General features: G+C 38.5%; 4 protein-coding genes and 1 long non-coding RNA gene across 10 annotated transcripts; 3 read left to right on the top strand and 2 right to left on the bottom strand.

Moving 5' to 3' along the window:
• Nucleotides 1-33,226: 33,226 nt before the first annotated feature.
• On the top strand, nucleotides 33,227-36,608 carry TSPYL1 (TSPY like 1). The gene has a single exon (XM_058735031.1). The coding sequence runs from the start codon at nucleotides 33,328-33,330 to the stop codon at nucleotides 34,663-34,665; it is 1,338 nt and encodes a 445-aa protein (XP_058591014.1). The 5' UTR covers nucleotides 33,227-33,327; the 3' UTR covers nucleotides 34,666-36,608.
• Nucleotides 36,609-39,819: 3,211 nt separating this feature from the next.
• Nucleotides 39,820-53,087, bottom strand: LOC131514732 (uncharacterized). Of its 4 annotated transcripts, XR_009263247.1 has the most exons (5): nucleotides 51,624-51,918; nucleotides 49,664-49,793; nucleotides 48,356-48,516; nucleotides 43,618-43,737; nucleotides 39,820-40,520 (listed from the first exon to the last, which is right to left on the bottom strand). It is a non-coding gene; the product is annotated as an uncharacterized LOC131514732 (long non-coding RNA). The 4 variants fall into 4 exon arrangements; XR_009263249.1 differs by lacking the exons at nucleotides 43,618-43,737; nucleotides 51,624-51,918 and adding an exon at nucleotides 52,976-53,087; XR_009263246.1 differs by lacking the exon at nucleotides 43,618-43,737 and having other exon boundaries at nucleotides 51,624-51,912.
• A 76-nt stretch (nucleotides 53,088-53,163) lies between these two features.
• Nucleotides 53,164-57,273, top strand: TSPYL4 (TSPY like 4). Its single transcript, XM_058735032.1, has one exon. It carries the CDS (start codon nucleotides 53,266-53,268, stop codon nucleotides 54,517-54,519), a length of 1,254 nt encoding a protein of 417 aa, XP_058591015.1. The 5' UTR covers nucleotides 53,164-53,265; the 3' UTR covers nucleotides 54,520-57,273.
• Nucleotides 57,274-64,053: 6,780 nt separating this feature from the next.
• On the bottom strand, nucleotides 64,054-203,894 carry NT5DC1 (5'-nucleotidase domain containing 1). Of its 2 annotated transcripts, none has more exons than XM_058735030.1 (12): nucleotides 203,656-203,894; nucleotides 198,136-198,227; nucleotides 196,666-196,737; nucleotides 195,428-195,534; nucleotides 189,903-189,982; nucleotides 187,889-187,973; nucleotides 90,955-91,129; nucleotides 89,103-89,200; nucleotides 79,153-79,271; nucleotides 77,907-78,059; nucleotides 68,600-68,768; nucleotides 64,054-64,896 (listed from the first exon to the last, which is right to left on the bottom strand). In XM_058735030.1, the coding sequence occupies exons 1-12, from the start codon at nucleotides 203,746-203,748 to the stop codon at nucleotides 64,781-64,783; spliced, it is 1,359 nt and encodes a 452-aa protein (XP_058591013.1). In that variant the 5' UTR covers nucleotides 203,749-203,894; the 3' UTR covers nucleotides 64,054-64,780. The 2 variants fall into 2 exon arrangements, with proteins under 2 accessions (XP_058591013.1, XP_058591012.1); XM_058735029.1 differs by having other exon boundaries at nucleotides 187,889-187,970.
• Nucleotides 142,638-186,791, top strand: COL10A1 (collagen type X alpha 1 chain). 2 transcript variants are annotated; one of them, XM_058735026.1, is made up of 3 exons: nucleotides 142,638-142,960; nucleotides 179,432-179,600; nucleotides 183,883-186,791. In XM_058735026.1, exons 2-3 carry the CDS (start codon nucleotides 179,447-179,449, stop codon nucleotides 185,751-185,753), a joined length of 2,025 nt encoding a protein of 674 aa, XP_058591009.1. In that variant the 5' UTR covers nucleotides 142,638-142,960; nucleotides 179,432-179,446; the 3' UTR covers nucleotides 185,754-186,791. The 2 variants fall into 2 exon arrangements, with proteins under 2 accessions (XP_058591009.1, XP_058591010.1); XM_058735027.1 differs by lacking the exon at nucleotides 142,638-142,960 and adding an exon at nucleotides 178,837-178,906.
• Nucleotides 203,895-239,710: the final 35,816 nt, after the last annotated feature.

Raw genomic sequence — 239,710 nt, 5'->3', positions numbered from 1 at the left:
ACCAGAGACCATCTTTCTGGGATAGCTGTTGTTTCAGGTCATTTAGCACCATGTTCCATTGCATTGCTGTGGTTAAGATTATCTCATGACTTGAAGGAATAATGAGTCATCAAAAAGTATTTTTAAAAAATTCTGCTTATCTAGTAGAGTTTGGATCATTAATTAAAAGCTATGAAAAACAAATTTCCTAAAGTCCAGTTCCAGGAGAGGGTCAGGCTATCTATCCATTTATTGTTAGACACAGATATCTGAAAAAGAAGCATAATTTTGAAATTATTATTTTAATAAAAAGGATAACATTTTCTATCAGAACATTCTTTATTACTGCTACTTTTCCACAAGACATACAGTATATTCTACATACTACAGAGCATTTAGACAAATGGTTAAATCACTAAATTGTGGAACCACTGATTTTATTTTATTATTATTATTATTATTATTATTTTAAATACAATTTATTGTCAAGTTAGCTAACATATAGTGTATACAGTGCTCTTGACTTTGGGAGTAGATTCCCATGATTTATCGCTTACAAAAACACCCAGTGTTCATCCCAACAAGTGCCCTCCTAAATGCTCATCACCAATTTTCCCCTCTCCACCCGCCCCCATCCACCCTCGTTTGTTCTCTGTATTTAAGAGTCTCTTATGGTTTACCTCCCTCTCTGTTTGAAACTATTTTTTCCTCCTTCCCTTCTCCCATGGTCTTCTGCTAAGTTTCTCAATTTCCACATATGAGTGAAAACATATGATATCTGTCCTTCTCTGACTGACTTATTTCACTTAGCATAATACCTTCCAGCTCCATCCACATTGCTGCAAATGGCCAGATTTCATTCTTTCTTATTGCCAAGTAGTATTCCATTGTATACATAAACCACATCTTGTTTATCCATTCATCAGTTGATGGACATTTGGGCTCTTTTCATAATTTGGCTATTGTTGATAGTGTTGCTATAAACACTGGGGTACATGTGCCCCTATGAATCAGCACTCCTGTATCCTTTAGATAAATTCCTAGTAGTGCTATTGCTGGGTTGCAGGGTAATTTTAAGTTTTTGAGGAACCTCCACACTGTTTTCCAGAATGGCTGCACCAGTTTGTATTCCCACTGACAGTGCAAGAGGGTTCCCATTTCTCCATATCCTCACCAGCATCTGTTGTTTCCTGAGTTAATTTTAGCCACTCTGAGCAGTGAGGTGGTACCTCACTGCGGTTTTGATTTGTATTTCCCTGATGATGAGCAATGTTGAGCATCTTTTCATGTGTTTTTTGGCCATTTGGATGTCTTCTTTGGAAAAGTGTCTATTCATGCCTTCTGCCCATTTCTTCACTGGATTATTTGTTTTTTGGGTGTTGAGTTTGGTAAGGTCTTTATAGATTTTGGATACTAACCCTTTATGCAATATGTCATTTGCAAATATCTTCTCCCATTCTGTCGGTTGCCTTTTAGTTTTGTTGACTGTTTCCTTTGCAGTGCAGGAGTTTTATCTTGATGAGGTCCCAATAGTTCATTTTTGCTTTTAATTCCCTTGCCTTCAGAGACATGTTAAGTAAGAAGTTGCTGCAGCTGAGGTCAAATAGATTGTTGTCTTGTTTTCTCCTCTAGGGTTTTGATGGTTTTCTGTCTCACATTTAGGACAGACAGCATATTCTACATACTACAGAGCATTTAGGCAAACGGTTAAATTACTAAATTGTGAAACCACTGATTTCAAATCACATAGATTATTATTAGTTAATTATCAGTCAAAGATGCAGCCCCAAAGGGCCAACTTCTAACACATAGGCCAGGGCCATCTTGCTTATGCATGCATGGTGGACACTGCAGGAGTGGTGACCTCAACACCAGAGCTCCCCTCCCCCCCCCCCCGCCCCAAGTTCCAGGAAGCTCACAGCCCTTGGTCCTAAGCCATGGAGACGTCTTGCCCAGAGGGCCTGAACTGTCTGGGGACCAAAAACTGCTTGATGACCCCCCCCAAGACTGGAAAGGTAGCAGCAACCATCTGGAGCACAGGGCTGTCCTCAGTATCTCGTGTTACAGAGAGAAATAGATGACCTTAAAGAGCAACTTGTGGCCATGCAGTCCCTGACTGACAAGTTCCAGACCCTTTGAAGCTGAGCCCAGCATCTTTGTACAAGAGGAGCAGCTAGTATCTTGGAAGCCAGAGATCCAGGGAGCTGTGGACAAGCTGGTTCCTTCCTGTTTGACCTCAGCCAGGGCTTCTTCTCCATTCTTTTGCACCCTCCCCACCCCAGTTCACAGCAATTTCAAAATAAAATACCTCTCATGTTAAAAACAAAAAACAGAAAAACTCTAGTTATGAATCAGAGGCCAATTCTATGTAACATTTAGGATTAGTTGGAAAGTCTTTATAGAAAGATTCATAAAACTCAGCCATGAACTCAACCATGAGCCAGAACAAGAACCTAACTCAAAAGCAGGTTTTGGTCTTCCTGTCTTCCATTTGCCCTTCTGTTTTGTTTTGTTTTGTTTTTTAGCCTCAGTCTGAGCTCCTTTCAGAATAAATTTCTGAGATTTATAATATTAAGAAATTTACTGGGATAAACTTCAAGCATTGATTCTCTACCTCAGATGCAAATTTAGTTCATTTGGGAATTTTGGGATGAAATGGAGTGACTCCAGACCCACTAAAGGGGAATCAGAGTATTTGATGGAAGATAGTGGGGAGCTGTAGGGATCTGTAATTTTTAAAGCACCAGATATAATTGATGTGAAACAGCATTATGAGCCATAGCTTTGGAAGCCATCAATTGTCTAATTTTATGCAGTATAACACAGTGCTGCTGTGGGTTATATCTCCAGAGCACGGGTTCTGGAGATAAACAGTCTGGGCTCAATTCCTAAGTCTGCCTTTTACTAGCTTTGTGAGCATGAGTAAATTACTTAATTTCTGTACTTGATTTATTCAACATCCAATGTTTATTTGTTGAGTGCCAGGCCCTGTTCTAAAAGTATACCAGTGGAAATTCCTACCCTGGGGACATTATTTACCATCTAGAACAAAGAGACTTACAGAACAATAACAATGTAATATTTTAAAAATATATATATTTGAAGATTATAAGATAATAGGGGGAAAAAGCAGGGTAGGGGTATTGAGAGTATGTGTGTGTTGGATCTTCCACACTCACAGAGTTGTTGTGAAGGTGGAACAGATTTTACATGTAAGGTGGTTAGGACAGTGCCTGGCACATAATGTTCAGTAAGTACTATGGACTATTCCCTTATTTTACCAATGAGGAAACTGATACTCAGAGAAGTGGAGGAATCTGTCCAAGTAAGTAAGACAGGAGGTGAATCAGGCCCCATGCTACCCATGCCTCACCCACCTCAACTCACCCCTACAGGCATTTCAGTCTGGGGCTAGAAGACAGATGCTAAAACAATGGGGCCAGAGCCTACCTTTTTTTTTTTTTCTTTAAATGTTTATTTATCTTTGAGAGAGAGACAAAGACAGAACTGGAGCAGGGGAGGGGCAGAGAGAGAGGGAGACACAGAATCCGAAGCACAGAGCCTACCTCTTGACACAGATTCCTGTTCCTGAATGTGGCTCTTGCTGGTGCCATACATCAGAAGCAAATATTGCAAAATGTTACTTTTATTTGGCAGGGGTAAGACAGGGATAAGACAAAAGGCTAAAGGAACACACCTTGTGTGTAACTCTAGCCAATTCCTTAAGTGTCTTTATACTATAATAGTCATATAAGGGGTATCTACTGGTCTCCATGTACATCACGAATAGGTAAACAATGGCTAAGGAAAAAGCTAAAAGGAAACTATAAAATGCATTTTTATACAATATAATAATTAAAAACTTCTCTTAGGGGCGCCTGGGTGGGTTGGTTGGTTGGGCAGCTGACTTTGACTCAGGCCATGATCTCACAGCTCGTGAGTTCAAGACCGTGTTGGGCCCTGTGCTGACAGCTCAGAGCCTGGATCCTGCTTCAGATTCTGTGCTTCCCTCTCTCTCTCTGCCCCTCCCCGGCTCACGCTCTGTCTCTGTCTCTGTCTCTCAAAAATAAACATTAAAAAAAAATTTTGTTTAATTTCCTTTAGAAATGGTACTATCTTGTGATTTAAAAAAATCTGGTAATTTCTCCCAATATATTTAGGCCAAAGCATTATTTTAAAGCATTCCTGGAGTCTGATGGAACTTAGAAAGCTTACAAGCAGATAAGTCAGGAAAACAATAATTAAAGCCAATTTTTGGTAAAAATGTGTTATTGGAATAACTTATCTGAGCTAAAGTCCTATGAAATGTCCAAATAATTCCTCTAACCCTTTCTTAGAATGACTAATATTTGTTTGAGTTACAAAATAACTATGAAGATTAAAACCCGTATGAGTGACTAAGCTCAAACTTGTTCCCATGACCCTCGTGTCTAAAAAAAAAAAGAGAGAGAGAGAGAAAGGAAAAACTGAATTCAAATTTAATTAAAAATTAAATCTGAGGTTGAGTAAAGGAAGGAGCAATCACTTTAAATACGTTGCAATCCATACTAGAACCTAATTGAAAAATGTAATTTGCTCTGTTAAGAGTCTTGCCTTGTGATAATACAGCAAAATCTTTTATCCTTATTGTGAGAGCAGATGGACCGGAAAGGAGAAAGACAAAACAGTAAACCTTGATTTAGGATAAGAGATTAAATTGACATAAAAAAAAATGGAAAAAGGAAATCATTAAGGCAGTGGCTAAGAGCCTTGAAAGAAAAGATAAGTACAGTGTAAACTGATGTAAACAGCAGAGAAAATTGCTCTGTGAATAAGAGGGTTTAATTTTATGTATAATTCATTTCTTTAAAAATTTTCTCTCTGAGTTTATTTATTTATTTTGAGAGAGATGGGGAGAGAGAGAATCCCAAGCAGGCTCCACATTGTCAGCGCAGAGCCTGATGTGGGGCTCAAACTCACAAACCGTGAGATCATGACCTGAGCCGAACTCAAAAGCCAGACATTTAACTAACTGAGCCACTCAGGAGCCCCAAGGATAGTGAGCTCTAAATCTCTTATAATAGTCAAAATAGTAAGCACACTAAATGACTAGAGGACTAACATGTTTGTGACCTTAACGCTAAAAGAGTTAAAAATCTCTACTTTATAAGAAAGCAATGACTAAATCATTTGATTAAAAACACCCAACTCTGGGGCGCCTGGGTGGCGCAGTCGGTTAAGCGTCCGACTTCAGCCAGGTCACGATCTCGCGGTCCGTGAGTTCGAGCCCCGCGTCGGGCTCTGGGCTGATGGCTCGGAGCCTGGAGCCTGTTTCCGATTCTGTGTCTCCCTCTCTCTCTGCCCCTCCCCTGTTCATGCTCTGTCTCTCTCTGTCCCAAAAATAAATTAAAAACGTTGAAAAAAAAAATTAAAAAAAAAAAAAACAAACCCAACTCTAATAGTTCTCAAAATTTACAATGTCCCTTATATGCATGACTATTGGGGTATTTTCATATTTGAGCTAAGCAAAGGTGAATGTGTTCATATATAGTATATCTATTACCTGAAGCCACACAGAATGGCAAATGTAGGATTCACATGACAGATGATGAATAGGTACCGGACCTTTATTTTACAGTGTGTGTACTCCAAATGACATGTATAATGACTAAGTATGTAAAAAGTTATTTTCTGGGCCATTCCTTAAAAAAGAGAGTTATGTGTGTGGAGGTTGGGGAGTAGGGAATAAATATTTATGGATATATCCATATATATGGTGATATATACATCTAAACAATAGATGTATATGTCATGTAATACAATAGATGATTCTAATTTTACTTAATTTAATCTTAATATCTTAATAATCTTAATTATGAGATAATATGAATAAGCTCAATTTACCAATGAGTGTTCTAAACAAAATGAAAAGTTTTAGTAAAAGCGATATTCAGATATTTTAATTACCTATCAGTTTCTTATTTTGTTCTCCTGATATATAAAGTATTAATCATAGGAGCTACTATTTATTATCTACTATGTTCATAATTTACATATATTTTTCATTTTCAAAACAACCCCACAGAGGGGCACCTGGGTGGCTCAGTTGGTTAAGCATCTGACTCTTGATTTCAGCTCAGGTCACGATCTCTCAGTTCTTGCATTTGAGCCATGCCTCGGGCTCTGCAGTGACAGTGCGGAGCCTACTTAGGATTCTCTCCCTGTCTCTCTCTCTCTCTCTCTCTCAAAATAAATGGAAAGAAAACCCCAGAGAAAGATAGACACACACACACACACACACACACACACACACACACACACAAGGAGGGACAGATCAAGTTCTATGTGACTTTATACATTTACAAGATTTATAAATGGCTTAAAGGATTTAAGCCACAGGGTGCCTGGTGTAGAGTGTACTTAAAAAAAAAAGAAAAAAAGACTTAAGCCAAGCTTTGAAACAAAAACAAGGGCCTTGTATAGAAAAAAATATTTCTTCTCAAGTAGGCTCCACACCCAAAGTGGGGAAACACCAACTGAAATAGCCAGGCACTCCAAGAAAAAATATTTTTAATAAAAGATCAGTTGGAGTGAAGGTAACAAACAAATGGAAACCAAGATTCCTACTGCTGTTTAACTTGGTACTACCTAAAGAAAAATTATTCATAATTTTTACTTCGTAAAAAAAAATTTCTCCATTAGTGTAGGTATGCTTTATCATCTAGTTCATGTTCATCTAGTACATGAAGGAAAGTATTTTTTTCCAGAGTAACAGTTTTCAATTAAATGCATTCAACATTCTTTACTAAGATATTCTTTTGAGGTTACTGAAATCCATCATTTACAACATAGGAACAGGCAGGCAGGGCTATATTCAATACCTCTGCTTGATTAGAAACTGAGGCTCACTGTGGCTCTGTCAAATGCTAAAATCAACTTGTCACAAATTCAAGTAAAGTAGCAATGAATCCAAGCTCAAACAGTAGAGTTAATGAATGACTAAAGTGGTCAGGTTCAGATTCTGGTTCATTCATTCAGCAAGCCTGGAATCCAGTGGGTCAGGCACTGTGTTGAAGACAGAAAGATAAAGCCCACAGATGCTACCCTTAGGATTCACTTCCCAGTGGGTGAGAAAGATCCATCAGCAACCCAACATAAGAAAGAGTCCTAAATGCTATATTTTACCTCTATGCAAAGTGTTGCCAAAAAAAAAAAAAAAAAAAAAAAAAAAGCAGACGTTAGTCTGCTCAGGCTGCCATAACAAAATACCATAGAGAAGTCCAAGATAAAGATGTTAGCAGGTTGGGTCCTGGTGAGAACTCTTTTCCTGATTTGCAGATGGCTACCAGATTCTTGCTGTGTCCTCACATGGCAGAGAGAGCAAGCTCTCTGGTGTCTCTTCTTATAAGGGCACTAATCACATCATGAGGGTCCCACCCATGATGAACTCATTTTACTCTACCTCCCAAAGGCCCCATCTCCAAATACTACCACATTGGGAGTTAGGGCTTTAACATATGGATTTTAGGAAATGCAAAATTTAGTGCATAGTGGGAGGGAATGTTAACTCTGCAGAGAGTTGTAGAGGAGGGTGTTGCAGAAGAAGTGACTCCTGAGCTTGGTCTCAAAGCAGGCATGGGAGGTTACCAGCAGAGGAGCAGGAAGGGCACACCATGCAGAAAGGACAGCAGAAATAAAACACAGGAGAAGGAACAAATTGTGATCATTTCAGCATGAATAGAGTAAAAAATACCTCTAAGGAAAGGAAAGAATAAGGCAGAAAAACTAAGTTGGGACCAGATTATAGAAAGTTCTTGAGTCTGATACTGAGAAGCTTAAAATTTCTTTACACGGGGCTGTGGAAAGCTGCTGAAATTGTATGTGTATGTATGTGTGTGTATGTGTGTGTGTGTTATAATAAAAATTAATGAAAGAAATTTTTAATGTTTATTTATTTTTGAGAGACAGAGAGAGATACAGCATGAGTGTGGGGGGTGGGGCAGAGAGAGAGGGAGACACAGAATCCGAAGCAGGTTCCAGGCTCTGAGCTGTCAGCACAGAGCCCAATGCAGGGCTCCAACTCACGGACTGCAAGATCATGACCTGAGCCGAAGTCAGACGCTTAACCGACTGAGCCACCCATGCGCCTCTATACTAGAAATGAATTTTGAGAAGTTTTTTATGTTGAAACAATTTCAAACCTACATAATAGTTGCAAGAATAGTACAAAAATTCCTATATTCTCTTTACCCAGATTTACCAATTGTTACTATTTTGCCACATTTGCTTTATTATCCTCTACCTATAGCATGTGTATTATTTACATACACAGATACAAATGGACAGATATGGATATGCATATGTATACACACATGCACATTTTTAAAAAGTTATTTTTCAATGTTTTTAAATTTATTTTTGAGACAGAGAGAGACAGATCATGAACAGGGGAGGGGCAGAGAGAGGGAGACACAGATTCCAAAGCGGGCTCCAGGCTCTGAGCTTCAGCACAGAGCCCGACGTGGGGCTTGAACTCACGGAGTCAGAGATCATGACCTGAGCTGAAGTCGGATGTTCAACCGACTGAGCCACCCAGGTGCCCCACACACGTGCACATTTTAATACACATTTTATTTTCTCTGAACTAGTTGAGAGTAGGTTCACACATTAAGTCCTTTTTTTTTTCTTTCTTCCTTCCCTTCCTTCCTTCCTTCCTTCTTTCCTTCCTTCTTTCCTTCCTTCCTTCCTTCCTTCCTTCCTCCTTCCTTCCTTCCTTCGCTTTCTTTTTGAGAGAGACAGAGAGACAGAGAACAAGTGGGGAGGAGGGGCAGAGAGAGAGACACACACAGAATCCGAAGCAGGCTCCAGGCTCTGGGCTGTCAGCACAGAGGCAGATGCAGGGCTCAAACCCGTGAACCGTAAGATCATGACCTGAGCCAAAGTCAGACGCTTAACCACTGAGCCACCTAGGCGCCCCACATTCCTTTACCCTTTAATAATTCAGTGTGTATTTTTCAGGAATAAAGACATTCTCTTTTATTACCATGTTACAGGCATCAAATTCAGGAAACACTGATATAATATTTTTATTACAATTTTATCAACTTTGTAACAATGACCTTCATATTATGACAGCTTTTCTTGTGTGTGTGTAGGACGAAATCCAGGATTGTGTATTGCATTTCATTCTTTTGCACTATAGTCTCTTTTAATCTGAAATGTTCCCCAGCCTTTATTTTTCATAACACCGATATTTTTAAAATACAGTGAGAATTTTTAAAACAAATAGTATGTTAAAAAATACATTACTCTTATTCTTACTTTTAAAGTTTATTTATTTATTTTGAGAGACAGCATGCATGAGCAGGGCAGGAATAGAGAGAGGGAGATAGAGAATCCCAAGCAGGTTCCCCGCTGTCAGCATAGAGCCCAATGTGGGGCTCGATGTGGGACTAGATCCACAAACTATGAAATCATGACCTGAGATGAAATCAAGAGTCAGAGGCTTAACCGACTGAGCCACCCAGGTGCCCCCCAAAATACATTACTATTGAAAAATGACTAAGGTCAGCAAGAAAGAGATTGATGGATAAGAAAGGGCATAGAATATAAGGGAAAGAGAGTCCAGACTGAACCAGCTGAAATGATGAAACCCTCACAGGATAGGAGAGAAGGGCACTCATGTAGCAGACTTGAACAGCATTTAGGACAGATTATCTGTGAAATGTAAAGGAAGTGAAAATTTGATTCTAACTTGGGAAATTTAATGGATGGTGATAAGGATTATAATATAATAGATTTTGATTTTTGTTTGGTTTTAGGTTGAAGGAGGATAACCAGTTGTTTTTTAATGCTGAGCAGATCTGTAATGTTGGAAACAAGACACAGAGCTTAGGTGAAATGTCTAAAATGTCTAAAATAGGGAAGGATTACCTAAAGAAGACAAACCTAAACAACCCACCTTCTGCTTATCTTTCTACTCCCCAACTGAGCCCTGAGCACAGCAGATATTTAATAAGGATTGGAGACCCACAACCATCTCTTAGAAGCCTAAGGAAAATACCTAGGAATAAATCTAACCAAAGAGGTGAAAAATATATACACTGAAAACTATAGAAAACTTATGAAAGAAATTGATACCAAAAAAAATGGAAAAAGATTCCATGCTCCTGGATAGGAAGAACAAATATTGTTAAAATGTCAATACTACCCAAAGCAATCTACATATTCAATGCAATGCCTATCAAAGTAACAACAGCATTCTTCACAGAGCTAGAACAAATAATCTTAAAATTTGTATGGAACCAGAAAAGACCCCGAATAGCCAGAGCAATCTTGAAAAACAAAACCAAAGCAGGAGGCATCACAATCCCAGACTTTAAGCTATACTACAAAGCTGATATCATCAAGACAGTATGGTACTGGCACAAGAACAGACACTCAGGTTAATGGAACAGAATAGAGAACCCTGAAATGAACCCACAAACGTATGGACAACTAATCTTTGACAAAGCAGGAAAGAATATCCAATGGAATAAAGACAGTCTCTTCAGCAAGTGGTGCTGGGAAAACTGGACAGCAACATGCAGAAGAATAAACCTGGACCACTTTCTTACACCATACACAAAAATAAACTCAAAATGGATGAAAGACCTCAATGTAAGACAGGAAGCCATCAAAATCCTCGAGGAGAAAGCAGGCAAATACCTCTTTGATCTTGCCCGCAGAAACTTCTCACTCAACACATCTCCGGAGGCAAGGAAAACAAAAGCAAAAATGAACTATTGGGACCTCACCAAAATAAAAAGTTTCTGCACAGCGAAGGAAACAATCAGCAAAACTAAAAGGCAACTGACAGAATGGGAGAAGATATTTGCAAATGACATATCAGATAAAGGTTTAATATCCAAAATCTATAAAGAACTTATCAAACTCAACACCCCCAAAACAAATAATCCAGTGAAGAAATGGGCAAAAGACATGAATAGTCACTTCTCCAAAGAAAACATCCAGGTGGCCAACCGACACATGAAAAAATGCTCAACATCATTCATCCTCAGGGAAATACAAATCAAAACCACAATGAGATACCACCTTACACCTGTCAGAATGGCTAACATTAACAACTCGGGCAACAACAGATGTTGGCAAGGATGCGGAGAAAGAGGATCTCTTTTGCATTGCTGGTGGGAATGCCAGCTGGTGCAGCCACTCTGGAAAACAGTATGGAGGTTCCTCAAAAAACTAAAAATGGAACTACCCTATGACCCAGCAATTGCACTACTAGGCATTTATCCACAGGATACAGGTGTGCTGTTTCAAAGGGACACATGTACCCCATGTTTATAGCAGCACTATCAGCAATAGCCAAAGTATGGAAAGAGCCCAGATGTCCATCGATGGATGAATGGATAAAGAAAATGTGGTATATATATATACAATGGAGTATTACTTGGCAATCAAAAAGAATGAAATCTTGCCATTTGCAACTACCATAGATGGAACTAGAGGGTATTACGCTAAGTGAAATTAGCCAGTCAGAGAAAGACAAAAATCACATGAGTCACTCATATGAGGACTTTAACAGACAAAACAGATGAACATAAGGGAAAGGAAACAAAAATAATATAAAAACAGGAAGGGGGACAAAACAGAAGAGACTCATACATATGGAGAACAAACGGAGGGTTGCTGGACAGGTTGTGGGGGGGAGGATGGGCTAAATGGGTAAGGGGCACTAAGGAATCTACTCCTGAAATTATTGTTTCACTATATGCTAATTTTGATGTAAATTTTAAAAAATAAAAAATAAAATAAAAAAAATAGATACCAAAAATAACCACCTCATTTGGATCAAATGATATAGCATCATCTGCTTAGGGAACCTTGGCAAATCTGCTTCTCCAACGTCATTTATTCCATTTTCTTTTGGCAATTTAAGCCATAAATTCTCCCAAAGACGTTATATTTCCATTATTTAATGTTATGATCAAATAACAATTATTTACCAAAAAAAAAAAAAAAAAAAAGGAAGCCTAAGGAAAAGACAAGGGGTGGCCAAGTTTCCTTCCAGCAAAGGAGGGCTGGGAAGAATCTGGGGATTTCCCTGCAGCGCCTGGCTAGCTCAGTCAGTGCAACATGCAATTCTTGATCTCTGGGGTTGTGAGTTTCAGCCCCACGTTGGGTGTGGGGATTACTTAAAAATAAAATCTTAAAAAAAGAAAAAAAGAATTGAGGAGCCCCTGGGTCAGCAAACCGGGACATCTCCTCCTCTGCTGCTGATAATCAGTCAAACAGGAATTAACAGGGTGTCAGAAGCACACAGTGCTTTGTACCAGGTCCACAATCCCTCATCCAGAATTTCGAAACCCAAAAAACTTTGAAAACTATTTTTGTATCTCATCTGGCAGCAAAACCTGACCTGAATTGATCTGAGGCTCTTGATGGTGTTTCTTTATTTCACTTACTGTGCATATTCATACATTTCTCTGCATGACTATTAATGTGTTTGATAACAAGTGCTGTCTCAAAACTCATTGGGGATAATACTTAATATGCACCCTAACTATCTCCTTTCTAAAATCCCCAAAATTCTGAATTTTAAACTCATGGGACTGTAGAGATTTCAGATAAGGAAATATGGAAGTATATTTGAAAAATTGGGTAACTATTACCTTCACAACCTAGACTGACACCTTTAAATGAACATTTCACTCATGAAAAGTGTCCCTAGGCTTTGGCATCTTACATGTGGAACTAAAGAGAAGGCCTTCATTTGGCCTGTTCTGACTCATTGTCCATTTCAGCATCTTTGGCTCTTTGATTCATTCTGTCCCTCAGCATCCATTACAGACCTGGCTCACCACTGAATCCAAAGCCCTCACTCTTCTTTTGGATATGGCTTTTGCTATTTGATCTCTGACCCTCCTGAACCATAACTTCCTCTATGAATAGAGCTTACCATGGGGCGCCTGGGTGGTTCAATCAGTTAAGTGTCCGACTTCAGCTCAGGTCATGATCTCACATCTGTGAGTTCGAGCCTCATGCTGGGCTATGTGCGGACAGCTCAGAGCCTGGAACCTACTTAGGATTCTGTGTCTCCCACTCTCTCTGCCCCTCTCCCACTCACACTCTGTCTCTCTCTCTCAAAAATAAATAAAGCATTAAAAAAAAAAAAAAGAATAGAGCTTACCAGTCCCCTTTCCCCTGACAGTCCTTCCCTACCCTCACTGTGCTGTGCCCTATGGGACTCATCTCTTGCACCTGTGCCCTGCTGACCTGCCCCATATCCTGGGAGGCAGGGAAGTAGGCAAAAAAGGAAATCAGACCAGCCAGCCATTCAACCATCCAGTTGGCCATTGGTTAGCTAATCAGTTATTCATTCATTCACAAAATCTATATTGAAAATCCTAAGTACCTGAAGTATAGCAATTAACAGACATATTTGATGTCATCATTGAGTTTACAGTCTAGCAAGGGAAACAGGTAATAAATAATTAACTACAACTGTAGTAAGTGATACAAATGGAGATGCAGAGTGAAGTGAGAATGTTCAAGGGGATGGGAGAGAAGGGGCCTAATCTAGTACAGAGGTTCAAAGAATGAATGTGGAAGCCATAACTGTGGCTAGCAAGGAAAGAGAGAGAGAGCCTGGGGCGAGGTAAAAGAACTTTGATCAATTCACCATTAAGGGGTTTTAAGTAAGGATGTGACCTTGAGTGCATGAGGAACTGAATAAAATGGTTCTTCTCATGACCCCAAGTAGGACTGCACCTCCCGGTTCCTGAAGCACTGGGTTACATCGCCTGGTTCCACATGGGTGAGGCAGTGGCTTCCAAGAAGGACTGGCCATCTCCAAGGAGGAAGAGGTACAAGACTCCCTCTCCATGTGGGTCCTCAGGACTGCTTTTCACCTTCAAGGGTGAAGCCTATCCCAGAAAAGGTTGCCTGCTCTCTCTCTCTTTATGTTCCCCCATACATCCGCTCTAAAACCATTCAACCTGACTACCTCAGTAGTAGAACCATCATTCCACAATGAAAGAATGCTCTCTTAGCACCTTGCTCCATATTTTGTGTTTGAATAGTATATAAAAATCACAGTTGGAATGATTTCACCTTTAAGTTTGTTGTCCATAAATGCTATTTAAACTCTTAAGGAAAGATGGCCATGAAGTTTGCATTAAGAGTCATTAACACCCACCCCCTCCCTAGGTGGCTCAGTTGGTTAAGCATCTGACTCTTCATTTCGGCTTGGGTCATGATCTCACGGTTCGTAGTGAATTTGAGCCCCGAGTCTGGCTCTGCACTGACAGTGTGGAGCCTGCTTGGAATTCTCTCTCTCTCCCTATCTCTCTCTGCCCTTACCTGACTTGTGCTGTCTCTCTCTCTCTCTCAAAATAAATAAATAAACTTAAAAAAAAAGAATCATAATCGTATGTTATCATGATTCTTCACTTAAATAGAGCAGAATTTACTCTGGCTTACTTCCATACTCCAAGACTTTTATGCTGCCTGCTGGCATTAGGAACACTGCTGGAATTCATTCTTGAACAGAACTTTTCCTGAACTGAAACTCTACACTAAAAAGCAGTGAAGAAAACTTGTTACCATTCATTTATTTTGGACTTAGATTCAAAGGGTAGGAGGAATGGGGGAAGGACAATAGTTCTTTGACACCAGTTAGAAGAAGGCCAAAAAATCCCTCATTAGACTTGATAGCCTGAGGCAGAATAGGAAAGCAATTATGCAAAGTATATCTTTAGCAGGAGGGGAAAGATAAGATAAATATATGTCATGAAGCATATTAAGCCCTTGCCAACTATTATACATAGTCTCTCTGAATTCTAAAATTTCCCAGGTCTTCACTACTCTGAAATTTTATCAAGAGTGGCAAAATTATATATTCAGAAGTTAAATGAATGTGTACATTTGAAGTTGGGCTTTTTTCTTTTTGTTTTCATATCTGTATGAAAATAATATTCAAATATGGAAGGAAATGAGTATTAAATACTAAGCACTGTTTAGTGTGCCAAAAATAGTAACAGCCACCTAAAATGTACTACTTGAAACTTACTATTCAAATATGACTCTATTATTTCCAATTGTTCGTCTAATTGTGACTTCGGATCCCAAAAGATTACAGCAACCTCTGAAAGTACAAATTTAGTAGTTTAGTGTCTGAATAAAGTCTCTTTCTGGAAGGCGTGAAGGTCTGTCTTTTCTTTATTCTCCAAATACTATACACATCTTCCTAACAAAAATTTACAATTTTTTTTTCTGGACTAAGATTTGTGAGTAACTGCCAAATTTAAAAAATAGTTTGAACAAAAGCATATTATTAGCAGACTGGCAGTTTATTAAAATTCCACAACTGTATTTCCATCTAATGTTCCACATTATCCTTGCCTACAGCCAACCATCACCAAAACTAGCAACCTCAGAAAACAGACAAGTGTGTTCAGTAACTTTCTTTTAGACCATACTAATTTTACTGGGTCAACTTCAGTTCACAATATACTGTGGAATTAGCCATTTCAACATTAATAACTAAAAGATGTGCACTGAAAGATTATCTTGGCCCTCTTATGTTAGAAAAAAAAAAGTTGTGACTAGTTTGTTCAAGTTTTGAAATCCTATTTGGTACAAGTTGAGTGACAGGAACCTCCCTCATCTCCCTCTCTGTCTCTATAACTCTATCTAGTCTGTATCTCTCTGGATCTATATATTTTGTATGATGTCCTCTGTGCTTAGAATGCCTGACTCATTTAGGAGAAAGAAAGCAACCCGCCCATATTCTAAAGTAGCTTAAACACATTCTGCCAGGGCTGCTGCCTTAGCTAAAAGACTAAATACAACCCTGGAGAAAAGCCCCAAGTAAAAATGATAACATCCCCCAGACGATTAAAGCAGTTTAGAATTTTGTGTTTATTTCTTCTTCCTAAAAAATCTTGATGGCCAACCAGTTAGACATCAAAAATCCTTCCAGAACTTGGGTTACTACACATTTATAACTATACTCAGAACTCTGTGTTTACCCACCTCTCCACTACCCACAAACGTGGCACACATTTCTTCTGCTTTTTTCTTTTTTTTCTTTTTCACTCTGTTTGCCATTAAAGCCAGGAATTCAAAAATGAGGAAGTTCTGAAGGGCAGACTCTACAAAACTGACTAACTAGGCTTATATTCTTAAAACTTTTGGCCCAGGATTGCCTAATATATTCTAGTTATAATAGTTGTAAGATTTATGAGTTCAAATTCTATGAAACTCAAAATCAGGAATGATTTTTTTTTTCTTTCCTTTTCTAAGGAATGGGAATTTACCTTTCAGGATGAGGGAATTTACCTACATTTTTAGTTTACCATGCCTTTGGGGCATTTTGTTTCCTAATAGCTTTCTAAACTCATACATAACTTGGTTTTCAACAATATTTTAATGTTTATTTATTTTTGACAGAGAGAGAAAGAGAGCATGCGAGCTCAAGTCGGGGCGGGGCGGGGGGGGGGGAACAGAGAGAGAGAGGGAGACACAGAATCCGAAGCAGGCTCCAGGCTCTGAGCTGTCAGTACAGAGCCTGATGCAGGGCACAAACCCATGAACCGGGAGATCATGACCTGAGCCACGGGGGAGGGGTGGGGGAGGATTAACCTACTGAGCCACCCAGGCACTCCAATTATAGATAACTTTTAATTGACTCAAATTATTTTTAAAACCACTAGAGAGAGAAACTGCTGTTCCTCCATACTCAGTCCTCTCTTCTTCCTCTTGAATTTTAGGTGAGCACAAAACAGCATTAGCTAGAGACTAATTTCTCTCTGCCTCCCTTGCAAACCAAGTTTTACCATTGGCATGTGAGTGAATATGACTGTGGAATTTTCAGGTCAAATTAAAAAACTATTTGCCTTTACTTCCTCTTTCCCCATATATTTGTTACTCAATAATACTTGATAATTATTACCTACTCTATGAAAATTGATACCATCCTGGGAAGAGAAAAGCTAGTAAAAACTGTCCTCATGTTTAACTTGTTTCTAAACTAAGAAGAAGTAAATTCACAAATAAATAAAGTAAAACAAAACAAGTAATCATAATAGATAAACAAACAATGGTAAGGGTTCAAAAGAGAAAGGAGACTTGTGTTTACACTGGGCCCACCCACAGAATACAGGAAAATCTCCCTATCTCAAAGTCAGCTGATTAGCAATCTTAATTTTTTCTTGAATATTATATTCACAGATTCCAAAGATTAGTATGTGGATATCTTTGGGATGCCATTATTCTGCCTATCACATATAATCTCATTTAATCCTTGTAACAGATTTATGATTTTGGTACTAGTGTTACTCTATAGATAAGGAATGAAGGAATAGAAAGATTAAGTGATTTACTCATGATTATTACCAAGCCAGTAAGTGGCAGATCAGAAACGAGAACTCAAATATTTTTTACTCCAGGGCCCAAACTCTGACAAAGTGACCAAAAATCCAGTCACTTTAAAGTGACCAATAATTCAGTGTTAAAATCTGTCAGTCCCAAGGGCATCTGCCTGGCTCAGTTGGTTAAGCATACAACTTTGGCTCAGGTCATGATCTCATGGTTCAAGAATTCAAGCCCCACATGGAGTGCTCTGTGGTCAGCACAGAGCCTGCTTTGGATCCTCTGCCCTCCTCTCTCTCTGCCCCTCCCCTGCTTGTGTGCTCTCTCTCCTTTTCTCAACAATAAATAAACATTAAAAACAAATAAACAAAAACAACAAACCACCAAAAACCTGTCAATCCCAGGTTACTGACCAGTTTTAAAGCTGAATTTCCCAAGCCAGGAAAACCCCTCTGAGTCAGGCAAACCAGGATGGTTAATCACCACATCTGCACATTTAACCCAAGTCCCTATTACAATAGTTTAGTGAGAATTTTATATTAAAAGTCTGGTAATCATAGATGACAACTAAATTCTAGAGGGCTCCATCGTCGTGGGAGATGGTGCTTTATGAGGCACAGAGATGGCAAAGAAACTCTGCCTCTTCCTCCAGGTTAACTTTTCCCTGGTTTTGAAAGAGGACTTCAACTACCACTTTGACCTCAATATGTTCTTTCTAATTGATTAAGTTCTTCTTTCCAGTTTATATTTCACTCAAGCAAAAGACCCTGCAGGCAAAGAATCCCCAGTGGGAATTGAAACTATCCCCTCAACCAACAGGGACTTCCCTGAGCCAGCAAGACCCCGTCCAAGACAACGATGCCCTGATTTTTACTGCCCACCTGAATGTACCCACCAATCTTTGTCCCATTTCCCTTATGTAAACTTGGAATTTTACATTGGAAACTTTTGGCATTTTGAAGACAGTCTTTGAGAGGCTAGTCCATTGGCCTCACTGAAACAAATTCCTTTCTTGTGTCACCACCACTTGTTTCTCTGCCTTTGGATTGTGTCAGCAGTGAGTGGCCAAACCTGGTCTGTTTGGGACCCCTGGAGCCAGGTGCTCTTCTATGCCTACAACCCAGCTGTAGTTTGATAAAAAGATACATTTGCTGAAGATGGTCCAGATAATTTACTCTAAGAAGATTCACAAGTAGAACTTTGAAAGGAGATGGGAAAACACACTTGAGGTGGAAATGCAGTCTTGCTGTATATGTAACAAAACAAAAAAAATCCTAAAAATATTACCTATTAAAGGTCCTATGGCTCACAGTAATTAATTATTTATAATTCACTAAAATTAGTGTCTTTGAACTTTTTTTAATGTTTTCTCTATTTTTGAGAGAGAGACAGACAGACACAGGGCACGCATGGGGAGTGGCAGAGAGAAAGGGAGACGCAGAATCTGAAGCAGGCTCCGAGCTGTCAGTATAGAGCTGACAGGGGGCTCAAACTCACAAACCATGAGATTGTGATCTGAGCCAAAGTTGGCCGCTTACCCGACTGAACTACCCAGATGCCTCTACCAAAATTATTGTCTTAAATTGAGTTCCCAGAGAAACTGACCCTGGGACAGGGATTGGAGTGCACTTTATTTAGGGGGTGATTCCAAGAGGTATTTGTAGGGACCGGGAAAGAGAAGGAAGGGAGGAAGATAGTGGATGATGATGATGAGCAGGTTACTGATAAGGACAGCTGGATTGCTGATAATGGACAAGGTTACTGATAATGGACAGATCCAATTGGGGCCTTTGAGAAGATGGTATAGGACATACATCAGGGTTGTTCTCCACTGCAAAGGTGAGGAAGTTGGGATGCTTATCTTCCAGCTCCCTAGCATTCTAGCCAGGAAGTAGAAAACCTTCAGCATGAACTGAAGCAGTGAATGCCAAGGGGATATGGGCAGAGCCCAAACAGTTCTAATTCATCTATTCAAATCATTTCCTGAGTCTTAACCACTTCTCACAATTTCTGCAGTGACAACCCTAGTCCGAGCCACCACTGCGGCAGCTTCCTCATTGGTTTCCTTGCCTCCACTCTTCCTCCCCACCCAAACCCCTACAAAATAGCCCAAATGCCTTTTCCAAAGCATAAATCCAATTATGTCACCCCCACCCTAGCAAAAACTCAGACCAGCTAGAATCTAGCTTCCTCATAGCCTCCAAAGCCTCACATGGTCTGACTCCCCCATCTCTCTGATCTTACCTCCTAAGTAAAGCTTGTTCACTACTCAGCTATCTACTCTTCTTTTTGTTGATGAGACTTGTCTCAGTCTTTGCTCTTTGGTTCCTCTGTTTACAATGCTTTTCCCAGTGGATCACCTTCCCACAATTCAGGTGTAACTCAAATATCACCTCCACACAAAGGCCCTTTCTTATTTATTACCTTAGGCCCTGTCATTCTTTTCACTGACTTTCTTAGAGCAATTATTGGTCCCTCAAAATATCGTTTTATATGTTTTCAAATTTATTGTCTCTCTCTGAACACTAGAATGTAAACTCCTAAAGGGCAGTGATGTGTATGTCTTGTTCAAAGCTATATTCCCAGTACCTAGGAATTTCAGAAATATTTTTTACTAAAAAAAAAAAAAAAAAAAGTTTCCAAGATGGATGAGATTGAATGGAAAAGCTTATCTGTCTTAAATACTGTAAATGTAACTTCAATATACCATGTTTATTATTGGTTTACAACAGCCATGAAGAAATGGTTTGCTAAGCAAAAGCAAAATTCATGAGATTATGAAAAATTTTTTCATCAGTGGAGTCCCAATTAAGGAAGTTCTACTTTCAACGAGGTTTCAAAGGATAATGTTCCAGCTATTTTTAGAATGGAAATAAAATGACAACTTGCAATTTTCTTTTTCCCCTTAAGTAAATGTATTTATAGCTTTTGGATTAAAATTATTCTCTTCCAGGACTTAGCCATTGTGTTAAAAAATAGCTAAAACTAACAGTATCAAAAACCACATTAACCAACTTCCAGGAAGTAAATCATTGCTCTCTGAAAACCTAGACAGCTCTACTTTATCTAAATCTTTAAATTAAGGCTGTTATTTTTTATTTGCTATATTGTGGTTCCTGCTTTTCTGTCCTATTGTTGACTAATTTGGATATTGTATCACATCTCATCTTATAAAGACCCAATTAATAACTTGGAATGAAGTCGGCAAACTTTAAAAATAGAAAAAAATAAACGCACACCATCAGAGTTCAATAGGACACTGATAACAGAACACAATACTCTACAGTCTCAAAGTCCTTCAAATACAGCCCAACCCACATTCCAGCCTTCTTCCTTCCGTTCCCTTCCCCCTGCTCCCCACCAGCTACCCCATTTTGTCTACACTTGTTACACAAGCAGGCTTCCTCCTTCCTGTCTGCCTTTGCCTGGGTTGTTCCCCAGCATGTCTCCCATCTTGCCCACATCCTCTACACTCACACCTTTCTTCCCAGCTCAAGTCTCCTTCTTTTAGGAAGCTCTTTCCAAACTCAGACACTTGCTGGGTCTTTATTCCTATGCTCAGTGTTCAGATTATACTTGGTAAAATATGCCTAACATTCCTATTTTCAAGCTGCAGTGTAATGATTTATGTCCAAATCATCATCCATCCTGCTGGGCAATCTCTGAAGGCAAGAATGGCATCTATCCTGGAATCCTCAACTCTTACCATACTCACTACAGGTAATGCCCTCTCAGTGGTTGATGAATATTCTACTCATTTCAACATACCTCAGGGTTCTAAGAGGGTATGTTCTGCATGTTATTTTGCTCTGCAGTGATAATTGGTAATGGAGATGGGGGTGAGGGAGGGATTGGAGGAGGGACTTGTTATGTCCATGTCTCCTCTTTTTCCCTCTGTTCTCCCTTCTGGAGTCAAGATGGGACAGCGGCTAGATGAAGAGACTGGACTGAGGTTCTGACATCTTATGTGTCATTTTATGTGACACCTTTGACCCCAGGACTCAGGTATCATCTTGCAGGGTTTTTCTCAGACTTATCTCTTTTTACAAATTCCTCTCTCATCTACTCTCCCTTTCAAGAGCCATTGTACCCTCAAGCTTTCTAAGTTCCCTAATAGGGCTTTCCCATTTTCCTTGACTCTTCTATACATACATCTAGACCCCAAAATTACTTAAATATATGAATATAGGATCCTTTCTATTTTAAAAGCATGTTATCTCCAATGAAATTCTAATAAGTAAACTATTTTTAACATAAAAGCTAGCTGTTTTTTACTAATTCCAGCAACCCTGCATCTAAGCTTTACATATAAAATAACTTTTTATAAAAAGTATACATATTTATTAACTATTCACTAATACTAACTTGCATATTATGACCTTTAAATTTTTTTTAGTGTTTATTTTTGAGAGAGAGAGAGAGACAGAGCGTGAGTAGGGGAGGGCAGAGAAAGAGGGAGACACAGAATCTGAAGTAGGCTCCAGGCACCAAGGTGTCCACACAGAGCCTGATGCAGGGCTCAAACTCGTGAACCATGAGATCATGAGCTGAGCTGAAGTCAGATGTTCAGCTGACTGAGCCACCCAGGCGCCCCTTATGACCTTTAATTTTAAGTGTCAACTTGACTCTGGTGTCCAGATTAAACATTCTGGGTATGTCTGAGAAGGGTGTTTCCAGAAGAGATTAGCATTTGAATGATGAACTCAATAGGTTGCCTCCCCCAGGTAGGTAGGCCTCATCCAATCCACAATCAGCAGACAAAGAAGGAATTCACCCCTTTTTCCTGCCTCACTGAATGAACTGGGACATCTCACATTTTCTCCAGCTTGGGGACTGGGATTTACACTATCTGCTCCGTGGGTCTCAGGCCTTCAGATTCAGACTAAAGTACACCACTGGCTTTCCCAGGTCTCTAGTTTGTAGATAGTAGATCATGGGACTTCTCAGCTTCCATAATCACATGAAGCAATTCATCAAAATAAATCTCCATATGCATATCTACATCTATATCTACCTCCTATTAATTGTTTCCCTGAAGAACACTAACACAGATTTTAAAAATATACTTTCATAACAGAAATAGAAATAAATCCCCAAGGTCAATTGAGCTAGAAGCTCAATTTTTAAAGCAATACTCCACAATACAGAACTTCACCTCAATAAATTAAGTTTGACTGCGTTTCAGCTGTTTTAAATAATTCTCTAACCTAATATTGGGCTTACCACAGAGACTTCAGGGGAAAAAAAAAAAAAGTCTTAATCACCTTGAACTCAATATCACATTTTGAGCAAATGTTTTTGCTTCAACTTTTGAATACCAATCCAAAATTTTTCAAAGCAAATGTGTTAGTTTGTATTGTTTTCTTCTTTTGAGTGAATACTAAACTCTGTATTTGACCAAGTAAAGTCCAATTGTTTCATCATTGTATGAGAGGGTTTTCTTTAATGTTTGTTTAAAAAAATATTTTAAATTCAAAGTGTAAAAGTCAGGGGCGTCTGGGTGGCTCAGTTGGTGAGTGTCCAACTCTAGATCTTGGCTCAGATCATTATCTCATGGCTGGTGGGTCTCTCTCTCTCTCTCTCTCTCTGCCCCTCCCTTGCTCCTGTTCTCTCAAAATAAATTAATAAACTTAAAAAGAAATATTTTTTTAAAGAGACAGGTGGAGCACAAGCGGGGGAGGGGCAGAGAAAGAGGGAGACACAGAATCTGAAGCAGGCTCTAGGCTCTGAGCTGTCAGCACAGAGCCCCACACAGGCCTCAAACTCGTGAACTGCGAGATCATAACCTGACCTGAAGTTAGAAGCTTAACTGACTGAGCCACCCAGGCACCCCTAAAAAAATTTTTCTTAAAGTGTAAAATTCATTTTAATGTAAACAGCTCTCTAAAATTGTAGTCAACAAAAAGTTAAAGCCTTCTTCCTCTTCCCCATCTCCAATACCCTGGAGACCAGTTTTGCTGGGCACACATATTTATCCCAGTAAATAGGGGACTTCCTTCAACCCCACTTCTCCTTACAAACTTTTTTCCTTCAACTCAACATCTCCCTGAATATATCCCCTAGTCAGTCTCCCTTTCTGAACTGCCAATTATGAAAGAACTTGCTTATGCTATTTATACTTTCTTCATTTCTCATTCATTCTTCAACTCTGGAACCATCTCTCCTTCTACTCTTCTGAAACTGCTCTCACTAAAGACACCATGCCCACACAGCTACCCAATTCAGGAACTTTTCTTCCCAGTCTTCGTCTCATTTGACATGGCTGCATCCCCTGAACCCTAGGGTCATGAAGTCCATTCCTCCCTTGCCTTCTGGGACAACACTCTTCTGGTTCTTCCATTGTTACAGGTGGGTGGGAGAGACGCTGGTCCTTCCTTCACAGAGTCGAAGAATGAAATCTCAGGAACAGCAGAGAGTGAGCAAAGTGACAGAGTTTATTGAGTGAAAGTACAAAGCTCCCCAGAGTGAGAGGGGTCCCAACTGGGTTGCCACCAAGGATTTCTGTTCCTGACCTTCTACTGGGAACTTATCAGGAACTGAATAATAGTTTATGAGACTCTATTTATGGCGCCTAGAATGGGCAGGTTCTGGAATGGGTTTACCCTTTTTTTTCCCAAAACCCATCTGCAGCAATAGCTTCACACCTGCATTTGCAGCTGGGGGGGGGGGGGGAGGGGGTTGTTGGGTGGACTCCTCAAGGAGTAGGATGGCCAAGGACCTCTTCATGAGCCTTGAATTGAAGCCTAGGGGGTGGCCAGGTGGAGCCATCATAGGCACAATCAGCCTCCCCAAAGGTCCTTTACCTATCCCTGCCTACTGTTAACTCTTTCCCTAATCACTATCACTAATGGCTACTTTTCAATTCCTCTGTTTGTCCCACTTCACCTGTCTCTCTCATGTCAGTGTTCCACAGATTTCTACTCTTGGGTCTCCTTTCTTCTCTTCTGTCTTTCTGGGTACTCATCCACTATGATAGCTTCAACTATCACCTACACCTTAATGACTTCCAAATCTATCTGTAGACCCTTGTGTCAATGAGACTAATGCCATCGTGGACAAATTTGCCATGATGACTATTCTGTTACTGGAAACCTTCTTGAGCACACTCCCCTCTCCCTTCTTTTGTTCGGTCACACCCTTAATTATACTGTCACAGCAGAACATTCCTGATCTGCCCTGGAGATATGACTATTCTAAACTGTTCTCCTCTTGAGTAGTCCCTCAATCTGTACTCCCAGGCTCCAGGGCTATAAAAGCAGGTCTCAAGGGAGGTGGGATTGTGGAGATCTTCTCGTCTTGTAGCAGCCCAAGACATGCTTCTATCCATATGTCCCTTTAACAAACCACATCCTGTCAAGCTGGACTTGTCAGCTTTTTTCTTTGGTCTTCTGGTTCCTTTGGCCTTTGGAGGTTATTTGCATATATCTTTTACAGAACAACCCTACTCTTCTCCTGATCTACAAAGGCCCAAATTTATTTTCCAATATTTCTAATGGGCTGCCCCAGATTCACAATGAAACTCTCCTTGGGACGCCTGGGTGGCTCAGTAGGTTGAGCATCTGACTCTTGATCCGAGGGTCATCATGGAGCCCTGTGTCAGGCTCCACGCTGAGGGTGAAGTCTGCTTAAGATTCTCTCTCTCTCTTCTCTCTGTCCCAAAAATAAATAAAAAATGTTGAAAAAAAAAATTTAAAAAAAATAGGGGCGCCTGGGTGGCGCAGTCGGTTAAGCGTCCGACTTCAGCCAGGTCACGATCTCGCGGTCCGTGAGTTCGAGCCCCGCGTCGGGCTCTGGGCCGATGGCTCAGAGCCTGGAGCCTGTTTCCGATTCTGTGTCTCCCTCTCTCTCTGCCCCTCCCCCGTTCATGCTCTGTCTCTCTCTGTCCCAAAAATAAATTAAAAATGTTGAAAAAAAAATTAAAAAAAAAAAGATTCTCTCTCTCTCTTTCTACCTCTGCCTCTCTCCCCTGCTCATTGTTCTCTTTCTCCCTCTCTTAAAAAAAAAAAAAAAAAATTAAGAAAAAACAAAAAGAAACTCTCCTTGCCTATAATTGAACTTATGATCTCTTCCCTCCCATAACCAGACTGTAACCTGATCTTTTTCCTATATTCCATAGCTCACTCACATTTCCACCCATCCCTGTTGGCCAGACTGAAACAAATCAATCTTCCTCAACTCTTCTCCAATATTCATAACTAGTATTTCAATAAATACTTCTCTGAAACATTCTGTTCTGTCAATACCACATTTCTAAAGATACTTTCATCAACCTTTGCTTGAATTATTACAACACTCAAAACTAATTTCCTAGTCTTTATTCATACAACCTTCAAGCCATTTTTCATATTGCAATCAATTAATGTCATTTTCTGACACATCCATGTCAGTCCCATTTTAATACCTCCAATATCCTCTAATATAGGATTTTAAAATGCATATATAATTACATATTAAACACCTAAAATAATAACTCTTTCACACACATAAGGCCCTTAGACATCAGATTCGATTTTATCTAACCATCACCGCCCACTAATTGTTCTTTTAGCCATTCCTCAAGCTGTCTGGGCTCCTGCTTGCCATCTGGGTCTTTGCTCAGGGTGTTTCATCAGCATTTAATCAGCAATTTCACTGGGGTTGAACTGTGAAAATTTTCTCTCTTCCGGAGAGAAGTAAGCAGTTAAGATGATCCTTCTGTTTTTTAAATCAGGGAAGTTTCCAATATGGGTAGATGATATGTTAAATGGGAAGGATGCAGATTTCCTCTCTCTTCTTAGGATGAGTTAGAAACAAATATTTCCAAATTGGACTTAATGTATTTCATGATAACAAACTTTTTATTTTCAAAATTTCCTCCTGAGTATAGAACAGTAAAATCTAGTGAAATATTTATTGGCTAGAGCTCTTTTATCCTTGAGTTCATTCATCACCAACTGAAATCTCTGAACCCCAAGTGTAAGAATCTGGAAATGCTGTTAAGTTAGAAATATTAGCAGTAGTAGGAGGTATTTTTTCTTAAATCTGTCTCACATTTAATAAATGCTTCCACTGAGGGCACTTGTCTCCTAAAAGCCATAAGTTCTGTTTAGATTAATATACTGAAGTTCCCACGGCTGTATAAGTTAGCCTTCAATGTGGAATCATTCAATCAATGTAGCCAATGTTGCATAAGAATCCTTTGGGTGCTACTGAATACACAAACCCTGGAAAAAGAAGTTATCAGGAGTCCTTGAGTTCCCTGGTTACTGTCAAAGATTTCAAGAAATCAAAAGGCAACATGGCATAGTAGAGAGAGCTTTGAAGTTAGGCAAATTGGGTTTATATCCACACTCCATTAATTACTAGCTATGTAACTTTCAGCAAGTCACTTGACCTCTCTGAGATTCCCTCATCTGTATAATAAGGTGAATTCTACCTATGTCATAGAGGGGATGAGAAAATTTCTATTAATGGCCAAATGAATGAATCATGGTCTCTTTCCAAATCAACTTTTCACATTTTAAAAACAGACATGCATAGAATAGCTTGCTTCCAAACCAAAGGAAATTGTAATATAGTATTAGAGCCAAGGAAGTCACAAATCAGAGTTCTCAGCCTAACAGATGAAGTGTTATAACAATCAAATATCAAGTTAGATACTATAATATGAATTTTTCACATTGAATTAATTTTTATGTGGAAAGTGGTAAATGACTTAGATGAAACCTGTTTTAAAACAAGAGGGCTGGTTTTTGTTTTTGTTTTTATCATGAGAGTCTGACTATTGTAAAAATGTTTTTGACCTTGGGACTGTACCAAAAACAAAATTACTAATATTTTTGTAAGATTACATATGAATTCCAGAGTTCTAATGAATAGGGCAACACAAATTCATGGGAACAATATTTAAAGGATTTAACTATTTATCTAAACTTCATACTATCTATAAAATGCACAGAAATATTTTCCCTTGGATGAGATTTCTTAACCTTAGGATTTTGAGATGCTTCCAAATATAAAATTAAATGGACATTAAGTGGCTTGATTGTCCACTTTTGGTATTGTACTAAACAATCACTATGACTCACAGTGATGTAAAAGTCTATGAAATTACTTTCATTAATTGTTTCACATTTGTTATTTTCATTTATAAATTTTTTCACTTTACTAAAAGTACAGTAGGGGTTTGTCCCACCAAGCATACATTTTATTGGTTATTTAAATGACTAACATAGGGGTGCCTGGATGGCTCAGTTGGTTAAGCGTCAGACTTTGGCTCAGGTCATGATCTCATGGTCGTGGGTTCAAGCCCTGTGTCAGGCTCTGTGCTGGCAGCTCAGACAGCACAGAACCTGGAGCCTGCTTTGGATTCTGTGTGTCTCTCTCTCCCCTCCCCTGCTCATGATCTGTCTCTCTCTGTCTCTGAAAAATAAACGTTAAAAAAAAAATTGTTTTAAATGACTAACCTAATTACACAAGTTACTTAACTAATGCTTCCTGCATTCGATTTAGCTTCATTCTTCTCTCTGAAGTAATGGCTCACTTTTGTAAATAATTTTAATCAATAAGTTTTATAGTGAAGTAACATAATATTTAGATTGTCTTTTTGATATCACATGAGCCAGCAGATAAATACTTCTAGTGAAAATACTAACTCCCATTGTAAATGCACACAATTTTTGCTCCAAAAAATGCTAACTGAATACATGAATTTTAATAATCGATTTTCTTTTACCCTTAAGACCTTTATAAAATATAGGCCTGCAATCTCTCTGGTATGGCATTTTAGTTCTAACAAGCCTCCAAGATTCTGTATGTCTCATATGTTAGTGTTGTCTAATAGAACTTTCTGCCATGCATGGTCCAATAGAGTGGCTACTAGCCAGATGTTGCTACTGAGCTCTTACAATGTGGTTAGTTCATTAGACTGATGAACTGAATTTTTAATTTTAATTAATTTAAATTCAAATAGCCATATGTGGCTGTAATGGACAGTGCAGGTCTAGAATGTATGTTGAAATAGCTGGAACAGTAAACAAGTGTGATCACTATACCCTCATCCCGACTTCTTTTTCATGTTGTTCCATTATTACATATAGTAGGACACAAAACAAGTGTCGTTTCCTGGATGAAGCTTTTATTGACCACTCTAATACACACGGATGTCTTTCTTGTCTGAATCCTAAACACAACTGCTTTATAAATGGATTTAGTGCCTGACTGTAACTTGCACAATAGTTTAATTTTCATATATGTAAGTTTTAGTATAAAACATTACAAATAATACTATCAGCTTTTATTCATTGACAGCTAACAGTGCTAAACATTTTACACATATCTTATTTCATCTTCATAAGAGGCTGGTATAGTGTGTATTATAGTCTCTAACATATGAGGAAACTGGCTCAGAGAGTAGAAGCGACTTGTCTGGGTTAAACAGCTAGTGAGTGGCCTAGGTGGAACTTGAAACCAGGTCCATGACTCTAGTCTACAGAGGTAGAGACCTTGTTGGGAGTAGGCGGGGTCATATGAGATATTTAGGCTTGATTTGATTATTGGAAGCCATCATAACAAATCTAAGCCCCATATGAGAAAACTACTTTGCCACAATTACAGCTTAATAGGAGTAAAAATTTCAATTCAATTTAAATTACAAGAGTATTTCATTTATAGTGAAAGAAAATTCCAAAGACATGTCATTTTCTTAAAGACCAGTTGCTCCCTCTAGTGAAAAATCAATGGTAATTCCATAACCACTAAGTAACAGATTCTAAGTAGATGTACCTTCCTTTGGCATGCCTTAGAAATCTGTGCAGGTGGATTTTGGTTATTAAAAAGAATGTTATTGACTTCCATTAGGTAGGGTCAGGAATGCTATATACCTACAGTCCTCAACAATAAAAAAATTGTCCCACTTCAGAGAGGGAAAACTACCTATATTTACTTATGTAAGCCTTCAGTTTAACATCATTTTACATGCAAAAACAAAATATGTTTGCACTATTTTACTGTGCAATGGATTTTCCAGGAAGTAAACTATGGCATTTCATCTAACTCAAGACATTATAAATTATAAAACACAGTATTACTTAAATATCATGAAGAAAAGACAGAAAAAAACTACTGCTGCTAAAATTATGACACAATGCAGTTATACATAATTTTTACTTTATCTTTAAAAAGCTCTTTTTTTTAAGTTTTATTTATTTAAGTGATCTCCACACCCAATGTGGGGCTTGAAGTCATGACCCTGAGATCAAGACTCAGTTGCTCTACCAACTGAGCCAGCCAGGAGCACCTAAAAGCTCTTTTAGACTTATTTAGACATAATCAAACATCACACTTGGATATATATATATATATATATATATATATATATATATATATATATAAAAGAAAAAACAAAAACAAAATAAATTGTTCAGATATTTCTAAAATGTCTTCATATTCAGAAAGCTTTCTGCAACAGTTTTTGACTCAGAATTGTCAGTATCCGTGTTTTTCCAAACAATATTATTCTCTCTTCTCTCAACTATGTTGATGATGCTATATTTCTTAAAGGAGTGCTCAACTCTTGTATCTAGGATTTTCTTTAAAGCCACAGACACCAGTTATTAGGTTTTGATGTTGGCACTTTTTTGAGCCTTCCAAAGATACTGATGGAAAGTTTTCAAACAACAACCAGTGGCTGTAACCCTTCTTCAGATGGTTTTGAAAGTTGTCCAAAATGAAATCAGTAACAACAACCAAGTTCTCACGTGCTCAGGCAATGACAGTTAACATGTCATGAATGACACCTGGCTCACAGTGCTTATGACCCATTCTGATTACAGAAATGTGAAAATATATTTCTTACAATGGAAGAAATGTGAAGCCAGGGCAATCAAGGAGAACTCACACAGCTCATAAAACATTTGTAGGAATTCAGAGCAGGAAGATTAATGAGTCCATGTACAGGAAAGTTGCCCTTAGGAGAAGGGAGGGGAAATGTAGCAGTTTTTATGCATGACCTTGGTTAAGTTAGTTAACCTCTCAGAATTATTGTTTCCTCTTTTATAAAATTTGACAATTTAATGCACGTAAAATGCCTGGCACATTCTAAAGCAAGATAGGTTTGTGATGGGGTCTTAGAGAATGAACAGTATCTGCCTAAAAAGAGAATATTTCAGTTAGCAAGATAACTCTGTCATGTAAAAGAGATACATAGTCCTTTTGAGACTGTAGATTCAAAAAGATAAGGAAAAACTTCCACAAGTAATAGCCACAAGTAATATTATTAATATATTAAGTACAATTTTCTGTAGCAAATAGTAAGCATGAAGCACATGAGGCTTGATGCAGACTGAAATCATAGAGTTCCTTCTTCTGTGTAAAGATTCTTTCTAAAAAACAAAAGTGGCACAAAATACATAAATCTGCTTTTCCCTCTTAATCCTTGTTTCTCACTAGACCTTCTCTTATTCAAAAGTGATCATAACCTGGACTCTCCATCTTCTATAATGATCATCACAATCATTTCTGTACTGTGACTTTCAGACAAGTAAAAGAAATTTAAGTTTTTCCTCATTTTCTGTATATTTTCAATCAAATATCCCATACTATGGCTTTTCCAGATGTACTAACCGTAAGAGAAGGAAAGGTTCCTCCACAGTGTCTCAACACTATCTGGAGAAATTACACTCACTAGAATCCTTATTACATTACATGCACCATCTCTGATTGGAGGCTTTCCTAACATTATCAGAGCACTAATTAAATACACTTGCAGAAATCATAACAGTGCCTTTGACAAATAAAGCACATCTAGTACTGGTGAAAGCCTGGCAATAGTCTTCTGCTTAAAAACAGAAGTTTTCACTTAGTATAAGTTTTCACTTTAGGGGGTGCCAGCATGGCTCAGTCGGTTAAGCATCTTGACTTTTGATTTCAGCTCAGGTTATGATCTCACAGTAGTGAAATGGAGCCCCATGTAGGGCTCTTCTGGACAACGTGGAGCCTGCTTAGGGTTCTCTCTCTGTCTCTTTGTCCCTCTCCCCCGCTCGTGCACTCACTCTCTCACAAAAATAAATAGATGAACATTAAAAAAAAAATTTCCACTTAGGCTGGAGAAACTGTATTCTGTCCATTGGTTCCTCTATTCAACATTCTAGTAGTGTAACACTGTGCAAGGCAGTGTGCTAGGCACTAGGTAAACAGTAGTAAACAAAACTCTGACTGTCCTTGGAGTTCACAGTCTTCTCAAATATCTTCTGTGGTAGGTTTTAGCTTTAATTTTCTTTCTGGGTGTTGCCTAATTCTGGTCTCAATAACCAAAAAGAGGCTCAGGATATGATACATCACAGCTGTTGGGCAGGAGGCAGGACCTCAGAGGAAGCGATGGGCAAGGTTGAAGGAGCTGCTGCTAGGAAAAACAGGACACACACAGAGATGCAACCAAACCTCAATCCAAGGAGTATTCATTTCATATTGCTTTAGTAACAAATTACCACAGAGTTAATAGCTGAAAACCACACAAATTAATTTTTGCATAGTTCTGGAGGTGAGACATCATCAAGATATTGGCAGAGCTGCATTCCTTTGAAGGCTCTACAGGAGAATCTATTTCCTTACCTTTCCAGCTTCTGGACGCTGCCTTTATTCCTTGGATCCTGGTTCCTTCTGCCATCTTCAAAGCCAGCAGCAGAGCATCTTCACATCTCTTTCTTTTTTTCTCACTTCTGATTTGATTGTCACATATTCTCAGACTGATACTCCTAACTCCTTTTTATGAGGACTCTTGTAATTCCATGGCACCCACCTGGATAATTCAGTGTAATCATCCCATCTGCAGATCCTCAACCTAATCATATCTGCAAAGTCCTTTTTGCCACATAAGATAACATACCCATAGGTTCTGAAGATTAGGAAGTAAACATCTTTGGGGGCTATTATTAGGCAAAGCAACAAGGAAAAAATGTTTGCCTTCTTTACACCTTGAGTTAACTAACTGCACACAGGCATTCTGCAAGTTTGTTTTCTACTTCAAGACCATCTTGATTATCCATTTTAATGAGCTTTTCTTTATAAAAATGTTGGTGGGTAGTCCCCCACTGGTATTTCTCTGAAGCCTTGTAGCTCTCTAACACATTTTCCTCACAAGTCAACAAACTAAAAACTAGAGACACTGACATCCCTCTTAAATCAAGTCTATGAACTGACTGCCATGAATACATACTTCATTAGGGCCTTTTGCGGAACTAAATTCGTTAACAGATTAATAGTTTATGGGGCTGAAAACAGCTTTTCTAATTTTCTGCAGTGAGGGGTCATGGAGCAAGAGACAGCTAATTGACCCTGGCTTAATTCCTGCAGACATTATGTATCACAGACTCTTCTTTGATGCATATTATAAATTTAGAACTACCAAGGAATACTATGCATCACTTTGGTGGTAAAACGCTGAGTAGTTTTCTCCCACTAATGTTAGAGGTTGGAGTTGATACTTTCATGTCATTTCTACTGGAGAAAAGAGAAACAAATTGCTATTCATCTCAGTTTAAAAATAAAAAGATTTTTGTTTCTGCCCACTATGGGGTAACAGTGAAGAGATCTATCTTCCTGTCTAAAAAATACATATGCAGACGCGGTAAAACGTCATGTTTTCAGACAACAGTGTAGTGCTGTGATCGCTACCAGTACCCCAGCTTACATGCTGCAGGCAGTTTCCAGATGCCTGGAGTGCCCTCACTGCCTTCAGTCTCTGAGTCCGAAATACATTTATGCACATAAGTCAAATTACTGCTTCACCCTCCTAAATCCATACAAGTAAAACTAAAGGCAACAAGCTGGGACCGCAAGCAGGGGCGGAGCAAGCAGCCAGTTCTCGCGTTCTGGCGAGATCCACGGCCCTGACGTCACCCTCGCAGAGGCTCTCGCGGGACTTCAGGGTGGGTGGTGCGAGCCGCCGGCTTAGGAGGGGGCGTTGTCTGTGAGCAAAACAGCCGTTAATCTGTTGTTGGTCAGGCTGCTGCTAACATGAGCGGCCAGGATGGAGCTGAGACGTCCCCTTTTCCGCAAACCCGCAGTCTCACGACTCTCGGCCTTACCCCAGGAGACCCCGACCCACACCAGTGCCTGAAGCTCCGTGAGGCAACCGAGGCGTCACAGGTGATGGCGGAGCCGGGTGAGGGAAGCTTGGAGACTGTCGCGCTCCCACCGCCTCAGCTTCCAGAGGAAGCCTTCCACGCCTCCGCGGGCTGTGGCCAAACTCCCCAGATCCGAGGCGGTGGGGATCGAGGTTTCGTAGAGACCGAAGCCGGTCGGGCGGAGGCCCCGCCTCTAACGGAAGGCCTGGAAGCTGGGTCTGTGTCCGTGGCAACGGACCACAGCTTGAAAAATGGCTGTCGGAGTGGAGAGCCGGGCGGCCCAGGTGGGGAGAAGCCCCCAGGAACCTGTGTTGCAGAGAGGTCGGGGTCTGAGGTGTTGGAAGAGGTGAAGGCCAGTGAAGTGGAGACAGAAAAGTGCACCGTTTTCTCGGTAGCAGTGGATGAAGCGGTGGAGAAGAAGGGAGTGAAGGAAGAGGACACGGTGGAGAAGGAAGGAGTGAAGGAGGAGGAGGTGGTGGAGCAGAAGATGGAGATAGAGAAGCAAGTAGGGGAAGAAATAGAAATGATGGAGGAAAATAGAGTGGTAGAGGAGGTGAAGGAGGAAGCGGGGCTCCGACCCTTGAATATGGATCTTCGCATGAACCCCCTGGAAGCCATCCAGCTGGAACTGGACACTGTGAATGCTCAGGCTGACAGAGCCTTTCAACAACTGGAGCAGAAATTTGGGCGCATGCGTCGTCACTACCTGGAGAGGAGGAACTACATCATTCAGAATATCCCGGGCTTCTGGGTGACTGCCTTTCGGAACCACCCCCAGTTGTCCCCCATGATTAGGGGCCAAGATGCCGAGATGTTAAGATACATAACCAATTTGGAGGTGAAGGAGCTCAGACACCCCAGAACTGGCTGCAAGTTCAAGTTCTTCTTTCGAAGAAACCCCTACTTCAGAAACAAGCTTATTGTCAAAGAATATGAGGTCAGAGCCTCTGGCCGAGTGGTGTCTCTTTCCACTCCAATCATATGGCGCCGGGGCCATGAACCCCAGTCCTTCATTCGCAGGAACCAAGATGTCGTCTGCAATTTCTTCACCTGGTTTTCAGACCATAGCCTTCCAGAGTCTGACAAGATTGCTGAAATTATCAAAGAGGACTTGTGGCCCAATCCACTGCAGTATTACCTGTTGCGTGAAGGAGTCCGTAGAGCCAGACGTCGCCCAATAAGAGAGCCTGTAGAGATCCCCAGGCCCTTTGGATTCCAGTCTGGTTAATCTCTGCCTTTGGAATTACTGCACAAGGTCCCTACTACCCCTTGCTGGACTTGTGCTTGGACAACAAGAAATGGGTATGCCTTCTACCTTTTTTTTTTTTTTTCTTTTTTCCCCCTGACATTTTTACAACCTCTTCCTCTGGACAGTTTTCTCAACCTCGAGATTGAGACTTTCAAGACTTGCTCCTCCATTTCCACATGGCCTTCATGCTATTCTGCATTACTGTCACATGCTGCATGGTCATGATTCACATCACTCCTAAGCCAAGCAAATGATGCTGTAAATTGCACTGCCTTTATCTGCACTGCATGGACCCTGTTTGTTCCTAGGGCTTTTTGACTCTTTCCACCTGGAATTCTAACTTTGCCTAGGAGCCCATTCTACCCATTTTGCTCTGCAGTATAGGCAGACAATCGTGGGGCGTTAATGATATCAAGAGAGCAGCAGTGGGCCAGTTGGTCTGATTTATGTGACTCTGTGGCTCTTCTTGTACCTCTAGTCACCTACTGCTTACTACTGGCTATGCCCACCCACCTTGGGCTACTACCTACTGGATGAATACCTTGCAGATCACTGTCAGCCCCACTGTGGTCTCCTTTCTTTTAAACAAGAATCCCTAGAGCTGGTGATGGACCCAGATTTCTTGCCAGCACACAAGACCCTTCCATTCCTTTCCCAAAAGACATCCTTGATTCCTCACCCCCTCTCTCCTCTCCCTTCATGATCCAGAACCCGACTGTCAGGCAAGTAGTTAAGGTGACAAGTTAAGACTTTATTCTTATGGCAAGAGTAAGGATGGTGTCCATTCCAAGTACCAGGCTTTCTCAGCCTCAACTAGTAAATTCACACAAAACCTAGGTATACCTCTTTGTGCCTCTTCTCCTTGCCCTGAACATGGTTAAGTGCCAGGGTGGTAGTACACTTTCTCCCTATCTGCCTCTTGTCTCTTAAAGAAAAAAAAAAATGATAGCTCAAAAGTAGGCCTTCTGGTTTAATTTAGCTTTAGCTCTTCATGATTTCCAGGGACAGGTTGTCCTGTAAAAGACTGCTAGAGCTCTTATTTCCCTCTGCATTCTTCCCCATCCTCCACTCCCTTTAGCGACACCTAGAGGGTTTAAAAGGAGATGGATGTAGATGAAATGAAGTGATACCTAGTTCATAGTCATGGAAGAACTAGAGCTTTTGATGGGTGCTCTAAGCGGGGGAAACAGCAGACGACCACAAGTGAAAATGAGCAAGATAAAAATTGGGCCTAAGATTAAGACTGGCTTGGCAGAGCCTTCAAGGAAAAGGTTCTTTTTCTATCAGTGGTAATGGAAGGAGGAATACTTTTTCTCAGGATTTCCATGGGAGAATTGAGTGTTAAATGTGTTGCTTAGAGAAGAATACTTTAAAGAAACAAAGCAACTTTGGGTGCTTTCTGTTCTTTTCATTTTGTTGTTTCATTTTCTGTTGTTTTCATTTACGTGGAAGATTCGTACTGTGGTTTTTTTGTCACTAGTGTTTAGTAAAATAACATTTTCTGTTTCTGCTTAATGGGAAAACTGAGCTGTACAGGCTTTCTTTTTGCTTTCAATTGGGAACATTTGGAAAAATAACAATTTTATTTTCCTGTAATATATAGAGACTTAACTGAATATGAGTTTCAACTTCTTGTTTCTGTTAAAAATGTATTCTTAGAAATATAATTTGAGTAACTTGGTTTTGTCAGATTCTGAAGACTGGAAATTGTTGTCTTCATGGAAAAATAACCTACAAAAAATGTTTGACTTGATTGTCTTTCTTGGTAACTTACCCTGGTAACAACTTGGTAAATGATGTGTCTCTTTTCCTAAATATCATAAATACTTGTGAGATTGCTCTTTCAAACTGGAAATGTACCATTGGGATATTTGTCTTTCTGTATATGCATCATGGTAAAATAAAAGCATGTTACTGTGCTAGATTTCTTTTTTTTCCACCCTGCCCATAAACGAGTGAAGAAATTGTTCAAAATAATAACAGATTATGGAATTATTAAAATTCTAAAAATGGATACAACAGACATTATCCCAGAAGTAAGAAACTAGGGCACACTGCTCTGTACCTTGCAAGGTTGGGAGGGTTGTTGCTGTTGTTTTGCTTTAGTTCACAATTGCAAGTGCTTACTCATGATGTCACTTTTTTCCATATAGCTTGTGCAGCACCACCACTCCCTTCACTTCCTTAAAGCTTCCATTTCTATATCTGTCAATGATATTCTCGTGTCATTCGGGTTCTTTTTATTTGCTTGTGCATTTAATAAGCAAACAGAGTTTCTGTCATAAGTGATAAACCCTTCTCATACTTTCTCAGCTGTAAAAACTTGTTCTTTTCTTCAAACCTCCCCACCTTCTATTTGTGTCAAAAATTTCAAGGCCTGATAACTCTTCTGCCTTAACAGTTCTTCTGTTCCCTTTAGGGTAGATGAAATATTTCAAGTACTTGGTGTACTTACAGGGACTTACTGTTCTAGAAAATAACACATAATTTGTTAACAGTGAATTCCACAAATATTTATCAAGGCATTCTGTCAGGCCTTCAGAAGGTAACAAAAAGAAGATAAAGTCATTCCCTTTATTGTTAAAAATTGGGGGAAGGGGAGCCTAGGTGGCTCAGTTAGTTAAGCATCTGACTTTGGCTCAGGTCATGATCTTATGGTTCATGAGTTCAAGCCCTGCTTTGGGCTCTGTGCTGACAGCTCAGGGCCCGGAGCCTGCTTTGGATTCTGTGTCTCCCTCTTTCTCTGCTCTTCCCCCCGCTCATGCTCTGTCCCTCTCCTTCAAAAATAAATAAACATTAAAAAAAATAATAAAGTAGTCCCCTTGGGTTGCCTGGGTGGCTCAGATGGTTACGTGTCTGACTCTTGATTTCACCTCAGGTCTTTATCTCAGGGTTGTGAGTTCAAGCCCTGCATTATGCTCTGCTGGATGTGAAGCCTACTTAAAAAAAAAAAAAAAAAAAAAAAAAAAAAAAAATTAATAAAGAATAAAGTAGTCCCTTAACAAAAAAGAAAAAAAAAAGTAAACCCTTAACATTTGCGACCTATAGCTTCATATTCTTCTAGAATAAAATGTTTTGTATTTTTGGTTTACAGATGTACATGAAGCTCAGAAAATAAAATTCAGTCATCAGCTATACCATTTTGTGTATGTTAACATAGGCTCTAAATTTTAACAATTGGCCAGGCAACAGAAAAAAAAATCTGAATATAGCATTGTACCAAGTCAATTCAATGCTCACCACTTGAAGCATATTTTATTTTTGAAAATTAGTGTAGCCTTGCAGTACAATCTTGCAGCAATTATTATTTTGTATTGGCTATTACATTAAGGGCTATATGGGATAGTAAAGTGAAGGTTGTCCTTGCAATTGAGGAAATTAAGTCTCATTGAGGAGGGAGTATCTTTTCTTGAATGTTTCCTCTTCAGCAAATTCACATACTCAAACTAGTCATGTGCACAAGAAAACTCAGGATTAACGTGGCAAAGAGAAGGTGTCAGAGATGATCAGGATTGTCCCTTCAGGACCAACTTTCCCTCCCTCAGTGTTAAATATTTAATTGAAGTCCTAGACTATGGATGTGACAGATAATATTTATGCATTCACTATATATATGGGAGCTATTTCATTTGTGAGCAGTACTTTCTCCATGTTTGCTTGAAGTGCTTTGTTTTAGCTCTGAAGGGCCACTTTAATCCATTTCCTCTGACCTCAGGGGTTCTCAAGACTTACAGAAGAGTTTCTGTCAGGCCACATTAGGAAAAAATGTCTACTTTTTGGCTTCACTTTTTCAGGATTTATAGTTAATGTCATTTTTTTTGAGACCAGGTCAGGAAGAGATTTCTTCTTCTATTAAAATAAAATTCTATTAAAATAAAAAGGGCCACTTAGGTAGGCTGCTAATTTTTTTAATAAATCCACAGATGTCTTACTAGTGGCCAAAATAAATACCTTCTCTGAGTCTTGGTTTCCTTGTCCATCATGCAGGGATGATAATACCTATATTATAAGCTAGTATTCTCCCAGGATGTATTTGGAGAATGTCAATATAAGGTTGTAGAGAGGATAACAGCATACATTTGGGAGTTTACTATTTGCCAGGCACTGTGCTAAAAGATTCCAAGCATTAACATAGTTAATACAGGTTAGAGTGTGAAAATGCCAAGCACAATGCCTGGCATATAATATGTGGTAAATATTAATTCCCATTTACCTTCCTCTCCATTTTAACTTCACATTTAATTTACATCCAGACAACTATCTAGCCTAATATTTCTCAAAGTTGACTGTCCATTATAAATGGCTGGGGAGCTTGGTAAAAAATTCCAGGCTCTACCCCCAAACCAGTTAAATTAGACACTAAGGTACAGACATATTTGAGAATCATGGATAACCTTTCCTTGGACTCAAGGGAGGGAATACCCACTCCCTTCCCAGTTTTGTTAAATTTATTCAGAAATATATTGCCTTATAACATTCAGGTATTATAAAGGACTGGGCATATAGTAGGGTCTCAGCACCTCTGCTCCATATTTTGACCCCTGGAGTCTTGCAGGATGTAATTAGCCTGATTCCACAAATGAATTAAGTACTTGAAGGTCATCATCCTATCCCTCCCCTCAACACCCTCCCCTCCCCCACCAACCTGGCTATATACATATTCCTTCAATGTTCCTTATCCATTGTGAATGCAAATAAACAAGATTCATTATGCTTATATTTTTCCTAAAGTCAGGTGCTCCAAACTGAACACTGTAACGTCCAAATAACAGAATAGAAAGAACAGAATGGGATTTTTTTTTTTTTTTTAAGAGAGAGAGCACATGATTAGGGGAAAGGGGCAGAGAGAGAATCTCAAGCAGGATCCATGCTCCGTGAGGAGCCTGATGCAGGGCTTGATCTCATGACCATGAGATCATGACCTGAGTGGAAATCAAGAGTCAGATGCTCAACCGACTGAGCCACCCAGGTGCCCTGAATAGGATTATTACTGCTTATATTCTGCATAGTATATTTCTTTGAATGGATCTTAAGAGAACATTAGCTTTTGGGGCAGCAATATTACCCTTTCACTCCTAATAAGATTAAAATTTACCAAACCCTTAAATTTTAAAGTATTCCTGTGCTGCTGAATTAGGTTTTTTCATGTTACACTTTATTTTTTATTTTATTTTTTTTTAAGTTTATTTATTTTGAGAATGAGAGAAAGCGCAAGCAGGGGAAGGGCAGAGAAAGAGGAAAGAACAAGAATCCCAAGCTCCACGCTATCAGCACAGAGCCTGACGCACCAAACCCATGAACCACGAGAACATGACCTGAGCTGAATTCGGACGCCTAACTGACTGAGCCACCCAGGCACCCCATTCATGTTACGCTTTATTGAAGTTTGTTTCCAACAGTTTACATGTATCTATATTAATTTTTATTCTATTAAATTAGTCTAATTCTTTTAACCTATTTGCATTTGGAGGATCATTAATTATTTCTAATGAGTAATTTTACCCCCTAATTTCACGTCATTTACAAATCTGGTCTGTAGCCAGGTCACTGTTGAAGTTCTCCCAGAAAGCTTCCTTTCAGAGTGAGGCAGTATCTTTAGGATCTTTGTACAAACTATGGATCTACCTACTCCCTTCTCCCCCTCCCCCCCCCCCCCCCCCCACCGCCCACCACACATACATTTTAACTTTCTCCTAGGGCATCAGCAAGCACACTTGGTACCTCTTCAGAAATCAGGTAATTAATTAGCCCCCTCCATGCTTAGGGATGAGAAAGTGTGCCATTCCTCCCAGATGCAGTCCTAATAACTGATACACTTTGTCTTTCAAATTCCCCTGTCAAAAAAGGAAACAACTTCTTAGTAATCTTTTTACTTTCACTCTTTTTTTTTTTAATGGCAGTATTACTATTTTGATATTACTGTTTCAACTGTGGGTTTGAAACTTTTCAAATCAAAAAGCTGGAGAAATATTTAAAATGTTGTACAGCTTATTTTCATCAGTTGTCAAAAATAGAAAAAATATATTACAAAAGTACACAAATAAAAGTAAAATTGATAATCTTGATCAATTTCCATCAAGGTAATAATAATACTCATATTTAAAGATTGTTTTCTAATTGGAGACTATAGGAGGCAAGTAGGAAGCACATATTATTGTGAAGAGTTACCAGTGATGTTGGGTTACTTCCTACAGCTCTGGATAGACCCAATTAGGATGCTGCCCCAAAATAACCACTTAACCTAGAAACTTAAAACTTATTTTGAGATTCATGAACTCCTCTACAAAATTCTAGAAATATGAGCCTTCTTATTCAGGGCTTGATTTCAGCACACATTTCTTGAGGTCCACTAATAGAGTAAAGGTTTGCATTGCAGAATCAGCCACGGCAACTGGATGCATGATTCCATACATGTAAGCCTTTGAATGTGTGACAGTAACTTCATTTCCAAGTCTTCATGTCTTTAAGATTCAACCTCTGATTCTAGAATTCATGGCAGTTTAGTATTGGGAAATGAGTGTGTTCTCCATTTGCTTTCTAGTCAGCATACATATCCAGCTTGAATCCATTTGCGTTTTCTTGACCATATTAATAGTGGCTAACATTGAGTGACAGATATTTAATCTTTACCACCTCACTATTGTTTTTGCCTTAGCCCTCTCTCTTTGCTCATTTAAGTCACCAAAGATGTTACCTAAAAGTAGTTTTCTTCTGTTTTTGGAATTTGTCATTGTTTTCTTTATTAAAGTATAATTTACATACAGCACAAGAATGTTCATAGCAGTTTTATAACAGCTCAAAACTAGACACAAACCAATGTCCATCACAAGTGAATGAATAAATTATGGTGTATTCATACAATGGAACATGACTCAGCAACAAGAAGGAACAAACTACTGATCATGCAACAATTTCAGAATCATTGGTCAATGAAAGATGTTAGACAAGAGAGTGCATACTATGTAATTCCATATATGTGAAGTTGGATAGCATGGAAAACTTATCTATGGTGGTAGAAATCCAAAGAGTGGTTGCCTCAGGGTTAGTAATGAGAAAGAAACATGAGCCAACTGTTGGGTGATAGTAATGCTGGATTCGGCTGATGATAACACAGATGTATCTATTTGTCAAAACTTGTCAAGTTGTACAATCAAGATCCATGCATTTTAGTGTAAGTTATAACCTCATTAAATAACAGACTTAAAATTATTGTCATCAATTCAAAAAATGGAATTCTATTTGCCCATTTCTGCTATTTTTACTTTTCTTCAGTGCTTAAATACAAGTTGTTGACTCTACTTGTATGACTTTGTTTGCAAGTTCTTTTTTTTTTTTTTTCAACGTTTTTTATTTATTTTTGGGACAGAGAGAGACAGAGCATGAACGGGGGAGGGGCAGAGAGAGAGGGAGACACAGAATCGGAAACAGGCTCCAGGCTCCGAGCCATCAGCCCAGAGCCTGACGCGGGGCTCGAACTCACGGACCGCGAGATCGTGACCTGGCTGAAGTCGGACGCTTAACCGACTGCGCCATCCAGGCGCCCCCCTTGTTTGCAAGTTCTTATTGCTGTATAATTTCATTTCTAATCCCAATTTTAGGATTACTTTTTTTTTTTTTTTTTTTTTTTTTTGGTTACTTTACACCTTCAATTCTGGGCAAAAGTTGATCTCTCTAGAGATTTCCTTAACATACAAACTAAGAGGTTGTCATCCTCTAGTCACTGAAGAAGTTGAATCTGCTCATATTGACCTGTAAGTAGTACTCATATACTTATTCAATAATAATCTCCGTTTTTCCCTTTTCATTTCTGCAAATTTAGATGTCTACAAGATGATTCTCTGACCTTCTTTACTTGGACCCTTCTCTCTGACTCCAGCTTCAACTTACCAGTCTCTATTACCCTAACACAGCAGATTGTGAAGGGTGGCCCCCAGAAAAGCAGCGTGAGACTCACCTGAATCTTGTTAGAAATGCAAATACAAGAACCCCACTCCTTCTTTATAGACTCAAACTCTGGAAGTAGAGTCTAGCAACTGTAGTTTAACTAGCAATCCAGGTAATTCTGATGCATACTAATGTTTGGGAATCATTGCCCTAAACCCCATTGCTGTTCTTGCTTTATCTCTTAGTTTCCTGAATTCAGTTCTCATTATAAAAACAAAACAAGGGGGGCGTGGGTGGTTCAGTTGGTTCCACGACTGACTCTGGCTCAGGTCATGGTCTCGCAGTTTGAGTTTGAGCCCCGTGTTGGACTCTGTGCTGCCAATTCAGAGCCTGAAGCCTGCTTCAAATTCTGTCTCTCCTTCTCTCTCTGCCCTCTCCCTCTCACACACTCTCTCTTGCTTTCAAAAAATAAACAAACATTAAAAAAGTTTAAAAACAAAACAAGATATTTACCTATATTCTTAATGACATTTGAGTTCTCTACCCTACGGAGTCACAATTTGAGCCTCAGGTATCTAATTCTGCTCCAAGTACACACCTCTGTCTTCAAAGTCTTCTCAGCAGATTGTTAGAAATATCAGAAATTTCCATGTATGCTCTCATTTTACATGTGTAATCCTACAGTTTTTGTATCACTATCCCCATATGATAGGGAAATAGAAGCTTAGCAAATTTAAGTGTATTAATTTAGATATAAGTAACACAGGTTGTATTCAGTTAGGATTCCTTATTTCAAGCTAGGGCACATCTCACCATATTGCAGCAACCTGTAATTTTAGCATAAATACATTTAAATCCTAATTAAGTATAAATAGGTTAGCTTTAATATTCCCAATCTATTCATGAATGGCTTTCAAAAGGGATGCATTTATTTACCTTTATATATCTGTTCATTTATCTTTGTATATGTTAAATAATACAGGTTTTCTAAGCTCCATCAGATTATAACTGTTTCCTGTATTTAAAAATACAATTCTTGATACTTACTGTCTGAATTAAACTGCTTGGTTTTACTTTCCTTCAGAAGAACAGAGTTAGCCAAAGTAGTTCAAACGTTTTAATATCTTTCTGGAACTTGTTGAGATGTAGACAGAACTGTCATTATCACTATGAAACGCAAAGAATGTGTATTTATTGAGGTTTGAGTCAATTGGGTGATTACTTATAACAGCACTTCATACTTAATTGTTATCCTCTTAACCAAGCTCTAACTTCTCTTAGCACAATAAGGAGTTGTGTTTAGAGGAGTCTAGTACATGGTAGTCTAGGTGCTTGTTGTAATCAATCATTTTAAGTAATGGTCAAACTTCTTCAAGTTTACTCTGAGGTCAATTTTGATGAATTCTCTCCAATTAGCTATTAAAAGCATAGATTTCATGTAACTAATTTTTAAAAATTATTTTATAAAGTCTTTAAAATAATATTATGTGAAAAAAAATGTGGTGAAGCATCTTATTTTAGTGCCAGCAAAACATTTTTTTCCTATGAACTGGAAATACCATATATCTAAAATCATTTAGAAGTAACTGGAACAAAGGCACCTGGCTGGCTGAGTCAGAAGAGCATGTGATTCTTGATCTCAGGGTTGTGAGTTCGAGCCCCACAGTGGGTGTACAGATTACTCAAAAATAAAATCTTTTAAAAAAAGTAACTGGAACATAGTGGTCAAGTATTATTACTATGTCCCATTGTTTTGTATCTTTTTCATGTTATTCAAATTGTATCCTACACGGTCCAATTCAACTCTCCTTTCTTTCACTTACTGCTCCATTATTTATGGATGTCTTTCATCTTTGAACTTCTATACACTTACAGTTTTATAACAGAATTTGACATTGATTTTATGTTGTCTGCACTACAGTCTATTTCATGTAGGTAAATCTTAGCATAAAAATAATAAAAATTATCAAGTCAGCTTTTATTTACTGAAAGCCATTGGGATGAACACTTTGCAAATATTTCATCTTCCTAACAGTTCTGTAACTTAAGTTTTATTATATTCATTCCATATTTGAGGAGCTTATGGCTCAGAGAAGACAAGTGACCTGCTCAAACTGAACTGCCTGTATGTGGCACAACTGAGACATGAAGCCAGAACTGTCCGATTCCAATGTATGCTCTTTACCCAGTATACTACAGAAATATAGTTTCCCAGTTCTCTACAGAAATAGGGTCAATAGGAAGAGATTTATATGAGGAAATGGCTCATGTGATTAGGGAGGTCTACTGAGCAGTGTCACAATCTGCCACATGCAAGCTGGAAACCCAGGAAAGCTGAGTGATGTAGTATAATTCCAGTCTGAGTCCTAAGGCCTAAGAACCAAGTGAGCTGATGGTGTAAAGACCAGTCAAAGGCAGTAGAAGACTCATGTCCTAGCTCAAGTACTCAGGGAGGAAGCAAAAGAGGCAAATTCCTCCTTTTCTCTACCTTTTTGTTCTATCTAGGCCCTCAACGGACTGGATGATGCCCACCCATGTTGGGAAGGGCAATCTACTTTCTTGAGTCCACCAATTCAAATGCTAATTCCACAAACACCCTCACAGACACATTCAGAAATAATATTTAGTCTGGGCACCCCCTGGCCCAGTCAAATCGACACATAAAATTACCTATCACACTCAGCATACAAAGGTATGAGGTCATTCAGGTCACAGACTTTGTCTCTGATTTCTCTAATGATTGAGGAAAGCAACACTATATAATCTTGTTTTTTGGCTAAATATTATCATGGGAGGCATCATAACTAAATGAGCTTGTCTGAGAAAATTTTAATTTTGTAACAGTGATAGCTTAAGTATAATAAAGATTATGATTCAATTCTAATAGTATACACAGCATAAAACATACGTTGAAAATTCATGCCACAGTTGTTTTATGAATGTATGGTATATAAAATTATGATAAATATTCTCTTCAGAGCAGTTTAAATTTTTTTTTTCCAGGGCAGTTTTAACTTTAACCTAAAAGGCTGACAAACTAGTCAGATTATCATTAAAATTTTTTTTTTAACGTTTTTTTTTTTTTTTATTTTTGGGACAGAGAGAGACAGAGCACGAACTGGGGAGGGGCAGAGAGAGAGGGAGACACAGAATCGGAAGCAGGCTCCAGGCTCTGAGCCATCAGCCCAGAGCCCAACGTGGGGCTCGAACTCACGGAGCATGAGATCGTGACCTGAGCTGAAGTCGGACGCTTAACCAACTGAGCCACCCAGGCGCCCCCAGATTATCATTTTAAAGACTACTTTCTCCCTCTAGTGACCAGGAATGAGAATACCATGTCGTATTCACAGGCATTTAAAAAACTGATTATTAATGTATATGTGTACTTCCCCCTATGGTGTCTGGGAAATTTGCCAGCTATTTTGATTATTACAATGGATGCAGGTGAGATTGGTATTCATTAGGGACAATAGGGATGCTAGATCCTGCAGTGTGGAGAACAGTGCCCCATATAAAGTAATTATCCAGTGTTAAACATATAGATGAAAAATATATTAATTATTATTTAAGCCTAGAGCCTAGTACCATTTTACATATGAAGACATTTTGCACTGTTTTATTTTTATTTATTTATTGTTATTTTTTAAGTAAACTCTATCCCCCACATGGGGCTTGAACTCAAGACCCTGAGATCAAGAGTTGCATATTCTACTAGCTGAGCCAGCCAGGCACACCCCTCACCTCCCTGCACTGTGTTAAACACTGCATTTTTTGAAAGCAACTTATTTCATCTACTCTTAAACACTGCTTGTAAGATACATCGTTATCTAACACTAAGAATGAAAACAATTGCCAGTTAAACTCTGACACAAAGCTTTCTAATGCTTATAATTTTTATTTTATCCACAATCAACAGAGTGAAAAGGCAACCTATAGAATGGGAGAAAATATTTGCAAACCATGTATCTGAAAAGGTTAATCTCCAAAATATATAAGGAACTAGTGATTCTATAGGTATAGCCACCTAACTACTTCATCATGTCATTTAGTACAGGCATGCCCAACCATTTATAAATTAAAATAGATATTTTAAGAATTATTTCCCTTTTGTTTTTCCTTGATATTACAACCAAGATGTTATATTAATTTTAAAAAAATTGGGGTTCCTGGCTGGCCCAGTCAGAAGAGTATGTGACTGACTGTTGATCTAGGGGGTCATGAGTTTGAGTCCCACGTTGGGTGTAGAGATGACTTAAACTAAAAAAATAAATTTAAATGATGGTACACTATTTGTGAATTTCAAGAAAGAAAAAAGGAGTTATAAAATATTCATTATAAGGAATGTTTTTCTTCTAATTTTTTTTAAAGTTTATTCACTTTTGAGAGATAGAGACAGGGTATGAGTGGTGGAGGGGCAAAGAGGGAGACACAGAATCCGAAGCAGGCTCCAGGCTCTGAGCTGTCAGCATAGAGCCTGATGCGGGGCTCAAACTCATGAACCATGAGATCATGAGCTGAGCCAAAGTTGGATGCTCAACCAACTGAGCCACCCAGGCACCCCAGAATGTTTTCTATTCTTCTAGAAAGTTTCCTACAAGCTCAATTTGGTTGCCCCTGTCTCAATAATTCTGCTGTTCCCATGGCTGGGTTCATGGGTCCCATACCTGGTGTAATGCTCTGCTGTGCCATCTTCAAAGTCTCAATAAATTTTGAACAAGGAGCCCCACATTTGTACTTTGCACCAGGCTTGCATATGACATAGTGGTCTTGACCGCAACCAACAGAAATAATCATCTCTGGCTTTGAAGTAACACATCTTTACATTTTCAAAGTGCTTTCACATCTGTTATCTTTTTTGATCTTCACAATTAAGCAGTTAGAAAAGGAGAGAAAGTGGTAGAGAAGATACACCTTGAAGTCAGAATAGGCTTCAGCACAAATCTAGACTCTGCAGTAATCTTAAACTAGTGATATAATTTCTCTCATCTTCCCCTTCCTTTTCTGTAAAATAGCAGTACCACCTGTCATATGAAAGTTGATGTGATAATTATGTAAAATAACATAAAGCACATGGTAGACACTGAATAAGTTTTTCTCCTTTTAGCTCTTCTCTGTCCCCCAACTCCCAATTTGCAAAATACAAAAATTGAAACTAAGAAGTTTAAATGATCTGTTAAACGTGTTAATCTGGGTCCTCTGAAGAGCAGAGGTCAAGCTGGGATTAAATGTGCAAAGATATTACTAGGGGAAATGACTGTGAGTGAAATGGGGAGGGGCCCAGAAAAAAGATGGAAGAAACTTTTGACCAGGAAGCAAGTCTGACTGAATGAAAAGAAGAGCAAGAGAAAGTTGGGTGAAGTGGTCTAGACTCCTGTCATCCAGGGAAGATTCACGAGGCCATTGAGGAGTCCTTGAGTCAGCCCGGGTCAGTGGTCAGCTGAGTCCCGCAGTTTTTAGGAATGGTTTTACCTTATGTATTCTAGCCACACTCAGTCTTGGCTGGAGCAGCTCATAGGAGGTATGGCCTGAATGCAAGCAAAGCAGGCTACAGATTTCAGGGTACAGCATTCAGGCCCTTGGACGTTATTCTTCCTGTATTTGGAGGGCTGTAAGGTGCATCTTCATGGCCACCACATTAATCTCCACACTGAGATGGTGCCAGAGCCAGAGGCAATTTGCCAATTAATATATGTCTTACCACGAGTGAGTTAACTTTCTGTGATTCCTGTGTCCTTGTTTATGAAGTTAAATGTATTAAAATGCCTAATGCAACCTTGACTCTTACCTGCAAGAAATTCAATTAGCTCGGCATCTTCTTTGAATGTGAAGTTAGTTGTTCTTCAGCCATTGTTTTCCCAAAAAGTAGGACGGCTTTCTGTTGGAATTGGCAAGTCTACCTGGCTCTGGACACATGGAGTCTGTCTGCTAAGGATGCCTTCGTCCTGTCTGAGGAAGAGAAACATTTCCATAGAATGCCTCTGTTGCTGCTCAACTCAACTCTGGGCTTTGGAGCCCAGGAGAGGTGACCCATTCAGTCAGAGAGCCATAACTCCTTCCATACATTAAGGGTCATTTAGGGGAAATTGTTTGAAAATCAAGTATCTTTTGGCCGTAATGGTCCATGAAATAATTATTTTTTTATTTTTAATTTTTCCATGAAATAAGTTTTAAAGACAAGAAGGAAAAAACACATGGAGATGGGGGTGAGGGTGGAGGAAAGAAAGCAACTTATAAGGAACGTTCACCTATGTAGAGTGTTGACCCACTACTCTGAGAAGTGAATAAAGATGGGTTGGGTGATCTTATTATTCCCATTTTTTTTTAAAGTAGGCTCTACAACCAACGTGAGGCTTGAGCTCACTACCCCGAGACCAAGAGTTACGTGCTCCTCTGGCTGAGCCAGCCAGGTGCCCCTTATTCTTCCCATTTACGAAATGTGGAAATGAGATTTTAAAAAGTCAAACCACTTGCCCAAATTTCCATTGCTCGTTAAGGCAGAGCTGGAACTCCAGCCCATATCTTTTGCCCTCCTCTAGTAAGACTAGGTCTACACAATACCAATAAAAAAAACAAATGAACACAGGGAATGTTACATTTGATGGATGGAGAACTGCTGACGTAGGGCACTGAATCGTGAATTCCTGTTTCTCCTTTTATTTTTATTTTTTATTTTTTTTAATAATTTTTTTTTAACGTTTATTTATTTTTGAGACAGGGAGAGACAGCATGAACGGGGGAGGGTCAGAGAGAGAGGGAGACACAGAATCTGCAACAGGCTCTGAGCTGTCAGCACAGAGCCTGATGCAGGGCTCGAACTCACGGACCGCGAGATCATGACCTGAGCCGAAGTCGGATGCTTAACCGACTGAGCCACCCAGGGGCCCCCCTGTTTCTCCTTTTAGTAACTGGGTGCTTCCCCAACAATTGTTAGTATTTTTCTGGATGGGCAGAGGGGAATAGGAAGATAAGATTTAACACTAAATTGAGATGGTCATATGGTCTTATTTCTAAGAAAGTACCTTTGCATTTTATACATTGTGTAGAACTGCAGGACGATATAATGAATGAGTGCACGGTTCTTGAGTCAGATTACCTGGTTTCAGCTTGTGGCTCTATATTGCTGCTGTATGACCTTGGATAAGCAACTCAGTTTCTCTTTGCTTGAGTTCCTTCTGAGGTAATGTAAAATGGAGGTCATAATATTATTACCTCACAGGGTTGTTCTGAGGATTAAAAGAGATAGCACATTTAGAAGACACTAAATAAATGTAGGCCAAAATGAATATAGAACCAGAAACCATGTCGCTCTGAAAAAAGAAAAAAACTTGCTGTTCAAGAGCAATAACAGTTGATGTTTCCTAAGTTTTCCAGTGTTTACTATATACTTTAGTAAAGTCATTCCTGTTTGACTATATTAATTTATTTTTTAACTTTTGTTAAAGTCCGTGTCCTGTGGCAAATGTACCTTCTAGTTTTTCACGACATTTTCTACAAATGCTTTTTCATACAATCATGTTACTGATATATCTTTTTCTCTGTAGTGAGGTTTATTGCCAATTGCCATTAGGACAGTCTCTGTTGTGTACCAAAAAATCCTATATTCTAATATGCAAATCAAATGATTCCTATTTATAATACATATATCTACTCAACTCAAAATGAAATGCTAGCAGAGTCATATTATTCACTTTGGTAAAACCTTTTAAAATTTACATTTAAATCAAATCATCACAGGGGCGCCTGGGTGGCTCAGTCGGTTAAGCATCCGACTTCAGCTCAGGTCACGATCTCACGCTCTGTGAGTTCGAGCCCCGCGTTGGGCTCTGGGCTGATGGCTCAGAGCCTGGAGCCTGCTTCCGATTCTGTGTCTCCCTCTCTCTCTGCTCCTCCCCCGTTCATGCTCTGTCTCTCTGTGTCTCAAAAATAAAAAAAAAACGTTAAAAAAATTTTAAATAAAAAAAAATAAAAATAAAAAAAATAAATCAAATCATCACATTTCATTAAAATGTTCAATGAGATAGTCACTGTAGATGCCAAGGATGAAGCCACTATACAGCCATCCTTGTCCAGCTGGGATGAGGAGACTGATCTGCATAAAGCAACCAAGAGAGTCAAAGACAGAAGGTAAGTACTAAATTGGGTGGCAAAGGTCACAGAGCTATAGGACTGTCAGAATGATAAGGGAAGGTTATGCGTAGGAGATAGGAGGAGGCAATTTGCCAATTAATATATGTCTTACCACGAGTGAGTTAACTTTCTGTGATTCCTGTGTCCTTGTTTATGAAATTAAATGCATTAAAATGCCTAATGCAATCTTCCTGAGATAGGCTTGAATGGAGTTTCAAGAATGGGCAGGCTATTATTAGTGGAAAATGATCGCAATGACAAGAACAATCAAAGCTATGGACAGGGACGTTTCAAGTAGTGGAGGTAAAAATCTTTCTAAAAATTTGGTATATACAACAAGAGAAAAAAGTTCACAGGTAGTAGCCTCAGGTAATTTTATAATTTTCTGTTGCAAATAGCAAATTCTTTCTTCTATGGCAAAGGAACTTTCATTCAGCATTTGCTCTTCTCTGCTTCTTGGCTCAGGTTATAATCCTAAAGAATTAATCCTCCCACAGTACAAAGACTCTTTAAGAAAGGAAACAAGGCAGAATAGTGTCAAAGAGTGACTCAAAGTCACAAAGTCACTTAATGACAGCACATTGCTTACTAATTGATTTCACCCCACAGAGGCAAAATAGGATTTATTAAAAGAGGAAAAAAAAGGAGAGAAAAATCATTGTAGTCTGAGAAGAGTGAATCTTGTTTGCACAATTTTTGTGGGATATCTGATTAGTTGACAGCAGTCAATTTGGACAGTCTGTCCTTGAGTAGGCTGACTAGGGGTACAAAAATATCTTAATTGTTTAAGAATTCTCTTGCAAACCTTTGTGAGCTAAACTATGAAGCTGCAGGGCAAGCTGTTTCCCTTTAATGTCAGTGTCTTTTCCATCAACACCTCATTCTTAGTTGTACTGGGTCTGCACTACTTCCCTCCAGTCTCCTACCTGCTGCTGCTTGTTTCTAAATCCGTTTCCCCACATGCTTCCTTTTCACTGGATCCTCTTCTGAGTCCTAATTTCAAAGTGATCATAATCTGGGGGTTCTGTAGTGGAGTTTCTATTACAAAGAATTATAATCAGGGGCGCCTGGGTGGCTCGGTCGGTTAAGCGTCCGACTTCCGCTCAGGTCATGATCTCCTGGTCCGTGAGTTCGAGCCCCGCGTCGGGCTCTGTGCTGACAGCTCAGAGCCTGGAGCCTGTTTCAGATTCTGTGTCTCCCTCTCTCTCTGCCCCTTCCCTGTTCACGCGCTCTCTCTGTCTCAAAAATAAATAAACGTTAAAAAAATAAAAAAAAAAGAATTATAATCATTTTTTTAATATGAATTTAAGATGTTAAACAAAACTATGCAAAATTTAAGTTTTCCTTCACTCTTGCATTTTTCTAAGGACTAACACCAGTGTTTTCATACTCCAACAAACAAAACAACACATAGCACAGTATCCACATCACTAGCAGATGAATTGTATGAGTTGACTTGAATAGACAAATTTTAAGTAAATACTTTAACATTAACATTTTAAATGTTACTTGAAATATTTTAATTTGGATAAGTAATAGTTTCAGTGCCTGCAAACAGTTGATTATTGCTTCTGCCCTGCAGTAAATTATAACAGAGGCATATTTTGGCAAGTATTTGCTGGCTTCATGCCCACATGCATTATAAAGCAGGAACTCCTTTTAGATTAGGATTACAGCCTAAGGATAAGCAACATATATTATGTACAATTGTGGAAATTAAAATCTCCTGAGATCACATCTTTTTCAGAAATGCTTAACGGCTAAATTTGCATGCTCACGCGATGTCATTTCTAAGTAAGGAAAATACATTTGCTACTTATATTAGTTAAAAGGGATGAGGAAATATTGTCCAATCACTTCATAGGTATTGGCCAAAGTACATAAACAAATTGAAATAATCATTTTGTCTTGTTAGGATGAGAGAAACTTCCCTTACAATTGCTCCTAATTTTTTAAATCATCGCTTAACAGAGCAACACTTTTCTTAAAAATCAAACTCTGCTCATATTAATTCTTTGATAATAGTCACGAATCTGTACATTAAAAAAGGCAGGCAGGCGCCTCGTTAGCGCAGTAGGTAGCACTCAGTCTCATAAAAAAGGCACGCAGGTGAATTGCTGACTCCTCCTTACCATCCACGAACGGCCCTCTGAGCTGATGAACTTGGACCATAACCTTTCTTACCTTTTAAGTAAATATTTTAAGAGAAAAATTAATAGCATAGGTGTCTTAGAAATACATACAGAGCCTTAGAAATGCACACTGACACAGTTCTCACATGTTCGAGTTTGGTCTGCACCCAATCACGTAAATCAAATCTTTTCCAGAGAGACGAAATTCATCTATTTTATAACACAAAGACAAAGGCATACCCTTGACTGACGTAATCATTAGGTTCAGCGAATTCTCGCGCGACGTGAAGATGCTGCCGCCGTGACGTCACCAGTTGCCATAGCAGCATCCTCCAGAGTGGAAAAGAGGGGTGGTGCGACAAGCGGATTGGGGCGGAGCGCGGCTTCTGCAGAGGACAAGGGACGCTCTGCTCCTGCGGATCTGACTTCTACCAAAATGAGCACCCTGGATGAGGGCAGCAACCCTCCTGTCGCTAAAGACTGCGGCGTAGCTACTGCCGACGATGCCCCAGGACATCCGGACCTAAACCAGTGCCGGGGCGAGGAAACCGAGGCGACCCAGGTGATGGCGGACACAGGTGAGGAGGGCAACTCGGAGACCGCCGCGGAGGCAGGCGCCCCCGAGAGCCCCGCGAGCTGTGCCCCCGTGTTCCGCGTTCGAGTTTTTGGGAGCCGCAGCCGTGTAGCGACCAAATCGGGCCAGAAAGAGGGTCTCCCTCCGACGGAAGGCTTGGCAGCAGCCTCTGCTTCAGCCTCCCCCGCGGTAGCAACCGACAATAGCCAGGAAAATGGCTGTCAGCGTAGAGAGCCGCGGGGCCCTGCTGGGGAGAAAGCTCTAGAAGCCTGTGGCGCAGGGGGGTTGGGGTCTCAGATGATGCCTGGGGCGAAGGCCAAGGAAATGACGACAAAAAAGTGCGCCGTTTCAGCGGCAACGGAAAAGGAGGGAGTAGCGGAGGAGGTGGTGGAGGAAAAGAAGGTGATGCAGAAGGAAAAAAAGGTGGTAGGAGGAGTGAAAGAGGAGTCACGGGCCAAGGCCCCGAAGATCAATAACTGCATGGATTCCCTGGAGGCCATCGATCAGGAGCTGTCAAATGTAAATGCCCAGGCTGACAGGGCCTTCCTTCAGCTGGAGCGCAAGTTTGGCCGGATGCGAAGGCTCCATATGCAGCGCAGAAGTTTCATTATCCAAAATATCCCAGGTTTCTGGGTCACTGCCTTTCGGAACCACCCCCAGCTGTCACCTATGATCAGTGGCCAAGATGAAGACATGATGAGGTACATGATCAATTTGGAGGTGGAGGAGCTTAAACACCCCAGAGCAGGCTGCAAATTCAAGTTCATCTTTCAGAGCAACCCCTATTTCCGAAATGAGGGGCTCGTCAAAGAATATGAGCGCAGATCCTCTGGCCGGGTGGTGTCTCTTTCCACTCCAATCCGCTGGCACAGGGGCCAAGACCCCCAGTCACATATCCACAGGAATCGGGAAGGAAACACTATCCCCAGTTTCTTCAACTGGTTCTCAGATCACAGCCTTCTAGAATTCGACAGGATTGCTGAGATTATCAAAGCAGAACTGTGGCCCAATCCCCTACAGTACTACCTGATGGGCGAAGGGCCTCGCCGAGGAATTCGAGACCCAGCAAGGCAGCCCGTGGAGAGCCCCAGGTCCTTCAGGTTCCAGTCTGGCTAAGCGCTGCCCTTGTGAGAAGCTCCTGCACAAGTCTCCCACCACCTCCCCTTGAACCTTTGCTTAGCCAACAGCATGCAGTCTTCTATCTGCTTTCTCTTCACACTGAACTATTTTGTCCTTTGGTTCTCCTAAATCTTCAACAGTCATTTGCAAGATTGACTCTTACATGTTTGTGTCCCTCTTCCTCTGGACCTTCATGCTCTTCTGTATCCTGTTACATGTTCAAGTGCATGGCGTTGCACTGCTTCTGTGCCAAGCACATGATGCTGTAGATAGGCACTGCCTTCCTTTGCATGCCTTGGGTCCTGTCTATGACCATGGTCTTCTCCTAGTTTTTTAAGTGGTTCTCCACCACAAAGAAGCTTGCAGTACCTTTGCAAATAACTAGCTGGACTTCATACTTTATGCTGACTGTCCTCCTGATAACCATGTATTCTATGGCAAATTCTTTGAGTTTCACCGCTGCAAGATGAAACTACTCTAGATGATGCCAACCATCAACACAAACTGGACATTTCTAGCTACCACTAACTGGTTCCCAGCTGCCTTCCTGGGCCTGTGCTATCCACCCTGCTGGCTATCTGGCAGAATAAGGGGGCTAGTGGGTGGCTACAAGGCATGAGTGAGGTAACAGATGAGAGGTTTTCAGTGTTATTGCATCTTCTTTTCACTCTGCTTTGTGACCAGGTACTGGTGAGTATGAGGGTTGGTGCTATGGCCCACACAAACCTGTTCTCACCCTTCTGGATGAGCTTTGCATAGGCACCATTGCCTGCCTCCTCAGCAACTGACCGTGGACTTAAGCTCCCAGGCAGCACACAGGGAACTCTGCCTCAATCCCCTTGTGCCATCAAATGGTTACCTATAAACCTAATTGGCTGTGGGGCAGGTTGCACAGTCATATGTGATAGTGCCCAAAGCAAGGCTGGAAGGGGTTCACTTCCAGCAGTTAGCCTTTCTGAGCTGGAGTCAACAAACCACCCTTAATCAGATAGTTTTGTTAGGTATCCCCTTCTCTAACTCCTGCACTCATTCTGAGCATGATAAAGTTGCCAGGGTGGGGGCACCGAGGGAAAGGTGTTCCTGGTGTGTGTGGCCTGTTCTGCATCTTTTTGTCTCTTTCCACCCCCACCCCCTTGTTCTCTCCCCCACTTCCCTCTCCTCTGAAGCAGACAGGAAACAAAACTGGCAAAGCGGGCTTTTTGTTTAATTTTCTCTACCCTTGATGGTGTCCAAAGAGAGAAAGGTACTGTACAATAGACTCCACATGTCTTCTTGTGTTCTTCTGCCCTCAAGCCTCCACCCTACTTCCTTTAGTAAGGTCTAAAAGTTTCAAAGGGAGACCTGTAGGTTATTTAGTTATGAGCAGTGTTCTTTTGGGCCAATTTGACAACCCCACCTTTTCCCTGTCCACTTACCAAAATCTGTGTGTTTCTTGAGTTTAGTTAGAGAAGCAGGGAGGAAAGACAGAAGGGCCTCACAGTGATGGATTCAAGGCAGATGCAGAGAAGGTTGTGATGTAAAGCGGCCAAACTTAGTTTCACTCCACTTTCCTAAACATGGAAATTTTGGTGGGAGTGGCCTTGACCACTTAGAAATAACCCCAAGGCAGCATTTTGAGGGTCACCTCTATTCTCTGTACTATTTTATTACTGCTCGCATGGCCCAGGGGCCTCCATCCTGTTGTCTGGCCTTCTTGGCTTTCAGGCTTCAGTTTCCCTATTTCCTTCCCTGCTTCTCTCCCAACAGATGAGGGAGCAGGCTGCAGTGTACATTGTGGGAGATGCCAAAGTTCCTCCCTGGGGATGTGTGGAGTTTGTTTGGATTTCCAGGACAGGTTCCAGTAGGTGGGACAGCAGTGTATCAGGGCTGTTACTTGGGTGGTATATGGCAATGGTAAGGACTACCTGCTTTCTCCTTTTTGAAGGCCTTGCCCTAAGTTCCATGAGTGCTTGGGAGGTCTGGGTACAGCAGTGGGGAGGGTGCTCTAGGCTGCGGGAAGTGAGAGCCCAGAAACCAAAATGAACCAAGTAGTCTCGGAACGGCACAGGAAGGATGAACCCTGCAGCTTTGGGAATGGAGGGAGAGGCCCCCGAAGCTTTTCCTAGGAGAGGTGGGAGAATCAAAGTGGTTGATGTTTAAAAAGGATACTTAGAGGAGTTTTCCCTAACTCCCTTGAATTCACCAGTAGATTTTTGTCTAAAATGCAAAAATGCAAGTCTGGATGTTTTCTCTCTGTTATTATAGGAGTGATCTTTTCTGTATAGAAGATTAATGGTATATGCTCATTATTTCACTGTGTTTGAGTAAAATCCTATTAATTCCTTTCTCTATTTTTGCTTGCTGGCGAAATTGACATTTACAGGCCTGCTTTTTGCTTATAATTGAGAATATGTGCAAAAATATCAAACTTGTTTCCTGTGCAGTATGAAACCTGTGAATATTCGTTAATATATCAGCTTGTTCTGGTCTGTCTTCATATATAGCTCTATTCTTAGAAATATAATTTGAATGTGATCCTTGAAATTTTGCAAATTGTTGCTGTGTCTTGTGAAAATAATTTCAAAAAGAAAACCAATTCTTTTGTCTTGATATTTCTTGCCCTAATAGTAATGTTGTACTTGAATTTTATGTTCCTAACCAGTGTAAGTATTTGTAGAATTGCTCTGTCAAAGTAAACAAGGATCGTTAAGTACTTTATTAGTCTTCTTCTGTGTGCTCAAAGGAAAAATAAAAGTCTGTCACTCTGCTGTATTTCTTATTTTCACCAAAAAAATAACAATAAAGTTCTGTGTGTCTAGGCTAATGAAAGGTTGGGAAATGATTAAAGTTATCAAGTTGTCACCATAAGCATTGTCCTGAAGCTTTATAAAAAAAAAAGCCACAGAATTTCTAAGATTTTTTTTACTAGGAAAATGGTAAATAAGAAGCCTAACTAACTGGATGCTCATGGACTTAATTTTTCCTTGTTCAAGCAGTGTGGTTTTGGAGGGTAATTGAAGCACCACTGAATTTTCAGTGGAAAGCTTTTTTTTTTTTTTTTTTTTTTTTTTGCTTTTTAAGTTTTTAATTCCAGTTAACATACAGTGTTATATTAGTTTCAGGTATGCACTATATTGTATATGTATGTGATTGAACAACTCCATATATCACCCAGTGCTGATCACAAGTGCAGTACTTAATTTCCATCATTTATTTAACCCATCCTCCCACCCACCATTGGTAATCATCACTTGTTCTCTATAAGAGTCTGTTTCTTGATTTGTCTCTTTTTTTTTACCCCCTTTGCTTGTTTTATTCCTTAAATTTCACATATGAGTGAAATAATGGTATTTGTCTTTCTCTGACTCAATTTCACTTACTGTAAAACTATTTTTTTTAATTTTTTTTTTAATGTTTTATTTATTCTTGAAAGAGAGAGAGAGAGACAGCATGAGTGAGGGAGGGGCAGAGAGAGAGAGGGACACAGAATCCAAAGCAGACTCCAGGCTCTGAGCTGTCAACACAGAGCCCGATGTGGGGCTCAAACTCACGAGCCGTCAGATCATGACCTGAGCCGAAGTTAGATGCTCAACCAACTGAGCCGCCCTGGTGTCCCATGGAAAGCTATTCTTAATACACCATTCTTATTTGCTATATTTATGTTAACCGATTCTTAGTGAGCTTAAGATAGACTTTGGAAAAATTAATCATTGTGTATTCTGTTAGGTGCTTCTTAATTTCTTTGCTACTACAGTGTGGTGCTTTAAAAAGAAAGAATAACAAAATTGTTACTGACATATAGTGTCTAGAAACAAATGATCTCAGACATCCCAATCTCAATTACCAGTAATGTTTCGCTGTTCAGCAGCTATTACATGAAGGTTTGGGAAATAAATACTTCTGCATTCTCTGGAGTTGAGAGGGCTATGGATATTGCAAGGTTTGTGAAAATGAATGACCAAATATTTTTAGCCATCTAAACAAAAATTTGACATAAATGGCCCAGAATTACTACTAAATAGACTTGCTAATTCTTGGTGCAATTCATACTTGGAAGTTTTACTTGATATAGTTTTTCTAGGCCTGGAGGAGTTTTAAGTTTTAGAGAGCTAACTCTATATCCATCTTAAACCTAAATTTTCCTTTAGTGTGTTCATTTTATCTTTAATTCAGTGATTGATTTTTTTTCTGCATTGTCAATCACCTCTTTTCAAGCATTATCTCTTTTATCCTGTTCTGGACATAGTTGGAAAATAGTATTTTTGTTGCTCTTGGTTTATTATCAGCTTTAACCAGTAGTATTCCTCTTGCCAGTAGGTTGGTGCCACTCATTTGTTAGATTATCATGATTTCTGTTCTGTTTAATAAAATTAGACTCAATTAGACATTATGTAGGTTTCACTTACCAGGTAACTGGTTTGCTCCTATATCACTGCTCCATTTCTTTTCACTGCCTTTTCTTTCTCAGTTCTAAACCCAAATTGTCCCTTATGCAGACCTCCACATCAGTTGAGAGGTTTTCTTGTCCTCTCTTCACCGAAGAAGTATCATTTGGTCTGCTCAGGCCATATTGCCCTGATCGTAAGGTCATACTTCATAATTTCCCTGCACCCCACATAACAGAATCTCCTTGGGCATTCTTGTCCATTTCTGGGTATTCAGCTTAGACCAGACAATAACAAAAGGCTTCTCTAACTTTCCTTACTCAGGGTCCCTTCACATTACTCCTGTTGCTACCGCTTCTTTATCTCTAGTTTCTGTAATCAGTTTTAAATAAAAACAAACAAAAATTACCTGGATTCTTATTGAATTCCCTGCTCCACAGAGTCACAGTTTGAGGCTTGGATACCGGATTTGCATCAGATACACCTCCTCTGGTTTGACAATCTCAAGAAATCTGAGTTCTGTCAGGTACATACATTTGTGTTCTCATGTTACTTTCATAATCCTGACACAAGTTTTACTATCTTTAGAGTAAAGAAAAGTTGAAGTAACAACAACAAAATGAAGTAAGTGTGCCTAAAATGCAAGTCATACAGACGTATTTTTTATTTCTAGCCTAGAGTATCTTTCACTGTTACCACAGCCATCTAAATTTGGCATAAAACAAAACAAAACCTGATTTACATGAATAATCAGGACTTGTTAAACGTTATTCTTAATCCATTCGTGAATGGTCCTTTGAAAAGGGGTACTTTATTCAGATTAAAACCCTACTGAAATTTACATATGCAATCTTGGTGATTGCTGCAAAAATGAATGAAATTAGGTTTGTTGCCTTCCTTAAAGGGAGTAAATGCACCAGAAGGATTTTAAATATTATACTTCTGGAATTTAGTTGCTAGGAACTCTAAAGAAATGTTACATTTTTATTAAATTTAGAGAATGAGTATTTTTTAATTGATCCAACACGGTGATTGGTTTTAACAGGAATTTTGTAATTTATTTCTTCTTTAATTTTTAAGATTTTGTTTTTAATTTTAAAAACATGGGCTCACATGGCCCCAAGATCAAGAATCTCATGCTCTACCCACTGGGCCAGCCAGGCGCCCCATTCTTCTCTTTATTAAACTTTATTAAGCCTTTTTTTAAACCAAGAAAGTGCCAAGGCCAAACTACCAAGAAAGTAAAATAAAGTGTTTTTTTATTTAAGACTCTGGGAACAGGTGCATGGTAAAAGAACCTATCAAGCAGACTATGTGATATAATTGCCATTCCAAGTAATGACCCAGCTTCTCTCAGTAGGCATAGAGATCTCATGTCCCGTTAAGTTTACTTGGAGCAGTTTTCATGATTCCTTTTCCATTTTGGTTTCCTCAGCACCAGAGGGAAATTTGTTAAGTATTCAAAGTGAACATTTGAACTTGAATATAAAGAAAGGGTAGACCCGCTTACTGATGACTTTAGTGTATGTGGCTTCCAAGAAGAGTAGACTTCATTATACATTTTAGGACTCCTGTGATTCTTGGTTCTCTACTCTCCCAGGTAAGTTCTATGTTATAGATCTTTGCTTTTGTTTGTTTTGTTTTGAAAGTGAACATGAGCAGGGGAATGGCGGAGGAAGAGTGAAAGAGAATCTTAAGTAAGCTTCATACCCAGTGTGGAGCCTGATGCTGGACTCGATCTCACGACCTTGAGATCAGGGCCTGAGCTGAAATCTAGAGTCAGATGCTTCACTGACTGGGCCAGCTGGTACCCCACAGATCTTGTTTTAATATTTTTTACTAGCTTATGTTACTTTAGGCCAGAGTCTGTGTTCTTCATTTCTAATCCCAGCATGGTGTGACTGTGAAATTGAAGTGTGATTTTAGACTAAGAATTTGTCCCAATCTACATCTAATGTTGGAAGACTTTTGTCAGTCAACTAAAGGCATGAATTTTGGGGTGAAAGTTGGGCTCATGTACAGACTGTTCCTTAGTAACAAAATTTTTGAGCAAGTATGTTAATTTAACCTCTGTCAATTTCAATGTCCTTATCTATAAAATTTTAATAATTATACACCTTGTATGGTTGCTGTAAGGAATAAATAACGAAGATGAAGTAACCTGCTGAAGAGTTAGCACTCATTACCATTATTTTTTTTTTTAACCATTATTTCTGAGGATGACTCTAGAGACCAACAAGAGACACCTTTTTGCATTCACCCTATGGACTAGACCAGGCCCAAGGATTTTCAAGGGCAGCACAGGGGGTGAGTTAACTCTTGAAAATATCCCAGTCTTTAACTAATCTGGAAGTCAATTCTTACGATAACCTTGTTCTCAAGAGCCTGAGAAGAGGTAAGGGAATGTCATTGTAACATTTAAGGAGAAGCTATCTATCCATGTGATTCTAACGTAGAGTCAAGGTTATTATTTCCAAAGAGATAGTCTGACATTCCATTTTATGGTTATATAAAATAACCATATAGATTTGATTTTCATTCAAGCCAGTTCAATTGTGTGTATACATGTGTTTATACATGTATGTATGTATATATATGTATGTATTTGCTTTAAATACATACATTTAAAGTTGTTGGATATGAAAACTGGTGGGGAAATAATACCTGATTACAAGTTAAAAAAACTCAGAAGTACAATTGGTCCTTGAACAATGGGGATTAGGGCCCCCTCCCCCATGCATGGTCAAAAATCCATGTGTAATGTTTGATTCCCCCCAAACTTCACTACTAATAGCCTACTGTTAACTGGAAGCCTTACTGATAACATTAACACATATTTTATATATGTGTTATACACTATATTTTTATAATAAAGCAAGCTAGGAAAAGTTAAAATCATAAGGAAAATACATTTACAGTACTGTATCAAGAAAAATTTGCTGTAAGTGGACCTATACAGTTCAGACCCATGTATTTCAAGAGTCAACTTTAGTTAATTTTAGATTGCAATTCACTGTTTAGTTGAAGTCTCTGTTACCTCAGTATTTCACACGCCAAATTCTGACAAACTGTGACCACTGTGTCATTCAGATCTTTCTTCTGCTGATGAGGTCAACAGTTGCCAGGAAAGAAAATCTCCAATCCCTTGCATTTATTCATAGTCATTAAAAAAATTTTTTTTTAAGTATACTTATTTATTTTGAGAGAGAGAGAGAGAGAGAGAGAGAGAATGAATGAATGAAAGAGTGTGTGAGCCAGGGAGGGACAGGGAGAGAGAATCCCAAGCAGGCTTTGTACTGTAGCATGGAGCCTGACGCTGGACTCAAACTCATGAACCAGGAGATCATGACCTGAGCCGAAATCAAGAGTTGGACACTTAACTGACTGAGCCACACAGGCACCCCTGTAATTATCTTTTTAGATGAATAATGTTGGCCTGTATGCTAACATTAAACTTAAGTCCTCTGCCCATTTACACAACTTTCTTGCTTTCTTCATTTGACTTTATTAAAAATATACAGCTTTTCTTCTCTCATATCTTCAACTTTTATAGTGCCATTTTTTACTATTTTTACTTTTCTTACCTATTAGAAACACTGGCATTATTTATTTATTTATTTAAAAAAATTTTTTTAATCTTTATTTATTTTTGAGAGAGAGAAAAGAGCAAGTGGGGGAGGAACAGAGAGAGAGGGAGACACAGAATCCGAAGCAGGCTCCAGGCTCTGAGCTGTCAGCACAGAGCCCGACTGTGGGCTCGAACTCACAAACTGTAAGGTCATGACCTGAACTGAAGTCGGACGCTTAACCGACTGAGCCCCTAGATGCCCCAACACTAGCACTAGCATTGTTTTTGGAAACAATGAAATAAAAAATCTGAAAGTAATTATAGTCCAAGAGAAAGACAACACTCATAAGAAGCACTGACTCTGCTAGAAAGGTAAAAGGAAACTTGGAAATAAACTCTAATCTCTTTTGACAAGATGAAAGAAACTAAGGTCAGATTAGGTGGTAATTTGTTCTGATTCCTTAGGTAAGTCCTGGTAAAAGTAGAATGACAACTTCTGATTTGAGTCAATTTTTTTTCACTCCATAAATGGCCAAAAAAGTGCAATTAACTTATTTTGGGGTTTTCATTTTTCACATTAACACTAGCAGTTTATAAGCATTTAAAGATACATTATATTTTGCTCTTGACAAAATAAATCCACATAAGGAAAAATAGCTTTATTTTTAAAGAAATTAAATATCTATTTGTATACATGAGACAGCTCTCATTTAGCCCTAAGCTGATTGTGTGTGTTTATTATTGTCCTCCAATAAGATTTTGGAAGCCAATTTCAAATACATTACCATATACTTATTAGTTGATATCAAACAGAGCTACTGACATTGAGGAAAAAATTTCAGTAACTGTTTATCTACCCTGAGATACTCATTCCCACAATACATTTGGAATTATTTGAGCACTTAAAAATTTAACGAAATTATTTCTTTTCATTGCATGCATCAATATGCTAAGTTCTTTGCTACAACATAGGTAAAATAATGATAGTGACCAGTGTGTTTTCTGATACTGTCCATGATAGACAGAATGAAATTACAGCATAAAGAGTAGCCAGGAATTTATTGTAAACATCTGGCTCCAAATACTTTGCCCCAAGTAACTACTATAATAGGACTATACAAAGCACATAGAACACAGTAATCCTAAATTGCAGTATAACTATAAAACCTCTTAAAGTGTTTTTCTCAACCTTTTTTTTTTCATTACCACACTCCACCCTGAGAAAAATTAAATTTAACCAAATTAAATTTAATTAATAAATTTAGCTTTGTATTTCTCCCTCGTGAGAGAAATTAATACCAAAGAATAAAATTTTATTGGGTAGGGTTCAGCTTTGGAGGGCCACTATACATTGCATTATCTAATTTTTTTTTCATCCCAAGAACCAATTTTTGTCTCTTTGAGAATATATGTCTTAAAGTGAATGAAAATTCTATAGGTTTTAACATTATTAGGGGGAAAAAAAACTTTATGAGTAACACTGGAGGTTGAATTAGTTGGCTTCTTATCTCATTTCTGTCCCATACTAGCTGTGTGGTCTCAGAAGAAATCTGCTTTACCTCCTTGTTTTGGAAAACATAAGAATAGCATGAAACCTGATAGCTTGGAAAAATCATTTATTCTCACTGGACTCAGCGTTCTTAGCTATAGATGGAAGAAACAGATATAGTTCAGTTGTTCCCAATTCTGGCTACCTTTTCCTGGGGCAAGTAAAAGACATCAGTGCTCATCTCTATTCCCAGACCAATTAAACCAATCTGGAGGTTATGGTCTAGCTAGTGATTTTTGAACTTTAGTATATGAATCACACTAATATTAAACACAGGTTGCTGGGATACATTCCCAGAGTTTGATTCTGCAGGTCTGGGGTGGGGCCTGCAAATCTGTATTTCTATCAAATTCTCAGGTGATGCTATGTTAGTGGTTTGGGGACAACACTTTGAGAACCATTGGTCTAGGCACATATGTAAATATGTGTATGTATATGTGTATGTACAAGTGTGTGTGTGTGTGTGTGTATTTATACACACACACACACACACACACACGCCCAGGTGAATCGTAATCTCAGAATTACTAGTATAGAAAATATTAATAAGGTTCCTTTCCATTCTAAGACACTGAGATTTTAACATAATGAGAGTTGTTGGGCATCAAGATGATCTATACAGAAAGGAGACTTATGGAAAAGCATCTAATTCTTGGTTAGTTATCATTAGGAATTTGTTCCTAGAAAGCATTTTACAGTATTTTTCAAAAATTAACATTTTTTACAGTATATTTGCTGCATATATGGTTCTTCACTTCATTTTTCAGTAAAGACAGTTTATTTGGCTGTCAGTGTCTCATTATTTGATAAGATCGATGGAGGGTTTGGATAGTAGCCAGCTGTTTTTGAATTGCTTGAAGAGAACCTTGAAAATTTGTAGTCCAGGGGTAATTCTGGGGAAAAAAACAGTATTATTATTATTCTGCAGATCTTAAAAGGCTGTTCATAAACATAAACAAATCAAAACTCATTTTTTAGCTTCATGATTTTAATTTCTTCTGTCACTTGGATAGGTTGCAGCTAACATATAGATATCTTTCTTTATAAAATTTAAGTCAAAATACATTTAGATGTATTATAAATCATCCTCAGAGATCTAACTATATATAACATTCTCTGTACAAAAGTTAGCACATAAAACAGGAATGCTCATCTGATTTTTTATTCTGAAATTTAAAACTCTCTCAGGCCCTACTCAGAGCATCATGTAACAGGTAAGTGGGAACTAATAATCTTCATGGCCCTTAGTAATAAGAGAATTACTAAGAGTAATCTTTGAATGCTTAGATAAATAAGGATTGTAATGCACACAATGTGGCAACTTTCGCCACATAAGCATTACACACACAGCCAGAAGGGAAACTGGGAGAGAAAACATAAAATGCACATTTTATTGATGGTGAGACATTGTGACATCTACATAGAAGTTTCTCAAAAGCTAGACTTCAGATATCTTCTTCCCCAATTTCTTCCAAGGAAACATAACTAGAAATATTACAAGTGAAATATTATGACATATGCCATGTTACAATACTCATTCCATGGGCACATACTAGGCGATAATCCTTATTTTACAAATTTCACAAGTAAAACATCATTTGGAAGTACTATTCTGAAAATGACACTAGCATAAAAATCATACTTCACATTAAGTGCCATTGAGAATCATCAAGGCCCAAGTAGTTAATAACCCTTATGAGGAAAAAACTAATGCTAGAGATTGGGAAGAAGGAACACTGCCTAGCTTTGTTTGGCTGTTGTTAAGTCCTTCTTAATATTTTCTCCTGAGGAAAGTTAGAAGACAGGCCCTGTACCAAGTTTTTTCCCGGGGTGCTGTGGAAGAAAGCTCTTGGAAAATGAAAAAGCAGATGCACTAATGTTACTGCTTCTTTAAGGAGAAGTTATTACCGTAGAAGACAGAGAAGGGGTTATTTTCCAATTCTTTGGAGAACTATTTAAATCCTAGAATAATGAAGATTCACTTTTTTTTTTTTTTTTTTTTTTTTTTACTTTCTTACTATTTCATAACCATATCCCATTGAACCAGTTTCCATCCAGGTACTATATACTAATTCATTGGCTTCCAGTATCACATTACTTCATTCTCTCACTATAAATTTGAATCACTTTGAAATAAAATAAACATCTTGCTTTACTGTTTCTCACGTCTATCCTGTGAGGGAAGAAATGCAGCCTGGTATTATCCCCAATTTAAAAAAGAAGAAGCTAAGGTTCAAAAACAAACAAACAAACAAACAAACAAAAAACTGAAGCAGACTTCACTTTTAAACTAGAGGTAGGACAACAAGGAAAGATGGATAGAATATAAACATCCAGGGGCGCCTGGGTGGCGCAGTCGGTTAAGCGTCCGACTTCAGCCAGGTCACGATCTCGCGGTCCGTGAGTTCGAGCCCCGCGTCAGGCTCTGGGCCGATGGCTCGGAGCCTGGAGCCTGTTTCCGATTCTGTGTCTCCCTCTCTCTCTGCCCCTCCCCCGTTCATGCTCTGTCTCTCTCTCTGTCCCAAAAATAAAAATTTAAAAAAAAAAAAAAATGTAAATAAAAAAAAAAAGAATATAAACATCCATATAAACTGGACAGTCAACTAAGACCTGAGGACCCATTTCCTGGGAAGGTGTAACAAGCAGAGAGTGAGCTGACATTTTTTCCTTTAGGTCCCTGAATTCCTGCTGGGGGCAAGTGCAGTTGCTAGCAGTGGAAAAACTCGTAGAGCTTTTGGCAGTCTTGAAGGGCTGCAGTCAGAAACCGAAGGGCTAGGAATATACTGTGAAGGAATGGAAACCGGGGGGCTAGGAATCTGCTGTGAAGGAATGGCTGGAGAACTGGAGTCTACTGGTTTGCTCCTCAGGCCCATTGGCAAATTCTGAGGGCAACTCAAGGAAACTAATAAGCAAGCATAAGCATATACCTCTGCAAAGCAGAGTGGATTTTTCAGCAGTTTCTCAGTTTTAAGAAAACAGGGAAGGATTAAGTTCTGCCCTCAGAGAGAAGAAGGACCCTGGTGAATATCTCATACTTCAGATATATATTTCTGAAAACAGAATTTACTATTATGAAGTAATTCTCTTTTGTGTTAATAATGGATTTTTCCCTTAAGGTCTACTTTGTTTCACATTAATATATCTAACTCTTGATTATGATTAACACGGTATTATCTGTCACCATCTTCTGATATTCAAACTGTGTCCTCATATTTCAGAGATGTCTTTTATGAACAGTTCATAGTTGGTTTTGTTATTTCATTCAGGCCTTTAACCGGAGAATTTTGCCATCCATACTTAATACCATTACTTAGCTTTAAACTCATCATCTTAGTGAATACTCTCCATTTGTATTGTTTCTTTTTCATACTCTCTTTTCTTCCTATTTTTGTTTTCCCTTAGATTTTAAGTTATTTTACATAATTAGCTCAGTATATATCTCATTACAGTTTCTTTGGTAGTTATCTTAGAGATTACACATACATTTTGTATGTTACCAATACCTAATATACTCTTATGCCTTACCATATAATACAAGGACGTTAGAACATTTTAATTCCAGCTGTCCCATGCCCATGTCCAACATGCCATTGACAGCATGTTTTAAAATTCTTTCTTTAAATGTCTTAGGACTTTTTTTTTAAATTGTTCCAATAGTAAGTGTTCATTTAATTGATTCACATATCTGTCCCTTTGTTGCTGTATATTCCTTCTTGCATCTTCAGTCTTCTAACAGGGGTCAGGCTGGCTATTTTTCATTATGTGCTGAACCTTATAATGATGCTTTTAGAAAAAATTTGAGTCCTAGAATGATGTTACCTTCCTCAAAAGAGAATATTCTCAATCCAGTTTTAGGGACTTAGCTGATCTAACACTGAGCTTCAGTTATCTTTTTTTTTTTTTAATGTTTTTTTAATGTTTATTATTGAGAGATAGAGAGACACAGAGTGTGAGCAGGGGGGGACAGAGAGAGAGGAAGACACAGAATCTGAAGCAGGCTCCAGGCTCTGAGCTGTCAACACAGAGCCCGACGCGGGGCTTGAACCCACGAACTGTGAGATCGTGACCTGAGCTGAAGTCGGACGCTTAACTGACTGAGCCACCCAGGTGCCCCTGAGCTTCAGTTATCTTTAAGGTAAATTCAGGGTCTCCATGCAGATTAAGAGAGCCTATCAGGCCCACCTCTCCTCTTGTAGACCCTACCTTCTACTTCCTGTCCCTGAAGGCTGGCTCATTAGCTTCAGCTAATGAAAGGCCCACTCACGTTCTCTGGTGCCGTCTCTAGAATTAGCCAACAGTGAGGGAAAGGGGGCTCCCAAAGTCAGGTTCATCTTACTTGGCCTTTAGCATCCTGTCCTGGCAATTTTTCCTTTTATCCTATGACTCCAAGCAGACTTAAAAAAAAAAAGATCCAGCTTTTATGGGTGGCCCCAGGAGATAGGCAGGTCCTAATTCCCTAGGTTGCCATAACTAGGTGTATCCCAAGAAAAATAAATACCATGGGAAAATTTTCTTCTTTTGAAGGCAAGAAATCTAGTACTTACAGTCATTAATATCTAGTAACAGCTAAAGCTTTATAAGTATTTTCCTGCTTACCTGCTATTGCTTCAATACTTGGAATTGCAATAGTGCTGTAAGTACTGATTCTCTTACAAGACCATGTATAAAATAATGAGTCTTCCGTATTTTCCAGTCCTGAAACTGAATCAATAAAAAAAGAGCCCCATTTTTTAGATAACGTATTTAGAGGCTTTGCCTTTGGTCCCTGAAACAAGAGAACAGAACAATGAAAAAAATAATTAATTTTCAATGTCATAAGTTGTTCCTCCATTGAGTAAATCAAAATAAAAAACTCTAGGAATTTCAGTTGTTTACCTTTAACTAAACTGTATACTACCTAAAAAGGGAAACCAAGCTTAGAAGTTCTTGCCTCCCCTGGTACAAGTATCTTCCTCTGGTTTTGTTTGGGAACCCTTTTTCTCATCCTTTGGGATCTGACCTGGATGCCACCCAGGACATTTTCCTTGACCTCCCACCCTCAGGTTAGTTTAGGTCTTCCATTTTCCTTAGTTTATCCCTAATATACGACTTCTCATGCTACCTTTATTTATCATACTATTTACTTTTCACCTTTGACAGATAATGAAGTACCTAAGGTTAGGAACTTCCTTATGTATTAGTGTTACTTTAAGGCTTGGTGTCTGGGTCAGAGCAGGGACGTAACAATTGTAGACTAAATAAAAGATTATTAAAAAAATACTCCTCAGTGTTTTATGGATAAAGTTAAAACTGTAAAAAATCCCACTGTATCCATATAATCTGGAATATAAAATCTCATCATTTTCTGATGAAAATTTCATTTTGGAACACCACAGAGTCTTAAATCATGCCTCTAGATTCATAATTCTTTGTGCTGTAACTCATTTGATGAAGATGAGAATGTTTTCAAATGATGATGTTTAGAAAGCAGTCAGCAAGAACCTATTTGGATTTCACCAAAGATATTTAAAAGCAGTATAGAGTATGAATATCCTTGATTCTGTATATACATTTAAGGTGTATTTGAATTTCCCAATGTTTATTAAGCAATTCATAAAGTAGTAAGATTCATTATTTAGTTCACTATCTTTTCCAAAATAATGAATCTGAAAAGAGATGATTCGCATCACGTATACTGTATGTAGATAATAGTTCTGCAAACACAGAGTGGTAAAATGTAGGCTGTTCCCTATTCCTATGAAAACAGGAAAACAGATTTATCTACCCTTTCTGGCTTAATGTAATATTGGTGCTGTTATGGTCTAAATGTCTGTGCCTCCCCAAAATTCAGATGTTGAAGTCTTAACCCCCAAGGTGATGGTATTAGGAGGTGAGGCCTTTGGGAGGTTGCTTAGCTCATGAGGGTGGAGCCCTCATGAATGGGATTAAAGCTCTTACAAAACAAGCTATCTTCCCTCTTCTGGCATGTGAGGGTACAGTGAAAAGATGATGGTCTATGAGGAAGTAGATCTTCACCAGATACCAAATTGGCTAGCACCATCATCTTGAGCTTAACAACCTCCAGAACTATGAGAAATAAATGTTTGTTGTGTATAAGCCAGGAAAAAAAATGTATATATATATATATATATATATATATATATACACAATATGTATTAATATTATATATATATAATACACACAAATATATATACACACACACACACATATATATACAACTAATCAAAAGAATCATTCCATTCTTGAACATATCAACAAGGAGCACTCCTATTTTTGTTTGAGCTTTAGATCTTGTAGGTATCATCCTTTACTGGTAAGTGTTCTCATCAAGTTTCTAGCCTCTTCTCTTTTCTCTAGTCTCCCTTGGACATTTATCTATATCCCAATTTTCTTCACTAGTCCCGACCTATCTCCCAAGCCAGTTTGATCTCCTCCAAATACTTCAAGGAAATAAGATATAACATGAAATCAGTCATATCTTTCTCCTCACAAAACCAGCTCTTTCTCTTGACTTGCATTTTTATATGGATAAAATCCATTATTTCCAGTTGCCTGTGTTTGAAAAGAAGCTATGTTTCGAGTCCCAACCCCTTCCAGAAGCACCAGGCTTATCACCTGTCCCACCACCCAAGTCCGCCCTTACACAGCTACATGAAAGCTTCAATCCTGTTAGCCTCCACCTGCAAAACTGTTTTTCTGGCTGACACATCTACACAATTTGCTATTTTATGGACAAGACCGTGCATTGTAGCCTGTACAATTGCCATACATTCACTCATTATTTCCTGAGCCAAGAATATGTTACTATTTCCATCAGTTGAAAATATACTGATGCTTTAATGTCTACCTCAAATTCTACATTCTTTATGGAGTTTTCTGTAATCTTCCTCAATGAAGTATGGATCCTTCGTTGTCTGAAACTCTTTTATAACTTGTATTCCCTCCAGACAGTTATGTTTTATTTGCATACTCAAGCTTCCCTTCTCCTCTATCCTTGGACTGTAATACACTCTGTAAAAAGGAACTGTGTGTAACTTAACCACAAGTTTCTGGATATTCTTAACAAAGAGGCTTGTGTAAATTAAAAACTCAGTGTATGTATGTGCTGAACAAGAGAATGGTGTTAGACTTTAATAATGAGTGATCTTACTAAGATCTTATTAAGAGCTAATCCAATAAGCTCTTATGTTTGACACTTGTGATAAAAATTTTGAGTACTGCTCTGAAGTACGTGTAGTATATGTAAACACATACACAGAACTACCAATTACAGTGAGGTGATTTAATTAAGGATGTACCTATATAGGGAAGAGTGTTATACATATGTAAACTAAGTTACATTGGATTTCTCTCTCCATACTTCCATGAATTAGAAATGATTCATTTATAGTCTCGAAAATGAAAAACAGTGTATGAATAATCATGTCAGGTCACCGATCACAATGGAAAAGTAAGAAGTTTTAAAGAAGGACAAAAAGTCATGAATATAACCAGTTTCCTCTAACTCCTAACTTATTTTTATTGACAAGACTAACTGCAAAAGAGCCCCTTGGGGCGGGCGGGGGGTGGGGGGGTGGGGAGGGGAACCTAACCAGCTTAAGGTATCTCATAGAAAGGAATTTGAAAGAATGTAACTCCAAACTCATTGTATCTTTTATGAGACTAAAAGGGAAAATTTTTTCAAAGCAGTGATATTCAAATATTTACTATCACTATACATAAAACTCAAAAATACTCAAATCGCCAAGATTAAATAACATTTGCATTACATGGCAAATAGGCTTTAGGTATACCACATTTATGGAAAAGGAATGATATTTCTTTATTATGAAATATCATTCATCTTAAGTGAGAATTGGCTTAAAAAAATAGTCTGTTGGTTTTAATCTAAAAACTAACCCAAACACAGCAATCTAGAAGGGTAAATTTTTTTCTCCATGATTAACTCCCTAAATTTATTATTATTTTGTCTAGTAAATAGTTAAAAAACAACTTGGTCTAATTTTCTTATTTGGTATTTATTTTGGGGGGAAGGTTTTTTTAGAAGAGAATGAGGACACAATTATTATTCATTGTTTTCAATGTATCTGGAACATAAAGCCAATAAACTGATACAAAGTTTCAAATTATCAGTTCTTTCTAACAAATATCTTTCATTTTTTAGTTACCCAATGGGAGTACTGAGAGATAAGTAGGTCTCTTAGATGTACTCCTAGGTCCTACCACAGATATACTCTTCGTTTTGAGAATTTCTAAAGGGTAGTGGTTATATTGCAGGCATGATTCTTTTTCTTTCTTTCTTTTTTTTTAATTTAAGAGAGAGAAAGCGCATGTGCACTTGTGCACACATGAGTGGGAGAGGGGCAGAGAGGGAGAGCAAATCCCAAGCAGGGCTCAATCTCACAACCCTGGAATCATGGCCTGAACCGAAATCAGGAGTGGATGCTTAACTGGCTGAGCCGCTGAGGTTCCCCCCCTATCCAGGCATAATTCTTAATAAAACAGTGTTTACGACTGAAACGCCAAATAACTGTTTACTAAAATAAGATTAAAATTTATTTTCATTCTAGTACAGAATTGTCAGATGTAATGAAGTGAAGCTTTAGTGAATAATACTGGTCCCGCTTTATGTTTTCTTAGTCTAACTCATATAAGTGTAATTCAGACTATTTTATTAGTAAATCAGTTTAAAGATTCAGACTCAATTTTATCAGTTTGAATGTTTTCAGGTGGTATCAATATCACCATTGTTTTAATGTGTGCTTCATGGATTACTAGGGAGAATAGGTATCTCCTCCTATGTAAGCCTTCCCCTGCAGTCAACTGCTGGATACCAATTTCCTACTTGACTAGATATGAATTCACTGTTGGTTTTATCAGGTTCAACCACAGGAAAGTGCTGATATTCAACTATTTTTGACATACATAAAAGGGCAATTTCATAAATTCCCACCTAAATGGATGCTGTGAGACCCTTTTCCCTATCTTTTGCTCACTGGTTAACACTATTCCAGGGGTCTTGAACAAAAGTATTTATTAATTTTTTAAAAGTTTATTTATGTATTTTGAGAGAAAGAGAGTGGGGGAGGGGCAAAGAGAGAGGGAGAGTGAGGATCCCAAGCAGGCTCTGCATTGTCAGCACAGAGCCCAACATGGGGCTCAATCCCACTAACTGTGAAATCATGACCTGAGCCAAAATCAAGAGTCAGATGTTCAGCCAACTAAGCCACCCAGGTGCCCAGAACAAAAATATTCAATATTGATACAAAGTTGTCATTTTTTCTACTTATTGTTGCCTCTCTGGATTTTTTTTTTTTTTAAAGTAATCTCTACACCCAAGATGGGACTTGAATTTATAATCCCATGATCAAGAGTTGCATGCACTACTGACTGAGCCAGCTGGACACCCTGGCTTCATCTTTGTTCATCTTTGTCCATCACCACCATCTGGATTCTAACTTGAGAAATTCTTCCCCACTCTGAGGCCAGAAAAATATTTTCATAAATTTTCTTCAATTAATTTTACAAATCTATTTCTTATTTTCAGATCTATAATCCATTCGGAATTTACATCAGGGGGGAAAAGGGACTCATTTTTCTCCATATATTGAGTCTACTTATTCAGTGCTACTTAGTGAACCATCTATCTTTTCCTGCTGATTGATAATCCTCTAACATATATCACATTTACATAGTAACTTGTGATAGAGGGCCTTTGTCTGGGTTCTTCTTTCTCTGTTCACTGACCTTTTTAGTTTGTTATTAGTACTATACTAAAAAATGACTGTAGCTTCCAAACATGGTTAGTATCTGATAGGATGAAATTCCTTCCCTCTATTATCCTTTTTTAATGAAATTGTCTTAGCTAATTGTGGGTTTTCAGTTTTCTGCCTAAATGCAGAATCAGTTTGTGAAGGGCCACTCAAAATCCTCCTGGGATTTTGCGTAACATTACATTGACTATAAATAAAGGAAAATAGGTCAATATAATCTTAAAATATGGTATATCTCTCCCCTTTGTTCATCTGTATTTAGAATCTTGTTTTAAATTGAGGTATAACTGACATATAACATTATATTAGTTTTAGATGCAGAACATAATAATTCCATATTTGTGTACATTACAAATTGATCACAGTAAGTCTATACATCGTTACAAAGATTTTTTTGTGTGTGATTAGAACTTTAAAAATCTACTATCCTAGCAACTTTCAAATATGCAATACAATATTATTAACTATAGTTACCACACTGTACATTAAGTCCCCAAGACTTATTTATTTTATAACTAGAAATCTGTACTTTTGATTCCTTACTAAAGGAATCCAGAATCCTTACTAAAGACTTAAAAATTTCTCTGTTAAGTCTTATGGGATGTATTAAGTTAATTCCTACATAGTGATTCATTTTCATTGCTTTTTAAATGATTTATTTCTCATTATACTTTGTTAAGTGGTTACTGAGGGTACATAGAAAAGCTATTGATTTTTGAATGCTGATTTGGATCCAGCATTTTGACAACTCTATTCATAGTTATAATAGTTTGTTGATTCCCTATGGTCTTCTATGCTAATGACCATATAACTCTGAAATAATCACAATTTGGTGTCTTCTAATCCTAATTTGTATTTTTTTTTCTCTTCTTGTGGTTTTGGCCAGCTCTGTTACACAATATAATTAATAACAGATATCCTTTGTCTAGCTCAGAACCTTAAAGAGCATGTGTCTCCATTAAGTATGGCTTTTTTCCCCATTAAAGTTTTCCATTATACATTATATTCTCACTGGGTTTTTTTGTCGGATAGCCTTTCTCTAATAAAAGGGTGGCCCCTTCTTATTTGTTGAGAATTTTCATCATTAAAATGAATTGTTTTGGCACCTAAATTTCATAATATGTTATTCTAAAAAGCTGAAGAATATATTTTCATTTGTTTGGAGTTAAAATGAAGAAACAGATGAGAACAGTAATGCAGGAAGCTAAAGAGGAGAGCTCCCTTTGGAGGCTAATCTTATGAAATTAAGACTAAGTAATTGCAAGATTAATGAAGTGACTTTTGATTTATTTCTGGAAACAAAGATGAACAAAAACAAATTATTTTCCCCTAGTCTCCTTAACTGGATTTACTTTAATCATTAAAATGGGCCATTTTCCCTTATCTGCCATGCTCCAATATAGTGCACTAGAAAATCAACAGATGCAATAAGATTCTAGAAAAAGTTTTTTATAGCGCTCAGTCAGTTGAGTCTCTGACTTCAGCTCAGGTCATGATCTCACGGTGTCTCCCTCTCTCTCTGACCCTCCCCTGATCATGTAGGCTCACATGCTCTCTCTCTCTCTAAAATAAACAAACATTAAAAAAAAAAAGCACCTTTGAAAAAGCCTTGCTTATCTAAGCCTTTGAAGTGCCATTTGAGATGTTCTCTGTCCTTATCTTGAGCTTGTTGTCACAAATGAAGGGAAGTAAAATCTTCACATTCCAGATGGTTTTATCTAGGGTAGAAATTACTGTAAATATCTCAGAAACTGAATTCAAGCCTAAGTGAAACAAAATGCTAATCTCCACAGAATATAGTAAATGTTAATGTTTTGGTTCAGTGAGTGCATCAATCCTGAGTGATCTTGTTGATTTGTTTTTAAATTATACTGTGAAAAGTTTACTTACGCTGAATAAAGTTAACTAGAAATAAGAAACTAAATCCTTTTGCATTCAGGCTTTGTACTTAATAAAAGACTGCGTGTTACATATGTTGTGTTTGACATCTGATTAGGAAAATGAAACTACATTTTTCTTAATAATCACAAAATCAACAGATGAACCCTCATGTGATGCTTAATGGATGATTTCCTCCTCCTGTAACAATTGAGGGTATCTATATTCTTGTTTCCTTCACAGGGAAGCAGGAAAGCAACTGAATTCTCATGACATGCTGTGCTTACACCAGGCTTTGATGTGCTGATGGAAGAAGTGTGCTGTGAATAGGAATACAGGTGAACTTAAATATGAAAGCAGTCTTTTAGAAGTTTTTAGAAGTCTTTTAGAAGCTCCTAGATTTGTGTTACAAGATAATTTTTAAAAACCCACATAATTGTGTTTAAATTAAAATTTAAATCTGCCTTTAAATATAAGCAGAAAGATGTATGATAAGAGGATTTTCCTTAGGTAGATAAAACTTCTAAGTTGGCCTGAAACCTCTACTAAGAATGGGCCCGTCAATACAAATACGGCCTCAAAACTGGTGGTGTCAGCATGACCAGAAAAACTTTGGAGTCAAGGAGTACGAGGATACTTGGGAGTTTTCAACAAAATGCTCTGGGCCACAACTGGGAATCCCGCACCAAAACACCTGCCTCAGCCCCCAACGGGACAGGGAATCTATCTTCCACAACTCCCTTTTCCTGGAACCTCAATAGCATGAGATGGAAAAAGAGTTAAGGGCTAACTCTGAAACCTTCTGAGGGCTTTATCCTTACCCCGTCACTAGGCCAAACCTTCCCATTCCTTGCTTCCTTGTCTATGTTCAGTGGGGCAGGGTCGGTTGGGGAGGTAGAGTTTGATAGGAAAGGAACATTATTTCAATTTTGTCTTATGAAGTAAAATTTTCAAAAAAACCTTCAAATCTTCAAATAAAACTCACTATTTCCTGTCTAAAAGCCAATTATGAGCTCTTTGTTTATGGTGTGTTTGTAACTAATTAACAAGAAGAAAGGGGTCTGTGGGGAAAAGATTGGGCTACTGTTTATTGTAATGCTGGAGGAAACTTTCCCAAGGATTCTTCATTTTCTTAACATAGTACCTGCATTCTCAAATCATTCTGAAGAAACCAAAGCTCCTAATTTCTCTTTAGTGAAAACCTCCAAAGTCACTCAGGATAGAAGGCCTACACCTCCTGCAAGATTGCTTTAAAGCTCTTCTTTACTCAGCCCAAAAAACTTCCAACGTCATGTTGAAGACTAAATGGCACTCAATGGAAACCTCATAAAAACATGACATTTAAAAACATTAAAAATTTTTTAAATGTTTATTTATCTTTAAGAAAGAGACAGAGACAGAGCATGAGTGGGGGAAGGGCAGAGAGAGGAAAACACAGAATCTGAAGCAGGCTCCAGGCTCTGAGCTGTCAGCACAGAGCCCCACGATGGGCTTGAACTCACAAACTGCAAGATCATGACCTGAGCCCAAGTCAGATGCTCAAATGACTGAGCCACCCAGGTGCCCCTATTAATGTTTTTTACTAATGTTTTTTTATTTATTTTTGAGAGAAAGAGAGAGAGAGAGAGAGAGAGAGTCAGAGTGTAAGCTGGAGAGGAGCAGAGAGAGAGGAGACACAGGATCTGAAGCAGGCTCCAGGCTCTGAGCTGTCAGCACAGAGCCTGAAGCAGGCCTCAGATGCTTAACCGACTTAGCCACCCAGGTATCCCCTTTTTGCTTTTTTATACTATTTTCCCTTTCTAGATTTATTTTACTTTTCTAGACATATTTTATTTTTCTTTGCCTCCAGTCTTCACCTAAGTTTATTCTCGGCAGCTCAGGAATAAGTCTAAAGGAGTTACCAGTTTCGTTAATGTAAACTCATGAAGAAAGCGCAGAAGAACTTTCATGACCAAGCAGAAGAGACATAGGGTATGACTACAGTGAGTCTGGATCTAGCCATCTCAGCATCAGCCAAAATCACCCAGGGTGTCACAGCATTGGATGAGAGCAGACGGCCAGGAAGACAGATGGTCAGGGTCATCTTGGCATCATTTAAAAATTATCAACAAAATAAACAATAGAGCTGAGATGGCAGGAAGATCACCATAAATGCCAACAGATTTCATCACTCTTGGCACAAACAAGCTCTTTCTAAGATACATCGACATAAAGGTTTTTCTTTCTAGGAGAGAGCTGAAGGGAATCCTTACCTCATATTTTCCTTTCTTCTCTAGAGGCTCTGATTCTTCAGGCTTCCCGTCTCTGTCCCCTCTGAGCTCTTCCAGAATGAGAACTGTCTCCCAGTTACTATAATGACGGGCTGGGAAAATGTCTGAATGCATGCTGTCACCAAAGTAAACGACCTGTAAGACAGCAAATTCCGTTTGAGGGATGAGAACTGTGCAAGAAAGTGTTCACTTCATGGAAGCAGAAAAAAATTCGTCAACAGGTATCAGAGTAAGACAAAAGTTACACAAACATCCTTGAGTAACGTCACAGGTGACTGTAAACTGGCCGCATTTGGTTTGCAGGACACCAGTCTGTTGTAAGAAGTTACACGATACATTTGCAGGTAGAAGAAAGGCAGAGGCTAACTGATTTTATTCAATTTTCTGAAGAAGTCAGAGTCCATATGTGTGCAGATGAACCTGCCCTCAGGAATGAAGAACTGATGACATATTACAGATGACCTGTTCTTGTTACAGTGGGTTAGATTAACAGGAGCACACATCACAGCCCTTGCCCAGGAGTTGCTGGTACCCACCCAAACCTGCCGAAACAGAATCTTGGACAGGGGGTTGGGGCGGGTGGACTCTGGGAGGCTCCCCAGGTATTCTGAGGCATTGCCCCACTGATCTAATCCATAACCCTCAATTTACACATGAGAAACGAGAGTAAGGGAAAATGAACTAGAACCTTCAAGTCAGGATGCTCTGTCTACTAAACCCCTCAAGAATTCCCAGGGGCTTATGGCAAAGTGGGAGCCAATGGAGCAGGTCTCAGTTACACACTGATCTCTCCAGTAAACGTTTTTCAGAAGAAAGGGTTCTGCTGTAAAAAATGCACCAATGTCCAACATCAACAATGTGACCAGAGTATCAAAAGCAAGTGGGTCTTTAGGCTAGTCTGTGCTGTATTTCACTTACTGCAAAATTTTTTTGAGAACTGTTATAGGGTATCATTCCTCAGGTACCCCATACACTTATCCAGCGTATCCCCTAGAACTGTGGCTCGCTGCTTGGAATCTCTGCTCTTTTCCGTTAGAGATGAAAACCCAGTCTAGATCAACAAAGAAAGGGCTCGTTTAAGCAGAAGAAATAAGAGACTGACAGATAGGCAGAGGTACATGATTTCCCCCTAGATAACTAAGCTGAATGCATTTAGAATTATGTTTTAATTTATAATGGTTTATGTCTGTAAGTGGGTATCAAGAACTCCACCTCAATCAGAAAATACCTTGGGTTCACTTTTGCCGGTCATTTTCTTCAGAAGTTCATAAAGGTGGACAGCGTTCCCTTGGGAGTACCAGCCAGGTTTATCCAGAGATGGCAATGCCTCCTGCTCCTCATCATTCTCTGAAAATAGAATTTGACAGTAATATGCTTTTTTTTTTTTTTAATAATCCTATACTTTTTAATCAAGTAAGAGCACCCATATGGGCAGACCACACCAAGCATGGCTGCAGGACATGTATAAGAAGGAACCATGTGGGAACGGGAGCTAGCATTCAGTGAACACCTATGCATTACAAGCCCTCCATGGATGTCTTTATCTCTCTGTATAGATATATGTTTTTTCATGTACATATAATAATATGTTTTTACCAAAAATAAGAGACTCTTAAAGACTGAGAATAAACTGAGGGTTGATGGGGGGGATGGAGAGGGGAAAGTGGGTGATGGGCATTGAGGAGGAAACCTGTTGGGATGAGCACTGGGTGTTGTATGGAAACCAGTTTGACAATAAATTTCATATTAAAAAATAATTTAAAAAATATGTTTTAAAAATAATTTATTTTTTAGAGCAGTTTTGGGTTCACAGCAAAACTGAAAGGTACGGAGATTTCTGATACACCCCACCGCCTCTGCACACGCATAGCCTCCCCCATTATTGGTGATAATGATGTGTCAAGGTAGGTTCATCAACTGAAACAAATGTACTACTCTCATGGGGGGAGGGGGCGGCGGGGAGAATACTGATAATGGGAGAGGTATGTATTTTTATTCCTCATAACAACCCTCTTAACTGAGCAGAAATCTCAGAGAAGTTATTTTGTTCAAGGTCTCAAAGCTGATAGCTGATTTATTATTAACCAAACTCCACAGTTTACATTAGGACTTCAAATGGAGGCTAGAAGTCAGACCCATAAACCATCTCTAAATTTGGATTCCTGGACCTGGATATGGCTCATGGAATTGCCACAAACAAGAAACAACTGTAGCACAAGAGAAATTTTTATCTGTCATATTCTGTAATATCCATATGGATTGCTGTTTACTGTCTTCTTTTTTTTTAATTATTATTATTTTTGAGAGAGAGAGAGAGATAGTGTGAGGTGGGGAGGGGCAGAGAGACAAGGAGACACAGAATCCAAAGAAGACTCCAGGCTCTGAGCTGTCAGCACAGAGCCAGACGCGGGGCTCGAACCCACAAACCGTGAGATCATGACCTGAGCCAAAGTCGGACGCTTAACTGACTGAGCCACCAGGCGCCCCTACTGTCCTCCATTATATTAAGAACAGGCCAGCAATTAATTAAAAAAAGGTGAACTTTAGATTGCATTTTGAACCTCATTTTGTAAAGTATTGTTTATACAATCTCCCTCATATTGACTCAGGAAACAGTTCTATATTATGAAAAATGTAAACCAGTATTATTTTCATAAAATTCAATTATGCCATGGTTTCAATTTAAAACATTCTTAAGAACTGGGCAAAATGCATTAATTTAAGAAATCTTCCCATGAAAATATATATTCAGAACAATTTTTTGTATCTGAGTATCGTAAGATGTCCAAATTATTCCTCAAATCTTTTAACTTAATGACTAATGGATTTTTTTACATTTCTTTTTAATGTTTATTTATTTCTGAGACAGAGAGAGACAGAGCATGAGTGGCGGAGGGGCAGAGAGAGACGGAGACACAGAATCTGAAGCAGGCTCCAGGCTCTGAGCTGTCAGCACAGAGCCCAACGCGGGGCTCGAACTCACAGACCGTGAAATCATGACCTGAGCGGAAGTCGGACGCTTAACCGACTGAGCCACCCAGGCACCCCAATGACTAATGGATGTTTAGGTGATAACCTTCAAGGAGAAAAACTCAGACCAAAGCTCAAAGTTGTTCCTATAACAGAGTTGGATAGAGCTGGAAGAGCAATCAATTAAAGCAAATAGTCAATCAAACAACATTTTTATTTTCTTATTGTTAAGAGCATATGGACAAGAAAAGTAAAAACAAAGTAGTAAAATTTTATTTTTATTTATTAAAAAAAATTTTTTTTACATTTATTTACTTTTGATAGAGAGACAGAGCACAAGTGGAGGAGGGGCAGAGAGAGAAGGAGACACAGAATCCAAAGCAGGCTCTAGGCTCCGAACTGACAGCACAGAGCCCGACACGGGGCTTGAACTCACAAACCGCGAGATCATGACCTGAGCCGAAGTCGGACGCTTAACTGACTGAGCCACCCAGGCGCCCCACAAAGTAGTAAAATTTTAGTCAGTAAAAGAGTCCCAAAATGAATATGGGGAAATGATACAGTCAAAGCTATGGCTAACAATCCTGAACAAAGATAAGTTCCATAACTTATCTTAGGTCAGAAAACCTTGCTATAGAGAGCAAGAGTTTTGTAAGAAGTTTTGTGTACCTGTGCCTGACCACTCACTTCAGCCCACAGCTGCCTGAATGTGGTTCATGTGGCAGCTCACACCTGTTCCCCCCAACTCCCAGTGTGCTTGGAGTTACTATCTTAATGTTTAAACAGTATGTATTTATGTGATTTATGTGATTTTCATCAGTAATACACTTACATATATTAAAAGTCCCATTTTTGAACTCTATCTGCTATGCACTCACCTCTTCTACAAAAGGTAACATATATTCTTTTCCTCTCCCTTTTAAAAACACATTTATTGAGGTATGAGTGATATACAATAAACTGCGCATATTGCAAACATACATTTTGAAGAGTCGGCATGTGTACATACTTGTTATGAGCTGAACTGTGTTCCCCTCAAATTCATATGTTGAAGCCCTTACCACCAACATCTCAGAATGTGACCGTATTTAAAGACAAGGCGTTGGAAGTGATTAAGTTAAAATTCAGTCATTAGGGTGAGTCTAATATAATACGGTTATTGTCCTCATTAGAGATTGAGACACAGAGAATTAGGAGATTACGACACAGAAGGAAGACTATATGTTATTGGAAAAAGATGCCCCTCCTAAGAAGAGAGGCCTCAGAAGAAACCAATCCTGCTGACACCTTGACCTCAGACTTCTAGCCCCCAGAACTGAGAGAAGATACACTTGTGTTGTTTAAGCCACTCAGTCAGCGGTATATTGTTACAGCAGCCTTGGCAATTAATACAATACCCACGAACCCTCCCATTTAAACAGAAGTATTAGCACATTCTTCTGCAATTTAATTTTTTAAAAAAACTCCTCTAGATACTACATTGTTATGTACCTAGTTTTTAAAATAGATGCATGTTCCATAATTTATTTAATAGTCATCTATTGGTAGCTATGTGAGATGTTGCCAATCTTTTGTTGTTATGAGGAAAAAGATACAAACATGAGAGAATCCTCACAGCTTGGTGGGATCAAATAGACTCTGAGATGGAAAAAGCTCATTTTCTTTTTTTTCTTTTGCTCTTTATTTCAACTGTCTTTTACAGAACACTTTAGGTACGAGGTATATAGCAATGAACTAGATGGCCCAAGTCCCTGTCCTCAGGATGCTAATATTCTGGTAGCAATCTCTGACTTGGTAGAGGTTTACTTAGCAATGATTTATAATTAAAAATATATCTCTAATTCTTTTGATTTCCTGAACTCCTTTCTATATAATGTGGACTTGACTGGACATTTAATATTTTCTCTTACATATCCCTTCTTCAATTTTGAGTTAGAAATTTTTTTTTCCCAATTGTGCATTTTTTTTTATACACAATTTCTCCATTTATTCTTTGGCATGGGCAATAAGACATTTAAAAAGTAAGCTTTTTTTTTAGTGATACCCACATGCAATGTGGGGCTTGAACTCATGACCCCCGGGATCAGAGTCATGCTCTTCTTAGCCAAGTGCCCCAAATATGTTGTAATAATTTTTATATTGGCTTAATATTGAAAATGCTGTATTTTAAAATTTATTTTTTCAAGTAAGCTCTAGGCCCAATGTAGGGCTTGAACTCATGACCTCGAGATCAAGAGTCACATGCTCTACCAACTGAGCCAGACAGGTGCCTCCCTTAAAAAGACACTTTTTAATGAAAATATCTGCTAAAATGCTTGTCTGTGTTGGGAGCCATAAAAGGAAAATTACATCTTAAGAGAAATAAATACCTTACCAGTGAGCAGGAGCAAATTTAATAGAATAGAAAGCAAAACCTTTATCTACTTTGGTTTGGGGTTATAATTCATAATTCTTTAATATTCATAATTCTTTAATAACTAGTAGCAGTTAATTCTTTAAAAGTCTTTTCCTTTAGTTTATTCTTTAACTATCTAGCTCATTTCCATACCTAATATGATGGGAAGTTTGTTTCTTTTCAGAATAACAATCTTCAATTAACAGCTCTAAGAACTTCTCTCTTAGGGTTACTAAAATCTGTCATTGGTGATCTGACCAGTAGTATCTGCTTCACCAGAAAATTTGTTTAGAATGCAGAATCTAGGGGCACCGGGGTGGCTCAGTCGGTTGAGCATCCGACTTCGGCTCAGGTCATGATCTCAGTATGTGAGTTCGAGCCCCGCGTCGGGTTCTGTGCTGACAGCTCAGAGCCTGGAGCCTGTTTCAGATTCTGTGTCTCCCTCTTTCTCTCTCCTCCCCCGCTCACGCTCTATATCTTTCTTCTCAAAAATAAATAAACGTTAAAAAAAATTTAGAATGCAGAATCTAAGGTTCTACACAGACTTACTGAATCAGAATCTCCATTCTAACAAGATCCCTAGGTGGTGTGAGTGTGCATTAAAATCTGGGAAACACTGATGTGGAGAGAACAGCAGGACTGAAAACCTGATAGAAGAACAGAAGGCATTCATTCTGGCAAGGCCACACTAATGGGCATCTGGAGGGATCAGACAGAGTGCAGATGAAAAGGTAACTTAGCAACCAGGTTCAGAATCGCCTTAGATGCTTCATGGGGTGGGGAGCCAATGAGATTGTGTGTGTATCTGATTAACTATACTGTATGCCTGACAGTAAGTAATAAGTGACTCATATAACATATGTTTAAAGTTATTAAAATATATCTAAAATTTATATTTAAATGAAAATATGTGCCAAGTATTTGAGGGCAACAGGCAAGAGATGGAAGAAAGGAGAGATATAAAGTAAGGGCAGGAGGATGAGGTAAGAGACTCACAGGGAAGAGAGTAATGAAGGCCTAATGGGAAGGAAACAGAGAGCAGAGAGGAGGTAGTTTAAACAGGACTTGATGTACAACATGCTGGATGTGAAAGGGCGAAGACACTGGAGGTTTATAGCTGGGGGGTAATTCACTAGATAGTCAAGTAATGAAGATAAAGATTATAAAGGGGCCAGCGTGTACAGTTGCACTTTCTAGGAGGAAGGAGAATATCAAGTCTCATTTCAGAATACTGAGCAGAGCTGTGAGCAGGAGGAAACGTGGTATGAGGCTCCAGGGAAGTCTCAGGGAAAGATTTCAGAGTGAACTGGTGACAGCTGAGGCCAAGAAACCAAAGATAGCAAGTTGGGAATCACGGTTTTCAAACTGAGGGCAGGAGGATGGGTAGCTGACAGCACAGGGGACACAGCAGTGAAAAAGATATCGTCACTCTCCTCAATGAAGTTACAATCTTGCAAGATGGACTCCTCTCCTCTCCACCTCTCCACCCCCTCCCCAGGCTTTTGCACTGGCAAAAAGCCGAATCACAGCGATGGGGCAGGATGCTGCATATTTTGCCTAGAAGGAGGCACTCAGCCCCCGCCAACTCGGATGCAACTCTCCCCCTTTCTTGTCCCCATGACAATGGATGACGTCAGGCCTGTGCGACAGCTGCAAGGACACGCTCACCCAGCGCCTTCCATCCCAGATGCGTCCTTTGCCTTATTTTACTTCTACTTTTAACCATTTGGAGCAGTGATTTGATTTACATGACACTGGAGGTTACGGGAACAGGCTGACATGACTTGCATGATACGATAACATTAACAGCCATATGGAGGATGGGTGGTTTGAGGGTTACAAGGCTGATGGGGGCGGGACATCAGTTATTAAGTACCGTCATACCCAGTAGTGATGTGAATGTATCAGTTCATACAAGGGATGATAAGGGCAGTGGCAGGAATATGGTAGGTGACCAATCTGAGAAAATTGAAGGCAGGTGTGATGTGAAGGGGAGAGAGTAACAGAAGATGACTGATTTTCCTGGTTGGGGTAAGATCTGTTGGAAAAGTTATAATGGAATTACAGAATATGGGAAGAGGAGCATGCCAAGATGCGGCGGGGGGGGGGGGGGGGAAATTAATGAGTTATTATAAGCACATCCCAAGTTTCCTGCAATGCTAGGGCTGTAGGCTGTGGAGAATTTAGAAGGCAGATAGAAATATGCCTCTGTAAGTCGGGGGAAAAGTGAGGTCTAGAGATAAGGAATTGGGAGTCACTCATATATAGGTACTAGCTGAAACCGTCAGAGTGGTAGCTGAAGACAGCAGGAGAAGAAAGGAAGGCTAAGATAGAATGCTGCCAAACATTAACCTTTAAAGAGAAATGTGATACCATGGATATTAGTTCCAAACTGACTAAAAACTCATGTAGACACTTTATAATATGAAATGTAGAATGCTTCGACATTAACATTAAGGAAAACTCCGTTTGAGAAATAGGTGTGAAGCTTGGAAAATATGCCATTTAACCAAAAAGTTCACTGAACTGCATATACAGGACTGAATCAGACTTTTCTCTGGTTACTCTTCAAAGGAATAAATTTATTTGTCTTAAACATATGGAAGACTTTTTTTGTTTAATGGAAATCAGTGAATTCAACAACGATGGTCAACAAATTTTTCCTTTACTATTGTTAGCAATCTTTAGAAGATTACATACTGATTTAGAGGCTACATTTGTGTTGCTGTTTACTCACAGCTATTATTAACTACATAGTTTCATTTGTTTAAAAAAATTTCTTTTAATGCTTATTTACTTGTGAGAGAGAGACAGACAGAGTGTGAGCGGGGGAGCGGCAGAGAGAGAGGGAGACACAGAATCTGAAGCTGGCTCCAGGCTTTGAGCTGTCAGCACAGAGCACGACGCGGGACTCGAACTCACGAACTGTGAGATCATGACCTGAGCCGAAGTCAGATGCTTAACCGACTGAGCCACCCAGGTGCCCCATAGTTTCATTTGTAAGAAGATAATTTTAATAACTTACTTTGTATTGATTTTGAGCACAATGAATATCTTACTGTAATAAAATATTTTGTTAAGAGAGAGAGAGAGAAAGATGAGGGGAAACCAGCAGTGGAAACAAAGTAGTTACAGGTAGGCAAAGACTCAGAATCAGCAGCAAAACAAACACTACAATACAGCATCATGAATTAGAGAATCTTTTTTTAAAAATTTATTTATTTTGAGGAAGACAGGGAGAGAGAGAGAGAGAGAGAAAGAGAGAGAGAGAGAGAGAGAGAGAGAGAGAGAGAGAGAGAGAGAGAGTGTGTGTGTGTGTGTGTGTGTGTGTGCAGGAGGGGCAGAGAGAGGGAGAGAGACAGAATCCCAAGCAGGCTCTGCACTGTCAGCATGGAGCTCTATGCCAGGCTCGAACTCATGAACCCTGAGATCATGACCTGAACTGAAGTCAAGAGTCAGACACTTAACTGACTGAGCCACCCAGGCACCCCAAGGGCATATTTTGTTCTTGTAAACTGAAGATATGAGAATATGCATATATGTCCATGAGAATGGTCTAGTACAGTTGTTTTCAATGATGGCAATTTTGGACCTCAGGGCAAATTTGACAATGTATGGAGACATTTCTGGTTGTCACAAATTGGGAGGTGAGATGATTAGAGGCTAAGGATGCTGCTAAGCAGCCTACAACATATAGGACGGCACCCCCACTCCCACTAACAAAGAAATATCTGGCCCCAAATCTCAGGAGTGCAACAGTTAAGAAACCCTGGTCTAGCAGAAAGTGAGAAAGTGATGGTGGTTTTTATATACTGGTTTAATGTCTCATATAAATCCTTGCTGTTAAGAAATAACATCAGGGATTCAAATAATACTCTTTCTGTTAAACAAACAAACAAACAAAAATTAAATGTTTCCCTCCTCTTCACAAATTTATATTTAAACACATAACTAAGTACTCAACAATGTTTATTTTTATCTGCAGGATTTTTGTATTTTCTTCCAAGAAAATCTATACCTGTTCTACACCTATTATAGTACGTACGTTGTTCTACAGAGACTTTTATTAAATTTTCACACACACCAGTAACAGAAAACAATGCACATTAAAAATACACCAAATTTTTTAATACACTGGGGACCACAAATGTATTAACTTATGCTAACAAGTTACTGCATTTTTGCACTATGTCTGTTTAATTGAAAAGTATCGAGAGACAGAAGGATGAATTGTTTAAAAACTATTATGTAGAAGAACCTATCTGCAGTCTGGTTTCTATCTCCATCATTCTCTCTGTATCTCACATATAAGCCCATGGCTTTAAAATATCCTTCTATGAGTTAAGGACTCTCCCAAATTTATACCCTGACCCTAAAGCTGATCCCCTTGGACTCCACGCTCATCCATACAATTTCCTAATTGTTAGTCCCCGCTGAAGAATTTGTAGGCATGTCAAAACATGATTTCTTAATCACCACACCACCCCATACAAACTTTTCTTCTGTAACCTTCCTCACGGCTACATGAGGATTCACTCCTTTGCTCAATTCAAAAAAAAAAGAAAAATCGACAAGTCATTTTTGATTATCTTTTCATCTGCTGCTTCTGAAAGCATCACCAAGTCCTACTGTCCATCTCCACAATGCATCTTAAATATGTCTCCTCTCCATCTCCAGTACTACCTCCTCAGACCAAACTACCACGGTGTCTTACTTGGGACACGCTTAGTGCCTGGTTTCTTCTTCCCTCTTCCCTCCCCCCCCTCCCTCCTCCCTCCCTCCCCCTCTCCCTCCGTTCCTTCCTCCCTCTTCCTTTCCTTTTCTCTTTTCTTTCTTTCTTTCTTTTCTTTCTTTCTTTCTTTCTTTCTTTCTTTCTTTCTTTCTTTCTTTCTTTCTTTCTAGTTTGTGGCTTAATGTGCCATTTTCTTCTTTCTTTCTTTCTTTCTTTCTTTCTTTCTTTCTTTCTTTCTTTCTTTCTTTTTCTTTCTCTATTTTTGAGAGTGAGAGAGAGAGACAAAGCGCAAACAGGGGAGGGGCAGAGAGTGGGAGACACAGAATCCGAAGCAGGCTCCAGGCTCTGAGCTGTCAGCACAGAGCCCAATGAGAGGCTTGAACTCAAACTGGGAGACTGTGATCTGAGCCTAAGTCAGGCACTTAACCGACTAAGCCACCTAGGCACCCCCATGGTTTTCCTCTTTCCATTCTTCCCACATTCAATCCATTCACCACCCTCAGCCAAAGAGCTCTCCAGATTACCCGTACACCTCAACTGAATGCTTCACATAGCTTGTGGAATAAAATTCAAACCCATTTTCACAGTGTATGAGGCTACGTGCTTCCCTAACTTCCCTGCCTCTCTCTTCCCATGAGTCGCTGGCCTCTTCTCCATCACTGGAACTGTCTCAAACTACTGGCACTCCTCCTCTGCTCTTCTCATTACCTGTCCCTCAGGTCCTGCCTGGTAAGTCATCTTTTCTGACTTTTTTGGACAGGCCTTCCCTGGTCAGCCCCTCTAAAGTGGCCTCCTGGTTTACTCAGCAGGCAGGCATTTCCTGTTGGTTTTTTTTTTTTTTTTCAGGCACATTCGCCATGACAGGTAACATGGCCTATGATCATCCCATGCATTTATTCACCTGCTAAGTAGCAGTGTTTGTTTATGCATTTCTGTGAGGGGGGAAGAAGACTTGGTATCACTTGTATACCCCTGATTGTATTTAACACAGAACTTTGCACCTGATTGTCAGCCAACAGGTACTTACGAAGTACCTGAATGAACAAATCTTAAATAAGGAAGAAAAAAAATGTTAACTCACCGAGCGTCCAGAAAGGTCTTTGACTTGGTAAATGGGAGAAGAAACCAGGCTTCAGTGCGTTTGTAATCACAATGTCAAAAAGATCTGTAAAATCATTCCTAAAAAGCAACAATATTTTTCATAATTTTAAGAAATTAGAAAAAGCCCATATAAAATAGAACTTCATTTTTACCTATCAGACCACAGAATCATTTCTTACCTTTTGATTAACTTTTGCATGCTTTCTATATATTTTATATACAGAAATAGGAAGTGGTTGAGCAAAACTTTTCCTGACGACACCTTGACGCATAAACGTAAGGGGAAAAATGCGTATTAACTCGTTAACTCTGGGTGCGAAGCTGGCTTTCTCATGATGGTAATAGTTACAGTGAGTGAATTCAATGGCTTCTAACAACAAAAATATTCATGAGCTGTATCTTCAAATGTGGGCCCTGAACTCTGTCTCGATTTATTAGCAGGAAAAGGTATTGATAATTTTGTGTGTTACATGGGTCCTACAGAAAGCTAGCATGATCAAGTCAGGTGATATCTTTTAGAGTGTTCACATATGAAGAAGGCATCTTCTTTTGAAAATCAGTGTGCTCTTATAATGTGGTAATTTTTAGATAACAACAATAATTGTTTTTTGGCCTGTATTTAATACTACATTAAGGATCATTTGGGATGGCAAAGGGTAGATGGGATTCATTATAGCAATGGGGAAGACAGTAACTACAAATCTAAACTATGCTAAAGAGACCGTAAGATAGGAAGAAAAACTTTGGTTATCTATGCTAATGACAAAGAAGGTAAGAGTGCTTATTCTGAAGCATGGTCCCACTATCAGGACAGCAAATAGTCTCACAGTCTGAGAGGCACTGGGCAAGGCATCCAGGATTTCCACCTTAATTCACTTCAAGGACCCCAGGTTTATGTATTATTAAAAAGCAGAAAATCTACTGGCAGATCTAAGTATACCACAGACCCATCTAAGCTCACATGTGCTGAGGAACATGGACACCAGGAGGCTAAACAAGTCAGCCAGAGGTCAGTTGTGAGGGTTAAACTTGCTTCATACTCCCAGCAATTCAGTATTTGCTGAAATCCTAGGAAACGTTAGGGAGATCTAGTAGCCCATTTTAGAATCTGGCTCTGAGCATGGATATTCCTGGTATTGCTCACAAGAATGACAGAAGTATTAAGACTTCCTGAAACTTATCAACTACTCTCATACTTCACCTGTGTTACGCTTATTTAAACTCCCCTCTCACACCTATGAGATATGATTGTCCCATTTTTAAGATGACGAAATCGAGGATGAGAGGTGCAAGAACATACCTCAGGTCTCAGAGCAAGTTGCAAGGTAGAGCCTTGAACCCATATGTGTCTTAAGTCTGTGCATTTGTACTGCCTCAATTTTCAAGGATGTCAGGCCCATTGCCGGCTGTGCAAAATGGTGAAGTACACGGCTCCCCACTCAAATGGCTAGAGGCGCTGTACTCCAGGTCTGTATGTACCTGGGAGTGAAACCTACAACTCCATGTCCCTCAACAGTCATCCAAAACTGAGAAACCAAATTCATGGAGCACTGCTTGAAGGATGTGTCGTTTATCAACCTTTCAGAACATCTAAAGCCCAGACCACCGGTGGGCTTTTAGCATCCTGGCCCCCGTAACACTGCTTTGCTAAACTGTACCTGGGTGGTGTTGCTGTTGACAGATATTGAGGGATGTTACGAGAAACAACTACGTCTCTCAGCATTGTCTAATATAAGGATACGGTCATGGTCGAGCACTTTTAAAACAGCATTAGCCTAATTTGTTATCCAGTATTGTAGAAGACCATGAAAATGGAATGACTCATTACTTACCCAAGAATATATTCACAGAGAAGTCGACAGTAATCACTGTGAGAACTTGTAATTAACAACAGAATTTTCCCAGCATTCTTTAGCTGTCGAAGCCACTTTTTCACAGATTCAGGACAAGTGTGTAAATATCTGCCTGGATCTCTCTTTATTTCTGGAAAATATATTCCACAGTTTTCTGAAAAATAAAAATGTCAAAGAGATTTTTCTTTAAAAAAATTGAGAGGAGGGGCCAACATGGCAGAGAAGTAGGGGGTTCCGAAGTTCCCTGGTCTCTCCAACAAAGCAGTGTTGAAGCCAAAGGACTTTGAACTCCAAAAGTCCAGGAGACAGACACAGATTCATTTCTAAAAAAATTGTTTGACTCTGTATATTCTTCAAACAAGTTCATCTCTCTCAAAGCTATAGATAAAAAGAGAAAAACTTGATTCAAACATAGCAATGATGCCATTGCTAACTGCTTCTTAAGAATACTTCCTGTTCTGGGGAGTCTGGGTGGCTCAGTCGGTTAAGCATCCGACTTCAGCTCAGGTCATGATCTTGCGGTTTGTGAGTTTGAGCTCTGCATCCGGCTCTGTGCTGACAGCTGGGAGCCTGGAACCTGCTTTGGTTTCTGTGTCTCCCTCTCTCTCTACCCCTCTCCTGCTCGTGCTCAGTCTCTCTCTCAAAAATAAATAAACATTAAAAAAAAAAGAGAATATTTCCTATTCTTTACTTAAGGACATGACGAATGAAAATGTCAACTGAGAATGTTGGATATTTGATAAGAACTGATAAACTATTGAAATAGATAACAGAGGTGCCTGGGTGGCTCAATCGGTTAAGTGACTGACTGTTGATTTCACCTCAGGTCATGACCTCATAGTTCTCAAGATTGAGCCCCGAGTCAGGCTCTGAGCTGACAGCATGGAACTTGCTTGGGATCCTCTCTTTCCCTCCCTCTCTCTGCGCCTCCCCCACTTGTGCACTCTCTCTCAAAAATAAATAAATAAAAACTTACTGACAGCAGAGAGCCCGATTTGGGGCTTGAATTCACGAATCATGAGAACATGACCTGAGCCGAAGTAGGACATTTAACCCATTGAGCCACCCAGGTGCCCCTAATCAGCAGTTTTGAGTCCGGAAAAAACCTTACTGCATTTGGAATGTCAATTAATAAATATTCTTTCAATCATTCAACAAATATTTGCTGAATACAAACGACAAATAAGTATTCAGATAATGCCCCAGAAAGGCATCTTTGGCATGAAGCCAGTGAGAGGGGAGCTGGGTTCTTCAGAGTCACAATTGTGTTGCAGATGGAATTCAGACTAGAAAGCCAGTCTAGTACAGCCTGTGAGAGGTGCTGAGATGTCAAATGGAAAAACCAGCTAGAAAAGGTCAGAAGGCACTGCAACTGACAGCAAAAGGACCTCAATCACTGAGCAGGGCCAGCAGGCGCTGACCCTTTGAGTCTTTAGGGAGTCCAAGGGGTCAGTCTGAGCTCTGGGACAGATGGTGCCAGTATCTCCAGAAGTTCTGGTCAGACCCACCCACAATGTTTGTCAGGGTGCCTTGAGAGTGGTGCATACTTAGCAGACACTTGTATGTTTGCCTGAAATGCTACTAGATTCATAAAGTACTTCAGAGATATTGTTCTGTGAGGGGTAGCATTAATAAACAGAAAAAGAGAACCCAACTTCTTTAACTACTAAGAAAAGGACACAAGCATAAACAAAACCACAGGAGAAAGAGCTTGTAACGAATGATAAACTCTGCCATGGATGTGGGCTATACCTTTAATTCTGTACAGTCTCACGCACTTAAAATAACAGATAATCAAAGTTACTATTTCAAGAATAGCAGGAGGAAGAAGAGTCTCTAAGCAAAAAGCCAAAATGAAACAAAGACCAGAAATGGTAGCAAACACTGTTGTCTGCCTGCCCAAATCCCACCGCTTCTCCTTGGCTGGAGACACTGCTTTTCTATGAGGCTGCACCCTCTTCTGAGGGGCTGGGTGCTCAGGGAGGTCATGGGTCTCTATCAGTTGAACCTGTCTTGGTGATTCCTTCCGCCTGCAGTGCAGTGAATTGTTTCGGAAGCGCTGGAGACCCGTGCCTGGTCAGTGGGACCTGAGAACTCTGAGACTCTCTGGAATCTTGAATACACCACCGAGAAGACATCTACATACGAGTATACGTCCCCTCTTCTACTCTGTGCTTTGCTAGGCTTGCACATTCCACCTAGAAGGGCAGCAGCTCTCCTCAACACAAAGCTCACGTCTGACATAACCAGGATGGCCAAGTGGAAATCTGAAAGGAACCGGGGTTCCTGATGACATCATCAGGTCTCTTGATTAAGACACTGAATGAACTAACCATTGCTGAAGGTACCAGCCAAACTGGGGACTTCCGGTCACATGACTCAATTTAACAACCGCTTAAATATCAAGTATATCTCTTATTTGTAGCCTACAGTCCCTCTACTTAGAAAATGATATACTGCAAGAATTAATCACAACCAGACCAAAAAATAAAAACCCCCACCCCCTCCCATGTTACAATATGAGAATAATATACAGACATAAAGAGACCCAGAACAAAAACAAAGTTCACACTCTTCTTGTGTTTTGCCGTACAGGAACACTACGTAAATCTCTGTGATCTCTTAATATTGTACAAACTATGTAATGACCCTTAAATAAAAGTCTACAGAGAAGAGAAGGCAGTAGTAAGAAAGGGCTAATTTAAGGCAGAGAAAATTAATAAAATGAAATAGCTAAGAATTTGTTTGGCGAATCATTATTGAAGTAAAGGGCAGAGGCAGTGTCTCTCTCAGAATTTCCCAGAAAAACAAAGCTTCTATAGCAATAGAACTATTACGGGATGGAAAACAAAAGGTATGTGTATATAATGCTGAAAACATTTACATACTTAAGCATCTATATTCAGAAACGACAGCTGAGGGGCTCCTGGGTGGCTCAGTCGGTTAAGTGGCAGACTTCAGCTCAGTTCATGATATCCTAGTTTGTGGGTTTGAGCCCCGCATCAGGCTCTGAGCTGACAGCTCCAAGCCTGGAGCTTCGGATTCTGTGTCCCCCCCCCCCCCCCCACCCCTCCTCTGTTCACTCTCTCTCTCAAAAATAAATAAACATTAAGAAAAAAGAAAGAAAGAAACGACAGCTAAGAAAAAAGTCTATTTTTTCCTTAGCTATATGTGCTCAGTGCCATCTAGTGATCAAAATATGAATTACTGCTACAAAACTATTCCATTTCCAAATGAGTAACAAAATAAAGCACGCACATTTAAATACTGTATTTGAAAATTCTTGCCTAAATTAGTTTTATTAGTTTTCTTTAGAGTTAATCCAAAAGAGTCCAAACATAATACTTTAGTTGGAGAAAATGACTCTCTGTGGCAATAATATGGGTGTCCTCATTTTGTTCACAAGACAGATTAAGGTGAACTAAAAAAGGTAAGTCCTGTACAAACAGTTGCCCAATAGTAGACTATGGGTCGCTATTATTATAAACAATCACTGGCTGCTGTTGGGGAATATACAGTTATTCCCGTAACCTCAAATCATTAAAGGAACAGGAGATATAACTACACAATACACATCCATCTTCTTTAAATTTTACTTTTATTGCAATCTAGCTGACATATAAGCATTGTGTAAGTTTAAGATGTACAATGTGTTGATTTTCTGTATTTCTATATTGCAATATGATTACTACCTTAGCGTCTGCTAGTACCTCTATCATGTCACATAATTATCTTTTCTTTTTTGTGGTGGGAACAATTAAGATCCAGTCTCTTAGCAATTTTGGAGTTTCTAATATAGTACTATCGTCTATAATACACACTCATATTTTTATTGAACTAAATCAAGGTATTAAACCAAAGGAAGTTAGGTTGAACACACTACATTGGATAATAATGGTCTATTAAATTATCTCCTTGAAGTGACTGTAACCTCCTAAGGGTAGGGAGCCTGACTTTCTGCTTAGCATGGAACAGTCATTCAATGAATGAATACTTAAATTAGTGCAGGGGCAGACCCAGGGATATTTATGTTTATTAAAAGTCAAAGTAATAATATGATTTGTAGCATATAATCTCACTGTGAATGACAAAAAATTGTCTTATTCATGTCCTGTCAAAGTCATTGTATCTAAATCACCTTCCATTTTTTTTACCCCTACTGAAAAAATCATGTTTAAATATAATTTTATCTTGATAAATTAACACTGACTGCACAAGATGGGGAATTTACACCTAAGGTAGAAGGAAAGGAATGGTCTTGTTTGTTCTCAACACACAAAGTCGCCTGTGTTTTTACTTAACTTTAAAGCAATTCTATTTCGCTGCCCCTTTATATAACTCATTTTCCTAGTCTTGGCATCCCTCTCACATCCTTAGATGCTGGTATTTTCTGTATACAGATGGGATTAAAAGTACATTTTTTAAAAAGCTAGTTCTAAAGAATAAAAGTTTACTAGCCCTCTTATATTAAGAATATTGGTTAATAAAGAGTCATGAAAATAATAGCAAAGTGTTGCAACAATCTGATATGCACATAAAATGTCCTGCTTGTATCAAACATGACTGAGGATTTGGGGACCTCTTGTGGTTAAAAAAAAAAAAAAAGCACAACTGGAACATTAAAAACACTTTTTTAGTTAAAAAAATGTTTTTTTAACGTTTATTTATTTTTTGAGACAGAGAGAGACAGAGCATGAACGGGGGAGGGTCAGAGAGAGAGGGAGACACAGAATCCGAAACAGGCCCCAGGCTCTGAGCTGTCAGCACAGCTCGAACTCACGGACCTTGAGATCATGACCTGAGCCGAAGTCGGACGCTTAACCAACCAAGCCACCCAGGCGCCCCAACACTTTTTTAGTTTAACAGACAACTGTGCCACATCACTATTTCTATTATCATGGAATAAGGAAGCATTTTTCTTGTTAACTGTGTCACTACTGTTCGTGTGATTTGTGGCTGGAGTTTTCAAAGCTCTTGGCCGAGGGGATTAGAGATGCTGGGATGCCAACACCTCCACCATCAGCCTCCACTTAAGGTCTGTTGCTCCCACTGCAGAGCATGATACAGGGGAGATTAAAATGTTTACAACCTTTACCAGTTACAGAACAGCATGTTAGTGAACAGCTGAAATGTTTAGCTCTAAACTGTTCAAATGAACCTGCTGCAAGAGATGATATAATTAATTTTCTGAAATTAATTACATTTCAGAAATGTACACTACATAAATTTGGGGCCAAGAGATGCTGAAATATTTTTTGAAGGTAACAGAGATAAGCAATCTCAGACCTTGTCTGATAAAGAGAAAGCTTTTATTTATAGAGGGCAAACGATGAAACAAATTTAATACTAGGACAGACCTCCTGTTTAGGGTCCCTTTATGGTTTTTTTCTATCTAATATATTTGTAAATAAAGAAATGCAGAATATCTAGGTTGAGTAAAGTGAAAATCTACATGCTAAATATAATGGTTGGTAAAGGACAACAAATAAGAATTGGAAAATGAAATATATAATGTAATGAAAAATCATTTATAAAATTTATACTTAAACAGTATTTGACTTCTATCTCTGTATCGTGACCTACTTGGAAGATTCTGATTTAATTGGTCAGGGCCGGGGTGATGACACTGGTATATATATTTTTAAGTTTATTTAGGTATTTTGAGAGAGAGAGAGAGAGAGAGAGAGAGAGAGCGAGCAAGTGGGGTAGGGGCAGAGAGAGATTCGGAGAAAGAGAATCCTCAGCAGGCTCTGTGCTGTCAGCTCAGAGCTTGATGTGGGGCTCAATTTCTTGAATTGTGAGATCATGACCTGAGCTGAAATCAAGAGACAGAAGCTTAACTGACTGAGCCACCCAGGTGCTCTGACACTGATATTTTTTTTTTAAAGCTCCCCAAGTAACTTTAATGTGCAGCTAGGATTAAGGATTATTACTCTAAGATCTAAGAACTAGGACTCTTGCTATTATTCTCTCTATATCCTGCCTTCCTCATTGTATATCATAGGCTCTCAGAGGACAGAGCTTCTTAATTTTACAGTGTCTTTATAAGTTAACATACAGCCTTATACCTAATAGGTAATCAATACATATTAATTGCTGTTGATGTGTGATGTCACACATAGGCACACTGAATGAAGGACCTTGTCTGATAAAGAGAAAGCTTATGCTGGAGACCAGTATGAAGAGAAGGGAAAGGATATGAGGGTTGAAAATTTATAAATTAAAAAAAAAATGCTATTTATTTTTGAGAAAGAGAGAAAGAGAGAGAGAGAGCGAGCAGAGGAGGGGCAGAGAGGGAAGAAGACACAGAATCGGAAGCAGGCTCCAGGTTCCCAGCTGTCAGCACAGAGCCTGACATGGGGCTCGAACCCACAAACTGTGAGATCATGACTTGAGCCCAAAGTTGGACGCTTAACCAACTAAGCCACCCCGGTGCCCCACAGAGGGTTGAACATTTAAATGCAAGAACACAGACAATGCTAAGGGAGACTGGCTTGATATGTTTGACCCAATAGAGGGGGTAGTAAATTATGCTGCTTGAATCTGTGATTCCCAAACCTGGGATCACAATGGTCTGTGTAGCACTTGCAACAAATATCCATTCCTGTGCCCCACTCCACAGATGTCTGATGGGGCTCCACAGATTCACAGGTGGCTGATTAGACATTTGCAAACCTGTAGATGGACCATTTTAATCTTAGTCTACACCAGTATCTACACCTCCATGGTGATGTCACAGCCAGATAACTTTAGTCAAAATGAACACCCACTGCCACAGCGTCTCCTCCTCTAATATTTATCTCTGCTTTATGCAGACAATCTTTAAAAATTGACCTCGAAGAATCTTTCAATTCTTTGAGAATTTCTGTAGATAAGTGGTTCTCAAACTTTATCATGATCAGAATCACCCAGAGAGCTTGTTAAAACACTCTTATTAGAGTTTCTGATTCAGTGTGTTTGGGTGGGGCTTGAAAATGTACATTTCTAACAATTTCTCAGGTCAGCTGATAGTGGGACCACACTTTTGAATATTACTGCTGTATTAAACCTTTATAAAACCAGAGAGTTTTTTTTTAATCCTTTTTCTCCTAGAAGAAAATCCTCACTATTTGGGCGAAAAGTGCAAAATCAGAGTAAGCATGTTTAATATTACCTGATGAAAATTCTCAAACTTGTGTCTTACATTAAAATGAATCTAAACAAACAAGGTTTTAAGTTTGTAAAAATGATTTTTATTTCTTATAATGGAAAGATATATTCAAGGGTAAATATCTGATGGGATTTTTTTCACAGTATTAATTTTACATTCTTTTTCACTTATCTATCATGAGAGTAGTAATTTTGTAGGTAAAGCAGAAAAGCCTGTGCTTTGGAGTTAGATTGGCCTAAGTTTGAATTCCAGGTTTGCCACCTGCTATACTGGTTGTATGATTTTTGAGGAAGTCTAGAAGCACAGTTAATTTTTACTAAAGCTCATTATAATTGGAGGGGTATTTGCATGTTCTTCTGTGTGTTCACTTTATTATACATATCACATCACAGGAAAACACGTGTAGTGGACTGAATACCCAAGGGGGCTACAACAGTCTCTCCCACCTCATGTGTGTCTAGAATTGGGGTTGAACTGTTCCATTCCTTTGAATGCCGACAGGCCCTTGTATTACTTCGACCAGTAGAATGGGGGCCAAGTAACACTGTGTTAGTTTCAGGAGTAGCCCTTAACTGGCCCGGGAACTTCAATTTTCTGTCTCTTGGAAGCCAGGGTCAGGTAAAAAGTGCAACCAAGCTCAGACCACCATGCTGTGAGGAGCAAGTCTGAAGAAGAGCTTAAGTGCACATGCTCTAACTGCCGGAACAATGAGTGAGCCCCCTCAGACATCCAGCCTAGTCAGGCCTTCAGATGACTGCAACTACGTGGGAGACCCCAAGTGCAAAGCACCCAACTCAGACCAGAATATCAGTGACAATAACAAAGCGTGGCTTTAAGCTACTAAGTTTTGTGGTGGTTTCTTATGGAACAATAGAAAACCAGAACAAGATACTTTGGAATAGTGTCATAATTCTAATTATTATCTCCATGCAATTCAAGATATATTAAGAAAACATTTGTTAATGTTTCTAGAAACATTTGAAATACAAGCAAACAGGCTCTAAATTGTTTTTGTTCACCTCCAAAGAATAACTCAAAGGTTCCTATTGTATACATATTTACAGAACATAAACACATGCATGGCTTATGTTAACATAAAATCTTTTGAACAGTTTAAATAAAACTAAAATTAGCAAGTGTTTAAGGCACATTCACATAGCACTTCTGACTTCTCACATACTTCAAATGTGAGCTACTTAGGAAACTGAGACAATAATCACCAGTTGCTGAAGTACATAGTGATTACAACAGGAAAAAAAAATAAATCTTTTGGGATGTTTATCCCCCATTAACCTCAAATCAAAAAGCATTTGAGGTTTCTTCAAAAAATAGGTTGGTCTTCAAACAAACGTGCATTGTAAAGATTGTATTTTATCACAAGGGTGCACTGTTTCCTTAATTACTTTAGCTGACACACCCTCAACATCTTCAGAAATATCTTTTCTTACTAATAAAGCCAAAAGTATGCAGAACTATGACTCACGAGGAGGAAATCAACTTCAGAACGCGCATAAAGATTACAGTCACTAAAGATGACTTATCCAGTATCTGGTCTCACAGTGTATTATACAAACAGTAAAGCCCTAAGAGCTAGTAAGTCTGTACCACTTCTGTACCTAGGACACACGGAACTTTGGGAAACAGTTCTTTTAATGAGGCATTAATCTGTTTTTCACCACACGTTTCCACCCAAATCTGTACTCCATCAGGTGTATCCTCTATATATTTTTGCAAAATGCCACCTGGCCAGTTACTCCAAGTTGATTAAAAAAGAAAAAAAGAAAAGGGCAACAATAATAATTTTTTAAATTAGATTTTAATTCACATCTTCTGGCAGAGGTTTTACTTTTATAATAGAAAACTTGAAATTGTAGACTTGATAAAATAGAAAAGTGTTAATATCTACTTCATATAGCAAACACAACTACATAGGATCTAAGTGTAATGCTCTACAATACTGCTTGAGGAGTAATAATGCCCTCGACCAGAATTCTTAACCCATGGTACGCACATGGCCTCCAGCGGGCGAATAAAATCCAAACACTGTTTGCAACGCTGTGCCTGTGACTATATTTGTGTGCATCTGGGGGAGCAGAGCAGGTGCTCTAGTCTACATCAGATTCCTGGGGCCAGGATCATGTGGTTCCCGAGAGGTTAAGAATCATAGATTTAGATTTCTAAGACAAGAACAGCCCAATGGAAAAAGCATTCCAATATGCCCTGTTTGTTACTGTCAAGAGAAATGTTATACATATGTCTTAGAAAAAATGAGATTCTCTGTAATAGGTGATAGATAATTCCTAGAGCACCCTGCACTTTTCTACATGTATAAAGTCCAATAAACTTCTATTTATTTAGGGTGGCTAAAGTATTGCTCTTGCTAATTTAATTTGTAGGTTGAAAATTACCAAATATACAACTTAAAAAATATACATAACACATAATATTGTTAAGGTTGAAACTACACTGACGTTGAAAATAAAAAAATGTTTAAAGAAATTTATGATTGAAGGAGATTAATGAGATTAAATGCTTACTTTTATTAAATGATATATTCTTGGGGCATCTGGGTGGCTCAGTCGGTTAAGCGCCCAACTTTGGCTCAGGTCATGATCTCACAGTCTGTGAGTTCAAGCCCCGCGTCGGGCTCTGTTGTGCTGACAGCTCAGAGCCTGGAGCCTGTTTCAGATTCTGTGTCTCCCTCTCTCTCTGACCCTCCCCCGTTCATGCTCTGTCTCTCTCTGTCTCAAAAATAAATAAACATCAGAAAAAAATTTTTTAAATGATATATTCTTGCTATACGAAATCCGTTATATTGGGTTTTCTACTGCCGTATAAAAAACTGCCTCAAACATAGTGGCTTAAAACAGCACTATATTATCCTATCTCATGGTTTTGAGGGTTGACAGAGTTCAGCATTCAGCTGGGTGGTTCTCACTTGGGGTGTGCCAGTCAAATGTCACTGGGTCTGGAATCACCTAAAGTTTCCTTCACTCACTGTCTGGCACCTGTCTGGAATGGCGGGAAGAGCGGGGCTGCCGAAACATCTTTCTCCTTAGCTAGCTTGGGCCTTACCGCAGCATTCCAGTCTCAGGATGGCTGGATTTCCGCCACAGCAAGTGTTCAAGACACTAAGGCAAAAGCTGCGAGGACTCTTATGACACAGCCTAAGAAGTCTAGTGGTGTCATTTCTGCTGCACTTTACTGATTATATGGCGCTGGCTCATTTTTAAGGAGAAGAAAACAAGGGTGTAAATTCTGGGCAGCATAGTTCATTAGGAGCTCTCTTTCAGACCAGCTACCAAACATGCTAATATTTGGGTGTGATTTCTGCCAGGATATTTTCTATTCATATGTAACTGTATGGCAATTTTAAGCACACCACATAGAGTTTTTTACCTGTGCTTTTTGCTCGCCATCACGTTTGAGCAATTTCCTACAGCATTCTCATTCATTTCAAAACATTTTAATGGTTTTAATACCAAACTTTCTACATGGATTTATATACAATTATCTTGTCTGTAAAAATAACTGACACACTTAGAGTGCTTATTTTTGCCCAACACAATTCTAAGAACTTTACAACTATTAATGTATTTAACACTTGCGATACCAACCCTGTGAGATGGGACCTATATTATTCCCACTTTGCAGGTGAGAAAACTGAGGAAGAGAGAGGCTAAGGAACCTGTCCAAAGTCACAAAGCCAGAATGTAGCAGAACCAGGATGTGAATGCAGCCAGTCTACTTTCAGAACTTGTGCAACAGTGCCTCTCCAGTGATATGGCATTTGGGCACTGTATAACTTTCAGGACACCAGAAATGCCCCCTTCTCCCTCTCCCTCTCCCTCTCCCTTTTTATGTGGTACACTATTACACAGTACCACAGTTCAAGGGTTTTGGGATTGATTGGAAATTGAGTAAGTGAGAGTTTGAGATTGGAGCAAATCAAGTTAGATTTCTCTAGAGGCAAAAAAAGTATCTACTGGCATGGATTCTAATTCTAATCACAGAATATAGAACTGGGAGGCGCCTTAGAAATCACCTACTTCCTCCCTGTCCTGTTAAAGATGAATTAGATTTTAATGAGTAAATTCTAAAGATGAGTACACACTACAGATTTGGCTCAAAACTAGTTACTGACAAATTTGGGAATGGAATAAATACAGTGCTCCAGACTAAACCTTAAGTAACCTTATCACTTACATAATGTTAAGTGTTACGTTACATAAGTTGCTTACATGTCTTGTTTTAGATCTAAATTATCTGGTGATCAGTGTCTGTGAAAGAAAAAATAACACATTCAGAAGAAGCAGAGGTCAAGCTCCTTAACCGATATACCGATTTTGCGGTGTAATTACTGAATAATGGGCTTTTCCTCAGAATTTCTATAGGAGTACTTTGTAGTTACTAAGCTGAAGTTATCTATGCAATTATCTAGAAACAGAGATCTTATACTGGGATAGGAAAAACAAAACAAAACAAAACAAGTGTATTACATTAAGGAAGAAATATTATTTCCCTTCCTGGAATGCACTGTCCTCCCTTTGCTGATCAGGAATGTCTGTGGCCTGTCACAAGGCCATGTTCTCTGTTTAAAAAAAAAAGGAAGGGGTGCCTAGGTGGCTCAGTCAGTTGAGCATCCCACTTTGGCTCAGGTCATGATCTCACAGTCATGAGTTCGAGCCCTGCCCTGCAATGGGCTCACTGTTGTCAGTGCAGAGCCCACTTGGGATCCCCCACTCTCTCTCTCTCTCTCTCAAAAACAAAATAAACATGAAAAAAAACCAAACCAAACAAAAAAACAAGGCAGTGTTCTCTGTGCAGCCTGTCCCAGGCACAAGGCCTCTGAACCGCAGTGATGACATTCATCACACTACACAGTAATAAACACTTGTAGTGTGTTTATGTAGTTTTCTTTCTGAGATTGAGATCTTTCAGAAAAGGAACCGTGTTTGCATTTTTTACATTCTTGATTGTCAGGCAAACAGTAAAGGATTACCAATTGCGGAAGTGTGTATGGGTGGAGAGCTACCACACAAAACTTACCAGTTGATCATAAAGACTGGAGTTGGCAAACCACAGCCTGCAAGCTAAGAAAGGCATTTCCATCTTAAAATGGTTATGTAAGTATCTATTTAAAGCCTGTAATTTTTATTTTCTAGCCCTTTGAGAAAACATTTGCTGATCCCTGATATAAATATAGTATTTCATAATTATAGGACAGGAATAATAAACAACAAATAGTTATAACTTAGTATTAGAAAATACCAAGAACAGGGGTGTCTGGATGGCTCAGTGGGTTAAGCACCCAACTTTGGCTCAGGTCATGATCTCATGGTTCCTGAGTTCGAGCCCTGCGTTGAGCTCTGTGCTGACAGCTCAGAGCCTGGAGCCAGCTTCAGATTCTGTGTCTCCCTCTCTCTCTGCCCCTCCCTGACTTGTGCTCTGTCTCTCTCTCTCAAAAATAAACATTAAGATAAATAAATAAATAAATAAATAAATACTTAAATAAATAAAATACCAAGAATAATAATTAATGAATTCATTGACAGACTGTTTAAAGGGTACGTAGTCTCTCAAGCAGAATGAATATTCACAAATCATCAGTGGTAAAACTGCTTTCTGGAATATCATATAAATATTTTTACATATTTTCTCATCACAGTAGATCCCCAGGCATGGTGTATTTGCCCCTCAATTTTTCTCTGGCCTGGGTCCTCTAAGTCTATTCTACTGAGCCAGAAGAGCGTTCTCCTCACTCTGCCATCTTGTTAAAACAAATCTAAATATGCCTTTGCCATTGTCTTTATGATTCTGGCAGACTTTATTTTTAGTCTCTGAATAAAATGTTTTCAGGCTCATTTGGTTTGCTTATTAATAGAGCAATACATGGGTCACAGCAGACACTGCAAGCCCAGGGCTGAAAGCTAACGGCTGGTAATATTTTCCTTGATAATGTCACAGGAAATAGCAAGATCCAAGAAATGCACATGATGACATGATGACATGATCAAAAGGACCTAAAGAGCCTGTGGCCTATGAATGAATAAAGGCACTATTGCCTAAATGTGGCCTTACAAATTAGCTGCACAAGGAACAGGAATATTTTCCTTGGGGAAGCAAAGTAAAGATGCCTCCAGGTACAACCTGCAACAAGTTTTAGGGGCTTGCTTCAAAGAGATATACTTTAAGTTTTGTCTCATATACTTTTTAAATGTTATTTGCTAGGCACAAAACCACCTTGGAAGGTTTTGTTTTCACCGGAGGAAGCAAGCCCACTGATGACTCTGACTTGAAACATTTAGCCTCCTCCAGAAGAAAGAAGCTGGAAAAAAAAAAAAATGAGAATATAGGATACCTTGGGGTAAAGCAGCCTCAGAGAGGTGCTAGGGTTTATTGCTTTTAAAAAGTTACCATGGACTTCTCTAGCTTTGAGCTTCTCAGAAACAATAAGAGGAACAAAGGAGTCGTAAGGTAGACTTTGGGGTGCACTCAGTACAAACGTCTCTAAAAACCCTCCTTCTCATCGAGGACTCAAGTGCTCAAATAGAACTTTCATTGTGTTTCTTTTAACCCGGTTTTGCTCCTGGAGTATGCAGCCTAACAGACTGTCCAGACGGCCGTTTAGTATATACACACTGCACTGGATTCAGCTCCCAAATAAACATAAATAATTGATTCGTTATGGGAACCCAGCCCCATTCTACAAGAATCCGTCATGAGACAGAGGAGAGGAAGCCTGGGGATGTCGCTGGCAGAACTCAGTACCTAACATGAGTTGCAGCCTCTGTAAGGAGTGGACGGGCTCACAGGGAGAAGACAGTGGGAACCGGGGCAGGAAGGTTCACAGGTGAGGGACGCTAGGTCTGGCTGGCTTCCAGAGGATACTCTGCTCTCGGCAGGACTGTTCAGCTTCTCCGTCTATTTTCTTCTCTAGCCTGATTCCTTTTACTTTTTTTACTCTCTCTCTTCCTGATTTCACTAAGACAACCAGTTTCTATATCTCGGCTACTGTTTTGAGCTAACAAACATTTAGTCTTTTAAGATGACAATCATATGTATTTTTTAAACACTGAAATAGGATACTTTTAAAACCCAAAATCAGCAAACAATTCTGCTGGCTTGACATAAAAAATCTTAAAAATAATGTTAAGGATTCAGTCTTTGCATATATATTCTTAAAGGTTTTGCAAACAAAAGGGGAAGGTGAGCCTTGAAGAGAAAGTGAGATTTGGATTGGGCCTTGGTTAGTGAGGCACATTCAGCATGTAGTAAAGGGGATGAACAGCACCCAGCAAAGAGAGCAGCAGACGAAAAGGTAACAGAGCAGGAACTGCAGGGAGGTCAGGGGCTCAGAGCCCATGTGAACCCTGAGTGGGAGGCAAAGGTGGTTGTTACTGCCTAAATTACAGGACGGGTCTGTCCCCACAACAGTGCTTCTGCTCAGAATGTTTGCTGTTGAGCCCATCCCACTTCTAACCTTAAGCTATGACCTCAAACCCAATTTCTTCTCTGCTTTTCTCAATTCCACAACGCTTTTGGGAGTTAGCTCAATTCACACTTTTTCTAGTTTTTTTTTTTCTCTCCCTTGAACATGCCAGCTACCATGTTCCCGTTCGCTTACTCCAATTCTTGTTCACATATTTTTCTGTACAGTTCATTCACTGCATAGATTTTTACCTTACTGGTAAGGCCCATTAAAGCAATTTTCTTTGTGCCATTATAGTGATTGCCACTAGAGTAACCAGATTCTAGGAACACAGAAAACTTTCAGTAAAGGCAGTAGTACCATTAACACTTCTTCTAAGGGGGTCAAACATACTCATTTGAAATCTTAGTGAGTATAAAGCATTATGGGGTTTAATAAAATAACCATTCATTCTGTAGTCAAAGGTAAACTTTATTTCTGCTCAGTCTAAATGGAGCCTATTTATCATAGATTTTAGTTAAATGGAATCTCAAGGCTAAAGGTCTTAGAAGTAGTGTAAATGGTGGTATATGCCCCGTGCACATCTTCAGTCCTTCAGACAACAGGGTACAAGAAATCTGCTATAAGCAGAAAACAGGTCTAGTTATTATGTCAGAGACACTACAAGTTCCCAAGACCTGAATACAACAACCTTGTAATAATCTATTCACTGATGGCAAACCATGGGAGACCTGGGTGGCTCAATCTGTTTAGCATCAACTCTTGATCTCGGCTCAGGGCATGATCTCACGGTTTGTGAGGTTGAGCCCCGTGTTGGGATCTGTGCTGACAGTGCAGAGCCTGCTGGGAATTCTCTTTCTGTTCCTCCCCGCTTGTGCTCTCCCTCCTCTCTTCCCTTCCCTCACTCATGTGCACACACTCTCTCTCTCTCCCAAGATAAATAAACTTAAAAAAAAAAAAAGACAAATTATATTCTTGACTTTCTTTTGACCTAGAAAAAAATTTGTTAAGAACGCATATGACATATGCAATCAGACTATTTCTTTTTGAAAGGAAAGGGGCTGTCAACACAAATCCAGAAAACGCGAGAGCCTGGAGTTACTCAATAACCAAGAAGAAAACATTCAAAATTCAATTTAATGAGGCAAATGTTTTACTCACAGTGTTTGGCAAATGTTAGCGATAAACACTATATGAACTATGTGTACTCAATGAAGAAAAATATGAATGAAAGGAAATCACACTAACCTCATAGATGACCAGGAACAGTGCAATTTATCTGAAAACTGTGACAAATGTTCTTCCTTCCAGATAAGAACTCCACTTAAAACTTCAAAAGGAGTTTAACTTAAAGGTTGCATGCCAGCAAATTAAATCATTATGGAACAGAGTAGGAGGGAAAGGAGAAAAGAATTCATGATTTGCAGATGACTTCATTAAGTAATAGCTGTTGCTATTGATTTAAGGAGAGTGGCTATTCTATTCCTATTGAAAAATTTTCCAAGGACAGAGCAGTTTTGCATGGAGCAGGTACACACACACACCACACCACACACACACACACACACACACACACAAGCACATTAAAGGATGTGGTGCCGGGTGGCCCAGATACAAATCGGATAGTCTTGATTCAATTCTCAGTTGTGCACTTGGTGGTTTGCTGGCTATGACATGCTAATAACAGAAGCCATCCCATAATGTTAGCATTTGGACTAAAGACAATAATGTACATGGAGCACTTAGTACCATGCGTGGCACACAGTAAACACTCTCTGTTAAGTAACCTGGCTTCAGCACAATTAACCAACTGTGAAATGCCATGAGCTACACTGCATCACAGAATCACCCTGCATGGGTCCAGAATGCAAGGTTCCCCTCATCCAAATGGCACATACCTTCAAAACGTATTTTGAAAAAACCCCCGAAAGTTCCACTAAGGGGGAGGTGCTTCCAGGGCAAAACACACAGCTGGATGACACACAGCTCCATTACGTGTACTTTCTCACAGGGCACTGGCAGAACCTTGAGGACCACAAAACCCCGTCCCCTCACTGCACAGATGGACCAGCAAGGCCCCGAGAGGCCGTTTAGCCTGTCAGCAGAGAATGATGAAACAGCACGATGGAATGAAAATCCTGGTTTCCTGGTCCTTTCCTTCCACATTCCTTACTGTCTACTTCTATTAACTTCATTGTTTTATCTCCTAAATTTAGTAAGATCTTTTAAAGGCTTTTTTTTAGAAAGATGTGAATGTAGTTAGTGCAAATAAATGCTTTTTAGTGTTTTTCAAACATAAATCAGAATGAAGATGAAAACACAAGGAGCTGGTTTATTCCCAAAGAAATATGGAGAATCACTAGCTATTCTTCCAAATTATTCCACATGCTGGAGGAATTCCCTTTGGGAAACTAAATTCAGCAAGCCTGGACACTCTGTATGGCTATGTGTAGGCTGCGGGGCTCTGGATGGAGGAGCTCTTCACCCAATATACTTCAGCCTGCCAGACAACAAGGAAATTATCTTTCTGTAGTAAAATGTCACTTTAAAATTATCGTGTCATTACCTAATATAAGAAAACATTATGTTCTTCCAAACTTAAGATACTGCAGGAAAGTTTGAAGTCTTCTCGGAATACTATTCCCAAAATCTGTCCCCTCCCCTTGTTTGCCCTTGAGGGGTAACACTGTTGTCATTTCGGTGTATATCCTTCCAGGTAAGTTTTTATAGATGTGCAAGCACCCATATGTATTTCATATGTTGGTGTATATTTTCCAGTTTTTATGGACTTACAGACACGCATATGTATGTTATAATATAGATTTTCTGTAGTTTGCATTGTTCACTCAACAGCAGGAGTTGGAGGCCAGCCATGTACTCACACATGCATTCAACTAATAATTACTGAGCGTGTACTACATGCCTGCCATGCATCGTTCTGGTTGTTGCAGACATGGGAATGAACAAAAGCCAAGCTCCTGCCCTCACAGAGCTTACATTCTAGAGATGCTTCATTCTGTTCAACCATGGCATAGCAATCCATGTACGAATATACCAGATGGCTATGCCAGTCCTTTATTGAAGAGTTTTTTTCATGGTTACAAATTTTAGGGTAAATATCATTGTGTATGGTTTCTTGTGCACAGGTGAGTATTTCTCCAGGGCTTATTCCTAAAATGAGACTTCTGGGTCATTGAAGATGTACATTTCTAGTTTTTTAAAGGTTTAATTAAGTAATCTCTATACCCAGCATGGGGCTCAACCTCACAACCCCGAGATCCAGAGTCAAATGCTCTTCCGACTGAGCCAGATATGTGCCCCTGTACACTTCTAATTTTAGTAGATACATCGAGTTTCCTTCCAGAGTGGCTGTAACACTTTAGCAGCATAGTATGTGTATACCCTTACACAACACTCTCACTAGAGCGTATCAGCAGACATAATTTTGCCAATCCACTGGATGAAAATGGGCATCCATTCATTATACCTTGCATTTCCCTGACTTAAAGTGAAGCACCTTTTTGTATCTTTATTAGTCATTCCTTTTGCATTCTACAATATAGAAGGTGGGAGTGAAGCACTCACCAAAAAAAATGTTTGTTGAATTCAACTGGGTGAACGGAGAGTTACTCGTGTCAGATTACTTACTATAAAAATTCACCAAACACACTCTGTTAAGAGCACTTGGCAAATTCCAGTATTATTAACTCAAGTACTTCTCATCCCATCAAAAGCCTTCAGGCTCAGAGCAGGGTATCATTCTCTCTTATCCAACTGTTTCTCTGCAGGACCAATTGCAATAACATTGCCCAAAGTGAACTAGGTCAAAGGTTACCATCTTCAAGGTGTTTTCTTGCATGGGTCTATGGAAAGTCGGGAGTGGGAACATTTGATGATCACCCTGTGTGTGTGTAGGGGTGTCTGTGGCCTAAATCTGTTAGGCCAGCTACTCCCTACTAGCTTTTTCCAAAAGCTATATTATGATTATTATTACAGATGTTAAGTGGTCCTTCCCCCACACAAAACAAATATTGACAGACTCAAATATTGGTGAGGACACTGAAAATATAAAGTATCTAGAACTCTCTTACACTGTAGGAGACGGAAAAATTGTTTGGTAGTACCTACTAAAAGTAAACATCCACACACTTACCCTATAATGAAGCGATTCTACTTTTAGGTACAGATCTGAGAGGAGTATGAAAACAGGTGCACAAAACACACACACGTGATGCTCATGAAGCATTATTTGTTAATAGTCCCCAATTTAAATTTACCCAAATATCTATCAATGATTACATAAGTTGTCTAGAATCATTACATGAATTGTTGTACAGCCATAATAGTATATTGTACAGTAATGAAAATCAATAAATTACTGCTATGTTCAACAACAATATGGATGAATTAAAGAAACATAATGTTGAAGAAGCCAGACATAAGAACACATACATTAGAATTTCCTAATTCTACTTACCTAAAGTCAGAAATCAGACAAAATTAGTTTCTGGTGTTAGATGTTCCTACAGGCAAGGGATATTGGCCAGAAGGGAGCCTAAGGAGGGGTTAGGGGGACTGAAAATTTTCTATTAGCTCAAAATATGTTCATGTTTAACAGTATTTGACAACAGTAATTATAAAGAGCCGACACACTATGTTCATGCCCATAAAGATGAATCCAAGAAACTGAGTAGAAACAAGTGTGATCTCAGATATTAAAGAAGTCACATCGAAAGAGAATCTATATAACAACACTGAAAGCCTGTTCAGTATTAAAGAGCAAGCATCTGGTAATTCAGTTTGTTCAAATTTACAGTAAATGACACTTTAGATCAATTTCACTATTTCCTGTCTCCCAGCATAAAAAGTGTTTTTCTAATATCATAATCTGTGGAAGATGGTTGTCTCTTAAATTTAACTAAAAAGTATTTGTTTTAAGAAGTCAAAAATTGTGTTAGAAGAAAAAAAAAGTTTCTGATGAGATAGCACCCCTACTTCTTTTCTGAATTTTTATATTACTGCTAGTAGTATCTGTTACTTTGGTATTTTCCTCATTCCTTGAGATTCTTCCAGTCAAAGAACTGTTAGATAATTGAGAACTGTCACTCCTTCTAATTTCTTCCATACAGCTTCTAAATTCAGTTTAGCAACAGTAATGAAAACAGCTGTCATTTTAATATTATAATGTTCATCTGCAATGCATTATGAATTTATAAAGCACAGTTCCCTTTCTCCCTGACTACAATCTCAGAATTCCATTCTGAGTCTAATGGAAACATCATGCGACTGGATTTTTGTCTGGCTCTGTACATATCACTCAATCCCGATTTAAAGTGTCATTGAACTTTGCAGGCTTCAAATAACAGATTTGTATCTGTAAAAGAAAATAGCTCTTTGTTTTTAGAATTAAAGAAATAAATCTCTTGCCAATAATAATTTTCTAAAGGTTCAGTCTTTTTTTTAATTTAACTTTATTTTTTATTTTTTAAAATTTACATCCCAATTAGTTAGTATATAGTGAAGCAATGATTTCAGTAAATTCCTTAATGCCCCTTACCCATTTAACCCATCCCCCCTCCCACAACCCCTAAAGGTTCAGTCTTTTAAAGGTAGAATCAAAAAGACACATGGATCACTCTCTTCTTATTTCTACCAAAAAGAATATAGTGAACTAAGTTCAGTGAATTTTACTTTTTAGTGTTGATTCGAGATCTCACAGCTTTAAATTTAAGTGGGTCATAATTTAAATGTATAAATTTATACAGCTTATAGCTACAGTCAGCATGGAGCCTGTCACGGGGTTCGATCCTTGTGGGATCATGACCTGAGCCAACAAAATCAAGAGTCAGACACTCAACCAACTGAGCTACCCAGGCACGCCTAAGTGGGTCATAATTTAGGAGGAACCTTGTGCTGCCTGTTTATATGTTCCAAATATCCAAAAAAAAAAAAAAAAGTCTCTCAAAGATAATTCTTCTCTGAAAGAATAGCCAAGTTTGCCCAAGCAATGCTTAGAGCTAAATACCAGAGGAACCTACGTTATAATGGAGGATCCCTACACTGTCTAGACCCACGCTGTTTAACATGGTGGTTGTTAGCCACATGAAACTATTTGAAGCTAAATTAACTAAAATTAAATAAAAGTTTAAAGTCAGTTCCTGTAACATCCTGGCTACATTTCAAGTGCTTGAGAGCCGCACGTGGCTAGTGCTCTGTGCACCACACTGGGCAGCACAGATATAGAACATTCCATCACTGAGGCAGGTCTATTGGTTAGCACTCCTCTAGGTTAACTTCAGTTCACCATTCCTAAAATTATCAGCCGTGGCTACATACAGCAACAATGTGACCTCGGATCAAAATAGCAAGCAAACATGATTTGGTCCAGAAAGAGAGCATTTTTAAAAGTAAAAGTAATAATTATAATCATGAAACCATGCCAAGGCTGCAGCGTGGGCCAGTAGGGGAAACACTCTGCCCAGAATCAGGTGGCTCCGGCTTTACACCTGTGTTTCAGCTGTGTGTCCTTGTCCTCACTGGTTCTCATAGCCATATGCTACCTTCCCTACCTCATGGGGGGATGGATGATAAACAAGTCTAAATGAGGGAAGGTTTTGGACATTCAGCACATGTCGTTTATGTTATTATTTTTATGTAAGAGACCCATTTTGGGTATCGTCAGTAAACTTGACTTGGTCAAATGCTCAGCTCATTGAGGTCCCAGATTAAAAAGGAATACTGAGTTGATTCCATAGTCACTGGTCATATTAGGGAAACGTGACTGGTTCATTTATTATCACTAAGAGATTATTACCACTTAAGATTATAGAACACTGCCATCTACTTAATACAGTAATTCTGAATTCAAATTCAGTTTCTATAACGTACCATGTTCAAATATTATATTTGAACTTATATACAGTGCTAGATGCATGGAGTGAATAAAGAATAATGTCTACTGAAATAAAGATGGTTAAGTATCATGGCTACAGCTAGAAAGCTGAGAGTGTCACAGAGGAAACAGTTCTAGTTACCTACATACTTACAATAAACTTTTTAATCCTCTACTGTATTGTTCCTCCAAGGTTTTACCATTCTGAAGGGTCTCCCCTCTCCCATTCCTATTCTGTACACATCCAGTTGTATTACCTGCACAAAATGGGTGTTTGCCATAGTACCTGCTCACTGTTTTTCTATTCTCCCCCAAGAAAAGAGAAACCAAATAGGGAACCTTCCAGACCTTGGTTAGAAGAAAGCACCTATAAGCTGTAAAAGGAAGCAGTTCTCCTGACCAGTTGGAGGAAGAAAAGGGGACCAACTATGGATTTCCTCATGAGAGAAAGTAAACCGGGTCTGTCAAAGTGAAGAACTATATGTGATACTCTTTCCTCTTTAGTTGGAAACCTAAAACTGCTCCAAGCTAGTAGGAGGAGAGACGAGGTATAGTTGATAAAGGATGTTAAACATCATCATGAGAACGAAGTTGGAGATAGACTCCATGAATAACCTTTAAAAATAAGGAAGACAGGGGTCCCTGGGTGGGTGGCTGAGTCAGTTAAGTGTCCGACTTCAGCTCAGGTCATGATCTCACGGTTCGTGGTTTTGAGCCCCATGTTAGGCTCTGTGCTGACAGCTCGGAGCCTGGAGCCTGCTTAAGATTCTGTGTCTCCCTTTCTCTCTCTCCTTCCCCTGCTCACGCTCTGTCTTTCTCTCTCTCTCTAAAATAAAGATTAAAAAAATATTTTTTAAATAAGGAAGACATACTAGAGCTTGATGATATATCTTCTGGATAAAATGACCATTACTTACAAAAGTGTCTTAATTTAGCTGGGGCTAAATATTCATACTTTAGAGAGAGAGAGAGAGAAAGAGAGCAAGTTGGGGAGAGGGGCAGAGGGAGAGAGAGAGAGATAATCTTAAGCAGGCTCCACACTCAGCATGGAGCCAGATGCCGGGCTCAATCCCATGACCCTAGGATCACAACCTGAACTGAAATCAATAGATGCTCAATCAGGAACCCCTAGCTGTGGCTTTTTAAATAAACTGCTAACTTTAGGATAATTTTAGATTCATAGAAAAATTGAAAAGATAGTGCAGAGCATTCCCATATATCTTACAACTGTTTCTGCTATTAACAGCTTACAATATTACGATATATTTATCACAATTAATGAAACAATATTGATACATTATTAACTAAAGTCCACATTTTGTTCGTATTTCCTTATTTTAACCTAATTTTCCTTTTCTGTTCCAGGATTCCATCCAGGATACCATATTACATTTAGTGGTCATGTCTACGTAGGCTCCTCTTGGCTGTGGTCGTTTCTCAGAATTTCCTTGTTTTTAATGACCTTGACAGTTTTGAAGAATACTGGCCAGGTATTTTGTAGAATGTCCCTCAACTGAGACTTAACTCATGTTTTTTTTTTTTTTTTTTTTTTTTTTCATGGTAAGACAGGTATTATGGGATTTTAGGAGGAAGACCACAGAGGTTAGGTACACCATTCTCAACACATCATATCCAGGATAAATCCTATCAATATTAACTTACTGTTTATGTTGACCTTGATCACCTGGCTGAGGCCATGCTTGTCAGGTTTCTTCACTGTGAAGTTACTCTTTTTTCCCCCTTTCCAAACTATACTCTTTGCAAGGAAGTCACTATGTGCAGCCCACAATTAAGGAGTAAGGAGTTATATTCCACTGCCTTAAGGGTGAAGCGTCTGCATAAATTATTTGGAATTCTTTTGCATAGGAAAGTATTCCCTTTCCCTATTTATTTATTTGTTCAATCATTTGTATCCGCCGACTCACTGATATTTCTTTTATACTTTGGATCTTTGGGTTATAATCCAATATTACTTTATTAATTTTGCTCTCAAATTGTTCCAGCTGTTGCCATTGGGAGCTGTTATTTGATTCCTGTGTCCCTTTGACATACTCCATCATCATCATCATCATTTTTTTTTAACTTTTTTTTTTAACGTTTATTTATTTTTGAGACAGAGAGAGACAGAGCATGAACGGGGGAGGGTCAGAGAGAGGGAGACACAGAATCTGAAACAGGCTCCAGGCTCTGAGCTGTCAGCACAGAGCCCAACGCGGGGCTCGAACTCACGGACCATGAGATCATGACCTGAGCCGAAGTCGGACGCTTAACCGACCAAGCCACCCAGGCGCCCCATCATCATCATTTTTTGAGCACTTTACTTTCTGGTTCCAAGGATAAGGATGTGACAGGCTCATCTCATATACTGCCTGCCCCAGTCCTAGAGTCAGACATTTCTCCAAAGAGCTCTGGTTCATTTTACTAAATGTGGTATCAGAAACTGAGATCTGGGTGCTGAGTGCTTTATTTTTTAAAGGTGCTTTCAAATACACACTTCTCTCATTTCCACAACCTTTCTGACTAATGGGTAAACTAAGGTTCAGAGTAATTACAGGGTTTGCTCAAGATCAAGACTAATAATGGCAATGTTGGGCAAAAGTCAGTCTTTTGATGACACTTCAATGTCCTTTCTGCTATGTCTTTTGGGTAAGGACATGGCATTAAAGACCAGATTAACAACTTGCTGGAAAAAGGAAAAAGGAAGAAAAGGTACTTCCAGAAGACAGTCCTTTCAGGAGTACAAACTTAGCAGGGATATCTGACAACTCTCCTATTTACGTGGAATAAATTATTGGAGACTCTGTCCTATGCAGAATGAAGTCTCTAATTATATTACAGCAGAGGTTCTCAACTGGGGTTGATTTCATTATCCCCACGCTCCCAACTCCTGGACATTTGGTAATGTCTAGAGACATTTTTGTTGGGTAGGGAGTGTGCCACTACTGGTATCTAGTGGACAGAGGTTAAGGATGTTGTCAAGTATCCTACAATGCACATAATATCTCCCACAACAAAGAATTCCCAGTTCAGAATGACAATCATGCTAAGAATGAGAGACCCTATAGCCAAAAGAATGACCATCATAGGAGCTTCATCCAGTTTTAAATTATTTTTCTGAATTATTTTTCTGTTGGTGGCTATGAGGGATAAAAACGAAAAACTCTGATTCTGTAACCTCATGAGTTAGCCTATCAGAAGAAAAAGTCCCCCATTTTGGTTAAGGAATATGGCTCACAATCAGTTAAAAGAAACTCCCCTGATTCTTATGTATGGGACAAACAGAAGGAGTACACTTATTAAAATAAGTTACCTGAGTCACGTAGGGCATGAACAAAGCAACAGCTTTCCTCAAGTAGGAGCAGAGTTACATGTCATCAGCCGGAAAAGGAAAGGCCATCTCCATGTATGCCATCGTGTAGTGGCCACACTAACTGCTGTCCTCTGGTTCAGGAGCAAATGGAGGACAGCAGTAAGGTGGCTGGGGGAATCTGCCAATGAATTGGAGAACATTACCAAGTAGATGGCTGTAACCCAGGAACTTTTGTTCACTGCTCAATGACCACAATTTGGAGAAGAAGTGAGTGACTGAATCCCTGTTTGTTGATGTAGTCAGTGACCACCCAACAGTTTTACAGAAAAAAGAACCCTTTTGTTTACCAAGATCTTTCTTGGAAGCTTTCGAAAAAGCTTGCTCACTCCTGCTACTAACAAGACGATTAAGGACATTTTATGAGCAAAGCTATGTGTGCCCTGGGACCATAAACTGCCACTGCCCTCTCTGAAAAAATACAGAGGAGTTTACAGGAACAATATAATAGAGGTGGTTCTATTTTGGGAGCTCCTGATGACATAGACAAGTGCCTAAGAAAGTGGTCCAGGTTCATATTTCTACATGTCACTCTCCAGTTTTCCCAGCACCACTTGCTGAAGACACTGTCTTTATTCCATTGGTTATTCTTTCCTGCTTTGTCAAAGATTAGCTGACCATACGTTTGTGGGTCCATTTCTGGGTTCTCTATTCTGTTCCATTGATCTGAGTGTCTGTTTTTGTGTCAATGGCTGCTTGTTCTTAAGATGGGTGGCAGAGGTAAAGGTAGTGGGGGTCAAGAATGCTAAGAGTTACTCCACCTAATTTTTCTAAGAACTCAATTCTGCTTAGCTTTTCAAATCAGACAAGATGGTAACCAGAGACCTAGCAGGGGAAATCAAGGCCTTTCTGTGGGCTGTGTAAAAAGTTTGGTTACAAGTCTCATACAGACCCCAGTGTTGTCTGTGAGTTACGGTTTAGGACAAACCTGACATCTGTATACAGATACATCTGTATCTGTATCATTTTGCTAACCAGGCAAAGCGCTCATCAAGTGCCCAGATACTTGTGAAAGCTCATGCCTAGTTAGGCCCTAGATAGGGATAGAAGGCAGCGGAGGTGAGGAGGACAGCAGGCAAATTAAAAATGGAGAAAGGAGGTGTGTGGACAGGAGACCAGAGGATATCCTGTCCTGCAGGAAGAGACCCTACTTCCCACAATCCCCTGGCTCTGAGGCTGTGGCTCTAACAAACACGTACAGCTATAGGAAAGTGAGCATCCACTAGAGACTAGGTCTGCCTTTCGGAAATGAGAGGAAAAAGAGCTTATCAGGTGTTACCAGACAGGACTCTGGAGAAACATGATAACTGCATTTGAGGACACCTCTAATACCACCAGGGTAGAAGAAGGGCAGAACGTGAAGTACCGCCTCTCTTCCTCATGAAGAATAGTGCCTGGCTCAGGGTGAACAGGTGTGTATTTGTTAAACACAGCATACACAAGGCCACACAAGTAGAAGAAGGAAAGTTGGAGGGACTGACGCAACATTCCTGAGCCTGCAGAATTTAAGGCAGCAAATATGTACTACCCAGAAAGTCAGCAACATTGATAAATCCTCATAAAATGTCATAGCAGACAGGGATAATGCTATTTTGTTTGGTATAATGTTTGGTATAATGAAGCGACTCCTCCTGTCCCCCAACCTCAAGTTTCCATATACTACAGTTTGACAAAATTTTATATAATTTGCTAGTAAAATAAATACCTAACTGAAAGAAAACTATTTTTTCTAAATCAAACTAATTGCCAATAATGGGTTGATTTATAGTTTGGGAAAACATTTGGGAAATATTTAAGTACTACTATGTACAACCAGCTTAATTTTTGATTTTCTGGTCTCTTTCCTGTTTTGTTTTTGTTTTTTGTCAGTGTTTTTAGAGCAATGCAAAAATATGAGAAAAAATAAGGAATATGACAAATATTTAGTAAATAACAAATGTGATTTAGATAATATAAATAATCAGTTAAAAATGTAATTCCTTAAAGCTGTTTCTGGATGATTTGAGGTCTAAGCCATCAAGGAAGCCAGATACATAATGGAATACATGATTGGCAAGTAAAGGAAAACTCTGGTGATAGAAGCTACTCCTGGAGGTACTCCTGGAGCTACTCCAGGAGGTCACAGTGATAATGAACTGTCAAGTTTAGCCCTGTAATATCCCCACACTACCAACCACAGTCTTAGAGTAGGTGCTCAAAGAAATACAGGGCTGGTGGATGGAAGGGTGAATACGTAAGTGACCAAAGTGCTTATTACCAAGTTATGGCTAGAGAGTGGCAATGTCTCCCCATCTCCACTTTCCCCCTTCCCAAACTGTGGTTCAAAACAACTCTTCATTTTCTCCTAAACTTTGTGCTGGAAAAGAATTTCTCTGGGGTCTTATCAATCCCCATCCACAATGCCAGAGTCTGCTCTGTGCATATCAAATTGGCTTACTCACTATTAGGTGCTATTGATCTAAATCTATCTATACTCTCAATCTTTTGTCAATGAACACATCTGGCTGATGGACAACTAAATCTATTGTTTTCTAAAGAATGGGCCTTCCTTATCTAGAAATTTGGGAAATGTCTGGTAGCCATCTTTCTTACCCTTAACTGTGTACATTTGGGGGAGGGGGCAGGGAAATACCAAAGTAGCAATTTCAAGTGCAGTAGTGTTTAAAGGCAGAATATTTGAATTACTGTTGGCATCTCTGCAATGAACTGGTCTTAAAGATGAATATTTTAGGAACGATTTGGTCAGAATCTGGTCATGCCCAAGCTGATCTAGTACACTACTGCCACTTTTCCAATAGAAAAAAATGTTAATAAAAATTTAAGGTAAACTCAATAGAAATATACAGGAAATAAAACAGTGCACCCATTCCATTTCTTTTTTTTTTTTTAATTTTTTTTTTCAACGCTTTTTATTTATTTTTGGGACAGAGAGAGACAGAGCATGAACGGGGGAGGGGCAGAGAGAGAGGGAGACACAGAATCGGAAACAGGCTCCAGGCTCCGAGCCATCAGCCCAGAGCCTGACGCGGGGCTCGAACTCACGGACCGCGAGATCGTGACCTAGCTGAAGTCGGACGCTTAACCGACTGCGCCACCCAGGCGCCCCAACCCATTCCATTTCTAATGTTTGGGACAATTGATATTCTCCTCTTCTACGTGATTTTTATAGTGAAATCTTGGTATAAAATCCTGGTAGAAGACAAACCATTTTCTAAGCAGTAGATACATAATTTACTTACTAACATACACCTGCATTGTGCTTTGAGTCTGTTTTGTTTTATAGAAATTTATTCTCTTGACATTTCAGGGAACAATAGAACTAAGAGTTTCCACTGATAATGTAAAATTTAGTGTGACATAGGCTGACACTAGGCTGGAAGGCAAAAACACTCTATGCTGCTTAGTTTAAAAGTAGGACAAAGAAAGTTTGGAGGGAGTGGTGAGCAGGGTTGACAGGGACCTGAGATGATTTTAGGCTCAGAGAATTATAGTGTGTCTTCTAGATTTGGGGGTGGGGTGACACATGCCACAGCATCCATCCATGGCTTTTTGCTATCAGTACTGGTTTTTTTTTCAAGGCCTATATCAGTGTAATATGTGTACTTAGTAAGAATACCACTACGATCACACAGAGTGGCTCATAATGAAAAGCAATAGGTTCTAGCCCCTACCTGGGCCTCTTCAGTACTGCTCTCAAAGGCCATCATCTTTAGCCATTTGTTTTTGACTCTTATGATAATTTAGATTCACAACTCTAAATAATAACAATCATAGTTCTCAGTTCATAAGCTTCAGGCAACATCCACTGACTTCCAACTAAGAATGAGGATTAACTTAACTCACATTACCCTTCATTATCCTTCTCCCTGCTTATAATTTTTATAGTTATATTTAGCTTTATCCTTCTACTGGTCACTTTCCACTTTAAATAACACACTTCAAACTCTACTTGTTCTTCTTTCTTTTTAAAGTTTGTTTATCGAGAGAGAGAGAGAATGAGTAGGAGAGGGGCAGCAAGAGAGAGGGAGAGAGAGACAATCCCAAGCAGGCTCCGCACTGTCAGTGCAGCTCATGACCTGAGCCGAAATCAAGAAGCAGACTTGTGGGGCGCCTGGGTGGCTCAGTAGGCTGAGCGTCCGACTTCGGCTCAGGTCATGATCTCGCGGTTTGTGAGTTCGAGCCCCACTGTGCTGACAGCTCAGAGCCTGGAGCCTGCTTCAGATTCTGTGTCTCCCTCTCCCTCTCCCTCTGTCCTCCCATGCTTGCACTGTGTCTGTGTCTCTGTCTCTCAAAAATAAATAAACACTAAAAAAATTAAAAAAAAAAAAAGAATCAGACTTGTAAGCCACTCAGACACCCCTATACTTGTTCTATCAATTTTTTACTCCCCACCACATAACACCAGGCGATCAGTATCCACCAACGTGTCAACCTCCTCCTGCATCCTAACTTCTGACCAACATCTTTTTTTTGTTTTCAAATCATCGGCTAACCTTCCTATGCTTTGTTTATAAGTTGTTTCTAAAAATCAAAGGCAAATAATCTGTATTTACTGTAATATGATGCACAAATGCACAAATATTGTTCCTAGCAGAGTCAAATAATGTGTTAGAATCACATTTCTATTTCTAGAGGTCCATTTTTATGACCTGACTTTTAAAAAGCACATTACTAGAATGAAAGAAATTTATTTCCTTTTCTTAGTTTTCATAATTGCTCAAAATCATACCCCATTTTTGATGCATTGTGATTGGACTGTGACATCATTGTATGCCTTTTTATCCAGAGTTTCTAATTGCCTTACTTTTTTATTATTCATCAAATCTTTAATTTTTTATAGCATAATTGCATGTTTGGATTCAGCACATAAACATGAAAACTTCAAGGTTTACTACATAGGGAGTTAAAATTAAACTTCTGAAAATGCTATTTTGTTGTTAAGTGCCTGAACAAAGATAACCTTTGCTTCTGTGTCCTTTAGCACAGAAATGAGATGTATTCCATGTGTGTTAATGAGCTCCACTTATTCGGTACTTTCAGTTTATAAAACTTCGCTTGTGCATATTATTTTCTTCTCTCACTCCATGAAGGAAGCAGTATCTTCTCCATTTCACAAATACCACAATTTAAGATTAGAGAGACTGAGAGATTTAGCCAAGATCAGACAGTAAGTTACAAGTTTCAGATTTGAAACCAAGTTTTTGTTTTTCCAGAGCCAGCTTTCTTGGCTTCTACTGCGGCTGCCCAACACCTGTGCTCATTCTGCCTTTTGTTTAGAAGCAAAACATCACACTTCTTTTTTTTAGAGGTTTTGTTATCGATTACAACACCCCTATGGAAAACAATACAGTACTTTCACTCTTTATTTATTACTAGATGCTATGGGGCAGGGTTTTTGTAAATAAACCACTGGAAAAGCTGGCAGAACCAGGAGAAAAATACAAATAAACTAAAAGCCATACACAAAGGGCTGCTATAATAACAAACTGAATAGTCACGAAAGGCCAAAGATCCATAAGCACTAGCCTTCTTAAGTAATACATGGGAGTCTGTGGGGTTATTCTGTTCACCTTTAATAATGTAGTGTTCAGGGGTGCCTGGGTGGCTCAGTCGGTTAAGCGTCCGACTTCGGCTCAGGTCACAATCTCGCGGTATGTGAGTTCGAGCCCCGCGTCGGGCTCTGTGCTGACTGCTCGGAGCCTGGAGCCTGTTTCAGATTCTGTGTCTCCCTCTCTCTCTGACCCTCCCCTGTTCATGCTCTGTCTCTCTCTGTCTCAAAAATAAATAAAAACGTTAAAAAAAATATAATGTAGTGTTCATATAAAAGGGACAGTGCTCCAATCACACTCTGGCAAACCAACTGTATCTCACAAACAGCTTGTTAGGAACAACTCCAGGTATTGATTCTACAAGGTCAAGTGCAACTAGAGACCACTCAGGAGGAGGATGGGGTCCGAAGATGGTGTGTGAAGAACGAGGGGAAGTAGGTTCACCTTCCAACAGTATGAGCACAAAAAAGCACGTTTCAGCTTAACACCAGGAGGAATTCCTAACAGAGGAAATGTGCTCTGAGCAACACTAAAATATTAGTGTTTGGACCAGAAACATTCTGGTTAGTTGGAGCTTTGCACTCTCAACACAAGTATAAGGCAAAACCTGAAAATTAAGTTTCAAAATTCTGAATTTTGTATTTACTTTTATAACATAAAATAGTTTTTAATGTTAAGATTTTTATTTTTGACTTTATATCAAAAGAAAAAAGCTCAGGAAAAAAGTTTTTAGAAACTGAAATATTATAGAAATATAAAATCCAATTTGAGCAAGAAGAAATGTCCATTTCAAATCTTTGATTTGTATATCCTTAAACTCTAGTCCCAATTTTCTTTTTTTTAAATGATGTTGGGGGAATGTGTGTAACTCTATAAAGTAGAAATGCATTTCATAACAATATCTGATTCTATACAAAGAGAATCATGCCTTTTCCTAAATAATATTAGCTGACATTTATTGAGAGCTCACTACATGTTAGGCACTTTGCTTAACACATTATATGCATTACTTTACAATAATATGATGTATCCCAATTTTAAATATCAGCAAATGAAGATTTATAAGGGTTAATTTGCCAAACTCACATTCATCTCTTAAATATTATATATATACTACTATTCCCTATATACCTAATTAAGTGTATGAAAGTCCATGTGACAAATTCTTACATTGATATTAATGATCATAAATTTTCATCTAATGGGCAAAGGAAGATTAATTAGATGCATTTGATAAACCCCAATTCTCATTCTCCTTTGTTGATTTTTTTTTACCTCATTTTTAATTTGTCCAAAAGAAATAGGGCAATCAAAATAACTCACAAGTAGCAAAACTGATTTGAATGTTTCCTGCTCCCTTGCTGGTGACATTAACAAACAATGAAAACCTGGCAGTCTGAAGGTTAAGGAAATACAAATATATAAATACTGCATGTCAATATATATACTTTTAGGACTTAAGTATTAGGAAAAACACCTCAAATTTTAGATGGTGATTCTAGAAACTTATATAACCTACATTACACAAAAATGTTTAGACAATTTGGTAGATTATTTTTATCAACAGGAAGATTTTCTTTATAGTTTAGACAGACTATTTTCCTACTGACTACATTCCATATACTTGGTGATACCATGCATGTTGAATAATAAAGATGTGGTTATTCCTATGGACAAATAATGACATACATAAAAATCCTTTTGAGCTAGATAGTGGTTTCTGTAGGCTATTTCATGTTATCAATGATCAATAAATCTATCAGTAAATACGAAGCTCCTACTAAGTAGAAATCACTTACACTATAAAACCTTTTTCTTTCTTCTGAACCTCCTCTCACTTTCCCCTTCCACAGAGAAATGGGAGGGAGCTACAACACAGTAAGTCCGGCGGGGTTTTTTATTTATTTTATGGTTAACATTTTTGGAAGACCTCAGATACTCTTCCCGTTTTGTATTTCGTAGCAATTGGTGTGGAGTTTGGGTCAGAAGTATAAATTCTTGCTAAACTACAGAAGGAAGGATAGGAATTGTTTATTTTCTCTCTTTCTTTAAGATACTGAGTTTCAGGACCAAGTAATTTTTTTTAAATGTTTATTTTTTTGAGAGAGGGAGAGGAGCAGAGAGAAAGAGAGAGAGAGAGAGAGAGAGAAAGAGAATCCCAAGCAGGCTCCGTGGTGTTAGCACAGAGCCTAACTCAGGGCTTGATCCCAGGAACCACGAGATCACGACTTGAGCTAAATCAAGAGTCTGATGCTTAACCGACTGAGCCACCCAGGCACCCCCCGGGCTAACTAATGTTAGAAGGGTAGAAACACATTACACTTTTAAAGAACTTTTTCTCCTGCTAGTTGCATTTAACTCAGGAGTTCAGAGACTCAAGCACCGCCCCTACTTCTAATGCACACTCACTATGAAACTGGGGAAGTCACTTCAGGTCTCTGAGCCTCAGTTTCCTCATTTAAAACACAGAGCTGGGGATGACAATTCCTCAAGTCCTGCCCAGCTTGGAATTCTAGGAGTTCCATTTACTGGTCTTTATAAAGAGGGTTAACTACTAATGAGAACCAGGCAGGAGCCTTACACAGACCCCTGTGAATCCATGAAGCTGTAAGAGCATGGTTCTGGTACCTTCTCGGATTACTGAAACCCACCAGACCCGTCACTTGCTTCTCAGCAGAATGATTCTTTCCAGCAATTTTACACACCACATGATTCTGGCAGTTCAGCTGTCAAGAATCCAGAGACCACCACATTTTTGGCAGTTTTGTGGGTCTAAAGTCTTTCCTGTTTGATTTTATTCAAGACCCAACAGAGCAAGTTGTTGTGCAAAAATGGAGGCTTTCTGCATTGCATGTTTGTTTACCCCCCACAACCACGGTCATTTTTATTCCTCTTGACTTAAATTTAGCTGTGTAAAAAGAGTAACTAATGTGATGGGGGTTTGTTTTGTTTTCTCAACGATGTCCCCAACTCCTTTTCCCACCTGCTGTCTCCCTCACCTCTCATCCCTCATCCAAATTTCTATCCATGTTTCCCTCTCTTTCTAAGTTCATCTTTTTAAAAAAATTTTTTAAACGTTTATTTATTTTTGAGAGAGAGAGAGAGACAGAGTGTGAGTAAGGGAGGGGCAGAGACAGAGGGAGACACAGAATCTGAAGCAAGTTCTAGGCTCTGAGCTGTCAGCAGAGACATGAGGCTCGCACTCACGAACCGTGAGATCACAACCTGAGCCAAAGTCAGACGCTTAACCGACTGAGCCACCCAGGGACCCCTCTACATCCATCCTTCTGTTGACAAAACAACTTACCTTCTCTTTCAAAATAAGAACCACCAGAAATTACTTCCTTGCATCATGTGACATTAACCTCACTTTTCAAGGAAAAAACATAGAATATATGTTTTTATATCATATAATAATAAAATATCACATAATAATAAAAGAAAAAAGTAGGAAAATAATTTTAAGAAATACTGTGTTGGGGCACCTGGGTGCCTCCGTCGTTAAGTGTCTGACTTCGGCTCAGGTCATGATCTCGCAGCTCAGGAGTTCAAGCCCCACTGGGTCAGGCTCTGGGCCGACAGCTGGGAGCCTGAAGTCTGCTTCAGATTCTGTGTCTCCCTTGCTCTCTACCCCTCCCCCACTTGCACTCTGTCTCTCTGTTTCAAAAATAAATAAATGTTAAAAATTTTTTAAAATACTGTGTTATTGCAGTGAAGGCTGGCTTTCCTTTGCTGAAAATGTGACAGGAAGAGAAGAAAATAAACATATAGACTAGCTCCTCCATGCCAGGCACTTCCTATACCTCATCTCACTTAAGATCCACCATAGCCTCTGTGTTACATATCCATGTTATAGCTGGAAAAAGCCCTGAGGTTGATGTAGAGAGCTGAACTAATTTGCCCATATTCCAACAGAGCCCATGCAGTTTCCATTATATTATGCTGTTCACAGTACCCTGCCACTATCTGAAAACTGAAAAGAAGCATGTATGTTTCATTGAAATCAGTTTAAAAATCTCGTTTCCACAAAAGCACCTCAGCAATTTAAATAGAAAAAAGAAAAAAAAAATCTCGAAAGGCAAATGCATACATATACCATGGCATGTGATAAAATAATTACGTATTTCCTTCGAATGGGTGCTACTAAGCACTTATTAAGTCACTGCTGCCTGCCTTTGCTTCACTGGCCCCACTTTCTGCAGATGAATGGATTTTTGTACCCACTCCTATTAAGGATACAGTTCTATTAAAATCATTTTCTTCACCCTCAGAACATTTTACCATAGCCAACTATAAATATTTACTCTCATTTGACAAGCAAGAGCCTTTTTAAGGGAGAGAAAAACAGTCTGCATAGAGGGTTTAAACTTTTGAACTTTGCTTCATCCGCAAGAACTACAGAGAGGCACAGTCTCAGAGACTCCGTGTCACCCACGCTCTTTCATTTGTTTGTTTGTATTTTCATTCATGTGTTCTTCTTCATGTAAAAAGGATCTGAATTACTTTTATGAAATGCTTATAAATAAGATAGAGATCTATAAAGAATAAACATCACAACCAGAGGAAATCAGAGTAAAATGTCAACACTCAGAAGACAAAAAGTAAAATGCAAATATACAGCGATAACAGTGATTATCTCTAAGTCACAGTCTAACGGTCTAAGAGAGAAATAAGTTCTAGTTAATGAATCGAGGTAAAGCTTTCACCACAATTTTGCTACCTAAAAGAAATTTCTCAAGAGTGAAACTGAAGGAGAGACAAATTCAAGTAGGAAAGGTTTTCCTCAACATCCTATTGCAACCAGATTCGATGAATCTTTGGAAAAATCAACTGTAATGAAGAATAAGTGGATAGGTGAAGACTTCACTATAAGACGAGAATATGCAAGGCTACAACTTCCTGGATTTGTAAGGTCCGTTTTTAATCAAGTCCTAACATGTGAATCAATGTATTTATCCACTGCAATTACAAACTTACACTTTACGCTTTAAGATGATGGAGATAATTTTAAACAAATAAGACAAAATGAAAAGCAAGGTACTAGCTATGAAATGGGCCTTATGCTCATAACTCAGAATTTATACATTATTTCTTTAAAGAAATCACTGTAAAACACATGTAAAGCACAAAACCCATAAAAGTATACTTCAGTGAAGTATTATACAGTAAACACTTACGTGATCACTGTCCAGGTCAAGAAATAAAACATATCCAGGACCCTAGACGCCTTCCAGCACCACTCCCCAAGGGTAACTACTGTCCTGATATTTACGGTATTATCTTTGCTTTCCTGGTTTTATCAGTTACCTATGCTCTAGTTTATCCCACTCTACGATTTATTATACAAATTACATCATAAAATATGTACTTCTTGTATCTAGCCTTTCCTTTCTCTCATTATGTTTTTACGATTCATTCATATTGTTGGAATAGCTCTAATTTCTTCAGTTTCATGGGTGAATAGGATTCCATTGTATGATATATAACTTGTCAACTGCACTGTGATGGACATTTGGGGTATCTCTGATTTAGGGCTATTGTGAATGCCATTAAGAACATTCTGTATGGTATATATTGTGGCATGGAATGACTGAGTCATAGAAAAAACTCATTTTCAACTTCACAATACCCAACAATTTTCAAAACTAGCTCAACCAATTTACATTCCCACCAGCAGTCTGGAGGGTTCACATTGCTTCAGATCTTCAGCAACCACTTATATCACCAGGATCTTTAATACTAACCACTCCAGTGGGTACCCAGTGGTCTCTCACTGACATTTTAATTAGTACTTTCATGGTTATTAATGAGCATAAGCATATTTTAATGTTTATTGGACATTTAATTTCCTTGTTTGTGAACTGCCTGTGAAGTCTTTTGCTCACTTTTCTACTGGGTTGATGTCTTCTTGTTACTGATTTATAGAACTTCTTTATATTTTTCAATATAAGTCATTTTATACTTAATACGTGTTGCCAGTATCTTCTCTTATTCCATAGCTTGCCTTTTCATTCTCTTTATGATTGTTCTTTTTGGTGAACAGAGATATTTAATTTTAATGTCTGTCAAACATCAACTTTTTGCATTTTACATTTATGTCTATAATCTATGTGGAAGTGATTCTTGTGTGTGATGTGGAGTGGGGATCAGGTATTAGGATTTTCTATATGGATACCCAATTGTCGGGGCACCATTTACGAAAGAGTCCTTTCCCCGTTGCTCTACTGTACCTCTGCTGTCATCAAGCACTTGTTTATATATGTATGAATCTGCTTCTGGGATCGCTGGTGCACTGCTCTACTCATCTGTTCTTGCCCCAAAACCACACTGTCTTGATTATTGTAATTTTGCAGTAAGTCTTGATGTCTTATAGAATAGGTCCTCTTACCTTGTTCTTCAAGAGTGTCTTGGCTTTTACTGGCCTTTTGCATTTCTGCATACATTTTAACATCAGCTTTAATTCTATAAAGAAACCTGTTATACTACTAAATTTACGTAATTAGTTTGAAGAGATGACACCTTTAAAGTATTGAGGCTTCCAATCCATGAATATGATACAGCTCTCACTTATTTAGATCTTTTATTTTCTCTCAATAATATTTTATAGTTTACCACATAAAGAGCTTATGATAGGTTTTGTTCATTTATCCCTAGGTACTTGATATTTTGTGATGTTAACTGTAAATGGTATTTAAAACATTTTAGTTTCTGATGGATTGTGCTGAGCTCTGGATATACAACTGATTTTTACATAATGAATAAATGCAGGGATGGCAAATCTCCCTGTCTTATTTCCAATCTCAGAGAGAACACTTGCAACAAGGGCATGAAATTTTAGAGCTATCCTATAATGAGATTAAAAAAAGTTTTCTTCTATTCCTAGTTTCCTAAGATTTAAAAAATTATGAATGGACACTGAGTTTTATTAACCGCATTTTTCTGAATCTATTTGTGTAATCATGATTCTTACCCTTCAATTTGTTGATATCCTTTAATTTGCTGATATCATGAATTAAACTGATAATTCTAACGTTAAGTTGATTTCACACTCTGACAGTGGGGGGAGTTAACTTTATATATTCTGCGTTTGCTAATAACTTTTACAACATTCTTTTGTATCTATACTACATTACACTCTTTTTGTTAAGTATCCAATGTTTACCATGTTTACTGATCTGATAGTCCTAAAGTTATCACTGTATTTAGATTATTCTATGGCAGACATATGTAAAAGTAGAGAAGACAGTATCATAAACTGCTATTCCCACCACTCAACTTTTACCATTATCAATCTCTTCATCTATAGAGCTCTCCTCCACCTTGGCTGGATTAAGTAAATTCAAGACACTACATATCACTTCATAAATTCTTCAATATGTGTGTCTAAAAGATAAGGGCTCTCATTTAATTAGATGCCATCTGACAAGCGTTAACAATAATTCTTTAATACTATTGTATTCCAGTGTTGAGAATGTCACCAGTGTCTCCTAGTTTGATTTTACAACTGGTTTGTTTGAATCAAGATATAAACAAGAACTACAAATTGCATTTAAATTTAATTAAATTTCTCCTAATCTACAGTCCTGCTTTTTTTCTTGCCATTTATTTATTAATGAAACTGGGTGATTTCCCCCACAGAATTTCTCGCATCCTGGCTTTTGCTTATTGCATTTCTACAGTGTTAGTTACCTTTTGTCACTTTAGTTGTACTTCCTATCAACTAATAATTCAAGAAGTTTAATACAATCTGGGTTCGATATTTTGGTAAAAAAAATGTTATAGATGGTATTTATATTTCCTGTCACATCAAACTAGGAGGCATATAATACCTGTTTGTTTCTTCTGTTGTGTGTTAAGAGTGATCAGTAGGTTCAGGTATAATTACCTTCTCCATCAGCCTTCTAAGAGTTTTAGCAGCCACTATATCCATTTAGCACCACCTATATCCATTATTTCATTAGAGATTGTAAAATGTGATATCAATTCTATCCTTTTTCCACTTTTTTTTTTTTTTTAAAGCTGGAAGTCTTCTATAAAGAGAAAATTTCTGGCATCAACTCTTTGGTTACCCTGCATTAGAATCTGCAAAAGGGAATAAGATAATTCCTTGATTCTTTCCTTTTGTCTTCTATTTTCAAAGTTGCAGTTGGTTTACCCTATACCCCCAAAATGTGACCAATGAAACATTCTATTCCTTTAGGATAATATTCAAAGTAAAATACACCTTTTTCAGATTATCTGTATAATTAAAACAATAAATCAAGATAATATAAAATAACCATCTAAGATAAAGAAGTATACATTATCCTTTGAATTAAATACTTTTCAATTTTATGCAAAACTAAATTTATACAAAACTAAATTTATACAAAAATTTAGCAATAAATACCTGATAAATACCTGATGGTATTTAGCAATAAAAAAAAAAAAAGATGTTCAATGTGCTTCTTGCTATTTTATGTAACCACAGCTAGAACTGCCCATGCTTTCCATATTTTTCTACCATTCTAATAACTGTGAACTTGCTTCAGAGGGGTCACTGGCTAACAAACCCTTTAGGATAAAAAGGATTATCCTATCACGTAAAGAGTCTTCCTGGCATTTACGTACATTCGTGTGTGTTTCCCATAGAGAAAAAAGATCACTCTAAGTAATCATGGGTATGGCTGGAACAAACCAGATCAAAGGCAGGTGGGTCTAGATCACATGAGAATCTTATAATACGTATTGAGTTATCACTGAAGCTGCTTCAGATTCCAATCATCAAACTGCCAAATGCTCAAAATCGGTTATGTTTTCTGATGGGCTTGGGATGATTAGAACAATTTAATATCGGTATGTTAAATTTTCTAAGAAGTCTTTGTGGTTCCTAATATTCAAGGAAAAAAAGCGTGAATACTAAAACTGCAATTCTCTGAATGAAAGTATACATGGCTGATCAGAAAGACAATGTCAATCTTCCTGCTGATGCAGTTTTCAGAATTCTCCACTCGAGTATCATAAGATGAAGAGTATTTTGATATTAACCATGAAACACACACTGGGAAAATACTTAGTATGCGTGATTTCTGAAATAAATTGCTATCCCTATCCTAACAGCCATAATGTGTCAAGCTAAGTATCTCCACTTAATGCTAAATAAATATAAAAAAGAGCAGGATTAACATACTTTATTTTACAATTTCACTTGCCTTGACTGTTTTAGGGCCAAGAATTAATCATTTGTGTAACCATAAAAGTGAGGATTATGAACATCTTTTCTTTCTACTGCTAATTAGCACTGTGCCCCCCAGAACCCTTGGAAAAAAGAAAGGAAGGGCTGGGAGTGCATACAGAGTCAAGAAAGTGTTGCTTAACAAAGGATGATTTATAAAATGAACAACCAAACAGCAGATCTCTTGGGACCTGGAGGCTTTTTCTGGTCTTCACCTAAATCTATGCATGAGGTTTTGTTCTGTTTTTTGTTTTTACCATTTTGGGATGCTCACATTTTTGGGTGGGGATCAATCAATAAGTTTTACAATTGCAGGGAATCTGTCCTATTTTTCCAGAAGTGAGATGAAATTTTAGACTGTTCAGTGAAATTGTCTTTACTAATACTATGGTTGTTTCCACTGGGTTTGAAAAGTTCAATCATTGGAGGTAATTTGCCTTCTGTGTACCAGCTCACCTGGTACTTTAAGCACAAAAGACTGGAAAGCAGGTCAGTTTTCTACTTTGCTGCAATAATCCCTTTCTATGACACTGACCAAGGTTTTCACTGTTCAATTTCAGAATTTTTATGCTCGGATATTAAAACGTAGAAATGGCTATGGATTCCTTCTCCCTCCTCCATGAATCAAAAGAGGAAGACTTCAAGTTAAGGAGTTCAGAAAACAAAGTGTCCTGAGTCTATATAGTCAGCTTGTTATAGAATGAGGAATTGCAAGCAAATTCACTTTCACTTAGATCACAGAAATTTAGGCCAGGTTCCAACTGCACACACACACACACACACACACACACACACACACACACACACACTTTCATTATCTATGAAACAATTTATAGAAACTAGATATTTAGGATAAAAAAAAGTTTCACTAAGTAAACTCACTGTAGTGAAAAGGTAATGTTTTGAGAGAGAGTGCACAAGCAGGAGTGGGGAGGGGAGCAGAAGGAGAGAGATTTTTAAGCAGGCTCCCTACACAGGGCTCTATCTCACAACTGAGATCATGGCCTGAGCCGAAATCAAGAGTCGGATGCTTAACTGACTAAGCCACCCAGATGCCTCTGTTTATAAACTTCCTTTTTAATATATCAACATTTTGAAACAAAATTGAAAACAAATGTGGAAAAAAAGTTGGTTAAGGTTTTAAATTAAACTAAAAGTATCAGTTGAAGGAAATCTGTATACTTATATAAAAAGGTTCCACTATTCTGTTTTTTTGTGTATGTTATCCCTTAAAGTGAGAAGCTCTAAAAAGCACTGGCAATTTTATGCAATTCAGAGAATCTACCATTTGTGAATTAATGGGGGGGGGGGGGAGTATTAGAACCAGTAAAGCAAACTAAGTAGCCAGTGACAACTGAATGGGATTTCTTACTTTTCTCAAGTGATGAGAATGGCACATGAACTTATACCATTCCCACTAGCTTTGCTCTTTAACAAGTTGAACATAGTTAATGGGACAGGGAAGTATTCTGTAGCATATGTATACTCTCTTATGCAAATAAATTTTTAAACAGGTACCCTACAATGTCTTTTTTAAAAGAGTTATCATACAGATTAATATAAACACACACAAATTAACTACTAAATTGCCATTTTCAAGAAATGGTTTGGTGTTTCCATTCCAGGGGAAGTAGCAGGTGAAAAAATGGCAATTTACAGATAAAAAGGCAGGGGCAGAACAGAAGCCAGGCATAGTTTCAGTTATTTCTTGTCAGAATATAAATTCCAAGAGTGAGCTAGGAAAAAAGCAGCATCTGATATTCTAACTCCAGACTTTCCAATATATTGGAAAGATTTTTCTTCCGCACAGTACTTGGTGTGCCCCAAATGTCACAATGGTAATGGTAACACTGCATATTAGTGTCTCTAAAGATTGTGGCAGAACATGTATAATAAGTGAATGATACAAAAAGCCAAGACCTTGATTACTCTGTAAGTCAACCGTGGCAATGTTACCCTCATTCTTTATTTCAATTTCTTTAAATTTCTTTTTTAAAAGTTTACTCTCTCTCTCCCTCTCTCTCTCTCTCTCTCTCTATATATATATATATATATATGAGAGCTAACACACATTTGCTACAGTTACAGAACTATTTCCAATACTATCAGTCCCAAAGCATCAGTACTAAACAGCTACAAGACTTCTCAGTGACAATGTTAACCAGAAACCCTCAGAAGAATTTTCAGATTTCCACACAGAGTAAAATACATCACTAAAATATAATAATGTATTTTCTTAGATAAATGCCTTTATTTAAAAAGTCAAAACAGCCCCAAAGGTATAACTGTGTTTTAAATAACCACTAGAAGATTATTATAGTCTTTAATAATTCCAGTTCTGTTTTGATTACACAGTTATTTCAAGAATAATCAAATACGGAGCCAAAATTTCCAGTTTAGAATGTGTTTTGTTCAAAGTATACCACATGTTTTAACTTGGTTATGTGAATTAAATTATGGTTATGACTTTTTTGTTACAACAAATTCTCACTCCAAAAAAGATATCAGTTTTCTACCCTTATAATTACATATATATTTCCAAAAAGAAATCCCAAGAATAATACTAACATACTTAAAAAACATTATTAAATGCTTGAGAAATTCATTATCACTGTAGGAACTTGTTAGCAAAAGACACAATTTATTTTATTATACTTCATGATGAAAGAACTTCATGGTGAAAATTCTGTTTTATAGCTATACCATAAGAATGTTTAGTATAGATCTAATAATTTTCCTATAAGTAATTCTTAAGAAAATATCCAAGGAAGAATGAAAATAAAGCTACGATTTTGTTAACTTCCAAAGCTTAAGAGTAAAGTGACTACAAAAAAAAAGGGATCTTTCTTTTTTTTTTTTCTTTTTCAAATGTTTATTTATTTTTGAGACAGAGAGAAAGACAGAGCGTGAGTGGGGAAGGGGCAGAGAGAGAGGGAGACACAGAATCCGAAACAGGCTCCAGGCTCTGAGCTGTCAGCACAGAGCCCGACGCGGGGCTCGAAACCACGAACCGTGAGATCATGACCTGAGCCGGAGTCAGACGCTTAACTGACTGAGCCACCCAGGCGCCCCAAAGGGATCTTTCTTTTTAAAAAAACCCTAAAAAACTATCTCTTATATACTTTAGTTAATACAAAGTAAGCAAACCTAAAAATAGAATATTTCTGAATCAGTACAGCAAAATAAATTAATTTTCCTTATGACCTATCTGAGAGACACTAATGATCAGCAAAATATCGAGTCAGAAACAACAGGGAAGTTGCAGAATAGCATAAATGAGAATGAGCATATTCTCTCATTTCACTAAGCCTACTGTGCTAAAATCTGTAAAATTTTTGCTCTTCCTGAAAACACTATAAATCCAGCATTGCTCATTCATTAGAGAACTCTAATAAGAAATTTTAATTAAGAAATTTTAATTTTAATAAGAAAACTGATTTTATATTGTACCATAAACTCTAAGGAGGTGTTTTCTAAGAACTCATATAATCTGCAAATGAGTACCTTCATTTAGTAGAAAAACGTTACGTAGAACATGGAATAGCTGAAAAATGAACAAGTAAGTTCTGCTTTTGGTCTGGATGAAGAAGGATGTTGTACTCTTGCCCAGAGCACAACAAATCCCCAGATAAACCTCAACAAAACACATTTTATCTATCTATGATCTATCTAATTTGGCAGAGAGAGCATATGCACATGTGAATGGGGGTGGGGTGGGGGGAGAAGGGCAGAGAGAGAGAGAAAGAGAGAAGAATCTCAAACAGGTTCCATGCTGAGCATGCGGGGTTCAATCCCATGATCCTGGGATCTTGACCTTAACCGATATCAAGAGACAGATGAATGCTCAACCAATGAGTCAATCAGGCACCCCAACAAAAACATATTTCTGTAAAAATCATATATGAGTTGTGAACATATGGAAATGTAAAAGAATTAAACAGGAAGGGGTCACTTTCATATCTTGGACCCATGAATGAACTTGGAGAATGAGCCCCCAGAGAAGGACGGTTTATCAGGCAAGAAGAAACCAGTCAGACACTGGATATGTCTGTGGGCTCACTTGTTAGATTTAAATCTGGAAGGGCTCCAAGTACAATCCTCTCTGGAAATTCACTGTACCACACATGGCAATTTTACGAATCACCAGAGGTTGGATATGGAGGGCGCATGACCTAGCTTACCTGTGGCAGTGCACTGGAGGACAAGGGCCAGCTGCAATTACAACTCGGAAGAGACTGGCTACAATTTTAAAGAACTCCCATAAGCCACGTGTGGGAAATAAGGAAAGACTGAGAAAACGTCACAGACCAGAAGAGATTAACAAAAAGACACGAAGACTAAATGCAATGTGGTATCCTGGATGGGATCTGGAACAGAAAAAGGATGTAAGTGGAAAACTGGTGAAAATCAAATGAAGACCGGAGTTTAATTCAGAGTAATGTACCAATGTTGATTCTCAGTTTTGACAAATATATCACCCGTCACTGTAAGATGTTCACGTCAGATAAAACTAGATGAAGGGTGTACAGGATCTCTCCATACTATCTCTGAAACTTATCTGTAAACCTAGGGATTATTCCAAAACAAAAAGTTGATAAACCAACAACACAAAATTAGGAAAAAAAAAAAAAAAAAAAGTAGTATGTCCAGGAAAAGAGGAGACCATGGGGGCTCTCTGACCCGTGTGGTTTTGAGGAGCACTTGCCCTCACATATCTTTTCCGCCACTGTTTCTCAGATGGAACACTCCATGTGAATGAAAATCACTGCTCTCAAGTGTACTCACAGACTGTTCATTCCCTCATACCGTAACACTACGATATTCTTTCCTTCGGCCAAAAAGCATGAAGCTACAAGACGCCTGCACTGTTTTCACTACTTCTCTATATCATCTGACCACCACTCTAGATGGGTACAGGAATTTCAACTTTAGACTGTTCAAGGCAAAAGTAACAAATTTCTGCCTATTTTGAAACTTACTTTTAAATGTCCCAATTGTGCAGCCCTTTAAAACAAAATTTTGAGAGTCTCAATGTGTATTTCAAGTGAGTGGTAGTAAGCTGCCTCCAACACAGTCACACAGTCAGATTATCACTCAGACACTGCTAAGAGCTGTAGTTTCCACACATATGTAGTGTTTTTGATTATTTTTAGTATGTTGTGTTTAACTTATTCACGTCATGGACTACAGAAAAAAGGCAGGAAACATAAGGATGACAAATTTTGAACTTTCCTGTGAATTGCATTTATCTGATCAAATTTCTTATGCAACAAATCAAGACATCTCTGGTATTTCAGGAAACAAATGTTAAAAGAAACAATATAAAGATCATTTTCACCTAACTGGTTATTCACACCTGCAATGAGAGACTGTAGAGAAGTGCTTGCAAATAGAATCCTGAAACATTCTTTCTTATCCTTTAGAAACCAAACAGGAACAAAAAGAGATTTTCCTAGTAGTCAAAATCTAAGAATTCCAAACATCCAGACATGAAAATAGCTTTTGATTATTTTTGATGCCTTAACAAATAAAGAAACATAATAAACATCTAAAAATTTCTCAACAAATAATTTTTTATGTAATTTAACAGAACATATTACCAGTTATACAGAGAAAATGGAAAAATTTTCTTTATTACTAAGGTTTATAGTAAAATGAACTTTATATAATCTTTACAAAAATTTTTTAAACGTTTATCTATTTTTGAGAGAGAGAGCGAGTACACACATGAGTGGCAGAGGGGCAGAGAGAGAGGAAGACACAGAATCTAAAGCAGGCTCCAGGCTCCCAGCTATCAGCACAGAGCCTGATGTGGGGCACGAACCCACGAACCATGAGATGATAACCTGAGCTGAAGTCGGACGCTTAACCAACTGAGCCACCCAGGTGCCCCTACATAATCTTTAATATAATATATAATCTGATATATTATACCATATCATACAACATATAAAAATGACAAAATGAGATTTTCAAAATTTCAATGAAGGAATCATGGATCATTACTTAGAAAAGGGTTCACAAATTTACAAAGGTTAAAAATGCTCAACACCTTGATTTACAGATGGAAAAAATTGAAGTCTCAAATTTGTTTAAACTCATACAGAGTTTAGATGAAAGTGATAGCGTTAGGACAACAACCTGGTTCTCTTTCTTCCTCACAGTCTTTCCACAACATAATGTTTCCTTTAAGGTACTCGAGCCTTCTTCTGGGTGGCTATCCATCAACAAAATCCTTCCCACTACGCAAAGTAAGTCAGAAAACCCTCTCATCCTTGGACTTCCTTGTACATAGGTCATGCATTTAAAGGCAACTCTTTAAGCCCGTCTTCGACATCAAAACACAAGTCACAGAAACCACACATTTGTACAAATGGTTGTTCCTTGGCTCCTAATCACACCCCTGTTGCCCAACACAGCCCCACTGTTCCTGCCACGAGAGGAAAGCTAAAAATTTAGAGTTCTGGAATAACCGTTAGTATCTAAAAGAGAACAGAAAATAGAAAAAAGCAGAGGGGTATAGAGGATCTCTATGGGAAAATTCAGCCGAGTCAAAGGTGGAATAAGCCGTCATCCTGCTTCATCACTGCCCTATTCCAAGTCCCCTCAAAAAACTAGTTCTCAGGTTATAGGACATGATTTGAGCAAGCATTTTGTAAGTACAGATCTGAAATTTAATTATTCTTATAATAATAATTATCTTTACCACCACTAACACTTATAAAGTATGACTTGTTTTAGAAAGTACAGTCCAAATTTCTGATATCTTGAGTACAAATGAACTTTTGGAACAGTGTCTATTTGTAGTTTCTGGTCTGAAACCTCTTTCACAAAATAACGCTCTTCTAAGCCAGAGCAAAAAAACCCCCAACCAACCAACTAAACAAACAAAAAACCCACTCCAAACCTCACATATTTATTTGACTTTATGATTTGTATTCTCTGTAAAATAATAATCTTGGCAGGTAATTAACAAATAAATAAAGTGATTAAAGCATTAAGATATGCAAAGCTGTAACACTGGTGATGATCATATCAACCATTAATTCACACATGTATTAATTTATTCAACAATTGTTTACTGAACACCTACTATGGGTCAAGTATTGTGCTGGAGATAAAAGCAAAAGATGAATGTTCACCACTTTTGAGGATATTATAGGTCAGTAGAGACAGCTCTGTGAACCAAGCTGAAAGACTGGTAGGGTACTAATAGGCTCAAGTGAGGCCACAGAGGGGTAAGGCAGGGGTCAATCATGGAATTATGTGGAAAAGGACAGGTGTCAAGAAAGGTGCCAGGGAAGGGGTGTTCAAGTCTGAAAGATAAGTTGGCCTTTGAAGATAATAGAGGATAGGGGAGGAGTGCAAGCCCTTCCAAGCTGATCCGCTGAAGTAAGACAGACTAAGTACACTGGAAAACAGCTAGCAAGCAGCCTGGTAGAGCTGGATTTTAGGGAAGTGAGGTCCAGCAACAGCCAAGGCCGTTAAGGCTGTTACTGCTAAGAAATATGATTTTATGCATGAATGGTTCTTAATTGTTTCCGAACACAGGCTTCAGAATTTAAAGGTGACAACAAAATCAGTAACTGCAGTGTATTTATTACTATGAATCAAGCACTTTACATACATTTCTTAATTTTATATTTACAATTGTAGAAATAGGAATTGTTTCATTTTTTTAAAATATGAAATTTATTGTCAAATTGGTTTCCATACAACACCCAGTGCTCATCCCAACAGGTGCCCTCCTCAATGCTCACTACCCACTTTCCCCTCCCTCCCACCCCCATCAACCCTCAGTTTATTTTCAGTTTTTAAGAGTCTCTCTCGTATGGTTTGCCTCCCACCCTCTCTAACTTTTTTTTTTCTCCCCTTACCCTCCTCATGGTCTTCTGTTAAGTTTCTCAGGATCCACATAAGAGTGAAAACATATGGTATCTGTCTTTCTCTGTATGACGTTTTTCACTTAGCGTAACACTCGCCAGTTCCATCCACGTGGCTACAAAAGGCCAGATTTCATTCTTTCTCATTGCTAAGTAGTATTCCATTGTGTATATAAACCACAATTTCTTTATCCATTCATCAGTTGATGAACATTTTAGGCTCTTTCCATAATTTGGCTATTGTTGAAAGTGTTGCTATAAACATTGGGGTACAAGTGCCCCTATGCATCAGCACTCTTGTAGCCAGCCCCAGGACAGCATTCCCCACCCCCACCCCCATTTTTTTTTCTTTCTCTCCTTACTTTATCTGACTTTCTTCTCAGCTCCCCCTCTGCCTGAAGGAACTTGAAATGTTGGGTGTCCCTCTCTCAGCCCCGGGTTTTTCTTCTGTTCTTGGAGGACTCTTTAATTTTAATCAAAAGAATAACTAGAAAAACTGGACAAAGTTAAAAAATATATATGCTTAAAAGCACTAGAGAGTCAAAAAGTCAATGAAGATTTAAGGGAACCAGATGAGGAAGGCAGAAACCCAGAGAGGTGAGTTTGAAATCGGAGCCTCTTCTCAGAATCAGGCAACACCAATTCCACAAGAAGTAAAGAAAAGCCTAAGAAGCCTCAAGAAGCCTGGGGCACAAAAAACATAGACCAGTACCTCCCAAGGCAGGTTGGAGGCTAATAAACCCTCCATGATTCGTGTGGTAACCCAGAGAACTATACTATAGGAGTAAGTGTGAACCAGACATAATACAGTTCTCACTGGCCTGAAGCACAACTTCAAATCACCTCAAACTTTGAGAAATGAATTAAAAGTGATGCAGGGCACTCTCAACAATAGCCAAATTATGGAAAGAGCCTAAATGTCCATCAACTGATGAATGGATAAAGAAATTGTGGTTTATATATACAATGGAATACTACGTGGCAATGAGAAAAAATGAAATATGGCCTTTTGTAGCAACGTGGATGGAACTGGAGAGTGTGATGCTAAGTGAAATAAGCCATACAGAGAAAGACAGATACCACATGGTTTCACTCTTATGTGGATCCTGAGAAACGTAACTGAAACCCATGGGGGAGGGGAAGAAAAAAAAAAAAAGAGGTTAGAGTGGGAGAGAGTCAAAGCATAAGAGTCTGTTAAAAACTGAGAACTGAGGGTTGATGGGGGGTGGGAGGGAGGGCAGGGTGGGTGATGGGTATTGAGGAGGGCACCTTTTGGGATGAGCACTGGGTGTTGTATGGAAACCAATTTGACAGTAAATTTCATATATTAAAAAATTAAAAATAAAAAAAAAATAAAACAATTAAAAAAATAAAAAAAATAAAAAAAATAAAAGTGATGCAGGATTGCGAGTGCCTTTAGCTGCTCACCAGAAATAAAGGTAAGTTCTTTCTGTAGAAAGTGAACATCGTCATCGTAGGCCACAAATTTCTTCAATAACTATAAAAAAATAGTTGATATCAATACAAAATTATCAGATACACAGAGACCACACAACATGAAAATACAATAAAACTTAAAAAAAAAAAAAGAGGGAAAAACAGATGATAAAACCAGATCCACAGGGGCTACTATGCTTTAAGGAGATGGTTCCTGGCTTTTTTTTTTTTTTTTAACATGCATAATAAATGCAAAGAGCTACAAGATAAAAATCAAGATTTGTCAGGGAACTGTAAAATATTTAAGAGACAAAATGGAATTCTAGATCTGAAAAATATAGTAACCAATATTCACGCTTAAAAGGATAGGACTAGGGGCGCCTGGGTGGCGCAGTCGGTTAAGCGTCCGACTTCAGCCAGGTCACGATCTCGCGGTCCGTGAGTTCGAGCCCCGCGTCAGGCTCTGGGCTGATGGCTCGGAGCCTGGAGCCTGTTTCCGATTCTGTGTCTCCCTCTCTCTCTGCCCCTCCCCCGTTCATGCTCTTTCTCTCTCTGTCCCAAAAATAAAATAAATAAATAAAAAATTAAAAAAAAAAAAAAAAGGATAGGACTAAAAGCAGATTAGACATAGTTAAAAAGGAATTAGGAAAGAGGTCAGAAGACAGATAAGAAGAAAACTGACAGGCAACAAAAGAGAAAATATTGAAAAAAGGCTAAGAGATAGAGAGCAGCAGTAAAAATAACCTAAAATATCTGTAAGTGAAATTCCAGAAAGAGAGAATAAAGAAAAAAGCAGAAGCAGTATTTTTAGAGATAAAGATTCAGAATTTTCCAAAAACCAACCAATGGTATTAAATACACATTTGAGATGTCCTGCAAATCCCAAGGAAGATAAAAAAAAAAACAAAAAACAAAAAACAACAACTATACAACAGAACACCTTAACAAAAGGCTAAAAAACAAACACAGAAATTTTTCACAGTGGTCTGAACAAAACAGATTACTCTTTAAAAGACATTTTGATAGCTGACTTCCCAATATAAAACAACAGAAAGTTCTAAGATTTGGTGGAAAACAACCACTAACATAGACTTCTAACCCTAGAGAAAATACCCTTCAAGAATGATGGCAAAATAGAAACATTTTCAGAAAGCAAACAACAAATACAAAGAGTAAGTTATTTTATATTTCAGTTGAGCTAAAGGATCACATCTATTCATTACAGTTTGGGAGCTATGCAAGTTAATTATTCAATGGCTATCGTGATTGTCCTTTCTAAAAAAACTCTACAAGACACTGAGGACAAATACTGTTTATAAACAATTCAAATCAATTTAGAAACTGGTGGGAGGTAGAAGGATTAAGAAAAAAGGAAAGAACAGCACTCCTCAAACTCCTCAATTTATAAAACATTTGAATTTCAACAAATGGTGTCAGTACAACTAATCAATGTCAGAAGTATTTATTTTTATTTCCCTTAGGACACTGTTCTATTTGAACCAATTTTATAAATGCTTTTGAAGTATACAGTATATCACTTATACATAGGATGTCTTTTATTACAAATACACAGATCGTCCTGATAAAAGCCTTCCTAAAGTAGTTGAATGCTCTAGCCTGTGATTTAATTTTGAGGCAAGAAATGTCTTAACCATCTTTATAATCCCTATTGCATGCCTAGCACATAACTAACTGCACTTAGTAGGTTCCCCAAAATAATTTACTTACTAAACAAAATTCAGAAAGACAAGAAAAGCAAGATACTTCATCAGTTCAATTTCTAATGAGAAAAAAATTATTCTCATTTCAGAGTTAGAACTGGCAGATTTAATATAAATTTCAGCCCTTTCATCTTTTAATAGAAACTACTGTAATGAAATTGACTTCATGGACTCATTTTCTCCTTTTACACAGATTTAAGAAACAAGTACGTACAACATGAAAGGGGATCCCTTTGAAAACTTACAAGTTGCCCACAGATTTATATTATAACAGATCTACTTTCCAAAAATTGCTGACCTGGTTTTAAGAAGTTTTTCCATTTTTCAGCATGTAGAAAAGGTCATCAGTGGCATGTGCCTCCAGGGAGCTTAACAAAAAAATACAGGTCATAGCTACAGCATGAAGATTCAGTAAGTTGGTAAATTAATTATATACATGATGTCAAGAAAATCTGACATAGTCACGATGTTGAGAAAGGGTCTCCAACAATTAGGACATTCCGTAATTCATAGTACGTGATGACTTTGGGGAAAATAACAAAAGAAGTGGGCATGAATAACCAATATATGTAAACTGTCAAATCTGGGTAATTAGGAAAAACGATGTGACCATAAAGGGAATAAGGGACTGAAGATTTGGTGTGAAGTTTCTCTTTACTTTTTATAGAAAAAGGTTAAGTTTCTCTGACTTTTGAAAAGAATAAACACAGAGCTGAGTCAATTTTAAAAAGGAGTTAAGACAGAATAAAAATCAAGCTATAAAAAATCACAAGGCACTGTATATTTTTTTAAATATCATTGAGCCCAAAAGAATGGCATTAAGAAACCAGTCGTCTATCTTAATTCCCTCATATTGCTGGTTAGTAGGTAGATACAAAGTAATTTTCCTTCTAAAATGCACATATCATTTAGATTTATTAATGAAAACTATGGAAGGGTTTGTTTTTTGAGCCATCCCAATGCAAATGTTCATGACACGGTGTCATTTCATTCTTGCATTAATACAAATGTCCCAATTCCCATCCATGTGTCAAAAATCACTGACGGCTGGAAAACAACAGAAATTTATTCTCTCCTGGAAATGAATCAGAAGGCAGACCATCATTCGGTAGCCAGCATATGATTCAGCAGAGCTTTGCCTAAAAAGTATAAAGTTCAAAAACAACCCCCAAAAGGCTCTGGAAGTAGTGGACTGTTTTCACCCTTCCTGGAATTACTACTGGCAGCATCTATGAACTTCTGCCTGTGTGCGTAACTGAAGAATACACTGGGATGACAAAGTAATGACTTTTAAAGAGCAGCCAACAACAAGCACTTAGGGACCCTTTCAGCAAATACAGGTAGGAGAAATACAAACGTATGACAAGAGGTTTCTATGACTGATAATGTAATGAAATGGAAAACAGGGCATGAACACGGCTGTGACTATTTAAGCAATCTCTCAGAAGAGATAATAAAATGTATTTACAGAAAATAGGATACTTTTTTTCTGTATCTCATAAGATGGTTATGTTTGTAACTTTTTGTCTTCGCTTTAAGCAACGGCTGAATTAAAAAGTGAATCATTTACAAACAACAGTATTTCTCCCCTGGGATGTGAAGAGATGCCGGAGTAGGCAATTTCAGCTGGAGGAAAGCATCCATAGAGATGCACCAAAACTAGGTTTGAAATCTCATGTCTCTTCAAGTGAGGCATCCTCTTTAAAGTAGTGCCAGACCTGCCCTCACTTTTGTAAAAGGTGACACCTCCCAACAATGAGAGAGAATCTGTACTGTCAATGACAGAGTTCTTCTATAAGAAGAGCTGCAGTGGAGCATTTTGCACTCATCACAGCTATGGAAAGAAACTAGAAAGTCTTTGGAAGTTCAGGGGAATTGCCTTCTTTTGAGCTCAAAGCTGCTGATATGTATGATGCTTTTTGTAAGAAGGGTTAAGCGTCCAAAAAAAGATGGGAAGAAAAGTACAAAAAGATGTAATGGACATATGTGCTTTTTGTGTTTCTTAATGTTCTTATAATGCTTATAAGACACTTTGCTTTTGTGGTTTAATAATGTGGCTGGTAGTCTAACAGGCACACTCATCCAGGGCACCACAGCTTTCAGGAGGAGCCACAACAGGTGGGGTCAGGTCAGCTACTGTCACCCTCAGCTTCTGACTTCCCTCTTGAAAGCCTCTGACCCGAAGCCTGCCTGCCCCCGCTATGCCCTCTTCATCATCTCTCTGTCATAACTCAGTTTCACTGTTTTGTTTTGTTAAAAAATGGGTCCAAATTTGGGGAGGATGTAGAGTTACCCTCTCTTGTGCTTTCATATTCTTCTTGGTTGTCCTGAAAAAGCCTAACTTAAAAGAAATGCAATTTCACAATCCTTGATCTCCCCTGGGACTCTTCCACAATTCATGTCAATAGTTTTTGAATTACCAAAAAAATAAAATTTTGTTTAGTTTTAAGACTTTAACACTGGCTTTTGGCAGACAGTTTTGTCAATTAGCTTCAATCCTTTGAACCTGTCCCCACAGATATTTCCTACTGTCTGAGCTTCTATGGTGGCAGTGGCCAAAGGAACAAAATGAATGTGGAAGCCTATAAAAGTTATTTGTCTAGGGTTCCACTAACAACGGACTGGTCCTACACAATTTGACAGTGGTATAGAACCTTAGAGCACTGCCATTAATTCAAAGATGTGGGTGGGTCCTCAATAATCAAGAAAACACGTGATAGAGGGAAAAGAGGCAAATATCTGGGATACGTATCAGTAAAGGTTAGTTTTGTTTTCTCCATCCCCACCCAAACAACCTAGGTAATGTGCAGCCCAAGGCTTCATCTCCTCCCTTCCCTACCTTTTTGGTAGAGGGGAGGTGGTATCCTGGAATGAGCATGATTGGCAAAGGGAAAAGAAAACACGGAATGAACAAGCTTCATGAGAAAAGATGGGGCAAGCCTTCTTCCCAGGGAGTAAATGGCTCTCCATGGGCCAGGGGTTAATTGCAGGAACCAGACCCTGGGAGGAGCACAGGGATTGTGCAGGAGTTTTGCTGTGGTGGGGGTGGGGAGAGCATGGGAAGCCTGAAGGTGTTATCTGAGCTTTATTTTCTTCATATCCACAGACATCTGTCATAGAGCTCTCAAATGTAACTCTAATTCATGAGAATGAATTTTAAAAGCAAATATTATGGAAGCATAAGGATGGCTGCGGTGTCATCCCACCTGACCCCTCTCCTGTCTCTACTTGATCAAATTCATCTTTCAAGGCAACTTTAAATTATCATTATTTCTGGGAAGGCTTCCTTACGCTCTCCCTACCCATCCCCAATTAGCAAAAGTAATCTCCCCTCCCTTACTTCACGTGTGTCCTCTTTATGATGTATTCCTTCCTACTTAGTACTATACATAGCTTGGTGATCCTTTAACAGACAGACTATAATAAACTAATTTTAATACTTTGGGATTGAAACGCAGAGACAACGTAATACATCGTCTCAATCCCCAAGGATTTAAACAGACAAAAAAAAAAAAAAAAAAAAAGCCTACCTAGTTGAATAAAATCTACAACCTAAAAAAAAAGAAAAAAAAACAACAACTAACAAACAAACAAACATCCTCCCCCCAAAATCATAGCACGTTAATTTTGTTAGAAAATTACAGGGACAGGGAGGCATCTGGGTGGCTCAGTCAGTTAGGCACCCGACTTTGGCTCATGTCATGATCTCATGGTTTTTGAGTTCGAGCCCTGTGTCAGGCTCTGTGCTGACAGCTCAGAGCCTAGAACCTGCTTTGGATTCTGTCTCCCTCTCTCTCTCTGCCTCTCCCCCGCTCATGCTCCGTCTCGTCCCTCTCAAAAATAAACATTAAAAAAATAAATAAGTAAATAAACATTAAAAAAAATTAGAGGGACAGAGACTGAGGGGGAAATGCTACAGAAAGTGAAGAGCAAAACCAGGAAAACAAGAGGCAAATGGGAAATATGGTTATTTTGCTTCTTTCTTCTCCAAATAAAGGATGACGTGAAAAGAGGCTAACAGTATTATTTTTTTCAAAGTAAATAAGTATTACTGACTTCAACATAACTTCAAGATTTTTATGTGATGGCGTAATCAAGAAAGTATATTGGCTATTTGATATTTCATTATAAAAGATAAAAGCTACCAGTGAACTTGATTAAGTCAATGTAATTTTTTCCAGTTTATCCCCAACCCCAAATGCCTTTAGATAATGACTTAATGTTAGTCTGTTGTATATTCTTCCAGTGTTTTTTTGGTATACTTATCCACTTCCACCCCCACAGAAGATACTAAAAAACATGTACAGCTCCATATCTTTAAAAAATTTTTACATATCCCCAAATCCTTCTATTTTAGCACATATAGCTCTTCTTCCCTCCCTCCACCCTTCTCTTTTTCTTCTTCCTGCCCCCCACCCACCCTTTTAAGGAGAAGCATATTATTTCTTTGTGTGACCTAGCAAGTGGCACTGATTTCCAGAAGAGGTGTTTGTGCAGGTGGGTGACAAAGACTAAAGCAAACTACTACCATAAAGTGCTAACTGAACAAATTATTCACAATAAGGAAAACTATGATCTTTCTCAGATTTTCCCAGATCTTTGGAGCAGTTTGGAGAAGTTAGGAAACTGTGTGACATATAACTATCATGACTGTATGTTTTCTATCAATGCTTAAAAACACTAACATCATGTTAAACATTTATACCCTTAATTAACCCAGAGGGAGAAATATTCCAATGCCATATTGTATTCAGTTGGTCATGTACAAAGTCTATACACTCCTGTCAAAACAAAGTTCTAACAGCCTCATTTCAAATCCGCACAGGGAGTTAAAACAAAACAGATAAGGGCAATGTGGCTGTAGGTTTGTTTTTTGTTTTTTTTTTTAAATGCTGAACAATGTTTTCTATTTTTAGCTCATAAAAATGTTTATATTTTATTCTCAAAACAATTCATTATTTTTCATCTACAAGACATTACAGCCAAGTCAAGAAATGTAATGGCCTCTGCTGAGAAGTATCTCCTAATTATTAATCCTGAAACATAAACAAACACTGCATTGTTTTTAGTTTGATGGGTGAAATAAAACAGAACAAATAAGGAATTGTTTAGTCCCATCATCAACAACACCCAAATATTTCTCAGGGAGGACCTCTCCTTTTCATAATTAAATTAACCTGTAAGTTTACCAAATAAACACTATGAACAGTACTTTCTATTTTAACTATTTTAACACTACCTCACTGTCCTAGCATTTTTTAAAAGAGTAAATACAAGGTTTTGTGTATTTTTTAAATCAACATTTTTCTGGAAGACTTAAAATAAGGTTGACATAAAAATTCCAAAACACTAGCATGATCACCTGTAGCAATAAATACAACATATTTGGGTGAATCTGTTGTCAGAGTTCAGGAAAAAAAAAAAAAAGTCAAAACTATGCCTGCCCAAGAAAGTGGATTACCACGGAAGGTGTTAGGATATAGGAATGGAAAGAGATCAAGGGGTCACTGACAGCATCTTAGTTTAGCCAAAAACATCACTTCAGATATTTTGTTGTTTTGTGAAAATATTAAATGTGCTTATCCACAATTTTGAAATTTCATATGTTGTTGTTTAATGTTAACACTAAGTAACCAAATATAAAATCAATAGATTATTATTATGTTTATGCGATTCCAAAGGGAAAAAATTACATTACAAATCAATGCTGACTTCAGACCCACATTTTAACATTTTTTGGCCAATCACTTCAACTAGCACATAACCAAAATAGTCCTAGAAATATTCCCTTTAGATATCATATGTCCTATTTTCAAAGATGCATACTGCATTTTTTTTAGTGTAATACACGTAACTTTACACTGAAATGGTACTTGGAAAACCTTCTGGTATTCAGTAAGGCCTATTATTATCCTGAATGTCATTTTGCCAAACTGCATGTATGTATCTTCCACAAAATCCCACAGATAAAGGACATAAGTCATCCTTTCAAGGTCAAGCCTTTAGCTTACCAAACAGGAACTATTCAGGTCATTGCATGAACTGTAAGAAATGAAAATGACTAAAACAGTAAGAAAGTTATTAGGCTGAACTATATGAGACTGTTGATGATGAGTTTTTGATATACAGATATGGTAATTTCATATGGTTCAACTTAATACGGCATTCCTGAATCTTGACCAAAAATAGAGGCACTATGACCCAAGACTTGATTCCAGGAGACTTAAAAATTGGAACAAAATGTTTTACACTTAAAATTTAAAAGAAGTAGTAGCATATTACCTTTTTTCTATCATTCTGAACTCCAGTGGAACAGAGACTACAAAACGCTATGTTTAAAGAGAAAGTGAATGTACTCATCTGACAATAGATACTACTTCTCTAACAAAGCTAAATTCACCCTCAAGGGCTTGGTGAAACTTCTAGTGCTCATATTTGTGCATATTCTGTGCAAGGACATGATTTTAAAATATACAACCTATTACATGTCTTATCAAAATATACCTTATAAATTACAGCTGAAGTCACACAAGGTTATAATTTTCTCTAAGTTTTTAAGAAACAATTCTTAATTCCAATTAACCTGACTATTGAGAGATTAAATTATTTATGTGTGTGCATATGTATATATGTGTGCATTTGTAAATGCATATATATATTTATACTTATATATCAGACATTTTGTTAAATGTTACCTATTAGGCTACTTCAAGTGATTAAGATTTTACTTCTTTTCCAAAAGCAGTGTAACTCAGCCATCTAGTGGTAAAATATAAGCAATCATTTCTCTGTATTTTATTATGCTATAGAAACAAGACTAGAATATGGAGGGAAATAATAGGTTGTTGAAATTTACTGTTTCTTTTCTCTGGTGAGCTCACAGAGTCTAATCAAAAACTCAGAAGCATTTTCTCAGCAGACCTTTAAAAAGTCATGTTTAAATACTAACATGGCCAAGCAGTAATTTTTAAGTTATTTTTTATTATACTTTAATGAGCTATATAATTATAAAACATTCTACCAAAAATTCTATTACCTTAACAAATGAGTAAATCTGGCTCCTAAACTTGCTAAAACAAGTCTTAAGCCAATAGAAAATACAGTCTAGTGGTAATGAGCTAGATATGTAAGTCACAGAAAGAGGTAAAAAAATGCTATGATAAGGCACTACAGAAGCAGAGAGAAATACATCTAATTATAGCTTCTTGGAGGAGATGTTACTTGAGCTAGATTTTGGAAGATAAAAAGGGAATTCATAATTCATAGATGGGGAGAGGGTTTTCAGACACTGATCAATGGGTATTAGCACAAAGGAAAAAGAACATGGCACATTAAGAGAACGTCAAGACTACCTGTGGAGATGAGAAACAGCCAGAGAAGGGGTGAGAAATGTGAGTAGTGTTTATGACAAGTTGTGACATTAGCCCTTGTCTTCATCTTCTATGCTCTGTGTCCTCCCTGTCTTCAATGTCCACCCATAGGTGGGTTTCTCCTATGTCCATTATTTCCATACCATATCTCTCCCTGGTACTCTGCACTCATACAAGTCAAATGAACAAGTGAAGTCCAACAGATATTTCCAAGTCTGTAAGTTCAAAGATACAACCATCATCTTTGAAAGTCCTGCTCATTTTCTTATACTCTGAATCTTTAATGGATGGAGCCACAAACTTTTAAGTGACCAGACCTAAAATCTCAAATTCATTTCTTCACTCCCACTCCCCCCCATAACACGGAATATATGGTCCTGTAGATATTACCTCCTTCCCATATTTTGTAAACACCTAACTTGTCTATCCCCTCTGACCTTCCTAAGTGCAGTCTGTACCATCTTTTATGAGGATGATTTCAATAGTCTCCTGATTCTTAATTCCCTGTATTTATTAAGTTTCCAATAGGATGGTGGAAATATGGGTCTAGGGAGAAATCAGCATATGAATAAATGGTGAGTGAAGTTATGACAATGAGTGTGAACACCCAAGTAGCCTCTGCAGTACAGAAAAAAAATGACCAAACATAGAACCTTTAGGAATCCCAATATTCATAGGATGAGCAAAGCAAGAGAAGAAGCCAAGGAATAAGACAAAAAAGAAAACCCAAACAGATCAGGAAACCAGGGAGAGAGGTAGTAAGAAAGCTAGAAGAAGAGTGAGTCTGGGGCGCCTGAGTGGCTCAGCTGGTTGGGCGTCCAACTTCGGCTCAGGTCATGATCTCACAGTCTTTGAGTTCGAGCCCCGCATCAGGCTCTGTGCTGACAGCTCGGAGCCTGGAGCCTGCTTTGGATTCTGTGTCTCCCTCTCTATCCCTTCCCTGCTCATGCTCTGTCTCTCTTTGTCTCAAAAATAAGTAAACATTAAAAAAAAAAAAAAAAGAAGAGTGAGTTTTGAGAAAGAATGATTTATAAAGTTAGATGTTTAGAAGAATGGTAATATGACTATTAAAAATAGATCACTGGACTTAGCCAGTTGAGAGTTTCTGGTTGTCCTTATCAAGAACAACAGAATGGTTCTGAGAATTGTATTAGAGTTATAAAAGGAAACAGAAAAGTATGGAAGAGGGGCACCTGGGTGGCTCAGTTGGTTTAATGTCTGAATTCAGCTAGGTCATGACCTCACAGTTTGTGGGTTCGAGAGCCTCACATTGGGCTCTGTGCTGACAGCTGGTAGACTGAAAGTCCCATGTGAGAAACAACAGGATGTATCCAGTATGCAGGACTGACCGGGAGAAAGAGCAAGGCACCTCATTCTCTGACATGGTAGTATGGACCATAACAGGTGCAATTAAAGGTAGGGGAGAGAGCAGTTAAAAAACGTATCTATCCTTTTCTCTTACGTTTGAAACAAATGGCAAAGAGCTCTACCTCATGGTGAAGGAGCAGGGCCAGGATGAAAGGGATGAAAGTTAAGCAGTAAAGAAGTTGAGGAATCAAATGTGTGCAACTTTGAGGTGTCAAAACTCTAATTGTTAATAGATGAAAAAGAACCAGGGGTGCCAGTGTGGCTCAGTGGGTTGAGTGTCTGACTTCAGCTCAGGTCATTGATCTCACAGTCTGTGAATTCGAGCCCCACGTCAGGCTCTGTGCTGACAGCTCAGAGCCTGAAGCCTGCTTCAGATCCTGTGTCTCCCTCTCTGTTCCCCTCTCCGTCCTCCTCTCTGCTTGCACTCTGTCTCTCAAAAAATGAATAAACGTTAAAAATTTTTTTAATAAAAAATAAAAAGAAAAAAGAAAAAGAACCAAATAGTTAGCTCCTGTATTTTCCCATCATATATTCCCATGTCAAATTCTTAATCTTCAAACTTGTTTATAATTCGCATTTCAGAAGTCAACTGTACTGAAAGGATAATGAAAACGAAGACAGTGCATCCTTTTAAAAGTAGACTATTAAGTACAAGCTCCATCTCCTTCAAAATTTCCATTTCTCCTCTTTTGTAAGGAGTGGTGTACTGGAATCAACTGGGCCACTGTAATCCTGCATCTGAGTCAAAGAAGTATTATCTTAGTAAAATAAAATAGGTGTTTTCAATAAAGTTGGCATCAATTACTCCCCAAATAACATGTCCTTATAAAGCTTCAGAATCCAAAATGCCTTGGTGCTCCAAAAACAAAAGAATATTTGATGAGACAAAATTACCAGTTTATAAATATCTCAATAATCGGGAAAAGAGCTGCTATTATTTACAGGTTATAGTGAATTATTTTGTTGTTGCTGCCTTTTTTTAATTTAAAGTTTTATTTAAAGTAATATTTAAAGCTGTTATTATACAAAAGCTAAAATGGACAGACTTTATTTGCATCATAAATGGGAAGAAGGAATACAAAGTGATAATTTCTAATATGCTACCTATAAACCTAACCCTATATTGAACAACCTAATATGGAATATCACATTTTTCAATATGCACTGTTTTCTTGGTAACACTGTGAATTTTAAAAGCATACCAAGGGACCACATGTGAATTATTTAAATGGAACAGTGCTATATAACAAGTAAGGAACAACATGCAAATGCTCAATATTTCAAGTGAATAAATAAATGAATGGAATAAAATTTTGCTGTACAAATACCTTTTAATCATATAATAATTTGGAGGGTGTAAACCACAAACAGTGTGATAAAAAAACATTTAGGATTTTTCTTCCTGTGTTATTTTGAGAAAAAAAGTAGCCAAGAAAATTATATATAGTAAAAATGTATTTACATGTATGAATTGAAGTTAAAGTGGCTGACACCTTAATTCTATGGAAGGGACACCACTCTGATATGAGCACCCTGATGATGTAGAGGGAGTGGGGGAGAGAAGAGAGGATGGTGTAGGCACTGAAGGCAGTGGGAAGGTGGGCTGGAGAACTCCACAGAAGCACGTAAAAAAAAAAAAAAAACAGTAAGCAAGTGATGCAAACTGGTGTTAGGAGCTGCAATTCTAATCCATGAACAAATTTAGAAAGATATATAAATCCAGAGATGGTCAAGATTTCAGACAACAAAAATAACCTTTTTAAATGCCATAAAAATTTATAAATGACATCTTATTCACTCATTTATCAAAAGTTATAAAATCATGTATAATCTGAAATTGTTTCTATTTATAAATTTTTTTTTCTATTTATAAAATTTAAATGCCACTTATAGTTCCTAAATCAGTTTGTGTAATATTTAAATATGAACACTGTATTACATATGATTTTAAGTGATATTCCTAAGCTCACACTTGATGTTTACTATGTATAATATTCCAAGACTCTTCAGCCTCCCTACATTCAGATATTATATTAAATGACAAGAATATATGACAGAGACCAGCAACGGCAAGCAACATCAAATAAAAATAAGCTTCCCAAATGTTGCCAGATTAATGCCCCAATCTCTAAAAATTAGTATTTAACTACGTGGCAATGAGAAAGAATGAAATGTGGCCTTTTGTAGCAATGTGAATGGAACTGGAGAGTGTTATGCTAAGTGAAATAAGCCATACAGAGAAAGACAGATACCATATGTTTTCACTCTTATGTGGATCCTGAGAAACTTAACAGAAGACCATGGGGGAGGGGAAGGGGGAAAAAAAAAAGGAAGGGAGAGAGCCAAACCATAAGAGACTCTTAAAAACTGAGAACAAACTGAGGGTTGATGGGGGATGGGAGGGCAGGGAGGGTGGGTGATGGGTACTGAGGAGGGCACCTGTTGGGATGAGCACTGGGTGTTGTATGGAAACCAATCTGACAATAAATTTCATATTAAAAAATAATAAAATAAAAATTACTATTTAAATATCACCATCATCCATCTCCCTCACTTCATCCACAACACATCTTTCTATTCCAGGACACCATTTTCTATTTTTCCCTTAAAATTGTTTTTTACATTTTTTTATTTAGAGAGAGAGAGCACGTGTGTGTCTGCGCGCGCGCACACACACACACACACACACACACACACACACACACGAGTGGGGGAGGTGCAGAGGGAGAGGGGCTGGGAAAGAGAATCTTAAGCAGGCTCCACACACAGCGTGGAGCCCGATGCAGGCCTCGATCCCACAATCCTGGCATCGTGACCTGAGCTGAAATCAAGAGTCAGATGCTCAACCAACCGAGCCACTCAGGTGCCCCTAAAAAACTTTTTTATAAGAGTATAATATGTTCTATTAGTTTCAGGTGTACAACATAGTGATTCAACCTTTCTATGCATCATGCTATGCTCACCACAAGTGAAGCTACACTTACCACACATTATTACGTTATTACAACATTGTTGACTATATTCTTTATGCTGTGCTTTTTATTCCCATGCCTTTCTGACTTAATTTCACTGAATATAATACCTTCTGGGTCCCATCTGTGTTGTCTCAAATGACAAGATCACATCCTTTTTTATGTGTAATGTTCCATTTATGTATATGTGTATATATTAAAAAATACAATATATACGTATGTATATAAAAAACATCTTCCTTATCCATTTGTCTATTGATGGACACTTAGGTTATTTCCACATCTTGACTAGTGTAAATGATGCTGCAATAAAAAAAGCAGTGCATGTATCTTTTTGAATTAGTGTTTTCATTTTCTTTGGGTAAACACCCAGTAATGGAATTACTGGATCATATGGTATTTCTACTTTTAATTCTTTTTGAAATTTTTATTTACTTTTGAGAGGGGCGGGAAGGGGTAGAGAGAAAAGGAGATACAGAATCTGAAGCAGGCTCCAGGCTCTGAGCTGTCAGCACAGAGCCCAACGTGGGGCTTGAACTCATGAACTGTGAGATCATGACCTGAGCTAAGTGGAAACTTAACCGACTGAGCCAACCAGGTGCCTGGTATTTCTATTTTTAATGGTCCAAGGAATCTCCACACTGTTTTCTTTCATGGCTACACCAACTTACATTCCCACCAACAGTGTATGAGGGCTTCTTTTTCTCCACATCCTCACCAACACTTGTTATGTGTCTTTTTGATTTTTGCCATTCTGACAGGGTAAGGTGATATCTCACTGTGGCTTTGATTTGTATTTCCCTGATAATTAGTGAAGCTGAGAATCTTCTCATGTTTGCTAGCCATCTGTAAGGACATCATTTTCTTAACTGATCTCCCAGTGACCACTGATTGCCCAAGGTTCTGCATACTGCGGCCAGAGTAATCTTTCAAAAACACACATTTAATTAGGTCACTCTACTGTAAAAACCCTTCAAAGCCTTCGCTTCTCACTGTCCGTTTAGAAGACCAGACCAGGGATGATCTAGTTGCTAAGCTTTAAGTCTCGTCATTCATGGCCTGAAAGACTTCTCTCTACAAGAGTTCTGGGGGTAGTTCTCAAAGGGAGCCATCATAGGAAATGAAGGTAAAATGCTGTACCAACACATTGAACTGAGGGGGAATACTGCATTTTAGATAAAACACCATGAGTCCTAATCCCAATTCTTTGTATATGTCAAATTTCTTCTTAATTTCCTCATTTCTGAAGAAAGGAGATTGGCCAAAAAGATCTCTAAGAATCTTTAAGCTCTCTGATTCTATAATTCTTTCACTGCTTATTTTACACAGAGATTCCAGATTCAAAGGTTCTACCCCAATCTCTGCACTAATTTAGTGCATCAACATTAAGTTCAACTGTTTTTAATTCAGTGTCTGCACTAGGCATGGGACTCTTGGAAAATAACTATTTCTCCAATTTCAAGTCTAGCTACCCTTTCCGACAGTTGTCCTTTGGTTTACCTTTGTTAAAACCAACAGTGCCATGTCCTTCACTATTCAAATACCACTGTTTGGAAAGCTCCATCTCAGGCTCAACTTATTTATCCCACTAGAGTAACCTTTGAATAGGTCAGTGTTCTGTTAATACTGGCAAAGAAATAACTTAGAAGATTGTAATCCTAAAACTGCAGTGTCAGTCTAGTAAAGAAACATACTGTCTATTCAGTTTCCTGTCATGCATGGTAGGAAGCAGCATAAGTTAGTATATACAAATGGCTCATACTACTTTGAAATTTTGCAATGATGAACAGTTACTTAAGCCATTAATTTATGAAAAAGTTCTTAATTTAATATTTAATATTTAAGTCATTGAGAAATTTAAATTGTGTTGTATTTGCTAACACCTTTGAATTCTCAACCAAATGTTTAGTTACCCCAAAACGTTCTGCCAGACAAAATATACAGAGATATTTGTTGGTTTACTGTCTACCTGTGTTTATCCACAGATTATGTATGCATCTTATAATAAAGAAAAAAGAAAATTAAGAAACACACAAAATAGGCTAAAAGTCCAAATGTCCAGGAGAGACTCAGCAGCATGGAAAATGTCCATCACTTAAATTTTTAGTATGTTCTAGTGATAGAAAACAAAAGTTTGGCTCCTTAGAATAAGCTATAATTTAGAAGCCAGTGTCATGTAATACAGATTTATTGAAAATATTTATTTGGCTAGATCCTTATTTTTCCTATTAAGCTTTCATTTTGATTTAATTATAGAAATGGCTGCCTGTAAAGTTAACCACCCAGAATATGGTTAAAAAAAAAAAACAAAGACAGACTTAAATATACCTGAATATTAAACATTATTTCTCTCATTTTTCTTTCCCATTGAGAAAAACAAAACAAATATCTCAAATTTTAGTTAGTAATGATTCTGTTATATAAAGTATTTAGTCATTACTTAACAAAAAATTGATGTACTGAAAAAATACATATAATAAATTCTGGCATTATCATTAATAATTGCATGAATTAACATGTCCACATTTTGAGAGGGTAATGACAACTAACAGTCATAATGATAGTCCAAAGGCAATGAAAGATTGAGTAGTAGTTAAGTAGCAAAACACACACACACACACACACACACACACACACACACACACACCAAGCAAACAGAAAACTAAGTTTAAGGATTATAGCTGTCTACCACTGTATTCAAGTGCTCAGAAAAGCAGGCAATCTTTGAATGGCATGTACAGTAAACTACAATGAAAACAAATGTTATATTCTTTTCTCTTTGTTTTTGGTCTTTTAGATACTATACTTTGGAACAGATCATCCTTGCATGTAAAGACCGGCATATGATGCAAAGCCAGTTTCCTTCCCATCCCATCCACCCACCCACCCTTTTTCTCTCCCAAAAGGCAACCGCTCTTAAGAGCTCCTTGTCTATCCTACATAAATTGTATGAGATATTCTGTGTGACATATGCAACAACTATGTGTATTTTACACAAGTGCTGTTTACCATATGCTCTATCTTACTTTTTTTCTACTAAATATATTCTGGAGGTCATTCCATATCAGTCCCTAACAGGGGACCTCCATCTTTTTTTTTTTTTTCCAAATGTTTATTGTTTGAGAGAGAGAGTGCATGAGCAGGGGAGGGGCAGGAAGAGAGAGGGAGACAGAGGATCAGAAGCAGGACCAGCACTGACAACAGACAGCTAGACACAGGGCTCAACCTCACGAACTGCGAGATCATGACCTGAGCCGAAGTCAGATGCTTAAATGACTGAGCCACTCAGGCGCTCCAAGGGGCCTCCATCTTTTTAATGATTATTTAATGTTCCACTGTACATATGTACAAAAATGCACCTAGTCCTTATTAATGAGTATTTGTGTAGTTTCTTTCTTTTGCTATTACAAACAATGGTTTAATAAATAACCCTGTGGGCACATTCTCTGCTCACAAGCAACTATATCTGAAGGATCAATCTGTAGAAATGAAATTCTGGGGTAGAAATTATGGACATTTAAAAATTTTTGAAGTTTAGGGGCACCTGGGTGGCTCAGTCAGTTAGGCATCCGACTTCGGCTCAGGTCATGATCTCACAGTTCATGAGTTCGAGCCCCGTGTCGGGCTCTATGCTGACAGCTCAGAGCCTAGAGCCTGCTTCGGATTCTGTGTCTCCTTCTCTCTGCCCCTCTCCCACTTGCGTTCTATCTCTCTCAAGAATAAAGAAACATTAAAAAAAATTGAAGTTTATTAATTTATACTTCTGCAGCAGTTTCTATTTGCAATTTCTTATCATGGATGAGAGCATACATCTTTGCATAAGCTTAAAGCCATTTGTATTTCTTTCTTGTTAACGGTTTATCTCCTTTCTCCATTATTCAATGGGTTGTTTTGTTCTTAATACATTTTTAAAGAAACTCTCTTATATATTAAGTCTAGTAGCATCATCTTGTTCATTACATGAGTTGAAAATTTTTCTCCCAGTTTTTCATTTGTCTTTAATTTTGCTCGTATTTCTCTTCATATACAGAATGTTTTATAATGTTATCAGATTCATACATCTTTTCTTTCATGGTTTCTGGGTTTGGGGTCATACTTAAAAAGGCTTTCTGACTGCAGGATTAAACAAATAAATATTTCTCTCACATTTTCTAATGGCAATTTTATCTTTAAAAAAATGTTTACTCATTTTTGAGAGAGAGAGAGAGCATGTGCACACATGAGCAGGAGAGGAGCAGAGAGCAGAGAGAGAGGGAGACAGAGGATCTGAACTGGGCTCTGCGTTGACAGCAGAGAGCCTGATGCAGGGCTCAAACTCATGAATTGTGAGATCATGACGTGATTATTGATCTTGATCAATAATCAGATGCTTGACTGACTGAGCCATCCAGGCACCCGCTCCTCTTTTTTTAATGCCCAGATCTTTGATTTCTGTGGAATTTATTTTGGGGTTAAGTATGAAGTTAGGGCACAACTTTTACTTTTACCGGTGACTATATATGAGCAATCCATTTTCCATTGATTAAAATGCTACACCTTTATCAGATACTAAATATCCCAGTGCCTTTGTATCTATTTCTGGACTTTCAATTCAATCTTAATACTGAGTTTTGAGCAATGTAGCTTATAAAGAATTCATAGAAAATTCAAAGAAGCTTAAGAAATACATTATGTCACGGCATCCCAATGTTTATAGCAGCACTATCAACAATAGCTAATTATGGAAAGAACCCAAATGTCTATGGACTGATGAGTAGATAAAGATGTGGTTTATATACACAATAGAATATTACCTGGTGATCAAAAAGAATGAAATCTTGCCATTTGCAACAATGTGGATGGAGCTAGAGTATATTATGCTAAACAAAATGTCAGTCAGAGAAAGACAAATACGTAATTTCACTCATATGTAGAATTTAAGAAACAAAACAGATGAACATAGGGGAAGGGAAGGGAAAGTAAAATAAGATAAAAACAGAGAGGGAGGTAAACCATCAGAGATTCTTAAATATGGAGAACAAACTGAGGGTTGCTGGAGGGGAGGCGGGTGGGGGGGGAGGCTAAATGGGTGATGGGCATTAAGGAGTGCACTTGTTGGAATGAGCACTGGGTGTTATATGTAAGTGATGAATCACTAAATTCCACTCCTGAAACCAGTACTACACTGTATGTTAACTAACTTGAATTTAAATTAAAAAAAAAAAAAAAAGGAAATATGTTGTGTGATAATTATAGGAGACTACAAGATACAGAAAAAAGAAATATTTCTCCTAGCTTTAAATGTTACTTGTTAATTCATTTGCCCTTCTCCTCACCCTTGGCACACACTTCCTTTAAGGAGAAAGTTTCCATGTAGCCAGGTGAGAATTTTCCTGGCTTTAACACATAGGGATTTCTTTCCCCATCTTGAGTGAAACAACTCCCAATTATTTACTTAAGCCACGTAGTTTCAGAGAAATTCCCTTTTCCCCCTTTATTGGAAACTGAGAGGTCAGAGTCCACGTAGTAAGCTACTTAGCATCACAGGCTGATGCCACATATTTAAAAGGTACCAAGCCAAAGGTTTTCTGCAGCCCGCATAATCCTTTATTGGCTTGATTCCCTTTTAATGGTATATTGGACTCAAATCTCAGAATACCTACATTCCTTTATTATATCCCAGAGACTCTCCCTGCCTCAAATTCTGCCTACCGCACAGAGTATGACGGTTTTCTCTAATCAGTACTGTCACCATAATCAAAAAGTGGGGTGTGCGATGTGGGGCTGGTATTTGTGCATTAGGAGGAGGGGGCCTTGTCTCCACTTCCAAGCTGCTCTCCAGAAATAAATATGGGAAGACTTTTCCTGTGACAGTGCTCTGAGAGAAAGCCAAACTATGCACTCAATTAAAATAATTACCAGACACAAAATTCTGGGCAAGTGTTTGCTGCTCTTAAATATTTTTATATAAATGTTAAAAGAAGGTCAGAAGGTACCAAAAACTCTATTTGATTGCTTTACAAAAACAAATTCTGACTCAGCTACCCAGCTACTGCTAAAAACAAAATCATACTTTAAAATATAAGATGAATTGTTAACACCTTAACATAAACAGTAAGTTACAGGGAAAAAAAAAGAAACAAATCATTTTCACATTTTCTTGAAAATACAAATTTGATTTTTACATCATTGTTTACATCTGACAGAAAGCTCTGAAATATTCAGAGTAGAAGATTATAACATGGTACATAAATACATATTGGGTAAGAGATGAAAAGAAAATAGTTAAGATAACACTGATTGAGATTTCTAATGTAACTGATCTCCCTACTATAAAGAGAGAAAATCCTGCATTTTGAAAATCAGTATTCCTTTTTTTTTTTTACCAGCAATTTAATGTTATTGTTTAATTTTTTTAGAATTTTACCATGAAGAGCTATTGAACTCAAATCTTATGATGTACCATAATCCAAATATTTTGTTGCCAATTCATTTCATTACATTTCAAACATTTCATCACATTTCATCTGCTTTCAAAACAAGTTCATCTGGAGATATTTAATAATATGCAGTAACCAACTGTCCTCTGTAACATAACAACACCCTTTGTAGGAGGTGAAGATCCTAAAGAAGCTTCCAGCCTATTTTAATGCTTTAAACCCAAAGGAAGCTTTTATGCCCCATAACTTTGCTCACGCATTAGATTTGAAAGGCATGCCACCTCTCACGTGTCAGTCTGATGTAAGAACCAAATCTGTGATTGGTTCATTCATTCCCTCTGGGAATATTTCAACATCATACTCTAGCTGAATCTTTCCCCACAGATCTTATCTCCAGGGCTGGCAACTAGCACACTTTGAAATAAATCCAGTAACAAAGTTTTACAGAGAACAGTCAGTGCTGTCAGTCTAAGATTCTTTGCTTAAAAAATTGCATTTTGGAGGCTCCTGGGCAGCTCAGTCGGTGAAGCCTCTGACTTCAGTTCAAGTCATGATCTCACAGTTCGTGAGTTCAAGTCCCACGTTGGGCTCTGTGCTGACAGCCTGGAGCCTGGAGCCTGGAGCCTGCTTCAGATTCTGTATCTCCCTCTCTTCCCCTCCACTGCTCACACTCTGTCTCTCTGTCTCTCTCTCAAAAATAAATTTTAAAAAATTTTTAAAAAATTTAAAATTTAAAAAAAATTTAAAAAAAATAAAAAATAAAAAATCACATTTTGAACTACTTGCCAGAGGGATTATTCTCCTATTGTGCATGTTTGCCGCTAGGGTATGGTGAACTAGCTCAAAGTCATCAGGGACAAATGTCACTGGCTCACCATTCCTGCTGTGCATTCTGTGATCACACCCAGTCCCCTTAAAGATTACACGACTGTTGCGAAGTATAAGAAATAGGCGTCCTAAAGTCTGGTGTGGATTACAGATAAATTCTAAGAGTCCATTTACTAGTTTATTGGGAATCACAGTTTATTTAAATTAAATATATGCAGATATTTAAGTTCTAAACTTAGAATCTTATATTTAAAGTAATACAGAAAATGAGGAAAAACAAATTCAAAAAACATATTTAGCAGCTCAGTATGTGTGAATCATAGTTGGTGCTTTCCTTTAGGTTTACATTTAACTCCAAAAAAATTTTTTTAATTTTTTTATTTGAGAGAGAGAGAGAGAGAGAGAGAGCGAGCGCGTGAGCAGGGAGAGGGGCAGAGGAGAGGGAAAGGGGCAGAGGAGAGGGAGGGAGGGAGGGAGGGAGGGGGAGAGAGAGAGACAGAGAGAGAGAGAGAGAGCGAGGCTTAAGCATGCTCCATCTCAGAGTAGAGCCTGAAACGGGGCTTGATCCCATGACCCTGGGATCATGACCTGAGCCGAAATCAAGAGTTGAATGCTTAACTGACTGAGCCACCCAGGCACCCTCTAAGTTTACATTTTAGTGTTGTAACAAGAATAACTTGTTCTAACTTTCACACTTTGTTATAAAAAGGATTTCAATTATATAACACTCTAGAAATCCAAATATCCAAATGCAGAACAGCCAGTAATAAATGAGATCTGGATATCCTTGTTACCAAAAAAAAAAAAAAAAAAAAAAAAGACCATATTTGCTTGGCAATGTGTGAGAAGTCACAAAGAAAAGGCTCCTTATCTCTTTAATTTTTCCTCTAGTTATAAGAAATATAAGAAGGTATGACACATATTCACATCTACATTTTTATAAAGTATTTAAAATATCTTACTAATTGTTATAGATTAAAATCTAATAGAGAAAACACATCACAACCAAACACTACTACAAATTCAGTCATGTTGTAATTAATGGCATTTAATAATCTTTCTTGATTTGATTATAATAAAATGAATTACTATAGTTAATTTTTGAGTAAAAAATTTATTTCCTAGGCTTATTCACAAAATAGTCACTTGTGTTTAAAAATACATATAATCGGGCGCCTGGGGGGCTCAGTCGGTTGAGCGTCCGACTTCGGCTCAGGTCATGATCTCGCGGTCCGTGAGTTCGAGCCTCTCGTCAGGCTCTGTGCTGAGCGCTCAGAGCCTGGAGCCTGTTTCAGATTCTGTGTCTCCCTCTCTCTCTGACCCTCCCCCGTTCATGCTCTGTCTCTCTCTGTCTCAAAAATAAATAAACGTTAAAAAAACTAAAAAAAATAAAATAAAATAAAAATACATATAATCAAACACATAAACATGTAGCACAGCAAAATGTCAAATTTATAGCTGTAATAAAATGGCACATTTCCTATTCTTTAACTATTGCTAACAAAGATAGTGTGACTTATTGGCAGTTTTCATAGGAAAAAAATCTATACTTAGTAGAACTAATTCATTCTGAACGAAAAAATTAAAATAAGAATGTGAGAAAATGTAATACGACTATTCCTTCTGATGTTATTATCTACACTGGTGAAAACTCTTTCAAATATAACCCATTCCAGAGACAAATTTAATTATGAGTAAAATATCAGGCGTTTTGATTTTACTCCTAAAAATTACTCGAATAACTACAGCCTGTCTCCAGGAATTTCATAGTAATAGCAAAATGTATATGACAAAACTATAGCTTTTTCCGAGTAAGATAGAAATCATTAATGTCACAAATTTTTCGAGCATAACAAAGAACAGTTACTCCAGACATGTGGGGGCATTTGCTTGATTTCCATGTATTCAGACTGACTTGTGTGAAGATGCTGGACCTTTTTTTTTTTTCCTCTAAGACTCTGGGACTTCTAGAACAAAGCCCTTTACAATAAGAAAATCTCTCTTAGAGCTGATAAACATAAGAGCATGCAACCTCTGCAGTCTCAAGGCAGTTAATAAGAAATGAGAAGGAAGAAAATCAGTGCCAAATTATATTTTTCAATGTTGGAAGAACTCTATAAATTTCAGTGACTCCTTCCTGCTTAACTCCAAGCCACTGCCATGAACCTCTATGAACTATCATTCTATAAAGATTCTTAGGTCACTAACGACACGCCTTACTATAAGCACAAAACTTAATTTTCACCACACACTATCAACAAAGGATCTCATTTTCTTGTACATGTTTATTTTCAGATTCCAACAAATTTCAACAAAATTATCAGAAGATATATGCTCATTTAATGTTTTAAGAGTGAAAAAGGAGTTTGAGTAAAACTGACATTGATGATATATAAAATACATAATTAAATATAAAATATGAAACCTAAAAGTAAGGAGATCTTTTTTAGTAGCCAAATTAGGCTGCACGTGATTTTGGTTTTTATGGTATCAAAAAAAAAAATGTTTTTTTCCAACTCAATGCAACCTCTACTACTTTTTTCTAAGAATATGCCAGGTAATTTTTTAAGGTTAAAAAAAAAAAAACCAAAAATGGTGTTAATAAAAGAGTTTATGACATTCTTGGCTTTTAAACTTAAATTACTAAAACTGGTCCTACAGACTCTAAAAATAAAATAGAACACTGGTGAATATTAGTGTCATATTTTAGAAATGGCATCCATTTAGCTCCCACAAAAGTTGCACAGATATCAAAGTAAAATGGAATAGTCTCCTAGTATCAATTGTATTTGTATCATGTACTACTGATCAGCTATTATGAAAATAGGAGGTAACATGTAGTTTGAGTTTTCAACCAAGTAACTTCAAAATTTTCCTGAAAAAGTAATTCCTATACGTTTTCTAGACTGGAAACATCTCACATTTACAGTGGTTTTATTTTCCCCCAGAAAATTACTTACTAAAATAATTAGGACTCTAATCCAGAAAATGTTATGCTAGTTATTATCACATGAGAAGAAATATACCTTTTACTTGATTTCAAATATTGAACATAAACTTGTTAGTGATTTATACAAAACCTTTGCAAGTAATCTTAAACTGCAATTCTATAAACGGAAATCATCTATCTCAGAGTAAGGAAAGTCATCAAAAGAAAAATTTAGTGAAAACATTCTCCACCATCTTTCACAGAGGTGCTAAATTTTTTCTTGAATATACAATGGCTTGAAGTCCCACTGGAAAGTTGGGAAAAGAGTAACAGAAATAACTTATTGGGTCTCAAGGAGTTAATTTTTTTTTTAACTTAAAAAAATTTTTTTTAATGTTTATTTATTTTTGAGAGAGAGAGTAAGAGTGAGAGTGAGAGAGAGAGAGGGAGTGGGGAAGGGGCAGAGAGAGAAGGAGACACAGAATCCGAAGCAGGCTCCAGGCTCTGAGCTGTCAGCACAGAGCCTGACATGGGGCTCGAACTCACGAACCGTGAGATCATGACCTGAGCCGAAGCTGGACGTTCAGCCACCCAGGTGCCCCTCAATGAGTTATTTTTAAAAATCAAGTCTTTCTTGGATAAGATAGCTGTAGACAACACATAAGCTGCCATATATCTGCAACACATACAATTAATGAAAATTAATATCCAAAATATTTAAGGAATGCTAAAAAATCAACAAAAACAATAAGAGACAACCCAATAAAAAATGAACAAAGGTATAAACAGACATTGAGAGGAGAGTAAACACAAATGACCAACAAATATATGAAATATGCTTACCCTCATTGGAAATCAGGAATATACAAATAAAAATCTAATGAGATGGCATTTTACAACTGATTGGCAAACTTTAAAATTTGGATAATGCCAGGTGGTTGTAACTCTTATGCCCTGCTGATAAAACATAAAATAGCTTTAGCAAACAATTTGACATTGACATTTGTCAGTACAACGGAAACTATGTATATTTGATCTTCCACTCCCAGATATACTCCTTTTTTTATTAATTTTTTTTAATTTTTTTTTAATGTTTATTTATTTTTGAGACAGAGAGAGACAGAGCATGAACGGGGGAGGGTCAGAAAGAGGGAGACACAGAATCTGAAACAGGCTCCAGGCTCTGAGCTGTCAGCACATAGCCCGACGCGGGGCTCGAACTCACGGACCTCGAGATCATGACCTGAGCCGAAGTTGGACGCTTAACCGACTGAGCCACCCAGGTGCCCCTCCCAGATATACTCCTTAGAAAAATTCTTCTGTGGGTAGCCAGGGAACATGTATAAGAATGTTTAAAGCAGCATTATTTTAACAGGAAAAAAAAAACTTAGCTAAAATATCCATTGTCAAATGAACAAAAATAAATTCTGATTACTCGTACCAGAAGAAATTATACAGCGGTGGAAAATGAATCAACAATAACTATACACATTAATATGGGCAGATCTCAACAACGTAACGACATATCTAGAAAGCAAGTTGCAGAAGCACACACACAGTGTAATTCCTTTAAACAAAATTTGAAAAGACACGACAAAAAAGTTTACTGTGGGATATGTATGTGGGTGTTTTTGGGCATGGGATGTGAGAAGGGTATATTTTCTATGAAGACAGAGGGAACGACAGACGCACAGTTCAGCAGAGGGGAACACAGGGAATGCAGTCAGGGAGACGTGCACAGGGACCTCAGAAGCAGTAGTAATGGAGGTTTCTTTGGCTGGACAGCAGGTACTTGTATGTTCACTATGTTAATATTATTGCTTTTTGTATTAAAAATCATATATACTATATATATCAAAGCTTTCCCAATTTTAAATATTGAAAGAAGAAGTCTTTTTTAGCACAGTGGGAAGCAATAATGTAAAGCAGAAGAGGGAGACAGGCATATTGTGGCCAGGAAATCAACGGAATTGCTTCTACTCTGAGAAAGTAGATTAGCCAAACGAACTGCTATACTAGCATTTCAGCTACCGTTTATAAGGGGTGGAAGTTTGGCAAGAGCTGATTGATTTAAGTAATAATCACAGCATATTAAACAAAAGAGGAGTATTTAAAAATTAAAAATACCTGATAGCATGCTCTTGTGGTATCCAGACTCCCTGCTCTGCCACCTACTGTTTTATTGAACCTGTGTAATTTGTTCAACTGCCTGGGCTTCAGTTTCCTTGCATACAAAATAAGAAGGCTGATATCTATCACGTAAGATTCTTGGAGGTCAAATGAGAAAAGCAAAGTATCTGACATACACAAGATGCTCAATAAATGCAAGCCCACTATGAAGACAGAGTCAAATCAGGTCTAATTACAGTGATAATCACAGAATGCTATTTAACAATGACCAACAGAACACTCAAGTGCTTTACTAGGGTCTCACAGACATAACCTTTATACAAATGGCTACTGTGAAGATGACTTAATATCTATAATGTCTCTTAAGCAAAACAAAGTTAAGTTCTTCTTTCCCTCTTTCCTTCCAAGTCAAGAAACATCTAAAGAGTCACACAGCCCATAAACATGGCCCCCATGTAGATGTCTCAACTGAAAAACTGGATCCTCGAGTAAAGTGCTATAAAGTAAAGCTAAATTTAAAGAGATGGAAGTGCTCTTTACTGTCTTATGAAATGTTCTTTGAAAGTCTGAAAAATTTATTAACACTGCATTAACACAGTCAAGTGCATTTTAAAAGCAGTTCAGTACTGTTACACTTCTAGCATATGACAGGCATTAAAATGTTCAAGAATTCTGTGTCAATATTAAGGGTAAAATAAGGTCAAATAATAGATGGTTTTCAAATATAATTCTTACTCAATATTACTGTGGAGTCAGCTTCTAAATAGATTTAAACATAGTAATTTTATCACCTAAAGTCTTCATGAGTTTAACCTACATTTATACCAAATAACAAAGATTTTTGAGCCTTTAATTACCCACAAATTTTTACTAACAGAAGGAGAGCTTTCACCCCTAAAAACCTACATTTGGTAACAAATAAGGTCCCTTTTTCCCCAGAGCCTACAAACCTCTTAACATTCCCCCCTTAATTCTATTAGAATTTTTTACCAAATAATTCTTTTCTCACTATATCTGCATTTTTAATAGCCGTGATATATACTAGAAGCACACGTCTATCTTTTGTTAACTGCATTATTTTATCTGTCCTTTACAATCAATATGCCTTTTCCTAAATTACTCTTTAAAAGCCTTTCTTGGCTGCAACGAGGTAAATCCTACTGGTTGCAAAATTAAAGAGCAATTATAAACTAGTATTTACCAATGTGAAAAAGAATGGGTTAGGAGAAATAAAACCAAAAGCAGAACTAGAGGCAAAGTGGGAAATATACAAGTATTTATTCTCACTCTCTTAATACCATAATTGTAATCAAGAACAATCCTTTGTCATTTTTAACCGGTGCTAATTATAAAATTCTATAAAAATATGAGGATCCAAATATGAAATTAAAGATGGACCCCATTAGCATATGTAAGTTAGTGCCACATTTTGCAAAATCAAGTGTGGATTCTAATGTCACCTGATTAGCTCCACTTAACAAATTATGTCTAAATACTAATTCTAAATAATGAAACTACTATGAACTCAAAATTAAGAAGTGGTGGTATGTCAATGAAACTTTATCCTGGAACATAACTTTCTATATTAAGCACAATACTGAACTTACCTAATTTGAAGAAAAAAGATTCTTTGATAAGGTGTGCTAGTCCTAGATCAAAACAGGGTAATACAGAATTTAAAATGTACCTAAGGTTTCTGGTGCCAGATTTTCCATTTGAAGAGCAGGAGTGAATTAAAGATAAAAATTAGATTAACCATTTCCTCAAAGTTGAGTTATTTTGATCCCACAGAAATAGTAGCATTTGAAGAAGCAGGTCAAATGTCACTAAGATATAAGAGCAAGAGAATTCAAATTATAAATCAATTCATAAAAAAGCTCTCCTTTTTTTCCCTACAAACCATCAAAAAACTCCCTGAAGTTGAGAATGCCACATTAAGGTTTCTAAAATGGGATCTCTTTTTTTCAGAACAAATAGCCTCTTAAATTTTACTAAGGCTTATCCATTGCTAGGATTAAAATATTAGTAAGAATTCAAATGTCTCCCAAAACATTGAGAATTTTTTAGTAAACCCACCCTACTTCTCAGTCATTGTAAAAGGCCATGATGTGCTATGAATGAAATACACTGACATTTCTTCAGGATAAAAAAACACATACCAACATTAGCACCATGAGCACTAACTGAAGTTTCTTTTTTTAAAAATTAGCAAAATCTGAATTAAAATGAACTAATGAAAAACAGTTTCCACCAATCTGAGATGATCATCTGGAAAGCAAGCACAGTGGAATTGTACTTACACACTAATCTTTGACAAAGAACAGCCCACACAGTAGTTCCTAATTAAATCGTCAGAATTTAAATACTCAGAATTACACTGGATTCCTCAAAAATCCTTAACACCGATCCCCAGTAAACAGTAACTTTACCATCACCTACTGTGTGATCTTGGGCTGGGATGCTTACCCTCTCTGGACCTCAATTCTTCATGTCTAAAGATGGGGATAATAACAGCACCAATTTTGTGGGCTGCTACAAGAAGCAAATGAAATAAGTTATGCAAAGTTCTTCAAATTGTACTTAGCACATGGTAAGAACTTAAATATGTAAGCTAGTCAGTTGGACATTCCCTGACAGATTTCACAACTCTAAGACACCTGATTTCCATGGAAATGTGTATGTACTGCACACATCCATTTTATAAGATACTTTGGTTTAGTAAATAAGAATATTTATAAAAACATGACCAGGGATGGGTCTGTTGATCCACAGGTGAGAGTGGAATCTGAAGCATAGCTAAAATATTTTTTTCAACTAAATTAAAATATAATGAAACCAGAGTAAATAGTCACTATAACTGGTGAAAAATACTTTTTGATAATGTAAGTCATATAATTCAGTAAATAATCGAATGACCTATTACATTAGATTTTAATAGGAAAAAGTTCATTCTGCTCAAATATACTTTTGCTAAGTAACAGGTATAACTCATGGCTCTGTCATTGTTATCTAGAGGATTTACATGAAGTTGGTAAAACATGAATTTAAGGCTGCTATGGACAAAATTTAAATATCAGTTTCTGGTACTTACTTAAGGTTAGTGTCTCTTGAAGCTGTAAAATTCAGTTCTTAGTGATGTTGAATGTAATTCTCAAATTTTTCATCTTAAAAACTCTTAATGTTTTAAAATGTCATCCACTACTCTCCCCCTGCCTTTTTTAAGCTTATTTATTTACCGAGACAGAGAGAGACAGAAAGACAGACAGAAAGAAAATGAGTAGGGAAGGGGCAAAGAGAGAGGTAAACAAAGAATCCCAAGCAAGTTCCACACTGTCACAGCAGAGCCCCACACGGGGCTCGAACTCACAAACCATGAGATCACAACCTGAGCTAAAATCTAGAGTTGGACGCTTAACGGTCTGCGCCACCCAGGCACCCCATCCAATACTCTCTTCCCAAACAATAACATTTCTCTCCCTTTAAAGGTCATGCATTTTCATTAAAAAGAGAAGGTGCTAACAGGTAGTCTGAGAAGGGAAAGAATCAATAAATGCTGACCACAACCTATGAGTCCATTTTTATTTCCTGGCATGTAAAAGGAGTCTAATATACTGAGCAGTTTAATGAATTGATATATTGAGGCACCTGAGTGGTTCAGTTGGTTAAGCATTCAACTTCAGCTCAGGTCATGATCTTGCACTCCATGGGTTCGAGTCCCGCATTAGGCTCTGTGCTGACAGCTCAGAGCCTGGAGCCTACTTCAGATTTTGTGTCTCCCTCTCTCTCTCTGCCCCTCCTCTGCTCATGCTCTGTCTCTCTCTCTCTCTCTCAAAAGTAATAAATAAACACTTAAAAAAATCTTTAATCAATCAATATATCAACAAGTAAATGAGGTATGAATGGGTGAGGAAATTTTGAAAATGAAGCACAGGCATATATAAAAATTCCTTTGAAACTGTAATGTTCAGATCCTGAGACATTTAAAGAAATCCCTTTAAATTCCTCAGAATCCAGGCCTCTCTCCTTTTTCTTTCTCTCTACATCTCAGCTCCCATCCTGGAACTACTTCCTTAATGATATACCCCCTAGCATGGCTACCTTGAGAAACACTGTCTTTGGAAAACCTAACTCCAAAATTGTAACTTAATTGGTGATAGAAAAGTGTAAGGCACAAAATCACTGGACAGAACAGCAGCCATAGTTAATATCTTTTGTGAAAAATGCTCTGGGAAGCAGTTGGTCATGCTGGGACCTCTTGCAAGAATTAAGAGCTATTTTAAGGTAAGACATGAACTGAAAAGACCCAGTTCCAAACCAGCACTGTGCAAAAGGCCCCACCTCTCGGTGCCCACAAGTGTGAGGCAAAATGCCCATACTCAATAAATATTGAAATCTGGTGTCCTAAAGCTCTTAGTTCCTTCGTTCAACAAATATTTATGAAGTTCATACTTTGTACCAGACAGTACTGGTACAGAGTGGAGTTTCTGTGATAAATAACCCATAGTCCCTGAGTTCCATTGAGAAATGAGTATAAAGTGTGATGAGAGAACAGTGTTTGATGATTTGGAACATGGACTTCATTTCATGCCAGAATCTGTGAATTCTGGATTCTAAAAGAAGCCAGAGCAAAGGCTGTAAGAGGCTGTGTTTGCTATCTGTCTCCTCCAAGGGACTAAGACCATCAGTATTAGCAGGTTACAGCATCTAACGTAGCAACTGGCACACAGTAGGGGTCAAAGAACAGTTTGGCAAACATTGGAGAAGACGGACACTATAAAGAGATTCAAGTATGAATCAGAGATATTTCCTCCTTCGCCATTATTTGCACAGCTCCACCTCTTTACATATATCTTATTTCACCTTCCAAGTTTCCCAACAAATAAAAATAAGAGAAAACAGGACAGGACCATAGCATGTGTACATTTCAGCCTCATTGTCATCAGAAGCGGCAGGAGTTATTTTGACTCACAAGTGATTAAATTGATAATTTTAGCACCAAAAGGTCATGGGGGGGGTGTTGGTGGGGGACACCACTATTAACAGTCATTATATCTCCTTGGTGTACAAATTTTATTTTCTATTTTCTATATTTTCTCTAAATAGTGATTACCTTTAAAATCTGAAAGCAAGTAAGCAGATGTTAGGGATTTCACTGATGAGGAAACCAGGGAACAAGGAGGCCAGGTGACCTCGCCAGGGTAACTGATGGGCAGTGGGGAGGAGCCAGAGAGGGCAGGAAGACGAGTCCCTTAGCATCAGCTCAGTTAGGAGTGGAAATCTGTCAGCCAGGTAAGGACGTTGTTTGATCAAAGAGTATGGCCCAGCATGACTTAAACTGAAAACCGTGCAATGTATTATAACTGTTACTATGAGGAAGTTGAACAGCTGCAGGAGCAATAGTCTTAAGGGTGGGTTTCTTGATGGTCTGTGTTGTCACTCGCAAATACCAACTGGTACCAACAGGTACCTCAGGTGCCCTCTAGGTACTTTGTACCTTTAGGTACTTTGTGACTATGGAGTGGTTCAAAGTACGATAATAAGCAGGGGAGTAGAAAGATCCAAAAATAAAGTATCTTCCTATGACTTCCCCCGTTAAAACTTTACTTTTCTACACTTTTTCTAACTTCTTCTAACTTAGCAGAGACTGCACGTGAAAGCTGAACTTGTAAATAGAGTAGGAACATGTTTGAACAGCCAAGAGCCTCTTGGGTGGCCAGGATCCCTGAAGATCAGAGGTCAAGGAGCCAAGGAGCTCTATATTTTTAACTCAGCAGGTTACTTTGGAAAGATGGTGATGTCATTAAGTGCTTGTGGCACAAAACTATGAGTTCTTTAAGTAATGTAGCAATTTATGTGTAATAGAAAATAGAATATAAAACCCTTGTTCAAACTTCTTAAATGACTCTCAGTTTTTCTTGACCTAGCCTGAAGATTCATAAACACCTGTTTTTGTGCATGAATTTCTCCTTTCAAGCCGTCAGCAGGTATCTAACCACTAAGCCACATTTGACTATTTTCACAAATAGTTCATTTTTAGCTCCTGGGCTCTGTAATAGCACCTACGAATGTTCTTTTAAATTCTTTTCAAGAGGAATGAGGGACAGCGAGGTGGTGGTGGATGCTGTGGATCTCCAAGTGCCCTAACTATGCTTCTGGGCGCTTTTCCCGTTTCCACTGCTAAAGGACTGAAGGATTAAGGAGACAGGAAGATCAGCACCCTGCTTGGATAAGGAGATGAACATATGAGCTTAGTCGGTGGCGTTTTCTTTCAATGGGCTCTCTCGTCAACAGCTCTTCACTTCAGAAATGTAACTCAATTAAACATGAGGGAAGGAGACATTCATAACACAGAAGCCAGTTTCCTCATTTGAAGAATGATATGATTGATCTAGGTGACCTTTAATGTTCCTTACAGCTCTGAGTCTATGAAAGAACAATAATTTTCAGAATCAAAAGCATATGGATCTTCAAAGAAAATTTTGAGTGTTAAAAAAAACCTCATAAACAAACAAAAAAGACAAATGACAAACTGGGAAAAATATATGCAAACTGTATCACAGAAAAGAGGTTTATATTCCTAAGATAGAGAACACTTACAGGAAAAGTGGGCTAGAAGTCTGGTCTTAACTGTATGACAAGATGTGCAACCATAAGCTTCGTAAGAAGAGTCAAAATCACAACTACACCAAGATTCCAGTGTTCACCTATAAAATGGGCAAAACCCTGAAAATTCAACAAAATCTAAGCAATATATCCTGTTGGTGAGGCCATGAGGAAACAAGCCCTCCTATAGTTTGCTGGTGGAAATGCAAAATGAGACAGGACCTCTGGAGGGGATTTAATGATATGTAACAAAATTAAATATGCATTTACCTTTGTTCTATGATATCCTGTTGTAAAAATCTCTCCCAAAGATATTCTGGCAAAAAAATACACATAGACAAAGTAATTCACTGTAGAAATATTTGTATTAGCAAAAGAGAGGAAATAACACACATGTCCATCAATAGGGAAATGGGTATAAAACTATGGCACGTTCATACAATGAAGTACCATACAGCTGTAAAACTATTACATAAAAAGGTAGCATTCAGTATGTATTTTATGATGTCATTATCTAAGAAACTGGAAGGGGATATGAACGAATATTTAAAAAAAAAATAAAAGTATAAACCAAAAAAAAAAATTTTTTTTAAAGTTATAGAAGGCAGGTGGAACAGGGTGGATAGGTCTATAACAGAAGTCAAGTTTCTCTGAATATTCCTGGTTTTATACATTTGACTTGAGAAATACGCAATGTATGCTAAAGCTGGCTTGTACTGGCTCCTGATAAAAGCTCAGGTATTTTGTGAGCCAGTTGTCTTTACCATGGCAGCTTGAAATTGGCTGTGGTGGAAGGTATTTACAGCATGGATCCCAGCAAACATACCTTCCGAACCCCCAAACCAGTTGTTAATCATTTATCAGCACAGCACTAGAAATGTAAACACTTTAGGAAAGTATAAAACAAAATTAAATTTGAAGAGAACATTTCTAAAAATTGAGAGCAAGAGGAAACAAACCTAACAGTGAACGGAGTGGGTAGCATTCTGAGCTGTTTTGACTCTAAGGCACAGTAATTTGACTATATAGGTCTAGTAGAAATACTGAAAGAACTGCAAAAATAATTTTAAACTGTTTTCAATATTGTGGTGTGAATATGGGTATGGTTACTGAGAAATTGTGTTATAGAACAAAGCAAAGTAATAACTCCCTTACTGTCCTGAGAAATGGGAATTTTAGTGTAGGATTAAGGAGTTAGCGATTAAGTTGAAAATCATTAAACTCTCTGTGATCCTGCATGTGAACTAGATGTGTCAGTATGAGGTTATTATGTGTTTTGTATTTAATTAACATTACATGAATGAATTTCCTAGCTCTGTCCACTGGAAAAGCCTAGAAACAATCCCAAGCCAGGAGCAATGTATACCCCTAGAACCCAGACACCCGGATTGTGGTCTCTAACTTCTATTTCCCACAAAAGGAACTAAGACTTCCTGAGTACAGCTCTGGGCCAGGGACGTATGAAATCCTAGAAGGAAAGAAGCTTTATAAAAGACTATTGGGATCACGTCAAAAGAAATCAGGAGCCACCATGAAGAAGCAGGGAAAAAATCTGAGCAATAGTAACTACCATGGATCTTAAATACATAAAATATGTTTAAATCCACGAGTTTATAATGATACTCAAACAACTCACTGGGCCACCTCTAGAGGATGCTAGGAAAATAAGCTTATTAGATTACACAATGATAAAGGCATTTCTCCTGCTTTTTTCTATGCAAACTGTACTTCGAGGTAACCAAGTAGTTAATGAAGAAGTGTTTTTATTTACAGAAGTATTCTAGCTAATAAACAAAGGAGGAATGATAGAATTTGAATATTACCATTTTGTAACCTCCAGTGAAATAATGAATCTAGATAATGATCATGCCTAGCAACACCACAAGAGGAGACAACGAGCAATGAAGGGCCTTCTGACTGAAAAATACCATATACTAGGGTCTGTATAAAGTATACTTGCTACAAAAGTGTGTGTGTGTGTGTGTGTGTGTGTGTGTGTGTGTGTGTCTCAAACCTGAAGGAGACCAAACCTCTAGATCTAACTACCAATCTACAGGAAACACAGGATACAGAAAAGTATTTTAAGTGACAACAAAATCCAAATTAATCTGTGGGAAACTGTAGAAAATAAATGACCCAGTTTTCAACAAATGAACTGCAAAGGAAATAAAGAGACATAGATGAGAAAACTACAGTAACAGGAACATATAAATTAGGGACCATTCAGATGCCTGGGTGGTTCAGTTGATGAAGCATCCAATTCTTGATTCTGGCTCAGGTCATGATCTCACGGTTGGTGAGATCGAGCCCTGCGTCAGGCTCTGCACCATCAGCACAGAGCCCACCTAGGATTCAATTCTTTCTCTCCCTCTGTCTCTGCTACTCCTCTGCTGGCATGCTCGCTCACTTTCTCTCTCAAAATCAATAAACATTAAAAAAAAAATTAGGGACAATTCATGAACCTAATCTGAACAAAGAATAAACCAATAAAAACATAAATATGTATGTACGTGTATATATACACATATACACACACTATATGAGTTATCTATATATGCTTATATGTGAACATGTACACACTTACATACACATGTACGTGTGTGTGTACATACATTAAGATAACTGGGAAAATATGAACACGGACTAATGGATTTGATAATATTAAGAAATGGTTAGTTTTTTAGGTATGATGAAAATTTTGTTTTAGAGAAAAAGGGCTCATTTTCTGGAGTAGTATACTGAAATATTCACAGGTGAATTGGTACAACATATGTGTAGCATTTGCCCACAACTTTGGGCTATGTCGAATGGAAGGACTGAGTGGCAAGGAGCTGAGATTAGTTTAAATTGGGTAAAGGGGTACCTAGGCACTCACAGTAACTAATCTCTCTATTTCTATCTGAGACTAAAATTTTCCACAATAAAGTTAAAAACTATATGCACAAAACAACAAAAACTATGTAACAATATATTAATAAGCTGTAATCAAACAGTGTTATCAGACCAAGATATTCCAACTTAGGAGTCCACTATGATCACCTGAAGGGCTTTTTCAGAATATAGTCTCTGAACCACCACTATCTCACAGAACATGGAAGACTGAAGGGACTGTGTCATGTCCCCAGAAATGTAGAAATGGGGAAAAAAGGTTGTGAACCACTGTTCAAACCCAGTAAGGGTGGGGGCCGCACATTATTCACCCACTTTTTATCTCTATGCCGGACACATAAGAGGTACTCAAAAAATACTGAGTTAACGACTAACTCTGGGTAGTGAAAATGGATAGGAAAGCTTAAAGCGGCTAAATGCTAGATATTCAAAAAACATTCATATTTGATACTTAAATTCACTTAGGTTACGGCGTTTAAAAAGCATGGCTTTCTGTTTTAAGTAGGATGGGTTTTCATCATGAAGCCACAGACTAGGCACTTCAAACATCTACAAGTAAACTCCCAAAGTAAAAATAGTTTTAAATACACAATTGGGTGAGGTGTGGCTAGCAAATATTCTGATTCTACAATCTGTTTTGGACAAGACAGTGCTTCTTATGTGACTAACAAAGCAAACAGCAGTCAGATTCCCTGCGCTGAAATAAGTACACTATTTGCAAAAAGGGTTGAATGTCCAAGACTTCTCCAATAAAGACACCACATTTTCCAAAGTTAAAGGGGAATATAGATTGACAAATACCCACATATATTTACATATCCCAAAAAGAAGGCATATGACCACCTGGTATGGACTTTGTCTAGTAAGTACTAAATGGAGCCAAGCCCACTGTCTGTCTCACCATGGGGAACAGCAAAATACCTCAAACACAATAATAATCTAATTTTAAAGCTGGAGGAGCTTAGAAACCTAGTCCAAACTTTTCATTGTGTAACAGACACCTAGAGAGTTTAAGGTGAAAAGCTCTGAAAATAGCTGGAGTAGCCACAGATGAACAAATGGTCTACATAGGTGCACTAGGAAGAGCTGAGAATTAATCTTCTCAACTTCCATATGAATGGTATCTAACAGGTATCAGTCTCGATTCTAAACAAATAAGTGTACGTGTGTGTAACCATATATACATACAAAAATACTAGAATATGTACTTGCTTTTTTAATTTTTTTAATGTTTATTTTTGAGAGAGACCACGTACGCGAGTGGGGAAGGGGCAGAGAAAGACAGGGAGAGAGAGAATCCCATGCAGGCTCTGCACTGTCAGCACAGAACCCCAGATGGGGCTTGAACTCACTAACCATAAGATCATGACCTGAGCCTACATCAAGAGTCAGACACTAACCGACTAAGCCACCCAGGTGCTCCTACAACATGTACTTCTAATAACTCCTTTTCAAACAAATTCTATAGCCTAGCCTTCAAGAACATCCATGTTACCTCACCTACTTTTCCAAAACATTATCCAAATGAACCATAAGTAAGTGGAAGGCAGCCATTTCTCCCACTTACCTTTGCAGTCTGTTAGACATAGCAGAGCTCATATTAATTATATAATTACAAAAGCTGTTCCATAGACAATTTCCAAATGATGAAAGAAGTATTAGAATATAAACTTTCTAATTCTCCTGTTAATCTAAACTGATATAAAGGCTATGTTTCATGTGTATCTAGGAGTATTTATAAAGACATATAGGACCTTGTAGATTTTTAAATATGGCAACCAAGGAAAGGTTTAAAAGTGAGAGTTAGGAGAAAGTGGATCACCGAGATGAGCTATCTGTTTACATTTCTGTAAGGTGCTATACAAGGCTTAGTCTAAAGAAATACAGAAAATGACAGGCACAGGAGGAGGAAAGGACAACAAAAAGAACAAATCTTTATTTCATCCACTGGTCAAACATTCAATTATTTCAATTGTTGATCAATCCTGAAACCATACTACTTTAATTCTGCAGAGGGTTTTGTTTTTTTAATTTACTTATTTTTAAGAGAGACAGAGAGAGAGAGAGAGAGAGAGAGAGAGAGAGAGAGAGAGAGAGAGAGAGAAGAGAGAGAGAATCCCAAGAAGGCTCTACACTGTCAGCACAGAGCCCAATGTGGGACTGGAACTCTCGAAATCATGAGATCATGATCTCAGCTGAAACCAAGAGTCAGACACTTAAGCGATTGAGCCACCCAGGCACCCCGAACTCTGCAGAGGTTTTCAAAATGTTGTATCTATGGGGCGCCTGGGTGGCGCAGTCGGTTAAGCGTCCGACTTCAGCCAGGTCACGATCTCGCGGTCCATGAGTTCGAGCCCCGCGTCAGGCTCTGGGCTGATGGCTCGGAGCCTGGAGCCTGTTTCCGATTCTGTGTCTCCCTCTCTCTCTGCCCCTCCCCCGTTCATGCTTTGTCTCTCTCTGTCCCAAAAATAAATAAAAAAACGTTGAAAAAAAAAATTAAAAAAAAAATGTTGTATCTATGCCTGTTATGGAGTTTTTCTTCTCACCTACTTCACCTGTACAGTTGATTTAATTTAGCTCCAAAACAATAAAATTGGATACAAAGTTTGGCCTCTCAACATTCCGCTTTTATTAGATTTTTTAGCATCCTGAAAACTGACTTTGTCTCCTAATATTGTTAAAGAGAATTCTAACCATTGAAAATGACAATGATAATGTTTACTTGCATCTTGAGGGGAAAAATGTTTCTAACCGGGCTGAATCAAGATTCCTAAAGGTAAGGTAAGCCACTGAGATTTTTAAACTGAAAGCAAAGTTTGAGGAATTTGTTCTTCTGCCATGAACTTAACAATTTTATTTAAACAGACATGATTTGACATTATCAGTTAAGGCTTTTGTAATCTCTACTGAAAATCTAAAGTAAAATCCAAAATGAAGCAATAAAACCTGAAGCTATTTACTGAATACATTGTAATGTTGTAAATAATCCCTCAGGGTAATTATATTGCTAACTCTACTATCAAATTCATGGAATTTGGAATTTCTGAAAACTTTAAAATATTTAATATGAAAAATTGAAATATAGTATGTATATACTAACATACATAAAATTTCTCTTAACTTCTGAGGACTTACACAAAAATCCTAAGACACAATACATATCTACATTTTTACCATTTTGTTTTTCTCAAGCTCAAAAATAAGTAAGAATAGGAGTAAGCTATTTTCATTAAAGTTTAGGAACATTAATGGACACATTGGTGGCTTTCCATCATAATTAAAGAATTTAGATGATGGTTCATAGCCACATCCCCATCCAAAAGACTTCCTTTCCTACTTATATATACTACCAAATATTTTCAAACAAATAACACAAGAATGTACTTTCAAAAATAAAAGGGGGTATTATCATCCCATCATGAACCAACCTAAACATCTGAGTAATAAATTCTAAAATAAAATCATAGAAAAAGATGGTGCATGGTTAAAACTATTAATATATATTTAAGACAAAGAGTTTATTTTTCAATAAGAAAACAAGGAAAGACAGCCCAACCTGATCCTGTACGCCTGCCCAATAGAACTTTCCACCATAATTAGTACTCTCTCCACCTCTCGAGGGAGGAGCTTAAATCAGGGTAACCTCATGAAGTAAGGGAAAAACCAGTATAAATACTGCTGGATAGCTCTGAAGAAGGCACCCTTCTGCACTGCTCACCTGGGCACAGGAGGGTTCAGAAAACTGCAAAGAAATCATCTCCAGGAACGCCAGCACCAGGTAAGTCTATCACTTCATACTCTAGAGGACCTCCATGTTAGCTTATTTGGAAATAAGCCTCAATAAATTGACTATTTGGTTTTTGTCATTTAAAAAAAATGACTTTCCACTAAAGTGTACTTGGAAAGCTTAATTTGTATCAGTCTACATAAAAGACAGTCTTAATAAAATCATATTGGTAAAATCATGTCCTATTCAGTGTATTTTGGAACTAGTGGATGTTTCAATCTATGTTAAAGACACTGCATTATTAATATATGCATCCAATTATGGTTTCTGTGTTTCTTTTTTTAAAAAATCACTTCAGTTTTGCTTGATTACTTGAATGTAGTTTCCAATAACAACTAAGCCATATATTCATGTAACTAAAAACTTATAATTCTGATTTATGGAATATATTAAAAACAGGATAAGGTAAAAAAAAAAAAGGTAGCTAACTACCTTTTAGCATAAAGAATTCATCTGTCCAACATCAGACAGATAAAACAGGTCAATAACAAGACACTATTCTTTTCTGTTTTTCAGAATCCATCTGAGAACATGCTGCCACAAACAGCCCTTTTGCTGCTACTGTCCTTGAACCTGGTTCATGGAGGATTTTATGCTGAGCGATACCAAACACCTACAGGCATAAAAGGCCCACTACCCAACACTAAGACACAGTTCTTCATTCCCTATGCCATAAAGAGTAAAGGTAAACAAAACTGTGTATTTTGCTGTATAAACGTATTGGTTGTTCCTTTCTACAATCTTAATGATCTCTTAAACAAAATGCTTTTAACTCTATTTGGTTTTCAATTACCTTTAAACTCCCGAACCTGTCCGAAATATTAGAACAAAATAATTTGTGGAAAAAGCAGGTCTACTCAAGAACATTAAAATCCTTTGTATAATGAGTATAGTAGAAAGATGTACCCAAAGAATAGTAAGAACTTTTATGTGTGCAAAGTTCTTCCCTCAGATGATGCTTTTGCGCAATTACCCATAATCTAGAAATATGAATCCAATAAAAATTAATCAAGTTTAAAATGTTTTAACTAAAAATAATTGCCAATTGTACAAAGAGTAGCAGGTTTATCCATCTAAACAGTTAACCATTATTTACTTTTACAACCGATTCAGCTAGTCCACATATACAAAACTCAGTCTTAATTATCAAATAAAATCTAATGCCTTCCCAAGAAACTTAACAGACAAATGAAGCAGCAATTTTCACAGTTCTTTATAAATTTCTGTATGGTTTAGCAGTTAAGTACTCAGACTTATGAACTGCCTTGTACTAACTATGGGACCTCAGGTAAGTTACTTGTCCCCTCTGTGCCTTAGTTTCTCCATTTGTAAAAGAAGCAGCAGCTATCTCCAAGGGCTGTCATGAAGCTTAAGTGAGTGAATACCTGTCAAGTGCTCAAGTATTAGCAGCACTACGGGTACTCCTCCTCACTCGTGGTGGTACGGGTGGGGTAGCCTTAGACACGATTTAACTTTGTTCTTGAATCCATTTCCCAACAGTTCAGCTTTCTCAGTTACTATGAAGAGAACTGAGGAAATGTATGCACACTACTAACAGATCCTCAAAAAAGGCAATTATTAGGTTTCACATTTGCTAATTCCATTTTAATAGCATCTGGCACAAACTGCCTGTAAAAATCTACTGAATTAAACTGAACAATCTGAACTGATTGCAGGACTCAAATTTCCTTTCCTTAGTATTTTTTTCATTATAGTTATATAGTTTACCTTGCAAATAATGCTAAGGGTATTTGCCATAAACTTTACAAATTATGCTTTTGGAGACAACCATTTTGAGCAAGTTAAACTTATAGGAATCTTCTTGAGAAAAACAAAATTTAAAGCAATTCATGAAAGGGAGCTCAATGTTTAAAAACAAAGGCACAGGTGCATAACAAAAACTTCTGAACGCCTCAGAATACAAATAATATATGAGAACGAGAAAAGCTACAGAAAGAAAGAATAAAAGATAAGGAAACCTGCTACTTTACTTGAAGCAACGAACAGCAATGTGAAATGTTAGGACAAACATCACTGGGTACACCGTTATGATCACTAATTCACACTTTTTATAGTTTACTAAGATCATATGAAACAGTCTTGAGTTAAAAAGACTCAAGCATCACATGCACCACTCATAGAAGGTTAAAAATATTTCTATCTTCCCATCCTTACGTACTTTATCATCTTGGCTATTTCTGCAGAATAAATGAAAATATGTATCTTACTAACAAATGAAAAGTTTAGAAGCTGCATTTTAATTGTTAACTCCACTAAGGTCTCTACTTGATAATAATTTGAGGTGGAAACTCAAATACCTTATCATTCACTGGCAGGCACTAATGCACTGAAAGAAAGACAAAAGCCCACAATTTATACAATTATAACATTAAACTGATAACAGAAACACAAAGAGTGCCTATTTAATTCCTGGGCTCATCTGTTCAACACAGGCTCAAAGACAGCTCAGCCGAAACACACTAAATTACACTGCAAAGGACTGCAGAGCTGGTGGCCAGGTGGATGCCACATTCTGACATAATCAACCACTATTTTGGCTTGTGGCATTTCAGAAACTTTTCTGCTGGGTAATCATTTCTCCTTGAGGATGGTATCACCCTAATCTTTAATTTTTTTCGGTTGGCAAGCAACAAACAGGGGCTATCCCCCAAAGACACAACAGAACTCACATTCTTTCTTGCATGAAGAGGTGGAGGACCTATTAGGGCAATATTCCAAGTGACTGAGATCACCCTGTCTTGGAACTTCCAGTTTCAAAAGATGCTCTATACAGTCATTTTCAGTAAGACTATTTTTCCTCCCTATTTTAACATTAAACAGATTTCCGATCAGACCAAGACCATCATTTTCAGTATGGATACTGATCTTTAGGAGATTCAGAATAAGATTCTGAAGCAAACCCCATCTAACATAGCTTGCATTTGAAAAAAAAAATGTACTATTTTGTTTTCTACTTATTCATCTATTCTACTTGCAATGTATCACACCCCTTTACACTTATAGACATATCATATATGTCCACTAAAAAGTCAATCTATCAATAAGATATGTATGATTACATGGAGATCTTTTCCATAAACTAATTTTTCTCATAATCTTCTTCCTGATGTCATTTTCTGAAAATCCAGGGGTGAATAAAGTTCTATACATTTAAAAATTTGCAAAACAAAACATAACTCTAATCAGTACAAAATATCCAAGTCTAAAATAATTTTCCTTTTTTAGCACATCTATTTTAATGACTCTGTATTTTACATTTCATTTGTCACTAAATGTTTTTCAGATATCAGGAATCTCTCTACCCAGGAGAATAGGCAACTATTGTTGGCTAACTACTTCTTACATGCCAGTTAATTAATATGAAAGATTTAAAAAAATATAATAATGTACCAACAATTAACAGTTAATGGGAACTATACCCATAGACCTATGTGTTCAAAGGCAATTTACAATTTATTTCAACTCACTTAATATTAATTCCAATTTAGTTTTCATTTTGATTTCTAAAGCCATTAAAGACTTAGACAAAGTTTAAGTAAATTAAATAATCATTTTTGTACAAAAAAGGTATGGCTCAAAAGTCACAGCCAAACGTCATTTTCAGGGTTTTGACCAAACCATTCAACGATTATGCCATTTGCTAAATCTACCATTACTATGAACCATTTTCCAACGTGTAAGAATCTAAATAGTATATGAAGGCATTCCATCTATGTTCCTGAAAATTTATTAAACAGAAAGTGATTTTAATATAAACTCTGCAAGTAGACACTTAAATCACATGTCATTTTATTACCATTTTTGCTATTAAAGAATTTCTCTGAGAAAGAGTATCTTATAGATGTTTATGATGATTGCTGCCTAAAGATTCTTTGACATGGTAATATTTCCCTAATTATATATCCTAATGGCAGTAATGCTGTTTAATCCCACCTTTGAATGACTAAAACCAAAACCTTGGACACCTCTTTACGCACTTATCACATGGACACGTGTTTTGCTCCCTTGAGGACTCTTATGTGTCGTGTGCTTCCCCCACACTTGTGGCCCAGGGGCACTTTTCACATCGCAAGCAGTGAATAAGTGATTTTTGAATTTAATCCATAATATCAGTAGAAGTATTTAGTTCAAATGAACTCACAGCTTTATAAAATCAACAATATCTATTTGCATTAGTCAAAAAAAACTTTAGATAAATATTTTAATACTATTTTATATACTTTGCCCATTAGAGATCTAATTCTCTAATTCTTTGTTTCGATTTTAAGTCAATTAAAAGAGAATGTAGGAGCTCACAGTATGTACTGAAATTGAAAAAATTCAAACTAAATATAAACTGTGTTCAGCAGAGCCATGGCAGATATAAACTAGAAATCAATAGCACTTCTCACTGATGTCATATAGGCTAGCTTTTGTGAAAGACAATTGTTAGAGTTCTTAAATATTTTCCCATTATTTCTGCATTTGTCTCTTCATTCCTTTTCTGTTAAATACTTTCCCCTTTCCTTTTGAGGTAGATGATTTTCCCCAAATAAATGGGGGTAAGGTAACAGTGCAGAGCCTGATGCAGGGCTCGAACTCAGGAGCTGTGAGATCATGACCTGAGCCAAAACCAAGAGTTTGACGCTTAACCGACTGAGCCACTCAGGCGCCCCAGTCCCCCCTATACTCTTATTCTAGATGAATTCTTCAATCCCAGTTTATTTTTATGGATAATTAGGATCTAATGAAACTACTATGGTAGCCATGGTTTTATGAAACCGTGCCCTCTGGCAGTGTTTTTAAAAACAATATAGAATGTGTTATCTGAAACCGTTTGAGCTTAGTCTGCCAAAATGGACTGACACTGCCATGTCCTATCCTGATTTATATTTCAAGAAGCAATGATCCCTTAACATTACTAATCATCCCTCTCTCTGGGTCTGTGTATCGGACATGTCTTTCAGGTGTATCAGTAAGAGGAGAGCAAGGTATCCCTGGTCCCCCAGGCCCTGTGGGACCTCGAGGGCACCCGGGTCCATCTGGACCACCAGGAAAACCAGGCTACGGAAGTCCTGGACCCCAAGGAGAGCCAGGATTACCAGGACCACCAGGACCATCCACCACTGGAAAGCCAGGTTTGCCAGGACTCCCAGGAAAACCCGGGGAGAAAGGACTATATGGACCCAAAGGAGATATTGGACCACCTGGTTTACCAGGACCACGGGGCCCACCAGGGCCACCTGGAATCCCCGGCCCAGCTGGAATTACTGTTCCAGGAAAACCCGGACAACAAGGACCTCCAGGAGCCCCAGGACCCAGAGGCTTTCCTGGAGAAAAGGGCACACCAGGAGTCCCTGGTGTGCATGGACAGAAAGGGGAAACAGGATATGGTACTCCTGGACGCCCAGGTGAGAGGGGCCTTCCAGGCCCTCAGGGTCCCATGGGACCACCTGGCTCTCCTGGAGTAGGAAAAAGAGGTGAAAATGGGCTTCCAGGGCAGCCAGGCATCAAAGGTGATCGGGGCTTTCCAGGAGAGAGAGGACCAGCTGGCCCACCAGGCCCCCAAGGTCCTCCTGGGGAACGAGGACCAGAAGGCATTGGAAAGCCAGGAGCCCCTGGAGCCCCAGGCCAGCCAGGGATTCCTGGGACAAAAGGTCACCCTGGGGCCCCAGGAATAGCTGGGGTCCCCGGGGCTCCTGGCTTTGGGAAACCAGGGTTACCAGGCTTGAAGGGACAAAGAGGACCTATTGGCCTTCCAGGGAGTCCAGGTGCCAAAGGGGAACAAGGCCCAGCAGGCCATCCTGGGGAACCAGGTCTGACTGGACCCCCCGGAAACATGGGACCCCAAGGACCAAAAGGCATCCCAGGCAACCGAGGAATTCCAGGCCCTAAAGGTGAGACAGGACCGGCTGGGCCTGCAGGACACCCTGGGGCTAAGGGAGAAAGGGGTTCCTCTGGGTTAGATGGAAAACCAGGGTACCCGGGAGAACCAGGCACCAGTGGTCTTAAGGGAAATCCAGGGCTCCCAGGCCCAAAAGGTGACCCTGGAGTTAAAGGACCTCCTGGTCTCCCAGGTCCTGTGGGCCCAGCAGGAGCTAAGGGAGTACCTGGACACAATGGTGAGGCTGGTCCAAGAGGTGCCCCTGGAATACCAGGTACCAGAGGCCCCATTGGGCCACCAGGCATTCCAGGATTCCCTGGATCTAAAGGGGATCCAGGAACTCCAGGTCCTCCTGGCCCAGCTGGCATTGCAACTAAGGGGCTTAATGGTCCCACTGGGCCACCAGGGCCTCCAGGTCCGAGAGGCCACACTGGAGAGCCTGGCCTCCCCGGTCCCCCAGGCCCTCCAGGCCCCCCAGGCCAGGCAGCCCCGTCCGATGGCTTTATAAAGGCAGGCCAAAGGCCTCTTGTTAGTGCCAACCAGGGAGTAACTGGGATGCCTGTGTCTGCGTTCACTGTTATTCTCTCCAAAGCTTACCCAGCTATAGGTATTCCCATCCCATTTGATAAGATTCTGTATAACAGGCAACAGCATTATGACTCAAGAACTGGAATCTTTACCTGTAGGATACCAGGAACATACTATTTCTCCTACCACGTGCATGTGAAAGGGAACCATGTTTGGGTGGGCCTGTATAAGAACGGCACCCCTGTCATGTACACCTATGATGAATACACCAAAGGCTACCTGGATCAGGCTTCCGGGAGTGCCATACTCGATCTCACAGAAAATGACCAGGTGTGGCTCCAGCTGCCCAATGCTGGGTCAAATGGGCTGTACTCCTCTGAGTATGTCCACTCCTCCTTCTCAGGGTTCTTGGTGGCACCAATGTGAGCATATTCCCAACCGAGCTAACGTAAATCTGCTTGAAAAGGCATTCTCCAACTCCACTGCGCCCCACAAAATGCATATGGAGGTAGGCAAAAAAAAAAATGTGGCTAATTTTAATTTTCCAAAATACAGATTTGAGCTTTCAGACCAAAAAACTGTCCCCCTGACAAAGCGAGCAGCAATGGTAAATTATATGCGAAGACTCTCTTGAATTTCTAGTCAGCAGCCTTAAGACTCTTTAAAGTTTTCTGTGAACTCCTTCAGTATTTAAAAATTTCACCATGAAAGTCCTACTAGGCTAAAAAAATAAAATGATCGCAATGAAACCCTGAAATGGGACACTAAATTACGTTAAATTTGATTTCAGAAATTCAGCATTTGTTTTTAAAAAGAAGCCTGTTTCTAACAATTAACAGGAGAACTTCTAGGAAACAATCAGGAGGTATCATATCTTTATAGAACTCAAATACTTGAATATTCAAATTTCAAAGACACTGTATACCCTGAGATCTTTCTGATGGTGCATTACTCAAAGGCTTATATGGCCCCTTCATCAAGATCTATTCAAACATACAGGTGCATATAGACTTCTTACAGCTCTAATAAAACCAAAAGATTATGTTAAAATTAATCTGAAATGCAAGGTGCTTTAGCCATGAACCTTTGCAAACTTTTCTGTGACTGCAGGAAAGCTTCCTATATACCCTTCATAACTTGGAAATGGGTGTCTAACCTATTTTATTTACTTAATACAAGTGTGATTAATTTGATTTCTTTAATTCCATCTTGAATCTCACATAATATGATATTGTGGGTTTACAGACCATTACCATATGTACCCTGAGCCTCCTATTCTAGTGAAAGTATAACTAACGTCAAGCGTTTCAAAATCTGACTAGAAATGAAAAGACGTTATTTATTTATGCTCTGTACTGTATTTTTATATTGCTGTTTAAAACTTTTAAGCTGTGCCTCACTTGTTAAAGCATGAAATGTTTTACCTACTCCTTATTTACAATGCAATAAAATAACATCAACAGATTTTTATGTTAATTTATTCGACAGCAGCAATCTGGTATTCTCAACCATTCTTTGAAGGCTTTTCATTTTACAAAGTTAATAAAAGTAAAACAGTAGTGGTATGTGGGTGACTTTTACAGTTGTCACGGATAGTCCCCTCTACTGGGGATGGGCATTCCCACACCCCCCTCCCCCAGCACTCAGTGTGGACTGTGAAAAGGCCCCCAAAGGACCCCATGGGACCTACCAGCCAGGGTGAAGGGCAGGTGACTGGGCATGGAAAAGTGAGATGATTACTCCAAAACAGTGATTTTCTTCAGGGAAGGACAAAGCAGGTGGCAGAGAAATATGTAATTTGAAAAAATATTCTGCAGTTACTATTTGCTGCCTTGACATGATTTTAGTCATAATATTTAGGATTACGTTAATATCAGCTTTTAAGAGCTGATATTACATTTTGATGGCTTAAATTACATTAAAAAGAAGGCAGGCAAGTTTATGTCAATCAAAAGGCAACATTTCTCTAAGCTGAGAAACATTGCTCTTGAGCATCTATCAGTCAGCCCACTGGTTGAATCAGGACAGTCTGGTTGGAGTCAACAAGGTAACATATGATAAATGCATCTCTTTATTCCTTAGAAATATCCTCTGTGTAACTCAAGCAGACCTGCGGATACAGCTGTGAAACCTTAGCTGCAGCTTGGCGATGTCTCTGCCCCATTCTGAGTCAGCCAATCCTGTTTTAAGCAATGAGAATAGAATTCTCACTTCCCCTACCAGTCTATAACCACGACACCAATGGTTATAGGTGTGAGTAATCTGCATTCCCAGGCTGGGAAATAGTGAAGTGTGAACTTCAATTCTAGGGAGCCCACAGAACGACCCTTTAGGCAGGCATGTAAGAGACAGCATAGCTCAGAATACTGGCAGTTATGGCCATGAACCAGACATGAATTACAGAACTTCTTAAAATGTAAACAGTACCAACTACATAGCAAAATTTAAGATGAACGTAAATCCTAATTGAGACACATAACAAAATAGGTAACTTCTAAGTAATTCATAAGACATAGCATTTAATAAACATCTATTAGAAAATCTCTCTTTACATTACTCACCCTTAAAAGCTGACATTTTATAATTGTGTTGTATACCAGCAACTATATCCTTCCAAAAATCAAATGTTTTTTGACCATTGTTCTGCTAAAAAAAAAAAAAAAATTCTGAATGTTAACATATGTAATAATTCTGTTTTCAAGCCCAGTAGAAAACACTTGCCAAACCATTACAATATTACTGTAATCTAAAACTGGGACTCATATTTTATGGGGCGCCTGGGTGGCTCAGTTGGTTGAGCATCCAACTTCAGCCCAGGTCATGATCTCATGGTCTGTGAGTTCGAGCCCTGCGTTGGGCTCTGTGCTGACGGCTCAGAGTCTGGAGCCTGCTTCACAGGCTTCACAGGGAGCCTGTGTCTCCCTCTCTCTCTGCCCCTCCCTTGCTCATACTGTCTCTCCCTCAAAAATAAAACATTAAAAACAGTTTTTTAAAAATAAAAAATAAAACTGGGACTCATGTTTTAGAAAAGGTAATAGATGTACAAACTCATTCTTCCGAATGATTTAAAAAAAGAAATCTTCCATGAAAATCACTGTTATATATATATATATATATATATGTATACAATATATATATACAATATACATACATATAACTAAATATTAATATAGCTCATATAGCCCAAATAAAATAGAAATTTCCACTCAATGTAAAGTCTAAAAATTATGTATTTTAAACACATGAGAAAATTTATGGTGTTATAGCTTTTGAGATATCAGAATGTGCCTCTTCATGTAGTGGGGCATCAATGGGGCTAAGAAACTTCAACTCCTAAAGTCCTAAAAGCTGGTTACTTTAGAATTCAATGCACATTTACCTGATTTCTATATAAAAGAGCAGCAAGTCTCTACAGGAGAGAGAAAGGAGGTTCAAAACCCAAAATGAGGGGCGCCTGGGTGGCTCAGTCGGTTAAGTGGCCGACTTCGGCTCAGGTCACGATCTCACAGTCCGTGAGTTCGAGCCCCGCATCGGGCTCTGTGCTGACCGCTCAGAGCCTGGAGCCTGTTTCAGATTCTGTGTCTCCCTCTCTCTCTGACCCTCCCCTGTTCATGTCTCTCTCTGTCCCAAAAATAAATAAACGTTAAAAAAAAAAAATTAAAAAAAAACAAAACCAAAATGTACACCATTTTTATTCAGATTTCTTTAAACCAGGAAGCAAGTAACATTATATTAAAACACATAACCCTACAACCCCTTGCTTTCTTGGAAACATTAACTGGTGTCCTTCTAGCTAAACAAAGACAAACTACTAGGTATTTGTATCTAATTATATAAGCTCTGAAATATTTGAGAACTGATAAATTTGCTTGAAGTTACTATGAATAAAAAACTGACTCCAGCTCACGTAAATAACTTCTACCAACATACTAAAATTACTGCTCAACAGAAACTTTCACAAAAACATGACTAATTCTGGTTCAAAAATAAACCGTTATCCATGTTCATTTATCAACATGATCATTATGATTTTAAAAGACAACATATGCAAAAAAGAAAAGTAATTCTGACATAAAACTGGTTTCTGTTCACAGGTCTTAAGCCCTAACTAAGTATAACTTCTTGGAACCAGACATCTATTCAATCTTCATAAACAGTATAAAGTCTGCATGCATCAAACTGCTCAAAATGATGAATTTTAAAACTCCATCTCATTTTTTAATTTCATATTATTTAGAATGTTTAAGAACAGGTGGAATTTACTTAATTCCTTTTTTTTTTTATTCTGCTAATGAAACCAAGAAAATATTTTTCCACCTATGAGGTCTGTTTTCTTTTTTAGACTTTTGCACCCCCTGCTGGCGAATAGGTTTATTATCCTTGAGAAAAAAAATAGTCACTGCCACTTAATTTTCCCAAAATACTCGACCAAATTTTGTTTTTCTTCCTCAGTCACTTCTACAACTACAGAGAGGAAACTGAGTAAAATCTCAACTCAAAAGACATATATAATTAAGTCCTCTGATTTATGACTAAATACATACCATAATTTCTAAAAAATGAGACCCTGCTCACCTTTGTTAAAGAGTCCACGACTCTGGCACATAGAAGAGCTCCTGGCAGGTCAAAGTAGTTATCATAAAAATAATATTTTCCTAAAAAAGAACAAAAATTTAAACTGGGAATAAATTATTGCGTCATTTATGTGACACACAGAAGCCTGGCTAAAGAGACACTAGATTTTGGGTTAGTCACTTAAAGGGACCTCTATTTCAATTCAGAATGGCTCCATTACAGGCTACCATTGTCTTTTTTTTTTAACGTCTTTTTTTTTTTTTTTTTTTTGAGAGAGAGAGAGAAAGAGAGAGAGAGCGAGAGAGTGAGCACATGTATATACATGCAGGCAAGCGGGGAAGGGGCAGAGAGAGAGGGAAAGAGAGAATCTCAAACAGGCTCCATACTGTCAGCATAAAGCTCAATGCAGGCTTGATATCATGACATGAACCGTGAGATCATGACCTGAGACAAAATCAAAAGCCAGATGCTGAACAGCCTAAGCCACCCAGGGAGCCCCTGGTGGCTTTAAAAGCCTTCTTGTCTTTTAAAGAAGGTTTAAGCTGCAAGAAAGTTAAAATATGATATCCATAATTTAAGGATTTCATGAAAAAAAAATGCTTTTATGTAAAAATTAAAAATAGATTTACCCCAAATATAAAATGGATTATGAAAAAGCCACAATTTATGTTATCAATGTCACTGAATTCCAAAACAATCAGTCTAACACTGGAGTACCATGAAGTAATCAATACAACAGTGCTTTTCCATATCTGTGCTGGCTGGTCCACCTTCAGTGCAATGTGAGAATAACCAATGCACTGAGAGGAATAAAAAAAAAAATAGCACATCATATCAGGACACAGTATACTAATCTTGGAAAATCTCAGGAGCACAGGACAGGCACTCCAGGATCTCATGGAAGAGAGGAATTTAATTTATCCTATTTGGCCCTAGGACAGAATCAAACTTGAGCCCTTCCTTGGTACAGATGTCACTTTCGAATCTGCCATCCCTGGGCAGACACCTGATGACCCATGTCACATCCCTTTGGCTCAAGTCTGATCCCAGCCATGGCCGTGCTAAATGACATCATCCCACCTAAGCACACCTGTGTCATTCACTTTCCCCAAAAGTCTGTGGAGCCCATGTGGCTCACGTGGCAAGCTCCAGGCACCAGTGGATGAGCCTCAAGTTTAGGAGACAGTGAAGACTTCTGTCCCTTGGATTGACAACTCCGGGAGGTATTCTCAGTGCTTCTCAGAAGTCCCAGTGGAACCCAGCCCCCATTGTTCCTTCCTTCCGTCTCATCGCCTCTAACATCTCACTCCTGTTTACCAGGACTGAGACCAACCACTTTGCTTTGGGCAGGGTACGGGGTCCCAATGTCATAACCCTTGCAGAAAGAGGAATCAAACAACCAAAGGTGAAGCCAGATTTTAATTTAATGTAAGAAAGTACTTTTCAAATGGTCATAACATTGAGTGCACTATTATAAGTGCCTGATTTCGAGTCCTCCCTTTCTCCCATTTGTAATGTATGAGGTTCTGGAACACGGCTGTCTTGCTCTTTAGTGTCCACTAAGCACAATACCCAGCATATTGTAGGCCCTCAATATGTTTGTTAAGCGAATGAATGAATGATCTAATAGTGGAATGGACTTCTAGAATGAAGGAGTGTCATGGGTAAATTAACAGGAGAAAACTCTCTGCAGGGGCCAGATGTCTATCCCTTTAACTGCCATTTAATGCTTTTTACTTCCTCATATCAAATTATTAAGAACATAAACGAAACAAACTCAAAGTTCTCCTTCTGTTAATTCACAAAATGGCTGTGTGGGTTTGTGTATCCTTTCCCTCAGTTAAAAACTGTTTTGGGGCGCCTGGGTGGCGCAGTCGGTTAAGCTTCCGACTTCAGCCAGGTCACGATCTCGCGGTCCGTGAGTTCGAGCCCCGTGTCAGGCTCTGGGCTGATGGCTCGGAGCCTGGAGCCTGTTTCCGATTCTGTGTCTCCCTCTCTCTTTGACCCTCCCCCGTTCATGCTCTGTCTCTCTCTGTCCCAAAAATAAATAAATTAAAAAAAAAGTTGAAAAAAAAAATTAAAAAAAAACAAAACAAAACTGTTTTTTACTCTTTTGCAGCTGAAATTTTTGGCTATTTTTCATTTTTTCATTTTATTAGACTATTTTTCATTCCTAAGAAAGGTTAGACTGGCTTTGTCAGTGTGAGGAACCAGGATCTGGAGGAAGAGAGAGATAATACAACATGTACATTTCTGCTCACACTTTGCTGTGCTGTAAGGCCACATAATACTCCAGGGTTCCCAAGACCTAAGACAGTGGGAACAGCTTTCCAAGGTACATTAACCTGTGCTGTATTTATTCTCTTGGCCTATGACACCAGAGTGGCCAGCTGCTCTGGGCACAGTGGGAGCAGCAGGTGTCCTCATCACCAGATATGTACCCTTGCTTTCCCCTCCCCTTTCACTCCCTTTATGGCCATTAACAGATGAAGTTCAGTTAAAGAACTGAAACACTGATCACGAGTCTTGGTTGGGGTCTAAGCAAATAACGCAGGGGGTTAATGAAACTCCCTTCCACAAGGCAAGGGGCTGACTCACTCAGCTATCAAACCTGGGCTGGATGACCACTCTGTGGACACACCGAGGCTTGTTCAGTCTTTACCTGTGAACTGGACCAGGCTGCTCTCAATGCCTCTTCCCACAACAAAACTCCAAAACTACCACATGAAAGCTTTGACTCTCTCCTCCTTATAAGCAGAGAGCTCACTGGCAATGAAGGGATTAGTGAGCTCAGTTCAATGAAACAAGCTTCCACAAGAAGATAAGTCCTAAAATTGTTAGGCTGTGCTCACAGAGAAACTGCTCCCCAAGAACCCAGTGCCAACAACTATGTACTTTACAAACCACATATTCTTACTGATAACAGAACAGAGGCACACAAATGACTGAGGGCAAGAGAACAATTTATGTTAGCTCACTTCTCCTGCAGGTGAGTGGTATCATCTTCACTTAAATATGAACAAAGTGATGCCAAAAGTGGCTTAGTAATTTGCCAGATCACTTGACCCAGCAAGGAACAGAGTCAATATGATCCAGGACCACCTGCCTCCACGCTCCCTGTGGTTTCCGCTATACCAAGTTGTTTCTCCATAATCCACCAGTTTAGAGGGAAACAAGATCAAAAGGACTTGCTCTCTGGAAATCGGTGGGAAAGGAAAACCATACTCCTGCCAGTGCAAGAACCTGAAAAGTGATTATCAAGTAAATGGTCAGTAAAATGTCTCTATCCATCAATGCTTTAAATTCCCTAAACATACTGGTAGGGAATGCACTTGACAATGCTCTACTTAACTCTGGGGATGAGTACGCTCAAAGTAGACGGAAACAGCTAAACCAACTGGTGTTCGTGAAAATAAAGGTTTTATTTGGCAATACTGATCAAATTTTAAACCTACGTGTCTTTAGAGCAACTGTACTTCTAGGAGTGTACCCTGAATGCATTTGCACAAAAGTGAAAAATATACATATATGAAAACATCACTGCAGGCTTGTTTGTAATGGCCAGACACTAGACACAAAGTCAGTATGCACTATGGACGGACTGATGGACAGCACTGGATGGCAGAGCATAGCAGCATTTAACAGACTGAAGTACACCTCTGTGTGCGAATGTGACAGGATCTCCAAGATGTCAATTAAAAAGAGCACAGTACAGAAAATGTATAATTCCTTTTGGTATTTTTGAGAAATAAGTTCAAGGAAAGGGGATTCTGGGGCCAGGGGTTGAAGATAATTACTCTTCATTTTACTCTTTTCTATAATTAAATTTTCTAACCATTTGCTCACGGTATTTTTTTTAACGTAAACAAAATTTAACTGGATTGTGGAATCATAGGCCAGTTTTTTCTTCTTTTATAGATCTCTACATTAAAAAAAAGTTGTATTAAAAAAATAAATAAATAAAAATAAAAAATAAATTAAAAAATTAAAAAAAGTTGTATTACTTTTTAAAGGCAAAGCTTTCCCTTACAACGTGGCAGAAACAAAGGCCTTTGTCATGTGTCACCACCACCTGATCACTGAGCACAGGAAGGGGAAACACCTCCCTAACCAACTCAGTTAAAGAGGAGATAAATTCCAAGGTCATCCTCAGAGCACTCCTGGCTATACTGAGCACCAGAGGGAAGCTGCTGATTCCAGGAGGTGGCGCCCACTAGCAGCCAGAGGAGTGGGCAGACTGTGGGTCCTACTGGGTGAATGCTCTTTTCTTGGCTGAGAAATACTTTACTTCTTTAATGTAGTTTACTCCTCTAATGAATGGATGGCAGAGTGAAACACTTAGCTCTGTGCCTGGCCTTTCTGGGAGGAGGGCTGCTATCCACAACTGACTATGTCTGGAAAGACAACAGCAGTCCTCTATCCTCAGCGGAGTAAAGGGCAACACAGACACCCATTTCACTCCCACTAGCCATTTGGACTTGAGATGTGTGACAGCATTGTGTATTGATCCCCAATGTGAAATATGTTTTCCTACCGATTTACTTTATCAAGAGTACTCGTTTCCTGACACTTTGATCTCAGTACAAAAGCAAAACAAACTCTCAAAAGACAGAGAATGTTACAGAGCAAACCTAATTATAACAAGGAATAACTCCAACTATATTCTTACTACATTTTCTTGTTTTTTTTTTTAAGATTTTATTTTAAGTAATCTCTACACCCAACATGAGCTGAAACTTACAACCCCAAGATCAAGAGTCGCATGTTCTACCGACTGAGGCAGCCAGGTGTCCCCCGCCCCTGACCCGGTTACTACATTTTCTGAGGAACAGGTGCATTTCAAAAGTGTAGTGTGAAAGAAAATGGCACAAACATTTAGAACAAATGAAAAACTAACAACTATAACATAACAAGGTCTATTTGTTTATAATAATGTCTTTAGCATTACTTGTTAATTTATGCATATCAACATCTACAAATAAGTTTTGAGAAATCCATTCATGTTCTTTAAAGACAATGGGAAGAAAGATACCAAAATATATGAAATCATTTAAAATAAGGGAAAAGAAAAGACAAAGGCAGAAGATACTAGAACTGAGAGTAAAGAAGAGAATTCAAGAAAACAAGAGAACAAGCAAACAAGAGAGGTGGGTAGTATGAATACGAGGAGAAATGCGTAATGGAGAAATAAAAGGACTGAGCATGTAATAAACTAAAAAAAAATACAGAAGACTGAGCAATGTATTATTCCTAGGTGCTAGTCTTTTCACTCCAGAACAAGTACAAGTAAAAGGAGCAATCAATGAAACCCTAAATGAAGCAGAACCAACTCCCAAACAGGTATCAGACACAAGGAAAGCATCGTATTCCTATCACACCACGGCTGCCCCCTGGTGTAAACTGGCTGACAGGAGGCAAGAATGGCACGCTTCATGCCCTCATGCCCCAGGTTCAACATCCAAAACAATAGGAGACGTAATGGTGCTGCCCGACCCCCCCCCCCCCCCCCATCCCATGAGCCATACCTGATCGGCAAGCCATTCCCGTGTCAGACATGAAGTATTTCCACTCCTTCCCGCCATACTCCTCTGCCAGTGCCTCTGGAGCCATCATCTTTGTGCCATGGCTTGCTCTGGTTTGGGGAGATGGGAGGGGCAGACACACAAATGCAACAATGAAAGACAAAACCAAAACTATACAATGCTTTACATTCTTTTAACTATGATTGAAGAGAGCTAAGTACACTGTTAAGAATCTGACAGTTGAGTTTAAGGTCCTGGTCAAAGCTGCATTGAGTATGTATACATACATACTACGCTTCAGCTCTAGTTGCCCAAGGCAAGAAACATGCAAATGAATAACAAAATAATCAGAAGGGGGGCCACACCTATTGTAGTTATCTGCACTTAGCGTGAGGTCCAGGGGAGAGTATGAGTTCGCAGCGTGCAAAAAGAATGATGTATCAAAAGGGAGAGTATGTGCCAGGGGTAACCTGTGCTGAGCGTCCTTTCCTTCGACTCTGATTACGTCAACAGAAATAATAAATTGCATAGCTGTGGCCACGTTGGCTTGCCTCTACTATGGGTGCTGGGGGAAAAGCGGATGCTCACACACTGGCCCGCTCTGTAAGGCTCAGAGCAGTGGCAGCGGCAGCTTCTCATCTGCTTGTCCCACTCCCCCCAAATACTCCAAGTGCCCAGTGCACCCTGAGAGGAGGGAAGGAAAGGGAATTAGTACTGAGTGTGAGGGAGACTGATGAGGGTTGGAGTAGGCTAGAAAAACTTCCAGAAGGAGCTAAAATACAACAGGAGTCTTGCACGAGGGGGACAAATTTGGATAAATGGAGAAGGAAGGAGAAGTGTGCATAGACCACCAACTCCTACCCAACATTCATTCTCTTCTTAGTAAAAAGAAATCTCACTTTATTCCAGGCAACTGCGCACTCATCTAAAACAACATAATCTCCAGGCTCTTTTGCAGTAGAGGTGATCAATGAGATGAAGCAAGTTATTAAAATTCTCCTGAATTTCCTGCAAATATTTCTAGTGAGCCGAATTTAAAAGAACTAGACCTTTAAGTCCAATGCTTCTCGATCTGTACTTAAATAGTTAAAACAATTCATACAAAGAAACAGGGGCACATGATCTGTCATCTGAATGATAAAAATAATAATCCTATTTAACCCGTACTTAACAATCAAATGCTATATAATAACAAAGTGTCCTGGAGAAAAAGTTTAGATTTCACAACTAAATTTTATTACCTGAGCACGGTGCCATTATCTGCCAGTTTAATGAAGTTCCCATCTTCCAGATCCAGTGCCAAGCCTTTGCAACTAAAAATAGAAAAATTTGATTACTGATCAATTCATAGATTCGGCTAACCCCAAGAAATAATAATCTATACTTCCAAAAAGTCACAATGCTAAAAGGGATTCTCCCATGCAGGTGAATGATATATTGGTTAAAAAGACCAAGAATATCCAAGAATTCTAAAATTTAATAGCATCCACAGAGCAAGTATATAAGGAAAACTGCCATGTGGGAAAATGAGAGACAGCATGTTTAGTTTGTAAAATCCTTAAGCTTTAAAAAAAGAGGAATTCAAAAATTTGAACAAAAAAAGGAACATTATTTCATGTCTCTGTTAAAATGTTCAAGTATTTTTCATTAAATAAAACACACACATACACACACACGCACACACACATTTAAATTCTGCCAGATAAGCTCTTAGCCAGAGTTTCTCCTATATTCTTTAGAAATTGCCTCGATTTAGGTCAGGTTTTAAAACCTTGACCTCTGGGTAGGGCATACTATTGAAAACCACAAAGAAAGTCAAATACTAAGTTTCAGGTTCCTCACTGCAAAAGACTTGTGGGATTTGGGGGGAGAGGTGGGTACAGATTCATTTTATGAATAATAAAGCCAGGAAGTATAATGCCACCAAATACCAAGAGAATTAAACAAAAATGACAGGGTACTTTAGAAGCATTATTGACTTTGGTCCACAGTAAAATTTCCAGAGTCAGCGGTTTTATACAGTGAAATATTTGTGTTTCTTCTTTTTACAAAAGGGATACATCAAAAAGGACTAACCAAACACTGCAGAAATATATAATAGATGAACATCATTGCTCTAGAATTACTTTTATATGTGTTTTTCATGTGTTTTAGATTTATTATTAATTTTCAACTGAGCAATTTTAAAGCGTTAGATTTTTATTTTGTTGTTTAGATAAGGAAGAGAGACAAAATAAGCCTTGGCAAGTAGAGAACCCTAAGAGTAAGCAGTAAGAGTCTTAGAGACAGGAACGTTTACCCAAATTACAGAAAACCAAATGTCCCAGTTCAGACATTTATTCAAAACATGATTCTTCCTCTTCTACAGTTCAGTATTTGAAGGGCAATAAAGCAAACTTTCTTTTTTAAGATGTAAATTTTAAAGATAGTTCTTAATAACCTCTGAAACTTATGACAAACTTAAGCCATACAGAAACATCCAAATTAGTCAAGAAGCTTTTAGCCTATTTACATATTTAATTAAACAAGTCTAAATTTAAAGTAGAAAAGATTTTAATTAATGAAACATAAAACTTTTAATAGAGAAAGCATTTTGTCTTTTGACTCAGTTTCACATTTCACTTTCTGTCTCCACAGAAGAAGCATTAAAATTTTATCAGCAACATTTAAGAAACAGGGGGAATGGGCAGCCCTTAAAAAAAAGAACTTACCAGAAATCCCAATCCTCTGGAGTCACAGTTAGTAATTCTTTGTCATACCCTTTCTCCTTGACCAGGAACTGAGCAAAGCTATTATAAATGAGCTATAAATAAGGGAAAGGAATAAAGAGAAATTAAATATAAAATTCACTATTCATTCTGAATTTCACAGACTTGAAAACCTACTGGAGTCATTCATGGGGCAGATGGGAGAGAAATATCTCTAATTGTGAAGTTCGGCAGTTTAATCCCCTTGTACAAGCAATTTATCCACCCCTGAAAGCCCCAGGTAGCTGTTGTGTCTTTTTCCACTGCAGAATTACACCATCAATATACAATTACATAACCAAGGATGACTATTATCTTACTCCTGAATTCTAATGGGTTGGAGATCATTAAGACTTGAAAGCTTTGTAAACTCATTTTAAACATATAGACCACTCTATCATTATATCTATCCTTAGCCCATTCTTAGTGGAAAGTGCTTATGAGGCACTGGGTTTCCCCAATTCATAGATTATTTCCCCGAATAAAGGACATCGAAATTGTCACTAAATTGTTTTAGTTTTGTCACTGTCACAGGGGAGTCTCAAAGGGAAAACACACATGGAGACAAGGCAGATGATCTGAAGGAGGAATCAAGGAGCTTCCATCAGATACAGGAAATACCTCTTATTTCTTTGCTTAAGGAAACTGAAGGAAAAGGACAAAGAAAGCTTCAGGAAACAAGTACAAAGATAAATGCTCTGCCGATGGTTGATAGAACTTCCGATTTCTCGACAACAACAAAATCCCAAGTGTTGGGGTAATGTGTCTTATTTTTTTCTAAAGAGTTGGCTTGATTTTTTAAAAAACTGTGTATACCAAACAAAGAGTAGGCAGAAGGTGGATGAAGGTCCACACTGGCCCTACCCCATTCTCCTTCCATGAGGGTTCTTAAGTCAGCATCATATGCCCTCGAACCTGAGGCAGAATGCTGGTCTGGGGTCTGACTGAGCAGTGTCCGAGAAGATTCTTGAGCAACTCGACCTTTTTCCCATATGTTAACCCGTGACAGGTTTTGGCAGCATGAGACAGCACAAGTGGGAAGAGAGCAGAGACACAGTAAAAGGAATGGGAGAAGGCCTCCCTGAGGTGATGATGTTTACACTGACCCCTGCAAGATGTAGCAGTTAGCTGGGTGAATCCAGAGGGAGGGGAGCACACCAAATCCAGAAACCCAGAGACCCACACACATCTGGATTTGGGAGTTGGGTGTGAGCATCAGGGAACGAGTGCAGAGAAATCAAAAGCTCCCTGTCAGGGGCGCCGGGGTGGCTCAGTCGGTTAAGCGTCTGACTTGGGCTCAGGTCATGATCTCAAGGCTCGTGAGTTCGAGCCCCACATCAGGCTCTGTGCTGACAGCTCGGAGCCTGGAGCCTGGAGCCTGCTTCGGGCTTTGGATTCTGTGTCTCCCTCTCTCTGCCCCTCCCCCGCTCATGCTCTGTCTCTCTGTCTCTCTCTCTGTCAAAAATAAATAAACATTAAAAAAAAAAAAAAAAAGCTCCCTGTCAAATAGAGCTGTTCTCTATCCTAAAGCTAATTAAAATCACTATACATGTACTCCCATGCAATGCAATGTGACCCTGATCCAGGTCAGTTGTTAACAGGCTTACATTATGTCAACACTACATATCAGCACTTCTCAATCCTGGCAGTGATTCAGAACCAGTGATGGCTCCTAAAACCACCTGGAAATTTCAGGCCTCCAGGATAGGGTGGGGTCCAGGTGAGGCCATACAGGATTCCTGAAGTCCAAAGATGACTGAAAATCATTGGCTTTATGCGTTATATGGATTTTCATTGAATCATTAAAAAAAAAAAAATCAATCAAAAATGGACTGAGTCACTCTGAGGTACAAAGTACTATGGATAATAAAAAATACACATCATGATCCTGACTGCAGGGAACCAGTGCTGTGGGATTAACAGATGTAAAGTGCTTTAGAGCAGTGCCTTACATACAAGTAAATTCAACTGAAATATTTGCTATTATCAGTCATATATATGCTGGTTTAAAAAAAAAGTTCTGATAAGTACCTTTGCCCATTTTCACATATCAATATTCTCACCACAGCCAGTTCCAAGCTACCAATGCTTACTACATACCATTAAACCTGCCGCCTCGCGTCAAGGCACTTTACTCAGTCTCGGACAACAGGAAATTCTCACGCCTTGACAATACTGATAAAGATATGGGCATATGATGCCACTGAGACTTGACACCTTCCTGAGAGAAAAGGGCCTTTTCCAGTAGGGCTGCCGTTAGGGGCATCCACAGCTATGCTCCTCACCTCAAGGAGAAGTTTCTATGATGGGAGAGAATGAGGTCAATGTGTGGGGAGAACCAGAGAATAATGGTGCTGAGGAAAATAAGGGAGTCTGTGCCTTTGAAACCTGTCCTAGTCCCAAGGCCCGAGCTCTTGGATCTTTTTCTTATACTGAGTTACCCCAGATGCCTTCACGGCACAGGGCCTCCATGACCAGCCCTCTTCCTCTCCCAGTGTCTCACGTGCCTAATAATGCACACTGAACAGCAGCTGCAAATTGTGAGTTGTATGCAGACTACAAATTATGTTTGGTTCTCACTTAAGGTTGCCAGATGAAACATGAAATGCCTAGCTAAATTTGATTTTCAGATAAACAACAATGAATTTTTTTAGTATAAGTACATCCCATGCAGAACATACATATAAGAAAAAATGGTTTTGTTCTTTGAAATTCAAATTTAACTGGTGCTGTATTTTTCTTCACTAAATGTGGCAACCACATAATCCTGATGTGTTTGAAAACAAATTAACATTTAAAAGTTGAGAGACTTCTCATACAAGTTCAGATTCCTAACTGGTCTTAAAAAGAATTAGTTCTTTTAAGAGGCTCAGCCCTGGGACACCTAGGTGGCTCCATCGGTTAAGCTTCTGACTTCGGCTCGGGTCATGATCTTGCAGTCTGTGAGTTCAAGCCCCGCGTTAGGCTCTGTGCTGACAGCTCAGAGCCTGGAGCCTGCTTCAGATTCTGTGTCTGCCTCTCTCTCTGCCCCTCCCTTGCTCACGCTCTACATCTCCTTGTCTCTCAAAAATAAATAAACGTTTAAAAAAATAAAATGAATAAAAATTTAAAAAAGGAGACTCAGGGGCGCCTGGGTGGCGCAGTCGGTTAAGCGTCCGACTTCAGCCAGGTCACGATCTCGCGGTCCGTGAGTTCGAGCCCCGCGTCAGGCTCTGGGCTGATGGCTCGGAGCCTGGAGCCTGTTTCCGATTCTGTGTCTCCCTCTCTCTCTGCCCCTCCCCCGTTCATGCTCTGTCTCTGTCTGTCCCAAAAATAAATAAAAAACGTTGAAAAAAAAAAAATTTTAAAAAAGGAGACTCAGCCCCTACTTCCTCATGGAAATTGGCAAGAGTCAAGTGTGGCTGTGCCTTCAGAAGGCAAACACACTCTCCTGGCTATCCCAGGCCCTGCTCCCACTCACAAACGGGAGTTAACTGCTTGGCCCCTTACCCTTCTGAGTCTGCAACCCCAGGAGAGCACAGGGGTCATCATTTCTAGGATGCCTTTCCTGAGCCCCCAGGTGAGGTAACACATCCAGTCCAACACCTGCACATTTTGCATTTATTAAACGCCTATGATATTGATGGGAGAGGCACACAGTGTTCTATGACGCAGTCACCACCGACTTCTCCAACATCTTCTGCAACTCCCCACCTGCCGCGTGACACGCAGCAGTTCCCTGAATTGTTTCTCACCTCTGGGTCCTTGCCCTGGCTAGATTCCCTCTGTCTGAAGTGCCCCCCTCTGCTTCCTCACCTGCCAGCTTTAACTCTTGTGTTGGAACCCAGCTCAAGCATCAAGTGTCACTCCAGACCTCTCCTCTGGGCTTTCTGGCTCACATAAAGCATGGTGGTGGGAACAGAAGCCAATTAGCAGGGTGACTCTGGATAAGCTGCTTATTCTTTTTCTGCCTTGCTATCCTCATCTCTAAACAGCGACAGTGACAAAGCAAATACCTCGCACAGTTCTTGTAAGGATCTAACCAGTTCATTTAAACTGAATGCGTATTAGAATGGCTGTGCCATCTTCACTTATTAAAATACCTATGTTTTCAGTCAGTTATTCCTCAATTACTTATTGAACCCCGTATGTGCCAAGCACTCACCTCGGCCCACAGAACACACAAGAAACTATCAGAGATACTGATGTCAAGGAGTCATGGCTCTAGACTCTAGGGGAAGATTCTGACAGGTTCACAGGAAATTTTAAGCCATGTGTAAGTGCTATGAGAAATTAACGGTTTTGTGGAAGATTGGAAGATGGGCTGGTGTGGAGGGAGGGTCTCCAGACACTAGGGGCAGGCAGTCTGCAGCAAGGTGCAATACTGCCCTCACCACAGGGGGCTGAACTGAACTCTTCGGCATCCTCCCCCGTTACAACGCCACCTGCAGGCCCGTGTCCATCTCAGCATCCAACTCTGTTAAGGGGCTCAGCACACTGCTGGTATTTCAAAAAAGATTTCTGAACCAAACAGGATCCGTAACACACTACTAGGATACTTCCGATCTTTAAGCCTCACTTATATTCGAGGTTTGTAAAAAAGAATCCTTTTACTGGAGGGTCTTGCATTCTGAGATTTTTATGCTCACATATGCACAAAACGGGTTCTAACATGACAGTGGTTTAACTTTCTTCAAAAGAATCTTTGACTAAAAAATTCCTGTGATTTTTTTTTTTACAATTAGTTTCCTTGTGAAACCAAAGTAATGGGGGAGGAAGGACAATTCCCCTTAGGGTGTGGTATCATAAATACTCCACTCCCCCTTTTTCCCAAAGTTCTGGGAGGACGCAAACTTAGTAGACGGTTGCTAGGATTAGAACTTATTCAGAGAGCATGCAGCACGTAGAAAGTGCGCAATAAATGTTTATTTTCGTCTCTTGGTAGAAGACAAAATTTGGGCTAAGATTCTAATGACTTTTCGGCTAGTGCTTCTTCAAAACACCAAACAATCTCTCCCTGACTGCAGTGTTTAAAAACTGACAGGTGGTCGCGTGGACACGCTAAAAGAAAACTGCACACAAGGAAAATAGAAGCCCAGGTAGCTACATCGGAGCGCGGCTGGTGCCCAGAATGACTTGCAAGGAAGTTCCAAGGCCAGGGTTCTGCAAAAGACATCCCCAGTTCCCCTGGCCCCGCCCTGCCTTCCGTCCCAGGAACCGCTTCCTCATCCCGATTTTGCACAGATTGCCCCTCTGCCCCTTTCCTTCCCACCGCTCTCTCAAAGTTGGCTAAAAGCTGAGCTCCATAAGCCGGTGCCGACGGCTCGGGAGGGGCCCGGGGATGCACATTTCCGCCCAGCCTCGCCGTGGGAGGCCGAGTTCTGCGCAGAGGCGCAGCGGCTGCAGGGCCCCTGGCAGCGGTCGCCGCGGGAGCCGGTTAGAAACTCCAGCCCCGGCCGCCATGGAGGTGCACGCCGTGCGCCCCGGGCAGCCTGCGCCACTCACCACCGCGCTCTCGGGCAGGTTGTAGCGACACAGAGTGTGGTCCAGGTCGAAGCCGACCACGTCGCAGGCGGCCAGGGAGAAGTGCTGAGCCATGGCTGCGCTGGAAGCACCGGTGAGCGCCTCAGGTGCCGGGAGGGTGCGAGGAGACCGCGGACGGGACGCTGCGGGACGCTGCGGGACGGGACAGGACGGGGCCCGGCAGGGGCGGGACGGGGCACGGCGGGGCGGGGCTGCGGCCACCCTCAGGACGCAACGCGTCTGCCTCCAGCGCTTCCCGCGCCCGCGAGCGCCGCCCCCGGCCACGCTTCTCCCCGCCCCTCGCGCGGCCAGCCTGCCGGCGCCTTCCCCGCGGCTTCGGCGCCCTGCGTCCCGCAGACGGCGGCCGGCCGGCTCCCCGCGCCTTACCGACGTCCTTCCGCTGCCCCGCAGCCCCAAAGGCGGGTGTGACCGGGGCGGGGGGGGGGGGGGTCACGTCACCACTGCTGAACCTGGGGATACAGATGAATCCCTGTTGGCACGTAGCCCTTGCCACAAAATTAACCGGGGCTCCCCTTCGTTAGGAAGGTGCCACAGAAACCAGGACACTGTAAAGTTGGACCCGACCCTTTGCTCTTGTGCGGAATAAGATAAGATGGAGAAAATTCTACCCACTAATACCCTCTGACACAGTTAGCCTAGAATTTGGAAGATCTTTGCCCACGTGCTCTCTATGAGTTGAATCTTTTTGTATCTTCCTAAGTAGTCAAATAGATCTTTCACTATTTCACCTTTTGGAGTGAGTTAACAAATAGTTTTTGGAAAGAGTTAGAAGGACCATTTTTGCAAAAATGACACTAATGATTAAAGAAACCAATGTTGGCTATTTTGTTATTTGGTTATTCTTTTTTTATTGTAATGAATTTTTCAATGAAAGGACATCAGAAAGTTGATAGAGCATGCTGCAGAGTAGAGAATTTTCTGCAGACAGATGGTTTTCAGATTTATAGTGCACAAAATGATTCAAGTGACAATTATCTGAATTCTCTCAAGGACTGTGTATAGCTAATATCATTTTAGATGTATAGGAGAAAAGTTAATTCATTACATACAATGGATGCATTTAATTTTGAGAACCCATATGAAAGGCTAGGACTTTGAGATCTTTTAAATTGTTTAAAAGAGAAAATACAAATGTCATTAAAAAATACGAGTCTATTATCTTTGTACTACTTCTGTGTTAAATTTAAAGGAAAGCTGTCCAATGGAAAAAAAAATCAATAGTTATGACATAATGAAAATATAATTGATTGAGAATTACATTTAACCCTTACTAATACTAACCCTTATGAGGCTAATAGACCAATCAAGGGATTAATTTAGTGCAATAAATAGTTCAGTTTGGTAGGACACTTATTATACCTAGTGGACCCATTGAATAAATTGAATACTTGTTCCATTATAACTCTTAAAAGCCCCAAACAAATCTCTCTGGAATAGGAAGAGGAAAGAATGCTCATGAAGATGGAGCTGTTCACTGATGAGAGCTCAACAACCATGTTTTTAATGTCTGTGAATCAAAAGAGAAAAAGCTGGATTGATTTACAGCTTGTACTTATTTCCCTTTTATGACTCTGTTGTCCCTGGAGCATTGACTTCAGCATTCCTTTTTGCCCCCTGCCAAATGCCTGCCAAGGTCAAGCTACCTGGTAGAGGACACCTTGAAAGCCACAAGTTTCCTTGAAAGTTACCTTGTTTTAATGTAGGATAGGGACTTCCCTTAGTAATGTAAATGCACAAGTGCATTCATTGCCAGAGGGAAGTGTACCGAAGGATTGTTTTTCAAGATGTAAGTGGCCCTGGGACTGGAGTTGACCCTTAAACCTGGACCTATCTACTTGCTGAGTGTCAACTGTTACATTTCTTACACTCCTCCTGTCCATTCAAAAAGCTCTCTGCTAGAGTCTACAATATTTACATATTGTGGGAGAATTTAGCAAACAGTGCACTCTAATCATCCTGAGAGATCTTACTCCTCCTTTGAGCCCTGTTCACCTTTCCTGGCCTCTACCTCAAACCTCAGTCTGCCTCCTTTAAGGACATGTGTGATGATTGCCCTAAACTTTTATCACATGTACTGATAAAATACCACAGCTGTTCTATTATCAAGCAAGAGTTCAGTGTTCTATTTAAACCAGTTAATTTCTGTTTCTTTGAGTGATATATTAAATATGTCAGTGTTGTGGACTGAATTGTGTCTCCCCCCACCCCCAACAAATTCATGTGTTGAAGCCCTAAGCCCAATGTAATTATATTTGGAGATAGGGACTTTAAGTATGGTTAAATGAGGTTGTAAGGCCCTAATTTAATATGATGGTGTCGTTATAAAAAGAGGAAGAGATACCAGATATACACATGCATCGAGGGAACGCCCTGTGAGGACATAAGGAGAAGATTCAGTCTGCAAGCAAAAAAAAGGTTTCACCAGAAACCAACCCAACTGGCACTTTGATATTGGACTTCAGCCTTCAAAACTGTGAGAAAATAATTTCCTGTTGTTTAAGCCACGAAGTCTGTGGTATACTGTTAGGGCAGTCTCAGCAGACTATTACGGTCAGTAAGGAGATTTGACTCTAATCCATGTTGTGTCAAATGCCGAAAATAATATTTGCATTTGCAGGATCCCTTAATGACACGAACTTATGCTTCAGTTTTTTTCCTTAGGTTATTTGTTGGTTTTCAGAATTTTGGTACATTTATTTGTGTATAATGTTAGTACTTTGCTGTGAAGTTTTAGGAATTGTTTAGTATTCTGTGTACTGAATTTTTTTCTTATAACCAGAAAGTTATGAAATAATTCAGCAATTCTCAGAAGTAAGAAATTACATTTGTTGATTTTCTAAAATTGAATTTCATTGTTAACACTGACGTACTGACGTACATTTTAACCTACCGTTAATACTATAATTTAGCAACTTTAACTTTAGATATTGCTTTTACTTGTTGTTTACCTAAAAGTAACTTAGTGATTAGCTCGCTTGTTTCAGACTCTAAAATAACTCACTAAGTGACCTTTTGTGGATTTAAAATACTGCCATTTAATATCTACATTGTAAATGTTATTTACCAAACTGTTATTTTGGTTGGGGAGTGGGGGGGAGACCTGTTTATTGTTTCATCAGTTTAATTGGTTTTTCTAAATACCCCAAAGTAAACATTGTAATGTTTGACTTTTTATATAATCTAAACTAATCTAGACATCTTCCCTGGATCATATAATTTGCTTTGGGAAACAAAAAATTTTATTCAGTAATTTGGAAAAAAAACAAAAGATAAGGCCTAAAAACGTAATAATGCCTAAAAGTTCATGTCTGTAGCACTTAAATATTAAGTCATTGAGCGAAATAGAACCAAAAACTGATTTGTAATACTGGGCTGTGGCCATAAGATGGCAGTAGTTCTGCATTAGGAATATTTTTCATTTGCTTGCTTTAGTAATCTTAAAATCCTTAAGTTTCTTAATTTAAAAAAAAAAGGTTATTTTATACTCTCCCTTTCTGCTCTTGCTACAAAAAGAGATGCCTCCTTAGAAATTTTACTGTGGTTTGTGTGTGTATGCATTTATTTCATTGTTGTGTGTGCATATATTTATTTTTGACGGAGGGAGAGAATGCGATGGGATGAAGTCCTTTAGTAGGAAACTTCCCATTAAATAACTAAATGTTTAAAGTAAATGTTCTCATAAATAACTAAATGTTTAAAGTATGAAATGAGCTCCTATTTTAGCTAAAATACTGACAGGAATGTAATTCAGAATGATCTCTAATGATGTAGCAATAGATTGAAATGTAATTAATTAGGACAGAGGTTGAGTTTTGGGATCAGGTTCAAATAATCTACTTTAACAGCATATTATGGGGAATCTTGATTTACCAGCAGGTAAGTTGGAAATAAAGTATGGATAAGGTCAAGGTGAACTCAGCTAGTTCCAGTTTAAACTCAGTTTCTCTGATGGATTGTCACTTCAGTCTTCCCTTTTTCACTGTTTTTCTGGGAGGTTTGGGAGTTCTAAATTGCAGAAGGGCTTAACATATTGCCAAGGAGTCTGGGAACAGACTCTGGCCCTTGGCTAACGGCATCCATACAACAGCTTCTCCATCCCTGTCAGTATTTGGTTACCTCTGGCCACATTGGCCACAGTGTCAGCAACCAGTCCTGCAGCATAAACTCTGAAACACCTCTTGTTACAGTGTCAACAGAAAACGGTTTAGTTTTGATCCAAGCCATGAGACCATTTCAGGCTGGCCATTCCACATTCAGCCAGCCTCTGCTCCTCTCTTGAGCAGTCCCAGGAAACCTTCACAGAAAACTTTTGGCTTTGGAGCCACAGAAAAGGGAGGCATGTGTTACAGTGTGGGAAGGTGGGGTGGCTACCTCAGATGCCCTCTATCTAGATGTGGCCCACCATTTCTATCCTAGTGATTGCTCCCTGTTATCACAGGATACTCTGCAAAGCTGTTTTCTCTCAGAATTGACAGAAGTTGTTGGATGAAACCAACTTAAAAAAAAAAAAAAACTTTTTTATAATTAACTTTTTCTTGCAGAAAGCCCAGAACTTGAAAAAAGATGTGTCCTGGCATTTGTTATGGGCTGAGTTGTGCCCCCCAAACTAATATGTTAAAGTTCTAACCCCCCAGTACCTCAGAAAGTGGCTATATTTGGCGATAGGGCCTTTAAAGTGATGATCAAATTAAAAAGAAGCTCTAGGTTGGGCCGAGCCATTTTGATTGATGTCCTTATAAGAAAAAGAAATTTCGACACACAAAGAGATACCAGAGTCACCAAGCACAGAAGAAGAAAGAGCATGTGAGAACACAGCAAGAAGGCGGCCATCTGTAAGCCAAGGAGAAAGGCCTCAAAAGAAACCAAACATGTTAACATCTTAATCTTGGACTTCTTACCATCCAGAACTGTGTGAGACAAATTTGTGTTGTTTAAGCCACTCAGTCTGCAGTGTTTTGTTATGGCAGCTGTAGAAAACTAATGCAGCGTTCAAGACTATTTTTCTACTGTAACAGTCTGGAGTCCATGCTGGAACACAAAACCAGGAAATTGTCTCTCTTGTCTGCTACAGAAAATCTTCTTGTGAGGGCTGGGCCTGGAGAAAATGATTACTACTTTTCTAAACGGTGGGGAAATTTTGAAATGAAGAAATCTCAGTTTGGGGCACCTAGGTGGCTCCGTCGGTTGAGCATCCGACTTTGGCTCAGTTCATAATCCCACCAGTCTTGAGTTTGAGCCCCTCTTCAGATTCTATGCTGACCTCTCAGAGCCTGGAGCCTACTTCGGATTTTGTGTCTCCCTCTCTTTCTGCCACTCCCCCTGCTCACGTGTGCTCTCTCTCCAGAATAAACATTAAAAATTTTTTTACAGATATTTTAATATTCTACTAGTGTGGGCAAAATCTGCAAACAAATAACGATGGATACATTTAAGTCAGGCCTTCTTATCTAGGGTTTGGTGTTCCTAAGGGATTATGGGAAACTTAAGAGATGTTTTTGCAGGCTGGTTAGCATTTTTGGTGACAATAGCAAAGAATATGTGAGCACAATGAAATGGTTGTTACATCCATGGCCCTTTCATCTTTTTCCATTTATGTTTTTATTCCAAATTTTCAAATATTTAAGTATGTTAAAGTTTTGAGTCTTCACGGGCATCCAAATATGAACATATTTCAGGCATGCCTTATAAACTGTGATTCACTCAATGTGGAGTTCCTGTGACTCAGGTAAGAATCCGTAAATTCTTTATCTCCAAACCTCTTGAGCAGCATGTTTACTTTTATGACTTGAATGACTGAATGCACCTGACCTGTGTATTTTCATCTTTGATCTTTCTCCAATCGTGTATTTCTCATGATGTACAAGAGAACCATTAAATGAATAACAAACACCTCTCCTAACTTGATATTTTTGATTCTTTAATTACTTTGTCCCAGTTTTCTTATCTGTAAAATCAGATATTTGAAACTTTTCTTTAAAATAATTATATTTATTTAATATTTGAAAAAGGCATGAGAATTGAGTATCTCATGCTCATCTACCCTTCTCCACTATTGTTTTTTTTGTCTCCCCTTAACAAAAATATTCCACACCAACCCTTTAGAAAAGTAATGTGTAAATGAGTATCTGTAGTCTTAGATATGATTTATTATGTGTTGACATATATAATCTAATTCTAGGCATCTAGGATTTCTGTTAAGAATCTCAGGTAATAGAGTAACTGCTGGACATTGACTATGTAACAGTTTTTCTTCTCTTGGCAAAGTGAAAGGGTTAATAAATTATTGCTGTACCTAACAGACAGGGTATACTTACTGTAAGACTCTAAACATTCTCTCTCAAAAGAAAATGTAAAATAATGGAATGTGTTATGGTCCTGTGAGAAATCTATGTGTTCAGAAGTGGTACTAACACACTTTTCCATAGTTTGCCCTGCTCCTGTCTTTCAGCCAAACATTCCGACCATCGTTTCCTCTACAATGGGTTTGAAAAACATCCAATTAATACAAAAGAAGGTAGAAAGAAGAAAGGAATACTGAACAGACGAGAGCAGTAGAAAGCAAATAACGATGTCTCCAATATGGTAGATTTAAACACAAGCATATTGGGGCGCCTGGGTGGCTCAGTTGGTTAAGCATCCGACTTCGGCTCAGGTCGTGATCTCACAGTTTGTGAGTTCAAGCCCCATGTCAGACTCTGTGCTGACAGCTCAGAGCCTGGAGCCTGCTTCAGATTCTGTATCTCCCTCTCTCTCTGCTCCTCCCTGTTCACACGCTGTCTGTCTCTCAAAAATAAATCAAGATTAAAAAAAAAAATTTTTTTAACACAAGCATATGGGTAATTATACTAAGTGGTAAATGATCTAAAGACTCAAAAGAGATTGTTAGGGGTGCCTGGGTGGCTTGGTCAGTTAAGCATCTGACTCTTGATTTCGGCTCAGGTCATGATCTCCTGGTTTGCGAGTTCAAGCCCTGTGTCAGGCTCTTTGCTGACAGCACAGAGCCTGCTTGTGATTCTCTGTCACCCTCTCTCTCTGCCCCTCCCCTGCTTACTCTCTTTCTCAAAAATAAATAAATAAATAACAATGAAAACATACTAGTTTTTAAAAAAGAGAGATTGTGAGACTTAACCAAAACAAGATCCAAGTATATGCCATTTAAAGAAACCTACTTTACACATGAAGATATAAATACCATCTGAAAAAAATTTGAGATGCATTATAAGGTATTTGCTATCAAAAACTTTAATATAGTGATTTACTTTATTTTCTTTAAGATGATTGCTATTTAAATCTTAAAAACACAAAAAAGATATAAACAAAGAACTAAATTTCTAAATTTGTGTAGTGTTGGATCTTTTCATCTAACAAAATCAGTTTAGTGGTCAAAAGACTTGTTAGGAAGCAAAATGAAGGTCATGTATTGTCTCTCTTTGGTTTAAAGTTGCTTTTAAAGCTCCTTTCTCCTTTATTCTCACTTACCTACCCACTGAAACATATTGGGATTTGTGGAAAGCAACAGCCACAAACATATTCTGGTTGGCCAATGTGGGTTTCCACAGGATAGATGGTCCCCAACTAGGCCACATCTGTCCCTTTCTCCATCCCACAGTTCCCACTCACAGGTGGCTCACAGTCCTTCAAAAATGTGGCTGGGTATGTCAGGACCTGGGGTGGGCAGTACAAGGACCAATTGTCTGGTCATTCTTTGGTTGCTGCTTCTTAACCCTTTCACCATTTTCAGTGAGATAAAGGAAAGTTCTTTTGATTTCGGCCACATTAGCTAGTTCTGCCTCATGTTAGAAACACTAGTTAGAAATGGAGTTGGGTGATAAGAAATCCTCTCACTTCTGTAAGATGCACATCTCCTGACACTGTTTAGCCCAGCAGTGAGTTTAGCTCAGGTAATGAGTTTGCACTCATGGAACAATGACCTTATTAAAGGATCAATCAGTCATTCATTTATAAACTCTTATTGAGTATGTCAGATGTCCTCGGCTTTGCCTGTTCTGTGCACCAGAATCCCATCGACAATATTAGCTAGATTTCAGAAATTGAACTATAACAATACCTGAGAGGAAGTCTTGAACTAGGGTCTTTAGGAAGCTACCAAACGATTTTAGCTGAAAATGACTTAACCCATGGTTAAGTGCACAATTGGTATGGTGCACAATTGTACACATGAACTTATGCAACAGAGATGTCATATAGTGATGTGTGACATTCATTTCTAGCTTCCTTGTCCTTAAGAAGTTACCAGAGTTTTGTTGTTGTTGTTGTTGTTATGGTAAGATAATGCTCTTAGGTCAAGCTTCCTCTTCCAGATGTAGCTTGTTTTATGATCCTTGTTCTACTCCAGTGTGCACTGAGATGTTGAGTTCTCAGGTCTGTTCCCTTATTACTATTTGCAGAAAATTAATAATTCCTCAAAAGTTAGTATAGGTACCATGTCTTTCTCATGGATAGGTTGTCTTCAGCGCAGAGCCTGAGACAAAAACTTGGCTGCAGGTGGTTTGTTAAGAGACAGTCCCAGAAATCAGCAGTGAAATAAGAGAGTAAGAGCCAATAACAATACAAAAGGGTAACATCAAGGTCACTCTTGTAGGCAATAGTGGCTTAATTCCACTGGCATGTCCCTTGAAACACAGAGGATCTCTCCCAGAATTGTCCACCAAGAGGAACTGTTCTCTTGGCTCTGTTCTCTTATGCTTGAGGGTTACCCACCACCTGACTTTCAGGCTGTGTTTGAGTTTGAGCTCCTCTAACCCCAGAGAAGACCATCAAACACAAAGGAAGACTTTGCATAGCTTTATTGAGGTGGGACACTGTTAGTGTGAGCTCTCATGTGAGATGTGACTAAAATCGGAAGTGGACTAAAGAGTCGTGATACAGAGCACCAGTGCCACTTGCTACAGTGGCTATTGTAAAAGCTTACCCATTTCAGTGTAGTCAATGAAATTTATTCTACTCTATAAGGATTTATCTGGGCATGGTGTCACTCTGTTGGTCAGTCTGTCTCCAATCCACTGTTCATTCAGTACCTTCTCTTTCTAGTCCATCTGTGATCTACCCTGTGTATTCTCTGCCCTAATTCAAACTAATAAAACTCTATGGAAACTCGCACAAATGTTTTAGTCCACTGCTTCCTGAATTTGTTCACATGATGGCTCACGTAGAAAATAGTAATGTTTACTTAGCACATTGGAGCAAACAGAAGAATCTGGCCCAGATAGGTGGGGCAGCCTGGGCTCTTGAAGTTCTGAGACTCCTCCAAAGTTGACAGGGTGGACCTGATTAGTATCTTAGGATAAATAGAACTAAGTGTGTTCTGTGCACTCTGTTGGTTGAAATACTATATTGAATCAGGGTTTTTATTAACAATTTTTTTAGTGTTTATTTTTAAGAAAGAGAGAGAGAGACAGAGTGTGAGCAGGGGAGGGGCAGAGAGAGAGGGAGATACAGAATCTGAAACAGGTTCCAGGCTCTGAGCTGTCAACACAGAGTCTGACACAGGACTCGAACTCAGGAACGGTGAGATCATGACCTGAGCTGAAGTCGGGTGCCTAACTGACTAAGCCACCCAGGTGCCCCATTCAGGGTTTTAGTTTTAAATAGTAGTAAACTCTTGGCTTCTTAGTTTAGTTTGCCACATGTTTTTTTTTTTTTTTTTTCAACGTTTTTTATTTATTTTTGGGACAGAGAGAGAGACAGAGCATGAACAGGGAAGGGGCAGAGAGAGAGGGAGACACAGAATCGGAAACAGGCTCCAGGCTCCGAGCCATCAGCCCAGAGCCTGACGCGGGGCTCGAACTCACGGACCGCGAGATCGTGACCTGGCTGAAGTTGGACGCTTAACCGACTGCGCCACCCAGGCGCCCCTAGTTTGCCACATGTTTATTGAGAGTCTACTATATGTCAGGCACTATGATAGATACCAGAATACAAACAGTGGTACCTTCCCTAGAGGGGCTTGCAGTTTAGAGAGGGAAATGACATACAATCTAATAACTACAATATAATACTGTACATAAAATACAAAGAGAAGCTAGTCTGGCATGGCTTCTTCACCTCATGCTGTCTACTCATGCCCAATATATTCTTTCCTCCTGTATCAGTCAGGGTTTTCCAGGGAAACAGAGTGTGTGTGTACATAGAGTTTTATTGTATGAATTGGCTTATGCAATCATGGAAGCTGAGACCTGCTGTTTGCAAGGTAGAAAAGTATGGAAACCAGTGGGATAATTCAGTCCAAGTCCAAAGGCCCAAGAACCAGGAGCCCTGATGTCTGAGGGCAGGAGAAAGTGGATGTCCCAGCTCAAGCAGAGAGAACAGATCTGTCCTTTCTCCACTTTTTTTTTTTTTTTCCCTGTTCAGGTCCTAACAGATTGGATGACATCCAGCCTCATGGATGAGGGGGATCTTCCTTACTCAGTCTGCTGATTCAATTGGCAGTCTCAGGGCGCCTGGGTGGCTCAGTCGGTTGGGCGTCCGATTTCGGCTCAGGTCATGATCTCGCGGTCCGTGAGTTCGAGCCCCGTGTCAGGCTCTGTGCTGATGGCTCAGAGCCTGGAGCCTGTTTCAGATTCTGTGTCTCCCTCTCTCTCTGACCTTCCCCCATTCATGCTCTGTCTCTCTCTGTCTCAAAAATGAATAAACGTTAAAAAAAAAAAATTCAAATGGCAGTCTCTTCCAGAAACACCCTCAAAGACACATGCAGAAGTGTTTTACTGGCTATCTGGGCATCCCTTAGCTCAGTCAACGTGACACATTAAATTAACCATCATACCCCCTTTTATTTGCTGCTTTCCATTCCCATACATGCTACCTCCCACATCACCCTTGGAAATAACATTTAGCTGCAGGAACCTGGAGATCTCTTTTCTTCCTGATTGTTTTATTAGTATCTGTTTTTGTGTCAGGCTTTTCAACTAGTTGTAAGTTATTTCACACTGGGCACTGTGTCTTGTTCATCTTTGCATCTCAGTTCCTAGCACACAACCTGGCACATAATGGCCATTGAATGAATGAATTTCCATTTCCTAATTTCTACATATTTATCCGCTGTGAAATTTTGAATGAATGCAAGGAACATTTTATTTGTAGGCAGGAGGCATTGTGTTTCACTCTGAATTCCATGTTCTCAGTAATCAATAAATCAGGATTTACATTTCACAGGCTTATAATACAGATTTTAATCACTTAGAGCGACAATTTCAAGCAGTGTTCTGACAACCATTAATTTTTAATTCTGTCAAATACTAGTGTAAGTGTATGAGGCACTAATTTTCAATTTGACCTTTGGTAGACTTTTCACTTTCCATACCAAGAGCTCACATGCAAGCTGTATTGATCACAGGGTAAAAATGGCCTAAGCCAACATTTTGGGAACCTAAGAATTAACTTACCCAGCAGCACTTAATTTTTAATAGTACATCATTTAGAAAAATACTTATTTTAAACACTTTGGTGTTTTATCATGAGGTTCACAGAATCCTCCCAGTTTCTATTAATAGATTCTGACTATATTGAGATAATACTGCCTACCAAACTCTCTTCATTGTGACTCTTGACCCTTGGAAAGGATTATTTGCTGTGATTTATTCTTGTTCTTAAAGCTGTATTTTAAAAATATCATTTGGGCATGTAAACAGTTCTTAATGAGAATGTTTGAATAAATGCTGCTGATAGTGAAAGTGTCAACATATGCATAATTTATTATTAGTCTCTTCTGGAAATTAGCCAGGTGAGCAGCATAAACAGCATGTCCATTTCCTCCTTTTATCTTTCTTCCTTTTCACCCTGCAAAATGAGAGTACTACAGGGAGAGCACACAGGTACTACAGAATCTCTGCATCCATGCATGTCCTCTCAATCTCTCTCTGTCTCTCTCTGTCTCTCTCTCTCTCTCTCTCTCTCTCGTGAGCATGCATGCATATGGACAGAGAGTGCATTTGCATATAGGTGGGGGGACTTGTCAGTGAGTGGAGAAATAGCAAGCATCATTGAGCTTCTTCCATAGGCCAGATACTGTATAAATAGCATTAAATAGTGATCTCACTTAATCATCAAAACACAGAAGTAGGTAAGAGTATACTCCTTTTACAGATGAAATTCAAATCCAGGTCTATGTGGCAGGAAGCCAACCATGTCTGCTTTTCCTAAGGCTCTATCTCACTTTTCTATCTGAAGTTTTCCTTCAGACCAAAGTTATTGATCCATAATGCATGTGTGTTATGGAACAACAAAAAAGCAAATAGAATGAAAGCAAAAATTTCCTTTCACCATTACTCAATACATTATCGTTTCTCTTCCCAGAAGTAACTACTATAAATTGGATGAATGTACCTGTGGGCCTATCCCAACATAGCAAAATATATGTATATGATTTCTAAAAATATTTACAAAGATATTTGTATTTACATCTTTATATATATTTACCAACGTACATCAGCTCCCCCTTCACATTTCCCATGTCTTGGTATTAGCTCCTAGTTCATTGTAATTTTTCCATCTCCCCTGTTTAATTTTTAATGATTATAATACTCTAGCCCCTTAATTCCTTTAATTCCTCTTATATGATGATCTTCTTACTCACATTATTCCTACCCTCTTCTGTTTTTCCAGCTCATGTCCTCATTTCCAACTCTTAACTCTTTGAGTCCACTGGTATTTGCAACTCAATAATTGTCACTTCCTTTTCACTCTCTTTCACTGCTATTGTGTTCTCATTTTTTCCCCCAGCTGAATATTCATGGAGAATCATTATAATCACTTAATTGATACATCTTTAATCCTGTGTTATTTTTTCACCTCTTCAAACTAGTTAAAAATCATACCCTGGTAGTGGTAGATATCAAAAAACAACATAATTCATTTTTCCCCAGTATCTGTCTATGCCTTTTGCATTAGGGCTCTGCAAACCCTCCCATAAGGAATAGAATCTATTGCCTCTTGAATTTGGTCTAGCTTGTGACTTGCTTTGGTCAACAGCATTCAAGTGGAAGACATTTTGTCAATTCTGAGCCTGAGTCACAAGAGGTGTTGAGGGGTTCCACCCTCATTTTGGGAATTCTGCTACTGCCATGCGAATAAGGTTGGGTTGCCCTGATGGATGATGAATCATTGTGTCATTCACTCAAGTCATCTCAGCCTATAGTCAGTGAACTACCAGACATGTGAGCAAGGCCATCCAAAATCAGTCTCCAGTGATCTATGAGCTGACCTTAAATCGTGTGAGCCTAGCCACAATCAACCAAGCCTGGTTCATATCAACAAGACTACCCAGCTGACTGTAGGTTCCTAAACAATCATAAATACCGTTTAAGCCACTGAGTTCTGGGGTTACTTATTACACAACAGTAGCTAACACACACAGGTTAAATTCAACTCTTTGTTATCTGTATGCATGAGCAGCTAATCCTGGCTGAAGAAAATATACACAACCATTGCACATGTATTTCAATGAGTACTTAATGCTACTGCACAATACTTTATTGCCCTGGTGCATTCACTCTACTGCTGTCCTAGATAATTATTTTATGCTTTTCCTCTTTCCATATTGCTACCATGTCCCCTCATCTTTACTCTCAAGTATTGACCAAACTTCTATTTTCCTGGAAAAATACCTACTACCAACTAGCATACATACTCAGGTACTCTACCTTGCCTCCTATTACTTACTATAGAGCAGTGGTTCTTATGTTGTGGTTCCTAGATCAGCAGCAGCACTTGGGAACTTGCTAGAAACAGAAATTCTTGAACCCCACTGGAGAATGACTGAATCAGAAACTCAGGTAGGGCTCAGCAATCTGTATTTTAACAAAACTTCCACGTGATTCTGATGCTCACTGAAGTTTGGGAAGAACTGCTATGGATTAGCTGCACATATGTAAGGCCTGCCCTCCACTTGGGCACCACAGCTCATCCTCTCAAAAATAGTGCTTTCTCTTTCCTGTAACATTTTCATTTCTACTAAATCATTTCACAATCATAAAAACATGCTGTTATTTTTCTCATCTTAAACAAGTTCTTCCCATTTCTTTGTTCCCCTTTCATGAAAACTGATTGAAATAGTTGTCCGTTTCACTGCCTGCAATCCCTCCTCTCCCTGCTCTCTTAAGCACACAAACTTTTTCCTCCAACACTCCAACTCTCTGATTAAGTTTGCCAAGGATGCCCATTTGCTAAACCCAATGGTCAATCTTAAGTCCTCATTTTATTTTACCTATGAACATCATTCGTCACATTGATCACTCCCTCTTTAAGGTGAACATTTTTTTCCTTGGCTTGTAGGAACGCTTATTTCTTCTTAACTGGGCAAAATAGCTGAGAAGACACTTCAGAAAAGAGGGCAAGGAAATGGAATGTAAGTAAAGATGTTCAGTGTCATTGGAAACCAGAAAAATGAACACCGAAACCTCAGTGACATACATTTCATCAGACTGGCAACAGTTAAAAGCATAACAATGAAAGTCAGATGAGGAAGTGCAGCACTCATGGACTGCTGGCAGAAGTACAGATCAACACAACCTCTTTGGCAATATCTAGTGAAGTTGGGCATACCCACAACCCACAACCCAGGAACCTCACTACTAGAGAGATTAATGTGTAGTGTCCACTTGTATACCAGGGGACATATGCATATAGGTTCACAGTATTGTTCAAAATGACTCCAAACTGAGAACAACCTTAAAGTTCCATCCCAGAAGAGCACACAGTTGTGGTGTTTCCAAACAAATTTATTCCATGCAGCAATAAAAGTGAATGGCCTTCTGATGTTTGTTATAAAACGGATGACTCTTAATGGCATAATGTTAAGCAAAAGAGGCCAGGCACAACAGAACAATTACTGTATGACCCCCAAAATAGGCAAAATTAAATGATGTTTTTAGAGATGGTTAATTGGGTGTGAAACCATGAGAAAATGGAAGGAAGTTGAATTCCATAAAAGTGTTTGGCTCTGAGGAATGGATGGGGCTATGATATGGAAAGCTCTTGCAGAGTTTCTGTCATTGCACCGGTAATCTGTTTATTTATCTGAGTAGGTGTTACATGAGTATTCTTTTTACAACAGTTTGTTAAGCTGTAAATTTAAGTCTTAACGCACTTTTTTCTGTTTGTTCTATTTCACAATTTTGTAAGTTTAATAAAATAAGGTATTTATTCATGGGGTGTTGTGAAGATTAAAATGCCTAACTGAAAGCCTGGCACCATACCCCTTCCCCATAACCAACGTTAGTTATTAGGAATCCATCCCAACTCTTTAGGGTCCTCTAATATACAATAACCGAACTCTAGGCTGGTTAGAATCTTTTTTTTTGTTGTTGTTAAGGGGCTTTAGAAATGGAACAGGACTGTCCTTATGGGAGTGTTCTATTGTCTTTGAACTTGGGAATAAACAGTAATGTTATCCAATAAGTTAAATACCTCTGACTAACGAAGCCTAGGATGCCATGTTCATAACTGCTAAAAGACTGAGGGTATCCAGAAGATGTGACACTCTCCTCCTGGGTCAGAAAGCCATTTTCCTGCAGGTTTTGTTGTCTGATGTACACTATCTGGTAAGACACACCAGTGTTAACTTTGTGTAGCTGCTGTATGAGTAGGAGTTGATTTGATAGGGGTGGAATGAATGAAAGCATCTGGTCATGGGGGTGTGTTTGCATGGAGATGTGTGGCCAAGCAAAGGTGACTCCCCATCTTCTCTGAAAGAAGCACAGGCTTTCTCCAGTGCTCTGCATAGTCCCTGGCATGTAGGTAGTCGGGAAATGTTTGTTCAATGAGCAAGGGAATGTGTACATGAATACAATGATCAGGGAAGATGTCAAAGGGTAATTACAGTTTAATTGAGAAGGGAGAGCAGCCAAAATTTAGAGAAAGATCAAATTGAATCAGTACTGTGAGCCTACCTACAAAGATCAAATTACAACTTTGAATGGGCTGGCAAGGAAGCCCTGGGATTTAAAGACCACTTTGCCTGAGGAGGAGGTTGAAGTCCACAGGAATTTTTGTGAAAGGAAAGGCAGGCCACCTTGGGCTCCGCAGTGGGAAGGACTGGAGTTTTAGGGTTGCATTTTCACCGTCAGGTGAGTCCTGTGGGAAATGATCCTTGCACTGCTAGGAAAGGAATCAGGACTTCAGTGTTAGATGCCTTGGCAACTAATTCATGCTTGGCCCATACCGTGTGACCTAAATTGAGTTACTTAACTCCTCTGAGTCTTAGCTTTCTATTTTGTAATGAAAGTAAAAAACACATAAACACAAAAACACATAAAATACAATGTGTAACATGCCTCTAGTTTTGTATGAATTACTTCATTAATTTAATGTGGTAAGCATTAAAACTTTTTAGGTTTCATTCCTTATATTTTTTGGAGAATCAATCTGATATATGGATCATGTAGAATTATTTTTGGATACCTGAAAATATGTTTACCAGTTGGGAGATGAATTTTTCAAGAGAATGCAGAAGTATATAATTAAAACAATTTGTAATATTTTCTTCCTACTTTTTTGCTCTGATCAACACCTTTCTCTGACAAGCTAAGAATCCTTTTGAGCAGTTAAGTTCACTTATTTTCAGTTTCATACCTCTTGCCTCTTTATCGTTGTAGCTGTACGAAGATTAAAAAACCCCATATTCTCATTTGTTTAAAAAAAAAAAGCAAAAAATCTAATAGTGGAATCATTTTTAAAATCTATAAAAAGAAAACAGTTGAAAATAAAACATGTGAAGTGTGGAATGAAAGGTGACACAGTGCTTTGGAATAGAACAGACTGCTTTAGAATAATTTAAAATGTAAGTAATTTTGACCTTTGCTATTTAATATTTATAAATTTGCATGTATAAGTAGTACACAAATCTGCATATATTCATATGTGTGACACCCATCATAACGTACTGTAAGGAAAAAATGAATAATTTCAAAAATATCTTGCATTATTTGGCAGTAGTCATAAACTTTTGATGAGAATATTCATAATAGAAACAGGAGATGGGAATATATAAGTGAAGTGACTCGGCTTAATTTAAAATACTAAAAAATGAAGAGGACTAAGAAAAACGATAATGAAGGTGAGAAACTCTACATTGCAGAAGGAATTTGCGGGAGGAATCAATGTTAAGTGAAGAGCTGTTATGGACCAAAATTTTATATTTATTATTTCATTACATCTTCACATTCTAGAGTCTGTAGGGTCCTGCAAATCTGGCCCCTCTATACTTTGATTTTACCTCTTGCCACTCTCCTCCCTTTGTTCATTCCAGCCACAATGGCCCTCTTTAAGCATCCAGAAAGTGTAAGATTCCTTACTAGGTCACAACTTTGCACATGTCATTACTTTATTATGACAAATTAAAAATTTTTCACTAAAATTTATCTTTGCCCCATGTGTATATGATTACCTACAGGAATAAGACATCTGGGGGCACATGGGAGGCTCAGTCTGTTAGGCATCTGACTTTTGGTTTTGGCTCAGGTCATAATCTCATGGTTTCTTGAGCTTGAGCCCCACATGGGGCTTTGTGCTGGCAGCATGGAGCCTGCTTGCCTGCCTGGGATTCTCTCCCTCTGTCTCTCTCAGCTCCTTCCCCACTCATGCTGTCTCTGTCTCAAAAATGAATAAACTTAAAAAAAAAAAAAGAAAGAACAAAGACAGCTGGTTAAGTTCACCTTGTAATTCTTCTGCCCTCTACCCCAGCTCATCTTACTCCCCACTTTTGGTCTTAGCTTACATGTCCCTTCCACAGAAAGACACCCTGACCAGATTGAGGTCCCTTTATCACTTTCATCATAATTGAATTTACTAGATTTGTCTGTAATTATTAGTTTAATCACTTTCACGGTAGGCTCTAAACTCAGTGAGGTTCAAGTTTTATCTCCAGGACCAGATAAACAGTCTGGCATATGGTACTCAATATATATTCGTTGATGATTTCATAGATGAGGAAGCTTGAGGCTCAGAATTTAAGCCACTTTCCAAAGTAATATAGCTGGAAAAGGGCAGTAATATCATCTAGTGATTTTTCTTCTCTTCACTCCTTAATTTGGTGCTGAGGGACATTCCTTTCATAGAAGTGGAGAAAAAGACGGAGATCTAGGTCCCCAGGGAGAAGAGGACAGAAAAGAACTCAAAATCAAGCGTTAATTTTTCTTTAATGTTTATTTATTTTTGAGAGAAAAAGAGTGTGAGTGGGGCAGATGCAGAAGGAGAGGGAGACACAGAATCTGAAAGAGGCTCCAGGCTCTGAGCTGTCAGCACAGAGCCCAACGCAGGGCTTAAACTCAGGAATGGTGAGATCATGACCTGAGCCGAAGTCGGACGCTTAACTGACTGAGCCACCCAGGTACCCCAAGAGTTAATTTCTCTCCTGAGTTTCAAAGTAGACTTTTGAGTCTTTACCAGAAACAACAGTGTTAAAAGAAAGGCATTCTATAGTAGGAACAAGCTTCTGAGAGGAAAAAAAAAGTTATTGTATTTATAATTTAAAGTTTGTATTTAAATAATCACAACAAAATTGAAAATATTAGTAACTCTTAGGGAAGGGTTACTTTGTGTCAAAGTTTTTATAAGCATTTCACATTCATTTATTAATTTATTTAATCTTCATGACAATCCATATGCTGTAAATACTATAATAACCCCCAATTTTTACAGATGAGGAAACAAGGTTTTAAAAAGAAAACCAAGGGGTACCTGGGTGGCTCAGCTGGTTAAGTGTATGACTTCATCTCAGGTCATGATCTCATGGTTCGTGAGTTTGAGTCCCACATCCAGCTCTCTACTGTCAGTATGCAGCCAGCTTCACATCCCCTGTCCCCCTCTCTCTGCCTTTCCTCTGCTTACGTTCTCTCTCTCTCAAAAATAAATAAAACATTAAAAAAAAGATTGATAGGGTCTTTTTAAAAATAAATAGATGGGGTGCCTGGGTGGCTTAGTCGGTTGAGCATCCAATTTCTACTCAGATCATGATCTCACCATTCATGGGTTCAAGCCCTCATGTCGGGCTCTGTGCTGACAGCTAGGAGCCTGGAGCCTGCTTTGGATTTTGTGTCTCCCTCTCCCTCTCTGCCCCTCCCTTGCTCACGTTCTGTCTCTCTCTCTCTCTCTCTCTCTCTCTCTCTCTCAAAAATAAATAAACATTGGGGCGCCTGGGTGGCTCAGTTGGTTAAGCGGCCGACTTCGGCTCAGGTCATGATCTCGCGGTCTGTGAGTTTGAGCCCCGCGTCAGGCTCTGTGCTGACAGCTCAGAGCCTGGAGCCTGTTTCAGATTCTGTGTCTCCCTCTCTCTGACCGTCCCCCGTTCATGCTCTGTCTCTCTCTGTCTCAAAAATAAATAAACGTTAAAAAAAATTAAAAAAAAAATAAACATTTAAAAATAATAATTAAAATGAATGAATAAATAAATAAATGAATAAGTAAGAGAAACAAAGTTGAAAAAACAAGATTAAAAAAAACCTTAGGGGCACCTGGGTGGCTTAGTTGGTTAAGCATCCAACTTTGGCTCAGGTCATGATCTCATGGTTTGTGACTTTAAGCCCAACATTGGGTGAGCTTGAGCCCTGCTTTGAGCTCTGTGCTGACAGTGCAGAGCCTGCATGGGATTCTCTCTCTCTGCCCCTTGTGGGATTCCGTCTCTCTTTCCCTCACTCACTCCCACCCTCTCTCTCTCTCTCTCTCTCTCTCAAAAAAAGCCTACTTAAAAAAAAAAAAATAATCTTTGCTAAAAAAACAAAACAGAACAAAACAAAACTTACTCATAGTCACACAGGAAATAAGTAGCCGTAAGAAGAGCCAAAACCTGGGGGACCTAGCAGTCTATTCCACCCAAGGTGGAGAAATGAATAGATGATGACATAACAGCTGGTTTCTCTCCCAAAAGAAGAGAAGTTAACAAACATGTGGGAAGAGAATCAGAGGGGCCTAAGTGAGAATTGAGGCTTCCTTGGATGATTGAAATAAGCCTGATTTCTACTTCTGTACTTCTGGCTGAGCACTCACAAAGGAGGGGATAATGGGGAGACCCCAGAGCAGGGAGTGTCTCTGGCTTACAAGGTTATAACCAACCAGATTGTAATCTCGAAGAGAGGATCTCATCTAACATGGCTCATCAGGGTGGAGGAGACATGGCAGATAAAACAGGGCAGCCATTCAGATTCTTTTGTGTCCTGGAGAACCTTAAGAAGTTTCCTATGTCCCTGAATAGGGCTCTAAAATAGAATGTTAGCTAAGAGGCCACAGATGAGTAGAGTCCTTGGGATGGACAAGGGGATTAGATCTCTCCAGTCTGACTCCTATGCAAGAAAAGAATCTTAAGACAAATTTTCAGTACGGATTTTTATGTATACCAATGGTCCTACTCCATGGCAGTTTGACAACTGTATATGAAATTTTACTACCTATGAAAATTTGGCCATAATTCACTAAAAGATACATTTTAAAATACTTCGAAAATTTTTGCTCAAATTTAATTTTACCCAGTACATATCTAATTACCTGCAGAAATAAGACAACTGGTTACGTTCATTTTCACAGTCATATAAAATAAACAAAGACGCATCAGCATGTTTCATTACCCAGAGGTAAGATAAGCAACATTTGGGTTTGCCTGGGACTTCCCTAGTTTTAACACAGAAAGTCCTCTGTACCGTAAGACCTTCAGTTGCAGGGTAACAGGGACAGTTAGTCACCAGCATACCACATACAAACTGCAAGCTCCCTCACATTAAAATCACACAGACAAAGATGTTAGTCACTAAGAGTTCAGATAAATCAGTCCCAGTATCCTGGTTGTAGCTTTGCAGAATGCTGTGATATTCCTTCTTAAGCTCTAAGGTAGATTCTGTCATTTGGACTTATGGAGGACTTCTCAAAGCGGGTCTCTGAATTATGGATTTGAAAATGTTCTTAAAGGTTTTATAAGGAAGAAGTGAGATAGCTAACTCTGAAACACTGAGAGTCAGGTTAGAAGAAGAATCTGTGATAGCTTCACTGCCCTTGCAGGGGTGCTTGTGACTCTTCATGTCACTGTGGAGCACAGGAGTCAGGACAGGACAAGATAGCTCTGTGACAGTTTCCTTCACCCTGGCAGCAGCCAGGAGCCAGGATTTTTGACTCTGTTGTCAGCTCTTTTATTAATTCCCTCAGCAGTCCTTGGCAACATAGCCAAACATCATTTTAAGCTCTCAGTCTGTCAACTCTGGATAATTCTTAGCTTTCTCACAGTGTTGTTGTGGGAATTGATTAATATTTATGAACACATTTATATGGAAAAGTGCAGTATAAATATTATTGCATGAATTGAAAAATTGCTTCCTACATAATATTATGCACAAAGGGAAATAAGCCATGGACTGTAGGGTTTTGTTGGAATAGTTTTAAAATAATGATCAGTTAACTGCCACTTACCCTTTCATCTTTAATAAGTTTAGTGCTTTTGTTATTTAATGTTTTCAACAGTGATTTGTGCTAACTTGATTTTTTAATTTTTTTATTGTATTGATGCATTTTGTTTCATGTTAAATTCAATACATCTCTCTGTTTCCAGTTAACGTTTTCTAAATCATTGACTATGATTTTCTTCCATTGGACTTTGTCCAGTATAGTGAGGACATATGGGATTACTTGAGAATAATTACTGAAACCCATTGCTTAAGAGAATAGATATTTCTGTGGTCAAGTTCATTGCACATCAAATTTCTGTTACATGAATTCTTGCCCCATTATTATATTTCTATGTATAAAATTAAAAATATATTGAACTGGAAGAAAATAAGATCTTGAGTATAATAAAATTATACTTACATATTTGGTTAAGCTTATAAACCATATAAAATACAGAAATAATGTTTTTCTCATAAAATACATAACTAGCAATTCTCAAAATATTCATAATGGTAATATTTTACAAATGTCAAAAAATAAATACATTAAATCTTAGAAGATAGTCTAGTTTGGAAAGATTATTTTTAAAAATTCTGCCTCACATGTGACAGCAGTCATTTAACAATTTATCATTTATTTGTTTAAAGTCTGTATCATGTCTAAGTTTAAACTCAAGATTAGTATTGTAAATGTTTCTTATTTCTCATAACTTCAGCCTATATAGCTCTTTCCAGTCATGCTTGCTGTTTAAGACAATGACAATGTTGTCTTTCAGCACTAAATGTTGTGTCACATAACGCTGACAGCCATTTTAGACTGAGTGTTTTGGAGCATCGATGCCTTAGTGGAATCAACACTGATGCAGGGCCTGGTTCTCAATAATGCATATTTAGAAACTTAAAAAAAAACAGGTTATTCCCAAATGGCTAATTTTATTAAAAATATTCTAGTTATATTCACAGGAGAATGATTTATTAAATATATGCCAAATTGTTAATTCCTAATAACAGGTATATTTGGCAGAGATAATAAGATATATTCAGGAATCCCAAACAGAGAAAGTTGCTTAGTGAATACAGAATCTGGACAAGGAAATTGAGTGTTACCAAGCGGATGATAACTTCATCTAATATGTTCTAGAGTGGGAGCCTTTTTCATGCTTACAAAAATTCTGTGACAATAAGTGGTGATTAGTGGAGAAAGAGGATCTCTTTTGCACTGTTGGTGGGAATGCAAGCTGGTGCAGCCACTCTGGAAAACAGTTTGGAGGTTCCTCAAAAAATTAAAAACAGAGCTACCCTATGACCCAGCAATTACATTGCTAGGTTTTATCCAAGGGAAACAGGTGTGCTGTTTCAAAGGGGCACATACACCCCAATGTTTATAGCAGTGCTATCGACAATAGCCAAAGAATGGAAAGAGCCCAAATGTCCATTGACAGATGAGTGGATAAAGAAGATGTGGTATATATACACGATGGAGTATTATTTGGCAATCAAAAAGAATAAAATCTTGCCATTTGCAACTACATGGATGGGACTAGAGGGTATTATGCTAAGCGAAATTAGTCAGAGAAAGACAAATATCGTATGACTTCACTCATATGTGGAATTTAAAACACAAAACAGATGAGCGTAAGAGAAGGGAACCAAAAACAAGGAGAGGGACAAAATATAAGAGACTTAAATACAGAGAACAAACTGAAGGTTGCTGGTGGGGTTGTGGGTGGGTGGATGGGGTGAATGGGTAAGGGGCATTAAGGAAGACACTTGTTGGGATAAGCACTGGGTGTAATACATAGGGGATGAGTCACTGGAATCTACTCCTGAAATCATTATTGCATTATATGCTAACGAACTTGGGTGTAAATTTAAAAATAAATAAGTACATTAAAAAAAGTGATTAAAATCAGAGTATGGTAGAGATACATTCTTTTTATCCACTCTTCTCTTTCAATACTTATCAGTCATATACACACAAATCCTTCTATATTACATAATAAACTTTCTCATGATAAACATATTTTCTAGGATCCATCTGAAAGGAATGCTTCCTTTTTCAAGGAGCCCTGTAAGTGTTTTGCTGAGGTTTGGGAAGCAATCTAATCTTACCAGCGGTTTATTTTGTATTCTTCTAGGTGTGTCTCCTCCCTCCTCTTCCTCCCATTACACTTTCCATAGATGTCTAACTTTATCTAGGTTATCAGTCACTTAGGGTTAAGTGCTGTGATCCTTAACAGTCCTTAAAATCTCTGAGGTCTAAAACAACAAGGGTTATTTCTCAATTAGCTTATATGTACCTGTCTTGTTCGTTAGGCTCTGCTCCCAGTTTTGTTCAGCCAGAGAAGTAGGCTAATAGATCACCCCTCATCTGGAACACTATTGTCCTGGTAAGGGAAGGAAATGCATCTAATTGCACACTTCCTCTTAAAGGCTTTCATTTGAAAGTGATATGCATCAATTCTAATAACATTTCATTGGTTAAAGCAAGTCATATGGTCATGCTTATCCTCAAAGGAATAGGAAAGCACAATTCTACCATGTGCTTGAAAGAGGAGAACCGGAAATATCCTTGAACAACAATAATAAATACCACATCTAGTCATTTTGATTAATATTTTAACTTCTCAAGAGTGATATTTTCTGACCTAGTTCTCAAATTCAGGGCTCAATCACTCAACAAATATTCATTTAAGTGTCAAGTTTTTCAATATGCTTTTCTAAGCTCTGTGGGCGATACAAAGATGAAACAAGTATAGATCTAAAGACTCTTTTCTACAATAGAGTATAATAGCCCTCTTATAGCACTTGGTATTTTTTTTAAGTTTTTATTTATTTATTTATTTATTTTGAAAGAGAGAGGGAGAGGGAGAGTCCCAGGCAGGCTCCATGCTGTCAGTGCAGAGCCCAATGAGGGGCTCATACTCACGAACTGTGAGATCATGATCTGAGCCAAAACCAAGAGTTGGGACACTTAACCAACTGAGCTACCCAGGCGCCCTTAGCACTTGATATTTCTGCTTCATAGCTCTTAGGAAGTGGTTATTAATTATTTCTGTAAGCATTTATCTAATACTGTTTCCTCTGCTAGTTTATAAATTCTATATAGGATACAGGCTGTATCTATCTTCATGTCAACATTCTCAACAGCAACCACCATGCCTGTAGGCAATGTTCGATGATCATGTGTTGAATAAATTATAGAAGAAGGAAACTATAGTGGAAGTCAAAGATGGAGACATTCCTTCCAAACAAATTTATATCTTATTTACATCTGTAACTCCCTCAGCACTGACAGTATTTATGTGGTCACAGTTTTGATTTGCAATAATGTCCTTACACAGGAGAGACTATGCTTATTTTATTTAATTTTACATCCCCAAGCACTAGCCCAGTGCCTGACACACGGTAGGAGCTCAGTAAATACTTGACTCAGTGAAGCAAAAGAGGTAAGCTCCAAGGACCACTAAAATAAATAACTGCTAGGAGACCACCGTTTTGTAAGTCACTAAAGTGTGCTTCCATCAACAGGTACATTAATAACATATGGTTTAATCTTCTAAAACGTGAGTGTTCTACACGGCTGTTTTTGATAGACTAGCGGATGAGTGGTTTTATAATTGGACAAAATTCTGATTGCATCTGACACGAACTGGGCAATAGAGTTTTAGCTGATGACCTACAGTAGCTGGAAACAGACCTTATGCCGGGAGCCCAAGCAGAGAATAAAAAGAGGGAAGTTTGTCTCACATTCTGTACATTTGGGGCTAGGCTTGTAGAATGGATTTGTAACTCCATTCATATACACTCTTTATATATGAGCATATAATATTCTGACATTTCCATTAACCGAGGAGATGTACAAATATGTACAGTTAACCATACTGTAATGTATGCTCCTTTCTGAAGATGAGTATAGCACACAGATTATAGGCTTTTGGTATGACAGTAAACCAAATACCTATATATCATTCTGTATGTGAGGGACAGGGTGTCACTTGGTTTAACCTCAACTGAGGACATGAAAACCACCTTCTAATGGGCTTTTATTATATTCTAAACATATTTACGTTGATGGTTCTCCAAGGAACATTAAGCCCCCGAGACTTGCTTACATTTCTGAAATTATATTTCAAGGCCCCAGACACCAATGACACCAATTACATGTCTGTAAATTGCCGTGCCATATACAGCTATACATATAAATGATTTAATGGGGGATTTTCAATATAAACATTGCTAAAACATAATTATTATGAGCTTAGTTGTTAAAATGCCAAGTATTTGGAAAAAAATAACTAACTTTCCTAAAGAGTCTTTCATTATTTTTGAAAATTTGTTGGAGGGTTTTGTTTGAAGTTAACCAAAATATTTCTTTAACCTTGACTCTAAACAGTAGGAATTTATGGGGATAGTAGATTTTTTTAAATTAAGAAACAAGTGAAAAGAAATGCTTAAAAACATGAGGACAATTAAACAATAACCATTAATGTGAATAGTAGAAACCTGATTGTGGTTATTTAGGGATAGTCCCATATATATATATACAAAAAAAGCAAAGTATACCACTTATTTATCAAGAGACAAAAAAAAAAAAAAAAAAAAAAAGAAAGAAAGAAAAGAAAAAAAGAAAAAAAAAAGCCCAGATGAACAGGAAATTCTTGAAGTTCTGCCCAATTACTTGGCATGAACATTGGAAAATTCTAAATCTGGGAAGTTTATTATAAGAATCTTTTTGTTTCTATATAAAATCATGTACATATAAGTCAGAAGTCAGAGCCAGTACATTTGTTGTTTTTGGTAATGATTAAAATTTTTACAGCCTTGGGGGCGCCTGGGTGGCTCTCAGTTGAGCATCCAACTTTTGATTTCAGCTCAAGTCATGATCCTAGGGTCGTGGGATCAAGCCCTATGTCGGGCTTTGTGCTGAGCATGAAGCCTGCTTAGGATTCTCAGATTCTCTCTCTTTCTCTTTCTCTCTCTCTCTCTCTCTCTCTCTCTCTCTCCCCGCCCCTCCCCCGCCGCTGTTCCTCTACCCTGCTCAAGTTGTCTCTCTCTCTAAAATAAAATTTAAAAAAAAATTACAACCTTGAGTAACAGAAATAAACCTCTTGCATATCTTTTTTATTTGGAAAATGCTGATTGGACATATGACAATATTCTCCCCCACCCCCACCACCCAGGGTTAGGATTTTATTAATGCTATCGGAATTTTGCAGATACAGGCATTTTATTATGCTTCGCTTTATTGTGCTTTGCAGATATAGCGCCTTTTTTAAAAATTGAAGGTCTGTGACACCTTTGCATGAACCAAGTCTATCGGCACCATTTTTCTAACAGCATTTGCTCATTTTGTGTCTCTGTATCACATCTTGGTAACTCTCACACTATTTCAATCTTTTCATTATTATTATATTTGTTATGGTGATCTGTGATCAGTGATTATGATTTGCTGAAAGCTCAGATAATGGTTAGCATTTTTTAGCAATAAAGTTTTCAAATTAAGTTTTTTGTTTTAGAGATAATGTTCTTGCACACTTAATAGAGTTCAGTATAGTGTAAATGCAACTTTTATATACATTGAGAAATCAAAAAAAATAATTTGACTTGCTTTATTGTAATATTTATTTATTGCGGTGTAGTATCTTGAAGCTGTGCCTGTGCTACAATAATTTTGCTGCTGGACAGATGAGAACTTTGATTAATGAAGTATCAGGCAAGGACAAACCACCTGGGTGAACCATGGATACCTATCTCCATTTTAGAAAAGGCTTATCAGCTGTTCCTAGGAGATTGTGTATATAAGAATATTCAGTTCTTTTGGAAAGCAAGTTCTTTATCTAATCCCCTTTGCAGATCTCTTTAGAATATTTTTTCCATATCTTATGAAATCTAGATGTACTATGCCCATTTCATGTCTTCTATAGTGCCAAAGAATGAAACAAAGAGCTTTAAATAATTTTTTTTTCTTTTCCAAAGCTGAGTTAATTTTCTTGCAAGCAAGGGAACTCATATCAGTAAAGAAATTCACCCGAGTATTTCACTGAAGGAAAAAGGCATGGTTTCTGAACTGTGAGAAATAGCGTTTCCTGGTTATGCTCTTTAAAATTGAAAACACACTTTCTAGAAAGAACAGAATGAGTCCAGTGTTCAGTGCTGGCTGATGCCTAAAGTAGTCCATTGTCGTTGGTCAGGAAAGATGCTTCAGTTATGGCATGCTGGGCTGCTCACAGTTCATGTCCTTCAATAGTTTTAGCGGGTTACCACCACTTGCAATAAAATAAGATACAGCGTTTGCTTTGATATCTCCTAAATGCTGCTGCACGTGAAAGATTTTCCCTTATAATAGCAGTTCTATATGAAGAAAGAAATTGAAGTTTTGGCACCTATTTTTTTTTTTTTGAGTCCATTTTGGCTTCTAATGATAATCATAGCTTTCTCTTAGATTTCAAGGCAAATATGTCTGATCCTCTTTCTCTAATCTGAACATTTCTACTCTTTGGCTGAGAAAACTGGGATAAATTTACAATTAAGTTGTCACCATGTGCTTCAAATATTAATGTTGTCCCTTCTCCTCCTCATCATTTTCTTCATATATAGACTGAGCTCTCCATAATCTATTTCATATTCTTTAGTTCATTCTAACAGATTCTTGTTGTTTTGCCCTGTGTCGGGCCAGTGTCTGGTCCCACTGAAGATAACTAAATGAGAGACTGATGGAGACTAAGATCAAACATATCAAAGATCCCAGGGCACCAGGCTATATTTGAGCCAAAGGAAGAACCTGAGTTTTGCCAAGAAGATCCTATTTCCAATGAGGTCATACTCTGACATATTGGGAGGTAGGACTTCAATATACCTCTTTGGAGAGACACAATTCAACCAATAGCACACTCAAAAAGAGAAGCTGGGTTCAGTGGTTAGGGGTACCTAAGAGGGATACCTAAGAGGGTAAGAGGAGTTACCCTTCTTTGAGGCTGTATTATCTAGGCTAAGAACTAAAAGGTAGATTTGCTGAAGGGTCTGAACAAGAGTGTTCTTGGCTGGGAGAATGGTGCATAAAAAAGGTCACTGGTCAGAAAAAGGCCTTGGCTGTTTCCTCAGAGAACAAAAATATGGCCACTGTGGATGGACCACAAAGAGCCAAGGAAGGAGAAAGGGGAGATGACATTGGAAGGTATAGGCAGGAGATAGGCCGGCAGGGCATTTTCCTAAAGTTATGGAGTTTAGAATTTATTTCCAGTGAATAAGAAGCTATTGAAAAACACAGATCTGACATATATATTTAAGTTTATTTATTTATGTAAGTAATCTCTACACCCAACATGGGGCTCAAACTCACAATCCCGAGATCAAGGGTTGCATGCTCTTCTGGCTGAACTAGCCAGGCACCCCTGAGTTATACTTTAAAGATTATTTTGGCTGCCATTTGGAGAGTAGATTGTGGCAGAGCAAGAGTGGAAGTCGGGAGGTCCTCTGTGTAGCATGGCTTTCTAGATTGAGATGCAAAGAAATGCGAGACACACACTTATCTTCAAGGTCAGAGCAATGTGCTTGGGGGAAACAACACAATTACACATAAACAGATATTAAATGACTTAAGATATTATAGCCTGTGTTTTATTTTTTTTTATTTAAAAAAAAAATTTTTTTAACGTTTATTTATTTTTGAGACAGAGTGAGACAGAGCATGAACGGGGGAGGGGCAGAGAGAGAGGGAGACACAGAATCAGAAGCAGGCTCCAGGCTCTGAGCCATCAGCCCAGAGCCCGACGCGGGGCTCGAACTCACAGACCGTGAGATCGTGACCTGGGCCGAAGTCGGACGTCTAACCGACTGAGCCACCCAGGCGCCCCTAGCCTGTGTTTTAGATGAATGATGTTCACTCTCAGCATGCGCTATTGAGTACCTATTAGATGTTAGGCACTGTGTTGGTTATTGGAAACTAATGAAGGCTACAATAAGTGTGTTAGAATCTATTGGGTGAGACAAGTATGAGCTGAAGGTAGAAATGGTTATCACATCTGGTGGGGAACATGAACGAGGAAGTGGTCAATTCTGTTTAATAAACAGGTCAGAAAAGAATGAAGGAGGGAGACACTTTCTCTGACTCTTATACAAGTACCTATATTTATCTGGCCAATAAGTTGGAAGACACTAGGGTACAAAAAGGGAGAGGAATGGGGGGAAGCCATACCAGGCAAAAAGGGAGGATTGGACAAAGGTAAATGTGTGATGAAGCAAGGCACATTTGGGGACTTTAAGACTTATATGAGCCCACAGCAAGAGTTTGGAAGAAAACTATATGGGGTGAAGATTTTAATTTTAATTTTGTATGGCTTTCTAGGATGTCTCTTTTCTATGTGTGGAGAATCTTCCACTGTATGAGTTGAGAAGGCAAAGTCCTGTCTTCCATTTTGAAAGGTCTCTCTGAACCCTAACAATTGGAGCTGGGGTGAGATGCTTTGGAGGGGACAGTGCCATCTAATATCCAGTGGTAGTGGAGCTGACAGTGTGGAGCCAGTGGCAGTGCCCGGTATCCTTAATGGCAGTAGTCCCTCACTGACCTGATGTCCTTGTAGTCAGAGTCTGGGCATGCCCACACAGCTTTATTTCTGCTGGCTTCCACAAGCCTTGTCCTTCAAATTTACTGTTGACTCAGAACCACTTGAATTATTTCAGTAGGTTCTTTTTCAGCAAAACTTAGCTAGAGTTGGTTTGCTAAGAACTCTGAGTGATATAGAGTGGAATAGAATGAGTTGGGCAGGAGTGAGGTGATGTTGGGCCTTGCATGCCTTGTAAAATATAGCCTTTATCCTCAAGGTAATGAGAGGCCTTTTTAAAAATTAAGTACTTTTTTAATTAAGCTTTTATTTATTTTTATTTTTTTAAGTTTATTTATTTATTTTGAGAGGGACAGAAACAGCATGAATGGGGGAGGGACAGAGAGAGAGGATGAGAGAGAGAATCCCAAGCAGGCTCCACACAGAGCCTGATGCAGGGCTGGAAACCATGAAACCATGAGATCATGACCTGAGCCGAAACCAAGAGTTGGATATTTAACAGACCAAGCCACCCAGGTGCCCCTAAATTAAGCTTTTAATTTTGACATAATTGTGGATTTGTATTTGATAGAAATAATAGAGATCTTGTGGATCCTTTGCCTTGCTTCCCTCAGTAACGATATCTTACAAAACCACAGTACTGTATCTCAACTCTGATATTGCATAGATACCACCAAGATACAGAATATTTCCATCATCATGAAAATTCTCCTGTTGTCCTTTTATAGTCCTATCCACTCCCTTCTCACCTCCACCTGCTCCTTCACCCCTGGCAACTACTAATGGAATCTCCATTTTTATAATTTTGCCATTTCAAGATGTCTTATGTTGTTACATAAATGAAATCATACAATAAGTAACCTTTTGAGATCAGCTTTTTTTCACTTAACATAATTTCCTGCAGATGATCCACATTGCTGTGTATATCAGTAGTTGGCCCATTTAATTGTTGTACAGTATTCCACAGTATGGACATAGCCCTGTTTGTTTAACCTTTCACCCACTGAAGGACGGTTGGGTTGTTTTCAGTTTGGAGCTGTTATGAATAAAGCTGCTAGAAACATTTGTGTACAAGTTTTTGTATGAACATGAATTTTCATTTCTCAGGGATAAATGTCTGATTGTATAACAGCTATTTCATACAGTGGTTACATGTTTAGTTTTCTAAGAAACTGACAAACTGTTATCCAGAGTGACTGTACCGTTTTACATTTCCACCAGCAGTATGTGAGTGATCTAGTTTCTCCATATCCTTATCATCCTCATTTGGTTGTCTTATTTTTTATTTTAGCCATTCTGATAGGTGTGTAGTGATAATCTCATCGTGGCTTTAATTTGCCTTTCCTGAGGGCTGATGATGCTGAACATCTTTTTATATGCTTATTTTCCATCTGTATATTTTCTTTGGTTAAATGTCCGTTCATATCTTGTACCCATTTTCAAATTGGAGTGTTTGTTTTATTACTGTTGAATTTGAGGGGCTCTTTGTAGACTAGATATTAGTCTTCTGTCAGATACATGATTTGCAAATATTTTATATACCTTCTCTCAGTCTGTAGCTTATATTTTCCTCCCCTTAACAGGGTCCTTTGAGAACAAAAATTTTACTTTTGGTAAATACAATTTATGAATTTTCCTTTTATGGATAGTACTTCAGGTGTTAAGTCTAAGAACGTTTTGTGTAACCCTAGATCCTGAAGATTTTCTTTTAAATGTTTTTTCTAAAAGTTTTATCGTTGTGCAATTTATATTCAAGTTCATTATATAGTTTGAGTTAATTTTTATGTAAGATATAAGACGTAGGTTGAAGTTCATTTGTTTTTGTCTATGCATGTCCAATTGGTCAAGCGCCATCTTGAAAAAATTACCTTTTCTCAATTGAATTACTTTTCCACCTTGGTCCAAAATCAGTTGGGCATATTTGTGTGGATCTCTTTCTGGGTTCTCTATTCTATTTCACTGGTCTATTTGTCTGTTCTTCTGACGATTCTGATTGCCATCCTGATTGCCGTAGCTATGTAATATCTTGGATACCAGGAAGACTGATTACTCCTACTTTATTCTTCTCTTCATCAAAGCATTTTTAAAAGGGTGCAACACTCTACCTACAGAGTGAAGGATGGTTGGAGAAGCACAGGATTGGAAAGAGGAAGATTATTAGAGAGTCAGAAAGAACCAAACATGTGTTAAGTTCAGGTAGTATCAGCAGGGGAGAGAGGAAGTAGATAATGAGAGCAGATGCTAAACAGTTTTAATTCTTAGGATTTGTTCATTGATCAGCTAAGGGGGTAAGGAAAAAAGAGGAGTTTAGGGTGCTTCTTAAGATTCTAATTTGAGATGATGTTGACTGAGGCAGAGAAAATATAAAAATGGAAGGTTTTGAGAGAATCATAATGAATGTTATTTTGGATCTGTTTAATTTGGAATTGAAATGCCTTTGCACTCTGTATCGACCATAATTATACTGTTTAGTATCTCAACAGATCAAATTGGGATGGAGGTGGAGTTATCAGCAATTAGAGCCATAAATGCAGAGGGCAAGGCCACACAGTGGTATGTATACCCAGTGAAGGTTTCTAGCCAAGGCTCCCAGTTAACGTTCATTCTGAGGGATAGGTGGAGGAAGACCAACCAGCAAGGTACTGAAAAGAATCGTCAAATAAAGGAGAAAATCAAGAAAACAGTGTTGTAAGAGGCTTAAAACAACAATCTTTGTCATTGAAGAGTGGTCAAATGGAATGAGGATGGAAAAGGAGTGATTTGATTTGGCAAACGCAAGATGTTGGTGACATCAAGTGGACCAAGTTCATTGATGTGGCGTGAGGTGAAGCCAGATTGCAGTCCAAGGGGGAAAGGAAGAGAAAGATGGGAAAGAGGGAACATTCACTATTCTCTGAGAAATGTGGCTGAAGAAAGGAGAGAGGCAGGGTGGAACCTACAGTGGGAGAAAGGATTTAACAATTGTTTTCTTTTTTCTCCTCCCCCCCCCTTTCTTTTGTTTTCTTTTTCTTTTATTCTTTTCTTTTTAATGCTTGAGAGGCTTAAGCTTGATTATAGGCTTTGAGGAAGGCACCAACTAAGAAAGGCAAGAAGAGAGCTAATTGATGGATCAGATACTACAAAGAAATAATACCAAGAGCACAGGACAGGAGATTTAACCATCTTTTCTGTCACTGAAAGCATATTGATTGGAATCAGTCTTAGGTACATATAATAAAGAGTCAAAAGAATGATCTCCTACGTAGATAATAGATAATTTGTCTCCCATATTGCAAACAAGTCTGAAGGTAGGTACTCCTAAGATACAACTTTTTTTTATCTTTTTGCTCTTTACATTTTTAAGGTCACCTTATGGTCCAAGATGTCTGCTGGAGGCCCAGCCATCTCATCTGAGTTCCAGGCAAGCAGAAAGAGAAAAGAGGAAAGGGGAAAAGAATTGACCTCCCAGCTAAGTCCAGCTCCTTTAAGGCACTTTCCTGAAACCCCACTTGAGGACTTCTGCTTACTTTTTTACTGGCCACTCCTAGCTGTGAGGAGGGCTGAGAAATGTAGTCTCTAGCTTTTGCTTCCGTAAAAGTAAGGTTCTATTAGTAAGGAAAAATAAACTGGAAATTGGGTAGGGCAGTAGAAGCTTTTGTCTGAGGAGGAAAGAAAGTGCAAGGATTTACAGATGTAGATACATTTTTTTGATGCAAGAAAAGGAAATTGAATTGGTTAATGCTGAATATATTGGGGATTTCTGTGAATGTCTGCAGCAAGGTCATCATCAGAGAAAGAGGGTATCCACAGAGACCCTGAGAAGAATGGTGGACAATTTACAGTAGTTTTAGAGGAAAATGAAGGGAACGGCAGCTGACCAGACTAGCATATAAAAGAATGTTGAGCAGCCTTAAGGGCTTAGCAGGAGTTGGAGATCATTAATTTCTCCTGGCACAAAATTGAATAGCTGTGGGATTTTCTGTTGCAGTGTTCAGCAAATAGGATACAGGAGCATGGTGAAATTCATTTCATGTTGTATGGGTGCTGGGTATGGGGGTTGCATAAGCTAGAAAAACTTGAGGGAAGGGAAAATTATGTTGGCAGAAATGGACACAGAAGGGCTAGAGGAGGTGTGGGACTTTTATTAAGATCTCAAAATGCAGGCAGGAGTCTATTGGGAGGGAAAGGAATATTAAGCAGAAGAATGACACAGGAGGTAGGAAGAGGTGGGAATGGACAAGACATGTTAGGAGACACAGTAAAGCAATGTGGTTGAGTGGGAGGGCTACAGGAAGGCTGTCATGGAAGGAGGGTATGGAAAGGGCACATCTTATAAAAATCAGGTAAAATACAAATTCTTTAGCCTCAAATTCCAAGTCATATCCTCCAGGCAGTGGAGATCTGATGAAGGTTATTGTGCAGGAGAGTAATTTAAGAAGATAATCATGGCAGTGGTTTGTTCCAAGGATGGGAGGGAGATTGGCTGAAGGAAAGAAAACTGGTGTAGGAGGCTAGCAAAGGAATCTGGCATTCAGGAAACTATAAGAGAGGAAAGAGGGATAGAGTCAAAGGACAGAAAGTCACACTCTCCTCTGGGCTCCCAGCCCTTCTCACACTAAGGAATTTTTGCTCTCAGTTGTGAATACTTGCATAATGTTGCTCTCACCCCAGTGGGACTCCAATGGGGTGTCTCTTTTTTCTTTCCTTTCTTTCTCTGTCTTCTTTCCTCCCACCCTCCCTTCTTTTCTTCCTTCCTTTTGTTTTCTTCTTTCTTTCCCTCCCTTCTTCCTTTCCTTTCTCCCTTCTGTGTTCCTTTGTCCTTCCTCTTTCTTCTTTCTTTCTTCCTTCCTTCCTTCCTTCCTTCCTTCCTTCCTTCCTTCCTTCCTTCCTTTCTTTCTTTCTTTCTTTCTTTCTTTCTTTCTTTCTTTCTTTCTGAAATACTTGCATAGTATTTACTGCTTACATACTGGATGCTGTACAAGGCATTGAAGAGTCATAGAAGGAAACATTATTCTCATGGGGAAAAGCACACAAGTAAGAGAACCAAGTGGAATTCAACAGTTCAACCAAGTAGAAGTGTGTGTCAGGTTTTGGGGGTACACAGAGTAGGAGACTCTATTCTATTGTGGGAGAGAGGTATCAATGGAATCCAGCCTGGGAAAATCACAAGGAAATCATGATGGGAGAGGGAGTAGGGAAAGGGGGAAATAAAAGTGCAGGAAAGAGGGCTTCAGGAGCTAGCTGCTTGGGGAAGCTGCATCACAGGGTTTGAGTGCAACAGTGAAGGGCCATGAAATTGGAGAAGTAAACAAGAATTGTCCCGTTTGTGTGTGTCCTGCTAAAGAATTTAGGCTTTATTCCAAACACATTGGAGGGTCCAGAAGGATTTTACACAGAAGAAAGAATTAGCTTCTTTTTGGAGTCATCAAAAGTGAGAAGTTACAATCTCAGGGTTTGGAAACAGATGGAGACCAGGATGTTATTAACGGTGCAGTCGCTTGGTGGCTATGTGAGCTTGGGAAAGTTACCTAATCTCCCTAAGCCTCAGTTTCTTCTTTGAAATTGGAAAACAACCATCACCACTACCACAGCAACAACAAAACTACCTTTCTCATAGGTATTATTGTTTTATTTTCTGAGAATTAAATGAATACCATTTGTCACATTCTTAGCACAGTGCCTGGTACATAGAAAGCCCTCTAAACCTGATAGCTGCTTTTTACTAGCACACATATCACCTCCAGTATTATTACTATTGTAAAAATTGCTCTGGGAGTTGTATGCAAGGCGAGTCAGAGGTAGGGGACAAGCTGGAGTAAGGGACACTGCTTAGGATACCTTTGGAATAATCTAAGGAAGAATATTCTATTTTTATTATTTGTTTTTGGTCCAGTACCCAGCTGTCATTCAAAAGGAATAAAAAAACGTTTATGGAATAAATGAAAAGGAAGACTGAGCAGAATTTAGTGATTGATTAGCTTAGGGAAACCAGGGGGACAGTAAAAGATGACTTTAAGGCTTCATGCTTGGGGGGCTGCAGAGTTCTGGTTCTGTTGACACAAGGAAACCACCCCTGGCTCTGCTTTCTCAGAC

The sequence above is a fragment of the Neofelis nebulosa genome, chromosome 6, assembly GCF_028018385.1.
Source record: "Neofelis nebulosa isolate mNeoNeb1 chromosome 6, mNeoNeb1.pri, whole genome shotgun sequence".
NCBI classification, from domain to species: domain Eukaryota; kingdom Metazoa; phylum Chordata; class Mammalia; order Carnivora; family Felidae; genus Neofelis; species Neofelis nebulosa.
The sequence above is the reverse complement of the archived record's forward strand: the minus strand, read 5'-3'. Positions and strand labels throughout refer to the sequence as shown.

Excerpts from the sequence above, each read along its gene's own strand:
- TSPYL1 (XM_058735031.1), top strand. The coding sequence starts at position 33,328 with ATGAGCGGCCAGGATGGAGCTGAGACGTCCCCTTTTCCGCAAACCCGC.
- TSPYL4 (XM_058735032.1), top strand. The coding sequence starts at position 53,266 with ATGAGCACCCTGGATGAGGGCAGCAACCCTCCTGTCGCTAAAGACTGC.
- COL10A1 (XM_058735026.1), top strand. The coding sequence starts at position 179,447 with ATGCTGCCACAAACAGCCCTTTTGCTGCTACTGTCCTTGAACCTGGTT. Across the intron at positions 179,601-183,882 it reads CTATGCCATAAAGAGTAAAG|GTGTATCAGTAAGAGGAGAG; the intron begins GTAAACAAAACT and ends CATGTCTTTCAG.
- NT5DC1 (XM_058735030.1), bottom strand. The coding sequence starts at position 203,748 with ATGGCTCAGCACTTCTCCCTGGCCGCCTGCGACGTGGTCGGCTTCGAC. Across the intron at positions 189,983-195,427 it reads GGGAATGGCTTGCCGATCAG|GAAAATATTATTTTTATGAT; the intron begins GTATGGCTCATG and ends GTTCTTTTTTAG. Across the intron at positions 91,130-187,888 it reads TAAAATGTCAGCTTTTAAGG|AAAACTGTGGAATATATTTT; the intron begins GTGAGTAATGTA and ends TTTATTTTTCAG.